The sequence below is a fragment of the Polistes fuscatus genome, unplaced genomic scaffold, assembly GCF_010416935.1.
Source record: "Polistes fuscatus isolate 324 unplaced genomic scaffold, CU_Pfus_HIC Scaffold15, whole genome shotgun sequence".
NCBI lineage: Eukaryota > Metazoa > Arthropoda > Insecta > Hymenoptera > Vespidae > Polistes > Polistes fuscatus.
The window spans coordinates 588,188-801,591 of NW_025113053.1; the positions used below are offsets into that span (position 1 = coordinate 588,188).

The window sequence follows — 213,404 nt, forward strand, 5'->3', positions numbered from 1 at the left end:
GCCGACGCCGACGCCGACGCCGACGTCGTCGTGCATTCACCTCAATCAATACGCTCGACGAACCAGACCGTAGAGAGAGAGAGAGAGAGAGAGAGAGAGGATTTCTGCAGGGACGCATGGAGAGATGGGTAGGGGAGAAGAAGAGTTTTGCCCTAATATAGTGGGGGAAAATGCATCCTGCAGCAGCAGCAGACGCGTCGAGCCCCGATGCACGCGCGCGCGCGCGCGCGAGCGCGAGCGAGCGCACGTTCACGCACGTGCCACGTTCGAAAATAACGAGAAGTGTGCACCGGCTAGGAAAGAAATGCTCGAGAAATTGTCCGTCCGTCCATCCATCCGCCTGTCTGGTTGGTTGGTCGTCCGTCTGGTTGCCGTTTGTTTGCCTACGTGTGCGAACGAGAAAGATCCTTTTGCTAACGAGTAACACGTCCTGCGGCGATAATCATTCGCGAGATGTTACTTCTTAACACTTATTTTCTATCTATTTCGAGATAAATGGCCGACTTTACTATACCAACATTATTTATCATTTTCTTACTTTTCTCCGAGACTCGAATAATCTCATCCGCGCACATTTACGTAGCAAAAAGGTGGGACACTTTTAAATACCACCGAAACCTCGAAAAATGAAAGCTGAGAAATCATCTTCGTCGGATCTTTGAGTAAAAAAGTTTCTCTCTAATTCGCTCGCTGTTCGTCAAACTCGTAGAATTATTTGATGACTTGTCGCTTTAGCGATTGATTTTTTTCTTTTTTTTCATATTTGTGTTAACATCGATCAAACTTTCTTCGTTATAAATTGGGGGGGAATTTTGATTTGTAAGGATACGATCTATCATGCAAAAATACCGCTACATCGTGTATATTTACGTTTCGTTATATTCCCCGATGATATTCGATCGACCCAGCATTAACTGGTTAATCCTTTTTTTATTTTTCTCTTTTCTGCTTCTCCCTTTCCAATCCTTCTCTTGGATCTTTAACAGACGTCTTGGTTATTTATTTAACTGCTTGCCCTCCCCCTTTTTATTGTATATACACCATCTTCCATTTTGAGGATTCTTTTTGCTCTTATTCGGTCGTATGCATACGATACATACCACGAACGATGAAATAAAGTACCGAATGGAATAAAAATCACATGTTACCAAGGCAACCACGTGAATTATTTTTCCCCGGTTCTTAAGAAGAAGACGGTATTACATATTTTACAAAGTCCAACAACACCGGATGCCATTACCTAGGATATTTTTCATTACACCTAGTTAAGTGCATACGCACCTATCGTCGCCACGCCTGATATCACGCATAGGATGCTCTAGGGTAATGAGCTAACATTAAAACGATAATGATCGGATTCATGGATTCGCAAGGTAACAGCAGAATCAAAGAGATACCGAAAGACATTTGTAATAATCTCTCTCGTTGTTGTTACATTCCATTTTGTCGCTTTTTCTAGATTTTTAATATGATTTTTATTAAAAAATCAGATCAACTTCTCTCTGTCGTATCAAAAGACACGACAAAAATGACGAATACGCAAATGTAATATATTCAATCTTTAAGTATGAAACATCTGATTATTTTTACTACTTTCAGTTTGAAAATTAAACATTTCACGCTTAATAACTTAATAAATACATACAAAAGCGTAACACGATGAATCGAGACAAAATCGATAAACAATTTAGTCTGGAAATTCGATGCAATAATAAGTTATCTACCAGCAGGTCGTACGTAGGTAACGTAAAATAAAATAATAATCGTGCGTGCTTTTATACCGTCTCAGAAGAAGGTATTTTCGTTCCCCTCAGGTGCACATCGGTGGGTACACGCGGATAAAACGCGGGACGGGGCTTCCACGTTTATTCGGAGACAACGAAACTCGATGCGAAATTTTTCAAGGTTTCCCTGGTTTATTCGACAAAGGGGGGTTAGGGGTTGGGGGTAAAAGAACGAGATAGAGAGGGAGAAAATGAAGGGTTAGTTGTTAGGCAGTAGGTAACCTCTCTGTCAACGCCCTTTCGTTAACGCAGGACATGTGGGATGATGTCTGAAGGGTCGAAACACCCTTCCTTCTTCTTCGTTTTTTTTTCTTTTTCTAAACTCTCTTTGAGTAATCAACTAATTAAATAGCTATCTATTTGCGTGTACCTAACGCGTGACACGACGAGTAGTACTTCTCGAATTTCCGAAAGTTAATATCCACCAAATTCATTCGTCTGAATAAATGAGAGAGTTTAATTGTGACCATAATTATGAAAGTGGTCTAAGTAAGAATTTAAAAAAATACAAAAAATCAGTTTATCGGTTATATTAATTCAATGTAACGTTTACGATATTGTCAAAAATAAACGGTTAAATAGTGTTTGTTATTTCAACATTATATGGAATTCATTTAGTGTTCAAATGTAGAGATATATGACTTATGATTAGACTAGTTTCATAATTATGAGCACAAATGTAGATCGAAATAGTAATCATTTCATTCGTTTCATTTATCTATTCCTTTTTCTTTTTTTTTTAACTATGAATATTCTTAAACATCTATCGACTATTCATTAAGAAGTAGACCAGTTTTGTTAAATATTAAAAGCTACGTGCCGTATTTGATAAGAAAACTATTCAGGCTAAAAGTAAAAGCCAACTTTATATATATATATATGTGTGTGTATGTGCGTGTGCCAAATCCTACGTCCAGAAAATGAATGCACGAGGCAGTAAGTCTGGTTTGCTGGTTTCGGTAGAGTGCAACCGGCTACATAGCACACAGATACACAGTTTATGGTGGTGGACTCAAACGAAGGCCAACCTTCCTTTACTACCACCTTGATAATCCTTGGCAACACCTTTTCTCGAGGTAAGAGGGGAAGAAAGAACCTGTGTGCTGCTGCTCCTCCTCGTATGACGGCACTTAACTTCCGTTGTCTTCCCTTGGCGCCATGAAATAAAGCTAGCTCTCACGTTCCACAAAAGGATTTCTCTTCATTTTCTTTTTCCCAACTCATTTCCAGCCTCCAACTGTGCGCGTGCGTTTGTCCCATCCTCTTCTGACCGCGTTAAAACTTAAGAAAATAAAAACATGCCGGGGGTTTCCAATCTTGTATTATTATTTCTATTCGAATTCGCGTTACCGATTTTAAAACAACGTTCAAGACCTTTCCCTTGTAAAGCGTATTTATTCTCGATTGTCCGTTTCAATCGAACAGGTTTTATAGTTAAATACGGAACAAGTCATTACACGAGATAGCAGCAAAGACAAATAACGATTTATCATCGATATTATCTAGCCCCTCGATAAGCTTTTATTTTCTTCGAGGATATTATGAATTATGTATCTTTTCCTGAAACTCGAATGTTTAACGTGTTTAACGCTAGATTTACCAGACCAGTCAAAATTATTTGGACTTGCAATTTTAACTTAAAATTCCTACTGCATGTAACATTTTCTTTCCATAATGATATCATGACTTTTGTAGCTATAACTACAAAATCAGGTTTGTAACAAATATATTTTTTACTGTTTCTATTTTTACCTCACTAAGACCAGTCATTTTAACTAGTTTTGGTAGAAATAAGTATATCAAAATAGCTAATAAATCTAGTATTTAAAAAAATGATTTTCAATAGGAAGGTCAACCTATAAAAATTTGTTTCTAGATCTTTTATTTTCTACGGTCAGTTTCTTTTTTTTTTTTAACATAAAGAGAATGTACCTTCTTCTTGACTATGTCTTCAAAGTCCCACGGATATCCCTCTCTTTCTCTCTCTCTCTCTCTCTCGCAAGGATTCAAGCTCGAACGATTTGCTTAGTGTGCAAGAGTTGTTTTTAGTGTCGTTGGGCTAGCCAATGGGACACGTAATGGGATCTACGTTCTTGTTTGTTTTAATCGTACAACGCAATGTTACTTCACCCTCGTTAGATCTATTAACTTGTCCGACACCGTATTTCATTCTAAAATGTTTTATCTATCGTGCCCGATTAAATAATTTCGAATAAAAAAAATGCTCCACCGCGATTTCTTTTTCTTCTCTCCCCCCCCCCGATTTCTTTCAACGATGCAAACAAAATTTGATTAGATACAACCGTGCATTTATTTCATTTTCCAATGTGTCGTCGGATTCAATGAAATTTGTATATTTGCGAAAATATTAATTAAATTTATGTTGCTCGAGGAGGAAAAAAAAAAGATAAAGAAACCACGAAGAGGATCACATTCGTAATGAGCATTAAAGTTGTTCCTTGTTCGCGAAGAACGGTACCGAAATGCGGTTCTACACATGATTTCCGTTTCGAACGGACGTGCAGCGGTTTACACACAGAGTGAGCAGCAACCGTTCGGTTCGCACATAGCGAGGTAAAAGGAAGACACCAGCCACGAAACTAAAATACTGTGAGCTAACATTAGAGCAAGCCGTAGAGTAGAAGAGGAGAAAATGATCCTTCTTATTTTATTTTTACGATGATTATGGTTCTCTAGAACCTCGTACTAACTAACGTGTAAATATTTTCAACGAATATCGTTAGATATTGTTCATACAATAATTTACATAAGTTGAATATTTCATTATCCTATGTGTTTAAGTATATAAACAAAAATAGTGTGACGATTATTAAGAACAAAAAAATAAAGACGCAAAAGATCAATCGAATCCTTGATGACGATGATGACGATCATGATAATGATAATGACGATGATGATGATGATGATGATGATACTTGGTAAATATTTCTTCTAAGACCACCAGGAAGAACCGATCAAAGATAGCCTTCGTTATGGTTCAATAGAGCGAATCGTTAAACTGCGTTACAATAAAGAATGGTTGGTCTGTCAATGTCAATCGAGACATGATTGACATTAACGGACGCTCGACATTCGATCAGAGATACTATTCTCGATATATCAAACGTTTAACTTTAATCGTAAATAAAGGAAATCAAACTAATTACATACATATATATCTTGTTATGGTTAAACTTGAATTCGATTGGTCGATGATTCTCAAAGGTAAAATAGTAATCATTGAAATAATAAAACAAAATATAAAAATGTTTAATTACGGGTAAAAAGGACAATGAACTTGAGCACAGTTGGTGTGCCACTTGCATGCAGCAATGTCGAACGAGTGGTCATGGTTAATGCACAAATTATCGAATAAAATTTTAAAACAAAAAATTTCTTATTTCACTCGGTGGTTCTATTTTCTAGGACACACTTGAGGAATCCCATTGAATGAACCAGACGTTTAAAACGAGTTGCTTCACCTTCTTTCTCTCCAAGATATTTCCTTTGTTCCAACGTTAATCCGAAATTTAAAGGATGCTCCTTAAGGTCTACCCACAAAAGCTTTTGAACCCTTTTGAAAAAGTTAAACTCTATATTCTCGGACAAAGAGAAATACTTATTCTTCCAAGAGAAAGCGAGTGAAAAGAATAAGAAATATAATTGATATTTTATTACACGTCAAATTACACAGAAATATTCATTCAAATGTCAAAACATATACTAACTACCCTAATTTTCGTTTATTTTAAGATCTATTACGTTATTTTGATTTATTCATTTTGAAACTATTATCTTTCCGCGGAACAGTATTGAAATCTCATTTGGAAAGTTCGATAAGAGTATAATACACGTTCCGGAAACGTTTCATTAAGGAGTTACAGTATTTATAAACGAACAACTACAAAAGAAAGGAGCCTATCGAGCGTGTCGATGCACATGCAAAGAAAGTCAGTAGGAGTGTCACGAAATCGTCGAGGATGTCGTATTTACTTTCGCTCCTTCTTCCTTTTCTTTTATTTTTTTTTGTTGTTTTCTATACCGTCGTCTACGGTGAAATCTATTCCTACGAGAGAGAGAGAGAGAGAGGAAAAGGAAACTTTTCCTTTGACTTGTACGAATAATCGAACACGAATAAAGAAAAAAGAAAAGAAAAAGAAAGTATACGGGCAATTACATGGATGGTGTAAAAAGATATTTATAAAAAAGAAAAAAAAATGGAAGAAAATATTAAAAATAATTTACATACGTTTGCAAAGAACTTTAACAATTGTATATAATGATCATTATGTTATTTGAAAAGACAATAACTTATGATCCTTGAGAATGATGTTCGCATAATTTTGGTCATAAATATAGGAAAGAGGGAAATCATGAGGTATGCGTAGCCACATGGCGCTCGTTAGATGAATTGCGGAACAGGAAGGAGCGTGAAATGAAGAGATGTTGTGTAGCAACCTGCTATGAGATAGGTTGTGCTGTAACCGCAATCACTCGACACTATCTCTAAGTAGCACAGCCTGACTTTGAACATCATAGTACGTTCACCGTTCTGCTCCGCAACGAACAGTGTGTGTATGCTTCACGACAAGCTGCTATCTCTTTTACGTCCAATAATACATTCGTATACCACACATTCATAGATATCCTCGAGCGAACCTAAGCTCGCACAATGTTTCTGACGAAATATTTTATTTGCGTAGTATGAATCATCTATCTCTTATCTCCGACATTTTATTTATTAAAACAGACCTTTATCCATCGATAACGCGATTCCGTTTTATGATAATACACCAACGAGTATTTTCTTTCTTATCGCATTTTATCTTATTCATTTCCAAGTAAAGATGTGTGAAATGAAAAGAAATGATAAATAAAATATTGAAAAAAATTAGACACATGATATTATTTGCTAAATAGAGAATTTTAGAATATACAAACGAGCTTAATTAAATACAATGTTATATGTTAACACGATGATGTTTGATGATGAATGAAATCAGATCTTATTAAGGATTGATCTTTGCTTTGCATTGCATAGAACACCAAATAAAGTGCAACAAAGAGCATTGAAGATGTAAGATGTAATATGTACAATGTTAAATGTGCTCTTGTGTTTGTTCATTGTACTATTTTGGAATTCTATTACCTGTTCACATCAGACAAACAATGCTCCATCGGATAAACAATGATTCATCGTTCGGCTTAACCATTTTCCAATTTTATTCTTTCCTGTGTCATCCTTGTAATCTTCTTTTTATTCTGATGTCCCTTTACACAATAAAATAATGTTATTATGAAAATAAGTAATATGTATCATCGTTATTAAAACCTTCTTACAATTCTTATAATCCCAAGCGAATGACAAGATTCAGCGGATTCATATCGGTTAGACGAAAACTATAATCAAATGAAATAATATAAATCAAGATGCGTTCTATGTTAAATTATAAGAAAACAAATTCTATAATTATTACTACCATAGATCTTCATACTCTTTTCATTTGTAGAAAAGTTGAATACATTGGTATGCAAAGATCTGACAATACAATTGAAGCGTTGCACAGTTGCATTGACTTTTATAGATGCTTATTCTGCTTGATTCCAAATCGACAGCTGCTTCTTCGACCTAACAAAATAAGGAAATTGTAACTTACGGTATTAATCCAATGAGAAATAATAACGCAAAGGTGGGAAAGAAAATGGAATATCATACGAAACATAACTTACTCATAAAACAAAAACTGTTCCTTAATGTACTCATTATGCAACGGTCCGTCATGATGCATCACTTTATTACCGATGACACTTGTCGATGTAAAAATGGAAACATTCATAATGTTATTCTACACTAAAATACACAGATTCACTTTGATGACTACGGACATATCCCTTCTATGACTCTCACTCGTTGTCTTCGTTCAAAACGCCGGTAGAAATAACGAGCGCGAATTGAAAGTGCGTTATACACATAGAGGGAAAAATATCGCCGGTGTTTTAACACGCAATCGAAAACGATCGATGGAATCAAACAAAAAAGGTGAGAACAAAACGTGTCACAAATTGCGAGAAATTCGTTTCGCTCGCGACAAAGTGCGGCCATTATAGAAAAGGGGGATGGATGGGAGGGAGGAAGAAAGAAAGAAAGAAAGAAATAAAAGGTTAAAAAGGTAAAAGAGAAACGTGCGGTAACCTTGGTTAATAAGAATAAACGCACAATAATAAATTGGTAGTTAATAAATGCGTGAAATGCATCGTGTCAAATGAATAATAAGGTTAAAAAGACGAACCTGGTTTTATAACGTTGCGTTTGATCCTCGCCGGCCCACATTTTTCTTCCCTTTTCCAAATAAATTTGCTTTTCCTTTGTTAAGTGTCCCTTTCCTTGGCAAGATATCGTAGGTGATGATATTGTAGTCGATACAGTCGATAATATTTCTAGGCGAGTAGCTCGTTAGGAACGATCGACGACGATAGGCATCGAGTTGGATCATAAGTACCACCCCGTTCTTCTTTCGTTTCTTTCTCTCTTTTTTCACAATTTAGTTCTTTCTTTTTCTCTATCTCCTTCTTTCCTAAAGGTTGTTAGCTCTTTCATTCCACGATCTGCACGCAGCACGCGATGCACACGGAATATGCGCGCGCACCCCACGTTTTCGCGATAGGATGCACAAAGGACGGAAAGGAATGGCTCGGTTGTCCTTCTTCTCACAAAAAAAAACTGCTGGCTCTCCCCCACCCATTTCTGACTCACTCAACTAACGATATTATGCATATTGATGGGCGAGGAGAAAGGGGTGAAACTCCCATAAGAATGTCAACATAACTTTTTCCTAGATCTAGAAACATTCGGAGAATACGCTAGAATACCGCGTATAGGGTTTTTTGCGCGTTTAGGGAAATTTCAATTTGCCGCGTAAATTGAAAAATATGTATAAACGTGTAAGGTACTTAAATATTTTACACAAATGTATATGACAACTTGAGTAAAAGAAAACAATCTTCTCTTATCATGTTTTTTTTACCCATACGATTATATCGTACTGATTTTAATACTAATTATTTTATTCTTTTTGTTTAAATACAATCTGTCGTTGAAATTCAAACGCTATTATTCCAAGTGCCGTACTAATATTTAAACTTTCAACATTGTTTAATAAAGGTACATTTAGACGTACGGCACGTTTTTCCCACAGCAATTTAACCGTTTCCAGACTTAATCCTTCCGTTTCACCACTCACTATTATTGCAGTTTCGCTTGTGCAATAATCAACAGCATAATATGGAATAATTGGAAGCTGAGATTGCGATCTTCTTATAAGTTTCTTCAGTTTTGAATTTTGTAGATTTTCATCGGATTCTGGCAATTCTATATTCTTAAAATTTGAATTTTCATAAATCTTAGAAATGGAATATTTAGTCTCTAAATTAAAGTTATCAAAAACTAGTTCATTATTTGCTGCATTGTTATCCGTGACAAAAACATTCATTCCATCGTATATGAATGATGAGAGCTCATTGGTAACGGAAGCGTGTATTGGTAATCGAAAATGTGCACCTGCTGCACTTCGCAATACTTTGGTATCCCATAAATCCACACATCCTGCAAAAGATATACTTGAAATTATGCTTCTCCTTTTTCTCAATAGATGTGCTTTGATACTGAGGAATAATATCAAAAGATACCTTTTAATAAAACTATTTTCTCGCATCCAACTCCAGCAGCCACACGGAGTACGGAACCCAAATTTCCTGGATCTCGAATATTGTCGCAGATAATTGTAAGAGGTAAAGCATTAGGTGAGGGTTCTGTACTTTCTACATTGGGTATTTGGAAGATACCTTAACAATAAAAAATGGAATAGAATTAAATTTCCTTAGAAATAATTACTATGTAATATTATATATACAATGTTCTATTAAATAGTTCTATACGCTTACCTATAATTCCTGGCGAAGTAGTTAAATTACTCCATAATTGTATCGTTCTGTATGGAATTTTGTATAATTTGACTTCTTCGTGCAAAGGCAAATCCTCAATATCGGATAATCTTGAAAAGAAAATAATTTCTGGTTTGACTCCAGCTTCGATCCCATCTTTGATTAATCTGTAGCCTTCCATACAAATCTGATTGTTCTTTTCTCGCATCTTGCGTGACTTTACGTTCATCATTAAAGATCTGAACAATAAATTCTATTAATATGTGTATATTTTATTAATAAAATATTATATACTTACGTAATAATATGATCATTTTCTTTCAAATTTATAACACGATTACTCAGTCTGTTGACATTGGTTTTATTGCTTGCTTTTATTTCTTTATTCGCTATAGTATTTGACAAATTGTTTTCATTTGGAGAAAACTTCTTTTGTGATTTTATCTTTCTGGCCCTGCCATCGTGCCTCTCTTTTTCTACTTCTAATGTATCTATATTATTTTCATCAACATCTTTGAACAATTCATGCTCATTAACTATCGCAGATGGTCTACGATGTGCCCATCTAGCATAATTACATTTTATTGTGAAATTAGTAGTAAATGCATCTAAGACTTTTCTATTACAAATCAATCTCAGATACAATTGTTTCATACTAAATTGCATTATTTCACTGTTGTTTTAATACGTATTTGTAGGTTAGAAATATAGCTTATCTTGTTTTAATAAATTTTATAAACATTTAGTACTTTTTAATGATAATAAATAAATGATACGATCATAAAATTGTGTAATTAGTTGATTTTTAAGATGCACTTTTCAAATTTTTAATAAAGATGTAGATAATAACACACGATGCATGCTGCATCTATTACCAAATTGTATATGTTTATATATCTATATAAACTACTATATATATCATTGATATATTTTGCTGTATCTATGTATCGCTAATTATATTTTATTAACTATATATTCTTGTTGAAAAATAACAATATTTACATTGACACGATATTTTGAATAAAAGTTACAGAGAACACACAGACAGCAAGCGAAACACATGCAATTCTAACAATATGTAAATATTTCATAACCTAATCCTGATCGAAAATTCAACTCTTTTGCTTCGAAGGATGTATACACATACATACGGCTAACAGTTTTAAAATAATAATACAATTATTTCTCTTTTATTCATTAAACATTTTATTGACAAGTTTTACAATATTTAATATAATATGTAATCATTCTCATAGAATCAATATATATATTTAGATCATTTTAACTTTAGTAAAAATAGTCACATTTTCTCGTCAATATTTCCTTCTTCTAGTTTAATTTTAGTTTAAATAAATCATTATTGTGTCAAGAATATTATGTAAAGCAAGCGCTTCTGCAATTTGTAAATTCTTATTAATACCAAACTGTACAACAGGTATAGGAGCCTTTATCTTATAGGCGACAGCTTTTAACAATGGATCTTTACATTTTATAGTCTTTTTTTCTATATCTAATTTCAATACCTCTTTGATGTATTTTAAAATGCAATCGAATGATAATTGTCCTATACTATTATCATTAGTAGTAGTTATTTTTGATAGGTTTTCTTTAAATCTTTTTATACTATGATATATTGTATCTAATTCTTCCTCCTTACTAATATTGCTGCAGATAATATGTTTAATAAAATAATGATAATTTTTAATATCCTGCGTTCTGCTTACTGGATTTCTGTTAAAACCATTCTTATTAGTAAGTTCTCTATATTTGTTTTTAATATCATTCTCAGACATGTTACAGTTAAGTTCAAGCAATCTTATGCCAGATTTAGTCAAAATGTCATCGTCCTCTTCCTGCGTGGAATTGTCTTTAGCTTTTTCATCACATTTTCCGGCTAAAATCAATGCATTCGAATTTCTAAGCCGATCTAATAATTGTTTTGCTGCTAATTGTTTGGCTTGTTTTTTTGTAGTCGATGTCGCTTCTTCAACTATTGCTCCTAATTTACATGCCATTGTAAACTTTATTTGATGTGGCTCACCGCTTACATTATTAACTACATATTCTGGCATTAGTAAACTATTAACTGAACAGTATTCCTTAAAAGTAACAAAAATATACAGCATATTTGTCTTTAAAATGAAAAAAGAAAAAAGAATTAAATAATAATTTAAATGAATCATACCTGCAATTTGCCAATGTAATTTGTAGTATCTACATTTTTTGGGTTTGTATTCAATGAACATAATTTTAAACAACTATCTTTCAATGAAAATATTTGTTTCGTTTCGGAAATATTTTCTTTCAATGGTAATATTTGTATGATATTGGAATTATTTTTTAAATCTTTCATTAATGTAATCATATTTTCAGCTGCATTATGTTTCGCTTTTTTTTTATTTAAGGCTTTACCTACAGCTAATAAACCCTTATATTTCACTTGAAACTTAAATACTTTTACATTATCAACAACTTGTTCAGAAACAATTGTATATTCCGGCAAAAAACCTTCTTTCATTCCAAACTCTTGTAAAATACTTATGGGTGTTTTAGCCATGTTTACAATGGGAGAAAAACAACCATTAAAATCGTACGTCACGTAAATCAATTAAAGATTCACTTCTTGCGAGTCTTAAAAATATTTTTAATAAATTGTCAAATATTAAAAAAATACTATTCTTCTTATATAATCTATCATACATTTAAAATTCCTTGATGTTTTTCCAAATTAAACAAAAAATAATAATAAACAACTTTTGTACTCGTCATTAAATGTTTATCTACTTTCACAAATCGGGTATCCCTCATGAGAGAGAAAGTTATTATTCAACAGATCTACCAATTTAACATATTTACTAGATTTATCTCTCGAAATAATATTTCCATAAACCTATAAATAAATAACATACTATAAATATTTTTCTCTTGCGTATATATACAAATAATTTTAAATATCAAAAAATAATATAAATACCGTGCGTAAAACTTTAAAAGATTATATGATGGAACAAAATATAAAATTTTTTGTAGTGTTTCTTTTCTCATAAATCTCTCTTACTAAAGAGACCTCCTGTTGATTATTGACTACTAATGATTAATCAAGGATAAGCTTACATTAAATTCTTTCTTAATCTCCCACCACATATGTACAACAAACAGATACACGAGTATTGGCTGAGACGCATTTTCTTTTCCAGAATACAATTACAAAAAAAAACTTGGGAAGATTCCAGAAAATTCCAGAAAATTCAAAAATATATTACTAGAATACGTTGCCAACGTTAGGAACAATGCATGGTTATATTTTTCCTAATAAACAATTAAATAAAATGTATAATCAAGGAATACAAAAGTATATAGAAGCTCACAAGTTCTCTTCCTACCTACCTAGTTTCATTTTTGTTACTACCTGGACCACCAGCGGGCGATAGTGGGTACTTAACGCGATGAGGATACAAAGAATACTGTTGTATTCTTTGATAGTATTTGATAGCATATATATATATATATATTGTGTATATAATAGAGAATTTTAAATAATTATTTTTAATTTTTAGTGTATAAAAATGTGTGTGCCTTCAGAAATGCATGTATATATGTATTTTCAATAATAGCCATGTAAGGTAATGTAAGAAAATTGAAGAGGATTGAAGTTAAATCCCACGATGATCACCTGTAACAAGAAGAAAACTATATTAGTCATACAGTCAAGTGATACAATTGCCTGACATATGAATCGTCCAATTCGCAGATGCACTTTTCAAGTGAATTCTCTATTTATTTTAATCAAATCTCTATTTACCGTTGCAATGAAATTAAATTTAAACGTGTGATTTTACATTTAAATAAAATAAATATAAAAAAAAGGAAAAAGCACAAATATTAAGTTACTGGAGTTCGTGTTCCTTGTATAGTCTCCATGGTTGTTACTTTGGAACATATCCCCTGCAGATATACCAACTTTACTTTTATTTTTTTCAAAGTGCGCTTGCACCTTGAATTTGTGATTGCGCATGCGTTTAACATATAATCTCTTCATGACGTTTCCACATTTGTAATTATTAATAACTAATTAAATAATTAATTAATAAAGTTAGAAGTTACGGATTTTAAATAAACATTTTGTTAGAGCAATTTAGCGCACTTATTCATTTTTTTCTGCTGTGGCCAGCTATGTTGCTTTACTAACAAGGGGACCTTATAGCCCAGTCAACGCGGGCCAAACACGGAACTTTTTTACTAACAGCTTCAAAATTTGATCTAAGGGTATAGCCCAGTCAACGCGGGCCCACCACGGAACTTTCTTACTAACAGCTTCAAAATTTGATCTAAGGGTAAGTTGACGACGCTGAATCGAATGGTGCTAATTATAATAAAATCAGCAACCGTGATCTTGGGGAAAAAGGGTAAAAAGGGTAAAATATAGCCTTATCTTAGAATCTAGGCATTTAATCGAAAAAAGTTTCAAACAAAAGTTGTAGAGAATTAAAATATACATAAAAAATGTTCTATGAGTTATCTTCGTATTTTCAAAAATAAGCGAATAAAATTGGATTGAAGATGGGAACAAAATTGTAAGAGTGGGAGAAAGCAAGCTTATCCCTCCGTCGCGTTTTACACGCGAGCGAGCTAGTATGCGTGCGAGCGTCCGTGTGCACTAATCACAAACGAAGGATCTTCGGCAATCTTCGGGACTCTCGGTCTTGAATGAAAGTGCGAGTGAGAGAACAAACCAATATTTCTCTCTTTTTATTTATCATGCGATAACGAGTATTATTGTCCTTGGCCATCGATTGTTGAGCGTTCTGATATTTCTCTTTTTATATTTTTTCTTTCGGTAGCAAGAATTTTACGTCTTGGCCATCGAGCGTCGAGCGTTTTGTATACGAGTGCGAGTGAGAAAGAAAACCGATATTTCTCTCTTTCTATTTTTTCTTTCGGTAGCGAGAATTTTTCGTTTTGGCCATCGTGCGTCGAGCGTTCTATATATCTATATATATCGGCGTATAAGCGCGGCACTTTTAAATCGAATCTTGATGCTTATGGCACGCCGTTTCTTTATTTATTGTCAAAAATAATGAACCTTGAGTAAAAAAAAAATAATTCATTTTAACAGAAACTATTATTATTTAGTTGAGAGTAAAAATAATGAATTAATTTTGTGCCTCTCCATAAAATTAATTAGAATAATTAATTGATATTAATTTTTTGCCTCACAAAAATTTAATTGTATATCAAATTGAATACGTATTCTCTTTAAGACGAAATTTAAAATTTAAATATTTTTCCTATTAAATTATGTATTTTATAAAATTTTAAATAACTGACTTTTTGTCTCGTAAAAATTTATTAGTGTATCAAATTAAATACACATTTGAAAAAGAAGAATTTTATATAACCACACATAAAATTAATTCAAGATATATATGAAAGGATATTCTAAAAACGTGGAATTTATTTTTTGTCTATACATAATTTTAATTCATTTTTATTATGTTATAAGAAAACAGTAATGCATTCCGATTCATCTTCGAAGTCTTAAGAATTGTACGAAATAAATTGAGCAATTATCAATTGGTGCGTTAGCGTAAGTAGTAACGTCTTCGCTTCTCGCGCTGGGTATTAACGTTCGATTCTTCATGGGGGAATTATTTTTTTTATAAGTTTTTCTATCCTTAGGTAATATAAATTGTTTTTACATTTCCTAATTTCTAATTATATATAGAAAAAAATTAGCGATAATTATATATAGAAAAAAATTCGCGAGAAGCGAAGACGTTACTACTTACGCTTAAATTACTACTTACGCGCAAGAAGCGAGAATGCTACTATTGACGCTATCGCGTCACTTGATACACGGTCGAAATTAAAATAATATAAACATATATACAACAAAAGTCAAAACTTTAAAACCTTTTTTCTCAAAAAAGACTGCGCATTTTGAAAAAACCCTTTACCACGATAACACTCTAAAAGTATACTACTAATGTACCAAAGCTCGTTAAGATATGTGGGGGTCCCAGTGTAAGGTCCCCTTGTAAGAAATAAAAAAAATTTTCACATTTTCAATTATCAATAACTAATTAAATAATTAATTAAAAGAATTACTAATTTGGATTTCGAATTAGCAAATAGCTAGCAATTAAATATATATATTCATTTTTTTAATTCTTGAGGTTCTATGCCAACTTTTGTACGCTAACAATAATTCAAAAAAATTAACAATTCAAGATACTATCTTTCTTCCTTCTTTGTAGTTTATTTTTATTTATAGTTGTAATTTTTACCTAGAGTGGCGCTGCGATCTTTTTCTGTTTGAATGGTAATGTAGAACGCAATAAAATGTTCATTACTCGTTAAGTCTATGATATACTTAAAGTATGGTACAATTTACTCAGTTTATTCGCATATAGGTATGGAATAAGAGGAATACAATCAAGTTGTTTTGCTTGCTTATTATTTACGTGTGTACATTAAAATTTTGCATTGGTTAATCACGCATCTTTCAATTGAAAAACTCACTTTTCAATCAAATATTTAAATAATCAAGATAATAATATTTGGTAATTATTCATATATATTTGAGAATCTTGTTAATTACATTTATTCTCGCATTACCGAACATTTACAGAAACCGCATGTTGTTTTATGCTTTACTGACATAATATATATATATACATATAATTAAATGTTAATTTATATTTATAATAACAGATGTTTTACTTTTAACATGTATATATATTTGTATGTGTGTGTATATATATATAAAACAGAAATTGTATAAAAAGTGTTATTTTAACTCGAAAGTGAAATGAATGTTCTGACAAATTATATTACTTTATCGAGTAAGAAGTTAATTAACAAAAGTATTTATAAATTATTTGCATGCATACGTTTTTATATTATAAGACGAATAAGAAGAAAATTATATTTTGCAGCAAGACGATGCGTCAGTTAAAAGGTAAAACAAAAGAAACAAATAAGCAAAAGAAGGAACGCAAAAAGGAATTTCTTGAAAACAAGCAACGAGTTTTCACAGTCGTTCTACCTACAATAGCTGCAATATTTGTAATGATAGCTGCATATGTTTATATTAAAACTCGACCGAAAGCAATAGAATATTAATTTACATTACTTTTGTTACATATTATTAAATCAAAGTTTTACGACTAAAATTGCAAGGAAAGTTCCTGGAATTTTTATTCTATATGCTAAAAACAGTTTAACTGTGATCATCATAAATCTAAAAAGTAAAATGTAAATGAAGAATATGATCTACTGCCTACATTATCAAAAAAATTTGATCATTAATTGTGGTAGCATTGTACATTATATATTATATATTAATACTTATTGTTAGTTAAGAAAAGTTATCAATTTGCTAAAAGTGATCAATTATTAATCAATACAATTGACTACTATGAGAGATTTTTTATCGAATATATATGCTGTTTTAAGTATTATATTATAATAAGACAGATATATCAAAATGCTTCTTTTATAAGTATTTCATATCTTTGTTTTCTCTAATCTGCATTTATATACATATATATATTTAGCACAAAATGGATTGGCCTATAGCATGGTGTACAAATATTAAATGTAATATACTAAATAATTGTACATGTGTGCACCATGCTGATAGCTTGTATCAGAATATATCTTGTTGAAGTTACCATATCTTTATGTGGGAAGCTGCTTAAGATTAAATAAATTGTATTTAATAATTAATCTTACTAATTATCAAATGCAATTTATAGACAATTATTTTGTAAAACATTTAAGAAATAAACATGGGTCCAATATGGCAAAAATATATTCTTAATATTTAAAAACGCATACTCAGTCATACGTATATCTTTTTTTTATCTATTTCATGTCTAATAAATTTATTAAATATTTTAACTTATAAACTTAATTCATTGTACGTATGTGAAAAATATTAAATATATTTTAATACTTTTATTTCATTTCAAAATAGAAGTATAGATTATAGTATGTAATATATTATAGTGTGTGTATATATATATATATTATTTTATGGAAGCATTTAATTTTCAACCATTTATATTATTTAATTGAATACATATTAATTCTTATATATACGGAAAGTATTTTGTATTATATCGAAATTTTGTTATACGCGATAGCTTTCGATACGGGCCAATGAAAAATCGACACGCGCGGAATACAACTATGAGACGATTACCTACACTAGCCAAATAGTCGAAGTTTGATTTGAGGCATTCCGTGGTATTGCTTAGTTTAATAAGTTCTTATTTAATTAATTAAAAATGATATTTTTATCAGAAACGATGCCATTACTATTAACTTTAATAAGTTTATTTTTCGTAGGATCTACAACAGGTATATATATATATATATATATATTATTACAAGTTTTAAGGTTACGTTACTGATATATTATTTTGACTATTATTTTTCTAAATGTAAAACATAAAATTGCAGCAAAAGGAACCAAATATGTAACATATGGATCAGTTATTAAATTAATGAACGTTGACTTCAATGTAAGATTACATTCTCATGATATCAGGTATGGAAGTGGTAGCGGACAACAATCAGTGACAGGTATAGAAGTTAAAGAAGATGGTAATTCGTACTGGCTTGTAAAAGCAGAATATAAAAAACAATATATTCGTGGGTAATTACGTTTTTTTTTACCTTATAAAATAAATTACAATTTTCATATCGGTACAAAAATTAAATAACCTATTTTTATTCAATTTATCTATATGTTAACAGGAAGCCGATTAAATGCGATGATATAATTAGATTAGAACATGTAGCAACAAAAAAGAATTTACATTCGCATTTAGTTACTTCTCCATTGAGCGGTAAACAAGAGATATCTGCTTTCGGGGATTATAGAAGACCAAGTGACAGCGGAGACAATTGGCAAATAATATGTCAAACTGATTTTTGGGAGAGGAATGATACGGTCATGTTGAAGCATGTTGATACAAATGCGTATGTTTCTTATACTTGATTTTTCCTTTCTCTTCAAATATTCCAAATTTCAACTTATTTATATATATTGTTGGATAATTAATCAAATAATTTTCCAATCTCAGGTATTTATCCATTAGTGGGAGATCATATAACCATCTTGTTGGTCAAATGGAAGTAATCGGAGATTATTCGCATAATAGTCAACATTTGCAATGGAAAACTATGGAAGGCTTATTCGTACATCCAGCTGATTTTAAAGCACATCATTACGAACACACAGAGTTATAAATATTCATCGTGTAGAAATAATTGTTTCAAGTAAGTAAAGAAATCTATTTATTATGTCAATCTATAATGTGAAATACTTTTAGAACATGCGATAGATATTACTCGTTGTCTTAATCATGCGCATGAATTTATTACAAAACGAATGGAAAAAAAAATAAATATTAGGAAAAAACATCTCAAATTTATTCATAAATACATCTTAAAGTATTGATAGTAATTTTAGTATAGTTAGTTTAGAAAATTAAGGAAAAAACCAAATATTATCTATTTTATATTTTCTTATATATCTAACATTTATAAAGTTTTAAGTTAGTTAGTTATATGCTCAATGGGAAATATATTTTTTTCTTTTGTTTACGCTGAAGAGAAGCAATATCATTTCTTACAAATTCTAAACATTTGTTGGAAATATTTCTTATCCTAACTAATATAATATAATTTTCGTTGTTATTTCTAATATCTTAAACGTACCATAAATGATTATATAGGATTATATAAATAATTTAATGACTGTATAGTATTTCCTTTCATTATTATATAAATATAAAAAATAAAAAATCTTGGCGAATATGCAATAGTATAAAAACGTGAACTGTTATCTTTAAGGAATTATCATTTGGATATTATTAAAAAAAAAATGTAAAGGTAAAGTTAAGCATTTAAAGAATAAATAAATATCAATTTCATTTGGATACAAGATTTTTGCAATAAAATAACAAGTATACCCCAATCTAGTGAATTAATAACATCTTTGTAATTAAAGAAATTCAGCAATTGGGGCATGATCTGCAAAGAAATGGAAGAAATTATTTATCATGAAGTATTATGTGATATGATACTGATATTTATTCATCTTCAGAAGATTTTAAATGACATACTTGAAATTCAAATTGTCTTTCTCCACCACACAATGAACATTTTGGAACATCTTGAATGTTTGTATTATCTGAAATATATAAAATTTGTCCATTTCTTTCATACCTAAAATTTAAAAAAACGTTATATGATTATCAATCAAAATTTCAAATACATTTAAATGAAATATTTGATATAGAAATATAGACAGTATACCTTACAACTTGTTCTGGATTGTGAGCAATTCTTGCATGGAATCGAGCAAATACTTCATCTTCATCAGCATTGGCCATTTTTACTAAATCTTCCTCATCTTTTCCAGTTTGGAAGGATCCTGTTTCGTTACGTTGTATCATGGATTTGTATTTTTCCATCTCTTTTTCTTCTATTTCATTACAATCTTCATCATCTTCATTTATACTTTCTTCAGATTCTATTACTAGTTCATATTCGGGAAATAGAAAACTATTACTTATATTTACATTATTGCCACAATTATGTTTATGGCCTTGTTTCCAATCATAGATTTGGTGATTACGACAACAATAATTAGCAATTTTGCATTTGGAACAATGATTCGGTGCTGAGATGCCACAAACACAACAAGTTTTGCACCAAGAATCTATACCTAGAAACAGTTACATATAAATATAATCGATTTAGAATATAAATATATTTGAACAATAATATAATAAGACTGCAACAATATTATATTAATTTGTATACATACTGATATCCGTTCTCCAGTCTTCTTTTTCTATAGGTGGTTCTGAAGGATAAAAGGGATTGAATCTATTTAACTGAGAGCGCAGAACCTTTAAATTCCCATTTTCGTTTGTTTTACAACAACTTGGATCCTTACATATAAATACATACAACATTCTATGAAATGCATCATCATCTTCCTCGTATGGGGCATAAATTTGACACAAAAAAATGCATGGATTTTTGCAATATTCGCATTCAAGATCTTCCTTGCTGGGTATATTTTTTAAATCTAACCAAGCTGGTCTACCACCTACTTTACTGGAAAAAAATCTACTTTCCAAATGCCAGGGCTCACATTTTTCAACGAAACCTAAATCAATTGGCATTTTGTGCACGTGTTTTTAATAGAAGTTACACGATTAAAGACGAATTTAAAAGGCATCAAATAAATGTTAATGCTAGGTTAGATTAATATAAGAATAGCGTGCCCTCTCAGGGCGAAAATGAAAATCTTTTATAAATTTGATCAGTCGGTTATATAGATTTTGATCAGTCGGTTATATAGATTTCGATCAGTCGGTTAAATAGATTTCTATCAGACCGATTGAGTTCTTTTCTTTTTTGCAGCACAGAGTCCTTATTTAAATTGTGGCAAAATAGATTTCATAATAATCTAATGATGAATTCATTTTTAAAACAAATATATGTGATATTTATAATTTCGGATTAGGTAAATGCGTTCATACAAATGTAGAAAATAATACGGTCAATACATTTCATGTCATTTTTAATCCGTGATAGCGATGAAATTTGAGTTTCACGCGAGCCGAGTTATTCCGAAAGCGTACGAATTCATACGAATGCCGGCTGATCGGCACTTGGTTATTTTTACCGCGTACACGTAGGAGCGTACACGCGAGAAGAGTCTCCTTTGAATCGGTTTCTTGAATCACATCATCTCTCCTTCGCGATCAGTGATACATACAAAAGTGTGCTAAGTGAATTCATCAAATCAACGAATTTCTCCAAATCTTTATAATCTTTTTATCACCTTACTGAGTAATTTTTTTTCCTCTCTAAAAACATAAACCAACAATAAGAAGAAGATATCGAAAGCAGCTTCGAGGATTTAAATTACGCGGGTATAATCGGTGATCTTTAAAACGGAATCTAGATCAATGCGATATGCATCCTACGAGAATTTTTAAACAAAACATTCTATTTTAAGCGCACGTGTACACCGTTTATTGTTAGATTTCATTGAAACAAACGAAAATGACGTTGTCATCATCTTGTGCGTTCATCGACACTCTCGTTAAGGAATACCGCGAATTTTCGAAAAAGGGAACGCATAATAATCTATACGATTATCTTGACTGAAAAGATCTAAACGGCAAGACAAAGAGGAAATTCTTAGCCTAGAGTGGCCAGGAAATTCGATAGAGCCTTCTCCGTTGCTTGCGGCATGTGAGACTATCTAGCTAAGTATTTTTAGGAAAAACTCTTCCAACATTTTCTCGTAGTAGAGAACACATTTTATTCTGAATTACACAGTATAGATATACATCATTTTGGCTCATCCTTTTACTTTTAGAACGAACATAATATACATTAAATGATTTTCAAAGAGAATATTATTTTTTTTACTCGATCGAACGAAATGTATCGATCGATTAATCGTTCGATCATATACGAACCAATTCGTAAATTATTTTTTTTTTTTTTAACAAACGAAATAACGAGTTTTATGGGATAACATAGTAAAGTGAAGTATTCCGATTAAAATATGTTTATTTGCGTTCATATTTAGAAATCATTTGAATGATTTATGAACGCGTAGAAGAAAGTAATGGGAAGTAGGGTAGAATCACATTTGAATATAATAAACGAGAGATCAGTTAAGACGCGAGTGTCATCGTCGTCATCGTCATCGTCATCGTCATCATCGTCGTCGTCGTCGTTGTCATCGTCGTCACCCTCATCGTCATCGTCATCATCATCATCGTTGTCATCGTCGTCGTCGTCCTCGTCGTCATCGTCATCTTCTTCTTCATCGTTATCGTTAGAAGATAAAACTGTTCGTGACGATTTAATGGAAAGAAAACGTGTACCAACAAAGGTGAAGAAAGAAGAGGCTGACGAGGAGATAAGGGTAAAGTTTTATTTTATTGTTAGGATCCAAAAATATATATATAACGTTAGTTTGGCCATCTTTTTTTCGTTTTCTTATACTAATTACAAGTTTCAGGTAATACTAGTGGATACTATACGTATATTACTTATGTATATGTATTGCATGATGCATGTTTGTTACGTGCTTGTCCAAAATTAACGAGTAGAAGAAAAAAGATCAACGCAATAGGAAATTAATCAAGAGGAACACAATCGATACTCGATGATCTTCCATGGGAGTTTTTTGTTTCATTAGCCTTCGTAGTAGCCAACGAAATTATACAAATCTAACTTTTAATTATTTCTTTTTTTTTTTTTGTAGTCAGGACGATTCCAAAATGAAAATATCTAGCGTCAAGGGAAGATGTTGAAGGAAATAGGAATTTTGGAAAAAGATTATGATTAGGAAGGAAGGAAGGAAGAAGAAGAAGAAGGATGGTGGTAATATGTCGCTTTCATGGTTTCAAGCGTCACGTTATCGAGTATATAATGTCTCCTCGCGATACCTGTTCGTACAAAGATGAAACGGGGTATACATGGGAGAGAAGCAACGAGTTTCATGTTACTCTCCTTCGCCTGATTTATTCGAAATCATAATAGGTTGCAATACGACACCCACGGATCGGCTCTCATCATTATACCTTTCGCCTTGCGCGTATTCACCTGGTTGCAATGAATTTCTGCATGAGATCGTTCTTGGAAAAGTATCGAAACGATACACCCGATACACCGATACATCAAATGATGGATGAGAAAAAGAGGGAGAGAGAGAGAGAGAGAGAGAGAGAGAGAAATAACTTTTGGAGCCTGGCCTCGAATTTTCGACGATATCGACAAGATATACTGTTACACTTGAATGTATTTGAATTTTATTTCCAACATGCGTAGGCCACGCGCGCATTATATACACACACATATATACATATATATATAATTAATTTGAATTTGCTTCGAAATTGCGGAATCCAACGTTCGGAGAAATCATTAACTACTATCGATCTTCGTACTCTTTGCTAAATAGTATGCATCAAAACAATTATAATAGAAATTCAAATTGCAACGTTTTCTTGTTTTGTAGAAACGTTAAGATAATTTATGCGACAAATAATAGATGCAATTAAATAATAGATCTTATTTTTTTTCAAATAAGATTGAATTATTTTAGTTAAGGATTATTTCGATTTGACATTGAAAAGTTAACTCGCAAGGTTTATATACTGTACACGTATATAAGTAGTATATAATAGAGACGGATTATATCGATTTAGTTTTGGCACGACCGAATCGAAGAGCCGCATTAAACGAGGAAGAAAAAGATAAAAGAAAGAAGGAAGTATAAAAGGGAAAAAGAAAAAGAAAAGAAAAAAGAAAAAACCGAGAGGAATCGTTAGGTCGGATCGCGTGTCGAGGTGAAATAAGTAGACTGGGGGGTTTTACTTGGAAGCTTTGGGACGGGGACGAGACTAATGCCAGCGGATAGAAGAAGAAAATAGTAGTTAATCGATGTTTGTTAATCCGTGGCAAACGACCGTACGGGCACAGAGAAAGTCTATATCGATATACACTATGCCGATTGTGTTCGCGTGCACTGGGAAAGCGCACCTGCGTGCCAGACAGCGCGAGTACCATCATCCTCCTAATACAACCTGATAATCATGAGCTTCTATCCTCCTTTCTACGATTCGCGGTCTCTCGATCAATCGTTTCGCTATATCAGTATTGTAATATAATCCAAACGACTATTATACGTAGATATAGATATATATCTAGAATGTAGATTTAATTAGGAAAGGAATATTTAGATAGTAACATAAATATATTATGTAAAAACAAATTGTATTGGGATTCTAGAAGGGTTTATATTAAATGATGTAGGTTGACGTAACTCGTTTTAAATCATCGTTTCTTGTTCGCTTGATTTGAAGAAAAAATCATGAAAAGAATCGTTCGTTCGTTCGTTCGTCGAACCTCGACTGCAAAGAGTCAAGATTTATCGTAGCATATTACCTTCGCTCGAGCGTACGATATACCAGCATAAGAAGTATACGATGCACGGTGTAACTGAAACGAGTCGACTAATGGATTGATCCGCACGCCACGTGATATCCTCGATTTCGTATACCATATATGAACACAGATATACGCGCGTACATACATCGGGGAGTACATATGCGTACTGGTTATATTTATACCCCTTACTGTTACATGTAGATGGACCACGTATACATGCAGAACCTCGGAGTATCACGTTTTGCTTCTCCGCGAAGCAATGCTCGCGCGAGCACACCCCACCCCCCGCTTTTCGGCAAGATAAATAAATCAATTGAACGTTTCTTTTTTCTTTTTTTTTATTTTTATTTCATTTCATTCAATTTCATTCGATTTTTCGTTTCGTTTAAAACCAAAGGATCGAATCCTTAACGAGAATACTTTGCTAACCCTTTTGTTTTTCCTTAACGAGGCAAATTTTAAATGAAACTAATTTATTAGAAAACCTATCCCCGTTTCGGATTTCAGTTTAAATCTTGTTTTATTATTCATTTTATTTGATAAATAGGGAACTAATGAACTAAAAAATAATAGTTGTTTATTCGTGTTATTCGATTTTTGTTGTGCAGGAATATGCAGCTACGGCGATGAGCGAATTATTGGGATGGTACGGTTATGAGAAAGTCGATAGCGGTTACACCAGAGGCTTAAATCTCGATCATTTTGCACCGGTTGCAACTTCGAAACATCCCTTGCCTCAAATGGATCGACAATTTCTATTCGATGGAAGTTCGAGATCACCGATGGCCACGAATCATCATCAATCGGTCTTTTCTCATTCGCTGCGAACGAAATTAACGCCTTCGTATTATTCTAACGATATTTTCAAGAATAATGATAAAGTTACGGCAAATCCGTCGTTGCAAATCAAAACTGTCCTACCATCTACTTCAAGATTACCTTATCACAACGATTCAACTTCCAGTAGCCCAGGTGAAATAAAGTTAAACTTGATTGTTAAATAAAGTGGCATTTTTGTTGCCAATGATAGGTTTATTATGTTGGCGTGTATATCCTATTATTATTATTTATTATTTTCCTTTTTACTTGATCTCTTTTGTTAAATTTATGTACTAATAGGTTTATCCCTTAAAAATAAATAAACAAATTAAAAATTAAATTATTAAGGTGAACCAAGAGCTCGTGCGTTTTATCGCGTTGTCTCGGATAGCGTAATCATTGTCGAAGTCAATAAAATTATTATACTTTATATACGAGTAATAATTAAAAAAACAATGCGCGAACTTTTGGATTCAGCCTAATATTTGAATGGTCTGTAATTTTGTTCAATGACGTTGCTTGGCGTGTTACAGATGAAATGACGGAGGTCGGGCACAGATTGATATCCTGTTCTTGGTGCGGACGAATCGGTGAAACGTGGGAACCGGGAAGAACGAATCCACTTTCTTGCGGTATGGTCAGTGCTTTGGGACAATTTTGCAGCGAAGCTTGTTTCGCTGCCGGCCGAAGAGCAGCTTTTAAAAGAGCACGTACGTGCGATTGGTGCAGACACGTTAGAAATCCTATCAGTTACGTCGATTTTCAGGTCAAACAATTTATTTATTATATCATAATCATTTATTTGACAATGAAAACAAAAAAGAAACGTTCACTTTATTAAATTAGATTAAAATTGATAATTTGTTTTTGTTTTTTTAAACAGGACGGCGAAAGTCAGCTTCAATTTTGTAGCGACAAGTGTTTGAATCAATACAAGATGAACATATTTTGTCGAGAAACCGAGACGCATCTAGCCCTTCATGGATTAACAGCGATTCCACCTAGCGATTCTGGAAAGGGTGGTGGCGGTGGTGGTGCATTGATCACCCCCGAACTTTGGCTTCGGAACTGTCAATCGCCTCGTAGTTCGACGGAAGAAATTTTAATCGTCGACGACGAGTCGATCAGCAGGCTCTCGCCTCTGTCGCAAAACGCCGAAATCGATCGTAAGGAATCGATAGATCTTCCAAAATCGGACAATTTGTCTCTCAAATTGATAAGAAGAAATTCGTTTTGCACGCGAACGGACGTCAACGCGACGTCGAGATCGAGAACGACGACTACGACGACGACTACGGCGACAACGAGGAAAATGGAAAACACGGACGAGAAGACGAGGGACGATAGTGAAAGTGTTCGCGAAACTATTAAAGAATCTTTCAAAGATCGCGAATACGAAAAGTATTATCATTGCGCCAACGATCGTATACATTGTAGAATTCCATATACGGATTCGAATCTTTTAAATTTGAGCCAATCGAGATCACCTTCCGTTGATCATACCAAACAACATATAATAGGTAACGTGATGGACGATGAATTACGCGACAGGCATAAGATATATAAGTCTGCTGTAGAAGATAATGGTGATATACACCTGAAGGATATGAAAGGATCGCGAGCTAGAGAATCGTCGAGAAATTGGGATAACGTTCGTTATTCTCAGCAAAGGAAATTACGAAAATCTTCTTCTTGGATTCCAGATACGTCTTCGTCACCGATACAATCCGAAGCAATACCCTCGCCCGGTTCTTGCACCGACGAATCAAGGCAGCACAAATATCACTCGGATTTGAAAATATATCCCGAAACGGCATCGGTTAATCCTATCCAATCTCAATTCTCGTCTCAAACTTCCTCCTCGTCGTCGTCGTTATTACCTCCCGTAACGATACTCGTTCCCTATCCGATACCAATACCAATTCCAGTTCCTATACCGATACCTCTTCCAGCTTCGGTTTTTGCCAAATTTATTTCGGATAAAGATACGTCATTGAATAATACTGATTCCGATAGGAAGAGTTCTACCTCGGACAATTTAACTGATAGTGTTATATCTACGACTGATCATACGACGTCGATAAAAACTCAATCACCGTTGACTCCGGTAACGGACAAGTGTCACTTCAACGTGATTTCTTCTTCAAATAGCGACAGTGAACATTCTAACGCGTTATCGAACAAAAACAACCTTTCCAAAAGTTCAACGAGATCGTTGAGAAAGAAGAAACGCGTTAACGAGGATAACGAAAGTACAGATCGTCAGCCAAAGAGAAGAAGTAAATTTCTAACCACATAGGAACTTATTTCTCAAGTGTTTTAGAACATTTTTATATCGTTTAGATTCAATTGTCATTAAAGTAACTATTTTGAAGATGATTCCTGACCCGATATTCATCAACGATACTTGTATCTTTGTTCACGTTATTATTTGTTTTTTTTTTCCTCCTTTTTTTTCAGAGAATATTTTTTTAAAAGCGTTTCAATATTATATATTGGCAGAGTTTAGAAATAATTCAATTACAATTCAGTGATTGGAATGAAATCGTTTCTTCTTGATTTCCAATTGCTCAATATGGATAAGACGTAGTTTAATTTAGAACTCCATTCCATCATATCGTGGATGGTATCGCAGGATAGCAAGTGTCTGTAAGAAAATAAGAAATATTTGTTAAGCTAGTTAAAAAGCGTAAAAAGATATGTTTAAGTTTACCTCACGACAGTGTAACTACATCGACATTCGAGAAACATGCTATTTTCATCGCGAGATACCCTTTCTCTTATGGTTTTAAACATAAGCGTGCGTGGTCTAGCACAAATGGTCCTATCCACGACTTGTACCTCGTTAGTCGTGCAACGAGTCAAATCGATGATCAACAACGGTGATCTCAAGTCGTGTTCTTGAGGATAATTCCAAAATTTCATGCAACTACCATCGAGAACGCACCATCGTCTATTCCAAGCAGCCAATCCACCTGCTTCGTCGCCGTGTGTCAAGAAACCGGAATGGATAAGCGATATTTTGATTTTCCGAGACAATTTGAAATTTATTTTCCCTTGCAAAATCGAATTCGAAGGTACCTGGTTAACGATAATTAATTCGACAACTTATTATCTAATTTTCTAACGAGTTTATCCTAACTCAAACGTTAAAATATAAAGAAACAAATTACCGATAATAAATTCCAAGGTGGAACTTTGTGCAGATCTTGAAGAGTTAATTGTACGTATCCAGTAAGTTGAAAAGACGTTTCTCTGATACTGTTGGAACATGGCATTTCATTTTGCTTCAATCGCGATCTCTCCAATTTTTTCCACAATTGGTTAGGCGAGGGACACGTAATATTGTTGTCGCACGATAGTTCTCCTTTTTCATTGGAATTTGTGTTTCTTAATTGCAAACTGTAAACGTCTACGACGATGATAAAATTAGGACTCAGATTTGGTACGGTTATTGATTCGGGAAAACGAATAGTAATCGGACTATCGAATGAATAATTCATAGCACTCGTTGCCCAAACCGTTGATTCGTGGGTCACCGTAACCATAAACCATCCACACATATCGGAAGTTAAACCCGACAGATCAATTTTATCTTTATTGATGCTCAAACTGATCTGCGAGATGGTAACTTTGCCGTGCTCGTATAAGGAAATATTACTATCCTGGAATTCGTCGATACGTTTAATTTCATTCAATACAGCTTTTTTCTTAAGTATCGATAATAACAACAATCTTTCGGATTCCACGTGTTGTATACTATATTGAAACATTTTCGTGAAATTACAAAAGTTTAAAGCCTTGCTAGCTTGATGTATCAACGTTTGTTGTACCTCCAATCTTTGTAAAAGTTCTTGTATTTTGTCTTTGTGTTTTATAACTGGATCACTGATTTGTTTTCCTTCCATGTTCGAGCGTGAATATGATTCCTTATTAAGAAAAAGAAAAAAAAAACAACGACAAATCAGATTAGATATCTGTATTAATATTACGTTTGCAAACGAATACCTTTCTATTAATTTCTTGGGAAAATGATCTGAGCATTTTCGTTTTCCCAATTACTTTTCTTTGCGTTGGTTCGCTTGCCAATAATCTTTGATTAAAAGTCTCATTAGTAGGAGGTGTCTTTGATTTGTCGATCCTTTTATGATTTAAATTGTCTTCGTAGGAATTAGTTGAATTGAAAATGTAAGAACTGCTGGGTAATTCCTTGTTAAATGCATTGTCGAGAAATTTGTCTATCTGCTCCGATGGCATAATACTTTCAACAATTTCCGAACTACCGTACGAATATTTGTCCTCGCTTTTCTCGCTAAATTCTGATTTCGACGATGCGATAGGAAGTATCGTTGAAATCGAGCTCGGTATGGAAAATGGCGATGCATGTTTTTTCGTTGAATCCGCAGAACATGATTTAATCGTCGATTCTAAATTTGGCTTCATTCGTTTAGGTTTTTCTATTTTTTTCATACTTTTATTTACGTTGTCGATATTATTATTAGAAACGAGAATCGTTTGCTCGTATCGCGTAGCTTCGTTCAATTTGTTATTGATATTATTTTCTATTTCCCGTGAATCTATTTCTTTCGAAGAAATATCTTCGAAAGCTTTGTGCACACCTGGCACGATGTAATCCGTTAATAATCTTTTTTTCGGACACTCGATCGAATTCCTAGCCACGTAATTATTACGAAAATCAAATGACTTTTTTTTCGGGGTATCCATTAAATAAGAATTACATTCTAACGATTCAAGATCTTCTTTAAGATCTCGAATTTCTTCGTTCAAACGAGTATAGGGTGTTTTAGATTTGATACTTTCGTCAGTTTCGATACTCGTTAAACATTTTTCATCCATTTTATTATCGTTATATTTGATTTCAGATATTTCCGAATTTTTCGTAACCTGATCGATGTTTAATTTCTCTTCAGAAATAACTGGTACTTTGATTTTTTCGTAATCCAACGCCCTATCTATTTTAAGGTTCCAATTGCGACATTTTTTGGTAATTATATCGTTCTTCAATCCGTTTAGGAAAGTTTCGTTTTGCAAGAGTTTACTGGGTGTCATTATATCATTTTCATACATTTCCGTTTTGACGAGGATTTCTTTATTTAAACAGTTCAAAGCTTTGTCGGACAATTTGTTACATGTGCTTCCAAAATCTGTTTAAACATATATATATATATATATATATATATAAACGTTGCATATAAAGTTGCGATTAATCGAATAAGAATGCATTCGTAAATGCAAGAGGGGTACGGGGTGGGAGGGGGGAGCAAGAAAGGGTGACGTACCTTCAAATCGGTAGGCATTTATCGCCCGTAAAATGTTCATTTTTTGTCTCAGTTGCATCATTGCCAATTCGTTCGGTTCTTTATTTTTAACAGTGGCACGATTTATTAAACGCTGAAAAATAAAGTAACGATCAATTTTGCTTTTTAAAAATGATATTTGCATATTATGATATTTGATTTATCAACGAGGATAAACACTTACGCGAATAAACGAATCATCCTCGTTATTTTCCGAATTCGACAAAACCATATTGCTGTAAGAACAAACGAATTGTTTTTTTCTTTTTTTAATTAACATGTTTAAATTAGGACAATGTTTGTTCATAAAAAAAAAAAATAAAAGAAAAAGGAAAAACAAAGGGAAAACAAAGGGAAAAAAGTACAAATACAAACATTCGATGTGAGGTATGTTCTCGTCTTATTGACAGTATATCAACGGTATTGTCCTATTATGTGACATTTAAACACTTGGCAATATTTCTTCTAATGTTATTATCGAACAAATTTAAACTGATTATTTTTTAAAAACGATTTATACAAATTTACAATATTTTAACACACATTTACTTAAACGTGATTGCTTTAACACAATTTTTACCTTTTTTTTTTTATTTTCGATCAAAAAACGATTTCAAATGGTTGCTAACACGTTGAACTTTCGATAAATTAACGTTTAAATAATAATATAATATGTTTCGCACACGTGTTATACACTTATTGTTAATTAATTATAGATAAAATGATTTATTATTCATTAAGTTATATTTAAACGTATAATTGACAAAAACTTTCAAACGAATGCCTTGAGAAATGCCGTAAGATAGTAAGATTCGTACTTCGCCGTCACTATAGTAATGAAAAAGGTGCACAGTTGAGCCTGGGATAAGGTTCACTAATGATAAGAGAACGATGCCATCACGTAAGATAATACAATAACATACCTACTATTTCAATAACTCTATATTATACACAAACGATCTCAACAATTCTATCAGAAATAAAGATATTTTTTAAACAATCTTTATTCAAAGATTTATTCTAGTTAATACATTTAATTACATTCTTATTATTTCAATAAAACATTTTTTTTTAAAGTTTCGAGATTGATATAGCATATAAAACTTAAATTATATTATATTATATTAATGCCAATGATCTTGATAATTGTGTAGAATCAATTTCGCGTTTGGCATTTTACATAAGTATCAAACAAATATTACCGGCAATATTCTTTTATCGGTGGAACGATAGTTTATGTTCTAAACGCTACATAGTTTATCGGCTAGGTGGCGACACGTGTTTAGTTCCGTCGGTAATATCTAGTAATGATCTCCGCCACTAGATGGCGTTAATAGTTGTTGCACGGTCGGTAAGTTTTCGGTCAAGCTACTTTTGGCATTATCAAAGAATACAGAAGAAATAAAAAAAAGGGGACTTGTGAGCTCCTATATACTGTGGTATTCTTTGGCACTATACATATTTCAATTAGTTTTCAATTAGTGGACTATTTGTACGAACGTCTGTGTATATATATATATTTATTTATTTATTGTATTTTTCTGTACAGATGGTATTATCAAATAACAAAACGAAACGAAGTTTTTTAATTGTTTTTTTAGATTTTCTTATTACACTTCTATTTTATTAAGTGATATAATAATGATGTACTTGTATATGACAATAACAAATGTAAATGTTTCTCTACTTCGTTTTCCTGTCCTAATAAATAGTAATGAATAGCCTCCTATATTTTTGTAGATACCCGCTAGACTATAAAAGTTTGGTCCGTTTCTTTTCATTTAGTCTTTTTTTGGAACTTCCGAAAAACCGAAAACTCACTAGGGTATATCTCCTCAAAATCTTCTCAGAAATGCATTGTTTAAAAAACATACTTTGACGGTATTTCATAGATGAATATAATTTTCCAATACATTTTTCAGGATAAGAGATTCTTTTTTCCCCGCGTTAACTCTTATTTCGCATAATCATCGCGTAGATTTTATAATAGAAAAATGCATTTAGCTGGCAGGAACTTCTTGTTTGTTATTAAGGACAGTAGCGTTTTCTTGTATGGCGGGAGCCTGTTCAACGCAACGCCACAAACCATAAGTTTTGCCGACCGTTGTTTGCCATAATCTCAAAGTCCCATCTTCCGAGCCACTGGCATAAAGTTCTCCATCCGGTGAAAATCGTACACAATGTACAGGACCAAAATGTCCTTTGAATGATTCTATCCGATCAAAAATTTATACAAATTTAAAAAAGTTTCATAAAAAAAAGGTATAATATTTTAGTTTAATAATAAATACGTACCTATTTCAGCACCCGTGCTATAATCAAATTTATACATTTTTAAATCTTCACCGCCGCATACAAAAATGCTACAATCGGGATGCAAGCTGGCACTATTTGCTTGAGTTGGCACTGTAAAGTCACGTATTTTAGTTAACCTAAAACAAGAAAAACAGAATAACATAAATATCAGGAAAATATTACAAAACAATTATTTATTAAATGTAATGTTTAAAAGGATAAAACAAAAGAAAAGAAAAAAAAGTAGAGCATCGTACATATAGAGTCAGACGACATTTAATTTGTATGCAGGAAATACTTTCTATGAGGCCAAGGTGAGCTGACGCATGAGCAGCGAATTTACACAAGTACATGACAAGGAAATTAATTAAACATAAAGTTGTGTACGCGTAAAACGAATGTTAAAAATATGGTAGATGGTCGCATACACCTTGAACTATTTAGATATAGTCTTAAATGTAAAATAACAAACATTATTTAATCGAGATATATTTGTTAAAACAGACATACTCTTTGCTATCCCAGAAAGTAACGATGTTGGAGTGAGTGGTTGTGATAATATTGCCATCCTTAGATACTTCCATAGAATTAGGTATGGCAGGAAAATCTAGCCTCTTTGTTTCTTGACCACTATTTCTATCCCAAACTCTTAATGTTTTATCATCGGCGCAAGAAACCAATGCGGTATTGTCTTTGAAGAAAGTAACATGCCTGATACCACTCGTATGACCTGAGAAAATCTACAAGAAAATAATCTTGCGTCATTTGCAGGTATATAATGACAATAAATTTGAAGATAAGATTCGTTTCAGTACCTGTGGTGCTGCTTCTGGTTGATTCAGATCATAAATACGAACTAGTTTCTCGTTAGAACCGGTGCACAAGTAATTTGAATCCGAGCTAAAGTTAACTGATTTGACAATGTGATTGTGTTGGAAGGAATAGACTTCTTCTCCTTTGATAGCATCCCAAACTTTAGCATTAAAGTCTGCTGCACCAGTTGCTGCTCTTGTAGCCTGTGGGTTCAACGCAACACCCCACACTGCACCTTTGTGACCTTCGAATGTACCAATCCAATCTCCAGTGTCACCCTGTCGTAACATTGGCTTGCCATCTGACAATAAAACAATTCAAATATAATCAATGTATAAAAGATCTAAGGAAAGATAAGAGAGTAAAAGTTCTCCGGCATTGCCATGACGCTTTAGGCACGAAATTGGGCCAAGGTAATCGGAACGATTGTGATTGTAGACAGAAAAGAAAAAAGAAGAGACAAAAACGAAAGGAACATTACAAAAGTAGATTTTTAAATAGAACGTTTAGGATTCGATATTACCTTTGCACGCTGAAATGAGATAATATCCAGATTCGGTGACATCGGAAAATGCAAGATGCACGACGGGTCTTGTATGTCCGCTGCACGTTAGCGGTGTTTGTCGCAGATTCGCCATTATTTCATTCCTTTACGTTAAAACCAGATTTATATACACGTTTGAACGATCGTCGAACGATCTTTCCGTTAACAGTCAAAGTAACAAAGATTAAATATCTCTTTGTATTTGTTCTTAATTATTAGGACAAATTTCTTTCGGATCCACTGTACTTACACTTACGTACGTAGTGACATACTCGCACGCATACACACGCGTATATGCGCGCGCGTAAAACAAATACTAACAAACAAGCTGACGGCAGTTTAAGGAAAGGTCTCTTCTCGTGTACGTTCTGAAACGTACTCGAATCCAGCCACCGTTGCGACTGCTTACGACTGCTTACGAAATGACACTACCACGAATAGCATCCGCCATTTTTGTTCGCAGGTGTACGGCCACGGCCAAGTTCACACAGGAAGAAAATGTGTTGCATTGCTAAAAAACAATATGGCGGCCTCGAAGCGGGCTCGTTTCAAGGATGAATAAACGAGTTGTCAATTTCCTTTCGATCCTTTTTTAATTGACCAAGGTCAATTTCGTTTCTTTGCGTTAAAAAGAACAACTCATGGTAATAATTACGTCTACGTAATTATTTAGAAGACTCGATTCCTTTTTCCAGCCCTTTCTCTCAAATTAGATTATTTTCCATGTTCTCTTTTCCTTCGAGTTGTCCTCGTCACACTTGGCATATTTCTTCCGCCTGACACAAGCGTAAATCTCAGATTCTATAACTTATTTTGACCATGAGCTCAAAGACAACTTTTCCCCCTTTTGTAGGAATAAATTTACACGCTTATACTTTCGAAATCCTGTAAAAAAGATATTCAATTTGATTGTGCGTTCTTTTGCAACTTTAACGATAAAAACAATCACGTACATTTAAAACTTCTCCCTGCTTTGTCATTTCTTACAGGGAGATACGAAGAAAAAAAAATATCTTTATCATTTGGAAACGAAATTAAGGAAAGGTTTATTTAATAAATTATCGGAAAAGAAGAATCAACGATTAGTTGATATTTTTCAATTCTATAGTAGATATGATAGGTTTCATAGGGATAAATATTAAGCAGAATGAATTTGGCTACGAATGGGATATCGAATGTCACTAGATAGACGAGATGACTAGGGTCATTTTGTCGGTGGTAACATTGGCGTAAAGAAAATTCGGGTGGAGCAAATCGGGGATGGGAATGATGGGGTGGGGGAGAAAGAGAGAGAGAGAGATATCGGTTTAAGGAGTGACGTTACGTCTGAAAGATACAATGATAATTTGTATTGAAAGAATTAAGGAGTTTTAATAATCCCTTACCAAGGATTGAATAGGACTGATAATAGATCGATAAAATAACGAGGAAAAGTCAGAATAGAGCGCGTGATTTCGCGCGAAAATGAGCTTAAACATAACCAAGTTTTTTTCTAAAAAGAAAAGTGTCAATGTCGAAACAGTGGCGGAAATAGGCTTGCCTACTAATGTCTCTCACGAATTTCACGTTAGTAAAAATGCAGAAACAGGTCAGTTGGAGGGTTTACCGCTTTCCTGGATAAATTTTCTTAACACGCAAATATCAAAGTCCGAACAGGATGAACATCCTGCCGCAGCATTGCAAGCTATCAAATTTTACAATTACTCGATTAAACGTAAACCACAGGAGAAAGTATTTAAAGCACTTGTCACGGAGAATCTTATAGAAGAAGAATCGGAAGAAATCGATAATATATTAACTAAGAAGTATCAATCGTATGACTCGGATAGTTCAAATTCAGCTAGCTCAATTTATAGCAAGGTTTCTGAATTTACAGAATGTCCACTTAAAGTTAATAAAGTGCCAAAGCCAGCACCAAGAACTTTCATAGATAGGAATGATAGAAATGAAAAAACTTTGACCGAAATTCTAGAAGATCTTAAAGTATACAACGTCGAGGACGATAGTTTACTTCAAGAGGAGGAAACCGAGAAAGAGATCGAAGAGGAAGATGATTACAAAATCAAAACCGAAGAAAGTCCTGTATTACGTAGAAAAACAGACTATAGTGGTGTAAAATTGAGTGATCAAGAAGTATTCGATGAACTAAGATCTATTTGTCAAAGTGGTGATCCTACTCTTAAATTTGATAGAAGTAAGGAAGTTGGTGCTGGTGCTTCTGGCACCGTATTCGTAGCAACTGATCTTGAAAATAATCAGAAAGTAGCCATTAAGGATATTGACTTGTCTAAGCAACCAAAAAAGGAACTCATATTGACTGAAATCAAAGTTCTCAAAGAATTTCAACACCCGAATTTAGTTAATTTCTTGGACGCGTATCTTTTAGATTGTCATTTGTGGGTGGTAATGGAATTATTAGAAGGAGGACCTCTTACCGATGTTGTTACCGAGACTATTATGAAGGAGGCACAAATTGCAGCTGTCTGTAGAGAGGTTTTGAAAGCGATAAGTTTTCTTCACAAAAGGGGTATCATTCATCGAGACATTAAATCGGATAATGTTCTATTGGGTATGAACGGAACTGTCAAAGTAACGGATTTTGGTTTCTGCGCTAATATTAATGGTGACGAAAAGAGACAGACTATGGTGGGTTCTCCGTATTGGATGGCACCGGAAGTAGTGACGAGAAAACAATATGGAAAGAAAGTCGACATTTGGTCGCTCGGTATAATGGCCATTGAGATGATCGAGGGTGAGCCACCTTATATGAAAGAAACGGCACTAAGAGCGTTATACTTAATTGCTGCCATTGGTAAACCTTCCATACCAAGATGGGAATTGCTTAGTCCTACGTTTCAAAACTTTTTAGAAAGGTGCCTTGCTGTTGAAGTTGATGAAAGAGCAACCGCGGATGAATTGCTTTCTCATCCGTTCTTAGAAAATTGTGCAGAATTGACTACATTAACGCCATTGATACAGGTTGCACAAAGAATTCTTCACAAAGTCTATAATTGATTACTTTTAATGCAACTAGTATTTATATAATCTTGAATTGAGCACAATGGTGCTGCTAAGTATTTTAATTAATGAATTTCACATATATATATATATATACAATCTTTCTTTCTTATTGATACTTTATCATTTGCCATTACTGTTGACATTTTCTTCACATACCACGAATTCACTAAGTTTTCTCGAAAATGATAATACGATCAACAGTATTATGGATTTCAGTAAGATCCACTATTTGGATTTTTTTAGAAGTTATGAGATATGGAATATAAATTAGAATACACGCGTTTTAATAGCGAATTTCTTATGTTCTATAAGGTTTTCAATATATTGTTTTTTTTGTTTTCTTTTTTCCACACAAATGTTTTGTTGGTGGAAACGAAACTATAAAGTTAACTTCATGTGCAATATAAATACGTACACATACATATACGCTGTGGCGACATTGTCGATTTTATAATTGTATTTTTATTGCATTTTAGGTATTCACGTATACGCACACATGTTTGCTGCATATGTATATGTGCATATAGATATGTAAATTTTATACTACCTAAACGGGGTTTGTGTAACATTGTATTTTATGCAAAAGATTATTTTTTTGAATATATTGCAAGCATAGGTAACGCATATTATTTTATACTATGAAACAATTATTGTACTTATATTGAGAATACTTCCAGTAGCGAAGAAAAAAAGTAAACAGAAAACAAAAACGCACAAACGCGTGGGTGGGTGCCTATTTTATTGTCAGCAAAGCATTCTTCACAAAGTGCAATTATTTTTAATCATCTCCCGTGTTAAATTTCAAGACACAGGAGGAAAAAGAATTTTAATTTAAAATAAATACGTTACATTCTGTAAATAATTGAAATGTTTGGCTTAACATTGCAATTTATGAATGCATTATTAACTGATTGCGAGTATTAAATAGTACAATGCAACACACTGCTTAACATAGAGTGTAATTTTGAAAAGTTATACACACGCATATGACTAGTTTTATAGAATTTTTTCAGACTTGATAATATACATTTTAGGGAGAAATATTTTTGTATTTTACAGCGAGTATATTATCGCTAAACCAAATATATTCTACTCTTATAAGTTTTATAACGTAATCGTGTACATATAAGTAAACGCATATCGACAATATTTATAAGGGTGTTTCAATTTTATAATAAAATGATACGAATGATTATTCTAACTATAAGATAGAATTTTAAACGCAAAACTTCAATAAAAAATCACGACTGTGATAAGTAATAAACTATTGAATTTAATTCCATGCAATTATTCATTAATCTCTTTTTATAAGATTTACGCGAATGCTGCCGGATATAAATAACTAAATGGTTTATCTAAAATCCTGCCTTTTGGTTGTTTATCTCTTGTATTTCATATTTCCAATTATTTCATGTGTCGTCATATTTAATTAATTTAAAAAAAAATAGCCAATTCCTGAGTTTGTGCCTTAAATGAATGAATATATGCGTTATTATGGAATTTTATCAATGTTCGTGTTTATGTATTTTAATTAAATAAATATTATAAAATTGTCCACACTTTAAATTATAATTATAATTATTGCGACATTTTATCCTATCCTCATATTCCTTCGAATGTTTTATTGTTAACAATCATTTAAGCTATACAAATAAAATGAGAGGATATGTCTTATTAAATAAAATATTAAACAATAAATAATTTATTTAAAAGATAAAATAAAATTCATTTGCGTTGACATTATATTTTATATACATACATACATACATACATATATATATATATATACACAAAGAGATGAAGAAACACTTGGTATACCGATAAAAGCTATCGTCATGGTATTTTTATTATCTTAATATGTTAACATTATTTTCTTTACTTTATTGATTTCCGATGACTAGGATGATTCTACATGTATCTTGTCAACGGAAGTGTGATATCGCGCGTCCGTGTAGATATACGTATGTATATAAATATAAGAAAAACAATTTATTACACGATACGTGCGTTTATTAATGTACAAAACTGCACAAAGTAAACGTATTAACGATCTCATTACGTTTTTCAGTTTTTTTTTATTCTAAGCAGATTTGGAAAGGAAAAGAAACAATAGAGTTAGAAACGCGTAAACTGTAATTTCATGAATTTATAAAAATTAATATTGATACCTCGTGTCTTTGTGTGATAATATACATATATGCAGTTTTTATTTAAAGTATTATTGTACTTTACTTGGCAGTAAATACGACTATCATTACATTTATTCGATGATTATATCGTACATCTTTTTCATGACCATCAGACGATAGTATTGTAACGATAGACTACATCGAAATTATATTTTTTCCCAACTAATTTTGAAACATGACGTTGCGAGACGGCATCGATTTATATCATCGTTCATTTATTTATACTTGCTTTTTACTAAAAATTTATGTAATCTTATCATTGTTCCTCCTCGCTATATGTACATTGCTGAGAAAAACAAAGTCATATGTATAAAGAATAGATATACGTATCAAGTGAAAATGACTCGTAGCTAATTATTACCAAGTTTAATCGTTCATATGCCTCAATGCTTGAATTTTTCCAACAGCAAGAAAAGTTGGGTCCTCTAACATAGCTCTGAGTACCACTAAAAAGTCAGCTGCATCATCCTCAGCGATGGCACGTCTATCGTAAGATAATGTTGCCATCATTTTGGTGACAGTTTCCAAAGAATCACCTAAAAAAATATATAATATTGTTGTTACCGTAATTGTCGATTGACAATAAATTTTTAACTTTTTCATGAGATTTACTCAGTTCCGGACGTCCTGTTCCAACAGCAAGGATTGCCGTTTGCGGAGGATTTATGATGGCGGAAAATTCTTTAATACCAAACATTCCTAAATTGGATATTCTAAAAAAGAAAAAGACAAAATAACTCCAAACATTAGCATTTACAACATTTGCAAATTCATCCTTATTTTATTCTTACGTAAAGGATCCTCCTTGAAATTCCTGTGGCTTCAAAGTCCCAGCTTTCGCCTTTCCAGCTAATTCTCTAATAGTCGTAGAAATGTCTAATAAACTTTTGGACGGCGCATCAAATACAATTGGTGTTATTAGACCCATAGGAGACGCAACTGCTATAGAAATATCTATGTTTGGAGCACGTACGACCTAAAAGCAAATAATGTAAATTATTGCATAATGTAATTAAACGTCTGCGTTCCATTATGAAATGTACTATGCACGCCTACTTTATTATTAGTATACAAGGTGTTGATTGTGGGACATTCGACAAGCGCGTGAGATACAGCTTTTGTAATGAAATCATTGACAGATACGTTGATACCATCCTCTTTTAATTGCTTTCGAATTTTTATCAGTTTGTCAATTTTGATGTCAATAGTCGAATAAGAATGAGGTATATTTGACTGAAAAGAAAGACTTATTTTTTAATAGATGAAAGATTGACTTAATAAAAAAAGAACAAAGTATAATATATGCTCGCATGATATATACTTTAGATTCTCCAAGACGTTTAGCTATGACACTTCGAATATTCGATACAGGTATATCTTCGTAAGCTGATGGACGACCCGGTACCATAGGCTCTGCCTTTTTACCTTTTTCGACTTTTGGTGGTGCAACTATAAAATATAAATCGCAGTCAAAGATGTGTGTGTGTGATACACACACGCATACACATATTACTATTCCAACAAGTGGTGATTAGAAAAATCTTTACCAGTATCAGCTTTAAGTTGAACTTTTTTAATATTATTTGTTTCTATGTATGCTAGCACGTCACTTTTTAGAATTCGATTAGGACGGCCAGTACCCTTAATAAAATTCGGATCTAGACCGTATTCCTGTAGCAGTCGTTTAACTGCCAATCCATATACCCTATATAATAATAATAATAAACATACATATATGTATTTATATAGACACATATCAAAGAAATTGATCTATTCTTTATACTTGGAAATATAGTCATTCACGATACGTACTGTCCCTTTTCGGTGGATTTTGCAACTGCAGGGGCAGGGCTTGGAGTAGTAGCCTTAAGTGTTTGCGGAATGACAGCTTTTGTCCAATCCATTCCCTTCTCAATTGTAACAGCAATTAATTGACCTACCTCCACTTGACTACCCTCTGGTACCTATTACAGAAAATCAAATATATAAGTAATTAGAGAAAAGAGACATTATAATAGAAATAAGAAGAACATTTTCCTTACCAAAATCTTGGCAAGTACAGCCTCATCTTCTATTTCAAAAGTCATTACTGCTTTGTCAGTTTGTATCTCGGCTATTGCATCTCCTGGTTGTATTTCATCACCTTCTCTCTTTAACCATTTAACAATTGTACCAGTTGTCATGGTTGGAGAAAGTGCAGGCATAGAAACATTTTGTCTGAAAGAGACGTATTCAAAAATTGTATACTTTCTTCGCGCATTAATGCATCTCAGTTTACGTACTGTCCTGGTGGTGGTGGTACATCCGATTGGCTTACGGAAGAAGCAGAAGGTGCAGAAGGTGTTGGAGCAGTAGTAGGTTTAGCAGAAGGTGTTGGGGAAACATCAGGTGCTTCTACCGATTTCCAATCCTCGCCTTCATCTACGGTAAGAGCGATCAATGTTCCTACTTTGATATCTTTTGTCCCTTCGGGTACCTAACGACAAAAAATATTACCTTAAAGCATTAGATGGCATATGATAGTAGAAATAAATGAAATGTTCTTACAATAATTTTGGCAAGGACTACTTCGTCCTCTACCTCCATAGCAACCACTGCTTTATCCGTTTGAATATCGGCTATTGCATCTCCGGGACTAATTTTGTCACCTTCTTTTTTAAACCATTTAACGATTGTCCCACTTTCCATGGTTGGGGATAACGAAGGCATGAATAATTCTTTCCCTTTCGCTGTAAGTATAAGAATAATTATTAACTGTGTAATGTCAGAAAGAAAATAAACTTTTAAATATTTTCCTGACAGTTCTGATCTGATTCTGAATGATCAAATTCTGATTGGATTGCATAATCATAATTGTGGAATTGTATAATTGTCATTTAGAGAGAGAAAAAAATATATATTTAATTTAATTAATTTTATTTAAGGACAATTCGTTCATACAACAGAATGGAATTCTCCAAGTATAATCTTTTGATTGATAGGAATTAATTTATTAAAGGGTTTAATGAAGCATATAATCTCATAAGAACTTAACCTTCTTAAATATAATATCAATTTCATATTTCTATATAAATTGCATACCCTCCAATATCCAATTTGTGTGGAAACATAATCGTTGATATTTAAGGGGTATTAAGTTACGCGATTTTATTCGATTAGTATACTTTAATGCGAATAGTACTACATGTCTCGATCTCGATATCGTGTGCGCCATTTTTGTTATCGAATGTGGGGGAAAGTAACTTGAAGTTAGCAAGATAAGTGTTTACTCCGATCTTCTGTTTCTAATATATAGATGCGATGTGACGTGCATTTTTCGAGGTCATTCAAATTAGAGATCAAATTCAATCAAAAATCTTGATTCGAGATGCTTGCTTGAGAGAATAGAAATTCTATTGGTCGATATATAAAAGATAACTTGATAACCCCATTTCTTCTTTCCGCAGAATCACAGAAATATCTTAACGAGAAATTTAGTCATTTTAATTTAGTTATCAGCATAATTATAATATGTAGTACCAATGAATGCTTCAAGATAATTTCGATGAGGAGATAGGAAGAGATACGGGTATACAATTTATTACATTATTCCCACTTTCATCTTCTTCTTCTATATTAAAGATATATAAAACTTGTTGTTCATGTTTGTAGCACGATATCGTTGATTTTTTCATTTAGTTCTGCATTCCTCTCGGTCGGCAGTTTGAGGCCAAACGCAAACATGCATTTTAGTGTCGTAGACCAGACCATCTTGGCATTGGTACTTTCGAGGAATTCCAAAAACGCATCGGTAGTACTAAAATCAAAAATATTCATAATATATATAGCAGATAAAAAAGAAATAACATAATATTACAATATGATGCACAAAGCAAAGGGACTGAAGTATAATTGGTTAGAAAATAATTAAAATAAAGGGAGAAGAAAATGGTCGATTAAAATGCAGGCGCCATTTTGAAAAATTATCCCTCGCGCGCGTATTTGTTTTTTTCATTAATTTCCCTCCCCCCCCCAATAAATCTAAATCTATTATACGAATCTGTAATTTTCAATTAAATACGATAAAATTATTTTTAATTTAATTTATCTATTTGTTTTTTCTTGATAAAATGGTTTAGATGAAATTGATAAATGTAAAAGATAATGTGAATACGTACCACGGCACAATTTTTCGAAGGAAGATATTCTTCGCCTTCGCAAACAACTTTCTCGTCGTCATCAACCGGCGGTGATGGTGGTTTGGAAGTTGAGGAACTTGGTTTTACCGTTGGTACAGTTGGCCTAGTCGTTTCCTCGGTATCCCTCGTCGTCTCAGGTTTATTCGGGGAAGATGTTGTACTTGGCGGCCTTGCCCATTCCGGCTGGACAGAAAATAAAACCCCGATATTCAATATCTAACGTCCTATGTTTATTTAATTAATTGACAATTAATTATTTACCGTAAGTGTCGTTTGATGTTCTTTTTTAGGTACTTTGTAATCTTTCAAGCCATCGTGAATAACTTTCATGAGAGGATTCTTTTCTCCGCAGAGACCATTAAAGTCGTCCATATCGATAGCCCAAACCATAGCACCGGCATAGCTGTTTTCTTTGATAAAGTCAGTTTTGATTTTAACACTGTCAGGATCTTCGTAACCAACCCACTGTGTTTCTGTGAATAAAGACAAAGTTTTTTATATTAATAATATTTTAGAGTAGCACGAAATTCGTTTATCATTACGAATGAGTATCTTTTCTAAAAGTAAATTTACCTTTGTAAGTATAAGGTACTTTGCCAATGGAATCGTATTTCTTAGTCCAGCCGGAATTGGGATTATTGACTTCTGTGCAGATCTAAATAAATTCGATATAGATATTATTTTCTCTAATTATAATCGCTTGACAACATTATTGATCGTGTGAAATGATATTATATGATGAAAAATGACCTCATAATATGCCAAGAATCCCCTAGCCTGTGTGTACGGACCAGGATCACCGCCACCTGCTTCCTTGTTTATGTAGGTTCCTGGATTGTAATTGGTGTTACCACGTGCAAGGGTGAACGTACGACCGTAGAAAGGTATACCGACGACCAATTTATTGGCTGGGCACCCTTTGTCTTCCCAAAGCAATAGACCATCGTGCTAGGAATAAAAGGTATATTAAAAATATAAGAATATTGACTCGGTGCTCAAAGTATACTTACCACATTAAGCTTTTCATAAGCATAACTGTCATGGGGTCTTTTGTAAAGTGGACTGTGAACATCGGCAAATCCAGCCCAGTTTCCACGAAGATCGTAAGACATAACATGAATCGCGTCTAAATTCCTGAATAAAATGATAAACGAAGTAGATAAATAAAAGTCACGCGAGTAAGTTAAACGATTGGGAAATACTCACTGGCAAAATTCGGGAACGTGGTAACCTTCGTCGAGACGGAACTTAGCCATGGGTACGGCCATCGTGATTTCCCAGCCCTTACCTTCTTTATCGAATGCACGCCTGAGTTCCTCAACGAAGTAGAAGAAATTGTTCTTGTCGGAAAACTTGCCACCCCTGTCTGCGGCACCTGGGTATTCCCAATCGAGATCGAAACCATCGAACTCATATTTGTACATGAATTCTGTAACGATTATAAAGAAACAATGAATCGATTAGTTTCGTATTGTAATAAATAGAAATTTGGAGAAGGGGTGGAAACTTACCAACGACGCTTTTGATAAAAGTATCTCTGCGTTGTTTCACCGTAACGAGGTTGCTATACTTCTTACCACCCTCTCCCCAACCACCAACCGCGACTTCAGTTTTCAGATGAGGATACTTTAGTCTGAGTTGGGTGAAGTTTTTGAAGCCACCCTTTTGAACGTCGAGTTCCTCGTCCAAGACGAGTACTTCCCAGGTGACATTGCTCACACCGATAAAGGAATATATCACGTGTGTGCATAATTCTGCAGGTATGTCGTTGATGCCATAACTACCAACGCCAGGTCGATAAATCGCCCAGTTGCTGAAGTAACAGACAACTCTTGCGTTCTGATCTGATACACGCACACAGAGAAAGAGAGAGAGAGAGAGAGATAATTCAAGATTTCATACGCGATTATCATTCTTTTTTTGTTTCTCTTTTTTTATTTTTTCAAATTTAACTCTGACGCACTTTTACTAGAAAGCTTTTATCTTATCTAGAGAACGTTTCATCGAAAATACTCACCGGCTGATGTGTACGCCAAATACGCGAACAGAAGGGGAAGGGAGAACAACAGTTTCATAACGGAGAACTTCATTTTCAATGCTATGGACAAACAAATTTATGTTTAATGATCGATCAAATGCAATTTCATAATAATGAAGTATCGTTCAGTTATTATAGAAGATCTTTTACGTTACCACTAGATTTCAATTCCATTAATTGTAAGCTTCAAAACATTAGGCTATTATACACAGGAATAGTAAACGTTTCTTGAACGATGTTCGAACGCGAATGATTCGCGGGTACGATAAATCTTACTTGACTAATGTAAGTGAAACACGACTGGTTGGTTTAGAAGGAAACTCTGTGGGGGCAAGTTATCTCTCGGGGTTTATTCGAGTTGCTCACGACCGGTTAGGGTAGGTAGGGTACACACGGTCTCGTATGCGAAAACAACTTTGAAATGAAAGACTGACGAAGTATATCGTATTTATCCTATCGTTTTAATCAAATGTTATGATATTAGGGTGAACCAAAGGTTCGTATCAAAATGTTCGTATAAAGTATAATAATTTGATTGAACGCGAAATTTTGGTTTACCCTAATATTTCGAAACTAATTTTAATTTAATCCGAGGTTAACGTACCGCCAACCAAACGAACGATAAATATTATCTGTGTTTTTTTTTTCTTTCTTTTTATTTCGACTAGAATACCAAAATAGTTTTCATACGAGAAAGATGAATGTATATATAGATATAGAGATTTAATCGAAGATTTAAAATGTTCGATGCATATAAAAATTCGTGAGTCATCGTCCTCGCAAAGAACTCGTATCCTTCATAATTCTTTTTCTCTTTATAGTTCATTCGATAGGATTGAGACGATCTATCAAAGCAAATACGAGCTTGAGATTTCCATCTGTGCACTTATGTTACGGGGAAATTAAAATGCGGGATGCATCGTGCTCACTGTTTGCTATACCGTTGAATACAAAAATAATAAGAAGAACGAACGAACGAGATGATAGGTTGCGTCAGGGTTTGCCTGATCGGTTTCGATTAAATTCCAATTAATGTAAACGTTAGTTTCTTTTTCTTTTTACACAAAAAAGATACTTGTGACGCGATTGGTTGGCAAAGTTATCGATAAAAATTAGAGACAGGAACGCAACATCCTAACTTGTCTCATCCGACCAGTTCCTTCGGAACGAAAGAAGAAAACAAAAGAAACAAAAAGAAAAAGAAAAAGAAAAGAAAAGAAAAGGTAGAAAATATGGGAGTGGAAAGTACCATCATCATCATCATCGTCATCGTCATCGTCATCGTCATCGTCATCGTCATCGCAGAAATTCTCATCTCTCGTAAGCCGATTTTACAAATACCCGCGCAAAATATTCGAAATTTAAGAAAGATTTCACGCGACAGTTTAGAATCCAATGATTATTTTGTTTATAAATCGATCCGAAAAGTGTCGGATAGATTTGTCTGGATATAATTAGATACGTAATGAAAAATATTTCATTTCAACGATCAACGTTTACTATCAATTTGCATACAATATCATAGAATGTTGTTTGTATGCATTTTCGAAGTTACCAGACCGGCAACTTTCTTAAAGCGCATTGGCTTAGGTACAGGAATGTTTTTTCGATGAGAATGTGTGTGGTTTTTTTGTATTGATCGTAAAGATGAAGAGACAAAAGAGAAGAAAGAAAAAGAAAAAGAAAAAGAAAAAGAGATAGACCAAGGCCAGAATCCGATCGGTAGAAGAATAAAATCGTGAAAAGACTCACCTTTGTGGTGACCGGACACCGGCCGAAGAAAAATCGTGCTCGAAACCGTGGCTAACAGCTCATATATACCCAGGTGGGCCTCATTAGAATTCAGGTGCGCGGGCTCTCGCACGATTGGCTAGTTCGTCGACCCTCTGCCTCTCCCAGTTGTTGTCAACGTTGACAACGATGAGACTCACTCGCGAACTCGCTCAATGCGAGATCCTCCTCATAGTTCGTCCTTCGATCTTTCTTTCTTTTTCTTTTCTTCTTTTTATGTTTTTGCTAATGTAACTTTGCTGTGTACTCCTTTGATTGCTATTTGTCTTCCTCTTCCGTTTCGTACTCGGTATAGTAAACGAGTAAGATCGTATTTTCCATTATATGTATATTAATGATTTTATTTATCAAAAAAAAGGCGATGACTAACGTGCATGATTAAAATTATTTACTTACTTGTGTACACATGTGCGTGCACGATGCACCGAGTACGCTCGGAGAACAAAATTCTGGGGGACCGGAAAATCTTGAAAAATAAACATATTAATCGACAAACGAATGTCGAATTAATTCGAAATTTTACGAAAGGGTTGGCAAAGTTCAAAGTTTCATTGATTTTTGATAAAGATAAAATATTAGCCTAAACTGGTCTTCGAGCTGTCCCCCTAATCGAGCATGTAAACAATGACTCGGAATTCTACAACCTAAAAAAAAGGATATATCTTTTCGAGTTATTTCTTATTTTGACTCTGGTCTTTTTATTATTCTACCGGGGGTGGGGGAAAAGTGGAGGAAACTTTCATCAGCATTCTCATTTAACGCGACGAGAATTCCAGTTTCAATCCAAGGGTATTTTATTCCTCGGTCGAACGTTTTTTCCTCTCTCACCTTTTTCTAGTTTCTCGAAGAAGACCTATCGTTTGGGATCATTTTAAATCGATTATCTCAAATACAGATCTTTATACGTTTGAATATTTGAAAAATAATGATTTAGGTATATAAGCGTTATATCAGATCGCGATTATTCGATCTAATTGTCCTTGGCGCATAGTATCTTTATTATTGGAATTAATGATAAGATCGTTATCGGGTAAATCGATGAAGTGTTGTTAATTGTATTAATTTTATTTCATCCGATATAACAATAACAGTGATTTGTGTTTCCTTTGAGGTCACCTTAATTATTATTAGATTTATCTGGATTTAATATATTTTCGCTGTTTATAATATTACCGCGTTTTAAACGCAATGATGACTATATTTCTCATCGAAGAGTGAGAGCCCGCAAATAAGAATTTAGGCTACACAATTTTTACGTGTAAATATATCGTACGTAAGACGCTCACCACCCATTGATTTTGAACATCATTATTAATTACTAATCAAAAGTGCCATCTAAAATCATACGATTAAAACTCGTCGAATGTTCGTCAGCTTATCGACGAAGGAACATAATTTTTTTTCCAAATTTAGGGCCGTACTTTAGAAGGGGGGCCCTCCCCTTTTTTATTTATTATACATTCTTCCTATGTACTCGCGTACTTGCCTATCTAATAACTTTATGTACAGTCATATAATAATAATAATAATACACACCTTCCTATACAAAGAGAGGGTGTATAAGTGTGTGTGTGTGTGTGTCTGTGTATGTATGTATTTATATATATGTATATTTATATTATTACAATAACGCGCTTATAAAAAAAACCTTGGTAGAGGAAGGCTCGAGAAGTTGATTTTTCACATATTTTTGTTTCTTTTTCTTTTTATTATTCGAATGATTTACGCCAATGATTATTCGTTTATGCGCTAACGCAATTACGATTTATTTGTAATTGACAATAGTCTCGTAGCACCCGCGTTCTTTCTTCAATCGCCTTAATTTTTGGCACTCCGTTTGTTTCGTTTATTTAGGCTTTTTATTTTATGCTAAACGTAATTCGATAACGTACTGACGTAATCAAATTCATTTTTTTCCCCCTCTCTTCGAAGGATCCTATGCGAAATTTGTAATATATTATATTATTTAATATGTATTTATGGCAACTGCTGTGTATTTTCAATTACGATACCACTTAATGCTGTGCGATTATTGTATCTTAATATATCTAAGATTATTGCTAAAATTTTCTATAATGCATTTGTTTAATTATTATATTATTAACTGCCATCGTTATTTCATCGCGGTCCCATATCAATATTCTAAATTACATAGGATATCAATGGTGTTTTTTCGTGTATCTCGACACGATCATTTTTTTTCTTTTTTTTTTCCTATACACGATATTCAATCGAAGTAATAAATTAATGAAAAGATGAAAAGAAATCGAGGACATTTAATTAGATCGTCGATTAGTTTTCTGTCCCCCTCCTATTTATATATTTTTTTTTATTTATTTAATTTTGGTTTTTTGTTTTTTCTTCTTCTCGGTCGTGTCTCATTTGGCAGTAGTTTATTGATTGTGCTTTTGTTGTTCTCTTCTTCTTCTTCTTCTTCTTCCCTTTTTCTTGTAAATCGACGTAGTTAAAAAAATGATTCGTCGTTTGTCCTTTTCCGAATGATTAAATTTAGGAATAATAATTTTCCCTTTGTTGATACAATGGCAACGGTGTCACAGGTGATAGATCTTCCTCGTCCATGCTCGATTCAGTCTTCAACGGAAGTGTAGCCAATGCTTTGACTGTCGACGATAAAAAGATCCGGTCAGTGTATCTCATCGGTGAGAACGATCATCATTATTTCGAAGCAACGAATGATCGACGACGTAAATAAGCTGTTAAAACGAAATGGTCCAAAATGAAAGGAACAAAAAAAGAAAAACGAAGAGAGAGAGAGAGAGAGAGTGGGGTGGAAGGAAAAAAAAAATGAACAAACCTGAAAAACGATAAACGTGAAGAAGGAGTGCGCGTGTCCTACGTGGGAGAATCGAGAAAGCATGTCTGTCAGTGCGCCTGGTTACCTACACACAGCACAAACAATCCAAACAACACTCGCTACGTATTTTTAACAAAATTAAACACAACAAATAGGAAAAACAAATCAAAAAAGTCTCAATTAACTTATTTTAACTTTTCGGGTACACATTTAATTTATTTTAAGGGGAGGAGTGGTAGAGAAAATTCGCGTAAACGAAATAATTGGATTAAAAAAAAGAAGCCTGGTATATATCTCGCGTTCATGCTGTAATCACACCGCTGGTCTAAAGAAATGAACAAAAAAAAAGAGATGATCTAGACCATGCAAGACTGTCTCTAATAAAGATCGTTAGAATTATTTTAAAATCGAAAATTCATTTACGCCGACGTACCGGCTACCATTTTACTCTTCTCCATGACTTGTTTAGCAAGAATTTGATTGAGCTGAAGAATGTGTTCTCTTTGTCGTTTCTCCTCGACTACTTTTCTTTTCAACGTGTCGGATTTATCGTGATTGACGTTGTCGTCTGGAAAGATCGAAACGATATGTTATTCGAACGTATAGACGAATCAATATTTGATATAATAAAAGTATATTCGTTCTAACCAGTTCCCTCGGGTGCAGTGACAGTTGTTTCGGAAAGCATCTTTCTGATAGCATCTGCTTTCTTCAAACGTTGCTCTTGTTCTTCTGCCGTTAATTCCGGGGTCTAAAGTATTACAAACAGTTATCAGTTATCAACAGTTATTTTATCGACTTTAGTTCTCAAGAAAATCAGTTTAGAAAATTGACGATATTCGTTTAATTTACCTGCTCGGGAATATAACGTTCTGGAATGACAATCTTATTTGGTGTACCCAACAGTTGATCGATGGTACTCTCGTTATATTTCAATTCTTTATGACTTAAAGTCGATCTCACGACATCCGGAGCATTGATTCTAGGTCTGAGAGCTTGTTCCATGTCCAAGTCGTCTCTTGCTCTACCCATACCCTGACGATATCAAAAAATAAGATTATCCAACTGATTTAACTTAACGCGTTAAACTAAACTACTCGAGGTGATTTAATAAAGGAAATAAATGAATAAGCGTGAGATAAAAGGCTAGCGGAATCGGATGGAGCGATAAAGCTTAGTAAAAGGAAGACGAAATATAATGAAATAAGAAATAAAATAAACGTATAGAGGTGTACCATCCTGGAGAAGTTGTCCTCGAGATCTAGAACGGGTTTGCTACTAGAAACGGTGTAGTGTCTTCTCTTTTCTTTAGGAACCTGCCTTCTTCTAGGACCGTCGATTTTTCTCTCGGTCATCTCTTTGATAATCTGCTTGGCAGCTTCGCTTTTAAACACTGGAGACAATTGGGGTGATTCCGACGTGCTGTTAGCATTAATTATCGACCCTAATGTCGGCCTGTCTAAAGGTACGTCACCACCGTTATTGGGTGACACCGGTTCCGGACTCAGTGCTATCGAACTCTTCGCAATTAACGTTGAATTTTCGTATTGCAGGTGCGGCGAATAGTATCGTTGTTGTTGTTGTTGTTGTTGTTGTTGTTGATTCGATCCTCTCGCAGTTTGTCCAGAATAATAATTCTGATGACTTGGATTATTATAAGGCGAACTCGAATAGTTTGGCAAACTAATTGGCAACTGCGTACTCGACGTAGGACTATCGACGTGCGGCGATAACGTGCTATCGGAGCTTCCGTCGTAATTTTCAAACTGCAGCGAGCATAATCAGAAACAGAACGAACGTAAGGTAAAGAAAAAAAAACCTAAAGTGGATTTACCAAAAGAAAACCAAACGAAACCAAAATACGTATACGGATGACCGAGATATCGAATAGGGTGAATCGGATTAGGACAAAGGTTAGACCCGGGGATCCGAGTAATCGGAATTTACCTTGACCTTGTGTCTTCGCATCATGATAGTTTTAAGAGCGTGCATGCTATCGCTGCGGGGTGGTGGAGCAACGGGAATATGATGAACACCAGGTTGATGTCGTTGGCCACCGAATCCTCGAGGTAGAGACATGCTTCTTTGGAATTGTATGTCGTCGAGCTCGGTCAAATGTACGGTACTTTGAGCATGAACGATTGGTGCTTCTTCGACGACTTTACCCAATTGGGCTTTCTACAAATGACGAGTATTACGAGTATTATATTAGCGAAATAAGTCTTGTCATCCGATTTCAATCGTCTTACTTCGAATTTCTGGGAACCAGCTATGTCATCGTCGGACAATCTTTTTGCTCCACCGGGTGCCTGAAGTCCTCCGTTCGTTAATGGAATCCCGATATTACCATTTCTATCACCTCGATCTCTTTGACGTCTCTCGGATTCCCGTTTAACGATCCTGACCGTTTTTATTTCTTGCTTTTCACGATTGTGCAACAAACCTAGGGATACGATTAATTAATGAATAGATCGAACGGGTGCTTTTGTAACCGTTTTAAAGAAACTTACCTGCAAATTTGTTATCTTCATTTTGCCTGTAATTATCGTTCGTCAAAGAAGTTTCTTCGTTGAGAGGATGAAGTGGAGGTGGTGGAACGTATTCCGGTGGGAGGTTAGATCCACCATTTGTTTGGCTAGTAATACTATCGTTGCTTTTGTTAGTATCTGCGTGAGTTAAAGGAACAGATTGTATAAACGTTTCTATGATATAATAATACGATTATATAATCGAATTTCCGTAGTATTTACCTTGCATTCTGGACTCGGTATTGACGTACAAAGGGGAAACATTGATCTGCATCAAACTACCCTTTCCCTGCATTTGATCTTTCAACAATTGTTGCTTCAATTGATGTTGCTGAATTTGTTCCCGTAATTGCGGCGACAAAGACGATATATGATTATGCGAATTTTGTACAGGAGGTTGTTGTTCGACGTGTTGACGATTTGGCGAAGATGATTTCTTGTGCTGCGTTGGCGACGCGTAACGACGATAAGGACTTTCCAGATTTTGTTTCCCGTGCGTCGAGGATAACAATGATGGACTGGCTGGCGAACCAAGGCCGTGATCAAGAGTGATTCCAGAATCTAAATCAGTCTCCAACCAAGAGTTCTGAGTGCGTTTCTTCGAATGATGAACTGGCGGAGCTGGAAATTATTTCATTACCCTTTAATACGATCAAACGGACAATTCAACTGAAACGGCAAAACTTTGTTGGAAAGCGTTCGTACCTGGAGATGACTGTGGTCGAATTTGCTGTACCAAACTATGAGACTTTTCAGTGAGTTGTTGAACTTGAACGCTTAGCTCTTTTCTTTGTCTTTGAAGATCGCCAACCAATTGTTGAACTCTTCTCAATTCCGTTTCCAATGGGGCAGTCGTACCCGATGCGTCTCTCGTTATATTACCAGCGTATCTTCTGGAAGCTTGCAATTTTTGCCTTAACACTACCAAATCTTGTTCCAGTCTTGCATTTTCCGCTACTGTTTCTTCCAATTTCTGAAAAATCGAGTGGAACGTGTCTCTTTTTATGCGATAAGTATGAAAGAAGAAAATAAAAAGTAAAAAGAGCAAACATGAAAGAGAAAGAAGAATGAATAACGCATGTAGATGCAACAACGACAACAACAACAACGACAACAACGATAAAAACGATGATCGAAAGGACGCGAGGCTGAAATTATTAAAGATGATACGATTCAAAGTAACTCAAACGTATTGCTTTTGAAAATATTTCATTTACCTGATTTGATAATACCGGTTTTACCTGGAAACAACGAATCCAACGTTTAATCGTTTAAATAAACTCGTCCCAGTTCTACATACGCGTGTCACGATTTGATTCTCAAACAAACGAATCATTCGATTAGGTTTTAACGGATCCCATAGGAAAAAGCTGAAGTTTGATCATCGAAACTCTCCCAAATCCGATCGCAGAACCAATCGACATTTTCCCAAATATTTTTACCTTAGAATTGTGCGCCAACAGTACTCTGACTCTGCTCAATTCGCGTTCCAATAAAAGCTGTTGTTTTCTGTAACGTTCCGCTTCAATCAAGTTACTTCTGCTGCCTTGCAATTTGTGTCGCAAACCTCCCAGAGCTTTTTCTAGAATTTCCTATATAATAAGTTTTGAATAAATACCATTATTGTAATTTCACTCGTTAAGTTTTAACAATGAATATTAATATTACGAACCTTGTCTTGCTGAAGACTATGAAGGGTACCTGATTCTTCTTGAAGTAATCGATCAAGTTTGTATAACTGTTGTACCTTTGCCTACAACGCGACAAAATAATATCAAACGAACGTTCAAGCTTTCGGTGCAACAATTAACTCAAACTAATATTTAACAGTTCTTTAGTTTAGAAACTCATTGGTTAGGCTTTGAATTATTCGGTTGATCGATCGGGTGGAAAATCGCGTTGATTACCTGCAATTGTCCATGATCCGGACTGAGTCTATTCCAATCTCTGCGTTCTTCGGCAAGCAAACGTTGTTCTTGTAATCTCTGATTAAATTCCAAACGATCCCGATGATTTTTCGCGTTCTCTTGGAATAAATCGTTATGAGAAGCAGTCACGTTGTTAGTTTCGTTTGCAGTATTGCGATTGTACAAGGATCCAAGCTTCACCATGTTGTCGACTAGGTTTACCAAAGGTTTTCCTTTCTCGTACTGAACATCAAACCAATCGATCAACAATCAAGACTTTATTAGTTCGCGAGAAAATGATCGTACCTGTTTTTCAAGATCCATCAGGTGTCTCTTTAACTCTTCGAGTTTTTGAAGATTTTCCAGACGCCTCGGTGTGTCCAATTCGGCCAATCTCGCCTACGGTCAAGAAAATAGGAACTCGTCTAACTATATTATCGTTTAACAAAAAATTGACTGGAACATCGTTGGGTTTATCATTGCTAAATGCAAAACTCGTTTCTTCGCAAATTGGAAAGCCTATGCGTCTCAACGACGGTCAAGAGTAAACTGCCGTTCCGACGTTTCCAAGGCCGACATTGAAATACGATCGTATATCCTTCCAACGAAACAAGCAAGTACGTAATCTTTATCCAGAAAGATGAGAAGCTGCGAAGCAATAAAGCCGAATGGAAAGAAAACTATATAGCTTATGGATTTACGCTAACATCGAACGATCATCGAAACCCGATTCGTTATACGACAAAGAGAAAAATAGAACGATATTGAAAGCATATGTAACATGAAAGACCTCAGCAAATGAACTTTTATTATAAGTTCAATAATAAAAGTGAATCTTATCGGACCTGAGCCTCAATTTCCATGTGACAATTGTCCATGGCCTTGAGAAAAGTGGCGTTTTGTCTACGCAGCTGAATAAGCAATAAAACCAGTTCTTCGTGTGTCCTTCCGAGAAGTTCGCCAGCGGATACTCGAACGAGATCGTTTGTTCCAATTTGCGTGGGTGTTAGGGTTGGGGTCAACGTTGGAGTCGGCGTTGGCGTTGGCGTCGGCGTGGTCGTTGGCGTTGACGTTGACGTAGACGTTGCCGTTGACGTTGCCGTACCTGCCGTACCTGCTGCTGGTGTCGTTGTTGCCGTCGCTGTCGCTGTCGCTGTCGGTGAACCACTAACTATTCTTCTAACGTTGCCCTAATCGAGAAAGACATGCAATTGTCTTTACGTTAAAAAACACCCTGCGTGTCCTGGCTAGTCGAATTTTATTGGCACGGTCTGAGAGAAGATTATTCGTTTGTTGGGTGTTTTTCAAGGTCGAGGATTTCGTCAGAGCAGAGAAAAGGGGGCTTCATTTGTTGAGATCTTTCATCGATCGCAAAGATCAATTATTTAACTAACAATAAGGAATTTTTCAATGCGATAATTATTTGTAATATCGTACCAACTGGTTGACGCGTTAAAGTTATGGTATTTGTGGAAGGAAGAAATCAAAATAATATAATATATCGTTCGAACTGGTCCTCCAGTATTTCTTTTCGATCGCGGTTATTCGACTTGGAGCGTCGTTTCGTTGCAGTGTCTCTCAACCGATCGCGAAATATTCTTCTTCTACGAAATTCAACACTCTTCGAACGATTAAATCGTTTGGAATAACTAATTCACAGATTGGTCGGTCCCGTAGTTTCAGGCATATCCAAAATCAATTTTGAAACAACATCGAACATTAAATCAAACGGTATTAACAACAACGCAAAGCACAAATTGTAAATTGTAATTGTAATTGTTGTAAATGCACGCAAGTAGCTAGATCTAATGTTTGTTTTTTGCGTAAACTACTGACGGATCTAGTTCAGCGGGATAGAAAGGTAGGCCTCGTTGCAACCGACGACGAGGACTAAGGGAATAATATTCGCGAGAGAGCTAGACTAACAACCAGTTGAAAGGTTGGAAACCTTTGGGAAGGAACGGAGACTGGCGTCGTGCCCGTTCTCCGATCGGTTACTCGACTCGACTCGACTCGACTCCCTTCGCCAACTTTACCATGGTACAATCTACTACGTAAACGGAATCCTTATCCCCACTATCATCCTATCTCTCTCTCTCTCTTTCTCTCTCTTTCTCTCACACTTTTTTCCCTCCATTTCAGGGAATTCACCAATTTTTTCCTATACCCGCGATCCTATAAATTACTAGACAAATTTATTTGACCGGAAATTAATGAGATTCGTTTCAATAGGATTGCGTTCCTTCGAAAAGGGTTTGGAGTACCTTTTAATCCGACCATTGTACCATTCGCGCGTTTCAACCTCGGAAACCCTCTCCTTTTCTACTTTTTGCAGATCAGTTCGACCTCGCGTTTGTCATGGCCGCAGTCGACCGAAAAATACGAAAATACGAAAGTTGAAAGGGAGAAGTTGATTCGAAAGAAACAAAAATAAAATAGAAATGCAGTAGCGCGAGATCCTTATCGCGTTTCTCCTTCGACGAGGTTTCATCTTCTTCTTCTTTCTTCGGATTTATCGAATAATATTTGGATCCTTGTGAACGCATCTTAAGGTTCACCCGCAGGTACGCAGGGTCCTTGGCACGATGCCCTTGCTGACCAATCCTAACCGTATGCAGGGCCGAAGATACTCCTTGTTAGGGGGGGGGGAGACTTGATTTTCTCAATCTCCTTTTCCTTCTTTTTATTTTTCTTTTTCTTTTTCGTTTTGTTTATAACAAGATAGAGAGAGAGAGAGAGAGAGAGAAAATAGGACGAGAAGGAATTCCATCCTTTGTCTTACAATTGGTCCTTCGAATCTTCTTTTCATTTTTCTACGTAAGAATTTTTTTGATTCCCTATAGGCTAATGCACTTTTGCAGCAACGATGCAACAATCGACGTATAATGCATTTATTTGCTTATTTTTTTTTTGTAACGATCATACGAGGTGAATAAGAGAATGAACAACGTGCGATTCGATTCTATTTGTCATTCATTTTGTCTATTTCGTGCGTGCGAAACGTATATATCGGTGCATGCTCGGTGTTGCATTTCTTTTTCTTTTTTTTTTTTCTTTTTTTCATTTCATGGATCATTCGTGAAAGTGAATAACGTTGCATACGAAAAATCTATCTCTATACATATATGATTCAGGATTCTATGAATATGAATATATTTATACAGGCGTATTTGATTTTGCTTTTAAATGCTATGCGAAATCCATTGACGTTCGTTAATTACAATTTTTTCAAAAGTACGCGTAATGTACTTTTCGGGGGTGCGAGAATTTGAAATGCTATCGATCGTGTCGGAAAAATCCTCGCATTATTTATGACACTTTCCCACGAGAATATTAACGCGTGATCAATTTTCTATTAGGATTCGCGAACATACGATATTCATTCGAAATCACGCAATGTGACGTATGCGTATGCGATAAGGGGTAGAAAATTTGAATCAATCGAACTAATGAAATTTACATGCTCGGACGGTAATGCAGGAGGTTACACTCGATCGAAGAGAGAGAGAGAGAGAGAGATATAGAGTGCTGCAGAGAGAAGAAAAAAGGAATAGAAGGAGTTACGTCTATGTTTGTGGGTGTATTTGGGCGTGTTTGGGGCACGTCGATGATGAAGAATGCGTTTTTACGTTTATTCTGGAATCTTTCCATGCTCTGCTGCCATGCCAATAAAAATCGAACGTTTTTTTTCTCTCTAGCTCTAAACAAATTTCAACTTCGGCAAACGAACTCACCCTTTTGTGAAGTAGTTCGCGTCGATTTCCTCTGACGTTGATCTCGTTACCACTACCACCGCTTCCACCACTTCCGGCACGGTCCACTTCTATACCGATCGCACCGATTCCTTTTCTTTCGACTGTAAAATAAGATTTTTGAAGTTACACTTCTTTTGGCGCGTTAGCGAAAAAAAGCGCGCTCTCTCGAAGTGTCACGGTTCGTATCGAAAGGGTTAAACGAGAAAAGAAATAAAATCCGACATCGTGCCAGTGGCATTCGAATGACTCGCCGATTTAGAAAGGCCCCGCGTAAACCGTGCCGAAGAGAAAATCTGTTAATAGTTTTGATGGCAAGGAAAGAAATGTCAAGAAAATGCGAACGCGAATGACTCGAGAAGATGAAAACGGCTTTCTCTTTAATTAAAGTCATTTCCACGAGAACTCGTCGATACCAGTTTGATGGATGCCGTCAAGTTAAAAGGAAAGAAAGAAAAAAGGTTACGAGCTTCGGATGGAGAATCGCAATCGGAGAAAGATTCTAATAAAAAAAAAAGGACTTCGAAAATCAATGTAACAAACATTCGATCTAACAAAAAATAACGAATCGATTATAAGAAACGTTTAAATGATTCGTCGCTGCGAAGGAACGAATAGAAAACGATAATTAGATTAGTTTCTAGCTTACTTGGACTGTGAACTTGAATTTCATTATCGCTTGGGCTCGAAATTCGATGCTCGGTCAAATCGATTACTCTCAAATGTCCGCTGGACGAGTGTAACCTTTGAGTCGGATAATTATTCGGCGATAACAGTTTCAAATTCTTCATCTCATTGTTGTTAGTTCTGAAAACAATGACAATTTCGTTAGTCGAGCGATTTATATTCCAAAAAGATATGTTTCCAATCGATTACTTTTTCATTCGAGTACGTTTCCAGAGTTGGATAGGAATTTTATTAAAATCTCAATTTAGATCGAAGGATTCGCGAATGGGTATATCGATAACGTCGATAATCGGGCCAATTAGCGATCGTTATGCCAATCGTCGCGTCAATCGTTGTACCAATCAAACGTCGAGTTTTGATACCGATTAAACGATCGCGATCAATTTCAATTTGTATGGTCTAATAAGAGAAACCGAATTGAGAATTCGTCTTACGGAATGACGCGTATTTATCGAACTTGAACAATTTTCGATGTAATTTTCGTTGAAAAACTATTACTAGCTTCGATAAGAAATAATACGCACTGTGCTATACTCGTTCCGATATCTCCGTTACTGGATGCTCGTAAAATTAAGGATTCGGTGGTGGTTTGCAGTCGTTGCAGCGTTTGCTGTTGGTCTTGTTGCTTCTCTTGCGGACTCGACTGACGAATAGGAAAATGTTGATGCTGTTGACGATGATTAGCGGTGCTTCGTGGTAATGGTAAAGTCGACGATAAGGTTGGTTCCACGGCTGGTGGTTGGGTCAGAGTCCTTTCGGCCAAATGAGACGTACTGACTGCTCTAGGTGGAAGCGGATCTCTTCCTATTACCGATCCAGAACCGGATGCTGCGAAAAAACAACGCGAGAATTACTTATTTACGAATCCGAATTGTCGTCGAAGGGTTCGATCGATTTTATCAATTATCAATTAACGCGGTAGGTTTCCGAAAGCCGGGTCATTGGTTACACAAGCGGGGTTCCCTCCTCCTCGATCGTAGTCACGTTCGTAGGCGCATGTGACACGGTTAGGTTCGTGACTCTCCTTTCGTTGTTCTTTAAACGAGGACACGCATCACCTGTTTACACGCATGCGAGCAATCCTTCTCGATGATACCGAGAACGATTCGTTGTTTCCGTTCTATCGAACAAAACGATCAAACGCGGTAATAGTAAAACATCGTGGAAAAGATAATAATAGGACGAATGCGAAAAGGGGGTCTCGGAAGTTATTCGAAACTTGTCTTCGATCGCTCGTGGTATTTCGTATTGATAATCGAACGCATTAGTCCACGGTACGTGTATATGTGTGTGTGCGTGTGTGTAGGTAAATATAGGCGTTCCACTTGGCATCGGTGCAGAAAAGATCAAGGTATCTGACAGAGACCGTTATGTCTCCGTACACTGTATTATAATATATAGGATGTCGTTTCTTTTCATTTATATTCAGACCACGCAATGCGCAAACGACAATGAGTAAAGAAAGAACATCCATTCATTACGTCGTCGGAAACACGTTACGAACGAGCAATGTCGAACAATCGCCGACAACACGGCGGACCTTTCTTTAAGGGCCATTAACCCTTTGCGGTACAATTCGACTCGCGACGGGAAAGATTCTACGTCGTTTGATACACACGGTTTCAATGTATCAGCTGATAGTAATCAAATATAACGAGAAAGGAAAGGAAAGGAATGTCTTGTTTTATGTTAGAGAGTAGTTTCAAGTTTCATATACATTTCATGCTTTCTACTATTATTATTCTTTCTATCTCCTATTGTTAAAAATAATCGAACAGAGATAATTATTAATGATACACGTTGATACATTTCGATTCGCGAGCAGCCTCCGTGAAATTGTAACATTTTACGATAAATTCAACTATCGATCTATCGATGCGAGATATTATATCGATGTAGATATCCGTTTCAATTTAATTTCGAACGAGTACATAATATTTTTCTATTATTTTTCCTTCGTTTCATTCGCTTCATCGTTTAATATACTTTTAAGTACATCGCGTTTCCTCCTTTTAACAAATATTTTCACGGGAGTAAAATTTTGTAAAAAAGAAAAATAGATCGATAGAAAAATAGATATATAGGAAATCAAAAAGAGTAGCTATAGTAAGTTATTTATAAAAAAAATGACAAAGTATATTTCTCTGAAAGGTTTCAACCCGAGATCGAAGAAATCGTTTAGAAATATGCCGAGTGCGAGTAACAGGTGCGCCATCGCGATAAGCCGGAGTATCATAACTCCGTCAATGGTACTCCCTCGAGGAAAAGTAGAAAAGCGTTGGTATGGGAGATTAAATGAACCAATAATAAAAAAAACATTTCTATACAAAGAAAATGAAGGAGAAATCGCGTTCTCCCGGCGAATTCTCCCATCGGTTCTCGAGTATAAACCCGTTATTTGTGATAATATACTTAACAAAAATGAAAAAAAAAGACAAATGCGTTATCGTAACGAAGCAAAAGAAAGAAATCTGTATCATCCGTATAGTTTCGGATTTTTGGCATGATCTTTCAGCGACGTTACCAATTGGCATTTCTATTTTTCTTTGTTCAAACTTTGCCAAGAGATTTAGCCGCGACTGTTTTCCGTAATCTTAGGACCGTACTTACGACAGCGTTGTAATAACCGAGCTTAGGTTGGTGGGAGAAGAGAAGAGTGTCGACGGGATGCCAAGTAGCGGTATCTGTAGTGATCAAGTAGGTCGCGGTTGACTCGAATAAAACTCCAGTCCAACTCACCTCTCCCTTTCCCTCTCCCTTTCCCTTTCCCCTCGACCATTCTTTACACCTTTGGAAACTAGTAATATTAGGGTGAATAGTAATATTAGGTTCCCATAATTTTTTATATTTATTAACGCGTTCGCGTCCCGCAATTTTTGTTCCGTAACACGGATTTTGGGTACAATCGCATTATTGCAGTTTATAGCACGGTAAAAGGACGAACATTTGATTCTCTCGCCCTGATATACTATTTTATTTTCATCGAAATGTGGTAGGCGTCATCGATTACGCAATAAGGATGACGAGATTTGAACGGAAATACGATACTCGTGCGCGAAACCGGAGGCTACGTTTTGTAAAACTGTTCTACCGCGTTTCCTTCTCCTTTTAATCGAAGCATCGTAAATTTCCGTAATGACGAGAAGAGAAAGAAAGGGTTGGCGGATGAGAGGCTTCGTTTGGCATAGTTTCGCGCGACGATAGGAATTTTCTGACACGCACGTTAGGATTTACGTTGAATTTTATGCGATTTTATTTTTGGTCAGGCTGGAATTACGTAGAATAACTACGTAAATCTATTTTTAAATCGACCTTTTTGCAATACCATTGGAAGAATTCGTTCGTATCAAATCTCGTGATCGATTTGATTCCGTCGCGCACGCGAGAGAAAAAAAAATATCTACAAAACTGTACGAAGTTGCTAACCAAAGAGAATGCGCAACATCATTCGTTGCCATAATCGAACCACGACCGTTCTGAGAGATGATGGCATTGAATGGGAAAGGCCACGCGTATTTCTTCTCCTAGTCCGTCAATTAAACGCGCTTTGTACTTTCAATCGCGAGTAACGCGTTTACTTTCTTTTATACTTATGTTAGGTACGGATGCGTCTTATTAATCGATCCAACTTTTTACAATGCTTTCTATTATCCCGCATTAATCTATTGTTCGATCATTTCCTTTATTTACGCATATTCCACCCACTACCAATCTACGAAGGGTAAATGTTGTATTAAAGTGTATTAAACTGTCGTAAAGTTAATTAATCGAGTCCTTTTGCGAACGAATAATAAATATAAAGAATACGTTAAACATCTGTCTTTGCAGTATTGAATTTTGAGAAACGTTGAGAAACGTTGAGAAAGAAATACTGTCGTCTAATTCGTTAAATCACAGGTGCGGTTAATAACTCGACCTGCAAACGAGTTCATTCGCTTCTTCCAGATATTTCAAGTCGGACGATTTGAAAACATAATTTAGTTTTCTATTATTAGATCGATTAATATGTAACTTCCGTTTGTTTCATTTATTTTCTTTCGATTTACCATTTGAAACAGAAGTTATTTACGACCGAACCTAATATTAGAGTGAATCAAAAGTTCGTGCTTTTTATCGCGTTGTTTCGCAGTTGGCGCAATTTTTTCAAGTCAATGAAATTATTTTTCCAGCGAAATTTATAATAATTAATGAAAAACAAGCGCGTGAATTTTTGATCGAACCTAATAGCATACGTACCTATTCGCGACGTATAATCGAAACATTAAAAATACCTGGATAAAGTATAAAAAGGTAGAAAGATAAGGCAGAAAATGGATAAAGGAAGAAGAGGATCGGACGAGTATCGGACGAGGAACGCAAACGTTCCGAGTAACGGTACACGTTCGTTCGACTGGCTTTTGCACGTCGAGTATTTTTACCTATATCCACGAGTGCACGACATTCGCTCGTTCGCATATCGCATATATACATTTGCAAAGTATGCGAAAGTTAATTAAGGATAATCGAATAGAGTAAAAGTTGTTTCGCGCGATGAAGAGGAGGGTGGGAGGGGAGGGGAGGGGGGCAGGGGGAAACGGATAACGCGCGTTTAATCCGGCCCAATTTCGCTCTCGTCGTCAAATTCGAGGATCCCCGTCACCCTTGCATCCGTCGACGGAATAATTTTCAAATCCCGAACTATAGTTGGTTGACCTTTTTAAAGCGGTCAATTCGAAGAACTCGAGTGATCATCAATTGGAAACGTTGTACGGGTTATTCGACCAATCGTCCACGTGAAAGTAGCTTCGCGCAATGATCCAAATAACTTTTAATTAGTATAATAAATGGCGTAGAATAAAATAACGTCGAGGCTTAGGATAAAACGATTATTTCGCGTTTCGATTATTTTTTTAGAGCGAGTCTAACTTTTACGATTCGAAAGACGCTAAGATTTGACGGTTCGTTTGAAACCGAACCGATAATCGATGTTTCTTACGAATAGGTCTAACTTTTGGAGCATGACAAAATAACGTTTTAAATTGAATGAACTTCGATAATAAGGTTCGATCAAGGCTGATGAAAAAAGAAGGAAAAGAAATCGTTGATACGCGTAATACGTACTGTACTTGCCTGACCAACAGCTTCCACAAATTAATCCAACTTTTCCACCCATTTCTTTCTCTTTCTCTCTCTCTCTCTTCCCGTTCTTTATTTACGGGGATATTTTTTGTAGGCACCCCAATAGCGGGTCAAGATATCTTCTTCCTTTTCTTCTTTGTATTTCTCGTTGTCGTCGTCGTTGCAAAAAATGGACGAAAATACGAGAGGTGCGATACGACACTCCGCGTTTTTTTTCCCTTTTCGCGATAGGTAATCATTTGCTCGCCAACAATTTGCTCATTTCTCTTTTAAGAGAAATCGTCGATTGTTAGTTGCACGCGTCGAACGATAAATAACTCCGGGAATTAATCGAGAAATGAACATTTAAAATCAAACGCTATAATCGATACTCGGTATTTTTCGATGGAATATTCGAAAATTATTCGAGCGAATCCAAAAGTTCGGGAGTTTTAAAAATTCATAATTTCGCTCCCATATATAAAGTATAATAATTTTATTGACTCGACAAAGAAAACAATTGCACTATCCGAAACGCGGATAATAACGTTTTATACGAACGTTTTATACGATAAAACGCACGAAACTTTTGGTTCACCCTAATATTCCATACCAATCGGCGATACCAATCGATTATACCAATGTTAAACGATCGGTGCTCGCATAGTATCCTTTTCTATTTTGAGATTGTTGTATTTTTTAAACGCGAAAATGATGAGAATCCAATGAGATCGACACGCGAGTTCGAAAACTACGTCCAAACACGCGGAGCACCACCGGCTGACTGACACTGACTGACGTAAGAAGTGAGCGGTAAAGAACGTGCACCACACGTATCGTATTTACGTTCGAGTATATACAATGATGTGTGCGCTGTGTTCCACTACGTTCCTACGTGGACACGTGACTTTGTACAGTAAGGACGGACTCGCAACACTTTTCCTGCCACCCTCTCTAGAACATTAAATCAACTTTTTCCTTTTTTTACTTTCCTTTCTTCTTTCTTTTTTTTTTTTTTAATCGGATGTTCTTTTTTCAATCGCGTCCGAGATTTAATACGAGTTTTGGTTTGTCGTCGAGAATTTGTCCATACGCGTGTATGGAAAAACTGGTCGTTGATTCGTAACTCTAAAACGTTTACTTACTATCGCAAAATTGACTATCGCAAAAATGAAGAAATCGAAAGAAAAAAGAAAAAAGAAAAAGAAAAAAGAAGGAAGTAAAATTGTCGAATAGTCTTCCGTCATGCAACGGCTGGTGCAGAACCGCGACGCGATTCGAATCTAACGGGTTCTCCGCGCAAATGTTTATTTTAAATAATAAAACCTAAGTGCACTCGAGTAATATTCTGTAGTACCCTCGAGAGGTAAGCTCCCCCCCCCTCAAAGCATGAAATTAAATCGCTAAAACGATGCATGACGGAGGAGGAGGGAGAATATTTGCGTGAATTGCAAAATCTCCTTATGTTCAGCGAATAAAATCCAAACAACGAAACGACCCGAAGACGAATATTTCGCTCCGTGACAAAAGGATAACGACGCTTAAAGATTCATCAATTATATATAAAATTATTCTTCTTTAGAGATGATAATGATGATAAATAATAAATAAATAATAAATAAATAATAAATAAATAAGGAGACACCGAGGATATTCCTATTCGGATTTATCCTGGGAACTGTCCTACTACCATCTTCGGAATAATATAATCCAGAACGTATGCCGAGAGTTTTGGTTGTTTCCCCACCCCAGCAAGAGGGGGGAGGGGGACGTAACCTCTATCTCGGCCTTCGAGCAACAGCAGCAGCAACGGCAGCAGCATCCTCGAACCCGTTTGGATAGCGGCCAGAGAACTTGCTCCTTCTTTCTTGGACAAGCGCGAAAGAATGTACCCGAGAAAAGGCCTGAGAGGGGGAGGAGGAGGTAGGAACCAGCTACGAATTTAATCACCTTATTTTTGAGGCCTCTACCCAACGCAACGCAACGCAACGCAACGCGCTCGGTTGGTGCGGGTTGAACGGACTCGTTGTTGTTAACCGCGAGTATTCCATCTTCCCTTTAACTCTTTCCGTTGCATTCAAGGATTTTTGGATGATAAAATAGACCCGTATTGTTATAAATAACGAGCGGTTCATCGTACAAATCGATTAACTTAACTTAAATCGAGGAAATTGCGATGAAATAACAAGAAAGTTACGTTGACTATAGGATCAACGTAGGAAAATCCTATTGAAGAATATGGCCCAAACTTTTGGAACGTAAATCGTAGGTTAAGGGATTAACCTTTCATGTTTAGGGAAATTTGTATTAATATTAAAAGTTACGATCGTACCGAGCATTTTGACGCTTAAATTTAAGATTTTTCGATAAAGTTGAGTTTATCGATTTGCGCGGTGTGCTCGATCGTTGCAAGTAACGATCGATGAACTTGCCATGATTGCCAATACAAATGAAATATATTTGTAATATTTGTCGAAGATATTACCGATCGTTTTACGTAAATAAAATGAAATGTGAACTTAATGCGGGTCCAGCTATCGCGATATTTCGATGTGGGACTAAAAATGCATTACGGTGCATCAATCCAAGTGTGTCGTCTCGCACACGTGTGACACTGTTTCTTTACGTTACCTTTCCTTTTGCAATTTCTTCGAGATCCGACCACATCCTAGATTTACCTTTTTGTTTTTATTCTTCTTTATCTACGTTTCCCCTCAAACTTTCGGACGGGATGAACAAGAAAAACAAAATAACTTACCTTATTCTCGCGCTAAACGCATAATGCACGCGATGACGCATCGGCAATTACGCGCGTGACTTTAATTCTATCTATTTAACATTTTAAAAACATCGTTAAAACTGTTTCTGTTCTCGTCGTTTAAAAATGAATATTTTGTCATACAATTATTACCCTCGTTTCGTTACGTTTCTATCAAATTTTTCTTTTTCTTTCATTCTTATACTTTTATATCTTTATCTTCTTCTTATTAAAGTATACAGTGTGTATGTGTGTGTGTGTGTGTGTATCGGACATATATAAATGCTACAAAATAAATTTATGTACATCGTTTTTAAACAAATTTTAAGTTAAAATCGTCGCTTTATAAACTATTGTATAAAACTATATATATATATTGTGTATATGTATACATATTATCCTAAACGCTTTAAACTAAGCGTCGATTATTTACAGCCCTATATCGTTTTCGTATTAAATTTTCCTAAACCGCGATTTTAAAAAAAGAAATCAACAAATCTCTGATCATGGTCGAGCGAAAGTGCTACACTTATTCTAAATCAAAGTTTCTTCCTAATATTATATTATGAAAAATATTAGAAAAATGTAAGAAAAAGAAAAGTCGTCGAAGCTTTTCGAATTCGTTCGATATGACGCGTGATCGATCGTGGCTAGAAAAAAAAAAAAAGGAAAAAAGGTAGGGTAAAAGAAACATGAGAGACATAAACTTGTAATTGGATCAGCGCAAATTAATGTAATACGCGGCGTCATAGGCCGTGTTCCAACTCGCACTCATCGTAAAGCCGGTCTTTACGAGATTAGGATGACGAAAAAAAATGCATCGACAAACTGAAAATAAAAAAGAAAGAAGTGAGATAGGGCTCGATATGCAAGTTGGAACGCGGTTCGTCAAAAGTAAGAAACAAAAAAAGGAGCCACGAAAGGAATCACTTTGAACGCAGGTACCGATACAAAATGAAATTACGATTAACGATAATACAATGGGGGAAAAAACGAGAGACGCAAAGTGGAAGTAGAAAAGAAAAAAAAACAAAAGGGGAAGAGAATCGAAATCGAGACGAAAGACTCGCAACGTCAAAGAACAAAAAGCGAAATACTAAAAATGATAATAATAGTCGAATTTGGAACACGACCCACGGTGGTCCCACCACGAATCGCACGGTTCGTTTGCCTCACTTTCCTAAGGCAGCACCGGCGGTCTTCATGAGCCACTCACCTGTAGCCCGGTTACGCGAGTCTTTCGTCTCGATAGCTTCTCGCCTCTTCGATGAGGTCTCCGAGGGAATCGCAGAACTTCGATGACTATCCTTGACGTTATCTACGGTTTCCGTCATTATCGATGCTTCCGCGAGGGTGCCAGGGGGGAGGAGGGTATTGGCGTTGGTAGTCGAAACGTTAGGAGTCCCAGTTACGTTCTTCGACTCGGCGGTTGTCATCGTTGTCGCAGTCGTCGTAGTCGTCATTCTCGACGTTGTAGAATTTTGTTGTTGTTCCTGGAGCAAGCAAGCGCTCGAGAGTAGATCCCACTGTCTCAATTTTTCTCGATCCAATTCGAAGGACGTCGAACTCCTGGCGGAATTCGCTACGCGACTCGAGGAACCTTCCGGGGTAGCCGTCGTCGTAGGAAGGTCGTTATCGGGTTGTTCTACCAAAAACTGACCGTCCTCTTCCTCGATATCCGTTGAAATATCTTTCGGATAAACCTGCTCGTTCCTGGTCCCCGAATCCCAAGCATCGTAAGCGTCCTCCTCGTTGATTCTTCGTTTGACCCTAGGCCTCTCCAAAGTCGAGGACGGATAATTTTCTTTGCGAATGGCAACGCTGTCGTTGACGTAAGTCGCGTTACGGGTGATCCTCGGACGAGTTTTACCATCGGAACAGGAAGACGACGAGCCGGCAGGCGTCGAGCCGGTTTCCCTGCTGTCCAAGTTGTCCAAGGATCTTGCGTTTCGCAGGCTAGCTCTGCGAAGGTTCTCCCGCCAAAGCGAATCCTGTTCCCAAGGATCGACGACGTTGAAATCGTTGCCGGCCAAAGTTTGCGAACAGCGTTGTTGTTCCGTGGGGTCGGACGAGTTCAGCGCACTGCTGCGTTCGATCGCTTGCCTGGTCGACAAGGCCAGCAAACGATTAGCACGATTTCTTTGTTCGACCAAATCCTGAAGACCGGCGTCGTCCAAAAGTCCTTCCAGGGATCTGGATCTTCGATGAGAAGCTTGAGCCAAGAGAGACGAGTCTTCGGTCGGCTCGTCGATCGGTGCGTTCGTAGTCCTGCCGTTATTGTCGTCGCTTTTATCCCGTAAACCGTGAGGATAAAGATTTCTCGAATTGATTTCCGGCAAAGGATCGGTCGATTTGACCCTACGAAGAGTGTCGGCCTCGTAGAAATTTCTTTTATCGACCAAATCCGCTTTGGTGTCGCCCAACAACCGACAAGTCGTTTTCCTCAGTTCGGCTGCTATGCGTCTAGCCTCGTCGATATCTTCGACTTGGATTTGTCTAGGCATAGGCCTGGCTATCGGATTGATTATGCGACCGATATCGTTCCTCTTGTTCATCACCGAGGCGTCGTCTCTTTGGTTATTTAATTGGGGTAGTCTCGAGACGTGACCACCACCGTGAACGATCGGTTTGTCCTTGCGAGCGCTTCCCGAGCTACCGCGAAGGTCCGAGTAATAATACGGAGCCCCGGTTTGATCGCTTTGAACGCGTTGCTCGGAACCGTTTAAGAACGACAAGTACGACGACGACGATTGGGATTTCTGATCCGAGTTCGAAGGTGACCTGCGATTGAGCAAAGCGTTGGGATAACGATTCGATGCCAAGTGGTTGTTGTTGTCGGTCGGCGACAAATTCGAATTGAGATCGGTGCTTTCGCGGTTTTCGTCCTCCCGCGAGGAGAATTGTTCGCTGTCCGAACGAACGCGAGGCGAATGTCTCAATGGTGAAAAACTCGAAATATTCTCGTAATGAGCGTCCCCCGTGAAGGATTGCGAGTGCTGATGGGAGGGGGTCGGTGGGACGTCGCAAACTCTCATAGACGGCAAACTACTGGCCGAACCGATCTTGTTTCTGGTATCGTAACGAAGAGGTTGGCCAAAGTTCAGGATACTCCTTTTCCTCGCTAGATCTTGACAAGTCGTCTTTTGCAGTTTGTCCACCACCAACATGTTCTCGTTGAAACCGTAAATACTGTTGTAACTCAAATCCTTGGCGTATAGGTCGACGTTGAACGCGTCGCGGGCTTGCAATTCTTCGAGATATCGATCGAGATCGATACTGGTACCACCACCGCCACCGTCCCCGCCACCCTCGACCTCGAAACGACTCCCGAGAGATTCCAATTCGTCTAGACTGTCCAAAACTTCGCAAAGTTCGTCGCTGACCGGCCTCCTCTTCAATTTTCTATGCCTAGCTGCCTGTTCTTCGGGATTTCTGAGTTCAACCGAGACCGAATCGCTTCCGCTGGCACTCTCCAAGGATATCCTACTGTCTCGGAAAGTAGAACCGGATATTTCTCCGGAAATTTCTGAGAATCTAGAGGGCGATCTTTGATCCCTGTCTCCGTGATCCAATCTGCTGTTCCATGATTTCGGAGAGTTCACGCTCGAGACGTTTTCCTTCCTGACGGTCACCCGAGGTGGCGATACCTTTTTCATTTCCAACGAGTCTTGCAAGCTGTCCAGATCTTCCAAAGGTGGCGGGGAAGTTGGTATGGGTGGCGGGGAAACTAATTCGCTGTCGGAGGAATCGTGTAATTCGGCGATCATGGTACGACTCGCACCTAAATAATAGGACGCGGGTCGGAAAGTATCGGAGAGGCTGAATCTGGGATGTCTCGGGGCGTCTATCGAATCGAAATCCTTCGACGATTCGTCGTCGGCGTCCGAACTGTCCGATTTCAGGGCCGTCAAAATATCCGGAAGATCCGATCTACCCGAGATGCGTCCACTCGAGTCCTCGTTCTTCCTTCGTTTCGACGTTTTCGACGACGTCTTCTCGTCGTCTTTATCATCTTTGTCTTCCTTTTCCGATAACTGGCTAACCTCCATGTAAACGGGCTCCATCTTGCTGTCGGAAACGCAAACGAACTCGTAATGGGAAGCGTCCAATGTCGAGTAATCGCCGGAATCGCGATCGTTCGATTCCTTGCCCGGAGCCAACAACGAATGATTCCCATTGTTCTGCGCCATCTCGACGTACGAACTCTCCTCGTGTTCTAGATTCGCGAACAGACTCTCCATCATTTTCGGATTAGGACTGTCATCGTCGTTCGGATCCAGAATGGCTTTTCTAGGTGACATCGGGAGGTAATGTTCTTCGGGTGTTGGATCTTCCTGTTGCTTGGGTAACTGATTCGCGCTAGTGCTCGAATTTCCATCTTGGATGATAAATTCTTGGCTCAACTCGGAATCGCACGGGGATTTGCTGCTTCTCTTCTGTCTCCCCTGTGCCCCCTTCTTCTTCCTCATCGTGCCCAAATAAGTTTCCACTTTGGTTTCCAACGTTTGTTCGGTTCTTTCCTCGCTCTTATCCCGCTGTTCGAAATCGCTCCCGGTGTCGTAAAGTAACGTTTCCGTATCGCTGAAAACCCCACGATGTAAAACTTGCGAACGTTTGTCGCGTTCCTCCAATTGACGAACCTGTTGAGACTTCCTTTCGAAATCTGCCAATAAATCTTTAACCGACTTATTACTATCGGTGGAAGCTTGCTTGACGTGTTCACCGTTCTTCGCGGGTGAGATATTAGACTCATCTTCGATTCCTTTCTCTCCTAAAGCAAAACTGCGAATAATCGAAGATATCTTTCTCGACGAGTCTAACCTCGAAACGTGTGCCTCTGATGTTTCGACCGGCGATGCTTTCAATGCTTCTTGCATGGTCAACATTTCTTTCACCGGACTTTCGTCGCTTTCCACGTTAGATTCGAACGATCTTATCCTAGACCGAACGAGATTCGTACTTTCCATTTTATTCGTCGAGCCCTCGTCCACTTTTCCACAAGCTTGCTGTTCAGCTTGTATATACTGATAAGAAAACTCCTTGATAAGTTTGCTCTCGTCGATATTAGAATCCCATTCTTCCTTATCTTCATTGGAATTCCACTGAACCGTCTTCTGAAGGGAAGACCAGGTTTCGGTAGGAACGTAATCGTTCGGATAACCAGTTTCAACGTTGTCCATTGTAATTGATTGTTCCTCGACGCCGTACAAGCTAGATGACTTTAATATACCTGCCGGTTTCTTCGGCAACGGGTTCTGATGCTTGTGTCTAGGTTCGTTGAATAGCGTGCTACTTTCTAGATCATGCTCGGCATTTCTATCGCATTTGATATTTTCCGAGCCGACGACGAAGTACGAGTCGGAAGGGGAAAAACTAACCTCTTCGTAGCCCGCGTCGGGTGGTATGCTCGACAAATTGCTCTTGATGGAAGAAGATAGAAGATTAGTCGTTAAGTTTGTATCGTTGTTAGATCGAACTAATTGCGTCGTCGATGAATTAGCTGGAACGTTCGTACGTACGCTTCCTTGTATCATCATCTTGCTATTCTCTTGGGAAGTTGTTGCCGTTGATAAACGATCGTCGCCGACATGTCGGGGGCTCCTTCCTGCATGCGAGGGCCTGCGCGTACGTTTTCTTCTAACATCTCCCATCTCTGAATTGTCCGTTACAAAAAAAAAACAAACAAACACACGAACGCATGAAGATCTTATTTATTCTTTTGTGGTTTTTTTTTTGTCAGGTTAGACCCCAAATCTTTTTCCAAACAACCCGCGACCGAAATATTCTCGAGAAAGCAGGGTTAACGAAGCTTTTTCCTATTTGCGAACAATTGTCTCGAGATATCATTGCAATATTATAATAATAATAATAATTATTATTATTATTATTATTATTATTATATTATCAAGTTAATGTTAATCGATTACAAATAAACCGCCGAATTACAATGATTCCGTACAATCGTTTCAAAAAATGCTCGTTAAACTTGCAACACACTCGTGGACACTTTCGATGCGAGAATCAGCGAATGCATTGGTGTTAGTCAATTCCTCCCTCGCATGCCCATGCCAATCAAAATCCAATAAAGTGTTAAAAGGCATCAAGATAATTAGATAAATACAATATAATTATTATAGATATTACGGATAGAGGGAACGAGTTTAAATGGTGTAGTGTTAATTTGTTAATCTTCCCCATTAACCATTCACCGTTTACCATTCACCAACAACGAGTCCTGGCTTGGCAAAGACTTTAGCAAAGAAGGAGCCCCGCGGACCGAAAGGAAATGCCTTAGCTTCCTGTTTTGTGTTCTATCCGAATCTTCCAGGATCCGCGGCGTATGATGTTAGCCTAATTTCGTGCTTTTGTACAGAGGACACGTATTTACTATCGATAGGGATAAAGAAGGCAAGATGCGTAAAGAATAATGGTAGGTTATGGGATTATCACTCGAATAAAAAACAATAAAAATCCAAACGGGTTTTCTTCGCAAAATAATTATACACACTTTAGGATTACGTTATTAGTAAATACGAGAATTCGTTTGTAAAAGAAATCAACGCAGCATCGAAAACAATGGGCTAATAATAGCTTTGAGATTCCACTCTCGCCTCTCGTTTAGTTCAAAAAACGAGTAATAAGTGTGTGGTATGTGTGTGCGTGGTTAAAGCAATTAAATAATACGAGTGTTAGATAATCTGCAGATAATCTCAGCGCGCAATACTATCTATCTATGAATAATATTTTAGCAAAGTAATCGATAAACCTGCCAATTGCAACGTACTCGAGGACAATGATCGTTAAGAGTTTCGATCGTGTCACTCGATACGTCGACAAATGACGAGGTAACGATCAAAGAATCAAATAATAAGTTCTGGAGAATCGTCCCTACCTTCGTCGTCGCTCGAATAACTGTTGTATCGTGAGACGGAAGTAACAGTTCTGCGACCATCGGAACTTTTGCTTCTGATATGTGACCTGTGGCCGTCTTCTTTTCTCCGCGAATGACGCGAAGCTTCCGTTACCGAAGCTTCGTGAGCTGCCAGGTCCAAGAGTGCTTGCTGTTTATAATAATTCGATAACTCGTTTTGAGCTCTGGTACGGTTCATCGATCCGGATGGTTTACGCGTTAACGGTGACTGCAGCATGCGTTGTTTCCATTCCAATAAACGTTTCATCGATTCTTCTCGCTGTAACGTTCAACGTAAATTATTAACTTTCGCTTTTCTTTTTATTTCCAATGAATAGGGATAACGACAAACAACCTGTTGAATTTTTCGTTCACCGTCGCGAGTGTCCTGTTCCACGGAAGATCGTCCACCGTAATCGTCATCGTCCTCGTCCAAAGCACCAGGGTGTCGAGATCTCGGCAAACGTGCCGACGCTGATCTATAAAATTGCTGCTGTTGCTGTTGCTGTTCTGCCCATCGTTTGGTAGGTCCACCACTGTGTGCCGATTGACACGCGGATTGTATCATGGTAAGACCATAATTCGAGTGACAGACAGATTTGTTCCAATTCGTCGACGATTCGTATTCCCGCGTCATCGAGTTGCGAGAACACGATTCGTAAACTTTTTCCCGTAAGGATCTTCTCAACTTGGCATCGTTGTTGGACAATCTATGATACACGTGCAACAATTCGTTTAATTGCCTTTAATTACACTATCATTATTTTACATTCGATTATTGATAACGTAACTCACTCGTTATGTCTTTGCAATGTTTGAGTAGATATGTTATGTTGATGTTGATATTGATGAGCATGTTCCCGTTGCAAACGTCTCAAGGTAGAACAAGAGGAATCGGGTAAAGTGGCCATTCTGATATCACCGTTGTTTCTATCGTTAACCGATGGTAATTTTGACGGCATGGTGGCTCGCGATAACGACTGGTTTCTTTGTTGTTGATGATGTTGAGGAGTTTGATGTAGATAAACAGCGGATTGACGCATTTGCGCTGCGTATCTGTTTGAAACAATGTTCGTTTCGTAACGTAATCAAAAGATTTCTTATTTAATTAATCGTACCAACCTTTCTTCGGAATAATAATAGCCGTCGTTGGTCGCATCCGATGGATTCATTATATCCAAACTGGACTTAGGCCTTTGAGGCCGTTTTTGTTGGCTCGAGGAACCTTCGCTTTGCACGGGGTTTTGTTGCTGAGGTCGTCTCGTTGCTTCGTACTCGAGAAAATCGGCACTGTGGGGTCGCGGTGGTGGTAGTTGGTGAGCTATCGGTTGTCTTATTATGGGAACTGAAAAGAAAAATGTTCGATTAGAGATGCATCGCAAGAGAAACGATGAGAAGATCGAATGGAAAGGAGTCGGGTACCATTGGGTGACGTGACTGGCGAATGAAGTTGTTGCTGCTGTTGCATTTGCTGATGTTGAGCATACGTGGGAATAGGTATAGGTGCTGGTGCAGTTGCTTTGGTGTATCCAATGACTGGTCCAGCTGGTCTCTGATAAAGTTGAGGTATACCATAGACTTCTTCGTAGTCACCGTTTCCTCGGTTTGGTCTGGAAGGCTTCGCGCTTCTTCCATAAGTGTCCGGCGTACGTCTTTCGGTCGATTGTCCTTGACAATAACCATAATTTAGACCAGACTTGTCCGTCCTTAAGCTCTGTTGCGACGGCTGACTCATTCCAGTGGCATAAATAACGCTGTTCCTATCGTAATCGGATATAGGACTTTTGCTAGTTAAGGTAACGTCTGGCGAGACTGGAGATCTTCGAAAAACTGGCTCGGGCGAGGGTGTGGAATACTCGTTGGATCCGTCGGTTAACCTCCTAGGTTTCGGCGGTGCATTCGCGTATATAGGCTGACCAAATTTTCTAGGCGTCGATTGACCCGCTTGCACGTACATCAGACCAGGATGCGTTTGTGGTTGTTGTTGCTGCTGCTGTTGCTGCTGCTGCTGCTGCTGCTGCTTGTGTTGATAAACCTGAGAGACATTTTGATGTGCTTGATGCAACATCGCTTGATGCTGATGAGAGTGACCCTGTTGAAGTTGCTGAGAAACGGAATGCTCGGTGAAACAGTATTGCGGATGTTGATGTTGCGACGAACTGGATTGACCATATTGAGGTGATTGTTGCAGCCAACCATTGGCTACTTGCTGAACTTCTTTTAGATTGTTGTTGTTGTTAGAAGAAGCGGCATTTCCGTTACCGTTGCTCCCGCTAAGATTAGGAAAGGAGGCAGTGTTGACGCTGTTAGGACTGGAATTGTTGTTAGACGCGTGACTAGGATCGTCCCTCGAGAGAAATCCGTGAAAACCCGAGTCGCTGTCGTCGGCACTTTGATTCAATACGGATGAGATCGAAGAGACGCTTGGCCTGGCGCTTCGTTCCCCATCCGGTTGTCCTCCTATTTCGATGTCCTCCGCAGCCTCGCCCCTTCCGCTAACAACGTAAATGTCCAATTAGGTTTCTAATCGTTAACAGTCAAAGAGTCAAAAGTATCGCCATATTTTTCCTACTCCTATCTCGACCTATTCATTCAATCCCATCGTGCTTTACCAAAGTTGTCACCGAAATAGGGGTGGTTTCGGTAGAAACTTTGTCGAATTTAACTGACCTTGCTGACCGAGCTTCGAATACGAATAATTAGACGAGTACCTGAACGAACTTTCTCTTGCCGAACCCTAGTCGGATTTACCGAAGCAAACTTTGTCGAACTACTAACTAACGAGTCAGACAGTTACATCGCAATTAACTGCGAACGAGGGAACTACTAGAAATATCCTAAATTATTGCAACAGAAGGGTTCGTAGGAATGAACAGCGACGTAAGTTGTGCTATGAATAATGGCGCATGGCGTATTAGTTTGATCAAAACTGTCTTAACAAAAGTATACTCACGGACTGGGATCCTGCAGAAGGGTCGCCAGAGTTAACGCGTTTACCCATTGATTCATGCTTTCACGATTCTCAGCTGCAAAGTGGTAGGTCCTCATGTTCGCGTGTTCAGCCTTGAAAGCGAACTTCCTGTTGACCTTGTCTTCGGGTCTGCAAACGGTAACCCTATACGAAGGCAAGAGTATCGACCCCAGGAGTTTCTCTTCTTCTGGACCTACGGCGAGGTTCAAATATAGATATCGATCACGCGAAATCAACCCGAATCTAAAGAATGTAGGGTAGAACTCGCGGACGGATTCAAACTGGGAATGGGAGAAATGAAAGTTTCCTACTATCTTATTGCGAAAACGGTGAGAAGAAAAAATAAGAGGGAGAAAGAGAATTTTATTCGACGCGCGATACGAGGATTTTGTATTCGGGGATATGCAAATAGAAGGATCATACGTTAAAACCGAAAAGGGAACTGGATACGAACGCGAGAGGACCTCTTCGTCGTATTCTTTTTCTCCTACTTCGATAAAATGAGATAAAAAGAAAAGTTGAAAATTACGGTCCGAGGGGTTTGGACGTCAAAAGAATCTAGGAGAGGGCTTTTTCAACCTAACCATCTCTTACCGGCAAATATTTGATCCTACTTCGTGGCGGTTCTTACTGCGAAGAAAAAGGAAAGAGGCTTCTCGAAAAACTCGATGAAAAAACTTTATTCGTTAACGTTTCGGCGAAACGGTAAATACGGTTTTTATCGTTGCGCGTTTATTGTTTCGGTTAAGTCTCAAGATAAAATGATCAAATTGTTCATTCTTAAAAGATATTGGACGATACGGTTTCGCTCGTCGAGAACTTGAAAAGAAGTGGAAGCTAAGTTGATTAGATCGGGGAATTAATTGTTGGTAAAATTGATAGATACTTCTCATCTTTTTGAGAGGATCGTAAACGGCCTCGTTAATTAAATTTAATCAAACTAAATTTAATAACATCTTCCACAGACTTTTCCTCGTCCAATCGTTATGAAAAGAAAGTTAACATTAATAAATGAATGTTCCCGGAAATTTCAAACTAATCAACAACAGAGTACGTATAATTGTATCGAAAAGTAGGAAGAATACTTGGCAAGGTGCGCTAACCTTTGTAGTAGAAGAGACAATACTCGGACAAGACGAACCAGCGTTTCTTCCAAAGCATGAGCCCTTCCGAACCTTGCTTGTGTAGCCAGCCTTGTAGGTGGACCGGTGCCGACAGGGGTCTTTTCGCAGCGGGTGATCGCAATCCTTGGGGTCCGCTTCGTCGTCGGATTCCAGACACGGAAGCAGCCAAACCTGCAGCAGCGGTGTTCTTGTTGGGCACCTGGCCGCTACCTACCGCTACGACTGCCGTTGTAGCTTGGACAATCTTATGAAAAAAAAAAACGAAATACGATAAAGAATTATTTCCTATAGATTAAAAAATAAGAGTACTCGCGTTTACACGCGATTTTGTTAAACACAGTTCTTTTTTAACGCTTAGGAAAATGTTTTGATTTTCCGAGTGTCACGGTGAATAGAACGTTAGTACCGAAAGGGTCAACATACAAAGTCTCCTTCCCATTAAGCATTTAGAACGTGCAGCAAAATGCAGAGACATTGAATGAACGAAAGACCGACGAGCTTTGAAAACGCTGTAGGCGTTTTCAATGTTATTTGAAAGCAACCATATGTGCGGTGGCGTAATCATATGGTCCTACACAACAGGACCATTGCTCTATGCTGCTTCTTTGCTTTACATAACGTCCCCCTATTATCCGCGTACCTAGTCTATAGGTAAATACGCGATTGGTCGAGCAACGAACGCGTGTTCTACGCGCAACATATGGACCCGTGCCAATTCAATGCCCTTTTCAGATCGCACGCGTACGATTTCCAACTTTCCTCGAGAAATACGCGCTTGGATTTTTTCTTCCTACAATTGGTCATTCTTTTTGCAATATTTGTTGTCGTTCTTACCTTTTTGCCGTCCATCCCGGGAGTCGATGCGGTCACCGGGTGTTCGAGCCTGAAACAAAAAATAAAACACGCGTGTTGCGTATATAGAAATGTTTTGAATATAGGTAACAGTCCACGCTAAATTTCAGTTTGTCGACTAACTTCGTGCTGTTAATTTTTTCGCGTCGCTGTGCGCGCGCATCGTTAAAATTCACTCTCATCGTATTCTCCCAAACGCGCCAAAATAAGTGCAACTTCGAAAAAAACGGATACCATTGATAAATATACTTTTCTTCCCTTCGCCCTTATAAATAGGACAACGAAGAATGTTATAAATAAACTATTTATGCAAGAGGAATCTTATCTAAGATGAGAAATAAAAAAGGAAACTTTGTAAGATCGACTAATCGATGAGATCCCATTCTCGTTCATTTCAAACGAATAATTTTCATTCGAATTCGAAAGGAAATAAATAATGACCGGTACTCGACGAGGGAACAAAAAAAAAGGTAAAAAGAAAGAAGAAAGAAAATCGAATTTAGCGAGTTTGCTGGTCGCGTTCGTTCGAGTAGATTTTTCACTCCCGCTAGCTTGGAAAAGAAGTAGACGGTGGTGGTTCCTTTTTTTCAACTTAAAGTGCACATCAGCTTCGACCTTATTTTGCAACAATAGAACCTGCCTGCGAACGTGACTTAGTTTTTTTTCTTATTTTTTACGCTGATGCTATTGGAAAAATGCAAGCAGACTCTTCGACTTGGGCTCGTTTTAAAAGAGTTCAATCCATTTGGGAGAGTATCCAACCGAGTATCGTTTTGTGTTAAAGAACGTACAACAAAAAATCTAGATAAATGCTTAGTTTGACATAGAAGAATAGAAGAAAATGGGAAGAAAATGAGAAAGTAAAAAAGATCGGAAAATTGGATTAGCTTGAAAAACGTATCATCAAACGGGAAGAAATATGTATATACGTATACGTATAATAATCCGAATATAATATTACAAAAGATCTTTATCACAAGGACCTGTGAGAATAGGAAGAACAGACCAGATTGTAATAACATTCTTATTAAGCGTTGAAAGTAAATTTAATTAAGAACATTAAATAATCCTTTCTACTACGGCATTACCGTGTCTAATATAATTCGGAAAGGTTGACTCATCGCAAATTTGCTTCTCTTATTATAGAAATTATCATCCTAAGGGAATCGAGAAAAATCAAATAACCCCGATAATTCCCAAATAACGAAAATAGCGATCGGTTACTCGTACCTCGATCATTTTGCTAAAGCGAGAAGAAGATTATCGAAGGAAAAATGTGTCGCAATATTTTTTCTACCTAGAAAAATAAAAACTCTAATGGTAAGGAGGAACCTTTGTCGTTCTAACGTCGTCTCAATGTCGCTGGAGAAAGACAAACGATAAAACATTTTTCAAAGTCGCATGATCCCACCTACAATTGTCCTGTCTCTCATATGACGTTGATGTCCCTTTTTTCCTGACATTCGTGGTAGATCCATAACTCAAGTTAGACTCGAAAGAAAACGAGTAAACGACGATCTATCGGTGCAAACAAATGGAGAAAAATTCGAGATAGGGTTAACCGAAAAGAAACCGAACCTGGTTAGAAATATTTTTTCAAGATACAAATTTGTCAAGTATGTATTTGATCAAAACTAAGAAATCATCCCTCTTCCCTATTTTAGCAATTTTCTTCATTCGTGAAAAGTAGTATTAGTAATAGTAGTAGTAGTAGTAGTAGTAGGAGGATATCCGTGTATTACCTACGTACATCTTAATCGATAACGCCTTTTTTTATCTCTCATTGTTTCTTTTTCTCTTTCATCTTTTGCGCGTGTCGAAGCTACATACATTCAAGTTGAAACACGATTTTTATCGAGAAGCAATTAAAAATTGATCGAACTCAACTTTATGTAAGTTCTCGAAGAATAAACGAGCAAGGATGAATCTTGCCTTAATTTATTTGATAAAATCAAGATAGAGGAAACATAACCTTAATCGAGAACGTATTGACCTAACCTCAAAGTGCTAACGAGTTTCAAGGATTTACATGGGTAAACCATGGCTTTTCCTGCCTATGTACTAAAGTATTTACTAAAGCATATGTAGATACTCGTAGATCGGTTGTTTCACACCTATGCATACACGCGAGACACTCGAAATAGTCCTTTGTGTTGCCACCAGGACAGGTCCTTGATGCTAAAATCAATAGATACTATATGCAGATGCGATTCCGAAACTTCGATGGTTGATACGAAGGAACTATTAGCAAAAGGGATTATTAACGAGCAACGTCGTCCAAATGTTTTTATTCTTCATCTTACGAAATACGATTGAAATGATTGGATCGATAATTATTCTTTCTAAAGTACGAACAATAAAAAGAGAACAAATGAAACAATAGGGTAAGCTATTACCGAAATTAATAGAAAACCTATCGGTTAGATTGATTTTTCTACGTACCAATGATTACGAGCTTAAAAAAAGTCTTTCGATAAGATTAAATCGGCGAAAAGAGATAAAAAGGGGGATAGAGATAGAGACCGAATCCAAGGATTTAATAAAATAAACAAACCAGTTAAAGGAATATAAGAAGCGAAAGAGAAAAATGATATTCTTCCCTTCGTAATCGATTTTATTCGGAATACGCGATCGATGAATCGTTCTCTGTCTTCTTATAAGAAAGGGTTAATGACTCTCGTGGCGTCCGACATCGTTTTCTACTTTCTCGTTTCACGTGTCCGAGGTCCTGTTTGCCCCGGAGACTCGATATTTCGAAACATTCCCTTTGCCTTCGGAAAACGAGCAAAAGGAGAATGACGTATCGATAACGGACAAACTTTTGGAGTAAAAAAAGCTCCAGGCCAATGATAAAAATCAAATCGGTTGTTTCATACTTTTTTTTTCGTTGCCTCGAGAAAAACATCGTTCTTCTTTTTCAAAAGAACTTTCCAAAAATTACAATTACGCCAATTTATCGAAGAAAAAAGTAATAAGATAAGTAATTCTAAGATAATACGAATTGGATGCGAGATATAATCGAGAAAAATGATTTCTTACCATTCGAGGAAGTTCCATAGGCACGTGAACATGTTGCAGATCGTGCTTAATACAACGCATGGAAAGAAAATTGTCGCGGTACTCGACTTTTTGTTGTTCTCCTTCTATTTCGCTTTCTTTTTATCCTCGTTCTCTTTCATTCTCCAGCTTTTGCAGCGCAAGAGCAGACACAGCCCAGACGGTGGATGGATTCTTTGAGGGTTGTCCGATCTTCACCACATTTCGTTCTCTTACATTTTCAGAATACCTTAAGACACATCTTACCGATTTTCTCGGGATTTTTATTTAGCAAAACTTTTCGTTCGTTCCAAAATATCCACCCGACTCGGCATACTTTCGACTAAATCGATATCGATAGATATCATTCGATATTATCGTTGGCTAAAAATGATATTTCAAAATTGTCAAAATGATTGTCTCGCGGCATGGCGTTGTTTTGATTATTCTAACGCGACTTTCATCGGATTTAAAAAGAACTCGACTCGAGCGTCTAGAAAATTCGAAAAAGGAATGAAATTTGTTCGCAAAAAACCTTGTCGTAACTCGACGTTGACCTAATACAAGTTTAGCATTAATAAACCGGCCACCGCAAAATTCTATATCCCCGCGTAACGTAATTCACAAAGGTCTAACGTAGTGGTTTTCAGCGCGTATAATACGCGTCGTATATCGCACCAGAGAGATAACATATTTATTATATTCTATTTACTGGCGATCTACGAGATACAAAATTCCAAATTCTAAATTCGTTCTCGGACTAGTCGGTCCAAACTTTCAAACTTTCCACGACTACGGAATAATTTGCCGAATAAAATAGAATGAAAACATTTCAAACAAATTTAAAGAAATTTCACGAAGAAATAATAAATCATTTCTTCAAAGAGAAAAATGCTAGTTTTTTGATAGAAATACGCGTTCTCGTGTCTGAGTACAAGGGACGACGACGTTTCAAATCGTACGAGTAAAAAAAAGAATCGCGGTGCTTATTTTTGAGCACGCTAGACGAACGATCGACAAGGTCAACGATGCACCCCCTCGCATCCCAACACTCCCTCGTCCTAACCCTCCTGCCCTTCTAACGTCAACTTATTCCATATTTTTGTTCAACCCTTTCATTTAACCAGCTTCCAAAATAAAGAAAATGAAAAGGTTTTGAAATGCGCGTTTGATTCGACTGTAGAAAAATATTCTATACTTTCTCATACGATATTCCTACGAATAACGTCAGAATATTCGAAAAGATTGCTTTCTCGATCGGTCAAAAAGAAAACGAGGAAGAGAAGAAAGAAAATATACGAACACTGGTTGAAAAGCTTTCAATTGCGGGCCGAAGAAAGATGGTGGTAGGTGGAAAGGGTGAAAGAATGGACAAAGGTTTGGTCTAACGTAAGATTAGGTAGTTCCTCTGCAAGGAAGAGTAATAGCCATAAAGGATAAAGCTCGAACATAAATTTGAAAGGTCGATTTCGATGGTCGGTTGGTCGGTTGGTTGTTTGGTTGGTCGGTTGGTTGGTTGGTTCGTTGCTCTCTCTGGTACTCGCACACTCGCGTCACTTGGCGTGACACGTCAAGTTCATCGATTCGCAAACTTTCCACGTCTCGATTCGCTAATGCTAGCCACCCTTCGCGTTCCTTCTTCCCAAAAATCTCTCATTTCTTATCGTCATCGTCTAAAAAATGACCCTTTCCCTATCGACGTTTGCGACCAAATTTCGCTAAATTGATATTAATAACATCCGAAGACGATTTCTTTTCGATTTCTAACGACGAACTTTCCTTAAGAATCAAATGATATCCGAATAGAACGATTAGTTTCATTCGTAGGAAAATCTTTGAAACGCGATTATTAAAAAATAAATACACCGATTGGATCGACGGATCGTTCGATTAGGTCGGGAACACTTTGTTTAAATTATTCGACAAAATAAATCGTCGAAAGTTATATTAGATTTTCTATTTGAAAATGGGAGGATTTTTGGAGACTTTTGGGCGTGCGGAAAGGAATGAAAATGCCGGGGTTGGCCGGCTCGTAACGCGTCGAGAGCAAAACTGGCATGCGCCTTCACCCTACGTTTCGATCCCCCTACCACGACCCTACCACGACCCTCCCCCCTTCAACCCTCATCCGTCTCTCTCTCTCTCTCTCTTTCGTTGCACGTTTCAACCCTCGTGGCGCCCCCTTGAAAATTGCCGACGGCGCATTGTCCTTTACCACCCGGGTGCCTTACCGCTCCCCAACCCTCCGAACCTAGCCCTTTGGATATCAGGCTGATGCCCTTTGTGACACTGAGAGAAAGAGAAATAGAAAGAGGGAGAGAAAGAACCTAGAGAGTACGAGCACTATTACGCAATTTGCCCTAGGCATCCAGATAAGAGAATTAAAGGAACATTAAATTATCCCTGCTTCCTGTATTCTCCTCCTTTAACTGGAAACCCGAGTTTAACAGCGTATTCATTTGTCTGTTTCTCTCTCTTTCTCTCTTTCCCACCCTCCCCGTCTCGCTGCAGATACACATCGCGTTCGTCATGATCGATTTTAAGAGAATCCCCGTCCACTAGCCGCTACGTATCTAGAAATACGTTGCTAATAATTTTGGATATTCATAACGTCGAGAGAGAGAGAGAGAGAGAGAGGGAAATTTCAATAAGGCAACTTTGAGTTATACCTGCGAGAAGAAACTTCACGGACTCCTTGTAAACTACGGCGCTAATTACGAACGGTATTTCAAGAAGCCGTGTAAAATATGCTAAGAGATACGCCACTTTCTTCCCGTCCGTGATAATTATACCCTCCCCCACCTCCAGACGTTGTGGCATCATCTAAATAAATAAATAAATAAGTCTAGTTACGTAAGATAGTTTTAGGATTATTTTTGGACAGATGATAATAATAAATAGGATAAAATGTTTAGCTAGTTTTGTTTTTGAGAAAAGATAAGTGTTCCTTTAAAGAGTACAATTCTTGTTGGTAGCTCAACGAGGAACACTGCATACTCGATCGAGCGTAAAGTTGGAGGGTGGACGAGTAGGGGGAAAACGGATGAATGAAAGACACACTGGCCACGTTGCTACGAGCTACGTTGCTACGACCCTTTCCGCAGGCAGACAACCGATTAACCGAAGGAAACCTGGAAGAATGAACGACGCGACATATCGGCTTGAAGAAACCATCATCTCTCGTCTGATAAACAATTCCATTAAAGAGATGCACCCTAACGAGCCGAGAGTATCGTTACGAGATCTAAAATAATACTTTTCTCTCTGAACTTTAAACAATGCCAGCTAATGCAGGCTACTTATCATCTTACTCCTATTTAAAAGTTTCGATAATCAGCCCAATCTGGAAACCTTTAGGTTAGGTTCGCTAAAGACTTCTCATGGAAACGAGAAATCATCTTACTCCTATTTAAAAGTTTCGATAATCTGCCTAATTTGGAAATCCCTGGGTTAGGTTCGCTAAAGATTTCTCATGGAAACGAGTTATCCCTTTAACTACTTTCGAGTGCTCGTTAACGAAACTTTCTTCTTGTTTTCATACCAACTCGGAACCATTGTACTTTCGTTATTATCGTTGCTACGAATTTCTTTCTCCGAAAAAGCTCGTCAATTTTCCCGATGCCGGTAGGGGGGCGAGGGCCTAGAATCAGTTGTTCGTCTATACGTACCTCGGATGCAAGGCGCAACCGCGTTGCACCGTAGGATCGACGCTCGACGATGATGACGGCGATGATGCTGGTGATGCTGGTGGTGCCGATACCGATGATGATCGTAGGCCTGCTGGAGAACGAAACGAGATCGGCAACGTTCCTTCATGTCTGCCCGAATGACTACCTCGATGATCGCGAAAATTACTCGGAGAAGTCCCAGCCACCTGACAATGCGACCTTGGTTGCCCACTGAAACGACAACCAAGAGGTTAACTTATTTTTTGGACGTTCATTTTGACAAATTGCATTTCTCCTTTTGCATCCTTGCCCATCCTTCCACGAAGTTGATAAAACTAAATTTCTGACTTATCGAACGTTGTCGCGAATGAGAAGAATTAAATAACAAATTTGTCCTTGCGCAAAATTATTATTTAATTATTTAATTAGTTATTAATAATTGAAAAATCGAAAACGTTTTTTCTCATTTCTAAGCAAAGCAACGAAGTTTTCTATTATTTTTTGTTTTCAATCAATTGCTCACTTTTTCTTTGTCCAGCTCCTCAACTTTATTTTATTAAATATTTCTTATTTATATATACAAAAAGTTCGTATGTTTTACACAAAGATTCCAGAATGATTAAATTATAATTTTTCTTAAAAATATATTGTACATATATATATACTTATACTTTAACATTTCACTTAAATATGAATGTCTATGAAGACGATTATTTAATTCAAACGGTGAAAAAGTAAGCTACTCGAATGAGCCACTATAGTGGCCATGGACCTGGAAAAAATAATGGCAAAAGCCACTTTAGTGGCAGGCCGGCTAAGGCCTATATCGGTAATTGTAGTGCTCTACCTTTATCATTTCGACCGTCGGTAACTGCCACTGTCGGTAATAGTAGACTTAAATTTTTTTTTACTCTACGTCAGTAATATTTTGTATTTAGGTTCCTGACGGTCAATATTATTAAAGAACAAACTCTCATTAAAAACGGTCGATGTTTTAAAAGTAGGAATCAGTTACCGACGGTGGCAGTTACCGACAGTGGCAGTTACAATTACCGATATAGGCCTTAGCCGGCCTGCCACTAAAGTGGCTTTTGCGATTATTTTTTCCAGGTCCATCGCCACTATAGTGGCTCGCTCAGTTTCTCTTTACGTAAACGAAGAAAGAAACGCGTTATTTTGTTGAAATTCCTTGCGAGACTTGGGAATCGGTTGAAAGTGTTTGCCATTTAGCAACGGTACACCCGACGGAAGTTCTCATCGCACCTGCTTACAATTACGAGGAAAAGGAAACAACACCTTTGTTGCACCGATTATCCCATCTGCTTGTTTACCGTCTCTAACGGGTGATCAACTTTTACATTATTCAAATAAAAAACTAACGTTGTAATCTAACCATGTCGTAAAACTACAAGCGAATACTCCCTGTTCGTATTTAAACAAGATTAGAGTACATGAGGGCGAAGGGGGGGGAGGAAAGGATGACAACGCGCAACGCACCGAATCATAGACTGGAACAACGCCACTGTGAGACCGGAAGTACCACAGGGGGCTCCTTCGCAACGGTTATTCTTATCTCCAGCTCGACTAATATCTGAGCTACGTTTACGAGTTTACTTCTTCTCCTTTCTCCTTATCATTTATCAAGAAGATAAGAAGATGAACGAAGTTTCGATATAAAACTTAATCGGAGCTAAAAAAAAGTGACCGAACACGAATTCGAATAACCGTGGAATATTATTCGGCGCGATTTCCTTTTCAAATTTCACCCAATATTCGAAAGTAAGAAAGAAGACGAAGCGTTAAAATCGTCGAATGGAAAGTAGGAACGAAAAAACAACGATGATAGTTTGGGTTAGAAAATAAGAGGAATGTGTGACACAGAGAGAGAGAGAGAGAGAGAGAGAGAGGATGGTTCGCGAAAGACGATTGGATAGGATGAATCATCGAGTATACGCGAGTACACCTGCTGCATACGATGCGTATGATGCGCGGAGGAAGGACAAGCGCGTCGTTGTTCGGGAAATGTTGGAACGCGGTTGTAACGCGAATTGAAACTTGACTGAGTCGTTGCTTTGTCGAACGCGCGACATTGGAATGACGATGCAAAAGTGTCGTAGAGATTGACAGTTTTGCGATAAGTAGACGAACAAAATATTCCCAACCGTCGAAAGAAAATATTTGCTAACAACGACTAGCGGAAAAAAGTTTGAAAAACGTGTTCCGGTGGATGAACACGTGGGGGCAAGAAAGTGGCACGAAACTTCGCCAGTGGTTACCGACTTTACGTTGTTATACCTGGCGACGTTGTTGCTTTTGAAACTGACCATTCTCGTCCCGATGAAATATTCTCTAGCAGGAGCACGTTCGTGCTCGCAAACGCGCGCATTGCTTTTTCAATTGCGCGCACTCCGTAATTATAACTCTCAGGTTAGCTCTCATATTCGTTGAACCGAGCAACGCACCACCCGCTTGAAAATAAAAAAAGAAAAAAAAGGAAGAACGTTGTCACGTGTCGACAAAGTTTTAACAAGGAAGAACGCGCACGAGTCGAGTAAAGAACTCTCGGCGTTTCCGGGCCGACTGAAGAGACGGCAAAGCTTCGACTCTAATCCGTTCCCACCACCGTGACTTACCACCACCTATCTTTCTACTCGGGAGAAGACTAGGGAAGGGCGAGGTATAGGTCGACGAACGTGTCCATTTTTCTCCCCATGGGCGACGCGTCTCCGATGACACGGGGGCCCCTTACCCGCTTAACTATACCTTCGGTTGTCCATCCTAGCGTACATTCTTTTTTTTCTTCTAGATACGTCATCGTCTACAAATATCAAACTATAATACTCTTATTTTCAATCGCATTCTTTGCTATACTTTTCCTATACGATAAATATCAAATATCTTTTTATACGCGTAAAAGGCTCGTAGTTTGGATAAAGATGGCGTTATATTACGTTATGATATGCACCGTTGCATACGCATCCATAATACATTCCTCGATGCGTTGCTCGATGCGTTAACAGTATTATTTAATAAAATTGACGAAAATGAATCTCAAAAATCTCAACGATGGAATTTACGAGTCGGGTCAATTTTCAAGAAATTCCAATGGAATTCGAATAGAAATATCCGTTATAAGTATCGCAGATACGTCACATCGGTGGATGTTATTGTACCAACGGATATACTATACTGACCATAACACAGCCCACAAACGTTGGTGTCCTTCCTCTCTCTCTCTTTCTCGTTGGTATGGATGGAACTCTTGAACCGTAAATAGGAACCGCCCTGAACGAACAACGAAGCGAATGCATCCTACTTCCTTCGCCGATGCAACGACGAATAATCGTTGCAAATGATATTTTTCAATCTGACAAAATATCATATGATTTTTTTTGGACAAATCTTTCGGTGGGGTTATTCGAGTCCCACCCTATAACAACAATTCGGTTAAATTATTACTATTTTATTATGTTTTACGTTATTAATTAAAATATACCAATTTTGTTTCATTTAAACGATTAAAAAATCTTCAATTGTATCGACGAATTGTGGATTTACAAAAAACGTCGAATCGAAGAAGAATTTCTTGTTCTTTTCTTCTTCTTTTACCAAACACCGTTTCATCCTTTCTTCCTTTCTTCCCGTGTTATTGATCGTTTCTTTTGAAAGGAAAAAATTTCAAGGAAGTAAAATTCGAGGCGAAAAGTAAGAAGACCGATGCGCGTTGGAAGATATACAAAAATCTCTTATTTTTGCGTGCAACGTACCGCGTCAAGGTTTTCATTCCCATCGTTCCCAAACGCAAAAAACTTTCGCGAGAAAAAAAGGCCGGGCCCGAGCAAGCGATGGCAGCAAGCAAACGACGATCCAATTTATTTAACGTATTATTCTTTCTTAGAGAAATCGTCGTTAAATAATTATTAGGAATAATCTGCGATATGAGCATCGAGCGATTCCGATGCCTACTCGATGCCCACTCGATGCCCACTCGATGCCAACCGAGAGCCAAGTGTGTCACGCACATGTTTCAAACGTGTTTCAAGCATGTTTCAAACGTGTTTCAAATTCTCCACGAGAAACGGCAAAGACGCTGATCGAAAATATTCTTACCGCCACGCGTCGGCCCATCTTGAAAAATAAAAAAGAAGAAGAAAATTTAACCTCATTTGGAAGATTTTTTATATATATTATTTTGACTATTTCCTTTTTTACTATTATAGATCTCTTAGTTAAATTTATGTAGTAATTTTTGCTAGTATATCTCGCGATCTGGATTTCTTTTTTCCACTCGGGGAGAGGCGAGGATGGAGATGGGGCGGGAGGGACTTTCGTTTTTACAAACAGTTTCGTATCCGTGTCACGGCGTGTACGTAAGTACTTACGCTCCTCTACGTAAAAACAAAAAAAAGGAAGAAGAAACCTCTCGTCCTCCGTAAAAGTTTGTACGATCGAAAGTACTCACCGTTTCGGTGCAGAAACTTCCACGGCTAGGCCACGCGAAATTGTCTCCAGACGACTATTTATTTCGCAACCTAAACTCTCTCTCTCTCGCTCTCTCATTTTATCTATCTATCTTTATCGGTGGCAGACGCACGAAAATTTTTCTACCGACTCAATTCCCTCCAGGGAGAAACTTATTTTACGCGAATTCTCTCTCTCTCTCTCTCTCTCTCTCTCTAGTTTTACAAAAAGAAAAAGAAAAAAAGAAGAAACGAGTCGGCGAGTAAAAAATACTTGCTATATATTTTTTTGTTTCATCCTATAAAATAAAACCTCTTGAAAAAAAAATCGACATATTTTACATTTATAATTTTTACTAAAACATATGGCAACGTTTTTTCGATCTAAACCAAAAGAATGGCCAATCGCTATGCTTTCCGACGGCGTCGCAAGGTTTCCACGAGAAACCATAAGGTTGCACATGGAAATCGTACGATCGACGTACGTAAGACGACACGCGACTCGCGACTCTGCGAAAACAAAATTTACGAGTTATCGCAATGAGAAAGTAATCCAAAAAAAAACATCCCGTTAATCACTTACCATCCGCAAATGGATGAATTTGATAATCCGATGAAAATAATCGAGTTTTTTACCATGATCGTACGCGTACAATTGACTCTTGCAAATACCATTTTTTTTTAATAGATTTGTTCCCGGTAAATACGAAGAAAAAAAAGAGAGGAAACGTTTCCCTCCGATTCGTACGAGAGATATATATTTGGCAGAGATTTAATTACCACGCGGAAACGAGGGTGAATCGCGCGCGTAGACCGGAAATTAATAAATATTTGACCGGAAATTTCCACCTGTTTCCCAACAGGTCTAACTGGATCGAAGCAGATGGTTCTCTCTCTCTCTCTCTTTGAGTTTCCAACGACGAGAGTTTGCTACGTAACCGATGTGTTATCGGCATAATGGAGGAACGAAATTTGCTAGGCCAACGTTACAATTTTTATTCCATATAAATACAAAATGTACGATCGTTGAAATTTATTTGATACGCAAATTAATTTTCTTAACATTTATAATTATAATAATTTCTTAACATTATTAAAATATTAAACGAACAATTGAATAGAAATAATACGCATTGGGATATAATTTAAAGAAGAAATAAAGGCGATTAAAATGTAAACGCGCGCACATCGTTGCTTCGAAAACTCGGTTTGTTTGTGTACGTGCACCTGATGAAAAAGAGACAGGGGAATAAAACATAAAACGCATCGCACGGCAGAGCCGCTTACGCAAAAGCAGAGTTGTACCAGGCGAAAGCCGGAAGTGCTGGGTCAAGGTAAGACGTTGCCTTATTCCATAGGACGTTCCTATCGACGATTATGATCTAGGATGATTCAACGGGTAAAAAGGTACGAAGAGAAAAAGACGAACGACGAAAAATCTCTGCTCTCTCTTCCTGTCTTCGACGAAAAATTTCCCCTCCCCTCCTCTCTCCTGCGTAGGGCGTTTCACTCTTCCTCTTCTTCGTATTTCGCTTAATCGCATCGCAATGCGACCGCGGTCGAATGCGCGATCGAATTCTTTTTCTTCCACCAGTTCATATCCGTAGTATTCGTCATTTCGATACGCGAATGGATGAAAATTTGTTTCGTCGACGAATCCTTTCACGATCAAACTAATTTTCATTTTACTTTTCCAATTTTGTACGTACAATGTATATTCGTCTATTATAAGAGAATTTTATCCCCTCTTTTCGTGGAAACGAACGTAACGAACGTGAAAACGCTTAGGCGGGAAAGTAAATCTCGCGACGAACGGGTACTCGTGGTGACCTGATATCGATAATATGAATCTTCTTCTTCTTCTTCTTTTTCTTTGGTCGATGGAAAATAATGTAAATTACGCTACGAGAATCCGCGATCGGCAGAGAAAGGGCCGTCGACGTTGCTTCGTTTCCCAAATCCCAAAGGGTCGACATCGTTGCGAACATTATCAAACTATTCCACAAAATGTTAACGCGCATTTCGATGCTTTTCTATTCTCGTTTTCTCGTCGACGTTACTTTAAACGAATCTTTCTCGCGAATGAGAAACGCAACCGGTACGCGCGCGTACTTGTAAAGCATTTTTATCTGCAGTCGTGCTTCGTATAAAAACGGAACGCAAATATTATCGATCGTTGGACACGACTCTCTGTTCGACGACGACGAAAATTTTTATTATTATTGCCGTTTTGAAATAAAAAAAACTAATAGATATCTATGCGCTTTCTTCCTTACTTACGTTTCCTACCGTTCGATTTCCCGTACGAATTCGCGAAGGACGAACGTTTACGAGGATGATAAAAATCATGATCGTATTCCCTTGACAATAACAAAAATATAAAAAGCAAAAATGCGAAACGACGCGGCGACTGTAAAAAAAAAATATGACTTTAAATAAAATTGTTACGCGACACGCGGAAAATACGCGAAAAGATACGAGAAGACGGAAAGGAAGAAAGTTTTCGTGCCTTGCCGAAAAACTCGCAACGGTATCGAAAATGCATCGCGTTCCGGAAGACGCGGTAAAGGTATCAATTAATGCGAACCGGCGCGAATAACGACTCGCGAGCTTTTATTTATTTATTTATTTATTTACTTACCCATTTTTGGTCGAACCTACGTAGAAAATTTGACGAACGAGATAGTTATTTATATTTGACAGGGAAATTATTCGATTACTTGCGCGAATGATTTTAACGCGCTTGCGATTCCTCCTTTTATATTTCGAATAATAATAATGATAATAATAGGAATAAAATAATTTGCGCTTACGTAGCGCGATAATCTCGTTTCGCGTCGTTTTAATTATGACACCTTGACTGCAATTTATCGCGTCGGTAATTAACGAATCGTCGGGTTCGATTCGTCGGAACAGCGGGAATGCGCTTTCGAATTTAAAATCCGATCCGACTCGTTGCGATTAATCGGAAAACCACACCCGAGACTCGATTCAAATTCTAATTGCAACGGGCAGAGAACGAGAGACAAATGAGAAGAAAGGAAATAGACGAAATTACTACTCCGCGAACCAAGAAGTTCTTATTTAGGAGAAAAGTCGAGAAAATAAACAAAAAAGTATAACTAAAAGTAAGAAAAAGGTAAATAAAAGGACGGAGGTGGTTGGTTCCTCTGTTAAAAAATAACCGCGAGCCTTCGGGGGTAGTCTTCCTTTTCGCGCTTGCCATTCATTCGTTCCTTCGTTCTAAGTCCCGCCCCCTCCCCCGCAGTTTTCTTCCTATCTCGTTTTCTCGAGGTATTTTACATCCAAACGAAAATCCCTGCTTTCTTCTTTCCTTTTACGAGAAAAAAGGAGGTCACCTTCCGCACGGACGAACTTCTAAAAAGCTCGTGTCCTTCGTTCGCTTCGAAGTGGGAGGAAGAGAGAGAGAGAGGGAGAGAGGATAAACAGGGAGAATTGATTTCATAGAAGAAAACGAGAACGGCGAACGCATCTAATTTTCTTGCGAGTACTACTCGAAGCCAAGATTTTCGTAGACAAAAACTGCATAACCTTTCGTTAGAAAATACCTATTTTTATCCAAATTCATTTTCAACAAAGATAATGAAGAAGAACAAATGAATGCATCTAACGCAAAGTTGAAATAATCATCTAGAAAATGTGTAGTACCGTTGCAATAATATTACGATTATTCTTAAAAAAAAACTCACCCAACTTTGATGGTATCCAGCGTTGCAAAGATAATAATAACTTATTCGTTCTTATTTATAATACGAAATGTTAAATAATGAAATTTACGATAAACCGTATCCCAAATGCGTTACGTGCAAGTGCATAACGATAGAAAAGATATATCCGACGACGCAAAGACACGCTCTGGGTGCGCTATCGCGAGGACAGCGTGCACGTGTACGTAACAAGCGTGGATGAATTTTTCACTTTCACCGATCGAACAACGAGAACCAGAACTAATGAACGAACAAACCCGAGCGTACTCGCGAACTTGCGATAATATTGGATCCGAGTCGAACGTAAATAAACACGAAAGAACCTCTCTCTCTCTCTCTCTCTATCACAGTTGAAATTGACTACATCGAAGAATCGTTTGTTATTTTTGAACGAGACAAATAATATATGTTTGTTAGAAAAATGAAATTAGAAAGAGAGAAAAAGAGAGGAAGGATTGAAAGACAAACATCCGAACATGACGAGAGTTCCTGCGGAACTGATAAGGGATGTTCCGTACGAAACGAAACGCACGACTATTCCTCCCCGCTGCTCTAGTCGGTTCCCACCACTGCACTACTGCACCCCCTCCCCAAGAGTCTAGACCCCGATCCCTACCACTTTGCACGAAAAGCGCCTCGCCCTTCTGCGACCTACGTTTCCCTAGAAACATATCGATCCATTGAAAAATCTCGTTAACGTATAGATCCCTTCTCTCTCGTTGCGTATCCTACTTTTAATCTTATATCTTATCGTTTGGACTTTAATAATAATAATATATGATTCGTCGATTACGTTATCTATAAGTGTTCGCGTGTTTTTTATCGCGAAAGATCCGATCATTTTCTTGCACTTTAAATTGTTTGTTTCTTCTACGAGCGTGATCGTTTTAATATAAATTATCTATATCGGGATTTTATAGGTGGAAGAAAAAGAAAGGGCCTTATTACCGCGAGATAACCTTAATGCGATTCGAATCGATAATTAATACTTTTTCTAATAATAATAATAATAATTTATTTACGGGATAAACCTAAGTCATACGCACCGAGAAGAAATACTAATTTGAATTTAAAGAAAAAACTTTAACGAACGGCCGTTCGACGTGCCGTAATGAGACTTTTAATTGACAACTAGAAAGATGTTTATTAACGACGTTAAATACACCACTTTCGTGCTTAAATAATTAATTTTATTTATAACGGTCCCGCCTGTAAACATTAAAATTCTATCATAAATCGCTGAACTTGGTCCTTAGGCCACGAGTATTTTAATAATAGATCCTCGGCGCGAAAGTAAGTTTTACGAAGACGGATTGCTTGCGACGATTTCAGGGATGTCATTAAAAATTTCATTCGAAAATAGATTTCGACGTATTCGAATAATCCGTCCGTCCAAACGCAATATAGTCTCGTAAATCAATGAAGATTTGTGGCAGGTGAGAGGGGATAGGAAGGGAAGCGAGTAACCTAACATCGGAAACGTATAATACTTACGTATTTCACCCTAAATGACCGAATATTGCTGCCGATGCATCACTCGTCGTGCTACGTGCCACGCCGACCAGTAATATTTTTCACCCTGGCATATCTCGAATTTTTTTAAACGTATACCAAAAAAGGAACAACCGACGAATAAACCGTGATATATTTTGTCGACTATGAACTAATTAATGGACAATGTTCTCGAGAAATTACAGTTCCTCCGATGTTGCATTCCGCGAATGCGATTTAATGTCATTCCCTTCTAATTTCTTAAATTTATACTCGTATAAACATATTTTCCTTTTACTCGTTCATTGATTTTTTTCTTAGACGAGTTGAAATTGTAGAAAATTGAAAAAGTATAATACCTAAAATGATAATAAAAAATGAGAAAAATGTTACACCGAAGAAATTCGCTTTCGTCTGTTTCGCTATGGTTTTAGCATAGGGTCCTGGCAGCATTGCTAAAAGCTTTACCTTTAGCTTGTCTTTTAGATTTACCTCTCGTTTTATCCGCTTGGAACGGTAAACCGTGCTCTACATAACGTTTCGTAATATCCGTAGGAGGGACAATAACGTAAGGTTGAAGCATGCTCGAAGGAAGAGTGGAAATAATTGTTTGTTCCTTTACCTATCTACCAGATACGAGTACATAAAAGTGCGTTAATAAAAAACCATAGTTATGATTTTATCTTCAACGAGAAAGTAAATGAAAACCGAATGTTCTACGGATTTGATGTTTTCATATCAAAAAGATACTTCGAATAATTTTGAAAAATAAATTCTACGAGATGTTTAATCAAAATGTATACGTTATACTTTTTAATTCAAGATTAGAAGATATCTTTTCCGTTTTATGAACCCGTTTTCAGAGAGTTCGATTGAAATGGACTCCTACAGGGATATTATCCGAAGATATTATAGCGTTTCAGCGTATACGCGAATGCAAGTGCGCGTTCGATCGGGGCTTGTTACTCTTCCTTCTGATTCTCTTTCTCTATCCGTTTCTCTTGTTTCGATAGTTGCGCGGGAACGAGCAAACGGGAATGGTGGTAAAGGAGAGAGGAATGCAGCGTGGTCAGACGTCAAAGTGAAATGGAGACGGAGACTTGTCTCTGCGGAGAGAACGGTTGTGCGAGAAAACGAACGCTTACAGATTTTATTCTTGGATATTGAGAACCCCTGACGACGCATTAGATTCCCTGCCAGCCAAGTTATTCCTTCTTACAATCGTATTTTCGAAAATAACGAAAGCTCATAGGATTATCTTGGAAAAAAATACAAATAAAAATGGTTTAAAAATCAGTGGCAATCGGCGTTGCGTTCGTTACTCAACCGAAAGAGAAGACGAAAAGGTAACGCAACATTCCACGAAGGAGAGAGCGGACACTCACCTTTGCTAAGATCTTAGCTTCTTCTCCTCCTTGCTCGAACAGCAACGGCAACGGCAACGGCAACAGCAACACCATCTTCCATTCTCCTTCTCGTCTTCTTATTACCCTCTTTCCTATCTCATTCGTGTCCTTTTTCTTGCTTCGCGCGCGTAATCGGAATCTTCGTATTCCTCGCGAAACGCGAATATCAGCAAAATTAACCTAACAGTACGAAAATCCAAGAACCGTTTCTTTCTTTTTTCCTTTCCACGACACAAAGAACGAACATCCTTTTCATCGAATCACCATTTGTCCTTTATTTCTTTCCCCGAGCGTTTTATCTTCGTGACCGTTATGCACTTTGAATTCCTTCTAATTGACCAATCGAAACGAATAACTCGCCAACTATTTTTCCCAATCCTTGAGACATATGATCACTTCGATCGTACAAATTCCAAATTGTACATAACGACGGAGAATAAATCTTTTACTCGAAAACGTTCATTTTCAATTTAGATGGGAAGAAAAATTATGAAGAAAATCTGGATAATATCGATATCGATATCGACATCGATACATTCTTTCGCGTCGATAAAGTTGAAAGTAAGAAACATAAAAGGACAAAAATTGGCGCACGTATCTGACTCGGCTTGCTTTTCTCGTATTTCCACGATTAAAAACAAGACGGAAGAAAAAGGACGAGAAAAATAAAAGAAAGATAATTTTCTTGTAAAATAAGTTCTTCTATCACGCTTAATCGTTCCCATACACTATGCATCGGATTTGCGTTGGATGAATATTTAACTTTCACACGTTGGACAAAAAACCAACTAGGGATCTCACAAACAACATCCTTTTAAACCAATACGGTATAAGTAAACCAATTAATAACTAGCACGATACTAAACGTCGGAGAAAATCTGCTAGAAAAAGGTAAAAGGCCGAGTTGAACGCGAAGAAGAAGAAGAAATAAAGAAAAAAAAGAAAAACCAATTAAAATTGAGTTCTAGCACCTGCGATGGACCCGGCGTAGGTTGGCCGTTAAGGTCGACGCGACACTGGCGTCGAATAGGAAGAAAGAATGGGCAACAGGTTCGTTGGTTAGCCCCGAGAAACGTGACGATAGCTAACATCGCTCGCGAGAGAAAGAGAGGAAAGTTGAGAGGAAGACTCCATGGAAGGGGATACCGTGGAGAGAAACCCAAGAGTGGGAAGGATCAGGCCAGGTAACCGAATGCCGCCATTGCTGCTTCCTTAACGCAGCATCCAACCAGTGGCGTCGATTAATACGACTGACGATCTTTTCGACATTTCCATCCTATTCTCGTGTTCGTCGTCGTTGATCTTTTTTACGGATTTACCGAGCAAGGCCGATCTTCGTTTATCCCTTCGCCAATTCGAAGTCACCATTTTGATTCAACTTTATCGCGTTCCAACATCTTTAAGGAATATGTCGTATCGTCGACGAACGACAAAGAAACGGATAGAGAGATAAATTATAACCAAGAGAAAGTTCTTTCATCCGTTTAACTCGATAGCAACAACTTCTACTTTTGTACGAACGATTATCGAATATATATTTCGGATATCTTTATAGCAATATTATATAAAACGTGCAATTCGAGGAAAAAATATGATTTATTATAATCGGATAAGCATCAAAACAGGAAAAATTCGATGAAATGTTTAAGTACCACTATTTTTGGTAATATTGTTATAATCCATTGGTACGCCAATGGGACAACAGGTTGTCGCCAATGAGAACAGCCGTGGCCATGAATGGGCGCGTTCGTTCATTTGACGAAAGCACGACCTGCCACTAGAAAGAACGAAAGCGATTCTTTCAATTCAAGAATGCATGCATCTTCTTCTTACCATAAAATACGAAAATTCTTCCAGCCGTGTAGTCGTTCCCTTCTTCTTCTATTTTTCTTTCTATCGCGATCTTCGCAAATCGTTGCAATCCAAAAGTCTCGCTAATTCAAAATTATTATAATTTCCATAGTAGAAAATTACTTTTTATTTATTTGAAAAAAGCACTATTTTCGTCAACAAGTTTTTAACGCGATTGCCATCGCAATGCACTTTTTATATATTTAAATAGATGACAATCTTTCCTATTTAACTTAAGTAATTTCAGGAAAGATTCGTTGAAAATTCGATGAAAAATTACCTTTGTTAATTAGTACAATTTCGAAAAACACCTTTGGAAAGTAATTAGGATTGTTTTACCACTGCGATAATAATTATTTTCATGGACGCAAGATGGCAGCACCGATTAACTTTTTACGCGGTTCAACGAAGCATTTGAACGAGCAAACATTTCACTTTTCTTATGTTACTCTGATAAACTTGAATAATTCACATTTCCCTTTAAGTATATTGTTTATTAATTGTTTGAATATATTGGTTGTATAATTGTTTAGAGAAATGTAATCTCATTTTTCATTTGCATATACATGTACATTACGTATACATTAACAATTATTTTAACGCACTAATGCACTTTTCTTATATTGCAGCTAAATTTTACCCTCGAAGTCATCATTGCGCAGGAGCATTAAAATAATTACATAAAAATGATAAAAATGCTTAAACCAGAACGTTATAATCTTAAAGATTATGTATTAGATGTATGACACCCTTTATATACATGCTCAACGTTTGGAAGGTCTTATAAACAACTTTCAATAAAAGTACTTTCATAGAGGACAACGTCTCATTTCAACGGTGGATTTCGAAGGGGACGGTACATAGATCAAATATTCCGCTCTTTTAGACAACAATAAACATTCCTATCGATTATTTAACAATTATTTTAATATTCTAATGCAATCTCTTTATATTTCAGATTGTTTAAACACATATGTACTGGTTTAAACATTACATACTTATTAATATACTTTGAATATAAAATAATTTTAATGTGATATTTTTCTGGATACAAATTTTATTACCTGAAGTCACTACTGCACAGGAACGTTAAAACAAATGTACATTAGTTTAAACAATTACATAAAAATTAAAAGAATACTAAAATAAGAACGTTACAATCTTAAAGATTATGTATTAGATGTATGACACCCTTTATACACATGCGTAACGTTTGGAAGGTCTTATAAACAACATTTAATAAAAGTACTTTCATAGAGGACAACGTCTCATTTCAACGGTGGATTTCGAAGGGGAAGGTACATAGATCATATATTCCGATCTTTTAGACAACAATAGACTTTTGCAACGATTAATTAACAATTATTATAATGCATTAATGCACTCTCTTTATGTTACAGCAGAATTTTACCCTCGAAGTCCTCACTGCGCAGGAGCATTAAAATAATTACACAAAATAGATAAAAATACGAAAATCATAACGTTTTAATCTTAAATTTTATTAAATCGATTTATTATTCTTTTTATACACGTGCTCAACGTTCGGAAGGTCCTGTAAACAACTTTCACCAAAAGAACTTTAACAGAGGATAATGACTCAGATCAACGGTGGATTTCGAGGAGGAGGGATCACAGAACATATACTCCGAGTTTTTAGACAACAATAGACGCTTGCATCGATTGATTAACAATTATTTTAATAGTTTAATGAATTCTTATTATAATTAAGATTGTTTAAACGCATATACATTTATTTAAATATTACCTAACTTTTGACGTACTTTAAATATTAATTAATTTCTATTTTATGTTATAATAGATGAAAATTTTACCCCTCCCCTCCGAAGTCATCACTGCGCAAGAACATTACAACAAATGTACATTAGTTTAAACAATTATACAAAAAATAAAAGAATATTAAAATGAGAGCGTTATAATATTAAATTTTATTGATTAATTTTATTGATTTTCTTTTATACACATGCGCAATTTTCGGAACAGCACATAAACAACTTTCACCAAAAAACTTTAACAGAGGATAATTACTCAGATCAACGGTGGATTTCGAGGAGGGGGGATCACAGAACATATACTCCGAGCTTTTAGACAACAATAGACACTTGCATCGATTAATTAACAATTATTTTAATGCATCAATGCACTCTCTTTATATTTCAGATTATTTAGACACATATACGTACTAGTATAGGTATTACATACTTATTAACATATTTTAAATATTAAATAATTTCGATCCGATATTTTATTAGATGAAAATTTTACCCCACCTCCTCGAAGTCATCGCTGCGCAAGAACATTACAACAAATGTACATTAGTTTAAACAATTATACAAAAAATAAAAGAATATTAAAATGAGAGCGTTATAATATTAAATTTTATTGATTAATTTTATTGATTTTCTTTTATACACATGCGCAATTTTCGGAACAGCACAAAAACAACTTTCACCAAAAAAACTTTAACAGAGGATAATTACTCAGATCAACGGTGAATTTCGAGGAGGAGGGATCACAGAACATATACTCCGAGCTTTTAGACAACAATAGACGCTTACATCGATTGATTAACAATTATTTTAATATTTTAATGAATTCTTATTATAATTAAGATTGTTTAAACGCATATATATATATTTAAATATTACCTAACTTTTGACGTACATTAAATATTAATTAATTTCTATTTTATGTTATAATAGATGAAAATTTTACCCCTCCCCTCCGAAGTCATCACTGCGCAAGAACATTACAACAAATGTTCATTTGTTTAAACAATTACATAAAAATTAAAATAATGTTAAAATCAAAACTTTATATAATTTTTATTTCTATTTATTACAATTAATTTTCTCGTTACATATATAAGAAACTTTCGGAAAGCCATGTATATAACATTCATTAAAAAAATACTTTTTTATATGACAATGTTTCAGTCTTACAGTAGATTTCGAAGAGGAAGGTTCATCGAAAGGTACATCTTTATTTTTAGATTACAATATACATTTCTATCGTTTAATTAACAATTATTTAAGGTGTATTGAACAAAGTATTATTCTCTACTAATAAATCATTAATTTTATTAAAAATAAAATAAGGTCCCTCCCAATCACTCTCCAGCCTCTTGGCTCTTCCTTTTTCCCGCCGAGGATTGTACAACCATACCCTCTGTCCTTCTTTAAAATCCTTCCTCTTGGCCCTTCTGTCATACCAAGCCTTCGTCCTACAGGACTTCATCTCCATCCGCTCCCTTGCGAGCGAATGTATCTCTTCTAGCTTCGACCTGAGCCTTGAGCCATAGGTCCCCGAAGAAACTTTCTCCTCTTCGCCCGGAGGACACCCCCGCAGCAAATCCAAAGGCAAGCGTAGCCCCCTTCCTCCCAGCATTTCCGCCGGAGTAAAACCCGTTGTCTCATGCTTCGAAGTCCGATAAGCAAGTAAGCACATCGGTATCCAACGGTCCCAATCCTTCTGATCTTGGCTGATATACTTGGCGAGGTAGTCAGTAATCGTTCTGTGCTGCCGTTCTACCTGTCCGTCCGATTGTGGATGTAGCGCCGTAGTCCTCGTCTTGCGGATTCCAAGCCGTTCCGCAACCTCTTTCATCAGCCGAGACTCAAAGTTCGTGCCTTGGTCCGTATGGAGCTCCAACGGAACCCCATAACGTGAGACGACTTCTTCTACGAATGTCTCCGCAACCGTCTTCGCTCTGAAGTTCCTCAGAGGAAATGCCTCTACCCACTTGCTGAAGCAATCCACGACAACGAGCAGATATCTATTTCCCCGTGTGGACTTCGGGAATGGACCCAGGATGTCCATCTGCAGCCTTTCGAAGGGCGCCCCAACGTTGTAGATCTGCATCTTACTACTCTCCTTCTCCGTAGGCCCCTTTCTAGCGATGCAAACGGGGCAAGCCTTGCACCACTCCTCGACATCCCGTTTGCAACCCAGCCAATAAAAACTCACCTTAATCCTGTTCAGAGTTTTATTGACTCCAAAGTGTCCTCCCGCCGGATTGTCGTGCGCCATCTTGAGGATCTCCTTGGACCGAGCATCCGGAACAACTACCTGTAAAGTGAACGTTTTTAAGTTCGGATGCTCCCATCTCCTGAATAGTACCCCCTTCTCCAAGACCAAGGAATCCCACTGCGCCCAATAAACTTTCGCGATCGGCCCAAGCGCCGAAATTTCCTGCCAGGACGGACTTCTACCGTTCCTCTTTGCCTGTATCAGCGGCCCGATGTTCCTATCTTCTTGCTGTGAGTTGCTCTAGTTCCTGGTTTCATCTTCTCCTAAGATTATCCTTCCAACCTTCTCAACGTGGGCGTTCCCCGTTTTCTCCCGCTTAGCGCAATAAGAGCATCCAGACTCCGCACACGGACGCCTAGATAAACCATCTGCATTGCCATGCACCCTTCCCTTCCTGTGCGTGACCACGAAGTCATAGCGCTGTAAACGTTCGAGCCATCGCGCGAGCTGCCCGTCCAGCTCCTTAAACGAGATGAGCCACTGCAAGGAGGCGTGATCCGTTCGCAACTCGAACTTCGCTCCGTAGAAATAATGGTGGAAGGTCTTAATCGAGTCCACCGCAGCTAGGAGTTCCCGCCTCGTGACGCAATAATTCCTTTCAGCCTTGCGGAAAACCCTGCTGTGGTAAGCCTTCTCTCTACCATCCTGGATCTGCGACAACACTCCACCCAGGCCGTGCTCCGACGCATCTGTATCCAGGATAAACCTTTCTCCCTCCACTGGGAAGGCAGAATCGGAGGAGTTACCAGGGACCTCTTCAACTCTTCAAACGACCGCTGGCTCTCCGAATCCCAGGAAAACTTCGTTTCCTTCTCCGTCAGCACGTACAGGGGTCTGGCTATCTGCGAGAAACCCCTCACGAACTTCCTGTAGTAGGAGCATAGTCCAAGGAAGCTTTTCACTTGAGTTTTACTCCGGGGAACCGGCCACTCTACCACCGTCCTGATCTTCTCTGGATCTGTGGAGAGACCTCCCTCGGAGATGACATGGCCCAAGTACTTTACTTTCTTCTCGAAGAACTTACACTTCTTCGGATTGATCCTCAGCCCAGCTGAACGGAGCCGTTCAAAAACTTTGCCTAGATTGAGTAACATTTCCTCGAACGTGCGCCCAAAAATTATCACGTCATCGAGATAAACTAGGCAGCTTCGGCTCAATAATCCCCTCAAAACCCTCTCCATCAGTCGCTCGAACGTCGCTGGGGCGTTGCATAACCCAAAAGGCATAACCCTGAACTGCCACAATCCTCCTCCTACTGAAAACGCCGTCTTACTCTTATCCTCTGGGCGCATCTTCACCTGCCAGTAGCCACTCTTCAAGTCCAGGGTCGTGAACCAGATCATGCCAGCCAAGCGATCTAAAAGATCATCTATCCGTGGCAGCGGATAGGAGTCCTTCTTCGTGACTTAATTAAGCTTCCTGTAGTCCACGCAGAATCTCAGTGTTCCATCCTTCTTTCGGACGAGCACCGCTGGGGACACCCACGGACTGTCTGATTCCTCTATCACCCCTCGCGTCTTCATCTCCTCGATGATTTTGTCTACTTCCTCCCGCTGATGAAGTGGAATCCTCCGCGGTGCCTGCTTAATCGGGACGCTGTTTGTCAATTCTATCGCATGCTCCACGACGTCGCAGCTCCCGGCTTCCGCATCTTCCGCAAATTCCTTTGCATGGGACCGGAGAAATTCCGCAAATCGGCTCTTCTGCTCTTCCGTGAGATTACTAGAATTCCCCTCCAAAATGCGATCGAGCACCTCGCTGGTCCCCTCCACAATCCTTGACACGGTGCCTTCATTTCCTGAAATTAATTCCCGAAATTTCCCGACTAAACCGGCCTTAGACAGGAAATCCCTCCCCAAAATGCAATCATCACTGATCTCCGCTACAACTAAAAACAACTCCTCCGAAAATTGCCCTAACTCCACCTTCGCCTTTACCTTTTCCACGGCAGGAAAAACCTCCCCCGTTGGATAACGCAAACGCGCACCTAACCTAACCCTCTCGGAATCCCCATCCACGAACCTCGGATTTACCAACGAGACGTCGGATCCAGTATCCACCAATATCCTGCACGGCTCCCCATTCACCTTCCCCGCGAAAATAACCGACTCCTGCTCTTCTTTCGCGTGCACGTCCTCCACCTTCCTCACGAGGGGCCTAGATGCTTCAACCGGACTGGACCCCGTCAATCCGGTTCCTGTTAGTTTCCCTTGCGCCTGCCTTCACGGCACTCCTTCTGGAAGTGACCCGTCCTCCCGCACTTCCAACACGAACTTGCGTTTGCGGAACGCGTTTCCCGCGGAGCCGCCACCTTCGGTCTCCCTTCCCGGCGGAGAGAACCACCCCCGCCGGCGCACCCATCCGAACATCTCTCCGTCGTCCTTTCAGCCCTTCCGCCACCGAACGCATTGAAATCCTGCCGCCTAGGCATGGGCTTATAGGCGCAAGCTTCCCCACGTTGAAAGCGTGATACCTCCGACGACCTGGCAGCCATACAAAACTCACGCACTCGTTTCCGTACAAAACGGAACAAAACGTATCCCGGACGAGCCCCCAAAAATGTAACGCTCCCGCCCAAAACACAGATTTCGTAAAACAACAAGAACAGAACTTTATTAAACAGCGCGAACTCTTACAACCGTTAAGGCCCTTTCTACAGTTTCCCGTATTACAAACACGTCAGTGCTTTCCGAGCTCCTGTCAAGTTCTCCCGATCAACAACTCGTTGCTTGGAAACGGCTTTCACGTCTTTTTTCCAAGGACGGCTCGAAACAGGGTCGTAACAATATTCAGAAACTAATTACTTTATAATGTTTTTTAATATCTTTTCTATTTTTACAGTTACTAGGGAGTAGTCGAAAATTATTAAAATTATAGTTGCGATGTATAAAACAAATTGCATTCTATTCATTCATTGCATTGCATAGGAACATTATAATAAAATGTACACTTGTTTAAAAAATTACATAAAAATTGAAAAATGCTAAAATCGGAGCGTTATAATGTTAAATTTTATTGATTAATTTTATTGATTTTCTTTTATACACATGCGCAACGTTCGGAAAGTCATATAAACAACTTTCAATAAAAGTAATTTACATAGAGGACAAAGGCCTAGCCTGAAGGGGAATTTCGAAGAGGACAGAGCTCCGAACATATATTACGAACTTTTTAACAACAATACAGACTTCTATCGATTAATTAACAATTATTTTAATATTTTAATGCACTCTCTTTATGTTTCAGATTTTTTAACTACATATCTACTGGTTTAAACATTACATACATATTAACGTACTTTCAATAGAAGTAATTTTAATATATTTTTATTTTATGTTTCTTTAGATGACTTTTTTAAATTTAATTTCGTTACTGAGCCAATACATAAACATAAAATTTACCAATTAATTATATTGTTTTTTAATCAATTTTTGGGTCTTCGGAAGCGGTTACCTCCTCGTGGTTAGACCCGGGCAATGGTATTTTACTTTCAGTATAATGTTTAACATATTTTATATGTTAAACATTCCATTGCAAGTAAAATCCAGCTAAAGACCGCTTACCATTAACATTATAATGATAATTAGTTTCTTTCATTTTCCTAATTAATATCATATCACAATTCATTACATTGTTTTCCCTTTAATACTACCTTCATATTATATCCCACATTAAAATACTCGATTTATTTTCTAGGAACACTAATCTTGTACATTCTTTCAGACGTTTTTGACGTGCAGTGCGGTCGGTAAAGCACGTCTCGGTCGCGTTCGCGATAGAAAACCTTTTTATAGTTTTTTATTTTCGTTACCGTCTACTACTCATCGTCATCCTAAGGGTAGGAGACCCATCGGGCATTCATTATTGAAGATTAAAAGTAAGTATAATTTTTCTATCACACATTTTCTATGATAATTTCGATGGTGTTTTATTTCAACGATGATATTAATTGTTCTTTTTCATTTTCTGTTTCAGAACATCATTGCAATCGAGCGCGTAGGCAATGAGGTACTCGAGTGTTTGCATCGTTAAACAAAAATCGGAAATTTTTCGGGTAAAGAAACTCCGAAAGTTTCTTTTATTCGGTTTATACGTGTGCCATCGTCATCCTAAGGGTAGGAGACCCATCGGGCATTCATCACTCAAGATAAAAGGTAAATTAATTTTTCTATTAAATATTTCATTAATAATTACTTGTAATTTTTAAACGATAACAACGATTCTAATCGTTTTATTTTTTCTTTTTCTTTTTTCAGAAGGCTAAGTGTTTGTGTTAGTGTTTGAACTGCGTGCAATGCAGTTGTAAAAATTAGAATCAGTGTCGTGATCGCGATAAGAAACACGTAAGTTTCTGATTTTCGTTGGGACCGTCTACGGCATCGTCATCTTAAGGGTAGGAGACCCATGGGGCATTCATCAATCAAGATAGAAGGTAAATTAATTTTTCTATTAAACATTTCTTTAATAATTACTTATAATTTTTACATGATAACAATGATTCTAATCGTTTTGTTCTTTTTTCTGTTTTCAGAGAGGTAAGCGAGTGTTAGTGTTTGATTTTTGAACTGCCCGCAATGCAGTTGTAAAAATTAGAGTCAGTGTTTGTTCGAATAATTAAAATAAAATTTTTATCGCGAAGTAGAGTCATGTTTGTTCGAATAATTAAAATAAATTTTGATCGCGAAGTAGAGTCATGTTTGTTCGAATAATTAAAATACAATTCTTATCGCGAAGTAGAGTCATGTTCGTACGATAATTAAAATAAAATTTTGATCGCGAATAAAGTCATGTTTGTTCGAATAATTAAAATAAAATTTTGATTGCGGAGGAGAGTCAGTGCATTCGGTCATCGTCACCCTAAGGGTAGGAGACCCATCGTGCATTCATCAATGAAGATTAGAAGTAAGTATATTTTTCTATGAAACATTTTCTATGATAAATTCAGTGGTTTTTATTACGATGATGATTATTAATTGTTCCTTTTTTTCTTTTTCAGAACATCATTGCAATTCGTGCGCGAAGCAATGTAACGGGAGTGTTTGATCGTTTTAATATAATTAAATTAACGGATTAGAAGCACGTTCGCTCGTTAATAATAAATTCGGTCGCGTTTCGCGTTCGTGTTCGCGTTCGCGTTCGCGTTCGCGTTCGCGTTATTTTTGAGATTTATATATTAAATTAACTGCGTGCAATGCAGTTAATTGTATTAGAGTTTGTTCGTATAAAATTATAGTTTTTTAATTTTAAAACAGTCGTACAGACTGTTCCCGAAGTAGAGTCAGTGAAGTGCATCAGTGAAGTGCATCAGTGAAGTGACCGCCTATCGGGAGTGAAATTTTTCTTTGCATTGACTGCGTGCAATGCAATCTTTGAATTAGATTGTAGAATCAGTGTTTGTACGAATAATTAAAGTAACATTTTAATCGCGAAGTAGAGTCAGTGACCGGGCGTAAATTAAATTCAAATCGTATCGCGTATGTAGATTCAGTGTTGTTCGCCGTATAAGAAAAATTTCGGTTTCGCGATAAGAAACTCTTTTATAGTTTCTTATATTCGTTTACCGCGATATTAGAGTCACGGGAGTGCGGGGAAAAGTGCATCGAGGAATTCTCCGATGGATCTGATGGACGAGGGATGCAGCTGGACCATTTGCTACGAAGTAGGAGTGTTTTGGAGCCACCGCAGAACTTCTAATGCTAATTGTTCATATTGCATACATGTGTCATTTTATTTTAAAATGCCATATATATGTAATATAACACTTAGCAAGTCGTGAGTTAAAATTTAAAGTCCCTCCGGTGCTCAATCATGCCGAGGATGAAAGGTCCCAATCGGCACGAGTTACTGGTTGTAATTATTCCAAAAAATTATTGACGAGCACATGAGTGATTCCAAAAAAGGATTAGTCCTTTTTTGAAATTGCTCATGAAAATTGTATATTTTATTGTATGTTATATTATTAGTTCAGGATAGGTCTTCTTGTCTCATCGGTTAAATTCATTTAATTAACAGTGCAATTAATTAATGCACTTTTCTTTTTTATTACGTGTTTCGTTCGCGTTTATAGTGGTGAAATCGAGTCTTAATTTACTCGATTTCGTCCAATAAAGCATGTAATAAATGTCTTACATGCATTGCTTCGTACTTAGTTTATTTAATCGCGATTTTATTTTTCGATATATCAAAAAATGAGCAAGAAGACAAACCCATTCGCGACGGATAGACTCTGGCTGTTATATGGTGGCTCGAAGCCCAGTTCTTTCATTAGAACAGCCATTTAACGAAAGAGTCGTCCGAGATTTTTATTATTTTTTTTAAATTCTTAAAATCTTTTTAAAAGTCATTATAAATGACTTGTAGAGTCATAGCCCGCTTAGATTAATGAGAGAACATTTTTATATAATAATCAAATTTAGATTAGGATTTTCAGCAATTAATATACTAATCCCCGTTTCTCCCCCCTATACTTTCTGCGTTCTCATTTATGCGTGTGCCCAGGTGTTACACGTATGGGTGAGAAACGGTTAGTATAGGTTTTTAGTTTTAAGTTTCCCCCCCCCCATTTGGCGTCTGTCATTGTGCTAGTGATTGCACGGTGTACATTGCACATGTGTGCGCGGTTAGGAATGTGCATTGTACATCGTTTCGCGATATGTAATACCGCGCTTATTATTTTTTAAAGTTATTGAATAAAAATAACTTGTAGAATCACGCGTACGATACGAAATTTTCTTTTTAACAATCGTTTTGCATAGTAGAGTTACCGCATTTATTTGCGGAAACTATGATATACTCGTATATAACTAGTATGCAATATATACTAGTTTATACTTGTATTTTTGCATTAGTCATTTATGCAATAATCACTAGCCTTGACAGACGATTACAGCAATTGGTACGTACTCCCATAAGTTTAGAAAACACGCGTTTGAACTAGGGTGTCGGAGGTGCCCCGGGGCATGCTCTCTAGTTTAGGCTTTTGCACCCTGGTGGTATGTGTGAGAACCGTGGAGTGTGTGGGTGGGTATGCATGTGTATTTTTTTGAGCGAATGTGAAACTTTAATTATAAGTAGGTAGGACCCCGGAATGGCACGTGGCATACTTGCACTTTTCAGTGCGAGTCCCCACCTCCGGGTTTTATACGGAATTTCACAAAATTATATCTTTTTTATTCTATCTTGCTTGACTCGTAAATCTTTTTTGTGACAATTCTGTAATATGCATTATGTATCATGATTCAAAGGGATTTGCAACCATTTAAGAAATTCATTTCTATTTCGATTGTATCTCGAACGAGATAGAGTCGAAATCAAATCCGCAAAACCTTTGATGAATTGATACTTAGTTTTAAGTATTATAATAGCACTTCGCACTATCGCGATTTAATCTTGAAATGTTTCATATAATTCGATATAAAGAATAATTTAAATAAAAATATTGCAAAGAAATGCATTGCATTTTTAGTATTATTTTTATTTCAATTCGATTATATTACTCGATAGTAAAAGTGCGAAGTGTTATTAGGTCATCGATTAGCATAATTAACTGCTCGGACATTCGATTAAATGTGCTCGTGTAATATGCGCACAGTCGATGAACTTTTAAGTTCGTTGATTGTCCACGAGCTAGGATAGCTAACGGGAAACGCGAATGCATTTTGTAATAATTAATAAATAAGTCACCCCCTTAACGAACATCGGAATTATTTGCGTAAGATGTATGATGAAAGAAAATAAATGGAATTATTTCATATATATATTGTAATGTGAAATGTATTTCATTTATATTAGTGTTATAAGCAGTTGAGAGTAATTGGGTGAAAATGTCTTGAAGTCGTTTCTAAATTGTACGACCATAATTTGGCATATTATAACGGTTTGGTATTAGAATAGAATCGATACTTTACATAGTTAATAATATTCCTTTCGGCGATGAGATATCTCTCGACCAAAAGGTAATAATTATTTTCAATGTAAAAAGCTCAGGATGTTTTACTAATCACATTTTTCTTTTTCAGGGTTGTGTTAGGGTCGGTTAGGTTTTTTTTTATTATATAGAATCAGGGACGATTCTAATTCTATATCATTAATCGTTGTAATATGCCAAATTATGCGAATACTTTTTGGAACGATTGACGTTTTTGGTCAAAGATTCTTTTCGTGCTCGCACGTAGGGAATGTCCGACAGTAGGCTTGAAGAAAGAAGAGGCTAAAAGCCGAAGAGGCCCCCACTTAATTGTGGCTCAAAGGGCAACTACAGACTTAATGAGTTATTTTCAAATTCAACGCATGGTTGAATTTTTTGAGAATAGCTCGTTGGTCATTTGATATTTTTATTGTTTTATTTTTTTGTTTTGCTCGTCAATAATTTATAATGGTTATTAAGAATGGTAATAATTAAAATAGTTTTCTTTTTGTTACAGGTGACATCGTTGGATTTGCCATGCCACCCACCAAAGAAAACATAATTTTTCCTTAAAATAAATCGAGTATTAAGAAAATTTGATTTTATAAATGATATTTCATTTAAAAGATAGAAAATACTTTAAAATCATGATAGAGTACAATACCATTCCCGAATTCCCGCTCCAATATCATATCATTTTCTAATTTCCTATTACACACAATTTCCCACTTTTCATTCTTCATTTCATTCGTAGAAACTAATTATCTTATAATGTTTTTTAATGTCTCTTTTATTGTTTTAGATATTAAGATTTATTCAATTATTATATTATATATTTAATTAATTTTCGTTTTATTTTGTTTCAGGATATGATTAATTCCAATGCATTTGTAAGTATTGGATTTTGATCTAGAAAAGGAATATGCTTTCGATGCATTCATTGGTTCTTCGCAAATCTAAACTAATCTTTCTGTTTTCTTTTTCAGGTTCGTTTCCAGTATTTTTTTTAATGGGTAGCGGGTAGATTCTTTCTTTCCGAAGAAAGGTCTACTTCAGGGATACGACCCTGCCCACGCGAGCCTTGACTCTATCTTACTCCCAAGGATAGAATCATGTCCTTACCTAAAATTCCACCCACACCAAACGATCCTTTTCTTTATATTTTATTGGCAGGATGAATTATGTGAAAGGGGGACCAGAAGTCGACTGAATTATGGTAAACGGTAATATTTGAATGTGTTTATTACTTTAATATTGCATCGCACTCGTGAGAAAAATCATTGTTAATGCACTTGCATGTTTTTATAGGTACCATGGATCATTCATTGATTCTTTGCAAATCTAAAATATTCTTTTCTTTTTCTTTTTCAGGTTCGTTTCCGGGCCCACTTTTCTTCTTCTTCCATATCCGTTTGTTTTTTTTTGTTGCAGGTTCAATAGGTGGAGGACCACATGAGGACCACACGAGGACTCACACGAGGTCTCACACGAGGTCTAGAGGAGGACCAAAACAGGACTAAAACAGGACCAGCCGAGGACCACAGGAGGACTCATAGTAAAGTATAGTGTAAGGTAATTATTTGTATAATTAAATGTATAATTTTAATCTATTTATTCTTCTCCCCTTAGCATCGCAGGCATGTAATAATTATTTTTAATGTATTTTTGATGTATTTTATTCGTTCACAGGTTCCATGTTATATCAATTCTATTCATGTTTCACTCCGTCTTTATCATTTTGTTATTTGGTATTCCATTTTTCTCTTTATTCTTGATAATAATTGCAAGGATTTTCCGAATAAAACTCTTAGGGTGGGGCCTAAGAGTGGGGCTCATTAAAAAACGTTCTTAGGACTTTCATTTTCTATGGTTTCGACTTAATTCGGATGAGGACATCTTCAGGATGCACATCCCGGGTCTTCAGAAGCGGTTACCTCCTCGTGGTTAGACCAGGGCAATGGTATTTTACTTTCAGTATAATGTTTAACATATTTTATATGTTAAACATTCCATTGCAATTAAAATCTAGCCAAAGACCGCTTACGACAAACATTATAATTGTAATTAGTTTCTTTGAACTCCCTAATTAATATCATATCCTTCTTCCTTTTTCCTTGGTTCCTTTTATCTATTTCATCTATAGAAACTAATTACTTTATAATGTTTTTTAATAACTTTTATATTTTTTAGGTATCATATCGTACAAACAGGAATTGTTTTAATATAATTTTTATTTTATTTTGTTTCACAGAAAAGGATTATTTCTAATGCACCTTAAATGATTGGTATTAAATAACTTTTATGCATTCATTTTCTTTTTTCTTTCTTTTTTTTCTATATTGATTGTGAGTATACTCACGTTTTTGGTAACAAAATAATTAATGAAAAAACATAGTATATATGCTATAAGATGTTTTGAATTTTGCCGCCATGATGACGTAACTAATGAAAGTAATATTAGGGTGTATTTTACACAACTGTCAAAGATGAATTGAACGCTAAAGTGCAAAACGAGAGTGGAGAGGAGAATTTATCGTAAAAAGGCGTGTGCGTTAGATAAATAAGATGCAAGTAAAATGGCCTATAGATACGTAAAGTGTATCTTATTCGAATAAATGGAAATAGCGTGGTTGATATCGAAGTGATTTCAGTCCGGCCGAGTGAGATAACCTCTCAATCAAATCAACTTAAACGTCATTTTGAACAAGAACTTTGTCCAATTCATCAAATGTAATGGCGTGTCTCCTTTTGAATCAAGAAAATGTTAATATCAAAATACCATCGGTTGACACTTTGGACGGTATCACTTATTACTGTATCGAGGTTAAGGTAGTTTCCGTCAAGTGGACTGTGAAACACAGGTAAAGCGTTAAATGTAAAGAGCAGAGCGCATAGCTGTTTGTCTGTCTGTTTGTTTGTCTGTCTGTCTGTCTGTCTGTCTATATTTCTTTTCACATTTGTCTTCATCGGACTGCCTTTAAAGTTGCACCTTTAGATGTCGCATCAGCGATATGTTTTATGTTACAAATGTTTGCAAAGTTAAAGATAATAGTTTACGTTTAAAAGGTACAACGACTTTGTTGAGCTTCATGAGAAATTGGTTACGGAGCACTGCGTGGAAAAGGATATCTTACCACCGAAGAAACTAATCGGTAATAAATGCGAAGCCTTCGTGGAGAAGCGCAGGATCAGTTTGGAAAAATACTTGAATGCCGTGTACAATTATTTGAAGAAAGCTATGCCCAGGGAATTGGCCGTCTTCTTGGATCTACACATCTATGATATATTCTTTCTACTGCAAAGTATGGCATTGGAATTGTTCACCGAAGGTTGTAACTTGTTAGAGAATTCTAAAAGTTACAAGTTTAATCCGGTAGAAGTAAGTAAAGTTTCTTTCTCCTTTTAACGTATTTGCAGGAATAAAGTTTGAGCGATAAATAAAACTTATCTATAATATACTTACTCTTTCAGTTATATGCGATCAGCGAAAGATTAAAACATCCGTGCCCTATCATGGAGGTCGTAGACAAGAAGTATGACTTTAGTCACGTTTTGGATTTTAACAGTCATTTGAGTAATTTGACGATCTTAGGTAGTACCGAGCCGTATAAAAATAGCAACATCTATTCCTCCTCTTTATCCATTGAGTTGTCGAGTTTTAAAAATATCGAAGAATTAACGATAGACCGATATCCCGTTGATAAGATCTATAATATGGGAAACGTTCGAGATACCGTTAAAGTTCTCAGAGTTACGAACACGAAGCTACGAAATATCGTCGAGCTTGCAATGTGCGAGGAAGTTCACAAGCATATAAACAACGCGAATGATTCTCACGTGTGGTTAAAGGTAACTCACTTAGATCTCAGTGACAATCGAATAGAAATCATAGACGAAGCTATCAAACTGATGCCTCACATAGAAGTTCTCGTTTTAAATAATAATCTTTTATCCGAGATATCCAACGTTACGTTATTACCAAGATTGTCTCAGATTTATCTGGCGTCGAATAACTTTACTAGCTTGCCCGATGATTTGCATACTAAACTAGGTTACATAGTCTACATAGATTTGTCGCAAAATAAATTAACCTCGTTGGCTAGTTTCTCCAAGTTGTACTCTTTGGAAGGTCTCGATGTCAGTTGCAATCGTATAGAGAAAATCGAAGAGGTCAAAAATATCGGTCACTTGCCTTGTCTCGAAGACTTGAGATTGACTGGGAATCCTGTATCGACTATAGTCGATTACCGAGTCAAAGTGTTGGAGCCCTTTGGAAAGAGGGCTATTGATATTTGTCTCGACAATGAAAAGCCTAATCAAAAGGAGCTGGATACCGTATCGGTGCATCAAGCGTTACGCATTGCTAGGGAGGGAAAATCTCCAACCTTCACGGCGGCTGATGCGCCATTATTTTCTGCAGAGATACCGGGTCTATGAAATCAAAACATTTCTACATTTCTATACGCTATTTATCGAGAGAAACTAATTGACCCGACTAGGACCTGACATTTACTTTTTATTTCACTTAACTAAATTTCTTTAACGATTGTCGATTTTAATCAATAATTTAATTCGATCATTTTTTTATTATATGTTATTTTATTATGTCTAGATGTAAAAAATATCTTGTAGATAACTATGCCAAAAAGTAGGAGCGAAAGAGAGGTCTGTATCAAACTAAGATTCTCTATTTTCTAATCAAAATAAATAGATAAAGAAGAAAATCACTGCAAGAAAGAAAGTCAATTCGAATCGTCTGTAAGCATTAGAAATAACAGGAATGGAAAAAATCAAATAAATAGGATAGGCGTAAAAAACGTATCTCTTATCATTCGTATCGTAATACTCGCGAAATAATAAATGGTAGCATAAGTTATTGGAGAAAACGTGTCTAGCTAATTTTATCGATGATCAAACGTAACCATCTTCGTTTCTTCAATACGTTCTACTGGACATTATCAATCATTATCACGTTGTTTAATATTGTTATTTTTTACGATGTAAATTAGTATGTATTTCTTAAGGTGTTATTTAAAAGAAAAAAGAAAAGAAAAGAAAAGAAAAAGGAAGAAAAGCAAAAGGGGCAGTGTAAGAATTATCTAAGGATGGTACGATGGTACTAAGAATATACTTATATTCGCATATACAAATACTCTCTGTACAAAGTGACAGAATATTTTTTGTTAAATAAAAGATGTTAAAAAAAAAAAAAAAAGAAAAAAGAAGAAGAAATATATCACTTACTACATTCGTTGTGCGTGTTTAATTTTATTTTTTTTATTTTTTTTTTTTTATTTTTTGATAATTTTATTTTTATCGAAACTTTCATATTCTTGCGTTACCTTCGACGATTAACATACTCATAAATAATAATTAATAATTGATCATAATAAACTTTAAATTACGTTAAGCATCGTTGTTACGGTCTTTTCAACGTACATCTAAACTAACAAGTATATAAGTTATCGATACGAGAAATCGATCATCTTCCATTTACATGTACAAGCTCGTGGTGGTGGTGCAAAATTAAAAAACAACACGTATACCAATGCTTTCGAAGCGGGTTATTACGGACGATACGTGCGTACATATACGCAATCAAGAAAATAATGTCAAATAAAAAGAGATACGTTGTCAAAGGCATTGCATATCTCTCTCACGTTAAGCAATTAATGCGTTATTTCTCAGAGTATTACAAATGTATAATATCGTATCAAACAAAGAAATCCAATTTACGCGTAAAAATGAAAAACATTTTTTTCTTTTTTTTTTTTTTACAAATATCAATATATATATATGTGCGCGTGCGAGTGCGCGTGTGTATATATAATATAATTAGTAATATTATTATCTCTATACTTTTTGATATCTTTTATCTTTTGCACGTTCTATCACTTTTTTTATTTTTTCGGTTTTTTGTTTTTTTTTTGTTCTTGCGCGCAAATATATTTTCTCTTTAAGAAAACATTTATAAATTCATCGAAAAAAGATTATGCGTCCGGTCGAATCGTTTGTTTCTTGATCATTGAAGTTGATAAAAAAAAAAGTATTAAAAAAATCAGATGACTTTGAATCGTATTGGGGTTATATTTTAGGGGTAGAAAGGTGGCGAGTGTTTATTTTTTTTTATTTTTCGCAACGTTTCTTTTTGTTGTTCGGTATGGAAGAAGAAAAAAGCTTTTTAAAGAAAGCTCTTTTGGGATAATATAATAGGTCGTATGAATTTGGGACGAGAGAAGGAGAGGGGGATGGATGGAAGAATTTTTATTGGTGCGCGATGGGAATCAATTTTTCGCCAGAACCAATAGCCGGTAGAGGAGCTTCAACGGTTAAAACACCGTCCTTGCTCAATGACGACTTGATGCTTTCTGGATTCGTTCCTTTGGGCAGCAAAAATTCACGATTGTATTCCCTGTAGACGGATTTGCTTTCGGTTTTCTCCTCGTGCTTGGCGTGAACCTAAAAAATCATAATCATTTATATTATCCAACGAAACTGTAGGGATAGGAAAAAAAGAAAAAGAAAAAAAAACAAATCTTGAAGGTAGATTAACATAAATCGATAGAGAAAATGTTTCTGCATTCGGGATTGCGTGACATCGGTAATAAAGGATCGCTGTATAGTTTTCTATAGTACGTTTGCTTTATTAGTCCTTTCAAGCTAAACGACAAGCTAAACACACCTTCGACCTATATTTCTTCTTTCTCTTTCTCTTAGTTTTATTTTATGGGATATAGCCTCGTTGTTAAAAAGCTTGATATAAATAGTTTGCGAGGAAAATGCTAGCTAGACGATTCGCGAGGAATGGTTGACCTATTTGTCGTGTCGCGTCGTGACAATGAATCATTCTCGTTGGCTGACCAACAACTATGTACTCTAAGAATCTACTTGCATGAAAGGAACGTAGGTCAGTAGTATATGCTGAGATAATTTCACCAGATCGAGCATATATTTTATCTATCTAATTATTTCATTTTCAGTATGTGTGGACGAAGAAAAAATACAATGTAAAAAAAAAAATAATGATAAAGAATAGAAAAGTACTGAAAGCTCGGAACACACACACATATATATACACGATGGAACCTTGTTTTGCAAGTATAATTTGTTCCGGAAATGCATTAGCAATTCAAAGCACCGTAGCGAATTTCGCCATAAGAAATAATGAAAAATAATTCGTTCCATATAACTCTATTTATTCATATAAAAATGATATAAAATATAAAATATACTAACAATAAGTAAAATTAATTCACGCTGTACCTTTAAACAAAAAATCGTGATTGGTAGACAAAAGATGAGAAAGGGGTGCAAAGGAGTAACGTTATCGCGTGGAACAAGTTTCAGTATTACTAACGAAAGCACTATTATCTATTGGTTCATTCGAATTATGTTCTTTTTATGGTAATGTAAGAAGAAACCTAACTTATTTGCCTCTTTTCGAGAATTTGACGGAAATGTAACATTGCGTTGTCGTTAAAAAGATTCATTGCTCGTATCGCTAAAGTTTTGTTTGGGTGATATTTTTCAACAAAATGTTGCACCGTTTCCCAGATTGTACACATCTCCCTGATTTTATTTGAACTGAGGGATTCTTCCGTCGTATTATCCTCTTCCTCGTCGGACAAAATATTTTCCATAATCTCTTGTTGTTGTTGTTGTTGTTGTTCACGATGCAGATCCATCAATTCGTCAGCGAACATTTTACTTTCCTTAGAGTTGAAACTCGCTGCTTCGCCATGTCTCGCAACGGTACGAATCCCACTACGTTTTTTAAAATTATCGAACCATCCCCTACTGGCCTTGAAACTTTCTTCGTTTTCTACCGAAGTACCTGGCAGTTTACTTACGAGATCGTTATACAAAACTTTAGCCTTCTTGCAGATCAAATTCTCTGTTACAATATCACCTGCTAATTGTTTCTCGTTTATCCACAGTAAAACCAATTTTTCAACATCTTCCAAAACCCGTGGCCGTTGTTTCGATATTCTCGTAACACCTTTAGCCGCATCCAGTCCCATTATTTCTTCTTTCTTCTTCAATATTGTACAAATCGTTGACGTTGATTTGTTGTAATATTTAGCTAGGTTTGCTACACGCATACCACGATTATGTTTCTCGATGATTTCCTTCTTTATTTCTATCGTGATTATTTCTTTCTTTTTAATACCTTCTTTTTCGTTCTTCTTCCTCTTTTGCCCAGGGCCCATAGGGACCATGGTTTCGATACAATCTCACGAGTGAACGGAAAATTTTAAAAAGAAATTTTAATCGATAAAATGATTGGCTAATTAGTTTTTACTTGATTGCAAGCATCATGCTCGTTCATCAAATTAACATATTTTGCTCGTCTCGCGGAACACTCGTAAACCACGTTACTCGCAATCCAAGGTTTAACTGCACACACATATATATAGAAAGAAAGAAAGAAAACCGACGAAGGCCGAGTCAACGCGACCCAAGCCGAAACGACCCAAGCAAACTATGGCTCGAATCGATATACGAGGAATATACGAAAAAGGTGCTTGCTCGAAAACTTTCTTCGCAATTCAAACGATTAACAATATTTCCTACGTAATTTAACTTTAAAGAAAACAAAATGTGCAACGCTACTGATCTTTGTATCCTGCAAATCTTCGATTATGTCATCGGTTCACGGTTATTGTCGCGACGTCATCGACGCGTATAGAAAACACGCGCATTTCATTATAATAAAGTATAGTCAATTCTTGCTAAAGTTTCCGAAGAGTAAATAACTTCAACGAGGAAATGAATTTTTCTACGCGTGTCGAACCAAAGAATTCGATTAGAAGATGAACATTCATTTATTATTCGGTTCGATGACGGTCAAAAGAGGATGATCGAAAAACAATGACTCGGTAGGAGGTGTGCCGGGTGATGAAATTTATCTCTCGTCAAAAGAAAAGGAGTGGGTTCAAAGTGAATAGAAAAAAAATGCAGGTGCATAGGACACGCTCGAGAGGACAAAGCGATAATGTTTCCTCTCTAACGGGTGTGTTGTTATATAAAAGGACGCTAACTAATCTTACCAATTCGCGATTAGAGTTCTCTAAAAGTAATCTGGTGCCAAGGAACGCAGCCTTCACCTTGTCTTCGCGCAAGAATACGTTCTACTTTTAAATTTGACTTTTCTCTCTCTCTCTCTTTCTCTCTCTCTCGATCTATTTTCGTCGCTTTTTCGTTCGTTAAAACAAATCGAAAAAGAACCCCCCTCCCCACCTGTACATTCGACTCGAATTAAAATCGGTTTGTTCTTCATTATTTTTAAAATAGAGTTACGTTAAATGTAATCTTAGAAGTTAGCAACTAGAAAGGAATAAATGTAGAGGAAACGTCAAGTTACTAGACTAGGTGAAACCTAGTAACTTAAGCTCATCCTCCACTTAAATATCGTCTTACCAACTATCGCACTATATACCAGTATCATACTTTTAATCGTTCAGTTTTGATTTCGTATTTCAATCGATTCCATTCGATTCGATTCAATTTCAAGTCATTATTTTTCGTCTTATTTTGAGTATACACGTTCGGATAGAAAAGGAAACAATTAATTTAATCTTTTACACCGTAATCGCGATCAACGAATAAAATAAAACAAAAGAAAAAAAGTAGATAAATAATATAAATATAAATAAATATATATAACACACTAGTTTACCGTAAATCTGTTGCCGGAAAAATTGTAGCTGTTCTCCCGACTACGTATGTTATACGGATTTCAAATATATAACTAGAATCTTTTTATCAGCTCTATTTTTTCTCAAATATTAATCTTAACGCATTAAAATACGCGCGTAAACTAGCGTAATAAATATATAACATATCTTGGTTGGGTTCACAGACGTGCTGGAATTACATAAGTAACTAAATACGGATCACATTGATGAGTCATCGCGAGAGTTTCTCTTTACATATTTCCGTCCCTTCTTCTCTATCTTTTATTCGCGACTCGGATAATTCTGTTTCGCTTCATTCTATCTCCTATTTCTAGAGAAAAACGACACATTCAAAGTATTCTTGCTTTTCCTGATCACGATGCAAAATAAAAATGAACTACTTATCCGCGATTACGCTCGGTTTAATCGTCCTTGATATGCAACACAAGGGGCCTTTTAAGGACAGCGTTCTTTGTCCGAGGCCTTTTCAACCTGAATAAATTGGTCCTTGACCACGATTAAAATCAGCAATCTGCTTTCGAGTATGCAATCCATCCTCTCCCCTTCTTTTTAAGAAGACGCGTATAGAAAATGATGAAAATGTTTGTCGAATCGCGAGATCGATTTCGAACGGCCATTTTGTTTTTATCCAAAGCTCGACTGGGCACCTTCTCGTTTGCATTTACAAAAGGAATGATGATGAATTGGCTTCGATGACGGATGACGTAACTCGATGTAAAAAGATACGATATCGTTGCGTTTAATGAAAAGTATACAAAATGTAGAAAGATTCTTATTTTAAAATAAGAAAACCACCTTGGTCTCGTGGGTTTGCATAAGGGCATCGTATTATATTTTTCCCCTAATCGTAAGAACGAAACGTCTATCTTTCTCTCTTTTTTTTTTTACTTAGCTTTTAGTTATTTTTTTTATTTTTATAAATAAGATAACTCGAGATAGAGGAGAATCGATCATTTGGTTGTTTTAATAATTTCTTATTATCTTATCGCATGCGCGTATACGTTCTAAGATGAATGATAGAAGAATAAGAAAATAATTTCATTCTCTTATCACGGTAGAAAAAAATAGAAAAAATGTTAGATCGAAAGAAAGATATATAAAAAATATAAAAGAAGAAGAAGAAGTAAACGACAATTGTTTCTAATATTTTAGTAGAGAAGTAACTCTTCGTATAATGGTCGAATATTATCCTGGTTTCTTCGCCGTGACGGGTTGGCATAAAATATATTTTTGGTAGCGGTTATTTTTATCCTAAGCCTCAGCGAGAACGTCGGCCAAAGAAGAAGAAGAAGAAGAAGAAGAAGAAGAAAACCGTCTTTTCGTATCTCGAAATCTCTATCATCTTCTATGACCAGAAGAATATTTTCAAGAGTATTCGTTTAGATAGATAAGCTCTAATATAATTAGCGTATGTAACGAAACAAAGTATCGTTCGTTCTTCTACACGCATTGTACTCCTCATCTACACCTAACGCAAAGCATAAGTTTGCGACCTCCTAAGTTTCCCCGAACGGGAAGTGACGTAAGCAAATGTAATTAGAACGTTCCAGGTCGTTCGCGAAGATCTCGAAAAATGTTCCTCCAAAGTATTCCAAAATATAACGACTAGCCTAACGCGTTTAATATATAAACAATTGGACGCGCTATATGGTTTTAATAATAATTGGCCAAACTAATAATATTGGCGCCAATTGCGCAAAAACACTGAACCAGATTTGCATCTTGCCAAACTGCAGCAGGGTTGCGCAAAATATTCGCGCCGGTATCCATGAGTCAGCCTAGCATCATTTTTCACGTCGAAGTTCTTTCATTTCTAAAACTATTGGGGTGAAACAAAAGTTCGTGCGATTCTTTTTTCAATGAATATTGTCCAAAGTAAATTTTACAAAAACTAATCCTCTCCTCGTTATTCGTTTATAATAAATAAAACGCACGAATTTTGGATTCACCCTAAGAAGATTATTTTAGATCGAAAATACGGCTGGATAAACTCACCAATAGTTTGTTGTCCACGGTCTTGACGACGATCTCTTCGGGCGTGTATTGAGACACGTCGAATCGTAGTTTCAACATTTTACTGTCACCCTCGTCCTGTATGAGAGGACTGTTAAGACCATCCAACCAAGTCGAATCATGTTGAGGACTCAGCGAGCTGTTCTGGCTGCTCTGTTGTGTCGTCGTACTGAAATTTTATCAAACGAAGTCAACGATTAGAATCTTATTAATCGATCGTATTATAAATAACGTCATGAAAAAGAAAAGAAAAACGAACAACGAGTAGAACAAAACTACTTGGCTGAAGTTTCATCAGATTCAACTGTCCAACTGACTCGTGACATCATTTAGCGAATAAGAAAGAATAACATTTTGTTCGGAAATATTTTTAATAGTTTTTCGATTCGATCAGGCTCGCCAAAGTTGGACAGCGATCTTCGCATTTATGAATTTTCCTAACCTACGATGATAATGCAACGTACATTGGGGAAAAATGCAAAAGGAAAAAAACAGAGAGATGAAGATGTACAACTTGCCTGCCTAATTGACCAATGTACGATCACTGTGCTATGAAGACGAAGACGAAAACGAAGATAAAAACGAAGACAAAGTACCATTGGTGAACGTATAAACCAACAGAATAGTTAATATATCTATATAACGGATTGGAAGAAAAATAATTTCCTTTTTTTTCTTGAGGATTTTTTTCTTCCAAACGTGACGAACGAATCGTGAATCTATAAATTGATCGTGAACGCGGTAAACTATTACTATAAGAAATAAAACGCTAAGACGAACATGCTATTAAAAAAGTACAATCTAATAAATACATTAGGTTTCTACTACGTTCTACATGAAGTTTGCGAGCAAGCTTTGGATAAGCGAAGGAATTAAGAAACGGGAATGAAGGTTTCTACGAGTGTAGCTGGGTGGTATGGGTGACATCAAATGGTTCTTTTATTTTTCGTTGGCCTAGGCGATGCATTCGTCGTCGTTGTTGCTGTTGCTGTTGTCGTTGTCGTTGTTGTCGTCGAAGCAAGTTCACCTTTTAAAATTATCGAACGCCGATCGTGCCGACGATGCCGTAGGGTCGGCCTTGTCCCAACCATCCAACTTCGAGGTCGTCGAGGTTTTGTGTTCGCTGCTGCTCGTGTGATGCCGACTTCGCATTCGTTGTTGTAGTCGTTGTTAGTCACCCAACGCGTGCCAATGCAGATAGAGTTCAGGCGGAAATGGAGAAATAAAGCAAGACAAAAAATAGAGTCAGAGAAAAAGGGAAATGAAGGAACGGAAAGTGGGGAAGATTATTAATTAATAGCGTGGTTTCTTTTTTTTTTCTTTTTTTTTTTTTTTTTAATATTTATCGTTGTCATTTTGACGGCGTTGCTGGGGTTAGTTTTGTTTTTTATTTGTTTTATTCGAGTTTTTTGGATTGTCAGTAGAGCCAAGTTATTGCGGGTTATCGCACTTTCTCGCGTTATTGCAATATCTCTCGCGAACACTTTCGAATGATAATCCGAGTTTAGGTGTATCGTTCGAGATGATATCTAACGTCTAATCTTTTTTTTCTCTTGTTTTTTTTTCAAAATCCGATAGGAGAATCGACGATGTCGAGGACGCATTTCGATATCGATATCGAACTATCTTTGATCCGTACTTTTAAGCAAATTCTTTCGATATTTCTTAAAATAAGAAAACCCCTAAACGAGAGTAGGATGAAATATCTTTTATATATATACATATGGTAAGATAAGTAGAGGCATTACCCCCTCATTGAGGAAAATCAAGAGAAAACACGTCTATAGGAAGTTACGTATAGTTAGACAGGACTCGTTCGTGCGAGCTAATCTTTCTTCGGCACGCATCGTGCATGGTTACTCGAGTGGGGTAATTGTTAAAAGCCGGGGTTAACTTCTGACGGCTCGTCAATGAAAGCTCAGACGTTGAAAGGAAGCACAATTAGAACACGTTGCACTTAGCAATTTAGAACTTGAACGAACTTGAACGAACTTACCGGCCTGCGCGAACTACTTTGACTTTTTTTCAACGATTCTTTTTTTTTAATGGAAAAATAGCTAGCGAAAAGGTTACAATGCATTCGTTATCGATTTCAAAGCCTCAACCTTAAAACGCGATATACATTCTTATAGTTTTTTCGTCCTTTAAAATTGATAACCTACCGTAACTTGATGACGGTTTTATGCCTCGGAGGATAAAGATCTTCGTCGCGTTGGGTGAAAATCATCATGTCGGGTAAACCAATAAGTATAATAGAAAAAAATAAATTGTCGTACGTAATCGTGTACTCGATAAGCACGAAACGCATACGTCAAATTGCAAGGTTGCGTTAAAACTATTGCGCGTAATAATCGGTCCATCCTGACAGCGTGTGTCGTAGCAACTCCCGATGCTTGATCGTACGAAAAGATAGTGGGGGAAAAAATTTGTGATGAACATGCAACGTGTTACTACTGTCAGGGACAAACCAACCGAGGAATGACTTCAGTATCGGGACCCGTCTTGCGAGAAACGATGCATTCGACAACGGAAGTGCTCTTCAGGCACACCTGGGACTCGCGAAAGGTGATCAAATTCATTCATCCATCGATTTAATGTATTATGCAAAGTCTTCTAGTTAAGGCTCCTTTTTTTTGCCAATGGGATTTTGATGATTACGTTAAAAAGGTAATCCATTTGTAGTTAATCGCAAGAGGGTATATAATACTTTTAACATCAATCGTGTATTTATTTTACAACTGGTGACACGCGAGCGAGTCTTTTTAACGATTCGCTATAAAATATTGTCCTACAAATGACTGTCTCGTCATCCAACACAGACACACATACGCGCGTATCGATCCGTCTTACATTAAAGTAGAAAAAGGGAGGACATCTGTACGCGTCTTTTGTTCGTGTCCTCTTTCCCTTCGCCCTATTTCTCTGTTTCTCTTTCTCTCACACGTGTGTACTATAGATAGCTCCCACGTTCTCCCGTATAATAATACAAGATTGAAAATCGTGAAGCTGAGTTTGGGTTGCGTCTTCGAATGCAGTGACGGAAGATCTAAAAATAGCTGGAACGTACCGACCTATGTAAGCATTGCAGAGGAGAAAGAGTATATGAGAAAGAACGCGATAGTAGGATCGAAAAATCGAACGTCATTTGATATTTAAAAAAAACAAGAACGAGTGAAAAATCTTCGAATCGAAATGCGTACCGATCTCTCGACGATTCTGACCAATCGCGTTTGAGCTTTAACGAGAAAACGTGATCGTATCGCGACACAATGCTAATACGTAATAATAGTCGATCACCTAACGCAGTAAATATTTATTATTATCGTTCGTATTTACGAGTTGCACGCGTGACATGAAAAAGTATCGTTTTTGCTTCGTCTTTATTTAAACACCTTGACCGTTTCTATCTCTATCGGAGAATTATCTCTCGCAACGTTATGACCCATTGATAAGTATTTTAAACAAGAGCATAAATTAATGTTATAATCTAGATCTATCTAGATTATAAATGTGAACGCGCGTGCCGTAGTACCGCTGCCCTTTCACAATTCCCTTATTTGTGTCAAATTATCAAATATTCAAATGAACGTAGAATATAGAATACAAAGTATACGCGCAAAAAAATTGAGATAGGATAATTATTAATATAATATTATATTACGGTAAAAACTTACCTGGTGGTACTCTTAAAGAAATTGCTTTCGCGATTCATGAGTTCGCTGCGGAATCGCGACATCTCGTCCTCCATCTTCCTCATTTCGGCGTCGAAACGTTCCCTTATGTTGGAAAATTCGGTGTCAATGACGCTAAAGTCACCCAACTTGATGGGAATGTTGCGCTTAATTCCACTATCGGCCATATTTTCTCCGTTCCGTGTACACAAAACTTATAATCTTCTCTTTCTCTTTCTTTCTCTCTCTCTTACTCCTTGCTTCCTGGTATTTCTATCTCTTTTTATCTTTTTTCTATCTTTTTTTTCTATTATCCTCTACTCTCTCTCTTTCTTTCTTTCTTTCTTTCTTTCCCTTTCACTGACCCACTCGAAAAAAGATGCTATTTGGTATAATCGAGATTCACACGTGTTACGAAAACTTCAATTTTTAATCGCGAGCAACGATGAATGAAAAAAAATGAATCAAAAACCGTACCCTTCGACGTTTGTTCTAGGAATGAGCGCGCCTTACTCCCAACTCCTTAAATAGTTACGCGAAGATCATTGAGACGTTCGGCTCCTTTCGGTTTTGTTCGCCCACTCTCGGCTATGATCGTTCGCTAACACGCGCCTCGACCGATCGAATATCGATATATCTCGAAGTTAGACGCGCTCGATATTTAAACCACATTTCGTTTCGAAAGTTTACTTCAAATTTCGATTGTCCGAAAGATAAGATTAACGTTTCTGTAATTAATCATCCTGTTTGTTTAATTAGTAGAAAATTGCGTTTCAAATGGATGCATAAAAGACGCAACCCTGATGCATATTTTTGCGCTAATATATTAGATTAAGTCACGAGTAACTTTCGTTTTCTTTTTATTAGACATTTATTTTGCTTTCGTTAAATAACATAATTATATTCATTTATTGGTCATTTAGCTGCAACGTAAGTTACTTATGACTCAACCCTAATGTATTAATAATATATACTTTGCAATCGATTGTTATTAATATAAAAAAAAAAAAAACAAGATGCGAATGCAGAACGTAAATAAGTAGATTATCGTAGGCGTAGTTGAAACATCGTCTCAAAATTAGATAAAACACTCATTGAATACCGAGGGAAATGCGATGACTAATACGTCTTACGATCGTTTCCTTATTGAAGAGCCCTTTTAAGAAGGAAATAACGAATAGAAATTATAAATAATGTTCTCTAATCGGGTGCTGACGCGCAATTCTTTAAAAAATCGATTCGATTCCGAGGTGATTGTGCCAGTCCGCGGTAAAACGATGTCAGATATTAAAGAGGCTCTCTTATTCACTAAAGATCGATTCATTCGAACGAAAATATTTCTTTCGAAACACATCGTGAAATATTTTTACATCGCTTTTCCTTCGGCATTCGAATTCCTTGGCAATTCGCCCGCGAAACGTGAATGAGTTTAACGAGATTTAGTCGCGGATAATTCGATTTTCACGCTGATAATTGGCTATCTAGACTACGGCGGTCTATCAAAAGCTTTCGGTTCGATATTAACGAACCTAGATAATATAATTCTACCGTTTAATAATTAACGTGAAAAATATATATATATCTAAATCAACGATTAAGAATTACTAGATCAGTTGGAGAAGTAAGATTTGATTAATTTGATTGAAATTGAAAAATGCGTGTCACAGATGACGTAAGTCGTCGACCAACGTAGACATTATAAACGTGTTGTCATATATAACGTGCGACTACGCTACATCGCACAGATAAGGTCGCTAAAAGAAGAAATAAGTCGTCGAGAAAAGGAAGGCCGATGATTAAACTGTGTCAATGTCAGAATCTTCGAAGCTTGCGGTCCAAAGTAAATGCTCGAAAAGAGAGACCTGCAAACCGGTTCTACTTCTCTCTTTTCTCACTCTCTTTTAAACATAGTTAGCAAAATCTTCAAACGTTTGTCTTTTCTCTGCGTGGGGGAACTTGACTCGCATGACGTCATCTATGTGGGGGTTACGCTGATCGATAGAACGAGTCGCAACGTCCCTAATATGGACAGAGCATGAATTCGTTACACATGATACGAATGACCGTATCTAGTTGTAAGGGTTTTGTGAAGAAAGTTTACAAATTGTCTATCGAGATCGAATTGGCATACGAGATCGTTCAATCCGACGAGATCTATTATCTATCGCGACCGAGATCTTCCTTCTTCGAGGAAGATAAGACAAACAGTTCTAGAAACCGTCCTATTTTCTTCCTATCCTCGACATTGAATCGTTAAAGAATGGTCAAGAGAGAGAGAGAGAGAGAGAGAGAGAAAGATTCGTTGAACGCTTAAAGAATTCGTTCGAACGTCTCTGGCCTCGGATACTAGGGCTGTGTCGGATTTGGTTAGCTATTAATAACTCTCGGCGCGTACCGAGGAGATGCTATCTCTTCCACGAAGTTGCTTTCCTTCTTTTCTTCGACGTACCAAACTTGAGCATAATGTCTAACGAAATCCTTCGACATTTGACGTTTTAATCGCTTCCAAAGAAATGATTCCTGGTAACCAGCAGGTACCCATTTCCATCTGAAAGGGTTAAACTTCGTTTAGATACGAGTTATCCTTTATCGCAAAGATTTCATACAATTATTATTCTTACTCAAAGGTAAAACACTTTAAGCGAACCCTTCTCAACAATGTTATTTCTATTTATCTTCTTTTTTTTCTTAACGTTGCTCGAACGAGAGACATCGGTGTTGCGCGTTGCAACAAATACCTTGTGTAATCAACATTATTTTATTATTTTTACCTATAAATTGTCGTCTTTCTAGATAATACATGTAACATGTATTTATATTAGCGCGCGTGCTAATGCGAAAGGTGGATTGTTGCCAAGAATGCATCATTGTATCGCAAGTACCTTAACCTTTCTTCATTCGATGATGTAACGATTGAAAGCATTTTTATAAAGGTACTTCTACTTGAGAATTATTACTCTTTCATTGTTCTTCTGAAATAGAAAGGAACAAATAACAACATGAAATGAATTAAAAAAAGAAAGTATTATATTAGAAAAAAATAATAATCTAACCTAAGAACGGGGAATAATCTTCGAATGCGCAATGGCTCGAAATCTAATAAAATTGAATAAAGTAAGGAGACGAGATTGAGCGATTACATCGAATTAGAGCTTATTCCGGAGCTTCCTGAATAAGATAACGATGATAATAGACAATGTACTTGTAGAAAATCACAAATAAGAATAAGACATTTGAATAGTTGCCCCTTGAGGCGCCACTTGTCGCAATTTTAATCCCTCTGACGGCAATTTGTGGTACTTATAAATTGGGAATTGGTCAAACTAGGATACATATCTACATAGGTTATAAAAAACGACGCAATGCAGCGACAGGAGAAAACGTTTGAAAGTAAATATAAGCTTAATGATGATTCAAGAATATCAAAAAGTGAAAAAATATTTAAAAAATATAAAATGGAGAAGTATAGTAATAAAAATAAGGGTAAGAAAATGGAAGAATTATAAGTCATCGTGATTAGCGATCGTAAATTATTTTTAGGTTAGATTCTAATGCTTTCGATGTGTTATATTTTTGATAGTTGATAAATGGCAATTTCGAACAACGTTAGCTATATTACGTGATATTTATAAACAATATCACATGGATGAATATGGTCAGCTGCATAAATATGATCAGCAGAATAAATATGGTCAGCAGAATAAATCTGAATTTAAAATTGAAATGAGGTAAGATCATTAAATGTAAACAATTGTCAACGACTCTTCAAAGTTCAACCAACGTGCTCTTCGAATTATATATCTATTAATGTTTTATTAATTGCATTAGCGAACCAAAAAAAAGTCTCAACTTTTTTGACATAGCGAGGAGTGCGTACTTACAAAAGAAGGCAGATAAAAAAAGAAAGAAAGAAGAAATGTTAAGAATAAAAACGGAAAAGGAAGAAGCTTTACGGAAATACAAGGAGAAAAAAATGCAAAAGTATAAAAAGTTATCGAAGAAAACGAAGAAGGGTCAGCCCGTGATGAAGGAGAGAATAGAACTTTTATTGCAAAAAATACAACAAGATAAAAACAACGGGATTACTATGTAAATTATAAATTTAAAAATATATTTAAATCTAAATTATATATTTAGATGCAAGTATCTGTTGCGAGTTGAATTTGCTCGTACGTAGATTATTTTCATTAAACGTTATTTTCATGGATGTACAAAATAATAAAAAAGAAATAAAATAATGAGCGGCTGATTAGAACGTAGTGACTACAATGTGAACTTAACCCTAGTTGAAATAATTGTTTGTACATTACTCCCTATAGTTTTTATACGGTTGCACCTATCTTTAAAGAAAAATAATTAGCTTAAAAAGAAATAATCGATCGAGCAACTTGAGGAACGTCCTCCTCTCTATCGACCAATCGATTAGAAAGGTAGAAGAGAAAAGAGTGGCGCGCGCTCGAACGATTTAAAGAATAAAGTTTTTTCGCGCGCGTACCAGAGCGCATGCGCGTTGTTCTTTACCGTCGAGCCGTCAACCAGTGAACGATTGCAAATGGCGACAGCCACGAAATCTTTGGCACCGACTCGCGAATAGTTTCACGCTCACCGTGCACTACGCGACCGAGCCGCGCTTGAACGCTGTCCTTAACCCAGATCGGTATGTATTCTTTCCTTTAAACGATTTCTATCTTTCATCTGACAGATCGTTCAAAAGAGTTTTATCGAAGATTCTTCCAAGACGGGCCAACTTTTATCCCGTACGGCAGATATCCTCGTTACCCCGCGCGTCGAGTAAAAGACAGCTTGCCTCCGGTCTCTCTTCCCCGCCGAAATATCTACATTACACTCCTCTTACTCTCTTTCTCCTTCGATCGATACGTCAGACGATTCTATTCTCCTCCTGCTTCTTCTTCTTCTTCTCTCTCTCTCTCTCTCTCTCTCTTTCCTCCTATTCTCGTCCTATTCTCGTCCTATTCTCGTCCTATTCTCGTCCTATTCTCGTCCTTTTCGTCGACGTCGTTGTCGTACTTCGTTCGCGACACAATTTCTTCACCTCCGCCGCTCTTCCTCCTCTTCTTCCTTTTCTCTTTTCCTCCTCTTCCTCCTCTTCCTTCTCTTAGTGATACCGCGACGATTTACGAATCTCCCTTTGTCCGCCAATCGTTTTTATTGAGTACGTGAGATTCTAACGAGAGTGATACTACTGTCAAAATCAGAGAGAGTACATATTATTTTGAATACTTTTCTTATTAGGTATGAAGCTGTATTTTTTTATTTATTGCCTAGAAATTAATTGGTATCATAGAGCGAATAGAAAGTTAGCTAATCTTCTTTAATTTCTCTCATTTTTGTCTTATCCATGCGAAGCGAATGAACACACCGCATCAGATATTTTCTCTCAAAGAATACTCATCGGCGATATATTTGACTTTACAGGTGGTTCAAGCAAAAGGAGGCAAGATGCCGGCTGTTAGAGGTGATGGCATGCGAGGATTAGCCGTCTTTATTTCAGACATTAGGAATTGTGAGTTCAACGATTAATATATTTTCGTGCTTTAACAGTCGAATACGATTAGGAATAAAAATGGAATATCTCTCCTAAAACTGTCCTTATTGGTGCGCTTGTTGAGATATGTGATGCCATTGAAATTTATATGACGTATAAAATGTGTAAAGAGACAGGGGGCGGAGTCCTGATATAACCGATATAAGAGTATCTTACTGATAGCTTTGCTTTTAAACACGGATGCATAAAAAGATTTTGATAATGTTTAGGAAGGATATAATGTGCCCTAAAAACAAATTAGGATGTTCTATTATTTACTTCTGCTAGTAATCAATGATAATATATTTATCGTATTATAAATTTTCATTTGTCTAACAAAATTTAGTGGCTTAAGCTTCGATTGTAAATAAATCAATATTTGGCTCTCTTGATGAGCAGCCAAATGGCATAATGCCATTATAGCTTTTCAAAAAAAAATATATATATGACAATACAATGTCTATGTAGTCATTATGTGTGTCCAAAAGTTTCATTAATTAAATATATCATTTTTAAATCTTTGCCAAATTATAAAAAAGATTAATAAAACGGATCTTTGTTTTAATTGTAAAGCATGTATGTCATGAAAAATGCAATAATTGTTCAGGTAAAAGTAAAGAGGCAGAAATTAAAAGAATAAACAAGGAATTGGCAAATATTCGCAGCAAGTTTAAAGGCGATAAGACACTGGATGGATATCAGAAGAAAAAGTATGTGTGCAAGCTTCTATTTATTTTCTTGCTCGGTCACGATATCGATTTTGGGCACATGGAAGCAGTTAACTTGCTTTCCTCTAATAAATATTCGGAAAAACAAATTGTAAGTGGCATTAATCTACTATATATATATACATTTAAATATAAGAATACTTTATAAGTGATATTTTCTATCTATATTTATGTATTATTTGCAGGGTTATCTTTTTATATCAGTTTTAGTAAATACCAATAGTGATCTCATTAAATTAATAATCCAAAGTATAAAAAATGATCTTGCGTCTCGCAATCCAATCCATGTAAATCTAGCGTTGCAATGCATCGCTAATATTGGTAGCAAAGAAATGGCAGAAGCATTTGGCAACGAAATTCCAAAGTTACTTGTGTCGGGGTAAGTAGGCACTTTCCATTCTTCTCTAGGTTGTATCGCATGCTTATGGGATTACAAGTATATATATATACTTTTTTTTTTTATTTATTTCAGGGATACAATGGATGTAGTTAAGCAAAGCGCAGCATTGTGCTTGTTGCGATTATTACGTACTGCCCCTGACGTTGTTCCTAGCGGAGAATGGACATCTCGCATAGTACATCTTTTGAATGATCAACATCTTGGTGTTGTAACCGCAGCTGCATCGTTGATAGATGCACTCGTTAAGAGAAATCCTGACGAATACAAAGGCTGTGTTAGTCTCGCAGTTTCCAGATTAAGCAGAGTATGTATTTCAAACAGAGTTCGCTCGTCTCTCCTTCAACTATTATAAATCAAACTAATTCTTTATTATTATAACGAATCTCTCTCTTTTATAATTTTAGATCGTAACGTCAAATTACACAGATCTACAAGACTATACTTATTATTTCGTGCCAGCTCCGTGGCTGTCTGTTAAATTATTAAGATTGTTACAAAATTATACGCCACCAGGTAGAAAAATATTTAATTTCTCTGACAAATTGTTACAAAGAAATTCCTATTTATAATATGGCCTTATTAACAATTGTATTTGTATATTTAGCTGAAGATCCAGGAGTCAGAGGAAGATTAAACGAGTGTTTGGAAACGATATTAAATAAAGCTCAAGAACCACCAAAATCAAAGAAAGTACAACATTCTAATGCAAAGAACGCAGTTCTCTTTGAGGCTATTAGTCTAATTATTCATAATGACAGTGAACCAAATTTATTAGTACGCGCGTGCAATCAATTGGGTCAATTTTTATCAAATCGTGAAACGAATCTACGTTATTTGGCATTGGAATCTATGTGCCATTTAGCCACATCCGAATTTTCTCACGAAGCTGTGAAGAAACATCAAGAAGTAGTGATATTATCTATGAAGATGGAAAAAGATGTGTCAGTAAGGCAGCAAGCGGTAGACTTATTGTATGCCATGTGCGATAAGAGTAATGCGGAAGAAATAGTACAAGAAATGTTGAACTATCTCGAGACTGCGGATTATTCTATCAGAGAGGAAATGGTTTTAAAGGTAGCCATTTTAGCGGAGAAATATGCTACAGATTATACTTGGTACGTTGACGTTATCCTAAATCTGATCAGGATAGCCGGTGACTATGTCTCGGAAGAAGTCTGGTATAGAGTTATACAGATTGTCATTAACAGAGATGACGTACAAGGATATGCCGCTAAAACTGTTTTTGAGGTATATATCGAACTATTTCTTATTCCTACTTTGATCTTTTCTACACGATACTTTGACAAGAAACATTTTAGGCTCTGCAAGCGCCGGCGTGTCACGAAAACATGGTCAAAGTCGGCGGATACATTTTAGGAGAATTTGGTAACCTTATTGCTGGCGATCAGCGCTCATCTCCATCCGTACAATTTCAACTATTACATTCCAAGGTACTCTAACTCTTTTTTCTCTTTCTCCTTATATTATAAAATATGTATTCTTCTTCTTGATAACATATCCATGTCTATTCTAGTATCACTTGTGTTCCCCGATGACACGAGCGTTATTGCTATCTACCTACATCAAGTTTGTTAATCTCTTCCCCGAAATACGGACCCAAATCCAGGACGTTTTTAGACAACACAGCAACTTACGTAGCGCGGATGCCGAACTTCAGCAAAGAGCATCGGAATATTTGCAATTAAGCATAATAGCTTCTACCGATGTATTGGTATGTTGAAAGATGCGCGTGTGTATATTCCTTTTCATTTAAATTTAAAATTTAATAATAAATGTTTGCGTGAAATTAAATAGGCAACTGTACTAGAAGAAATGCCTGCGTTCCCGGAACGAGAATCCTCGATTCTCGCAGTTTTAAAGAAGAAGAAACCTGGCCGTGTACCGGAGAACGAAATAAGGGAAAGCAAGAGCCCAGCGCCAAACACCAATCATCACACAGAAGCACCATCAGTTACAGCAGTTTCCGCAGTTAACAATACTTCTGCAGATCTGTTAGGTTTGTCGACGCCACCTTCGTCTCAGCCAACAAGCAATACCGGTGTTCTTCTGGACGTCTTAGGTGATATATACAATATGCCAAATAAAGTTGGTGCGACCAACGGTACTCAAAATATGTACAATCCTAAAAAGTGAGTTATTTAAAAAAAAATCATCATTCGTATAGAGTAATGAGATATCAATTATCAATATACTTATGATCGGCTTGTAGATTCGTTTGTAAAAACAATGGAGTACTCTTTGAGAACGATTTGATTCAAATCGGAGTTAAATCCGAATTCCGGCAGAATCTAGGACGCGTTGGTCTTTTCTACGGCAATAAAACTCAATACGCGTTACATAGTTTTCAACCACAATTATCGTGGTCGGAAGAGAATCAAGCAAAGTTGGCTGTCCAGGTTAAACCCGTCGATCCTGTCTTGGAAGCTGGTGCTCAAATTCAACAGATGATCAATGCTGAATGTATCGATGACTACAGTGGTGCGTAAACTTATTATTTTTATATCTAACCGTATTAGAAATCTTAATGATTTTACCTTGCTTTTGTTTCAGACACACCCAGTATGCTTATATCTTTTATTTACAACAACGTACCACAGAAAATTACTATGAAGTTACCATTAACGATAAATAAATTCTTCGAACCAACAGAGATGAATGGAGAATCTTTCTTTGCACGATGGAAGAATCTTGGAGGGTAGGTAGATTTAAAATGAAAAAAGAAAAAAAAGAAAACCGTTGTATTGTATCGAACATATAGCAAATATTTGTATATTTTCAGAGCGAATCAACAACGTTCGCAGAAGATATTCAAAGCGCAACAACCGATGGATTTGGTTCAAGTTCGTACAAAATTGCAAGGATTTGGAATGCAGTTGCTGGATGGAATCGATCCAAATCCCGACAATTTCGTTTGCGCGGGTATCGTTCACATGAGAGCTCAACAAGTTGGATGTTTATTACGTCTTGAACCGAATAAACAGGCTCAGGTAATATTTTGTGATATTTTTCTAAACCTTTGTTGAATTAGTCACTATACAAATGACCGTATACGCTTTGTTCAGATGTTCCGATTAACGGTGCGCTCGAGTAAAGAATCCATGTCCGTTGAGATCTGCGACCTGCTAGTGGATCAATTTTAAAAAGGCCTAGCAGGCGTGTATAGAAGCGACGAAGGAAGCTAGTTCATGGTCACGTCGCGGGAAGGCACGATAACGCTTTGTAATAATCCCAAATGTCGACCGCGTTGTGCCAGAAAAAAGAAAATACTGATAATTAAGCGTTAAGAAGCGTGTGCGATCATACCCAAGCTTACGGATAGACATCTTTGATTGCTATAATATTCAACGCCATGAAAATCATGCTCTCAAGAGATATTTGGTGGCACGTAAGAAGATGGTTTTAAGAAAAGAATTTACGAGGTTTCCTAAGCAGCCTAGCGTTAGGACGTAAGATTAATATAAAAGATTAATGAAAGAAAAGAAACAAAAGTTTAGACGAACAAACAAAAGTTCAATGATATATGTACTGTAAGAGGTATCATTGTACTTTGTCTATCGTTTCTACGCGACGTTTCCATCTTATCAGACTCAGCATTCCGGCACAGACGTAAACGTATGTACCTTTAGTTTCTAATTCCACGTGTCGGGTTCGTAGACGTTATTCTCAACGTCCGAAATCGTTTTTGGGTTCGAATTTTGTCAAGCAGAGAAGGGAAGCAAATAATTATTCGCACCGATCTTTCATTTCGTTTTCTTTTTGAAAGCGTCTTGGTTCCATTTATATTTTCTGTCTGTTATGATGCGTGTCTGTTCTTTGTCTGCTCTGTGTGTGTGTGTGTGTGTGTGTGTGACAGACACTCGTGCCGTACAAAACAAAACGCGAGTATGCGCGCGGTATACGTTTTTTTATATAACGAGCATCATACGAAATCCAAAATAATCCTCAATAATTTTACGATATATGCATAATATCGTAGCAGCGTTGTTTAACGCAACATATCAGTTTTCTCGTAGCACACGCACTCATATGTCGCAAGTGCCATTCTATGCAATCACTCGTTAAGAACTATCTATATCGCGTTGTGTCCATTTTGCCTTTACCATTTCTCTTCCGAGTTTCTTCAGACCTTTCTTTCTAATCTCGTTTTCATCCTTATGCAATGACATCATGCAAAGATTAAGTAAGTAGGTTTGTAGTTGCGTTAGGACAATTAGATCATCCAAGTTTCATTCGTTTGGATATTTTTCCTATATTTAAAAGAAGCTCGGTGATAGAAGATTTCTATAATCAATTCTCTTTTTTCTCTGCTTCCTATAATATTCTCTCTCTCTCTCTCTCTCTATTCTTCTGCTTAGTTTCGCGGGATAAATCCATGGCTGGTAAATTCCCCCAACGATATTGCATGTAATAGAAAAAGCAGATAATACGATTATGTCGATATTGATAAATGATGCTTGTCGAGAACGTAATGTGGTGGGGCTCCGTGATGATCCTTTTTGATGAATAATCGAGAGCGTTGATGAATTAGTTTAATTTCCATGTAAGCATGACTAGAGATTGATCTTTAATTAATTTTAACGAATTTTATATGAGATGTATATTTCATTAGTAACATATGTAATAGAGACGCAAGCCGTGTGTGATTACATTGTACAGGTGATATTTACAATGCACTGCTGAATGCATAGGAAAGATTTGTCGCGTGATTGTGGGACATATATGAAGAATATGTGACAAAACGATATATTGTCGAAAGAACGAGAGAACGAGAAATGATTAACGAGGAGGAGGAGGAGGAGGAGGGGAGGGGAGGGGGAATGGGAAAGGAAGGAAAAGCAAAATGCAGCTTTAAAGCGACGTTGAGACATGATATATAGTTTACGAAAGACGATGATAATTAATTCAGATGGATTGTAAAGCTCTATTCAATTGTAAATAAGTAATTTTCATTATAATAATTCTAGAAGCAATACTACCGTTAATGCGGGATTGCTTGTTCGCGAGATATGTAGATCGCAGTACTCGTAGCCTCGAGAGGAAACTTCTTTGATTAATTCCTTTAGTAGTTTTCTTCTTCTTTTTTTTCTCCTTATCCTTTTTTTTTTCCAATTAGGATTCCATCATCAAATTTTTTCCTATTGCATCTACTTCTTCTGTTCGTTCAAAGGGCACTCCAAATATGCCTTTTTTATGCATATTATATATATATTTTTTGCTCTTTATTTAATAATAAGTCCACACATTATTATATTGTACAATGGTATATAGATACATATCTGTTGAATGTGAATGTTAACTTATAATATATTATCAAAGTTATTGATTTAAATGCGTTTGATGATCGGCGGGGGGAGAGGGAGGGGGAGGGGGTCTACGTATTTTACAGAATCGAAAGAAAAAAAAAGAAAAGAAAGAAAAAGATGCCTACAATTCTTCTCACACATATTTTACGTCGCGTAGTAATATCTTAAAAGGGATATGAAAATAATATAAAAAAAAAAAGCCTGTACAAATTTCGAGCCGATAATCGGAATGATGATGATGATGATGATGACGACGATGACGACGATGATGATGATGATAAACCGAGAGGAAAAAATGCAAAGAAAGAAAGAATAATTAAATATATATAATCGTGGACAATAAAGTATTACAGGCGATTTTTTTGCGAAGATAGCTTAACTGCGACACAACAAACAAACAAACAAACAAACGAAAGAAAGTCCGTTTTGAAGACGGAAAAAATTAGAAATTGTCTTTTGCGAATTCGGGATACACGTCCTATCCCATCCAATTAAAGTAGTATTCAATGTGTTATATATGTGTAAAATATATCCATGCAGAATCTCATTACTAATTTCGAGCATTTCTACTTCTTCCTCTTTTGTTATCTTCTATTCTTATTTTTTTTTCTTTTTTTTTTTTTCAAAAAGTTGTGTTCCAACGAAGAAAAATAAATACTCGTTTTCTGCTCGAGAGAAAGGAATAAGAGATCGAACGATTATATTATATATTATTCGCCAGTCATGGATTTTTTAATATCGCAAATAATCGACGACGAAAGAAAAGAACCAAAAAAAAGTAGCTCTCTTATTTTCTTTTTTTTTTTTTTTTTTTGGACAAGTGAACCACTAATGAAAACAAAAAACATTTCTAAAAATTTATTATGCAAAAATTGAAAGTAGCGTGTAGAGGTTCGTTTATTTGTTATATATATATATATCGGTACAAAAATTAAGATGAATGATGATATATATTCGAGATAATTGTATATTTAATGTCTTATTGTTAGTTTCCGAATGGATGCGTGTGTGTACGTGAGAGAATTTCGCGTGCGCGGGTATATACGATAATATATATATATATATACACGAGAGAAACATTTGATTAGATTTTTCATTTTTTTTATTTACGTAAAATAGGGGCACATGGAAAAATCGGTACTTTCTCTTTTTCCAAATTCAATCTTAATGCGATAAAAAAAATGAAACAAAAAAAAAAAAACACGTAGGGTTCCTTTAGCTTTATAAAATTAATTTATATATTTTATCCCTCTTCCACGAGCACTGCTGGCGAAGAACGAAAAATAATAACGAGCGCGAATCGCTTATTGTAATATTTGATTATTTTATATTTTTTAGTTATATATATATATATATATATATGTATACATATTGTTTTAGAGAAGACTTTGATTTATATTATATTGAACAAATATATAATAATAATAATAATAATAATAATAATAATAATAATAATGATGATAATAATGTTATTTCGTATATAAAAAAAAAGTATAACAAAAGAGACGAAGATACGTTGGATGTTTTTTTCTGTTTTGGTTTTTTGACAATTTTCTTTTGTTTAGCATCATTTTGATAGTTTTGCATCAGCCTGTAATGCGTTAGCGAGAGCATTGTCAATGGGTGCCGTGACGTGCCGTGCCAAATACTCCGAAACGCAAATGGGTCCACGAAAAAAAAATGCTATTATACGACGGAGACCAATATAAGATGTACGCCAAACTATATAAAAGGCTAACGATAAAAAGGAAAAAAAAGAAGAAAAATATAACGAAATATATTTCATTAAAAATCCTATATATATATATATATGTGTGTGTATGTGTGTGTTACCATGAAAGACCGAAATTGGATAATGTCAAGACTGCTGCATGTTCATAGTATTTGTTACAAATATTAATTTGTTTGAATAAATTCAAATATTCGGTCTTTTACTGAAGTGTTTGGTACGTGTTGACGTTTACCGGGTGAATCTTGGCATTATCCAATTTCAATATACATATATATATATATATATATATATATAGAAGGGTCCTTATTTACATCGTTTTAGAATTTTTTGTTTGCCGCCCCCTAAATATCTTCTAAATACATAAACAAAAATTTGTATAAATTTTGAGCTCTTAATTTTAATATTAACACGCTCCCCAGAGTTGTCAAAGTTTTCAATGGAAAATAAGGACCACCCCCTAATGTACATGTATAGTTAGAAGAACTCGATACTATAAGAATCAAAATGAATGGTAACTCGCGCTCGTGTTTCGACGAGAACAAAACGACGAGCATGATCGAAATGCTTATGTCCGTTTTATTGTTCATTAAATTATTATTTATTATTTCCCTGCGGGTCTGGGAAAAAAGAATAAGACCGCAGTAATCCCTGCTTGTCGTAAAAGGCGATTAAAAGGGATAAACCCTTCTGGTGTGTTATTAATATTATTAATATTATTATTATTATTATTATTATTATTATTATTATTATTATTATTATTATTATTAGAATATCTTACATTTACATTTACACTTACATTTACAGACTTATCGTGTATAAATTAAAAATTAGGGGTATTTTAGAATACCCATTAATACGCTCATGCAAAGCACCAATGACTTTTGGCTAGACGGCTGACGAATGTCTTTTATTCTTTGTTTTTATTTATTTTTTTTTTTTTTTTTACAAACGCTTCCGTGCAAGCCAAAAAAAATAATTTATTATTAAATAATTACACGCGTAATTGTGTATGTATACGATGATTCGTTTTGGCATTATGTTTCTTTCTTTCTTTCTTTCTTTTTTTTTTTTTAAGTGCATACTTCGTAAATAGGAACAACGAATTTTTTCACGTAATTTTATCCAATTAAGATTTTCGAAGTTGGCGAAAACGTCCATTTATTGTTCCTTTTTTATACTCTTTTTCGTAACAATTGGGTCGTTTCTTTTTATCATATCTAACGTGTTATAATTGTCGGATAAAATGTTTATTTAAATATATATGTCTCACGAATCAGAGGTCTCTATTTATAATGTAATAAGTTATATTAGTATGATACGCGATTAGAATTGAAATACGTTTTAAGGGAAGAAATGAAAAATATTAACGATAATAATACTCATAATTAGATAAAATTAGGCGTATTCGATGTGTGAAATACTTTAGAGATTATAATTCCCATACGCGTTTTCCTATCGACGAGGACAAAAAAAGTATGCTACTTTTATTTCTTATTTAATAAGAAATTAATAAAAAAAAATTTTCTTATTAATATATATATATTCGATTAAATTTGCAACAATATATCGTATGTATATGTATGAACGATTAGGAATAAGAACGTGAAATAGATAAAAATAGAGATATATTAATTACGACTCTAGTGCATCTGTTTTTTTCTTTTTTTTTTGTCTCGCAGCAATGATACTCGACCATTTGCGATTAGGTTACTCGTTATTATGTGCATAAACGCTAACCATAAGAAGCATTTTTCTTTTCGATCGCGTTTAATCTTTCTTTATTTTTTCTTAAGAACATCGTGTATTTTCACGTTATATATATATATATTTCATATTGTAATAACTATGATATACATTGTAAATCAGCAACAACAACGATATTGGCACCCATTCGAATCGTTCGCGTTCTCCATAATGGCGTGTTTTGTTTATTTAACGAAAAAAATAAATAAACGGATTGTAATCGACATAATCAACGACACGCCGATGTTTCTTTTCGTTGCAACGCGATGATGAAATCTAATTCGAAAAGTTAATAATTTTTCATCCATTTAAAACCAAAAATTTGGAGCAAAAATATATATATATATAAACACACATATTATTCGTTAAAAGTAAGAAATATGCGATATGCGGTTATATACGAGTCGTGTATATAAAACAAAAGAGATCGTTGCAAGCGTCCTAATTATATATTAAGTATAAATAAAGGAAAAATAAGAAACGAGATGAAAGTACGATGATGCATTAGTATCGAAGAAAACTTGGAAGGCATTTCATCATTTTCATCATTTTCTTATACGACAATTCGCTAGTACCATTGTACGCGTATTCAAAGTATTATAGAACGAATCAAATAAAAATAGCTGTATACGCGAAGCGTGCTGCTGCCCTGTTAAATGGACATTCGTGCAGAAAAAAAAAAAAGAAAAAAAAAAGAAAAAAACATTAACACGTTTTCGAATTTAATTTCGGCAAAACGAGCGGAAGAACTTTGGACGTGATCATCGTCGCATGCATATGTACATATATACGTTGGCATATTGAGTTGACTAGTAAAAACAACGATTGTTTTTTCTTTTGTTTCTTTCCCCCTTTTATTAGAGCGAAGCAAAAGTTCGTGCGCTTTTATCGTGCTATAAACTGCGTAACGCGTAATCGCTTTTTTGTAAAATGTACTTTGGAAATGTTAATTTAATACAAAAAAAAAAATAAACCCGCAGGAACTTTTGATTCGGGCTAACGAACGATTCAAAGCCTTTGCACGATTTGCGATTTGGACTCGTAATCGAAATCGTTAGGATCGGTAGATTCTTCCTCCAACGACAAATGAAAGCCAGCAGCTTCGATATCTTTTTCGATAATTTCTTGTCTGTCCTTCAAATGAAACACTCGATCGGGTTGATTGACCAATAGAGTTTCCTCGGCAGTATTCTCGGCATCTTCGGGCGCCAAGAAAAAGTTTCCACGATTTTGACATTTCCGATGATAATCCGGATTGTCCGGTGCCGCGCGATGACAGGAATCGCAAACCGTGTCGGTTTTCGAAGTGCACGGATGAGCTTCGTACAATCCTGGACCGCATCTCGAACATATCCAACAGGGTTGGGTACTGTGATGAGGACTATAAGTGCCGGACAAACATTTGGCGCACTCGGTGTCGCGACCGCGAACGCATCTACCGGTCGCACCCCAACCCGGACCGCATCTGCTGCAATGCGTACCCCCTTTATGATGCCTTATGCGAGGTCTTCCCTCGGTCACCTGGAATCAAACGCGACAGACGGTTAATATCGAGTGGACAGGATCGAAGGGAAAAAAAGGTTAGACAAATTGTTGTTTTTTTTTTCTCGTTGATCGTAAAAGGGTGATACGATCAGCCTTCCATCCGACTAAATTTAGTATTCAAATTGGACCGTTGAAGAACAGGTGTCCAGGAATAAAAAGCACCTGACTTCGAGGCAAACACCTTGCGCCTGCTTGCTTGCTTGCCTGCCCGCCTGCCTGCCTGCCTACCTTTCTTTCTTTCTCTCTCTTCGTTTCCGTAAATACAAGGAAAATGGTATAAATAACCAAAGGCGAGAACAGAAATGGCGCCTCCTTTTTCATTTATTCAAGCTACTAGCGCGTTGTCTCGCGGATTTTTTGTTCTCTCAATTTCTCTCTCTCTCTCTCTCTCTCTCTTTCGTAGGAATGATCGAAATAAATACGTCAAACAATGTAACCTTATTTTGACGATGAGCGCGCAAGCGACGCGAACAAATTTTTATAAGCGTTATGGAATATCTTGGAAAACGCATTGATCGTTTGTGAATATTTTTGATTTACTCTTATCTCAGAGGATGTATTTTTAATTTAGAAACGAATAAACGAAATGGAAATACGCGCCGTATCGAGGAGTTGGGAGGTAGGTGGCAGGTGTTGGTAGCCGGTTTTCGGCACGCGTCGTTATTAATTTCTTATTTCTTTTAAACGAGAGATAAAAACGAAAGGTGTATCCTGAAAGATGAGAATACGCGTCGGGTCGTATCGATCGATTTCAGAGAGAACGATAAACAAGAAGGAAATATTTTAACGAGTTATCGAACCGACCCACGAATAGCGACATAATAATACTAATATATTTAATATATTAATATAATAAAACATATTTCCGTAATAATTATTCGGTATAGGAAAAAAATGAAAATCATATTACGATACGTTAAAGGAATTCGAGTGTAGTTTGATCGGAAATTTTCGTATCGACGATAACGGAAGTAACGCAACGCACTCGCAGTGACGAGTATGAATAGGAACTTCCGGCAGGGCGGATACAAACCGGAAGCTGTAATTGTCATCGCATATATTCTCCCCTCCTTCGCGCGTTTTATTTCCTTTTCCCTTCCCTCCGGTGTCTTTTTCTTTTCTTTTCGAACAAACGTTCGACCATCGAAAAGTCGAGTTCGTTCTTCCCCTATCCGTTCGTTTTATTCATCGACGCGTGCAAGAAAGGGCCCGGTGCACGCGTTAAAGGGGTTACTTTGGTCCCTTCCACGATTAACGCGATAAGGGACCAACGTTTTTTCCTTTTCCAATTGGAAAGATCGCGACTATTGTACGCGTACGCCAATTTATTCGTTTGTTTTTGCCAATTGGATTTTTTCAAACGAATCGAAATATGAAATTTTGCTGGAAAAAATGTTCGTTGGAAAAATAGATTTCGATGAATATCTTAAAAATCCGACATTTCACGCGCCCCGATCTAATCGACATCGACGAAGTCAAAATCGAAATGGTCCCCTCGGACCATTGCTCGAAGGGTTAAAGGGAATACCTCGGCAGCTGCTTCGGATAATTATCTCTACGAAACACTCGCGTAACTTCCCCATTGTTTTCGAACGCCTTTGGCTTAAAAAGGAAGTGGGCGGGAAATTCTTCGGGTATAAAAAATCATAAATCATAGCGAATCGATCCACCTAAAGGCGGTCCCCCCTCCCTCCCCCCTCCATCCTTTCTTCTTTCTTCCTTACTTTTACACGGTTAAAGATACATTCGTGCGTCCGCGAAGCTATAAATTTAGTCGGACAAAAATTCGCCATCGGTGAAATCGAAGTTAATTCGAAGTCAATTCGAAACAGAAAGGAAAATAGGTGACCGTAATGGTGTTCAACCGTGAACAAATTTCTCTTCTCTTTTATTCTAGAAAGAGAATTTCTAAATTTTCGTAGCTTCGGTGCTCTCGCAAAATATAGGTCGGACGGTGGAAAAAAGCTTTTCAAACGTTTCCTACCGGAGAGAAAGAATGAGAGAAAGAGAGAAATGCATTTGCATTTGATTTTCCAAGAGCCCGGGCGCGTGTCAGGGACCTAAAGTAATTGCAAACAGCGTCGTAATTAATGTGTGCGCGCTTCCTTTTTATCTTTTTCTCTTTTTTTCTTTTTTTTTTTTTTTTTTTTTTTTAGAAAGAAAAAGGAAGAAAATTGTGGCTAATCGCGGCCTTCGATAGATCCGACTAAACTATAACGTTTCCTTTCGACTTTTATTTTTGTTTTTTTCTTACCTTTTCAAACGACGACTAAAGTAATGAGTAAGCACTCGGGTGGTTTATTTCAAAAAAAAAAAAAAAACAAACTACTCGTCGTCGCGATTCTCTCAGAGAAATGTTTAGAATATTCTATCGTCGAATATACGAAACCTGCCGAGATATTTAATAGACACCTTTAAATGCAGTTCCCTTTTTAATTAAATTTTTTTTCAAACTCCTACTAGCGCGAATAGCAAAACTAGGGCAAGTTTGCGAACCCAGTGAAAAAATAAAGTTCATTCGAAAAAATTCAACGAAATAGTTCTTTTTCGAGAGGATTTCGCAACAACGACAAAATGTAATTGGATTCGAATGATAATGACTAGGAGAATGACGCAGAGATCTAAACGAAAAGTCAAAGTTCTCGTTCTCGCGTATGCGTCTATGTGTGAATGTAAAAGTGCATGCAAAGAGACACGGAAACTAAGATACAGCGGGTAGCAGAAGTCGTGGAATCGGCTCCCACGAGTTGCACGGTTCGTTAGTAGAAATTGCGCAGACTTTTGACCAGCCCTGATCTTTCTCGGTCGACCTTAAGGTTCAACCCTACTCTCCCTTTCTCTCTCTAGCACATTCTGCGGGTTCCGTGGGCCCTATTGTCGTCACGGGGATGCGCGTTTCATGCGAACCGCGCTCTCTTATCCGAACGAACGATCTCGCCTTTTCGCCACTTCGAAGGAAGTATCCCAACCGAGATAGCTCCAATTTCATTTCTATTTTGTCTTTTTTATTATACGCCTTATTATTAACCATCGAAGCGATTAGCCGATGGATCTATCGTCTCCGCGCGTCGGTTAACGGGGAAAAATGAACGATTACGTTAACGTTGTCGTCGTTTTAATCGTACGTTGTCGAGAAGAGAATCATCGTTTCCGCCTTACGCAACGCGTTCCATCGTCCTGCGTTTGGGTTCGCATGCAAAGTCGACGATTTATTGGATTGGCGACTGAGCGAGAGACGAATCGCATTTCGTTCAATTCGAACTGTGGCGAAAGGTCGTCGACGAAATTGGACGACACCTAATTGAATAAAGTTATATTTTTCGGCAAAAATTTCGAATTTTCCTTCTTATTTGTAATCCGCGATCGCTTATGGTAGTTGCCAATCCAATAGTATCAAAAGTATACAAAACTCAATGCCGATTAATTTAACGCGAAGAAAAAATCGATCGAAACTTACATCGATGGGAAGGATCAGGGTGACGATCGTTAGCAAGATCACGGTTGATTTCCTCGTTGGGATCATTTTCGAACTTTTCGTATAGTTAATTTTTCCTCTAGGAATAGGTCCCGTTCGAGATATCACTATTGTTCTCGCGTTCCCCGAGAAATCATGCTCGAGATTTGGAATCGGCGATTGACACTGGGTAAAACGTTTAAGAGTTCGGTTTATATATCGATAAATATTTCAAACTACCGGCTTAGGAAGAGAAAGGGAAATAAGACGGTCAGTCGTGACGTTACGCCAACGACGGTTCAACGTGGACTGAAGCTGGGAGAGCGAAGGTGGTACGGTGAAATGGTTCGTTGAAGCTACGACGGTGGACGACGGTACGGACGACGGTACAAACCGATACAAACGACCAACGCGTGCAGCTGTGTTGTAACGTGCACGCGGCTCGGTCATCTGGCTCCTTTCTAGTCCCTTGGATCCCTTCTACGTTTTATTTTTATTTCTTAAGGTCTCGCCACTCCAAATAGATGGGACAGATTAGAACGGGGATTAGAATACGATTTTGCGAAGCACTCGCGACGCGTAAAACATTCCATCTACCTATTTTTTGGTCGTCTCGAGGAAAACTTACAAATGGCATCGATTAAATGCATTCGAGTTCGATTAGACGCATTTGATCCGCCTAATATTCGATTAGGTCCCGCTCGGTATACTCGAGTTACCCGATTATATCCCGATGAATACTTCGGATTGAAATTCGATCGGAAAAGATAAAGAGATCGGATTTAAGACCGAGGTTGTTGGGTTGAGATAGGAATTTGAAAAAGGTATTAAAAAGTCGGGAGCAACTATGGGGCGGCAGACCGTTCGTCGTTGTCAGCTGCTGTTTGCGGCGCAGCTGACAGGCCTTCTGCTCTCGAACGTTGTTTCGCCAGCCGTCTTTGGATACTCGGTACAAGAGAGTAGTAGGTACCTTACTCGAGTATCTACCGAAAGTAGTCTACAGAAAGAAAGACAGGTGTTTGGCGCGGAACGGGCCGTGCCACGCGACCACCGGCCTTTCGGGACGCCCGATTGGCTACGGGCTCGCGCGAATACTCGCGACAAAATCAAAAACAAAAGGAAAATCTTAAAGGACGATATACTTGAATCTCTTGAAATTAATTGGCGAGTCGTGCCAAACGGGTTCTTCTCTCGTAGTCGTGTAAAAGAAATTTGTCGAATAAAAAAAGTATCGCGTTATCAAGGAAACGAGTCGATCATTGCGAAAGGGTCAACTCGACTCTCGCGATTCCACGATATCTGTAGACCAAACGTTTCCCATACATAAATAACGCGCCTCGCCTACACCTAGCACGTTATATATATACACCCCCCTATTATATCCTATTATATCAAACAGCTATTATATGGGATATATATGTATTTTATGGTTACGTCGTGCCTCGATGGCGACGTAACGATGAACGCCCGCTGATTCATCGCCTAAATCGGCACGCTCCTATTTCCATGCACGTTTCGAAACATTCCACGAATGACGACTTTCCAAACCTTTCATCCAAGGGGAAGATAATAATCTTTTTTTAAGTTATACTTCTTTTGGCGCGTTTGGGAATATTTTCAAAAACATTCATTGTTTTTTTTTTACATTTATGAGTGAAAATATCTGCGAAACGAATTTCGTTAATAATTTCATATCGATAAATAATGGGTTTCGAAGCGAGTCGAAAAGAAGCGTAACGTTTCGAGTGTTTCGAGTGTTTCGAGAATACTTCTCGATATCGAACTTTGATTCGAGAGGAACGTTAAAGAAAATTAGGTACGAAATATGCAATAAGAAAATCTCTAACGTAGAAATTTATCACTGGAATTTGATGAAGATAATTAAATGAATAAAACGGCATTATAAAAAGTTGTGCTTGATGTACTCGAAGAAGACGGAGACTAAATTATCGTGATCGTACCTACTACTACAAACTTTAACGAAATGGAGTCTAAGAGAAGAGGGGTCGATAAATTTAATAGATCCGAATCTTTTATTTGTCACGGAAATTGCCAGCCTGCTAGTTCATCGACTTGGGTACTTATCGATTTAATTCAATTAATGTCTTCTCGTTTTAATCCATCCCGATCAATTTATACTACGAGTAATTTGAATGCGCGCATTTCCTTTTCCGTACAGAGAGTGCCATCTAGGAGGGAAAGTTCGAACGTACCGATCGAGATGGATTTCCCACCGACGGTAACGAAGCGGTCGCTCTTACGAACGGTCGGTAATGCAGATTTCTATATTTCCCGCAGACCGATATCGCAGGCATCCGACGAGTTATCGAGCGAGTATATGGCGGCGATATCACGAGTACCGCCGAATTTGTTTTTAACGTGATGCGTTACGCGCAGGACGGTGGTTCGGCCCTTCGGGAAATTTTGGAAAAGAATTTGCAATATTTTCGAGAGATCGTAGAAGACGTAGTCGATCAAAGGGTATGCTAGAAATACGATTTAACGATAATAATTACGCGCATGTTCGTTCGTTCGTTCGTTAGATACAGGACGAAACTGACGCGATGATTCGTGCTCTAAACGATATCAAAGATAAGTTTCGAAGATTGTCGAAAGCGACGGCTCGCAGAATAACGAGAATAAAAAGACGTCTTCGCGAGATTTCACCGGACTTTGACTGGATAGCCGATGGAAAAGACAAAAAGAAACTTTCGAAATTATTAGTCGCGGTATTGTTCGATCGATAACTTCATTAAATATTACATTCGCGACCGTATTGGTTTCTCTTAATACGTATTTTTAGAAACCCCTCGAGACGAGAGAACAGTCGGACCCGACGGAAAAACTCGTTCATCGAGTTTTCATGCGAGGACAATGGCTGAAAAAAGAGTTATCGCGTTTGCAGGAGGAAAATGCTAAACTTGGAATATATTTGAATAAATTTCGGTCACTGGCGGAGGAAAGAAAGGAACAGGAACTGCGTGTACCGCGTATCCTGGAAAAGGAGAAGAAATATCTCGACGAAGAATTGAACGAGCTACGTGAAATTTACAAAAAAAATTTGTCCATCATCGAGCAACTTTATATCGATCATCGGAAACGCGCTATCGGTTCGGAAATGAACAGTGCGATACTTCGACGGGAACATTATTAATAAGATTCAAAGTTCTTTTTTTTCCTCCTTAAACTTTCTACGCATTATATTAAATTTTATTAACGGACAACAACTTTCTACATCGATGATGTTTAGATATAAATATAACAATTTATCTTTTATGTACTCGTATATATAATTTATATTAATCATCATCGTAAATTAACTATTATCAACGTTATTATATTAATACCAACATTACTACTATAATTATAATTATTATTATTATTATTTATTATTATTGTTCGTAAACGTATATACATGACAGAATCTGCGCGAAACTAAGTACATGCTCATCGTAGAAAAAAAAAAAAAAAAAGTGGGTGTACGAGTAACTAGAGATTTGAGATACAAAAATCTAATCTATGATCTCTCATCCGTTCGAACAACCGACAGAATCGAATTGGAATAATACTCGAAATGCTCGAAATTGTTTCGCGTTAAATCAATGGACATATAAATTTGCCCCGGTGCGAACAATTAGCGTAGAAAATAATTCGCATTTCTATATATGTACTTTGGAAAGTGTACGAATAGAATAATGCCGATGGTATCGAAAAGAAATGCGAGCGAACTTAAGTGTGCCTCGCTCCGATGGAATTCTTCATACTTCTTACTATAGTCTCTCTCTCTTTGTTCTCTCTTCCTCGCACGCGCGCGAAGAAAGCTATGAAAAACGATTTATCCAACGACGTATACCCGACGGAACGAATTTAATCGAGCGTCGAGTCGGTCAGTTTTCACGTATTCTTAGCGATACCAAGTTCGCTGCCATGATGACTCGAAGCTTTGGACTTTCTATCTGGATCCATTGCTATGGAGATAAATTCTTCGGAAATTCTCTTGTCTAAGCCGGTGTAGGTCTGTGCCAGGTCAACCTGATCTTCGCTTATCGATGATATTCTCTTGAATTCGTTTTTTCCCTCGGATTCTTTGCGTCCTTTCCTTTCCACGGTGTCCCCCCCTTGTTCCGATTGATTGTGACGTTTATGTTTCAGTCGAATCTGCGGGGACAAACGTAGATGCGTCGATTCGCGCAACACTAATAGTATTATGCATATACTTATCGTTAGAAATATTTAGGAAGATTCACCATTTGCGATGGCGGTCGTTGAGCGTAAGGCGGCATGTGAGAAATTACGGAGACCGGACCGTACGGTGTTGGCGGTATAGCGATCGGCGTCGCTGAGATAAATCCTCCGGGATACTTTCCTGGTGCACCGGATGGTGGTGGTGGTGGTACTCCGTAAGGTGTCTCGAATAAAAAACAACAAAAAAACAAACAAATAAAGACTCGAAAACTTGCGAAGGGATCAGAATTTTTCTGCCTCGCGGCCATCGACGTCGGAACTTTCTAGTCGTGCGCAATTAGTCGTGCCACTGACCTACACACCCAAAACCTTTTCGAGCGCGTTCTCGTTGCGTCATCGCTCTCCAAGATAAATATATAGGAAAAAAATAAATAGACTTACTCGTATCAAGGGATGGACCGGCATCACCGGTTGAACCACGTAAATCGGTTGATTCTTCGGCACGTGATTTTGCGCGACCACCCATTGTTGGACCATATTACGCGTCTTCAGTCGACCATCCACGCAACCGATCTCGTCGGCTGGATTCGATCTCAGACAGCTACAGAGTTTCGGTGTTAAGGTCAAACAGGTGTAGCCCGAGATGAGTAATTCCGCGACGCTAGCGATCAGCAAACCGATGCTGGCCAATAGACCGGCCCAACCATCGCCTTCTATTTCCAATATATCGTTTTCCTCGCCCTAATAAGTTCAACGAAATCAAATGAATTCTTTCGTAAAACGTCGATCGGGAATCTCTCTTTCTCTCTGCCATTTTGTTCGATGCAGCCATTTTGGGTTGAACGCCAGCGAGACTATCTCTGAAATTCCATAATGGTGCTTCATGACCGCATTTTAGCCTTGGCATTGATAACTTTCTCCAACGATCGCGCGCGTCTCCTTTGCGAGCCGTGCCGACGACGAAGACGACGACGACGACTCAAAGTAAAAAAGCCTTGCGAGTTGCAATCGGAACGGGAGGATGGGAGAGGGGAAAAGGAGGTCATCGATAAGGGCTCGGCGGCACGTTGATCGATGCGGAGAGAAAGAGAGAAAAGAGAGGGGGAATCCAAGAATCCTTACGGGAAGCGTAAAAAGGCTCGTTTCCGGAGTCCTTTGAGAGTCCCTGACGACCGCCGTCAAGGCCGTGATGGCAGCCATGTTGGAAAGCGCCAGGGCGACCAAGCTCGAAGCCAAATGAGCCGTACAAAATCCAGAATTCGTCCTTCCGGATGAACTAGCCAAAGCTGCGAGTACCCCCAACGCTCCGGCCACCAACGCACCCGTTCCTGCCCATAATCCTGCACCCGATCCTCCCAACGAAGCGCCATGAACCAGTACCAGAACACCGAACACCACTAAGACGATACCTGCGGAAAACGTAAAACGTCAGAGTACACTTTGCTTTCTTTCGATTGTTCTTTTTTTCTTCGACTATCCCGAGAAATGAGATTTTCATTTCCGATAAATTGCCGACAAATTGCCGACAAATTGCCGACAAACTCCTGACATTCTAATTTTTGTTGTCACGGTTTGCGAACCTTACGAATTCTAATGGCATTAACGTGTACCATTATTATAACTTTCTAAGTGAAATGTTTTCACTTTTACGCCATTTTCTTCTATAGACGCGCGGGTGCAAGGGCTCAGAGGAGACCGCGCGCGAACACGCGCGCGTGTTGGGTCTTTCTAATGAATTTGTTTCTTTTCCTTTTTTTTTCTTTTCTAGTCTATTTAAGATCGGCCAGCATCGTATCGAAACTCGTGCGCGTTGCCGAGAAAATGAATATTATTTTCTTCTTCAGCACGAAGATCGTGGCCGCTGTTCGATACACCCCATGGATCGCATTTAAAAGGATAAAAAGCTTTCCACGTATCGCAAACTTACCTAGCAATAATTGACCGCAAGATGTGAACATGAGAAGATTGGAATCGTCTCCGCGTTGGTCCGCGTTACGCAATTTCGGTTCCACCGCCTCGTTTTGTTGTCTCGCGTGAGGCTGATGTTGCTGTTGTTTCTGTTGTTTATCCGATATCAATATCTCCTTGGAGTGTTTAGATTCCATGCAACTTTCCGGCTTGGAACCGGCATTGCTGAATTCCTTGGATTCGTTCGAATCGCTAGAATCCTGACTCCTGACGGTCGAGTCCAAGGCCATACTCGCGTCATTTATTTTGTCCTTGATCATTTTTCGAACCACGAAGTAGAAGGGAATTCCTTCGGTGTTATCGATCTCCTTTTTACATATTATTCCTTTTATTAGAAGCAATTCGCAATTGGATTCTATCGGTTGTTCGTACTACTTCCGATCTTATTCTTATATATTATATTACTTCTAACGTGGCTAGGTTGTTCGGGAAAGGTCAGTAGACACGGCGTAGTCGCTGATCCGGTTGGCACAGTCCGCTGACTCGCAACGATCTGTAAATTAAATAAGAAACAAGTGTGTCGATCTTCTTTTTACGTACTCATAGATATGATTTTTTTACGTCCGATTTCCAAGCAACGAATCAAGGCAACCAGAGGCAAGGTCAATCGCGCAAATGATCGAACGATCTAACTTTCGTTCTACATCTATTTGAAATGGGTGCTGCTGCTGCTACCGCTGCTGCTAATGGGTGCGCTAATAATTAAATCTATCATATCGCGTCAACGTACCGACAACGGTGAGACAATCAGCGATCCGAACCTTCTCTTAGCTCCAAAATCTTAATCCCGAAATGCGAACGATCGACAAAAATCGATCGGAGTAATGAAGTTTGTTCGATGCAACGATATCGGAGGACACTTTTGAAGATACACTTGAAAAATAACACGCGCGCACCGACGACAGGGCTAAATTAATAATATAATTTGTAGTAATGTCGGCGAGCGAGCGAGCGAGCGAACGTCAAAGTCGACCAGTCGATCTCGCGTCCGTACCGTGACTGGAACGTTTAGAGTCGAGAGAAGGAATCGCGAATGTTGTACCAGCAGCCTTTCTCTCTCTCTCGTTTCCCTTCCTCTTTCTATCCCGCTTTCCCGCTCACCGTACACCGGTACGACGCCGTCTTCGTTCACCTTTCCCTCCTTTTCAACCTGCGCCTTCAACGAGATTTTATGTTAACCAAGAACCACGCGGCTATCCGTCCCATTGCAACGCGAATTCTCTCATCCATTGGGTCGGGCTGGGGGATAAGGGGCTGGACTTTTAAATAGGAAAACGACGAATCGATCCAAAGAAGAAGTTTGGGATTAAACGCTAAGACAAGGTTTTTTTCGTTGTTCGACCAGTGGAAAACGTTAGGCGAGTTCTCGCGCGTAACAGCAGGTTGGTCGGGCTCGCTCGAGCGATACCTTTCCGCAGTTAGCCCTGGCTAACACTCTTCTGACTGCAATTAGCCCAACCACGTCTAATAAGTTTTTCTTCTCGCGATAAAAGCCATAACACGTTAGCGTCGTCTCGGAGTTTGTTTGCCCGAGAACAAACTCGGTAAGCATATCTCCCGTTTGCCGTTTGCTCCTCTATTATTCTCATAACTTTTTTTCCACGCGCATGATGATGCCGCTACTACTATAATACTACTACTACTACTACTATTACTACTACTACTATTACTACTCCTCGAGTTTCCGAAATGCCGATCGGAGGACGAGACGGAGCTAACTATTCCAACAGAGAGCTTCCAGAGGTTTCTCCGCCTTTCTAAACCGACTTTGCTCAGAGAGAGAGAGAGAGAGAGAGAGAGAAATGTTCGAGTGCAACCGAGAGAGAGAGGTCAAACATCCTGAACGCTAGCGAATCCTACTTGCGCGCATTTCGAATTATTATCCAGGCGTCCATTTATCTAAAACGTTTCCAAGCAGAAGGGTAGCGAAAGTTTAGCCCATGATTCGATACTTTTTGCCAATCATGCGCAAGGAAAGTGCCTCCTGCCGATCGTTAGAAACCGACCGGACGTGGGAAACGATCCCGACCGGAGTCTTTCGATACTCGTCGTCGTTTCTCCGATGAGAATTGTTTTTCTTATGCGCTCGGATAGCGCATTCCACAGAGATGAAATAATAATCTAACCTTTTCTTCTTTCTTCGTGCAATAACCGAGCCATTTTTCCCCCCTTTTACAGTTCCCATTTCCTACCGTATCCCCCCTTCTTCTATTCTACGCGATCGTAACTCTGCGAAATTATGCAAATAAGAATAAGAAGAAGCGTTGAGTAAAACGTTGCCAAAGCGACCGAGCAATTAACGAAACGTTCAACTAGCGCTAGATTAGGACTACAATTTAATCTTTCGCCATACGGGGGGGGGGGGTAGGGGAAGAAGAAATTGTCGCATTGCACTCGAAGAACAGAGAAAATCGCTTTTCGGACAGGAAATACCAATGAGGCGTGGTGTTTCTAATGAAGCGAGAAAACCATAGAATTGGAAAGGGAAAACTTCTCAACGGTTTATCGACCTAAACTCGAACTAAATCTCTCCGCGCGCGGTTTCCGATATTATTATTTGCCTGTCAATTCGATTTGAAATATTCCAGAAACTCGATTATTTCGTCATATAAACGGCAACGACCCGAATACCACACAAGCGATCCGAGTTTCCTCGGATAAGTATTTATTGAAATGTGCACATGGCATAAAGTAATAGGTGGGGTGTATACCATTCGCTGTTATTACAGTTAGGCGCGCGTTCGCGCCCAACTGGAAAATCGAGTTCCTTCGCGCCTTTTCCTCTGGTCAGCTAGCCAGCCAGCCAGCCAGAAGGTGACTTTATTGGAGCAGAAAACTGTACCATAGTGCCACTGTCACGAACCACCTCCTCAACCCTATGCTTCGTCCTACCGGATAATTATCCGATCGGACGAGGTGAAAGTCCTCGTAATAGGATTTCATAAATGCTGTGCTGCTGCTGCTGCTGCTACTGCTACACCTGATGGAAAGACTTGTGAAAATACGGAAGCAACCTTGAAATCCTAACACTCCCCCTTCCCTTACCTATCGCTTGCTCGCTTGCTTTTTTTTCCCACGGTATTGACACGTTCGCGCCGGCGTGCATCACCGGTGGGTCGCACGCGACCGTCCCCAAGCGTAATATGAATTCGGGCCCCGGCGTGAACGCGTTAAAGTACAATAGCGTTTGAACGCTAGACGCTACCAAAACTTTCCAACTCGATAAATTCTTTTCGTTTGTAAAACCACCGCGACCACGAAAGAAGAGCCGAAAGATACGAACGAAATACGCGACGTTTCTAATAAGGTGCTAGCGCACCTGACAGACGAGAAGTAGGATGGGGAGGGGGAGGGGGAGGGGGAGGGGACGCAAGGCAAAGAGAAACGTCACGGAAAGTCGAGGAGTAGTTACGTTAACCACCGACAACAGAATTTCACCGTCGGATTTACTTTCGATATCGATTCGTTGCGTACACTCGACGAGCGTTAGGACGATCGAGCGGAAAAAAAATAATCTTACAATTAGAAAGAGAGAAAAATTCCCTAAAGCAGGTGAGGAGGAGGGCAGAGGGGACAGACAGAGAGAGAGAGGAGGAAACCGTATCGGTTGCGATCGAAACGGTTAAGAGAGTAGGCCAACGAACTGACCGGTGCAAGACCAACGAACCTCGTTCCCCGCAATGGATTGCGTACGTTTGCATTCCAGTAAGAGACGTTCCTAGGAGCGCCGTATCTCGTCATCGCTTTGCGAAAGTAAAACGTGACTGTGGCGGGAGTTGTAACCCGATGTAACTCTCCTAACCCGATTAACCGAAAACGCTGTAAACGTCGTAATGAAATATTTGCTTGTCTTCGGGATCGAATCGAAAAAAAAAAATTGTGGAATGCAATAATGGACTCGTTAGAGCGAACGTTTGTTTTCTCGCTCTACTCTAACTAAACTTTTCTCTTTTTCTTTCCGTGAACACCGTCGTCGTCGTCGTCGTCGTCCTTGTATCAACACCCGACAACCGGCTCGCCTTGGCCAAGCAGGAAAACATTCTGATCTCATCCTATAAACGTGAAACGGCATCTTCTTTCATTTTACGGATTATTTACTTTTAGGTCACGCGGAATCGAGTATTCCCGTTCGTCCCGTCGTACGTTACAAACGTATCATCACCCAGGGGGATCGTAGAATCAAAATTGGATATAAAAGAGCTTGCAAGAATAGGTAATAGGCGAGCGGGAATCGATATTCGAGAGAGGGAAAGGGGTGGGGCGCGAAAACTCGAGCGAATTACCGCAGGAATATCAATGAAGGTACGACCGCCTCCTCGAGAACTCTCGAATTACACAGGACGGGATCTCTCTTTCTCTCTTTCTCTCTGTTGCGACAGGGAATAGCGTAATTCGGGTCGGCCTGCCACTAGAATCTCAACGAATCGTTCGTCGTTAATGTTCCCCTTTCGATCGAACGAACGAACGAACGAACGGTCGAACGAACGAACGAACGCTTCTGCTTCCTTCCTCGAAGCTTGACGTACGAGAAACAAGTCGCGTATCTCAAGTGAAACGACAAATGCAAAATAATTGACGCAGCATTTTAACCGACTCCTCGCGAATTACGCAAATCTTTTCTGTCGCAATGCTTAATTGCTTGCGCGCTTGCTTGCATAAATAATAAAATGAATTTTTCTCGTTAAAATGCGAGGTCAAGGTGTCGAAAGCTTATCCCGAAAGAGACTTTCAACTTTGACATATATATTTTGCGTGGACGCGTGCATTGTCTTTGCTCGCTTACCGTTTGTCTCGAGTACCGTTGTTCGTTTCGCGTAGGCGCCACACCTATCGTTCCCGTAAACAAGTGTAAACGAATCAGCATTGTAATGCGGCTAATAAGGTAGAGTTGAATGAACGCGAGGAGGACGCGAGATTAGCAAGATCGACTCACCGTATCGACGGTGTTTCCCTTCCAACGCGATCTCCCCCAAATAACAGTTATTCTCCCCGTAGAACTTCACACCGATCTCGTTCACGGTCCTCAGGTCGGTCAGGTAAATGCTAAAAGAAAGTACGAAAGGATAAAAGAAAATTTCGAATAGCGTTACTATTGTCTTTTTTCTCCTCGAGCTTGCTTACCACTTTCTCCAACCTGCGTCTAACTCGAATCTCTCGTAAGACGCGATGGATTTCAAGCCCGAATCATTGCCCAATATCAGGACAGGTTCCTCGATCGTAGATTTTTCTTCCGAGCTCGTTTCTTCTGTCTTGTAGACAATGGATCCTTGTATATCTCGATCGAACTCGATGTATACTAGGAACAATCTGTAAATTGTATTTCATTTCATTTGTAATTTAAACTATCCTATTGTTAACTTTTACTTACCTGTGATAGTTGCGAGGATTTGTAGTTATCAGTTTAAGACAACCCCCACCCTCGTACGAGTATTCCTTGCAAAACTCGAAGTGGTTCGCGTTTGCGATTGCTGATTTTGGCTGAAAATTCACGTCATTGCCTAAAATCCGAACGAAACTTTTCTCCGTTTCGTACACGTAAAGAATTTCTTTCTTCGTAGAATTTTCGTCCTTCCCAACGGATCGGACCTCTTCCGTGAAAGCCATAATTTTTAGAAACGGCACAGGCACGGAAATTTGCACTTTTTGCATGGACAAGTTATAAAATGGTTTCTTGTTGGATTCCTCGAGCTGCGTCTATAATCAGACAGTAATAAATATACGAAATAAAGTATTTTGCTCTCTAACCAAAATAAGCAAAAATAAAGTTGGCCTTTTTATTTACAATACCACGACGATAGTAGGCCGAGCCGCTGCCCCGACAAAAAGATGTACTAAACTTTTCGTTGTCATAGATTGGAATGTGAACGTATAAGAAAGGAAAGAGTTGAGCCCAAAACATATTCTCCAATTGATCGAAGGTTTTCGCACCGAAATATTCGTGCGTCCAGCCTGGAGCAAAAATGGCAACCGACAGATTCTGTTTGCGTATCCTTTCGAGTGCCTAAAATAAAATCAAAATATCATTTTTTCATCCTTCATTCTTCATCCTTTTTTTTATTTACATCGAAAATAATGTTAATCATTTACGTGGGCAGAATTGAAACCACCGCCCCCGGGACATCCTCTGCCCCAAACGTCCAGACCCACGTAAACGTCTTTTATGTCACGTTCGAGATCTTTTGCGAGCGTACAACTATTTATTAATTTCTGATCGGTCCAATTGTAATTTAAAAAAATTCCATCGCAACTTAAAAAAAAGTCCCTGCAATAAAGTATTAATTAATTAATATCCATTATTTCATTCTAAATGTCATAATTTTGCATGAAATATCATAAGAAAAATAACATTACTTATTTTTTATGTTAAGTTCATCCTGCCATTTTAATTCTCCCATATGCGTTACGCTGTCATACCATATTATTTCGGAATAAATAATTTCTTTGTGAATAGCATCGGTTAAATACTTGACAAAATATACAAGATTATCGATGTCTTCTAGTTTAATTTTATTTTCGATGTTCAATAGCCAACCTTCAAATTTATAAAATTTAGCTATTCGAATGAGCGCATTGGCAAAACGTTTGACAGTTTCCTTAGAGCGCAAGATAGAGTTCCAAATTTCTTCTCCGTTGGTGTGCTCCGTTATCATCGTACCCAATATCTTTACTCCGTGACTATGAGCGGCATTGATCCATCCGTAAGGTGGTATAGTTACAAAATTGTGGCTGAAGTAAACAAATGTATCTATAACGCTCCAATGATAAAATAAATACTCTTCGTTTGAATTGGAGCCATTTATGAACCTAAGTAAAATACAGAATTATTAACTATATAATAACTACGAGTAGTATTAGATAAGCGAAATCTTACCTATCTTGGAGGTAACCATTTTTCATGTCGTGACAAAGCAAAGTTTTTGGCACGTTATCCGCTTTAAGTTTATTTAATCTCAAGCTTTTGGAATGTACCTCCAATCCATGATAAACGTATTCCGTGATCTCTCTCATCGGTGTCACCCTTGGCCAAGTTACCAAATTTTCCAGCCCATCGTACAATTCTCCAAGATTACGAAACGGACAGGATTCCTCCTTGCTACTGTTCATCTCTACGGTTTGCATTCTTCTGAAGCAACAGCGCAGACTTACTCCGTATATGTTATAGTAGTTGGGACAAAGCCTTTCCGTTGTACTTGGAATACCGGAAATAAGGTTTTATACATTTGATGAGAAATATCTAATACAGATAACTCATGAGACAAGCGAAACATTTGCTTGTCGCACGTGCAGTTTCATCGAATCAAGTCCTTATCGAACAGCTGCAAATCGTTTGTCGCATTATCATAAATGGAATTCAAGAGATTTTTTCCAATATCATTCTGTAACATAAAAACGAACAAAGAGGTTATGTCGTCATCTACTGCTGCAAATTTCCATTTAAACGTACACGTGATAGGAAATGCACGTGAACTGCATTACGTTATATTGAATCACACGAAAATACTGATAGCACGTTATCGAGGATGCGTTAACTGCCGCACAATTAACTTTCATTTCTTCTTTTTTCCACGCGATAAGCCACAGTCAATTCTTCAAAGAAATTTCTTAGTATTTTTACCCCATATCTTTTGATTATTTTTAAATGTTCATACTTATAAGAATATATAGAAAAATTCTCGACCTTATGCTAAATAAAATAAAAATAAATTTACCGCGACTTTTTGTGAATTTCGATATCGCGACTGACTCCATTTTGTAAATCGATTATCTCGTATATCGATTATCTCGCGTATCGATTTTTTGGCGGAAAAATCAATTGAAATAATACGAGAATGAGAAAATACATATTTATACGACGAATGCATAAAAAAAGAAATAGTAAAAGAAGGATAGTAAAAGAGGATTGGTATTACAAATTGAATAATAATAAAAGTTAAATATTAATCGTAAGATCCTCCTTTATTCGAATAACAATCGTTTTTGAGAAGACAGGAGATCCCACGAACGTTAAGATAGACATAACTGTGTGTGGGATAGTTGGAAGACGTACGAGATCGTTACTTAAATATAAAAAACTAACGAAAAATCAATCCGCTTGAATATTCTTCGTTTCTTCGTTCCCTTCGTTCCCTTCGTTCCTTCGTTCCTTCGTGATGGTCCCGTGGCACGTCACCGCGATTCGCAACTAAATTTATTTTACAAATCTATCAACTACTTGTATCTTTCCTTTTCTCTTCTGTTTTTGCGATCCTCGTCCTCTCATCGAGTCATCGAGGGGTAAGAAATATTATGGATTGTCTAATATATTTGTGGCGTGCTAGCCGATTTTGCGCGAGATAATAAAAATTGAAAACGCAATGGGTGTGACGAGTAATAACGTGGAGTTAAATTCATGTAGGAAAAAATTAGTCAAATATCGTAATGACAATTGAATCCGTTTTGCATGCATGGGATATATTATGCGCTTACGTTAATTCGTTCATTCCGTACGATTAAAAGGAAAATGATTTGTTTTTTAGCGTCGTTATTATCGAAATCGGATATTTCGGATATTTCGGATATTTCTCCACGAGATATTTGGAAGCTCTTATGTTAGATAACTGAATACAAGATCAAAGGATAATGTTTATCGTTTTAATAGGAAATACAACGTGGCCGAAATTTCACGCGAAAAGACATAGAGAAATTCTTTTCGTTGGTTTTATTTAACATTAGGCCACGTTTACTAAGTTCATACTAACGACCCTGATGAAAAGTCAAGCCTTTCAAAAGTATTGTAAACTTTTAGACAAAGTTATCTTTTGCGTGTATATATCACATTGGAGTCTACCTAATAATACGACTAACTATATAGGTAATGTTCTCTCCCGTCGTTCCTAAATATATTACCTAATTATAGCCCCTTTTCTGTCACTTTCTTTCGTAATTAACTTCTCTAACACATAGTCTGCTAACTTTTTCATACGATTAAACTCTATTTAATTGTATTTTAGATACGAAAGCACGCGCGCGTATACGCCGTGTCGGAGAACATTTCTTGTGCCTTTTAACTGTCGAAGGTTTGAACAAACGATTTTCATTGCTGCTTCTAAATAAATAATCTTTACAGAATAGGGACTTTTTGAATATATAGTTATAATCCTTAACGTGGTCAATCGAAACTGCCATTGGAATAGTCAAACGAAATGCCCTAGAAACGCATTTGTAAAAAGTATATGACATCCAAATTCTATCCAACTAAAATTCTCTATTCCTATTTATTCGTAAATATTTATATATACATATATTTTTGTATAGGTATATATAATATATATATATATATAATGTATAGGTCGTTATCTTAATATTTGGTTCCTTGTATAGTGGTATGCGTTCCTATTATGTATGTATGTCTATATACGGATTTATATATATATACAGGGTGTACCTAAAATATTCTTCGAATCGTAGTCGCCTCGTAAAGCAAGAAAAATAACATAACTTATTTACCAAGCACAGATTATTGTATCTTACGATAAACGCTATCGCAGAGATTTCGAAACGAGTGGACAACTTGAAGATTATGATAGGACCAAAATGATTACGCGGATCAATGATAATAATCGATCTTTGACCGATACCGAAGAGATACCGATTAGAAACGCGTAGAGTATTTACACTTAAATAAGATTATAAAAGATCGCTATTGCATTAAAAGAAGAAACATATCGGATGAAAAATTTAATCTAAAAAATAAAAACTAGATATATAAAAATATATAATACTGTTTCGTTGAACTTAATAATATAATATATATATATATAGAATATAGCCTGTGTGTGTGTATGTGTGTATCTTAATTGAGAATTATTCGATAAATTTTTACACTCATCCCGGGCAAGGGAAATTACGATACAGTAAAAATGATCGCGTGATCTATGAATATAACTAGAATATGACTAGAATATGAATAAGATATGAATATAGGATATGATGATTTTTTTTGTTGAACCAACTAATAGTAAGATATAGTCACGATATGTCTAGAACTAGAAAATGTCTAAGATATGACGATCCGAATAGTAGACAAAGATAAATGCACAATCCATAAGGATGAGAATTATGTCAACTTGTTTGCACGTAGTAGTGGCGTATAATCTATTTGACTACTGCATGAAATTTATTCTCGATTAATATCATGTAGGCCGAATTTCCTACATTGTTTCTTTTTCTTTTTCTTTTTTTTTTCTTATTACGTTCATAGGCCGTTCCCTACAGAAGAAATTGTTCCTATTTTAATCAGGAAACATCCCTCGAAAAATGACTAAACCATACCGAAAGTCTCGTATATTTGGAAAGGAGAAAAGCTCCTTCCGTGGAAAATAATGGAAACACGTTCCTTCCTCTGTTCGTTCTATTTTCGGTATCTTTTTTTTTAAATTTTTTTTTTTTAAACACTTTCTTCCAAAAGTTAAACATTAGGCGTGATCGACTATAAAAAAACAAAGAAACTAATAATAATAATAATAATAATAGGGGCGATAGAAATAAGCTAACTTTTTACTCGACACGGTTCGATCGTAAGAGAGGATTTTTTGAAAAATTCAAAAAGAACAAATGGAAGGAAATGGAAAGGCACGTTCTCGCGATTGAGAGAAGGCGCCGCCGATTTCTCGTATCTTTTTCAAAAGCGGATTATTTTTAAAATGGAATTGATAATTTAAAGCACTTTCCCAACTCTGACTTGACCCTAAACTCATAGTTATCTATATGAGATCTATCAGGGAAATACAATCTGTACGTAGAGATGAAAATAAGGGATAAGATAATATCGTTGTTCATTGTTCGAAACGGAATATCGTTGCATCGAACGCAAAGACAAAAAAAAAAGGGAAAAAAATATATAAAGCGAAAGCTTATTAAAATCCCTCGTCGATGCCTCGGTCTCGTGCCAAATCAAAAACTTCGAAATCAGCACCGGGTGGTTCGGGTATATCCGGTGCGACCGGTATCTCGGGCCTCAGAGGTACGCAATCTCGAGGAGAACATTCGACGCGACCTTCCGAACCGCAGCTGCATTCTACGCAGTTTCCGGTCGAATGTGGCAGTACCTCGCCCTCTCGATACTCCCTACCTGCAATCAGAGAGAACAAGAGGGAACCTTTAGTGGCTTTTCGACAGTTTTGACGTTAATGCACCTTCCAACCAAACGTCTCGAGAGGTAAAAGGGCAATATAATCCAAGACTATATATATATATATATATGGCCACTCGGTGGCCAACGGACTGCCAGGTACGCGCAGTCCGTTGACCACTGGCTCTTGGACTACCAATTTGGAAAGAAAATATCGAAAGTACCCATGACGAGGCACGTCGTTGGACCGGACGGTGTCGTAGTCGAGTAGGTCGAATTTATATCAACCCGATCACCGGAAGCTTCGGAACTATCGGCAGTGTCCGTGCTCAATTCCAACACGGGAGTGTGGGAATTACTTCCTATCGTCGTCGTTGATAACGACGAAGCGGAACCACCACCCCCCATCGAAGAAGAATCGGTACTCGGATTATAATTTTGCCACCAGCAATAAACCTCACCGGCGACGCACAGGCAATGAGAATTGACGTCTTGCGACGGTATCTGAAAACAACAAATTATCCTTTAGCAACGTACGCGCAACATTTTCGACCATTTTAATTAGAGCTACGATTACGTATATATTCGCGCGCGATTACGCTTCGAAAATTTCGACAAATCTAATTATTCCCCGTTTATACTTTATACGTTATACAATTGTTAGTTTAATCAATGTCTATCAATAACGTTTATTATTTGATTTAACGATCTCGATTAGAAAGGATAAGCATGACATTGCGAAAATTCAAAATTCTATTCGCGAAATGTAATTTGGAAATGCGCTGACCGCAATGGTATATAGCGTATAAGCTACCTTTCCAAATTTCCAGTAAATTCGTCTATTGGTTTAAACGTTCCGTTCAGCGATGCATCATCCCAACAACGAATAGAAATTTTTTCTCGAATAATCCGATAATTCTAATTTGCTAACTATGTTGCATCTCGCGTATCAAAGAGATTCCTGTTCTCTGTCGTCGATGATATCCGGCAAGTTGGGTACTACGGAAAGCTTGCCGTTAAATAACATCGGTGTGATACTTTTTAAAGAAAGAAGGGGCAAGAGGGCGGAGGAGGGTAGTATTTCGCAGCAGGATACAGCATTGCTTTAGCTTTCGACCTCTTTTCGAAGCTTTCGCGAGGGCAAATTAGTTTCGCTGCGTTACTAATTGGACTCGGGGTGCGCGAGACGACGAGTTCACCGACTATATCGTCCGTATATTCGATATATCACCTTAAATGATCGACGAGTACTCTTGTCAAAGATGGTCGTCGTTCGATAAAGTTTTTCAAAGAAAGGAACACGCTCGGCTATCGATACATAACTACTATATCTTTTCGAGCTGCGAGAAAAAAAAAGGAAATAAAAAGAAAGTAGGCCTTGGGAAAGCTAAGAGAACGAGCAAAATAATACAAAATGAAATATGTTTTTCCGTACTTTTCACAAGTAGGTGTATCCGTTGCATTCGAGATACGGACGAACATGTTTTGTCCACTTTTCGGTATTACCGAGTACCCAAAGGTTTGGTCAAAAGAATACCTTCCCCTTCTTGGAAGAAAGAAAAAAAAAAGCCGAGAGAAACGAGCACTCGCTCGAAACCTTGGAAGGAATCCTCTTTCTTCGAGTTTAGGCCGAAGGCGCGTTCGAACTTTTCGAGTTTATTTTATGTCAGTTGTTGGAGAACGATCGCGTAGAGAGATACAACTGACGCGAATCCAAGGAAGAAAATCGTAAGAATAAAAAAAAAGGGTTTGATGAATAAAATATAAGCGGTGCATAAAGCGCTCTGGCGAGTGCAGCATGCTTGCTTGCTCGCTCGCTCGCTGGCTGGCTGGCGTTACGTTATTAACCGAAAGATTATTGTTTTTTGCCGCTTTATGTACACACGTAAAACCGAGATATTACATTCTCGCGTGACCTCGTTTCGTCGGCGCATATCGTGTTCCGTGTTTGCATTAAAATGGCATTGTTTGCGGAAGCAGATTACGGGGAAGCAGAGAGGAGGAAGGACCGGCAGCATTTACAAATAAATCTTCATGAATTTTCTTCGTACGAAGAAACGAAAGATTTCTATTGTTTATCGCTAAAGATTAAAATTGATTGCGTTCATTTAAGGGGTTATACGCAGTTGCGAGGCTCAAAAAAGACGTATTTTCATGAATTTTTTCTAGAAACAGTTTTTATTTCTCAAAAAAAATTGTTGGTAATTCAAATAGAGTGAACTTTTGAGAATACAATAGCGCGTCGATTCTGTAAAAATATTAATCTGCACCGCTCCTGTAGATGATTTCCTGAACGTCCTCTAAAAAAAGACGTTTGGCGGTGATCTCCATTTTGGCGGTTTGGATTATCCGAAATTAATAAATATGGTGTATTCTTTTAAAGGATAGATTAATGCAGGTATTAACGAGAGGAATTTTTAAAATTTTGATTTTTGACAAAATGGCGTCTATTTGAAAAAAGTTGTTGTTTTTGACTAAAATTTTCGCTCTAAATTGTTACAAAAAAATAGTAATAAATTTTTTTAAAAATTATTCCTTATACTTAATACCTGAGGAATATATCTGAGAAGATTGTGTAAAAATTTGAAACCGATCGGTTAAGCCGTTTTTGCAAAATCGAGATCACCGACTTTGAAAATACCGTTTTGAGAAAAACGCGTTTAAAGTTTCAAAGAGACGTTTACACATAGTTACAAATTTTTGTTTGCAGCTTACATAAAGTGAAGAATATTTGTCGGATCGATTTGAAATTTTCAGAGAATATACTTAAATATATGTACATTCCGAAAATGCAAAAAAAAAAAAATCGATTTTTTGAAAATCCTAACTGCGTATAACCCCTTAATAGATTTGTTCTAACGGTTGCAAATTCATTTATTAGATTTTCATTAAATTCATTAGCAATGATTTATTTATACGTCAGGGTTGCGTCAGTATTTCCCGATGTGGGTATAAGTACATCCTATATCAATTAGTACCGACTACGGGAATTGCACCGCAATTTCAGCTATTTACTTATACGTACGTATGCGCGTTTGAGTAGGTGGAATAGTACACGCGATCCGAGAAGCACACATGGATTTTACCCGAGTCCTCCGATATTACTCTCAAGACGCTTATATTCGTCTCGATCGCCGTAAAAGCAAAGTCAAAATCAACAGGGAACGAAATTTCTATTTGTACGCTCTCCTACACCCTCTATATTACTAGTTTGTAATTTCGCCATTTGCACAATTTATTACTGTATATACGTGTACGAAAAATATCCTTATCTTTTATATCTCTATCCCTCTTTTTTATATCTCCAAACTCGCGCTATAAATAAATAATTAAATATTCAACCAATTTCATCGGTAATGCATAATAAATGTATGCTATTATATATCAGCGATAAAAAAGTTTCATTAGAGTTTCGTTAGAAAATAAAAATATATAAATTTATATAAATAAAATTAAACAAATTATACTTATTCGATGTAAAAAGAAAAGAATTATATAAAAGTATTATCTTCATTGGATAATAGGAAACGTTGAGAAAAATAAGAAGAATTCTCAGCGCTCCGTGCGAATTTTCCTGTATCGTTTAAATAAAATATCTTAAATAATTACACCGATTTCAATTACAGCGATTTCGCATCGATATCTCCAACGGGAAATAAAGATAATGATGAAAAAAAAGGAAAAAAAAAATTTGTCAGGAGTGGGATTCGAACCCACGCCCTCAGAGAGGACCAGAAGCCTCGAACGATCCCCGTATAACGGGTAAGGTATGAACCTTGAGTCTGGCGCCTTAGACCGCTCGGCCATCCTGACATGTCGAGATTTTCCGTACAATTCCTATTAGACCGAAGATTAAAATGTTACGTCGATTGGTTTTTTTTTTGCAATCTTTTTATCGATATGAACGAAATATATTAAAATACCGCAATCGCGATAAAATTCTCTTATAAATAATAACCCAACAAAAAAATTAGATATATATTTATAAATAAAAATTATAAATTATCGTAACGTATATTTCTTTTTTTATCTACTTATGTTTTTTTCTAACGTGAGATGTTTATTTACTTATTATATTATAAATTATTAACGGATGAAAATTTCATTTATTTTTCGGCGTGGAATTTTGATAATAAACGAATAATATGTTCGTACCGTTTGACTGTGCGAATAGGCGTTTCCGTCGACGATACATTTCGTCAAATAAGGCTCCTCTGTGGTGATTTCGGTGACACCTAAGCGATCATCTTTGATCGCGATGTCGACTTCTCCGAGAAGAACCTGGCTGTTACTTCTGCCGGATACTGTAACAACCATAGATAGAAATATATATATAAGAGATTTACTTTATTTATTTAATATTTAACACATCGCAAGTTAAGGTTTCTTTCTCTTTTGGAGAAAGGACTTTGGACGGATGCTTCCTTCGGGTGGTTTAGCTTTAAAAAACAAAAAACAAAAAGAGAGAAGTAAAAAAGCAGCAACGCGTATATTTACAAGCCTTACTCGCCTAAACGTTTACATTTGTGCTTTCGACTCGAGCGAAAAAACATTGTAGCGAAGAATAAATGGTTTTATTTGTACAACCGAGATGCTCGTAAAACGATATCATAGAGAAAGGGAATATCCGATGGCGTGTTTTTCGTCAAACGAAAATATCGAAATATCGAAATATCGGTCGAAGTAACTGGACCGTTTATCGGAACGATAATATTCGTAGAAATCCTTGGATAGATTTTTTTGTTTTTTTCATTAATAACGCGTCTCGAGTATTCAATATTACCCTTACGAGAAAAAAGTAATAAAAGATATTATAGGATAGCATTCGCAAACGAAGCGTTTCATTTGAATTTCAATTCGTCGAAGAGGAAAAAGACGAGCTAATTTCTCTTTTAGAATTAGTCATTGAAGAGAGAACGGCGTCTCCTTTATTTTTCACCCCCTGCCCCTCTCTTAAATACTACGGACTTCTCTTAATTTTCGACATTAATTACTCCGATTACTCATTTATCTAAAGATCTCTGTTTTAAACTGCGCCATTTAAATATTAGCGTCGGTCATAAATCATTAACTCAACGCGTCAAACGATATTCCCATAAACTTTTCGATAAATCTCTCTCCTCGACTTTTAAACGTTTTCTCTTCGTTTTCCTGCGTCGTTTAAAAAAACAAAAAAAAAAAGAAAATCTTTTTCGTAAATATATACACTTTTCGAGAAGGAAAATTCGTTATTAACCCCTTTCTAGAAAAGATTCTTCGCAACTTCCCAAACGCGAGTTTGAACAACTTTGAAAATTCAACTATGAAAGATCGCGAGGAATAAGACATGATTTTTCCATTAGGTTATAAAAATGGTTATAAAAATGGTTATAAAAATGGTTATAAAAAAAAGAGGCAGGGAGAGAGGAGAAACGTAGTTACGAGCATCGGAAATATCGGTGTCTTTCGGATGAATGCATAGGATGGAAACAATTTTGAATAATACGAAGGAATCGACGTCGAGATATCACCGACAATGAAAGAGAACAATGCTGTTTGACGATGAAAGCTAACGTTAGATGGAAAGAGAGAGAAATTCGCAACAATGGCCGTTGCTAGTTAATATCGATCAGCCGGCAGATCTGTCAAGCTCACGGCCAAGTATATCGTCGTCCAACGCGTTGTTGCTCATCCGTGTACATATAGTATGCAACCGTGTTCAATCGGGACGCGCGATTTCTGATATCTATCATTGACGAGCAACACCACCGGTAGACGTTTATTATCCGTGACTTCGTTATGCGTTTCCTCATTTATTATTCCTTACGCGTATGTAGAAACGATTGACAACTGCGATCGACCGATCAATGCCAAGGGTTTCGAGATCGCTCGAGTACCCGTCTACCCGTTTCAATTCTAAATTCTACGATTTTTATTTGTATCCTACCCATAAGTATGAAAGTGGTTTAGGTCCAAATTTGAAAAAAAATCAATTTATCGGTTATTTCGCGTCACATTATTTTAAATTAAATGAATAGCGTTTGTTATTTCAATATTATATAGAATTCATTTAGCGTTCAAACGTAATCCTTTAAATATCTCGAAATAATAGATATATGACATACAATTAGACCACTTTCATAATTATGGGAACATATACGAAGTGGTAGTTTAACAAAGATCTTTATATTATCCGAAATATAGGATACGCAAACGATGGTTTCATTCTAGAATCGTTTTTACGTCCGAGTGTAAATATATGTACACGTATATATTAGATACAGAAGACGGTGGGTAGCACCTGGGGCATACGGAAGCCTAATTAAAAATGCTTCCGTCACGAACCGACAAAGACAGACGAAAGGAAATTAGAAATTGCACGTAACGCGAGGAATTCCTTGCGAAGAAAAAAAAAAAACTTCAAGTACTAGGACAAGTCGAAAGGACGATAATTAACAAATTTAAACGTTTATTTTCTCTCTCTCGCTCTCATATTTCTTTTGTAATAACTCGAAAAGCGTTTTTCCATTTCTCACGTTAGGTACTTTTTATTTGACGTTTTCAAGAAATTCAAACTCATCGAACGCGACCTTAGGCTTTTATCGTTTTCCCACAAATGGGAAATAAATATGTACACGTAATTATAAAAGTAGTCTAACGGTAAGTTAAAATTTCAAACAAAATGAGTTTATCGGTTACTTTGCGCAACGTTATTTTAAATTAAATGAATAGCGTTTGTTATTTGAATATTATATAGAATCCATTTAGCGTTCAAATGTAATCCTTTAAATATCTCGAGACAAGAGATATACGACTTATGACTTTTATAATTATGGGCACATTCAAGAGAAGAGTATCAGGGCTATCCATTTATCAACTGAGATTGAATTAACAACGACGAATGTTCGTATGTTCGTATAGTGCGCTAAATGATGGATAATTCGAATTATTGCGGCGCATCTTGTTGAGTAGAAAATTGTAGAGGAAAAGTATATGTAACCTAAGGAATTCGTTAGAAATACGTAACGATACAACATTGGCTATTAAATATTAAAGAAAGAGATATCGAAATGTGAATATTAAGTTTAATTTTTTGTCGATCGTTGATACGACAAGTAACTCTTTTTAATTGGTGTAATTAAAGTTAAACGGGCATACGTATATTTATCTATACGCGTATATGCATTAACGCGATTGTTTCTCGTCGACGTTTAAACGAGTCTCCTTTGTTTGCTAACATTTTCTAAAGTTTCGTAGATAATTTTGTCAAAGAGTAAACGCGCGTTCCGCTTTATCAGCGATAACGTTGATATTGCATCGGTCTTCTTATGACGCGCTTATGTACCAAAGGACGAATCGAACCAGAAACCTATGCAACGACCCTTCGTCGAAAACCACTTTCCCGATTGGTTCGTATCTCGCATGGTGCACGCCTAGATAACCAATCACGTGGCTCGACCGCGGCCTTCATTTGTTTTGTCCTACGCCATGCTATCCAATTTTCCGTGCGTAACAACGTCTCTACGCGTATATATACCTATTTACTTACGTACCTATATACCTATGCGTGTACCTATGCGTGTACCTATGCATACATACACGCGTACATATTAGGTTTCTCGCTTCGTTCGAACGAAGATAACTCTTCAATTACGAAAAATATTATAATAATATAATTTGTGATATTTTACTTTTGCTTAACGTCGCGTTCCTCGTTAATTTCAAAAATGTATTCATTAAAATTTGTATGGATTCGCTCGTTCGATTTTATTCCGATATATTATAGACGATGACATTTAATTGGAAAACTTTGAAAGGAGAATTTTTTCATTTTCCATTGGTGGCCTTTCTTTCTCGTATAGCCGAGCTAGAACATGTGGCGGTGGGATGATACTAATCCGTAAATCCCCTTGGCTAAGCGTCCGTCCGCGTGAAAGATCTTCTCCTAGATTTCTATCGTCTTGGTTGTCACCGTGGCTTATATGGTATTCAACAAAATGTACACGAAAAAAAGGAAAAGATACGACTACTAGCGAATAAATGTTCGTAGCCAATGAAAAGCGATTATTCGCAAAGAGTAAAGTTGACGGAAAGTTGGAATATAATTTGTTTCCCATCGATTTCCCTGCACTTTCCTTTTCGCAACGAGAAACAAACGTCTACCCGAAGGTATGTACGGCGATTCTATTCGAGCGAGTCGTTGCAAACTCTCGATTCCTATGCGAAAGTCATCGCGTCGTTGTCGATTTAAAAGGGGAATGAGAAAAACGGATGTAAACGTTTAACTATTATTGCTTTTAATCACCGCTAAAAAAAGAAAGAAAAACCTTCTTCTTGGATAGAAAATAAATGATGACCGATTCGAGGGGGTTGGGTACTTTAATCGAATCTGTCCGCAAGAATTAGCGGGCTGTACCGGCGTAGAGCAAAGCACGACCCAATTTCGTAATTAAACCTCCCCCCCCCGTAAATTACACATCCCCTCGCGGCAGCAAGCTTCGACACTTGAAACGTTCCTTTCGATCCTTCCAAGCTCGAATGAGGAAAACGCTTGGAAGGTTCCTGGAATCGGTTCCCTTCAAATTCATTGCGTTTACAGATTTACGATTCTACTCGTAATTTAACGCGTTGTTCGATTTAATCGTTGATACAAAAAAAAGAGAGGGTAAGTGAATTTTGTCTCTCTTCGCTTCGCGCTCGAATACTTCCTTCCAACGTTTAATATCGCGTCTCGTACTCAGCGTCCATGAAATACCGTTTCCCTACGGCACACTCGAGAACACATTCGTAGGAAAAATAAAATGAAATTGTCCTCTGTATTTTCGCATAATATATAGGTGTCCTATTTAGTAAATTGTCTAGCCTAACATATATCTCCGAATCAGGACAAAATTAGATCGTACGAAGGGATAAATATAATAATCCCAGACGCGCCGAGCTGATATTTAATGAATAATCTTTCGACTTACTTGCATGCGAACGTTCAGCTTGACAAAGTAGATAAAGGACCAGGACGAAAACGTGCGACGCGGCAGTCATTTTTCTTCTTTCCTTCTCTTTCGAATGAAAACAATAACGCATTGACACCAAAGTAACGGATTCGGGATGCGAGAATATGCACATTGAATTCGCTTTAGAATAACAACGAGCAACGAGTCGTTTCTTTTTTCGAGAGGATAAACAAGGATAGGAAAATTGGAACGATAACTCTTGACGTATTTTTAACGAATGTGTTTCACGCGAGTTCTCTCTCTCTCTCTCTCTCTCTCTTTTTATATTTTATATTTTATCACTGGTTTTTCCTGGATCGCGATCGTTGTTCACTCGAAAATCCCTACTTTCTACGGATGGAATTCTCAGGATCGGACCAATCGTCGCATCATCCTTGCGTTGTCTCTCGATGAGAGAAAGCACGAGTTCACCCCTAACGTAATTCCGACTGTCGACTGTCAAGTGGACCGAACAACCGAAACAGCTCGACGAGCTGAGGGAAGCGAAACGAACTACACGCCTGCGCATTGATAAACCAATCGAAAGGACGCGGTGTAAACCACCCCGTTTAAAAAAACCAACTTGATCCTTAGCAAATTGATTGACGTTTCTCATTGATTTCGAAGGCTGCTTTACGATGCTTAACTCTCTTCTGCGCGAAAGTATAATATTTTATATATTATCCTGCTTTTCTATAGGGAACATTCTTTGGAATATCGAAGAATATATCCTTCTTTCGGAATACAATTAATGTCAAATGCCCTAAAATCAAATGCGTCATTTGCCGTTCGTAAATTTCAACTCCCTCGTATGACAAATGCACGACACTTTTTCAGATATTAAATAGCGTTGATAACGCGAGAAAGAAATAAATTACCTCTATACATTGAACGAATAGGATATGTAAAATAAAATTAATAAGAATATAAATTTTAAAAAAGATAGCAAGTATGTTAGATACGTAGATACGAAAAAAAAAAATTGACCTTGCCGAAACCCGGGATTGAACCGGGGACATTTAGATCTTCAGTCTAACGCTCTCCCAACTGAGCTATTTCGGCTTGTGAAAGCTAAGGGAGAAAAAAATAATGAAGTCAGTAAAGTATTCAATTTTACTTTTACCCTTAATATTATTTTGATGTAGTATAATTTGTAGCATATAAATTGTAGCATAAAAAACGATTTTATTTTATCGCAAAAATATTATGAAATGTTTATAGCAACGATCAGACTTATGGCATAATTTACGTAGAGTAAAATAAATTAGAAATCTACTATTACCGACTGTCGACATTTTAAAAGTAGAAAACTACCGTTACCGACGGCAGGTAAGATAAAGGTAGAGCACTACTATTACCGATATGGTGCTTAACCGGCCTGCCACTAGAGTGGCTTTAGCGAATATTTTTTCTAGGTCGATGCGCCACTATAGTGGCTCCACTCGAGTAGCTTACTTGCTCACCGTTCGAATTAAATATTTCGCGCGAAAACGAATGAGAATCATCGACAGAGATGGTGCATTTATTTGAAAAATAAACAAAAGTATTGAAATTATTAATGATCACTTTTCGATTACGATTTCCTATCAGAGATATTGGTTTAAATATTGAAAATATGTTTGAAAATAAAATATAGAAAGTAACATTAAATATCGTAGATTTGTAAATTATCGATACGTATCATCGAATAAAACAGATATCACAGCCTGCCAGTGCGATGTGTATGAAATGTTGTCCGAACTGTGGGCAAGTATAATTTCATCAATTAACTCTTTTGCTTCGGCAACGTGCAAAGTGCAACGCGTGCACGGTGCGCGTGGCATCTGTATATACGTTTTCAAAACAATCGTTACTCTCCGATATGACAAAAGTATAATTTAACATTTTGATTATGAAAAATGTCTTACAAATTTGTAGATAATATAGGTATTTGTATATTTGTAACGGTTTACGCATGGACGGCAGATATATCCGTCGCTCCTACGTAAGCGAAAAGAGATTAATTTTAGCTTCGAGTAAGGGTTCGTATCTTTGTCTTTTCGTCATCATTTTAAATATAAAATGAACTCAGAATACATTTCTATTTTCGAAAGTTAAAGATATGCGTCGTTGGTTGCAACGAATAAATTTTTCGATGGAGTTTGCGTAGATGGGCGCATGCTTGATGCACTCTACTCTAGAAATGCATTAATCGATAAAACTTATACAACGGAACGAACAAACGAAACGTTGTCGGAGTGTACTTTCATTTTGCACTTTTTATATATTATTTATAAAAGAAATATCTCGTTATACGCGATAAGTTTTGATTAGTTTTACTTGTCGTCGATTGCAAGTGTATTATCCTTGGTGAACAATACATATTTAATAAACAGAAATGACGTAAAGATAACAAAACATACTTACATATTCTGTACAAAAAACGTAATAAAATAACCGTGATGATAGAATACTGTGGCTACAAGAAATCACGCTCGGAAAGAAATCTAATTGTCCCGTAATCGAATCTGAGCCTTTAAACTTATGAGAGACTTATGGCATAATAATTGAAAGAAAATACATGTTCGTTATTTGTTCCGTTTAAAATATGATCCGAGCGTGATCTAGAAGTGATCCAGAATTTAGACGGAAATGATCCGTCCTAGACGGAATTGAATTAATTTATTCATTAATTAATAAATTAATTAATATTCAAATTTAATATTAGTATTAATCGGAAAGGTATTATTCAAAAATACGTAAAACATAAATTCTAAATAAAAATGTTTACCAAATAATCTATTGCACAACATAAACACAATGTTGAAGTAACCATAACGTAACACTGATAAATACATGCTGAGTTACGTATCGCTTGCTAAGCAATTAAAGGAAAAAAACGTTACAATATATTTTAAAAGAAAGATAAACCGCGTCGTGTCATAATTCAAATTTGATTCCATTGCACGCCCTAATGTTGAAACGTATCCCCAATTTTATCGACAAATGTGTATCGATCGATAGACCAACTGTGATCGTTTCCATATCAAGGAAGATGAAGAAAAAAACGATAAAATTATTTGAATTTCTTCACTATAAAAAAAATCTAAGGCACATAAGGTTGGAGAGATGGAATAAGTTGCCGCTCCTCAGTCGAATGAAGACGGGCAACGGCGACAGACGAGTCGAGGAATAATAACGTTTACGAAAACAATGGAAGAGAAGAAAATAAAAGAAAAGGAGAAGACGAAAGAGAAAGAGAAAGAGTTTCAATCGATTATTGACAAGTTAAACGATCATTATATTTTTGAAAATAATTTGGAAAATAATTTGGAAAATAATTTGGAAAATAATTTGGAAAATAATTTGGAAAATAAGTTTACCGATCAAAGTTATGAAAAAATAGAAAAGAAAATCGAAGATATTTTTGAGAAAGATTCGAATCCTCTGTCAGAGATCCACAAAAAATCGTTATACTTTTTACATATGCCTATTCATACCGATGATGAGGTTTTGGAGCAACCAGATTGGTTCGATATAGAGAAATTTGAAAAAGGTCAACGGTTTGCTCGCGATAACCTAGCTGGGTTATTTTTAGCACAGTTCTACGGTTTAATTAGTTTGTTGTGCCATGAAGATGGTTTGGATACTTTGATAATGACGCAAAAATCTCACACTCCTTACTCATCCTTCAAAAGGTAGGATTTAAGTGATAGACTTGGTTTGATCGTTTAATACCGTTTAATACCGTTTGATACCATCTTTTAAGGTATTTGTCAACGTCGGAATGTGTTCGCATTTGGTACAAGGAAAATCCTTGGCGCAAAGATACGGAAGCTCACAAATATATTCTAAGGGTGAGAAAAATGCATTTCAATGTAAGAACAAAACTCGATGGAATCGACCAAAAGAAAATAAAAGAGATCTCTGCTATAAAGAATCCCCACTGTCCTCTATTTCGACCTATGATCGATGATTTTTCTACGAGTTTGCCTAAAGGTACGTTCGCGGATTACTGGTACGAGAAATATTATCTAAACGATATTTCAACGACGACATCGAAACGAAGAAATCTTAATCAAATGGATTCGAGCTATACTCTTTTCGGTTTTATGGGCTTTGCCATACTTTTCCCTGATCATTTTGGAATTGATAAGAATGACGATGAGAGTCTGGAAAATTTATGTTACGTTTGGAGATGTATCGGTTATCTCTTAGGAGTGGACGACCAGTAAGTTTAAACGAATATACATAGATATAATTATAACGATTAGACGAAATATGGTTCGAATTGATGCTGGTTCCCCGTTCATGACTCTTACCTCTCTTAGTGTGGATTCGAACCGACATTATACTAATGTTAAATGCATTACACGATTACTTTCTAATAATGAGTTTTCTTAGATAGAGGTAAACCAAACACTTTGATAACTCGGAAGACTTGGCGCGTAATAACACATTACTCGCGGATTGTTTCCTCTTCCTGATTTTATAACTCGTTGTTTCGACAAAAATGAAAGATCTTCGACCTTTGCTCTTGAAGCAATCTCGTGATTTTCTCTTATAAAATTATAATCCGTAAATATGATTGAAATGTGCGATGAGAATACCGTTACTATTGTTTTTTTCATTTGTTTTTCATTTGAAAACTCTTATAAACATATTATTCGAGTTTAATTAGTTTGATGTTTTCTGTTTTCGATAAGGGTAAATATGTGTTGTGGTAGTTTGAAAGAGGTAAAAGCTCGCTGTCAAATCTATGTAAACCAATTCGTCAAGCCTGCATTACGACGAATTAGCCCACAATGGGAACATATGATAAGATGCGTCATCGAAGGATTTAGCTATTATTTAATGGTTCCCAGTTTTGAAACGATAATGTTACTATTTGCCGAGATACTGGATCTTCAAATGCCGACTTTTTACTCCTCCTTGACGTTTTTTCAAAGGATCGAATACTATTATATCAAGTAAGACAATTATTTTCTTTTCCTTATTGTTTGTTATTCATTTTTTTTTCTTAACCAAACTACTTCGTGATAATTAATTGCGTCTAACTAATATCTAATCGCGAAAGGTTACGAAATATTACTCGTATGTAATTAAGCGAACGTTATCGTATCAATTATACACGCGTACCGAATTGCGTACTTTTATTTACATATTTTTATGACAAATGACTAAGAAAATAAAAAACAATCGGTTATTATTATATTATTATGCCATTAGCTATCGTACTTTATATCATATTTTTTATGTTTTATCGTTCTAGAACATATTATTATTTGACAGTTCTCGTATCGATTATTTTACGACATAGCCCTAATCCTAAATAATATTGCAACAATGATAATAATAATAATTAATTAATATTATTGTTAATATTAATTAATTATATTATATTAATATTATATATAATATATTAAATTAATAATACTTATCTTATTTCAGATATTTCCTTCGTTTTCTAATGAAATTTCAATTTATGCGATATCTCGCTAACAAACGTATTAATCGGTCTATAGACAAAGCTCTTCATTTTGATCGTGCAAAGATTGCCGAATTGCAAGCAAGATCAATGAATTCACCGTTGCACGTTTCCGTTGGTAACTAATATCGAGTATTTCTCGAATATATCTCGCAAATATTATGAAGTTTCTCTTAAATGAGAAATAAAGAGATCGAATTGACAGCAATAATAAAGAAAATGAAGAACAAAGTATCAAACGTTTTGGAAATAAATTAATTGAGAGAAAAAGCCGCATTTCTTTTACTGCTGCATACCTAACCTGTATTATACACGTGTCCTTTTTTTCTTCGTTAATTCTACACAGAGATATGCTAGAATATGTATATTCAATTTCAATGTATGATGCTATTTCGCAAAAACGATCAACGGATTGATTCAAAATGAACGTTAAAGCGTTTGATTAACGAGAGAACGTCTGGATTGCGCATGCGCCATAATGTCGCCGAGGTAATTACGCTCGTGACTCCCGCCAATAAGGTAACGCGATATTTTCGATATTTGAACTCTCGATTATTATCGAACGATACGATACGATTATCGAATCGACGACGCAGTAGGTCACGTCGATCTCTAAGCGCCTAATCTATCTATATAGATATACATATATCTATATATCGTATATATATGCATTGCTACTTACGTGTAAACACAATATAATATACTTATGTATCTCCTTTGACTCGCCTAATTGTATTATTCGTTCAACATCTTCAAATCTTTTTTAGGCGATAATAAAAATAGAATTAATCGCGACATGACGTTTAGTTAATTAAAGAATAAGATGATTAAGCATGCGTCAAAGTACAAAAATGGATTCGAATCTGGATTAAAATTCGTCCAAGTTATTTTTTAACTAATCCAACTATAGATCGCAAAAATATCGATTAATTAGTAATAATGCCTCCGAGTCGTTTAGATGCCGTTTACAGAAGTATTCTTCTAACTAAGTTCTTTACGAAGGGATGGGGCAATCCCCAAAATTTGAAAAGGCAAGTAAATTTGGTTATACTTCTATATAACAGAGTTCATAAATGAGAGTAGTTAATAATAGTTGAGTGTGTGAGATTAGGCTGAAATATATTTGGTCCAACGATATACAATAATAATTTCAATTTCATTTCAGGATATTCGAATTTAGGAAAGTTATAGCCAATCGAGAGACTTGTTATAATCTTATACCTCGTAATTATCCAATAAATATAACCAAAGTAAGTTGAGACTAATAATTTCAGATTGAAATATATTGTCGTGATTTTTCTTTCGTCTCTACTTCATCTACAGGATGAACAATGGTCCGACTGCCATGTAATAGAAGGTTCCTTTACTTCGCCCTTTGATCGATATCTCTCAGGAATGATGCCGGAAAAAATAAAAACTGCATATTTTCAAGTTATTTTACCGCACAAATGGGACTCCGACAAAATAAAGCCTATTTGTTTACATCTTGCGGGAACAGGAGATCACGTATGTTTTTGATTCGACGTCATCTTTAATCCGTTTGACATTTGATAATTGGCCTTCTTATGTAATCCCATAAAATTGGGATCACGCTGATGATTTGTGACTTTTGAATCAGTTTTTTTGGCGACGGAGGAACTTAATTGCTAAGCCACTGCTTAAGGAATCCGGAATCGCTTCTATACTTCTGGAAAATCCATTTTATGGATTAAGAAAACCAAAAGATCAAATGTAAGAAATCAGTTTTTCAAGGTTTGTACTAAATAAAATTATACGACGATTCCGTTGGTCGTTATCATCTTTATAAATATTTCCTTTTAACATTACATAGACGTTCAAGTTTACATAACGTCAGCGACATTTTTATTATGGGAGGTTGCTTAATAATGGAATCTATTGTTTTATTGAATTGGTGCGAACAGCAAGGATTTGGACCGTTGGGCCTAACAGGTTTATCAATGGGTGGACACGTTAGTATATATTTAATTGTTTAATATACAAAATTAAAATATAATTACTTATAAATAATTCATTTATAATCAAATTATTGTACGCTGTCATATTATTGTTATAGATGGCATCGTTAGCTGCTACGAATTGGCCAAAACCTATAGTCTTGGTACCGTGTCTTTCATGGTCAACAGCCTCGCCTGTCTTTACGGAAGGCGTAATGAGTGCTTCTATAAATTGGAATCTTTTAGAAAATCAATATTTCTCGGATGAAACTTATCAAAACGATTTAGCAAAAATGGTGAAAGTTATAGATGAAGAAGTATGCTTGATGTTCTCGATAGTTCCTTCCTTAGAAATACCTTACGGAGCAATAAATATTCTTTAATGTTTACGCATTATGCATTTATAGAGCGCATTCTTGGCCGGGCAACATTTTGCTAAACATTATCCTGCTAGTATGAATAGAATAAATAGATTAAAGGAAGAATTAAAAAAGACTGACGAGAGAAAAGAAAATCTTACCATAGAAAAGGATGGAAAAGCAAATAACAATAATATTGACAATAACTCTTTAGATGATACGCGTCGAAAGAATAAAGGCAATAACTTAATTGGCCAAGCGGCGGAAGAGAAATCTACAGCAAAATTGTTTTCTCTGAATCTTATTTCAAATAAATTGAAATCAAATGATTTTGAAGCGCTTAAGGGTAAGAAATGTATGAACGTATAACTGTTGCTTTGAAATGCTCGTGCCATTTGTGTTTCATTTCCTCTTTAATATTAAACAAACGATCACTATGACTTTCCTTCATTTAGATAATTGTCAAACCAATCATATAATATTTTTGTATATTTCATATTTTCTTACATATGCAGTTGCTTTCAAATATACAGATACGTATACGAGTAAAGTACGAAGAACATTTGGTCGTAAGTTTGAATCTTTTCAAATAACTCTAATACATGTGTCAATAATTTGAATTTAACCAATCGAATGTTGGAATATTACATTCCAATTTTCAACGAATGTTTGCAAACAAAATTACACAGAAGTATGATATTATTGAGATTTGTTTGGCAACAGGTGTTTGTTCATTTCCCGTGCAGAAGCATCCGCTATTTTCAGACGGCAAATGGCGAGAAAGAGAAGCCTTGCAATTTATGCGTGGTATAATGGACGAGTGTACGCATTTAAAAAATTTTGAAGTTCCCGTCGATACCGAACTTATTATAGCTGTCTGTGCGCGCAACGACGCTTACGTTCCGCGAGATAGTTGCATGAGTTTAGAACAAATTTGGCCTGGAGTTGAGATACGTTACATCGATGCTGGTCATGTCAGTGCATACCTTCTTCATCAAAAAGTCTTTAGGTATAGACTTTTTTTTTTTTTATCTAATTAACACGTTGAACGTCTTGAAGCAAGGCGTCTGTCCTGCATTTAATATTTTACACATTTAACAATCTTTCAGATCAACTATCGCGGAGGCATTTCAGCGATCATTGCAAAAATATCCTCTAGATTCTAGTTGACAGCTAAAGATATTTTAATAACAGAATAGATAGTTTCAAAATTATGTTTTCAATCAAATGAACGAATATCTAATCATTGTTAAACGATTATATTCTTCTTATGAATATGAAGGAAGGAAGGAAGTATGTTACACGAAACGTTGCAATTTAATATTTTCAATGTAAACTGAACTATGGATTAGCTAAATTTTAGCCAGTTTTATTATACATGGGATATTGATGCGATAGAATTGTATTTTTTGCCATATTTTTTCACCGGGCGAGACTTTACATCTTTGCCATATTTATATAAGAATATACACGTTGAAATTGGAGGAAAATAGTTATATGATATATTCTTTGTACATACATATGTTTACATCGTCTCCCCACCCCTCCACACACACACACCACACGCTATAAAATATAAATCACACTTGTTATGACAATAAATAAATAAAAATGTTAAAAATACCGTATATCGAAGAGTATGCAATATCAAAGTTTGGATAGTCAATTATTTAATGACACAGTAGACATTTTTTCTTTTTAAACACAATGGCGATTTGATAAGTGGAACGTAACGATGCAGCAATAATTTCATCTAATTTCGCCTAGCAATGAAGTTTTAATCGATTTTTGATTTTGTTATCATGCATGCATACAAGGGTTAATTTTTTTTTTGTCCACGATACGTTAATTTTATTTGAATAAACGTAGCATATGGGATTGAAAAATAACTGTAAAATAATGATGAAACAATAAATTGATGTTTGAAATTTCGCGCGAAATAATCGAAAGAGGAAAGATTAGTAGCGCCATCTTGCAAAAAGTATAAAAGAATTAGTTGCGCAGTGTGTTCTGTAGTAGCCGGAAGTCAGCTTGGCTCTCTCAAAGCAGAGAGACATAGACGGTTACATGTGTTTCACTTGCTGCTTTCTTGTGTTAAAATATTGTCGAAAATGCCTCGCATTTACGTAATAAACAAGAACTCGGCGCTACAACGATGTTACTAGACGTTACAAGTCAAAGAAAAAAGAATCTACGGTGTCGATACGACGAATAAGAAGAAACATTAGGGCATACGGGTATAACCATAAAAGAAGATAAGTTCCTCCCGGTATTCTACTACTTTTCTTCTACTTCAAATTGTCTCAGCACTCGTGGTATGTACTTATCTACTTGATCAACGTCTATCCTATTTTCATTGATACGGAAAGTGCGCGAAGACGATTAAACGGAAAGAAAGAAAAAGCAATCTTTCATCGTTATCGAGCAATCCAAATTACGAGAGTATTCGAGGTAATATAGACCTCGTGGTGCAAGGCGATTTGCGCATCTCTCTCGCTCTCTCTCTCTCTCTCTCTCCTCTCCCCCCCCTCATTAGCATCATTTACATCGAATCAGTAGTACTCATTTCTTTTTCAATAAAGATGATATTCATTCAAATATATGGGTGAATTGTAAAAGGCACGTGGTAGTAGAAGGTTATAGTAAAAAAAGTAAAAGATAGAGGGAGAGATTCTCGCGTCATTTCTCGTGGCACCGTACTTTCCCTAGTGGTTCTCCCTGCATCGCTAGTAACTAATCCTCCATTACAAAGAAAAGTTTTGCGAGATAGAGGACGCGCATGCGCAAGAGCAAACTCATACCGGGAAGTAGAAGCACGACGCGACCATAACAGCAAACCCACACGGCACAAGAAGATCTGCTCTTGTAACGTGCGGGTGCGTAGTCTCTACATTTTTTTAATAGTCGACGAACTAAGAAAGAGATTGAGAGAGGGAGAGAGACTTGGGATTGCATTAAGTTAACTGTAAGTTTAAACACGAGCTACAGCATGAGGTTTATTTTTTTATTTCTTTTTGTTTAAGTATTTCACGACGTACAAATACCACATGCGCTCGAAACGTGGTACGACGATAAAACTCTGTTTCTTTATTTAATGCCTGAATGATCCGTTCGTGTCTACAATTGAGATTCACTTTATTTTGGTTTGCTACGAAAACGAAAAGATAGATTTGACGAATCATTCATGAAACCGGCGAGTACATGTGTTATTTTGAATTTCGTCGTAGTTGGAAAGTAAGAATTGTTATTTCAGTAAGTTTGCAAGAAAAGTAAAAAAAGCGAAAGATCTGAAGAAGGAATAACACGTTGTGAAATAAATTGGGAGAGAGAGAAAAAAGGGAGAAAAAAGAGAGAAAATAGAGAGAAAATAAAAGGTGGGACAACCCGTTTCCTCGTGTTTTTGTCTCCGCGCGGGCGATTCAAGATGGCGGCAAAAGTGGTCAGCAGCAGCAGCGCTCAGGGAAGCACAGAGCGAGAGGAGGGAGGCTCTGGTGTATCCTACGCTAGCGTGGTCAATCCCAAAGCAGCCTCGAACGAGACTAATACCGCTAGAGTAGTTTCCTCGAATAAAGGAAATAATAAAGAAAATATAGGAGGCCAAATTGCGAGCCAACAATCCAATGGAACTAAAGAGCGTATGGTTTCCCAAAATTATGCTGCCAAAGGTAAATCGTATCAGAGGACTGGAAGACGATTTGCCTCATCCACGCAACCACAGCAAACGCAGCAACTTAGAGTAGATAAAAGTCACAACGAGTTACAATTAGGTAGCAACGTATCGGACAAATCTTCTACGATTAAAGAAACCGAGCAACGATCTCAACCTCAAGCAGATGTAAGTACTGCGCCAATATTAAAGCAAGATAAATTAAATAATGGGGATATTGGAAGCGACGGAGAGTTTCAAACCGTTGCTCCTAAGAGTGCTCGGAGGAAAGAAAAATTAAGAGAACACCAACAAAAAGATCACGGAGATCGCCATCGGCATAAGGATCACAGAAAAAGATTGCGCGGACTTAGCGACTCTAGTAGAGAAAGAATGACAAAGGACAAAGAACGAACCGATAGAAATAGCACGGAACACGCTATTAACAATAAAGAAATTAATAAAGACAAGGATACTAAAGAAGACGGTCAAGCCCAAACACCTGCCCCGATGAAGTATGTAGCGGCTCCCATACCTGCGGTCAATGCTTGGACTAAAAAGAAGCCTCTTCAATCCTCCGTTCAACAATCCGTAACTACTCCTAGCGCTATGGACAAACCAGTTACAAAAGAGAAAAGAATATTACAACCTCAGCAACAGCGAGTACAAGGGTTAATAGGTAAGTTCACGCTTTTATTTTCTATTTGAATAGTAATGATATTGCCAATTAAAGGTATAATCATTAAATTTGGAGATGCGAATGGGCATAATGTAAATGGTAGAAAAAATTGTCCGAAAAATGTTGTACGACATTCGTCAGTGACCTTGAAAGATGCATCTACATATATATTGCGCTACTAATTAATGAATATATAATAATTATCAAGTTTTTTTTTATAAGGTATTATAAAATACCGTTCCTATCGTTAATTCAACAACAGACACGCTACACGTGCGCACGCATAGTTTGTTAGGCTATTCTTTACATAACGTAACTTACAATGAAAATAGAAATACATCTTCGGATGTCGGAATGCTATAAGGATGACGAAAACTTGTAATTAAATCGTTAAAAAAAAACATCGTCTTATTGCCACGTGGTTGTTCTCTTAGAGGGGGGGGGAAACAAGAAATCGTTCGTACGAACGAAATTCGTGGTCCGATTTTATTACTATACGAGAGAGAGAAAGCTATCTGATAAGTTGATAATGATAATAGTACGATTAAAAAATATATCCAATCATAGCACGTGTGTTCGAGTTAGCATACGACTATAATAGCATACGTGGCAAGAAAGTGGGCAGGTGGTACAGAAATTCGACACGTTGCCGCCTTCTTTTTACAATTTGCATAAAGTCCTTAATTTCTTCCTTGTTTTTTGTTCGTTTGTTTATGTAGAACTTTTTCGTATGATTTTTTTTGGGGGGAGGAGGGGGCATTACACGTAATTCTTCAAACTTTGCCATATCGTACGATGTTTGTTCGATACTTTCTCTCCCCTTTCATCGATAGGACATTAGTAAGGGTTGATCAAAATACGAGGGTAAGGTATAAAGTCCAAAGTACGATTGAACGATTCTTTTTCTTTCTCAAAAAAAAAAAAATATATATTGAATTATAGTAGCCGTTGGGTGTGTTAATTGCAACTTTACCATTAAGATCGTCGAAAAGGAAGATGGGGAAGAAGATGCAAACGGATGCGAGTTGGAGGGCAACGACATTGACACTTTTACTATAAAGCAGATATAGAAAGAGAAAGAGAGAGAGAGAGAGAGTAGTCCACGTAATGCAGTTACGAAGAAACGTGCCTAACAATGTTACGTAGCAGTTACGTTCCAGACACACTCTGTCTCTTTCTAATCGGCATTCGCATTTAAAAAAAAAAACCACGCTGCTAGTATTCGAGACTCGTTTTCTTCCATCTTCAGCCATCTTAAGTTTTTATTTAGTTATTTTTTTCTCGTAACGATCTCCGACAGAGGTGTAATCATTTTGGTCTTATGCTCGTGATCTTCGATCCACATTCAAATGTGTCGCGGAAAGCGAGAGTAGAGAAAAGTAAACCGGTTTCGTGATAGAAAAGAACGATAAAAAAAAAACTTTCGATCGAAAGGTCAGTGAAATATATCTTACTATCGAAATTGTAGTAGTTTCAAAGAATTTTCATTCCTAGTGAAAAATGTAAACGAATTAACGACGGATTGTAAAAATGAACGGAAGACATTTTTTTTTCCTGAAAATTTATCCTTGACTAGTATCGTGCTCTTCGTGTGTTTGATAAAAACGAAAAAAAAAGAAAAAATATTAAAATAGAATCGTAAAAGAATGTTTCAGAAGGACATACGTATATGAAGGAATTTGCATTCGACCAATCATTTTGTTCGATCGACTAATGTAATTCAACCGTTTAAAGACCGTTCTCTAATCTTGAGAAATTACTATGCTTAATTTTTGCCTTCTTGGAATATAAAGATACCAAAATCAATATCCAACTATGTTTTGCGCCCATATAAAAATTCATCTTTTTTTTTTTTTTTTAAATCATCATCGTCGTTATAATTATTATTATTATTATTATTATTACTATTACTCGTTTTTCATAGTTAGTCACTAGTTAATTTCGCTCGACGTTACGCAAGTTTATTGCGCCCACTTTTCTATCATAAAATATGTGTCGGAAGTATAATGTAATAATATCAATGGATAAAAAAAAAAACTACGATGCACTAATTTTTGGCTAACGAGAAAATGGATTGATGATTATGATGATATTATTACTACTGCTGCTGCTGTTTTCTACCGCTTCTTCTTCTTCTTCTTCTCAGGCAGCAGGTGTGCGTGCGTATGTGTGGGACCCCCCTCCCCTCGTAAAATAATAATACCAAAGAAGCCATTATGAGATCTTTCTTTTCTCTCTCTCTCTTCTATAGATTTTCTTTTAATTTTTTTTTTTTTTCTAATAATAACTTATGTTCAAACTATAATTGATTTTTATTAACGTATCCGGAATATTACAACAAAAACAAAATTAATTTAATAATAATTATGTTTTTTTTTATTGTTTTTTTTGTTTTGTTTTTTTTTTATTTTACAATTAACTACACTCATAAATAAAAAAAAAGAAAGAGAGAAAGAAAGAGAGGGGAAGGCGGGGGTACACACCGGATGTACAAAAAGTAAAATTAAACGGGTCAATGAAAACAAAAAGGATGAAAAAAAAAAAATAACAAAAAAAAAATTGAAAGACTAGAGAAAAGAGGAGGAATATAAAAAAATATAAGAATAAACAAATGAAATTAAATTGAAATATCATCGACGAATGGGGATGGGTAATCGTTTGGGAGAATTAAAATGACGGAAAGAGAAAGAAAGTTAAAAGAAGAGAAAATGAAAACAAGATTGAAGACTGCTTATAATAATAATAATATTAATAATTATTAATAATAATTATAATAATAATTATAATAATGAAAAAAAAATCACCGACGATGGGACCCCTGATTGAAAGAAAAAAAAAAACAAAAAACAAAAAAAGAAAAAATGAAAAAGAAAAAACTCAATGGATAAAAAAAAAAAAAACCTACGATGCACTAATTTTTGGCTAACGAGAAAATGGATCGATACAAACAAAAGAAAATATTCGAGAAATATCTCCAAGGAATTTCTATATATTAAAATTAAAATTGAAGAGAAGAAAATATTTAATCGCGTAAAAATATTAATAAAAAAAATATTAACGAACCGTCGTTGGTAGGAATAAAATAATTGCAAAATGTTCTGAGAGGTGTTGAAGAATTAAAACGAAAAAAAAAACATAATAATAAAATTAATTAAATAATAATATATATATATATATTATTATAATATGTATATGTAATATGTATATATATTATATATTATTATAATATGTATATATATTATATATTATTATAATATGTATATATATTATATATTATTATAATATGTATATATATATATATATATATATGTGTGTATATCTATATATATATATGGATATGTGTGTGTGTGTGTACGTGTGCGTGTGTATTTACGTTCTCATGTGTGAGTGTGCGTGCGTTTGCGTGCGTGTTGTTACGTACAATTATATAAATAAATATGTGTATATTTAGATATATATATTTATATACATATTTATGTGAACTAAATGCGTAAATTAATCGAAGATGCATACGCGTATGGAGAAAATAATCGTGTGTATCTTTTGTATTTACGTATGTAAGTGTACATATGTATATGAAATGAAAATGGAAAATGAAAATAATATCACACACACACACACATATATGTATATATATGTATATATATATATATATATATATATATATATATATATATACATGTGTAAAAAAAGAACTAATTTAGGACGCGATAAAAATTGACTAGGAAGAACAATTAATTTGCTAAATGAGACGGAGAATGAGAAAGAGATGAAAAAGTAAGAGTAAAGAGAAAAGAATAGTAAACAACAACAACAAGAAAAACGACAACAATAAAACATACAGCAAAGGAATTGCTACCTTCCATCTTGAATGTAAAAAATATTGTGTGAGCGTGTGAGTGTGCTACAAAAAACAGAAAAGAAAAAAAAACAAAACATAAAAATAATTCTAATTAATTGATAAGCGATATATACAATTATTAACTGAATTACAAAAATGGAACCGTGTTATGTATATATATATATACGTTTTTGCGATGGAATTATTAATTATTTCGACTAATCGAAAGTGCGATAGAAAAAAAAAGAAAGAAAAAAAAAAGCTAAAATTCTGTCTGGGCGCATAAAAATATTTGGAGAAATTACAATCGGGGGAGGGGGATGAACAAAGAAAGAAACGAAATACAAAAAATATTAGAAGGGGGGGACCGGGTGTGCTTTTTCGGGAGACGAAGATTACGACGATTTGGTAAAATGATGTAAATTGCGTAAAAAGAAAAGAAAAAAATTACAAAGAAAAAAAAAAAATTACAAAATACCAAAAACAAAAAAAACATTACAAAAAAAAAACAGGGGATGATTATTCTCGAGGAAAAAAAAAGAAAGTAAAGTGCTTCTACGAACGACGAACGGGAATTTCTTCTCGTTTGAGTTTTTTTTTTTCGGCTTAGAATTTGCACAACACCTCACACCGTAAAGAACAAAAATAAGTTCCGGATTGGACACCAAACCAACGGACGGTAACACGTCGGTTAAATATTTTACGTGATAGAAAAGGAGATAGAAAAGGAATATTAAGAGGGAGGGATAGGGAGAGGGAGAGAGGAAGAGAGGGAGAGAGAGATTTTTAACGTCAAATGTTTTTTAAAATTTCTTTTTTTGGGATCAGATTGCAGAAAAGAAAAAGAAATAATTATTTACTATTATACACGCATATACGATATATACGCGTATATATATCTGTGTATTAATTTTAAAAAAAAAAAATAAAAATTTTTAAATAAAAAAAAAAAAAAAAAAGAAAAAAAAGTAGAATGAAGAAGGAAGAAAGATTATTAAAGTATACTCTTCGTTCGTTATTTATGCACGTGCATATCTTTCTCTTAATAAACAAACCGTATGTTTGTCTTTTTGTCGGAAATAAAATACTCGAAAAACGAATCGCGGTGTTGTCGCGCGTTCGTTTTAGAATTCGTTAGGTATGCCAATTTTCCTTCGAATTAAAGTCTCCTTGTATTTAACAAATGCATCATGTTGCCTATTGCTCTCTTACCCTAAAGTTCCTTTTACTTTTTTATTTTATCAAAATAATTCGCGCATTGGCAGAGAAAAATCCTCCCCCCTTCCCCCCAGCCAGTGATATTTGACCTTGATTATTTTGTTCGTTAGATTTTTTTCCTTGTTTATCGTCAACGCGTGACGGTTTTGTCGAATTTTAGGGTCGAACGCGTGTCTCTTTGCCGCCATCCTTCTCTCCTCTTTCTCAACCAGTTTGGCATGGATAAAAGCCGTCCCGTTGCCAAGAAATGGTCGGTTAAGAGTTTAAGAAAGATACTAGAATAGAGGAGGGATCGGTGAACCTTCTCCTCTTCCACCTCTCACGTTTGTTCTAGCTCTTCTAAAATTTGCACCCTCTTCAAATTGAAAACGTCATCGCGTGGAGATTAGATTCGCTTTTTTTTTTTTGCTATCACTCCTTTCAAATATTCAGATTGATAAGTTAGATTATAATTTCCCCTCTAGGATGATGTTCATTGTCAAATTACTTTTCTGTCTCTAATTTCTCTTGTTGTTGTTGTTTTTTTTTTTTTTTTTTTTTTGGCTCCTAAAGTAGTGGTACGTTTTGTAGATAAAAATATTCGATAAACGTTTGCGCATTACCGATAGAAACACATAATCGAGGTCATAGTTTAGAAGAAGATATGACGATAAGAATATATCAATTCAGACGAAATCGTGTCAATATTCCAAACATGGTTGGAATATCGACGTCGATCGTTGTTATTAGTTAACCCTTTGGAGCGATGCGGACGCATATATGCGCTTATCGATTTCTTCGACCTTCCTTGGCTCGCGAGGTTTTTTTATTTGATCAAAATAGTCGACGTTAACTAAAACATCATTCCATCGTTAGGCCGCACTTTGCAATCAAAGGGTTAACGAAAACGATAGCGCGGCGGTCTATATTATTCCAAATTGTTTATTCCAATATATTCTAATATCGTTTACATAATGATTTATTTCTTTTCTAGAAAATGGATCATCGATCTCCGCCGAATCGTCGAAACCAGCGATAATTAAAGTTAGCAAAGAAAAGAAGAAGATTAATGCAAAGGTAAAAGCGGGCTGTCCATTCCCTTCGAATACGATCATTCTAATTTTACGAGTTGTTGTTTTCTCATATTTCATATCTTTTGCTTTTTTTTTTTTAGGCGAGCGATTTTACGGATATCGGAGATTGGCCAACGTTGGGACCTCAAGACGTAAGAACATATTTTGAGAATATTCTATCATTTAGATTCGTTGAAAATAAATATATGTTTTATTTCATTTGCAAATGCTAGAGCTCGCAGAAAAGATAATAAGTTTTTCTGCGAGTGTATACGATTTGCTAAAATAATAGATACTTTCTATGAGAGCGATCGGAATATTAGATTCTGCTTTATCCGACAAACAAAGTATTCGTACATTCATCTCATATCTATTACTATTAAATAATGTTATATAATATATATTTTATTTTAATATTATTATAATATTATATTATATATTATATATTATATATAATATTATATAATATTATATATTATATATAAAAAATATAATAATATTAATTTAATATTATTATAATTTTATTTAATATTATTATAATAATAATTAATGCGTTTTACGTAAAATTCGTTCAAAGTATTTATCCCTATGTCTGGTGCGTGTTTTGGTTTAGAAAAAGACGACTGCTGTGACAATTCAAAAACAAAATGGCGTTACCGAGCCAAGTAATACTAAAGAAATTAGTGGCCACTCGATTGAAATAAAATCCAAAGAAAATAAAGAGCAGCAGCACAATCATTGCCAAGACGACAGCGATGAGCTCACGGATAACGGTAATGATAAAAGAAGAAAGTGTAAGTATTATTGTATGATTTCTTTAAAAGATCCAAATTTTATTGAAACTTTTTAATATCGTTTAATAATAATCGTTGATTTTTGAATTTCCAGTTAATAAACAGAAATGGGTTCCCCTCGACATAGATATCACAAAAAATAGAGGGAAGAGGGAACGTTCGCCGAGATACAACCCAAGAGATAGATACAACGAAGGTAATCGTTCGTTTTTTTTTCTTTTTTTTTTTTTTTTGTCACGTTTAATATCTTTAATAAGCCCATACTTATTTACCGTGTAGATTTGATTTTGTAGCTTACGACGCGTCTCATTAATATTTTATATTTTGATGTCACTTTTTTCAAGATGGAGAAGCCTGGAGAGATAAAGAATACGATAGTAGGTCAGGATCCAGTATTAGGGGTGGCTCGTATACACGAGGTGGCCGAAGTTTTAGGGGTAGAGGACGCGGTGGACGCGGTAGCGCTACGCCTCGTAATAATTTTAGGCATAGATACGATAACGATTATTCTAATTATGACGTAGATTACGTGAAATACGAGGTAAGATATCGTTTCTAATCTTTTCTTATACGATTATTGTAACTTGAGATTTATACATAATCTATTTTAACCATCCTATTCGTAGAATCAAGATTTAAATCAAGATAAATCGAGATATATAGCGCCGGCATACGCAGAAGAAGCGATGTTTTACGAAAATAATTATATTCAACAGGACTCCTCCATTTTTATGGAAGAATTAAAAGAATTAATAAGAAAACAAATGTGAGTTAAACTTTCCTTTCCTTTTCTTTTTTTTTCTTTTTTTTTTTTTTTTTTAAGATAAATAAGTAGTAGAAATTTCATGTACTATGTTTTTTATATTTCGTTTTTAGAGAATACTACTTCAGCGAAGAGAATCTAATAAGTGACATTTATTTGAGACGTAAAATGGATGAAGAAGGATTCTTGCCCATTACGTTGATAGCATCCTTTCGTCGGATTCAAAGCATGACGGAGGATTTGAGCTTAGTGATCAATTCTATTACGAAATCGGATAAATTGGAATTGGTTCAAGGATACATGGTAAGGTCCAGTGTTATTTTCAATAAATAATGCAACTAATATGAACATTGGGCACAAATAATAATCTCTAATATCGAATGACACGCTATGAGTAGTCAATTGGATTGAATTATTGTGCAAGAGAAATTTGAGAGGAGGATTCGCTGACACCATTCGGACAATGGTCCAATGAATGGAGTTTGAAAGTAGACCTCCTTACAAGAATTTACGACAAAATTTAATTTCAAAAAATACCAAAAATTGGGCCTTTTTTTCCATTTACAACGATTTTTTGCTTCTAGATAAGAACCAGAATCGATCCATTGAGGTGGCCTTTACCGGATATAATTAGCAATTCAACTTGTACTGATACGCAAAACGAAAATATGAACGAGTCTGAATTTTATCCTTGTTCGAAATCCATGATATCGGTCACGCGTCCGCCTGCACCTCAGCAAATCTATCGATCTTGTTACCAATCACGATCGACAATAGGAAGAGTAAACGAATTAGAAAATACCTTAGTGACTACGGGGGGTGATAGTCTCAATCCGAATGTGCCTGAATTTGTACCCGTAGACATTTCGAGTAAACTGATTGCGAGTAAACAAGTCGATCTAGAGGAAATTGATCAACCGCCGACGAACATTGAAATGATCGATAAAACGGTCGCTGAAATAGTCGATGAAGTACCAATAAATTCTATGCTTTTTGGGCCGTCGAGTAATGAAGAATTGTCTCTGCCATCGACTAACGAATCCAATAGCAGCGAATCGACGATCATTTTGAACGATAAAACGCGTACCGAGGATTCTACTTTAGAGAAAGTACAAATCAACGATGAAAAGGCACCATCGTCTTCCTTCAAATCCGATAACACTTGGAAAGAGGTTATTTTCTAATATCTTTTTTATTTGATATATTTTATTTTTCATTTTTCATTTTTCATTTTTCATTTTTATACGACAAGACGTATGTATGATCACTGTTGTATAGGTCAAAAGAAGAACAAAGCATTCACATAAAGATGGAGTAAAAGGATCCGAGGAAAAAGGAAAAGTTAATAGTGGTATTCGTAAGAATGAGCAACGAGAGGAATTAGAATTCCAATTTGACGAAGAATTGGATACACCACCTCCAACTGGACGGCACAATGCTTTTTCCGAATGGTAAGAATTACTTCTCATTATTAGATGCGACGTTCAAGTATTTCAAAATAACACATGTAACTTCATATATTTCAGGTCGGAGGACGAGGAAGAAGATAACGAATTATCGGACAGAGATATTAACAAATTGTTAATAGTTACGCAAATGACTGTTCCCAATTCATCGAGATTACCTAAACACGAAGGGTATGATCGTACCGGTGATTGGACAACTAGAGTCAAAATGACTCAGGATCTCGAACAAGCGATCAATGATGGATTGCGTTATTACGAAAAGGGTTTATGGAGTGGAGATGGGCAAAGGGTAAGATGTATATACTAACGTGCATATCATCTTTGCGGGAAACATTTCCATTTCGTTTAACGCATAGATTTAACTAATCGTATTATTTACAGTATGGATCGTCATCCTCTATTAACAATTACAAGACCGTCAATGTAATCAGTCAAGAGGATTTTGAAAAAATGGCACCGAAACCTCCAAGAAAAGCCAATCCCGAAGTTCCGCCACCGCCACCGTCTGCCGTTGAGGAAGACGACTTGGATATTTCGCAGTCTCCTCCGATTCGAGTACATATGTTTTTCTATTATTAACTTCGTTTATCCTATTTGGGTGAACCAAAAGTTCGTGCGTTTTTTTTTTTTATATTAATATTTCACTCGTATGTAAAATGATTTGATCGAATTCACAAAATTACTAAACCGTTCGAAACGACATCATAATAAACGGACGAACTTTAGATTCACCTTAATATTATTACATTTGACTTTTTAATATTAATTTATATTCTATATTCCAATGATAGGTTCCTACTTCTTCGGATAGCTCGAATAAAAGGGAAAAAATGAATGAGAAAAATTATTGGAACGATCAAGCGAAAAATGATATAAATGAAAGACGTGGTACAGTTCCAAGATTCTTTGCAGTCGTGAAAGACGAATCATCGGTTGATTTGAGAACGCCGCGTAAACGAAAGACTCGACACAGTAATAATCCTCCCGTTGAACATCACGTTGGTTGGATAATGGACGTTAGGGAACATCGTCCGCGTACTTACTCCACTGGGTACGAATTTATTTCCTTTTATTTCTCGATTTAACTTGTTATATTGATTTCTTAAAAGAACTTCTCTTATAATTTCCCATCCGTTTTATTCCAAATGACAGAAGTAGTACTGGAACGAGTCCTAGCGAGGCCTTCATCGCCGGTAGCGTTCCTCAATCTTTGCCGACATTCCAACATCCGAGTCACGCCCTGTTGAAAGAAAAAGGATTTACTCAACAGGTCTATCACAAATATCACTCGCGCTGTTTAAAAGGTAATTCAAAGAGAATTGTCATTGCGAACAACACGTGCACACTAATATACACGAATTTACGTACGAATTTACGTACGAAATGATGAATATCTTATAATTATGTCTTCTTTTCCCGACTGAGGGATAAAGGTGAAGAGAATTAGAATCTGAAGTTATTCTTCTTCTCTTCTTTAACGAAATTGTTATTTGTACTTTTGATTTTAACGAAATCTTCTTTTTGATTTTAGAACGGAAAAGATTAGGGATCGGACAATCTCAAGAAATGAATACTCTGTTTCGCTTCTGGTCCTTCTTCTTGCGACAAAACTTTAATCGTGCCATGTACGAGGAATTTAGAAATTTAGCCAAAGAAGATGCCTTAGAGGGTTACCGTTATGGACTCGAGTGTCTATTTCGATTTTATAGTTACGGTCTGGAGATCAAATTCAGATCTATGCTGTATCAAGATTTTCAATTAGAGACGATAGATGATTACGAGCGTGGTGAGTGCATATTCATTTTCTATAATATAATCACGCACATAATAGGTTATTTAGTTACGATATTTTGCTACGTAGCTAAATGGTAAGATTGTGCCAAAGCAAAAGAGTTTTCACTTAGAGTCTTGTCTACGAAGAAACGATGAAACTTTAATCATTTCTGATAGACGATATAACTCGACAAAAACACTTTACTTTTATATATAATATCATTGATATATCATCCAAATATTCATAACTAATCGTTTGTTGTTTGATACGACAGGTCAATTGTATGGCTTAGAGAAGTTTTGGGCTTTCTTAAAATATTATAAAAATTCTGCCAATCTTTACATCGATTCGCAATTACAAGAATATCTGTCCAAATTCAATAGCATCGAGGACTTTAGAGTCGAAGAGGTATCATTTCTTTCTTCTTTTCTTTTTTTTCTTCTCTCTTATCTTATGCTACAAAATAATGAATCTAAATGAATATTTGTTTATACAGCCTCAAATTAATGAGATGCTTCAAGGATTTTCGATAAATGCTCGACCACTCGGATCGAAAAAACGTAATAGAAGCCTTTCCGAGAGTGGAAGTGGATATTTAAGCGTAGGTGCAGTTGCAGTCCCAGGTGCAAGTGGAAGTGCAAGTGGGAGTAGTGTCGTCGATAGTGCTTCGATAAGACGAAACTCTGGTGATTCTTGTGCTGCGGTTACGTTAGCAACAACTTCTAATGCCGCCGATGCTACCAACAATCAAAAGACGCGCATGGACATGGATAATAATTCATCGCATGTTCGTAGTAGAGCGTGTTCTTTTGGTTCTGGAAGGATGGGACATTCAAGACGAAAGAATGATTCAGGTGCATCGTCGAATAGTAGTCAGCGTGAAGTAAATAATAAGCAGCATCAAACGAGAAGTAGACCAAATTCTTGTTCTCTCTCTAATAAGTCTTACGAGACGAGTAAAGTTTTAAGCACTGCCAAAAATCAATCTATTAACAAGAACGAACAGAAGCCTTGAACTTGAAATACTTCATCGTCGATGCATTAGAGATGATCAATTTATTTATAACCGTATCTATGAAGCATCATTTTTCTACCGAAACATCGATGAAGGAAAAGGTGAGAATTAATTCCAAATATATTCATTCTAATTGACTATTTCGCTGTTAATTGTATGTATGGTTTTCGAAAAGGACAAATTAAAGAGAAAGATAGAGAGAAACCTTTTCCGTTAAAAATTATTTTCTAAGATGACGAATAAAAAATGAATTATTTATTTGATCACGATGAAATCTGTTCAGAGATACGAGAACTTTGACGGTTCGTTGCTAAGCCAACCAAGGAACGTGCTGTGAAAAATATAACCGATGAAAGGTGCCGCGGCGCAATTTTGATGAAACTTTCGCTTGTAAATATTTTTGCCGAACCGTTATTATTATATATTGCGTATATGCCTTTCTTGTGTTAAATTGACTAATACGAATTAAAATGAAAAAGAAAAAGAACAGAAAAGTCGAAAAGTTGGCAGAACTTTTTCACTTGAAGATTTCATTTAAATAATGACGATCGAGAGAAAGATGCAGTGCTAACGTAGTATCTGCATATTTAAGAACAGTTACTATTTATTATTATCGCTATAACTGTTACTACTAGTGATGCTATTACTAGTACTCTTATTAGTAATAATATTACTAATATTATTGTTTGTACGCTACAGTCTAATATTATAAAAACTGTATATACACATGAAATATGATAAAAATGAATTGTTTAATTCTTAAAAATATAACGGGACGCTAAACGTCCTAAAATAATTGAAGTTATATTATTATTAATATTAAAAAATCATTACTATATTATAATAATCGAAAACTATATAAGATTAGGAAAATAATATTTGATCTATATGTTAATTAACTGTATTTAATTTATAATGTATATTAGAAAAAAATAATTTTATTTTTATGCAATGCCGCTTATGAACTAGAATATTTAATAGTACTATTATTTTTATCTAGTTACAAAGAGAGAGAAAGAGTAAACAAAAAAATTATGAAAAAATTCACATACAAATAATATCATGTTTGTATAAATCGCTTAGCAACGCGAAAAATGAAAGAGAGGAGCTGCAGGTTTATAATCTTAATCCATGTTATTTTTATTTGTAATTTCTGTTTTTTTATGTAATCATATAATATCCCAATAGGAATTTCTATTTTATATATAATTTTCTTCTTTTTTGTCTTAATAATCCTTAGCATTTGCGTTTACAGTGATATGTATATATTATTGCTAGAAAAAATTTTGTATACAGACGTATTCATACATACATATATACATATATACATATGCATATACATACATACTTATAATCACAAAGAAAAGGCAAGTAAATAAAAAAAGAAAGATATTTCAAATTGCCAAATATATAAATATATATATATATATATATACAAGTTTTTTCCTATAGGTACTAAGAAAATTATTATTCTAAAGTGCGTCGAACGAGTATGGTATCGAAATGTATATAATTTTTGATGAGTTTTGATTTTTTTTTGTCAACAAAGTACTTTTGTTATTTCAACAAATTTTGGCTCACGCGTAACACGTACAAAAGTTCTTCGTTGCGATAGATAGCTTTTATCGTTACTATTATCATTTACGCGGGTCATATTTTATTCGCGAATTTCGTGCAATGATTTTTCAAAGAGAGAGAAACCTTAGCGTCTAAATGATTTACGTGAATCACTGCCGATAGAAAGAATAACTCGTTCGAACGCGCGTTTCGTTTTAAAAAAAAGAAAAAAAAGAAATGATAAGATAGAAAGAAAACGTTCCTCAGGTAACGAAATAATAGTTTCTTTTGTTGTTAAATAAACATTACGAAATTATGATATTACATATGTTCTCAAGGCCGTGTGATGGATTTCGTATTCATCATTATAAAATATCTACTTGTTATTTATTTGTCGTTAAATTAAAGCGATACGATAGATTTGTACATACACGTCATCTTCAATTTGAATAATAATGCCATGTAAATAATAATCTCGCGTCCCGTAAGAAAAAAAAAAAGAAGTAAATGAAATAAGAAAAACTTTTATTTCATTTATTTAACAACGTCGAATAATAATTCACTTTGTATAACATAAAGGATTATCTTTGTAAATATCGAATTGTACGATTTGTAAACCAGAAAAAAGAGACACGCGAAACGGCCAAACAAATTTAATGTAATATTTTGTTGTTGTTATATTTAAAAAAGAAAAAAAAAGATAAAGATGAAAATGAGATTATATTCGTAATAGTTGACAACCGTTTCTTTTGCTATAGACTTCTCTTTTATAATTTTCCGATAAAATGATTGAAAGAAAAATATTTTAGTTACCTACATTTTATGCATTATACCGTATACTTATGTAATAGCATATACTTAAATGAATAAATTTGTTTGTATATAAGTATATATAAAAAAAAAAATATAATAGAAATGTAATAATACTCTGCGATAAAAAAAACACGCTCTGCACGCCGTGATGATGATGATGATGATGATCCGTTAATCGATTAAACATGTCTTTTTATATATTCTCATTAAAATGCACTAGTCATACTTATCGCATACCTAGAAACCCGGTATTTATATATTAAAACATTGTCGAAAATATTACAATACTACTATTATTACATCATCGTATAGGAAGAAAACAAAGAGATGCATTTTATTGAATAATACTTAACAGAATTACGATTCATTTCTACGACGAAAAAAAAGAAAAAGAAAAAGAAAAAAGCATTTAGGCATCTCTTCTATTTTTATACCTAAAATAAATACTTAAACACAATATTTCCTGCAATAATAAAAAGCAATAGATTTTAGAATATACCATTTTGCAAACTGCGAAAAGAGGAGACACACGAGAAAGGGGGAAATTTTATTTCCAATCATTTTCCTTCATTCGATTTTCTTCCAACAAACGAACCTCGCGTAAAGACTAATTTTGGTAATAACAGATTGATTAAATAAATCTTCTTCCAAGTTTTGATAAAAATAATGTAAATATTTCTTTCATAGTCTCTTCGATTGCCATTTCATTTCATAAGCGGCGATATTTTGTTTTATTATCTAACGAATTCAATAATAATAAAAATAATAATAGCTTAGCGTGTGAGCTATATTAAGATGATAATGTTTCATAGAAATTTTACGATTAGATTTTAGAACTATATATATATATAATTATTATTATTATTACTATTACGTATAAATTTATCTTAATACGGTAAAAGATAATAATAAAAAGAATAACCATCTTTCATTAGATTACTATCAACTGGTGCAAGAATATATCTTTTTTCCTAATATATGAAAAAGAAACAATCGACGAATAATTTTGTAATATAAATAATACAGTGTAAATAATTACGTATTTCTTTTAAAAATATTGCACACTTATACAACACACAAAACTTAACGATTTTGTTTTTTTTTTTTTAAGAAAATAACGAAAAGAAGAAGGAACTCCTTATATGATATACCTATATAAAATAAAAAAAAAACAAATACAGTCGGACAATACACACATAGGACGCACGTATTTAATAAGACTATGAAATGCTGCTTATGCACAGGCTCCTAGGATACATTGTTAATTAGTTTTTTTCTGCTAGTACTTCTTCATTTTATATATTTAAGGGTTGCGTAATTATTATTAATAAAAGAAAAAAAAATAAATAAAAAAGGGTAAGGTGAACGGTTGATAAAAAGAAAAACAAAAAAAATTTGTAAGATACGCGCGCGCATGCATATATATATATACTTATATAACGTGAAAAGAGGTAGACTGCCTAAATAATAAGACGATTAATTTGTACAGTTGCCTATATATATATATATATAAACATACAATGCATAAATATTAAACACAAATATATAGACACACGTTATATAAAGAGAACTACGATTTCGGGGCATGTAAAATTAATTTTCACGGTGATATGCTACTACTAAAAACTCCTAGCAGAAATTACGACGACCTCTGTTGGTTTATTTAACTTGTAGGAAAAAATAAGAGCCAACGTTTAGGAATCCTTCTATAAAGCGTTTGAATCAACTGCCTTGATTTTGTACAGATACTGCCGCTTCTTTCCTCCTACTCCTCCTTCCCCTCGACTCGCACATTGACTTTTCTCCTCTCTGCTCTCATTATCGTTTTATGCATTTTCTATTGTTGTATATATATATATAGAATTTTATTTCATTGATTTCATCATTGATTTCATTAATTTCTTCCTTTCGTTTAATTAATATAAAGTTCAAGTTTAGAGTTTTTTTGGCCCTATATAATATCCGAGACAACTGGTGGGGTGGGATGGTGATAATTTAAAATATATTTTACGTTTATAGTTAAGTATTTCGCGTAATATTAATAAACAAATAGCAACTGTCCCGGTGTAAAGAGAATAAGATTAAAATAAAAGTGGACGAGAAGAAGGAGGGAGGGGTAGCTTCATTTGAAACGAATAAAACAAATCAATCGCAGTATAGGTTTTCGTTCAATCTAATATATCTCGTGCCTTCAATCGTGATTTTACTTGCGAAAAATACTCTTATAAACGCGTCGTCGTTTGAATTTTCCTTGTTGGTAGAAAAGAATCCAGTGAAAAAGGAGAGAGAGAGAGAGAGAACATTGGAAAAAGTTTTAACGAGCGAAGAAAGAAACAAATAAACCCCCATAGTTAGATAGGCAATTGTTAGAAAAAAAAATAGAAAAGAAAAATAAAAAAATTACTTTGGATCGTTTGCGTTTGGCAAAATTTGCAAGTATTTTTTCAAGCTTAGGTACAACATAGTTTTTAGCTAGTATACAATGGTCAAGTAACATATACTATAAACATTATACGTATCCACGTGTATTTGTTAATAAGAAATATGACTCGAATAATTGCGAACCCCACGTTTAACGATAATTAATAATCATGTCAGCCATGTAAATAGACATTAGTCATACGATAAGTACGTATAACTCTTAACGATAAGACTTTATAAATTGCCAGAATAAATATTCAATTAATCTATTAAATACAATTGAAGCGATAACAAATAGTAAAATAACGATATTTAAAGAGATACAAATTTGGGAAGGAATTCCACGAACGCGAGATGCGTTTCGCGTGCGTTATCAACGACGAATCCAGCGAGGTACGAGTGCATTTTTTTGTTATTTTGGGAATCTTGTAACGCGTAGCCGAAAAAGAGTTGTATAACCTTTGTGAATATATAAATAATAATAATAATAATAATAATAATAATAATAATAATAATAATAAAAAGCCACAGAAAAACCGAACAAAAATTGAAATCGTTAATTCTAATGGATAATGAAATGAGCCACCCCCCACGATCCTCCCACGATCCCCCCACGATCCCAAGAAAATGTTGCGTTCGTTGGATTAGACGGTAGACACCCCCAGCCCATCTTTTTGATATTTCTCGTAGACGAATGCAAAATCGAGTTTTCGTTTACCGCTCGGATACGAGTTTACAATCGTAACCCGGGATTCGTTGGTTTTATTCGTCTTAGAAATAAGTCGAGAAGTAATGGGTTAACTTCGTATCTTCTTCTATACGTTATACCCGATGTTTTCGTGTTTTATGATTACGAGCAGTATCTAACGTTGCCACATGGCCCGCGCAACGTTACGAACGAAACGTTGCTGCGAGGAATTACCCCTGAGATGCATGCGCCCCCACTCTCCCCCTCCCCTCTCCTACGTCGCGTATTCCATACACGAAAAAGGGTAATAAAAAAGAAAAAAGGGGGTAAGAATTGCAAACAAACGTGAAATACTTTTTATTTGTTATTTTGGAATAAAGGTTTTTTCGATCGTTCGAATTGTCCCTCTTCTCTCGTCGTATTACGTGTTTTTAATCGAATAGCGGGAGATTATTCTAAAACATCGTTGAAAGGCGGCGGCGGCGCGATCGATGCGATGGCAATCGCGAAGAAATCGTCCAAGGAATTATTATTCGACCATTTCCGCGATCGTTCGGCAAAGAAAATGATTTCTTCGAGAAGGAATCGTCGTTTCGTGGATCCTCCGAAATGATCAACTTCGAAATAATACGGTCCTCGTAGTAATCGTCTCCTCCGTCTTCTTCTCGGTTAAATTTCATTCCAGTAATCCTTTTTCCGTTGCCTTCTTAACGGTAAGTTTTGAAAATTCGTAACGCGTGAAACGTTACTATTCTAACATAAATAAATACGATTAGTGGTATACCTGGCAAAGCGAGAATATCCAAACGCGAATCGTCCAAAGCATTAGCGTTGACGGCACCATCCGATTCGGCGTCCATCGTCATTTCCCTTTGACTTTGCAACTTTTGACGTTTCCCGAGTCGCGGACCAAACCACATTCCGCTGCTCATCTCTTGCGTAGTCCTTTTTATGCATTTTCCTTCGGTACAAGAACGAAAATCGTTGTCCTGCGTTCTATCGTTCGATATACTTCCCACATCTCTCGAATCTTAACACAAATAAATCATTTTCTTTCCTTCCCCCGTTAAATATAAGACAAACAAAACTAACTTACCGTATTCGGCGGTTGTGGAAAACGTCAAGAAGAAATAAAATAGAAGCAAGGAATAAGAAAAGCTCCTAGTCGTCCGAGAAACTTTACCAACGAATTCGGTCATCGTTGTCTCCTGCGTTGTCTCCTGCGCGTCGTCGTCCAGTTTCTTTCGAAACGTCTCGAAAGGAATTGCCGAAGATACGGATCCGATCCTCTGGTTTTATACGGTTGCTCGGTGGTATCCTCGGGCGTTGTCACGGTTTTACCCTCACCCTTTTGCGATCTTTAAACATCGATCTTATATATACGCTAAGAGAGATAAAGAGAGATAGAATATCATCAAACGAAACCCAGGAGGGTAATCTCGGGTTAGAACGTAGCAGCGATTATTCTCAATTTGAATCAAAAGCTTACGGGGACGCTAGTTCTCTCTCCCTCTTATACGCAATGACAATTTCTTTATCTTTTATTTTCTTCTCTCTTTTTCTATTCGAGAAAATGGCAACCAACGCACGTATCACTCTCGGCACTCGTTATTGCCGAATATATATTTGTTTATCGATTAAGGGGGGGAATTATCCCGCGAGTCGGTCACATCGTTGGTCGCATCGTTGGTCGTCGCATCGTTGGTCGTCGTATCGTTGGTCACAGCGTGCAGCGCGAATAAATGAAAAAGCTTTAAAGGCCAAATAATCCGACGGTTATCCAATTCAATTTGCGCGATTCGAAAGGAAAATCGAATCTACCCGTCGGTGGTATATAAGAGGACGTATCCTTCGCTTCTACGCGACATTTCGTAAAAGCTGCTCGAACTAAACGTATTTGCTCGTTCTTCTTATAATACATTTATTTTCTTTCTTTTTTTTTCTTTCTTTAGTTCGGAGTCAATAAAATTGTACCTATTTGTCGTAACAAATCAAATTTTTATGTTTACAGGCGTGACCGTTATAAATAAAATTAATCGTTTAAACGTCGACGCGAGGTCGCGTACTTCGTTTTGTTAGTAAACACCTCTCTAATCGTCGGTTAAAGCGATTCAAATGTGTCCCGGTCAAAATTGTTATTTCATTTCGCGTAACGGTTTTCTTCTTCTTTCGATAATGTCGCCTACAAAATCTGAGAAGCCCTTCCGAAGGACGCGATATTTTATCGTGGTTGAAACAATATACACGTCTCTCTCTCTCTCTCTCTCTTTCTTTCTTTCTTTCTTTCTTTCGAAGAAGAAGAGGAAAAAGGTCCTCCTCCGCACATGCGAACCGATGCCCCTTTTTTCCCTTGACATTTAAAGTGGCACCAAAGTCTCTTACGCCGTTACGCATACGCGTGCATTCTATCTACGTATACGTATGCACTTTCCTACTTGTCAAAGCAAATAAACGTTCGCGCCTGTTGTTGTTGTGTTGTTGTCTCGTCTTTTTTGTTTCCTTTCTTCGTGGCGCGGCAAGACCGTAATCGAAACATTCCCACGTCATTGAAATAAAATCTTATGTCATTGGTCCCGTCGTTAAAAAAGAAAAGAAAAGAAAATAAAGAGAAAAGAAATCCGCGCGAATTCGTTCATTTCTATCCCTTTTATATTTTGACGGATTTCGGAGGAGGAGCTTTGCTTATCTCGCTTTGAAATGCTACCGAGAATAACCAAGTTCTTTAGGTAACGCGCACAGGAGTGTTTACACCCCGACGTCCGACTTAGGGAGGTGTTCTGGGATTCGTCAAAGCATTAGTTTACAAAGATATTTACCTTCTCTTCTTCTCGTCCCTTTTTAACACCTTCCATCGCTTTCCTTACATTTCTCCCCGATTATTTTGCGATATAAAGGAAAAAATTCATCCGCGAATCGACGTTCGAACTTATCGATACACCCGCTACGTTTACAACAAGTTGATATCACTTTTCAAATATATATAACGCCCATCGATGAAAGAAGAGAAGGGATAAATATACAAGAAGATCGTTACGGTGTCTCGCACGGATAAACTTTACCGATATGTAATAAACAAATGACAAATTACGTTATGATTCGCCGCTCGACGATATTTACGAATCAAACTCGTCGCAATGCGAGTGCGGGTCGCTCTCTCTCTCTCTCTCTCTCTCTCTATGAATTAATATCTACGAATATTTTATTTAATATCTCTTTTTATCGAACGCGTACTTGGCTCTCAATCGAATGATTTTGTCAAGTTCCTTCGATGTTCCTTTTTCCGTTTTCTTTTTTTTTTTTCTTGTTTATGGGGAAAATAGTGGCGCCAGGATATCGATGAAATACGATACCGGTCGTCTTTGACAATAATTTCCGAGCTTGTAACGCGGAGACGTAAAGTTGAAATATTCTTTTTTTTTCTTTTCTTTTTTTTTTTTTTTTTTCAGAAACAAAACGCAGCTCGACTTCCTGCATCTGCGTACACGTGTTCGTCTCATTCGAATTCTCATTCTTTTACTTTGTCGTACTTGTGGAAAAGGTACCACCACCCCTCCCCCGCATACTTTTGATAAACATTTTGGGCCAAATTCTTCGTGATACGGTGTTTTTATTATCATTATTATTATTATTATTATTATCGATCGATATCTTTTACAGAAAGTTTAAGGCTTAAAAGCTATCATCGAATATCAGTCCGAGTTAATTTTATAGAAAAAGTATTCGTAAGAATTGATATGTTTTCTTTTTTTTTTTTTTCTAGTGAAATTCCAGTCGTTGGATAGCTATTAAGGTGTTTTTAATAGAAAAAACTTTACAAACGAATTAAAGAGAGGGCGGACTATTGTGCGTAGAAAATCCTGTTTCCCCCCTCCCCCTCTTCCTCCTAGTTTGCGATAGGCTAAATCAAAACGAGTAGCTTAAAACAACGAGCGTTATTCGCTATTTACACATAAATTTAAACGCGAAGAAATATTTACACGAGAACGGAAGAGATCTCTCTCTTTCTCTCTCTCTCTCTCTCTTTAACATTTTTTACAATAAGTATTTATAAATAAAGATTTAATTAAAAAAAAAAATCCTTCGTCCGCGCGTGTGCGTGTGCGTGAATTTATTGCATTTGATTCGTCGGTGATTCTTGCTTTAACTCCAGGGCCCACATGTGCTGAGGCCATCCCGTTCGTCCTTTGCTCTTCGACGATTCTTCCTGCGATACGTTCGAAATAGATTGCAAACACGTCTCGTTCTGAAATGACAAGAAACTTCGAATTCGTAGCTATCGAATGGACCCCTTAACCTACGATTCCCGTTTCAAAAGTAATCGTAGGTTAAGGGGTTAACGATACTTTCGATCAATTTTTCCGTTTGTCTTTCCCCGAAAATTTTCTACGAGAAAATCGACGATGCGGTCAGGAATAACGGTGATATTCCATTCCGATTCGTGGGTGGTACAGCCAGATGGACAAAATTGGCCTGACCGCTCCTTTATTAACTTGATTATTATATTAACTCGATCCGACGTAACGCGACACGGGAATCGACGCTCCATCGCCTAACATTTTCTTTCCAACGCGAGTAGAAAAAAGTGCCCCCACTTGAATCCGATGCAACACCCCTCCCCCTCCTCGTCGATGGATTTAAGGTCAAGAGGCCGATGTTTATTTTGGAGTAACCGTAGGATCGAAGTATGAAAAAAAAAGAAAAATCTTTGGTTCGTTGGTAATGGGAAAAAAAAGCACAATCGAAAAAGCATCAATCGAACGAAATCCCCATTATCATCGATAGTTCCTCTCTCCTCGCGGAAGATTTAACGACAAGTTCGAGAGAAAAGTAACGAACGAATAGTCGAACATTTACGAGCGGTATAATAAATCTCGTTTCGTATTAACACGGGCTAGAGAACGTTTTAACTTCCTCTAAAGTGGAGAACGACGATAACGATCGTATTCGTTAGACGAATCGCGCGTAAACCAACCGACGTTTCTTTTACCTGATTCGATTGAGAGCTTTTGTTTCTCCTAGCATTCGACAGTATCTCGGCGCGAAACGTTTGCGGCTCCTCGCTTTCGTCGCTTTCCAATACGGCCATCAGGTATCCGATGTACGATGCGGCGAGCCTCAAAGTTTTGATCTTCGATAATTTAGTATCCGCTGGAACGTTGGGGATGCAATCCCGCAAATCCGCGAAAGCGTTGTTGATACTCTGAGTACGTCTTCTTTCCTTTTTATTCGCCGTATTTCGACGTTTGGGCCTGACCAACGGGATCACTTCCCTTTGAAGATGTTGATTTTGAAGATGTTGCCGTAGCGATCCGACGCCAACTCCGCCGACGCCAAGTTCGACGTTATTCAACGAAACGGTTGGCCCACCACCGATTCCGCCGGCCATCGTAAAATCTTCTTCTCCGCGTTGATCGCGTTGTTGTTGTTGCTGCTGCTGCTGCTGCTGTTGCTGCTGCTGCTGTTGTTGGTGTTGCGTTTGCTGTTGCTGATGGTGATGATGATGATGATGGTGATGATGATGGTGCTGTTGTTGTTGAGGATACAACATAGTCGAATAATGTTGAGCACCGTTCGTTGAACTCGGATGGACGTATTGTTGAAGACCGGAATAATTGGAATCCTGAACACCGATCTCTTCGATCAAAGGTGGCGTGGAAGCCGTCGGACTTCCCGCACCCGAGCTACCACCGGAGATACCGGAATCCGCCCCCCAATAGGTCGATTGGTTGTCCGAATCGGGACCACCGAGTGGACCTGGAGAACGATCGAACGATTATTTTCATATTAATCGAGACATTTGATTCTCATCGTTTAATAAGTAAAACGTACCGTAAGGAAGCTGGGTGACGTAATTGCAGGGTTGATGCCATTGTGGATAATATTCCGATTGAGCGTCGAATCCACCGAGCATGGTTTTGTTTTTTTCGAATCACCGTTGTCGCCCGGTACACAATTTGATTTGCGATGCACGTGACACTAACAAGGGACGAAGAATAATTTCACTCGACGACGACGACGACGACGACGACCACGACGACTACGACGACGATTAATCGATGATGCGCTTTCGGATGCAGTCGCGGGGTCACTGAGAAGGAAGATCCAATGCTAGTCGTCGACATGGAGGCTAAAGCTCTCAAGGTCGTCCGTGGAACGAGATCATGGGTGGGATCGCAAAGGGCGGAGCTCGGTTTCGTCGACGCCTCCGGAGGGTCTCTTCTCTCCCTCTCGCGATGCTGCCTTCCGAGCCGTAGCCTCTCCTGCTTCCGATTCAATTAGCAAATTGAACGGGCTGATACTCTGCGCGCGCGCGCGACTCTATTTTCTTTTACCGTTATTATTCGATTCCCATTCGGACTAAATGCTCGTATCCGGTTCGGCCACGAATTCCCTTTTCGGTGGCGGTACCACGGCGATAGTCCCGGAGGGATTCGAACAACCCGCTCGCATAAATAATACCAACTTCCTCTCTTGTCACCGATTAACAAGTTTACTATAAAGAAATAATTATTATCGACGTAACCGTTATATACCTAACGTCTAGATCGCAGCCAAACTTCAAACCGAGAAAAGAAAAAAAATCAAAATGGATGGATGAGTCCTGGTCGATGGTAAAAGGCATCTGGCTTTTTATTTTCGAAAGATAAGAGATAGCACTCGTGGATGCATTTAGAACGATCGTGATCTTTCTCGTTACGGCAACCGGTGCTACGATTAAAAAGAAATGAATTCTTCTAAGTTAGGTAGAGGCTTTTTCTCCTCCTCCTCCTCCTCCTCCTCCTCCTTCTTCTTCTTCTTATTATTATTATTATTATTACTATCGCTACGGAGTCTGAAACTTCCGGAACACCTCGGGTAATAACCCGGACACGAGCAGACTTATCCTTTTTTTAGACACTTACTTAGGGTTTCTAAGATAGGAGGAGAAAGCGATCGGTCGAGTGGCCGAGGATTCCGTCAAAAGAAAATGCCGTCAAAGATCGCAGAACCACTTATACGACGATTAATAATCTCGTCTCTTTGATGCCCTCGCTCCTCTCGCGTTTATCTAGAGAATATTTGAAGAAAAAAATAAATTATATATAAAATCATGTTTTAGGGTTTGCGGAACAAAGACTCGGGGCGAATGACAAACCCTGCTCGATTCGGTTCGTGGCTTTTTTCGGTTAAGGGATGATGATGGTCCTACTCGAGAGACAACCACGACAGTCGCTTTTGCGTTACCGCGACGCAATCCAGAACGCCCCTAATCGTCTCCCTAATCGTCTCCCTAATCGTCCCTAATCTCTCTCTCTCGGTGTCCGCGTCAACTGTGGAAAACCGCGGAAAACATTCTTGCCTTCCTATATATTAATCGTTATTTAATATATTCGTTAATTAATTATAGAATTATATATAATGTATAGGATTCGTGGATTATCGAAATAAGTTTGGGATAATTAGGTCAGTCGTTTACTCGAGACGAGAGATTCAATTTTGTTTAAGCGAGAGAATAAACAAAGCACGCGTGCCGGTCTCGTGGCCCGTCGTTTCCGGAAGTCCTACGATACGTCGACACCTTGACTAATTATTATTCTCCCCGGTTAAGTAGGCCATTTTTTTCCCCGTTCTTCTCGAACAGCACCACCACCACCACCACCACCACCACCGATGGACGCAAACGGGAGCTTCGGGTGCTCGTGTTTCTGCGCTTTCTCTTCGCACAGCTACCAACATTTATTTATTTTCCCATCGATGACACGTGCTTCCTTCTCCCTTTTCCTTCTTTCTCCCAAATTTCTAACTCTTTCTTTTTCTCTCTCTCTCTCTCTTAAAATGCTCGAGAAAAACGTAAACTATTCGTGTAACTATTCGTCTTTTGGGAGGGGAGGGAGAAAAAAGAAGAAAAAAAAATGTTAAACGATTATAGCCATCGATTTTTATTAATAACGTTTCTTTCGTGCGGAAGAAAAGAAAAAAAAAACTAGTCGATATCGTCCACGCGCATTTCTTCGGTGGTCGATTAAAAAATTAATTACTTAACGGAGAGAACCGGGAGACCGAAGTAAACGCTAAAGTTCCCGAAAGAAAGATCAACGAGAGTTGGAGTGAGTGAAAGAGAGAGAGAGAGAGAGAGAGAGAGAGAGCAAGAAACGAAGGGAGAAATTCCGGGGGCCATGTGGCGTTTCACGAGATATCAAATCATACCGCGCGTACGCCATGCCGCCCCCTAAATATAGTTTATTGCGTTACCGGGTATTAATGGAGGAGGCTTCCTATAGAAACGCGAGTCGAACTCCGATCTTCTCGCTCTTCGATGGTACGGAGAAAAGAAACTTTTTGGAAAAGGACGAAAACAACGAGACGTACCGAGAAATCGATTAGAATCAAATTCGTAACCTCCTTGAAAATAATATTTACGATAAAGAAACACTTATGAGAGAGAAAAATGGACTCGTTCTTCTTCTCGTTCTTCTTCTCGTTCTTCTTCCGTCGAAAGGATGACGAGGTAGCCTTCTGTTTGGGTCTTCCGTTCCGGTGCGACGTTCTCGGCGCAAAGGGGATGTAAATACTCGACGATTATGTGCACGTGTCTTCTGTATATCATGAGCCACCGCAGGCTACTACTATCCGCTACCGACTTATCCCTTTTTCATTTTGCTTACTACGATCGTAACCCGGCACGGTTCATTCATAAAACGAGGACGAGGGCCAACGTGCCTGTTTGTTGTTCGTCGCACGTGCCCTCTTCCAAAGAATTTCGCCGATACCTAAATAAACCTTGATTCGCGACCTCGCTGAATATATTCTTCGTAATTAATTACCAATATAAGGGCGTAAAATGCGACAATTATTATACATTTCGTACGAGTCAAAGAACAGAAATAAATCAATTTTTATTTGTATCGATGTAAAACTAAAATCGTTAACCCCCTTTAGGAATAATACAACGTTTACGATAAATAAAACACCGTACTCGTATCAGTTTAAGGAAACATTTATGGGAAAGAAAAATTGATTCTTCTTCTCGTTCTTCCGTGTTGCGTATATAAAAATACCGGAATAAATGTCTGGAATATAGATAACAGTCCACGCTAAAGTTCGCTTAATTTTTCGCGTCGCTGTGCGCGCGCATCGTCGGTCATTTTTTTTCCCAAACGCGCCAAAAGAAGTATAACTTGAAAAATTCTTTTCGACTATAAAGAATTCACAGTAGAGTTCTTTGTTACGTTCGAACTAAACTAAACGTTATCCCTGATTCGAGTTAATAAAAATTTGAAAGATATCGTGTTACAAGAAACGCCGGCGAGGATAGACGACGGGTTCTTCGGTTGCCGAAGAAGAAGCTGCTGCTTGGAAAAGAAGGAAAACGATATATATATATATATACGTATATGCGGCAACGTAAAGTTCCAAAATGTACGTTCGGATACGTAAACACAATGCGCTACATGGGAGAAAGAAGAAAAGAAGAAGAAAAAAAGAAAAGAGCGCGTAGTTTCTTCCTTCCGAGAAGATCTCCGCTTTTAAATCATTTTTTAACGACCAGATCTGTCTTCCTTTGTAAATGTTCGGTCCCCCCCGTTCGATTCGTAAACAATCTTTTCGACACTCGCAAGATCTTCGTTACTAATAGCTATTTTTTGTTTGTATTTTTGTGACTTCGAATCGAGGAGAAATAAAGCCGATCGAAATTTCTTTTAGAATGGCTCTAATTAGCGTACAAAAACAGCTGAAAATAGAGAAGAGCCATTGGCCGGCGCCCTCTCCCACCCCGGACGCACCCGATCCGAGTTCGGTGGAACCTTAAGTGGCTTTATCTGCCTTTTTCCCATGGTAGGGCCTCTCGAGATGGCAAAAAGCCTAACTCGCCGAGCCTGTCATGGTACATCATTGTCGATAAATCGTCACGCGACGCTTTAGAAAATCCTGTCAACGAATTAACCCCGCCAAGTATTTCGCGTAACTCCTTTTCAAAATATACCCGAAAAAAAACAAACAAAAAAAAAGATAGATCTTATTTTATCGAACGTTCCAATGGAAAATTAATTCGATTAATTACGAACGAAACGAAAAAAAAAGGAAAACTTCGTAGGGAATGGGTGCGAAGGAGATAAAAGGCACGAAGAGGCGTTTGTTGAGAAAAGGGAGAGGGTGGGGGGAGGCGTTTCAAGTGTTTGCACATGAGAACGAAGGAGACTTTTCAACTATCTACGTCAGCGCGGTCAGAGACTCGTCGACTCGTTTCTCTTTCTTTTTTCTCTCTACTCGAACGAGGAGGTACTAGAAGAAAAGTCAAAGAAAAATCGTAAATCGTCGCGCGTCGTGTAAGTCGCAGTCGTGCAATTCGGTAAGAAGATACTGGCGCCTAGAGGAACCATCGTCTCGCAGGACCGGCTCTCTTCTATGATCCTTCTTCTTCTACATTGACCCGATGACACACGAATTAGCTTTCTCGAACAAGTAAATACTTTTAGCTTTGTCGAATTTTGTCGGATAAGAGAGAGAGAGAGAGTAACGTTTCACGGGAAACTCTTATTCGGATCAAAGACTTTTGGTCTCCCCCATATTATTCCATCGGGTCGTCGTAAATGACCAAAATAATTTTGCCCCGATATCGTAGACATTTTCGTTACTCGCGCTAAACGATCGTGATTCCATTGTTCGTACTAATAACGCATGGAAACAAAAAAATAATAATCGTTTATCTTGGAAAAGTGCGCAAACTCGAGGACTATATAAAACGATACACCCTAGTCTTTTCCACGCTCGTCGCATAGTTGCGTTCGCATCGCGGAAAAATACACGGAGAGAGATCTCGTCCCAGATGTCGAGCACCCGTCGCGTCACGGTGCGTCCATCGAATTCACTCGCTTCCTTTCTGTTCCTCGCTGCGGGACGCCTCGGGGGGTGCTTTGGAAAAGTTGCGTCTGTGGATTGCACTACGCGACAATTGGTGATATTCTAGCCTCGTTGGTTAGTTAATCGCATAAATTGATTACGCGCCGAGGAAGGGACAACTTTCTCGTCTACGTTAACGAGATACGTCTTTTACGGGGACAAGGCTATGGAATATCGAAGCGAATCATTTTGAAAATCG

General features: G+C 36.7%; 23 protein-coding genes and 2 non-coding genes across 49 annotated transcripts; 9 read left to right on the forward strand and 16 right to left on the reverse strand.

The window, feature by feature from the left end:
* Positions 1 to 2,993: 2,993 nt before the first annotated feature.
* Positions 2,994 to 10,909, reverse strand: LOC122514540 (rRNA methyltransferase 3, mitochondrial). Of its 4 annotated transcripts, XM_043631431.1 has the most exons (9): positions 10,024 to 10,909; positions 9,726 to 9,964; positions 9,471 to 9,626; positions 8,075 to 9,387; positions 7,515 to 7,592; positions 7,265 to 7,413; positions 7,125 to 7,184; positions 6,934 to 7,055; positions 2,994 to 3,065 (listed from the first exon to the last, which is right to left on the reverse strand). In XM_043631431.1, exons 1-4 carry the CDS (start codon positions 10,389 to 10,391, stop codon positions 8,849 to 8,851), a joined length of 1,302 nt encoding a protein of 433 aa, XP_043487366.1. In that variant the 5' UTR covers positions 10,392 to 10,909; the 3' UTR covers positions 2,994 to 3,065; positions 6,934 to 7,055; positions 7,125 to 7,184; positions 7,265 to 7,413; positions 7,515 to 7,592; positions 8,075 to 8,848. The 4 variants fall into 4 exon arrangements, with proteins under 4 accessions (XP_043487366.1, XP_043487367.1, XP_043487365.1 ...); XM_043631432.1 differs by lacking the exon at positions 7,515 to 7,592 and having other exon boundaries at positions 7,280 to 7,413; XM_043631430.1 differs by lacking the exon at positions 7,515 to 7,592 and having other exon boundaries at positions 2,994 to 3,050.
* Positions 10,910 to 10,969: 60 nt separating this feature from the next.
* On the reverse strand, positions 10,970 to 13,254 carry LOC122514542 (RISC-loading complex subunit tarbp2-like). Of its 2 annotated transcripts, XM_043631433.1 has the most exons (4): positions 13,113 to 13,254; positions 12,700 to 13,034; positions 11,911 to 12,615; positions 10,970 to 11,824 (listed from the first exon to the last, which is right to left on the reverse strand). In XM_043631433.1, exons 3-4 carry the CDS (start codon positions 12,280 to 12,282, stop codon positions 11,066 to 11,068), a joined length of 1,131 nt encoding a protein of 376 aa, XP_043487368.1. In that variant the 5' UTR covers positions 12,283 to 12,615; positions 12,700 to 13,034; positions 13,113 to 13,254; the 3' UTR covers positions 10,970 to 11,065. The 2 variants fall into 2 exon arrangements, with proteins under 2 accessions (XP_043487368.1, XP_043487369.1); XM_043631434.1 differs by having other exon boundaries at positions 12,700 to 13,254.
* Positions 13,255 to 17,861: 4,607 nt separating this feature from the next.
* LOC122514443 (stromal cell-derived factor 2) lies at positions 17,862 to 19,125 on the forward strand. Its single transcript, XM_043631285.1, has 4 exons — positions 17,862 to 18,092; positions 18,195 to 18,390; positions 18,492 to 18,716; positions 18,821 to 19,125. The coding sequence occupies exons 1-4, from the start codon at positions 18,020 to 18,022 to the stop codon at positions 18,984 to 18,986; spliced, it is 660 nt and encodes a 219-aa protein (XP_043487220.1). The 5' UTR covers positions 17,862 to 18,019; the 3' UTR covers positions 18,987 to 19,125.
* Positions 19,126 to 19,637: 512 nt separating this feature from the next.
* LOC122514631 (programmed cell death protein 2) lies at positions 19,638 to 21,492 on the reverse strand. The gene is made up of 4 exons (XM_043631566.1): positions 20,572 to 21,492; positions 20,058 to 20,469; positions 19,865 to 19,967; positions 19,638 to 19,772 (listed from the first exon to the last, which is right to left on the reverse strand). The coding sequence occupies exons 1-4, from the start codon at positions 20,933 to 20,935 to the stop codon at positions 19,638 to 19,640; spliced, it is 1,014 nt and encodes a 337-aa protein (XP_043487501.1). The 5' UTR covers positions 20,936 to 21,492.
* A 503-nt stretch (positions 21,493 to 21,995) lies between these two features.
* LOC122514444 (serine-rich adhesin for platelets) lies at positions 21,996 to 27,929 on the forward strand. Of its 3 annotated transcripts, none has more exons than XM_043631286.1 (4): positions 21,996 to 22,701; positions 25,340 to 25,703; positions 26,084 to 26,316; positions 26,434 to 27,929. In XM_043631286.1, the coding sequence occupies exons 1-4, from the start codon at positions 22,399 to 22,401 to the stop codon at positions 27,847 to 27,849; spliced, it is 2,316 nt and encodes a 771-aa protein (XP_043487221.1). In that variant the 5' UTR covers positions 21,996 to 22,398; the 3' UTR covers positions 27,850 to 27,929. The 3 variants fall into 3 exon arrangements, with proteins under 3 accessions (XP_043487221.1, XP_043487223.1, XP_043487222.1); XM_043631288.1 differs by having other exon boundaries at positions 22,617 to 22,701; positions 22,798 to 25,703; XM_043631287.1 differs by lacking the exon at positions 21,996 to 22,701 and adding an exon at positions 23,133 to 23,162.
* Positions 27,930 to 32,445: 4,516 nt separating this feature from the next.
* LOC122514519 (serine-threonine kinase receptor-associated protein) lies at positions 32,446 to 35,010 on the reverse strand. 2 transcript variants are annotated; one of them, XM_043631404.1, is made up of 6 exons: positions 34,771 to 35,010; positions 34,500 to 34,624; positions 33,979 to 34,277; positions 33,674 to 33,903; positions 33,164 to 33,300; positions 32,446 to 33,080 (listed from the first exon to the last, which is right to left on the reverse strand). In XM_043631404.1, the coding sequence occupies exons 2-6, from the start codon at positions 34,612 to 34,614 to the stop codon at positions 32,869 to 32,871; spliced, it is 993 nt and encodes a 330-aa protein (XP_043487339.1). In that variant the 5' UTR covers positions 34,615 to 34,624; positions 34,771 to 35,010; the 3' UTR covers positions 32,446 to 32,868. The 2 variants fall into 2 exon arrangements, with proteins under 2 accessions (XP_043487339.1, XP_043487338.1); XM_043631403.1 differs by having other exon boundaries at positions 34,500 to 34,675.
* Positions 35,011 to 35,787: 777 nt separating this feature from the next.
* Positions 35,788 to 37,619, forward strand: LOC122514514 (serine/threonine-protein kinase PAK 2). The gene has a single exon (XM_043631394.1). The coding sequence runs from the start codon at positions 35,985 to 35,987 to the stop codon at positions 37,533 to 37,535; it is 1,551 nt and encodes a 516-aa protein (XP_043487329.1). The 5' UTR covers positions 35,788 to 35,984; the 3' UTR covers positions 37,536 to 37,619.
* Positions 37,620 to 39,656: 2,037 nt separating this feature from the next.
* On the reverse strand, positions 39,657 to 42,944 carry LOC122514512 (pyruvate dehydrogenase protein X component, mitochondrial-like). The gene is made up of 12 exons (XM_043631391.1): positions 42,812 to 42,944; positions 42,278 to 42,459; positions 42,013 to 42,206; positions 41,773 to 41,947; positions 41,543 to 41,694; positions 41,278 to 41,435; positions 41,052 to 41,179; positions 40,787 to 40,963; positions 40,522 to 40,706; positions 40,343 to 40,443; positions 40,092 to 40,266; positions 39,657 to 40,016 (listed from the first exon to the last, which is right to left on the reverse strand). Exons 1-11 carry the CDS (start codon positions 42,942 to 42,944, stop codon positions 40,097 to 40,099), a joined length of 1,755 nt encoding a protein of 584 aa, XP_043487326.1. The 3' UTR covers positions 39,657 to 40,016; positions 40,092 to 40,096.
* Positions 42,881 to 47,812, reverse strand: LOC122514513 (endochitinase). The gene is made up of 10 exons (XM_043631392.1): positions 47,699 to 47,812; positions 45,926 to 46,006; positions 45,420 to 45,752; positions 45,115 to 45,337; positions 44,919 to 45,042; positions 44,659 to 44,856; positions 44,482 to 44,563; positions 44,170 to 44,381; positions 43,888 to 44,091; positions 42,881 to 43,526 (listed from the first exon to the last, which is right to left on the reverse strand). The coding sequence occupies exons 2-10, from the start codon at positions 45,996 to 45,998 to the stop codon at positions 43,401 to 43,403; spliced, it is 1,575 nt and encodes a 524-aa protein (XP_043487327.1). The 5' UTR covers positions 45,999 to 46,006; positions 47,699 to 47,812; the 3' UTR covers positions 42,881 to 43,400.
* Positions 47,813 to 48,781: 969 nt separating this feature from the next.
* Positions 48,782 to 88,231, reverse strand: LOC122514510. 5 transcript variants are annotated; one of them, XR_006303076.1, is made up of 31 exons: positions 88,167 to 88,231; positions 85,843 to 86,073; positions 79,121 to 79,169; positions 78,266 to 78,530; positions 77,145 to 77,355; positions 75,614 to 76,686; positions 75,314 to 75,536; positions 74,987 to 75,247; positions 74,547 to 74,901; positions 74,174 to 74,471; positions 68,498 to 72,934; positions 59,951 to 60,254; positions 59,389 to 59,546; positions 58,722 to 58,843; positions 55,833 to 56,177; positions 55,294 to 55,386; positions 54,988 to 55,230; positions 54,753 to 54,833; positions 54,523 to 54,672; positions 54,298 to 54,321; positions 53,786 to 54,053; positions 53,303 to 53,701; positions 53,063 to 53,218; positions 52,802 to 52,995; positions 52,500 to 52,730; positions 51,788 to 52,318; positions 51,405 to 51,587; positions 51,201 to 51,303; positions 50,986 to 51,120; positions 50,553 to 50,637; positions 50,180 to 50,358 (listed from the first exon to the last, which is right to left on the reverse strand). XR_006303076.1 is itself a non-coding variant. In XM_043631388.1 (30 exons), the coding sequence occupies exons 1-30, from the start codon at positions 88,226 to 88,228 to the stop codon at positions 50,246 to 50,248; spliced, it is 11,298 nt and encodes a 3,765-aa protein (XP_043487323.1). In that variant the 5' UTR covers positions 88,229 to 88,231; the 3' UTR covers positions 48,782 to 50,245. The 5 variants fall into 5 exon arrangements, 3 of the variants coding, with proteins under 3 accessions (XP_043487323.1, XP_043487325.1, XP_043487324.1); XR_006303075.1 differs by having other exon boundaries at positions 50,180 to 50,451; XM_043631388.1 differs by lacking the exon at positions 50,553 to 50,637 and having other exon boundaries at positions 48,782 to 50,358.
* Positions 88,232 to 113,190: 24,959 nt separating this feature from the next.
* On the forward strand, positions 113,191 to 115,946 carry LOC122514515 (nischarin). Its single transcript, XM_043631395.1, has 3 exons — positions 113,191 to 113,592; positions 113,798 to 114,110; positions 114,203 to 115,946. The coding sequence occupies exons 1-3, from the start codon at positions 113,465 to 113,467 to the stop codon at positions 115,166 to 115,168; spliced, it is 1,407 nt and encodes a 468-aa protein (XP_043487330.1). The 5' UTR covers positions 113,191 to 113,464; the 3' UTR covers positions 115,169 to 115,946.
* A 718-nt stretch (positions 115,947 to 116,664) lies between these two features.
* LOC122514517 (heat shock protein beta-1) lies at positions 116,665 to 129,262 on the reverse strand. Of its 2 annotated transcripts, XM_043631399.1 has the most exons (6): positions 129,167 to 129,262; positions 128,735 to 129,085; positions 126,117 to 128,661; positions 123,470 to 123,586; positions 122,425 to 122,611; positions 116,665 to 117,190 (listed from the first exon to the last, which is right to left on the reverse strand). In XM_043631399.1, exons 3-6 carry the CDS (start codon positions 126,299 to 126,301, stop codon positions 116,996 to 116,998), a joined length of 684 nt encoding a protein of 227 aa, XP_043487334.1. In that variant the 5' UTR covers positions 126,302 to 128,661; positions 128,735 to 129,085; positions 129,167 to 129,262; the 3' UTR covers positions 116,665 to 116,995. The 2 variants fall into 2 exon arrangements, with proteins under 2 accessions (XP_043487334.1, XP_043487335.1); XM_043631400.1 differs by lacking the exon at positions 123,470 to 123,586.
* Positions 124,807 to 138,664, forward strand: LOC122514516 (AP-2 complex subunit alpha). Of its 3 annotated transcripts, none has more exons than XM_043631396.1 (14): positions 124,807 to 125,007; positions 131,550 to 131,637; positions 132,266 to 132,477; positions 132,572 to 132,765; positions 132,859 to 133,090; positions 133,191 to 133,299; positions 133,391 to 134,034; positions 134,106 to 134,237; positions 134,321 to 134,518; positions 134,602 to 134,936; positions 135,017 to 135,285; positions 135,358 to 135,502; positions 135,587 to 135,794; positions 135,870 to 138,664. In XM_043631396.1, exons 1-14 carry the CDS (start codon positions 124,921 to 124,923, stop codon positions 135,945 to 135,947), a joined length of 2,931 nt encoding a protein of 976 aa, XP_043487331.1. In that variant the 5' UTR covers positions 124,807 to 124,920; the 3' UTR covers positions 135,948 to 138,664. The 3 variants fall into 3 exon arrangements, with proteins under 3 accessions (XP_043487331.1, XP_043487332.1, XP_043487333.1); XM_043631397.1 differs by lacking the exon at positions 124,807 to 125,007 and adding an exon at positions 130,636 to 130,770; XM_043631398.1 differs by lacking the exon at positions 124,807 to 125,007 and adding an exon at positions 131,197 to 131,366.
* Positions 129,450 to 130,393, forward strand: LOC122514518 (thyroid transcription factor 1-associated protein 26 homolog). The gene is made up of 3 exons (XM_043631401.1): positions 129,450 to 129,596; positions 129,694 to 129,841; positions 129,942 to 130,393. The coding sequence occupies exons 1-3, from the start codon at positions 129,476 to 129,478 to the stop codon at positions 130,204 to 130,206; spliced, it is 534 nt and encodes a 177-aa protein (XP_043487336.1). The 5' UTR covers positions 129,450 to 129,475; the 3' UTR covers positions 130,207 to 130,393.
* A 3,773-nt stretch (positions 138,665 to 142,437) lies between the features above and the next one.
* Positions 142,438 to 146,668, reverse strand: LOC122514721. The gene is made up of 2 exons (XM_043631719.1): positions 146,588 to 146,668; positions 142,438 to 143,106 (listed from the first exon to the last, which is right to left on the reverse strand). The coding sequence occupies exons 1-2, from the start codon at positions 146,651 to 146,653 to the stop codon at positions 142,594 to 142,596; spliced, it is 579 nt and encodes a 192-aa protein (XP_043487654.1). The 5' UTR covers positions 146,654 to 146,668; the 3' UTR covers positions 142,438 to 142,593.
* A 3,683-nt stretch (positions 146,669 to 150,351) lies between these two features.
* Positions 150,352 to 153,140, reverse strand: LOC122514723. The gene is made up of 5 exons (XM_043631724.1): positions 152,697 to 153,140; positions 151,892 to 152,178; positions 151,211 to 151,510; positions 150,832 to 150,993; positions 150,352 to 150,742 (listed from the first exon to the last, which is right to left on the reverse strand). The coding sequence occupies exons 1-5, from the start codon at positions 152,995 to 152,997 to the stop codon at positions 150,479 to 150,481; spliced, it is 1,314 nt and encodes a 437-aa protein (XP_043487659.1). The 5' UTR covers positions 152,998 to 153,140; the 3' UTR covers positions 150,352 to 150,478.
* LOC122514722 (cytosolic endo-beta-N-acetylglucosaminidase) lies at positions 152,982 to 160,589 on the reverse strand. Of its 4 annotated transcripts, XM_043631723.1 has the most exons (10): positions 160,182 to 160,589; positions 159,609 to 160,113; positions 159,089 to 159,541; positions 158,825 to 158,999; positions 158,520 to 158,738; positions 158,106 to 158,431; positions 157,859 to 158,044; positions 157,671 to 157,780; positions 153,143 to 153,230; positions 152,982 to 153,045 (listed from the first exon to the last, which is right to left on the reverse strand). In XM_043631723.1, the coding sequence occupies exons 2-9, from the start codon at positions 159,854 to 159,856 to the stop codon at positions 153,154 to 153,156; spliced, it is 1,794 nt and encodes a 597-aa protein (XP_043487658.1). In that variant the 5' UTR covers positions 159,857 to 160,113; positions 160,182 to 160,589; the 3' UTR covers positions 152,982 to 153,045; positions 153,143 to 153,153. The 4 variants fall into 4 exon arrangements, with proteins under 4 accessions (XP_043487658.1, XP_043487657.1, XP_043487656.1 ...); XM_043631722.1 differs by lacking the exon at positions 152,982 to 153,045 and having other exon boundaries at positions 153,139 to 153,230; positions 160,447 to 160,587; XM_043631721.1 differs by lacking the exon at positions 152,982 to 153,045 and having other exon boundaries at positions 153,139 to 153,230; positions 160,214 to 160,587.
* Positions 160,590 to 162,553: 1,964 nt separating this feature from the next.
* LOC122514724 lies at positions 162,554 to 173,309 on the reverse strand. Its single transcript, XM_043631726.1, has 4 exons — positions 172,796 to 173,309; positions 168,003 to 168,151; positions 164,072 to 164,351; positions 162,554 to 163,847 (listed from the first exon to the last, which is right to left on the reverse strand). The coding sequence occupies exons 1-4, from the start codon at positions 172,947 to 172,949 to the stop codon at positions 163,633 to 163,635; spliced, it is 798 nt and encodes a 265-aa protein (XP_043487661.1). The 5' UTR covers positions 172,950 to 173,309; the 3' UTR covers positions 162,554 to 163,632.
* On the reverse strand, positions 167,540 to 167,660 carry Trnal-caa. The gene is made up of 2 exons: positions 167,623 to 167,660; positions 167,540 to 167,584 (listed from the first exon to the last, which is right to left on the reverse strand). It is a non-coding gene; the product is annotated as a tRNA-Leu (tRNA).
* Positions 173,310 to 173,805: 496 nt separating the features above from the next.
* On the reverse strand, positions 173,806 to 173,878 carry Trnaf-gaa. The gene has a single exon. It is a non-coding gene; the product is annotated as a tRNA-Phe (tRNA).
* Positions 173,879 to 175,895: 2,017 nt separating this feature from the next.
* Positions 175,896 to 178,498, forward strand: LOC122514719. Its single transcript, XM_043631715.1, has 4 exons — positions 175,896 to 176,493; positions 176,565 to 177,026; positions 177,502 to 177,765; positions 178,247 to 178,498. Exons 1-4 carry the CDS (start codon positions 176,009 to 176,011, stop codon positions 178,407 to 178,409), a joined length of 1,374 nt encoding a protein of 457 aa, XP_043487650.1. The 5' UTR covers positions 175,896 to 176,008; the 3' UTR covers positions 178,410 to 178,498.
* Positions 178,499 to 178,934: 436 nt separating this feature from the next.
* LOC122514717 (protein ABHD18) lies at positions 178,935 to 183,934 on the forward strand. 7 transcript variants are annotated; one of them, XM_043631708.1, is made up of 11 exons: positions 178,935 to 179,314; positions 179,449 to 179,533; positions 179,607 to 179,789; positions 179,902 to 180,014; positions 180,115 to 180,253; positions 180,358 to 180,555; positions 180,646 to 180,943; positions 181,113 to 181,166; positions 181,321 to 181,606; positions 181,707 to 182,912; positions 183,621 to 183,934. In XM_043631708.1, exons 1-10 carry the CDS (start codon positions 179,223 to 179,225, stop codon positions 181,765 to 181,767), a joined length of 1,509 nt encoding a protein of 502 aa, XP_043487643.1. In that variant the 5' UTR covers positions 178,935 to 179,222; the 3' UTR covers positions 181,768 to 182,912; positions 183,621 to 183,934. The 7 variants fall into 7 exon arrangements, with proteins under 7 accessions (XP_043487643.1, XP_043487644.1, XP_043487647.1 ...); XM_043631709.1 differs by having other exon boundaries at positions 181,363 to 181,606; XM_043631712.1 differs by lacking the exon at positions 179,902 to 180,014 and having other exon boundaries at positions 180,206 to 180,253.
* A 78-nt stretch (positions 183,935 to 184,012) lies between these two features.
* LOC122514716 (la-related protein 1B-like) lies at positions 184,013 to 197,323 on the forward strand. Of its 2 annotated transcripts, XR_006303106.1 has the most exons (18): positions 184,013 to 184,922; positions 190,955 to 191,037; positions 191,135 to 191,185; positions 191,647 to 191,827; positions 191,922 to 192,023; positions 192,172 to 192,368; positions 192,454 to 192,593; positions 192,704 to 192,893; positions 193,175 to 193,762; positions 193,869 to 194,041; positions 194,117 to 194,345; positions 194,438 to 194,611; positions 194,848 to 195,107; positions 195,209 to 195,360; positions 195,588 to 195,842; positions 196,105 to 196,238; positions 196,327 to 196,946; positions 197,129 to 197,323. XR_006303106.1 is itself a non-coding variant. In XM_043631707.1 (17 exons), the coding sequence occupies exons 1-17, from the start codon at positions 184,022 to 184,024 to the stop codon at positions 196,843 to 196,845; spliced, it is 4,329 nt and encodes a 1,442-aa protein (XP_043487642.1). In that variant the 5' UTR covers positions 184,013 to 184,021; the 3' UTR covers positions 196,846 to 197,323. The 2 variants fall into 2 exon arrangements, 1 of the variants encoding a protein (XP_043487642.1); XM_043631707.1 differs by having other exon boundaries at positions 196,327 to 197,323.
* Positions 197,324 to 202,657: 5,334 nt separating this feature from the next.
* LOC122514679 (PBAN-type neuropeptides-like) lies at positions 202,658 to 205,478 on the reverse strand. The gene is made up of 3 exons (XM_043631621.1): positions 203,421 to 205,478; positions 203,109 to 203,354; positions 202,658 to 203,030 (listed from the first exon to the last, which is right to left on the reverse strand). Exons 1-3 carry the CDS (start codon positions 203,521 to 203,523, stop codon positions 202,780 to 202,782), a joined length of 600 nt encoding a protein of 199 aa, XP_043487556.1. The 5' UTR covers positions 203,524 to 205,478; the 3' UTR covers positions 202,658 to 202,779.
* Positions 205,479 to 206,358: 880 nt separating this feature from the next.
* Positions 206,359 to 208,789, reverse strand: LOC122514677 (heart- and neural crest derivatives-expressed protein 1-like). The gene is made up of 3 exons (XM_043631619.1): positions 208,154 to 208,789; positions 207,312 to 208,078; positions 206,359 to 206,567 (listed from the first exon to the last, which is right to left on the reverse strand). The coding sequence occupies exons 1-3, from the start codon at positions 208,233 to 208,235 to the stop codon at positions 206,433 to 206,435; spliced, it is 984 nt and encodes a 327-aa protein (XP_043487554.1). The 5' UTR covers positions 208,236 to 208,789; the 3' UTR covers positions 206,359 to 206,432.
* Between the last annotated feature and the right edge of the window lie 4,615 nt (positions 208,790 to 213,404).

Bases quoted from the DNA above. Each gene is read 5' to 3' on its own strand.
- LOC122514540 (XM_043631432.1), bottom strand. From the start codon at position 10,391: ATGCAATTTAGTATGAAACAATTGTATCTGAGATTGATTTGTAATAGA. The intron at 9,627-9,725 runs GTAAGCGTATAG...TTTATTGTTAAG, and splicing joins TACTTCGCCAGGAATTATAG to GTATCTTCCAAATACCCAAT. The intron at 9,388-9,470 runs GTATCTTTTGAT...TATCTTTTGCAG, and splicing joins GAAAATAGTTTTATTAAAAG to GATGTGTGGATTTATGGGAT.
- LOC122514542 (XM_043631433.1), bottom strand. From the start codon at position 12,282: ATGGCTAAAACACCCATAAGTATTTTACAAGAGTTTGGAATGAAAGAA. The intron at 11,825-11,910 runs GTATGATTCATT...GTTACTTTTAAG, and splicing joins ATTACATTGGCAAATTGCAG to GAATACTGTTCAGTTAATAG.
- LOC122514443 (XM_043631285.1), top strand. From the start codon at position 18,020: ATGATATTTTTATCAGAAACGATGCCATTACTATTAACTTTAATAAGT. The intron at 18,093-18,194 runs GTATATATATAT...ATAAAATTGCAG, and splicing joins TTTCGTAGGATCTACAACAG to CAAAAGGAACCAAATATGTA. The intron at 18,717-18,820 runs GTATGTTTCTTA...TTCCAATCTCAG, and splicing joins AAGCATGTTGATACAAATGC to GTATTTATCCATTAGTGGGA.
- LOC122514631 (XM_043631566.1), bottom strand. From the start codon at position 20,935: ATGCCAATTGATTTAGGTTTCGTTGAAAAATGTGAGCCCTGGCATTTG. The intron at 20,470-20,571 runs GTATGTATACAA...AACTGTTTCTAG, and splicing joins AGACTGGAGAACGGATATCA to GTATAGATTCTTGGTGCAAA. The intron at 19,773-19,864 runs GTATGTCATTTA...ATTTCTTTGCAG, and splicing joins AAAGACAATTTGAATTTCAA to ATCATGCCCCAATTGCTGAA.
- LOC122514444 (XM_043631286.1), top strand. From the start codon at position 22,399: ATGGGAAGTAGGGTAGAATCACATTTGAATATAATAAACGAGAGATCA. The intron at 22,702-25,339 runs GTAAAGTTTTAT...TTTGTTGTGCAG, and splicing joins AGGCTGACGAGGAGATAAGG to GAATATGCAGCTACGGCGAT. The intron at 25,704-26,083 runs GTGAAATAAAGT...GGCGTGTTACAG, and splicing joins TTCAACTTCCAGTAGCCCAG to ATGAAATGACGGAGGTCGGG.
- LOC122514519 (XM_043631404.1), bottom strand. From the start codon at position 34,614: ATGGCGAATCTGCGACAAACACCGCTAACGTGCAGCGGACATACAAGA. The intron at 33,301-33,673 runs GTATGTCTGTTT...TTCTTGTTTTAG, and splicing joins ACTTTCTGGGATAGCAAAGA to GTTAACTAAAATACGTGACT. The intron at 33,081-33,163 runs GTACGTATTTAT...TTGATCGGATAG, and splicing joins TAGCACGGGTGCTGAAATAG to AATCATTCAAAGGACATTTT.
- LOC122514514 (XM_043631394.1), top strand. From the start codon at position 35,985: ATGAGCTTAAACATAACCAAGTTTTTTTCTAAAAAGAAAAGTGTCAAT.
- LOC122514512 (XM_043631391.1), bottom strand. From the start codon at position 42,944: ATGGCGCACACGATATCGAGATCGAGACATGTAGTACTATTCGCATTA. The intron at 41,180-41,277 runs GTAAAGATTTTT...TATATTTTATAG, and splicing joins TCAACTTAAAGCTGATACTG to TTGCACCACCAAAAGTCGAA. The intron at 40,964-41,051 runs GTATATATCATG...CTTTCTTTTCAG, and splicing joins AACGTCTTGGAGAATCTAAA to TCAAATATACCTCATTCTTA.
- LOC122514513 (XM_043631392.1), bottom strand. From the start codon at position 45,998: ATGAAGTTCTCCGTTATGAAACTGTTGTTCTCCCTTCCCCTTCTGTTC. The intron at 45,043-45,114 runs GTGAGTATTTCC...CATTTTATTCAG, and splicing joins CACGTTCCCGAATTTTGCCA to GAATTTAGACGCGATTCATG. The intron at 44,857-44,918 runs GTAAGTATACTT...TTTTATTCCTAG, and splicing joins CTTATGAAAAGCTTAATGTG to CACGATGGTCTATTGCTTTG.
- LOC122514510 (XM_043631388.1), bottom strand. From the start codon at position 88,228: ATGCGCGCGTTTGCGAGCACGAACGTGCTCCTGCTAGAGAATATTTCA. The intron at 54,834-54,987 runs GTAATCAACGCG...GTCGCGTTGTAG, and splicing joins CGGATCATGGACAATTGCAG to GCAAAGGTACAACAGTTATA. The intron at 54,054-54,297 runs GTAAATGAAATA...TCGATTTTTCAG, and splicing joins AACCGGTATTATCAAATCAG to AAATTGGAAGAAACAGTAGC.
- LOC122514515 (XM_043631395.1), top strand. From the start codon at position 113,465: ATGGCGTGTCTCCTTTTGAATCAAGAAAATGTTAATATCAAAATACCA. The intron at 113,593-113,797 runs GTAAAGCGTTAA...TACGTTTAAAAG, and splicing joins AAGTGGACTGTGAAACACAG to GTACAACGACTTTGTTGAGC. The intron at 114,111-114,202 runs GTAAGTAAAGTT...TTACTCTTTCAG, and splicing joins ACAAGTTTAATCCGGTAGAA to TTATATGCGATCAGCGAAAG.
- LOC122514516 (XM_043631396.1), top strand. From the start codon at position 124,921: ATGACTTCAGTATCGGGACCCGTCTTGCGAGAAACGATGCATTCGACA. The intron at 134,035-134,105 runs GTATATATCGAA...GAAACATTTTAG, and splicing joins CCGCTAAAACTGTTTTTGAG to GCTCTGCAAGCGCCGGCGTG. The intron at 135,286-135,357 runs GTGCGTAAACTT...CTTTTGTTTCAG, and splicing joins ATGTATCGATGACTACAGTG to ACACACCCAGTATGCTTATA.
- LOC122514517 (XM_043631399.1), bottom strand. From the start codon at position 126,301: ATGGCCGATAGTGGAATTAAGCGCAACATTCCCATCAAGTTGGGTGAC. The intron at 123,587-126,116 runs GTAAGTTTTTAC...ACGAATGCGAAG, and splicing joins TTCTTTAAGAGTACCACCAG to TCGGCATCACACGAGCAGCA. The intron at 122,612-123,469 runs GTGAACTTGCTT...ATAAAATTTCAG, and splicing joins GCGTTCGATAATTTTAAAAG to TACGACGACACAACAGAGCA.
- LOC122514518 (XM_043631401.1), top strand. From the start codon at position 129,476: ATGCAGCGACAGGAGAAAACGTTTGAAAGTAAATATAAGCTTAATGAT. The intron at 129,597-129,693 runs GTAAGAAAATGG...TATTTTTGATAG, and splicing joins GTATAGTAATAAAAATAAGG to TTGATAAATGGCAATTTCGA. The intron at 129,842-129,941 runs GTAAGATCATTA...TAATTGCATTAG, and splicing joins GAATTTAAAATTGAAATGAG to CGAACCAAAAAAAAGTCTCA.
- LOC122514721 (XM_043631719.1), bottom strand. From the start codon at position 146,653: ATGATCCCAACGAGGAAATCAACCGTGATCTTGCTAACGATCGTCACC. The intron at 143,107-146,587 runs GTAAGTTTCGAT...GTTTGATTCCAG, and splicing joins CCCTGATCCTTCCCATCGAT to GTGACCGAGGGAAGACCTCG.
- LOC122514723 (XM_043631724.1), bottom strand. From the start codon at position 152,997: ATGATCAAGGACAAAATAAATGACGCGAGTATGGCCTTGGACTCGACC. The intron at 152,179-152,696 runs GTAAGTTTGCGA...CGTTTTCCGCAG, and splicing joins TTGCGGTCAATTATTGCTAG to GTATCGTCTTAGTGGTGTTC. The intron at 151,511-151,891 runs GTAAGGATTCTT...TGAACTTATTAG, and splicing joins CGAGCCTTTTTACGCTTCCC to GGCGAGGAAAACGATATATT.
- LOC122514722 (XM_043631723.1), bottom strand. From the start codon at position 159,856: ATGCAAACCGTAGAGATGAACAGTAGCAAGGAGGAATCCTGTCCGTTT. The intron at 158,432-158,519 runs GTAAATAAAAAG...GTCTGATTATAG, and splicing joins CCTACTATCGTCGTGGTATT to ACGCAGCTCGAGGAATCCAA. The intron at 158,045-158,105 runs GTAAGTAAAAGT...TACAATTTACAG, and splicing joins AATCCTCGCAACTATCACAG to ATTGTTCCTAGTATACATCG.
- LOC122514724 (XM_043631726.1), bottom strand. From the start codon at position 172,949: ATGTGCATATTCTCGCATCCCGAATCCGTTACTTTGGTGTCAATGCGT. The intron at 168,152-172,795 runs GTAAGTCGAAAG...TGGTTGTTACAG, and splicing joins AGCTGAACGTTCGCATGCAA to TATCCGGCAGAAGTAACAGC. The intron at 163,848-164,071 runs GTACTTTCGATA...CTCTGATTGCAG, and splicing joins AACGACGTGCCTCGTCATGG to GTAGGGAGTATCGAGAGGGC.
- LOC122514719 (XM_043631715.1), top strand. From the start codon at position 176,009: ATGGAAGAGAAGAAAATAAAAGAAAAGGAGAAGACGAAAGAGAAAGAG. The intron at 176,494-176,564 runs GTAGGATTTAAG...CCATCTTTTAAG, and splicing joins CCTTACTCATCCTTCAAAAG to GTATTTGTCAACGTCGGAAT. The intron at 177,766-178,246 runs GTAAGACAATTA...ATCTTATTTCAG, and splicing joins ATCGAATACTATTATATCAA to ATATTTCCTTCGTTTTCTAA.
- LOC122514717 (XM_043631708.1), top strand. From the start codon at position 179,223: ATGCCTCCGAGTCGTTTAGATGCCGTTTACAGAAGTATTCTTCTAACT. The intron at 179,315-179,448 runs GCAAGTAAATTT...ATTTCATTTCAG, and splicing joins AATCCCCAAAATTTGAAAAG to GATATTCGAATTTAGGAAAG. The intron at 181,167-181,320 runs GTAAGTTTGAAT...GTTTGGCAACAG, and splicing joins AGTACGAAGAACATTTGGTC to GTGTTTGTTCATTTCCCGTG.
- LOC122514716 (XM_043631707.1), top strand. From the start codon at position 184,022: ATGGCGGCAAAAGTGGTCAGCAGCAGCAGCGCTCAGGGAAGCACAGAG. The intron at 193,763-193,868 runs GTTATTTTCTAA...ACTGTTGTATAG, and splicing joins CCGATAACACTTGGAAAGAG to GTCAAAAGAAGAACAAAGCA. The intron at 194,612-194,847 runs GTACATATGTTT...TTCCAATGATAG, and splicing joins CGCAGTCTCCTCCGATTCGA to GTTCCTACTTCTTCGGATAG.
- LOC122514679 (XM_043631621.1), bottom strand. From the start codon at position 203,523: ATGACCGAATTCGTTGGTAAAGTTTCTCGGACGACTAGGAGCTTTTCT. The intron at 203,355-203,420 runs GTAAGTTAGTTT...ATTTGTGTTAAG, and splicing joins TTCCACAACCGCCGAATACG to ATTCGAGAGATGTGGGAAGT. The intron at 203,031-203,108 runs GTATACCACTAA...CTTACCGTTAAG, and splicing joins GGATATTCTCGCTTTGCCAG to AAGGCAACGGAAAAAGGATT.
- LOC122514677 (XM_043631619.1), bottom strand. From the start codon at position 208,235: ATGCTCGGTGGATTCGACGCTCAATCGGAATATTATCCACAATGGCAT. The intron at 208,079-208,153 runs GTACGTTTTACT...ATCGTTCTCCAG, and splicing joins CGTCACCCAGCTTCCTTACG to GTCCACTCGGTGGTCCCGAT. The intron at 206,568-207,311 runs GTAAAAGAAACG...TTGTCATTTCAG, and splicing joins AAAGCTCTCAATCGAATCAG to AACGAGACGTGTTTGCAATC.